At 50.8% G+C, this 260254-nt stretch overlaps 4 protein-coding genes and 1 long non-coding RNA gene across 30 annotated transcripts; 1 reads left to right on the forward strand and 4 right to left on the reverse strand.

Moving 5' to 3' along the window:
• Positions 1-4251: 4251 nt before the first annotated feature.
• On the reverse strand, positions 4252-124773 carry DYSF (dysferlin). 13 transcript variants are annotated; one of them, XM_068943878.1, is made up of 57 exons: positions 124243-124773; positions 119317-119372; positions 118482-118573; positions 115517-115622; positions 113722-113836; positions 113235-113422; positions 112322-112450; positions 111830-111892; positions 111624-111674; positions 111505-111535; positions 110902-111017; positions 110264-110390; positions 109375-109478; positions 108169-108237; positions 108021-108064; positions 107831-107913; positions 106161-106202; positions 104981-105096; positions 104570-104683; positions 103806-103983; positions 102712-102836; positions 101102-101208; positions 94500-94692; positions 93547-93702; positions 92484-92615; positions 92059-92225; positions 91593-91707; positions 91022-91127; positions 90317-90459; positions 89249-89422; positions 81335-81428; positions 80851-80928; positions 74177-74358; positions 73173-73313; positions 72095-72124; positions 71178-71204; positions 69962-70003; positions 67072-67173; positions 66153-66314; positions 65433-65598; positions 64776-64849; positions 54938-55000; positions 46006-46104; positions 44648-44776; positions 42568-42723; positions 40778-40869; positions 38520-38690; positions 37695-37837; positions 35391-35530; positions 33118-33206; positions 32374-32469; positions 28448-28589; positions 18750-18849; positions 15972-16150; positions 14349-14458; positions 13829-13976; positions 4252-7391 (listed from the first exon to the last, which is right to left on the reverse strand). In XM_068943878.1, exons 1-57 carry the CDS (start codon positions 124412-124414, stop codon positions 7353-7355), a joined length of 6408 nt encoding a protein of 2135 aa, XP_068799979.1. In that variant the 5' UTR covers positions 124415-124773; the 3' UTR covers positions 4252-7352. The 13 variants fall into 13 exon arrangements, with proteins under 13 accessions (XP_068799979.1, XP_068799984.1, XP_068799982.1 ...); XM_068943883.1 differs by lacking the exon at positions 124243-124773 and adding an exon at positions 121713-121834; XM_068943881.1 differs by lacking the exon at positions 106161-106202.
• A 2081-nt stretch (positions 124774-126854) lies between these two features.
• Positions 126855-129196, reverse strand: LOC138067261 (uncharacterized). The gene is made up of 3 exons (XR_011141153.1): positions 128819-129196; positions 128626-128700; positions 126855-128501 (listed from the first exon to the last, which is right to left on the reverse strand). It is a non-coding gene; the product is annotated as an uncharacterized lncRNA (long non-coding RNA).
• Positions 129197-130103: 907 nt separating this feature from the next.
• ZNF638 (zinc finger protein 638) lies at positions 130104-187740 on the reverse strand. Of its 9 annotated transcripts, none has more exons than XM_068943874.1 (26): positions 187555-187740; positions 177466-179086; positions 170600-170661; positions 170271-170309; positions 167229-167536; positions 164063-164412; positions 162952-163098; positions 162417-162548; positions 162045-162103; positions 161818-161861; positions 160627-160698; positions 159993-160169; positions 159822-159893; positions 158707-158759; positions 157003-157134; positions 156727-156855; positions 156168-156209; positions 153921-154061; positions 152180-152305; positions 144507-144556; positions 138801-140223; positions 138114-138179; positions 133336-134518; positions 132313-132402; positions 131385-131503; positions 130104-130417 (listed from the first exon to the last, which is right to left on the reverse strand). In XM_068943874.1, exons 2-26 carry the CDS (start codon positions 178882-178884, stop codon positions 130358-130360), a joined length of 6495 nt encoding a protein of 2164 aa, XP_068799975.1. In that variant the 5' UTR covers positions 178885-179086; positions 187555-187740; the 3' UTR covers positions 130104-130357. The 9 variants fall into 9 exon arrangements, with proteins under 9 accessions (XP_068799975.1, XP_068799974.1, XP_068799978.1 ...); XM_068943873.1 differs by having other exon boundaries at positions 132313-132405; XM_068943877.1 differs by having other exon boundaries at positions 164063-164271; positions 187555-187733.
• Positions 187741-199187: 11447 nt separating this feature from the next.
• Positions 199188-231870, forward strand: PAIP2B (poly(A) binding protein interacting protein 2B). 4 transcript variants are annotated; one of them, XM_068943894.1, is made up of 4 exons: positions 199188-199299; positions 221130-221284; positions 228118-228294; positions 229182-231870. In XM_068943894.1, exons 2-4 carry the CDS (start codon positions 221138-221140, stop codon positions 229236-229238), a joined length of 381 nt encoding a protein of 126 aa, XP_068799995.1. In that variant the 5' UTR covers positions 199188-199299; positions 221130-221137; the 3' UTR covers positions 229239-231870. The 4 variants fall into 4 exon arrangements, with proteins under 4 accessions (XP_068799995.1, XP_009680157.2, XP_009680158.1 ...); XM_009681862.2 differs by lacking the exon at positions 199188-199299 and adding an exon at positions 200300-200490; XM_009681863.2 differs by lacking the exon at positions 199188-199299 and adding an exon at positions 200998-201019.
• Positions 231871-234190: 2320 nt separating this feature from the next.
• NAGK (N-acetylglucosamine kinase) lies at positions 234191-241036 on the reverse strand. Of its 3 annotated transcripts, none has more exons than XM_068943897.1 (10): positions 240943-241036; positions 239576-239660; positions 239363-239461; positions 238997-239138; positions 236774-236884; positions 236578-236690; positions 236396-236483; positions 235749-235846; positions 235378-235456; positions 234191-235116 (listed from the first exon to the last, which is right to left on the reverse strand). In XM_068943897.1, exons 1-10 carry the CDS (start codon positions 241011-241013, stop codon positions 234929-234931), a joined length of 1074 nt encoding a protein of 357 aa, XP_068799998.1. In that variant the 5' UTR covers positions 241014-241036; the 3' UTR covers positions 234191-234928. The 3 variants fall into 3 exon arrangements, with proteins under 3 accessions (XP_068799998.1, XP_068799997.1, XP_068799996.1); XM_068943896.1 differs by having other exon boundaries at positions 236136-236483; positions 240943-241016; XM_068943895.1 differs by having other exon boundaries at positions 235378-235543; positions 236136-236483; positions 240943-241007.
• Between the last annotated feature and the right edge of the window lie 19218 nt (positions 241037-260254).

Raw genomic sequence — 260254 nt, forward strand, 5'->3', positions numbered from 1 at the left:
GATGGGTGGAAGCATATTACCAGGAGAACTCCACCAGAGCTGGCCTAGGAGGTATTTTACCTCACCTCCAAGATGTTGAAGAGGTAGACAGCAAAGCCACAGTGATGACCTTCCCTTCCCTCTAGAGTTACTGGGCAGCTCCAAGCACCAGGACAGATCCATCCCACCACTTTGAAACACTGTCTTTGGTTGCTGTGACTCATCCCCAACAGGTGCCAATTGTTCTGTTCCCTGTTGACTGTAGAGATAGATAATTAATTCAGGCTTTATTTTCCAGCCTGCAGCCATCTACATTGCAAGCAGATGGCTTTCCATTGTGTTTTCGTTGGCAAATGACAACCATAAATCTCTTGCTTGTTCGGATTTTCTCCTTCTATACCTACCAAATCCCCATTTGCTTCAGACAGAAGTACAACTTCGAGTCTGCTCCAAAGGCCAAAAAAAGGGGAGAAAGAGGCTGCTGCCTTCTCCATCGACTGCAGAGCAGCCCCATGAACTTGATCCAGTTTAAGTGCCCAGGCCTCATACTTTTCATAAACATGGGATAATGCTATTTCCAGAGAAAACCACCAAGAGGTCCAGTTGTCAGGAGGTAGCAGAATAGTTTTTTGTTTTTTTTTCACATATATTCTGAAAAGGACAATGAAGAGGGAGATGGAGGCCAGCTTAGAGAAAGCCGAGGCTTTCCTAATTTGTGAGGCTGCAGTTCTCCACTCCTCCTGGGATGGCACTCTTTGATGAGGTCTGGAAGCAAATTGAGAGCAAACCGCAAGTGAAAAAGGAGGAGAGGATGGAGAAGAAAGGGAGGAAAGAACGAAGCGGGTGGGAAAGCAAAGGGAAGGTATAGCCTGGCTGCACACAACTTAGAGGAACACTTCTGTTGTCAGAAAGCATCAAATGACTGACCCAGTGCTTTGAAGGTCTCTCTGCTACCACAGCTCAGTACAGGTCCCAACTCATCCTTCAGACCAGACTCACCTTCTCTCCACACTGTCCATCTTCAGGCCCTCCTCCCCTAATTGAGCCCCTGGTAACACCACCCTCATCAGTATTACCATTTGTACGTTAATATAGCATTAATAACTGTAAACATTTTTTGTCGGTACCAACTAATTATCACGTTGGCTGGTTCTTACCTAAAGTTTTCCAGCAGTGAGAGGTGCTCTTCCTCCTCCTCATCCCCATTAGGGACTCGTGCAGGATTCAAAGACATGGCTCGCAACCATCTCTCCCACTCCTTAAAGTTTAGGCCATGGCATAGTTAAGTCATCTGCAGTGTAAATGAGATGCCTTTTCACAGCTCTGTGCTAATCTCACAGCTTTGCCTTGGCCTAGCAAAGTGCCAGCTTCACTAGCAGAGCCAGAGAGCAGCTTGCTGCATGCAGAGGCTCTTCACTTCCTGGGACCAGCAGGAAGGGAAGCTGGGATGCCCATCAAAAAGCGCCAGGAATAACCTCCCTGGTAGACGGGATTTGACATGACCAGCCGTCTGTACCAGCTGTACAGTGTTCCTCCCAATGAGCAAAGAGCCCTGATTCTGCTCCAAGGTAGGAACGGAGCAGCACAACTACCAAAGAATAGAGCAGCCCAGGGCTTTCCCTTGAGCAGACCCAAAGACCAAAGCAGAGACCAAGCTGCACTTGAAGCCAAAAGAAAGTTTCACAGCACTGAGCCTGGTCTGCAGCATAGCGTGTTTAATGGATTGGTTATTTGAGGAGGCTGGGACGTGAATGGGAAAAGCAGATGGGATGAAAAAAACTGAGTTTCCTCCTGGAAGGTGACGCAGAGATCAAGCCACGCTAATTTCATGCCCCATTGCTTGGATGTCTCCATCCTCACTCGCTGCAGAGCAGAGCTCAGAAGACGTGAGGCAATGCAGCACAGGAAGAGGATCCACAGGTCACCTCCTGAGCGCCTGATGTTCAGCTCTGCTGGGAAGCAGACAGACCATCACAGCGCAATGGGGTCTGCAGCTGTCCCAGCAGCGACGGCTTGGTGTGATCCAGAAGACCATGGAGGAGGCTGATGGGAAGCTCAGGCTACCAGCCTGGGAGCTCCAGAGCCAAAGGCATCCTCAGCAGCTTTTTTACTCATCATAACCCCTCAGGGCTTGCCTCTACCAGGGAGGCTATTCCAGGACTGGTAGACAACCTCCTAAGTATGGACGGGGAGGGTATTTTAACAGGTTATACCTTTAGCTAAGGCTGAGGCTAACTGTGTCAGTAGGTGTCCAGGCTATCTCAACTTTCCCCTGCCAGGAATAATGCAGGTTTTGAATTTGAGGAGGCCACAATGATCTTCCCCACAGATGCTGGAAAACGATCACGTTAGGGCAATGGTCCTGGCCTCTGTGCACCAGAGGAGCTTTGGGAGTTGTGCACCCGCACCTGACCCATGGCAGGTACCACGGCCCAGCCAGCGTGGCCTGTTCCGGCGTGTGGGCAGCTAGTCCTCTCCTGCCCCTCATGCAGGCTAAGAGCATCCATGTACAGCTGGTCCCGACTCACCGGTGTGCAATGAGCTGCAAAGCCACACTGGCTTATTCAAGGGTCAGCTCCACGGTGCGTCAAAGTTAGCTCAGAAAACAAGGCAGAAACATGTCGCTGAGCTGCCAGGAGGATGCTCAGAGCCATGTCGCCACAAAATGCAACCTTCCCTCAGCTCCCCCTGTGCATCGGCGTGGGAAAATCCCGGTGGGACCTGCTCGGGTTCCCGTGGGCAGGGTCAGGCGCCAGCAGCAGGCGTGCTCAGCCGCTCGGGCATGGCATCGCCGCTGGGCCGGGGACACGGCGGCGGCGCAGCCTAGCCCAGCCTCCCAACAGAAGCTCGCACAGTGTGTTTCCGTTCTGTCAGCAGGTAATGAGTAAAACTGACTGCAGGCCCCATTAGCTCGGGTTAAACCAACAAACACAACGTGAGTGAGGGCAGGGTCTGCAAACGGCTTCACAGACCTGTATTTTTACAGCCAGCCATGGCAGCGCCTTGACCTCTTCCTCCCCCTTCCCGGTCCCCCTCGCTCTTGTCCCACCTCCCGCTCCTCAAACCTCTTCATTGCGAGCTGCTGCTCTGGGTGAAAACCTCTTCCTTCTGAGCAAGACCAGGCGATTAATACAGAATCATCGTTATTTAAGGCAAAAATCAGCTCGGCTCTTTTACTACGTTTTTCTGAACTTACCAGGTGAGGCCAGTGAGCCTACTGGAGGTTAAAGAAGTTCAGCCTGAATGCGGGGTGGCAGCTTTCCAGCTCCTAATCTTGCCGCCCCTCCGGCTGGCGGGGCCAAACCCAGGCGGGTGTGAAACACAAAGGTGTGTTGTCAAGGCCTCCCCTAAGGAGACCTCATGCACTCCATAACTCCAGCCTTAAATTATGCACAACATCAAGTTAAAGGCCAAGGAAATAATAGGAAAACAAGCATCACAAAAGTGTTTAAACAGAGGACCAGTCTGTAATTAACTTTTACGTGCGCGCACGCACACACGTGCATGTGCGCGTACACATAGGCAGGAGGGCTAGGCGGCACTATCGGCATGCGCATGGGAAACCATGGTTAGGTTCTCCTGCCCTTTCCCCTTCCCATGCCATAGCATCCACGTCTGCAGTCTGGCATGTCTCATGTACGGGTGCAAGACCCATCTCCTGCTCTCCCGCCTCCCACCATCCTACTGAGGACCACCATCTCCGAACTGGCCATCAGAGAGCTCTTGCTTGGTCACACCGAATGACAGCAGCACTGGCCAGACCAGTCCTCCCCACCCAGGCAAGGAACAGACCCAGACCCAACAGGATGTGCTGCTTTCCAAGCAAAGTCAAGAAATGGGAAGAAGACAGAGGGGAACAAACCATTTTCCAAGACAGATGCTTTTCTGGAGAGACAACACCCCCGTTTCAGGAGAAGCCGGGTATTTACAGTGCAGCAGCTCAGGTTTGTCCCAATATGTATCTGTCTGCTTTAGCCTCCTCACCAGAACTGCCCATCTGTGGCCCAGGGCAGCCAGAGAAGATGAACGCTTTCTGCCTTTCCAGTTCCCACAGGAGGCTAAAGTTTGTGCAACCCTTATCCCCCTTTTATCCTCTCTTCTCCACTCTTTCTGGTCTCTTCTCCTGCTTCCTTGCAACAACAGTAGAGAAAAGAGGAGCAGAGGGCACTTCATTTCCCCGTTCCGTTCCTTCCACCTGTGTCTTCCGCATTCACACAGCAGAAAGGCAAGGTGCCTCAACCATCAACACAATAAAACATACCAGGAAGCAGAAGGTTTTTCAGAGCATTTCATTTGTAACCACAGTGAAATCTGCAATATTGTATATAAGGCATAGACAGGTGATACATATATCTTCCAGCCATTTCAAACCCCTGAATGACGGGGAGCCACAGAGAAGACTTTACACAGTCCCCACCTCCCCACTGGCTTTGGTGGAGAGACATAACCCAGATACAGAGGGCCCACAGCGAGGCAAACAGATGGCGTTCAAGCGGCAATGCAAAAGGGGCTGAACTGATGTTTTCATGTGCTCAAGTCTGCTTTGACTCAACACAGGCCCGCAGAGTCTTGTGGTGTGAAACTTGGCCCTAGAGCCTGGACTGGGGAACACAAGAATTGCACACAGGGATGTAACACTTTCCTTTTCTCTATACATTTGAACGGCCTGGATCCTGCTTCCCCCTCCGCTGGCAAACCTATTCAGGTTTGCCAGGGGAGAGCTGCTGGTAAGTGCTGGGGAATAAAATGTGATTTCTTGCTTGGAAAGGCTCTGGAGAGGTGACAAATGAGCGTGCTGTTTTGGTAGGTTGCTTGGCACTGCTGGGACAGACAGTCTACTCATTGCAATAGGCTTGCTGATGAGCAGCCAGACATAAGCAGTGCTTAGTACTCAAGCATGGATCACCCACCTGTTTGGGGCTCTTGGCACCAACATTTTGTTTTTGAAATAGGTGAGGGTTACAGAGCAATAATGCCAAGATGAGAAATTTCACAGACACTGCAAATCGAGGCAAGGAGGTGAACTAACAGGCCTGATTCCCCTCTGCAAATTAGGAAAGTGAGGTGTCCAAGCAGCCAGCAAGACTCTCAGACTCCCCAGCTGAGCTGGTTCGTGCTGGAAGTGGTACAAGAACCAACCACACAGGCACCAGCATTTCATAGAATAACATGAAAGAAAAAAATAATAATTAAAAAGAGGTGCAAACCCAAGCACAAGTCAGGAGCAGCCAATTTCACCAAGTAGCTTTTGTCCTCAGCTCATCAGATCCTCAGGGGGAAGCATTACACAGGATTTGACCAAGAGCTGGTAGTCTGATAGTGGCTAACAACCAGGGGTGCGGATACAAATGATGTTAGGAGACTTCTAGGGAAAAATTGAACAAATGCAAAATATGAAATACTTAACTGTGCTGGTAAAATGAAACACCCTGGGGCATGCAAGCCCAGAGTCAACTTGACCTCCCAAGCACCAGCCACTTTTGGAAATAAGATGCTGGATGAGCTAAACCTCGGAAGTAAAGATGGGTTTTCACAGCTGCATGTCCTCCAGGTCAAATACACCATCTTCACACGCAGCAGAGAACTGACCCACGCAATCTGGGTGCTGTTACAGAACTGACTAACAAGGGATTTAATGCTCAAGGCATTACGTCCCTATCCAGCAAAGCACTTAAGCATGTTCTTCGCAGAAGACAAGGAAAAAGCACATGCTTAAGTGCTTTCCTGGAGCAGGACAGGAGCTTACATTAGCATGGCTTGTCCTGAGAAACACTGATCCCTCGGTATCACTTTTCATTGCTGCTTACTCTCACGCGTCATGTTGAGTAACAGCGGCTTCAGGGGACAAATGAAAGTGAGGAAGAAATGTCTCACCCTGCAGAAGGCAGCAGGGAAGCTTCCTTTTATTTCAATGGGACCGAGGGGCAAGTCAAGCCATGCCAGAGCAGCAGGATGGCGGTCACACAAGAGACAGCTCAGGGTCCCCGCTTGGGAGTGGCCTCCTTGCAGGGTGAGCGGATGCAGGAGAAAAATCTGTGACTATTGCTGTCTTGCTCAGCATCCTCTCATGACCAGGGAGCACAAAAAAACTGTCTTAGTCTACCTCGCTCCATCTAATTGCAGCAGCAGAGCGCCAGATGGACGGGACAAGGGACTAAATTCAATGTTCGGGTAGAAAACGGCAGAAATGTCCCAATACTGCCATCCCAGTTCTATCACAACTGCCGTTTGCTCCAGTGGGAGCCTGGGCTGAGCAAGACCTGCAGGATATATCTCCTAATATTTAACTCTTAAAATATAAAGTGAACAAACCTGTTCCCAAAGCTACAGGTTACCTGCCTCATCAGCGTCTTGCAGCAGCAAGTTGCACAACTTATTTTGCAGGCTAGTTTTGTACTGTTTGACTTAAGTATGTTTAGGAGCATAGGAAGTTAAAGACCAATATTGTTCACTTAATTATGGCTGCAGAGGTTGCAGGTAGCAGGAGGGGAGAAGAGCAAAGCGCATGTGCACGGTTTTGATCCTGGGGTTGCTCTCAGAGCCGGTCGCAGACTAACTCCATTGTCTTTGCCACCAAAATGCAGGTTTTGAAGAGAGGCATGTGGGATTGTAGAGGTAAAAGAGCAGCTTAGAGGGAAAACAAGCTCCAAAAAATCTGGGCCACACTATGTGGCCCTTCATGAGCACAGAATTCAATGGGAGTTTTTATTTTATCATCACCATCAATTCCTGCCTCAAGTCTTGTGTCTCAGAGCCTTGCGCTGGGTCCTGTATCTCACAGTTCCTGCTCCCTTTGGGAAGGCATCGTGACAGCCCCCAGTTTTGGGCTGTACAGCACATTCTGTCTTCAGCAGACTTTATATATAAACCATTGCATGGCAAAGGAAAACTGAGGCTTGTCAGAGCGCAAAGGAAAGTGCTCACAACCTGAGAGTTTTTGGCTTGCATCTACTGCTTAGACCAGCAGCCCATAATTCCTCTACTAAGGACTGCAACATCTTTATAGGCTTGCAGGCTATAATTAAGTCATATGAAAAGGTCCTTTTCTCCCCGGCCCTCTTCAGTTTTGCATTGATATTCAAGCTTTACAAATCATAAAAAAAAAACAAAAAAGGCAGACAGAGAGAGAAGTAAAATAAGAAATATTTCAACTTAGGTATTGTCTACATGCTGCTTCAGCGGTGAGTGCTGTAGGTGGTATTCTGCATATTGTGTCAAGGAACGTTACATCTTCATTTTGGCAGCAGCCTAGGGCCTGGGAGAGGGTGTTCCTTTTTCTTCTCCATCTGCTGATGTGATCCAGTGCAGAGCAGTAACTCATTTCCAAAACCCCAGGCAGGCACTGGACCTTTCCGGTGTCCACCAGCACAGCTTCAGCTGAAAGGTTTTACCAGTTTCATAGCAGCGTAGTTCTGGAGGGGAGGAAAAGGAACGGAAAGAAAAGTTAGAGCACACTGGTATGTGGACGTCAAGATGGTCTTTTGGGTATGGCACAAAACTGTGGACAGGACTATGGCCACGTGTTCGGGGCTGCCAGATGGACATCGCAACAAAGCCCCGGCCCTCGGAGACAAGAAGCAAGGAGAGCATCCCCGCTAGCAAGGACAGCAGATAGTCCAAGACGTGTGGGAAAACAGGGTTTGCTTGCTTCCAGCAGAAGCTAGCAGTCACATGCACCAGCAAGCGAGCACCAGCAGTCACACTCAGACTTTGATTTCTCTTTCCACCAGTTCCTAAGACAAATTTCCACCTCTTCTTACCCTTAAAGAATTTGCCACCTCCCCACGAGCACCTTCTCAGTGCCCCATGCCTACTTGCATTGAGGAGACCTTTTCAGTCTTTGGCTGGGTTGCTCCAACCTTCCCCTCTCCTCTGGCTCCCCGTGTCCCCCCGTGCCTGCTCTCGCTGCTCCTCTGCAAACCCCGAGGCTATATTCACTCACCAGGGACTGCTCTCACGTCCATACGGCTAAACTCTCTGCCTACCCACTGTCCCCCAAAGCTGGTGGCCTCATCTGCTCTGCCTGCTGGGTCAGATCCTTTGGAAACTGGCCCTGGTCCCTGAGCATCCCCCAAGCTGTGCTGTGGTATTGCCTGGAGAGCGCTGCTTTGCGTGGGCCAGAAACTGTGCCGGGGATTACGCCAAGCATTAGCCAGTCTGGACAGCAACAGGACGGTTCCTGCCCTGCTCCAACCCAACTGAGAGCCTGAGTATGAACCTAGTCTGCAGATCTGTGGACTTTTTCCAAAGGATCTGCCAAAGGCAATCAAGAAATGCAAACCTACTGCTGAAATCTTCTCCTGTCCCTGTCTGCACCCCTTAACACCTCACCCATCTGCTTCAGCGTCAGCATTTGATTGCTCCTAATAAGCAAACACGCCAGGCAAGTTCTTCCCAGGACTGTTTGCTGGGATCTGTACCATGCTCTGCTCATCCTGGCTGAATGGGGAAGTATCCTGCAAGGAAGGTGCTATCGAAGATGAGGTGTCGCAATATTTTAGCCTATTATAAATGTGATTCCCTGCTTGACAAGGGAGAAGATGGCAACACTGTGGAAAAGAATGAGCTGTGTAAATGCTGTTTATCAGGACCACCATGAAAATAATATATGAAGATGCATGTTTAGGTCATTTGAAAAGAGCTCTATTTAAAGTAGCTCTGATTCACACACCCGCACAATTGTACTAGCCAATTTGGAAGTTCCTTCCAAGCATATTGAATTTAATTGGTACAGGATGTTCTATCACTCTGTCGCTTTAAAAAAGCAACTTTGGAAACAAAGCATAATGCTAGTTACGAGCAAGTTCTTTGGAGAAGGGGGAAAAAAATAGAAGTAAAGTTTGACCAAAGGCATCTTGATAAATTACTACGTGTAGCAAATTATGAGGCAGTTTGCCAGTTGAGGATTTCTAATAATGCCATAAATCAAATAAGCAAAGCTAGGGCAGTTTACCAGAAGTCATTAGAAAAGCCTCCAGTGGAATATAACCTTCTAATTAATTATCCATCAATTTGTCTTTTGGTCTATCCTCCAAAATATTCCTATTTGTTATGATTTGAATGGTTGTATTCTAGAGGGTAGCAAGTTTTCTGTCCAGCTATGAATTTGTATTAACAAAGTGTTGAAAGCCAAGCAGGATTATCAATCAGCGCAGAAAGTAAGCTGTAATTAGAATTAATGGCAATGGAAGCAAAGCCGGGCTTGCAGAACACAAACAGAGCTTTAAAAGGTAGTAAACATTTTCATGGTACTGCAAAATAGAGCTAAATCCAGCTGGAAGTCATGTTAAATTTTTCTATGGTGGAAGCCATTAAAATCTTTACAATAATCACCGCTTCGGGGAGATATCTTAACCACAGTATTCACTATACTTTATAGATTCAGAAGCCCAGACAGGACTTTTATGATCTTTCCTTCTGACCTTCTGTCTAAGCACTGGCCTGAGACTCCTCTCAGCCATAGCAATATCAGATGAAAAGTCCAATGAAGTCAGCGAGTCTTTCCAAAAGGCCCCACAACATGCCAATAAATGAACACTGCTGGACAGGAATACGTGGTGGAACTAGAGCATATCTTTTAGAAAGACATTCAGTCTCAATATGTGGACACTTCAAGCAATGATGAATTTACCACAGCCTTTGGCACAATGTTGCAACGGCTAATTACCCTTCCTCTCAAAAATTAGCATCCTATTTCCACTGGAATAACTCCTCTAACTTCAACTTCCAGCTACTGGATCTTATTATACTTTCGTCTGTTGTTTAAAGAATCTTCTGATGTCAAGTTAAATATAAGGACCGTGTAAGGAAATCATATGGGAAATATCCAAGGAATGCCATTCCCAGAGTCCTAGTTTGTACAGACCATAATGATAACCACTCTGTAAAGAAAGTTAATGCAGGCTGTCAAGTAACCCGACACTAAGACTAGGTGGAAGAGCCACAGTAAAAATGAAGAACCTCAGAATATCAGATTTTCAACATTTTTCCCCATTTTTGTAAAACTAGACAACTTTTTATGGAAATCTGCAATACTATGCAGTTTTTCCAACCAAAACCAAAAGGCTTTCCTGTTGGAAATGACCTCTCAGCCACTAAAACAAGTTACTCTGTGAACAGCAGAGCTAATGACGACTGATTTCTCATGGGCTTCTGCCTGAATTTCCCCTCCTGCAATGCTTCCCCTATATGTCCTGATGAACATCCTCTTCCCCTGAAGTGCCACCGGCCTCTTCTCCACCAGCACATCTCCCCCTCGCTCCATCCAGGGACCGTGCTCCATGGCTGGTCGAGCGCTACGCGGACAGGCTGCCTCACCAGCACACGGGGATTACATGCAGACAAACAGTTTGGAAGGTAGCAGATGGCAGATGCACAGGCAATTGGGGCAATTATACAAGCTTTTCGCCCCAAGAGGAATGGGGCGAATGGGGTCACACAGACTGCGTCCTGTGAACGGGGAAGCACACAAGCTCACAACTTAAACAGTTTCCGATTCCTTCCGCTTCCAGCAGGTGCCGGTCACTGAAGTAGCTTTAAATGCCTTGGCTTTTTTGCAGGTTATTCTATTTCTCTGTGTAATGAGCAACATGCTTCCCTGGTCTGTAAAACTTCGCTTGCTGGCTATTCTGAACAAGACCAAGACATCAACTTGTTTATGTTGATGGAGAAGCACGAGCCCAGCCAGTGCTGGGAACTGCATCAGCCCATCCATCGCAGGGACAGGTGGGAGCCCACAGCTCTGGAGCAGGCTTGTACTCTTGAACTGTGCTGACCACAAAGCTGGGACTGTGTGGTTTGAAGCTTTCAGCACTATACAAGGAATAGGAATAAATCAAAAAAGCCCATTTTAATGCTGAGAGCCAATGATAATAGCCCAGGTTTGTTTTCAGGTGAGATTCCTGTTTCAGATGGAAGGGCAACATATACAAGGTTGGCTTAGCTCCCTGCCTGGTCTGTCTCCCAGGGGATTATGTGGACAGATATTTCTCACTAAAGGCATCTTAGCTCAGTGTCCTCAGGTAGAGCCCAAACTGAACAAGGTTTGGAGCCAGGGCTCAGACATCTCCGGCTTGAAAGCAGACAACTGGCAGCAGCTGGCACGTGGCATGTGACACTCCCAGGTGGAGATAAGTGTCATGACTGAGCTAAACTTCGTTGGACGCTCAGTCTGAAGAAAACAGGGGTGACCCACGGCAACATTACAAAAGAAGAGATAGGAATGCAGTGAAGCCAGCACACAGCAGGAGGTGACAGCACCACATCCACAGCCGTGCCTTGCACTGAGCACCTTGCATTGCAGGAAAGGTCTCACACTGGGCATCTCCACCCCAACGGTGGGAGATAGATGACTCTTGTCATCAGTGGGCAGAGGCTCTTCTGGGCACCTCCAGGGCATGCAGGACATATTTGCCTGGTGCACTGGGAACTGCATGCACCTCAGCAGGCTTGCCAGGTAGAGCTGGGCTCCTCTCCCACAGAGAGGCGGCTCAGTCCCCTTTCATAAGCACTTTGGGTGGGCTCATTTGGGCGCTGGCACTCACTGAAGCATTTCCTAAAACCATCTCCGTTCAACTGGTGGCTCAAAGTCTTCCAAACTCCCTACTCTCCACTTCCTGCTTTCAGTCCTTGCCTCCTAAGACTGCATGCCGACAGGGAATTCACACTGCACATAGACTTTTTCAGACCACATGCGGGTCCTGGGGCTCCTGCTCAGTCGAGGACTAGCTCCTGAAAAGTGATGAGCAAACGGGCCCAGGGGGTCCCAGTGGAGCTCACAATAAGCATAAAGCTTTCAATGAGATCTCATGCAAGGCCGTAGCAAAAAGAGTAATAGAAGCAGAAAATCGGTGACATCACCTTTGTGCGCCACTCTGCTGCTATGGACAGCCTTGTACTCCCATCCCCTCTGTCTGCGTAGGTTGATGGCTCATGTGCCCTCGTGGGCTTCTCTTGAGGTTTCCTTGCCACCACCCACAAGCCACTCCTTTGACTGGGATGAGAGGGGCTGGGTGGTCAGAAGACCCTCGAGCTCCTGCTCAGGACCTCGAAGCTGCACGCGTGGAGCAGCACCACCCTGTACACAGCACCTACCACAACAGGGCCCTTATTTTAAATGGGACCTGACGTTACTCCTGGCGCACAGATCGGAGCAGAACTGAGAGGGGATTGTTCTTCAGTGCGTTTAATCAGGCTTGTAACAGCAAGCCCTGCCAGAGGTCAGTGTGCCAGCAGCATCCTTCATGCACAAACCATCACCACTGCTGTTGCCAAATTTAGTGTTTGATGAAACGGGAGAGCAACTGAATCTCCAAATAGATACAGAACCAGCGACCTCAAAAATCTAGGGGAAGCCGGCCAAATGTATGAAAAACAGAAAAATTCCATGAAACATGGCCTTACTTTTTAGAAATATGACTAAAAGTTGACCTGACCAAATGAAATTAAATACTACAACATTTAGCTAGGAAACAGGGAAAAATCCCAAGTAATAATGAGTGTAAATCAATATTTATAGTTTGTGAATTTTTGCTTCTCTTAACATTGTTTTTGTAGGATACCGCTGGAACAAATGCAAAGCCACTTGCAGCTTCAGGGAAACGCTGAGTTCTTCTTGGTCAAAAAGGTTTAGTTTTTGCTACTCGACATAAAGGGGAGTATCCATGAATGGCTTGGAGTACAGGGCAGAGAGGACGTGATGGGGCAGAAATCTGCACTTGAACAATTATTTCCTCCTTCTTACTACTTAGCACCTAAGGAATTGCTTCTCCAGCAGGAAAAGTATTCCAGCCCTTCCCATGGATATGAGGATATGGAGACAGAGAGAGGCGTGATCTAACACTCTCCCATTTTTCTTGACGGGAACAATTGAGCATGCACGATTTCAAATCATCTGAAAGTGATTACAATGGTGAGGAGAAATTCCACACCTTGCTTTTTAGTTGCACATTGCAAACACACAAAGCCATCTGCAGAAGGCAGCCACATTCTCTCATACAATGTTATAAATTACCCCAATGAGCTCTTTTCTAAAAAAAATTTTCATATACAAGGAGCAGAATTTGCTAAGCGCTGGAAAGAGAGAGGCGAGTCATTTTTCTTATCAGTCTGGTAGGAGGGGAAACGGCATTCAAAAGCCAATATGACTTATTCCAGTGTCGTAGAAACAGAGGAGGATACAAAAACCTGTCCTATGCCAAACTGGAAGGCTGGGGCTCCGCTATTTATTTATTTTGTTTTGCCAGTGGAACTGAGGGCAAGGCAAGAAAAAGTCACTTTCTTGATTAACGAGGTGGAAAGCCTCCCCCTTGTTTGAGACATTATATTGGTATAAACTGCTCCAAGCCTTGATAATGAGAGACGGGGCTGCCCAAATGCCTGTAAACTAGCCTGCATCTTTAAACAATTACTGACCCATACAGTTTTTTGCCACTGCTCAGCCCTGTAAAATGACTTTTTTTCTAATTAGGCTGTGCTTTTCTCAGGGATTTTCCCACCGACCCTACACCTCTGACATCAGCTGCTCGAATCTCTCTTTGGGAACAATCAATTAACCTTGGCATTGTTAGAGAGCAAACAAAACATAGGCACAAAGAGGTGCGCGCCTTGCAGTGCTTCTGCAGCAGATGCACAAACTCTGCTTCTGGCCCCTAGCAGTCCACAGGGTTGTTCCCCCGGGACCAGCGTGGAACTCTGCAGCCACATGCCCTGGGACCATCTCTGTCAAGGCAGAGTAAGCATGTGCATGGACAAAACTGAGGCTGGGCAGCCACTGAGACTTGGCACTGCACCTGGGGAACACCTGGTGGGGCTTATTCATCCCCCCTCTCCTCTCCCACACCTATCATACCGGGAAGGCGTAGATGAAGATCCCAAGGAAGAGCAGCAAAATGAAGAGCACGAGGGCCAAGATAACCACCCACTTGTACCGCCGCCACAGGATGTACTTCAAGGTCTTGTACGGAGAGGTGAACCACAGGAAGGAGGTCTCTGGGCGTCTGAAGCCAAGACAAAGTGGAGGTCACTTCTGAGTTTCCTGGTAGGACTGAGCATCCCAAAGGAGGGCCACCACCATCCCGGAACCCTGACCAGGACACCCCGCTGTAATGAGCAGGCTGCGCACCCTGGAAATGCACATTCCCCTGGACAGAGGATGTCAACTGGTCTCTTCGGCTGTCCAGGCCAGACCCCCCCAGCCATTCTGGACTGTCTCAGCTTGTATAGTCTGAGCACAGCACTTGAGAAATGCAGCCTAAACCAGAGCAAGCCCATTGCAGACTGCAGTGTCTCAGGCTAGGACCCCAGTTTTTTAATTTGCTCCTTAAGAACTCTGTGCCCTGATGGTTATTTTTTATTTAAGATGCTCTTACTTGGGGTCCTCCAGCCTGGGGTTCATATTTGGCTCATCACGACCCATCCCCGCTGGCCGCTCTTCATGCTCCTGTTCTGCCACAATTTCCAAAGTCATTTCCAGTTTACCCTGTGTGGGTTAAAAAAAAGGGAGAGGGAGGAGAAGAAATGAAATGAATTTATGATGTAAAACACTGATTAGGGAAAGAAAGAATAGTTGAATGTAACCCAGCCACCACCTACAAGGACCACAAGGAGGCCGGTAAGGCCAGATTTCTGTACCTGCCCACTGCAATATTCCTAGGCAGTGAAGACTACCACTGCAGAACAGGAGTAGAGGTATCAGACAGGACATGGATGTGCTCTAGCCTGTTGAAACTGATCTTCCTCCCATCAAAACAACTGAAGCCATGTTGGGTTCCTTCATATTATCGTTAGCTAAGCTGGTGTCGTCCCTGCTCTACATGTAAAGAATTCAAAGGCCTAGGAGAGGAGATCATATGCCGAAAGGTATGACAAGAAAATGGAGAATAAGCCAACAATGGTGATGATTCCCAGCAAACCAAATATCCAAGTGTACAATTACACCAGCCTGCAGGACCAGGGCTACCTATATCCCATGACTGAGATTAGTATGCAGAGCAATTTTCTAGTCTCCAGAAACTTGCTTATGAGCTACAAGCTGGGACTTACAAACCCACATTATTATCTATGTAAAGCTGGCAGCAAGTCATACTTCTGAGGAAATCATCGCCTAGCCTCAGGCAACTTAGACTCTAAGGTCTCAGGGGCCAGGACTATAAGATACAATTTGTTCACTGGAGGTGTCTACTACAGGGGCATGATGTGTCTATGCGCAGGCGCGCAAAGTGTCTATGCCCAGGCACACCAAGTGCCCAGGTTCCCGCTATAGTCCCTGGATATCTATTTCAATTCCATCGATGATGTCCGGAGGGAGACTCATCTCCTTTTAAGTAAGGCGAGTGAGGCAGGTGAGACTCACCTAGGCAGGTGAGTTCAGGCTTCAGCACTTAAACATGGGCACCTCCTAGTGTTTCAGGCTCTGTGGCATGTCCTGCCATTCCCCTGAGTCCTGCCTCCTATCTGCTATATCTGGGCAGTCATCCCAGATACCTCAGGGCACCTCAAATGTCATCGACACCCAAGTTTAGGTAACTGAGCTGACGCCCTTTATTGGATGATTTCATTCACTAGATAGGCTCCATTACCTGTACTGAATGGTTGTCACTAATTCACATTGGAGCCCAGACACTTACCTTTAAATATATTAGTCTGACAACTGAATCCTTTCTATACTACTAGCCACAACACCATAGCGTTAAGAATATATGGGACAGAGAGTCAAATTATTTGGCAAAGTTTCAAAACACAGAAGCAATATCCAAAAGGACAAACAATTTGTCCTGAGGCATTTGCATCATGCTGTAAAAAATCCCAGATAACGTCCAGCTGGCACAGACTGGTCCAGCTTGTAAGATCCGAAGGCCAAAACTGAGTTTACTGCCCTGACCGTGGCTTTCTGCATGAGTTTGGCCCAACCACTTCCCTCTTCAACGCTTTTAGTGAGTTCCCCCCACAGGAAAATGCATAAAGAGGTTGCCAAAGAGCATGAAAGTCCTTACCGCCAGGATCTTCTTCTGATCCTGCTCAGCAACACAGGGCCACCAACCCTTGACAGTTTTCTGCTCAAAGAGCGATACAAAACGTCCTGAAGACAAGGTCTCATCTACTAGCTCTAAAGAGCACTTTTCAGCAGTCTTGGCAGGTTTGGGCATCCGGTTTAGATCCATCTGAATGGAGCCTGCAAGGAGGAATGTTATAAGGAAGACACCTTGGTGTAACAGCTCCTTAAAACAAGGACTATTTCCCTGAAAGCTCAGAAACACTCACCATGGCACCCTCGTGACCTCAGAGAGCTTGGGCATACCTACACAGGCAGGGGAAGAGCAAATCAAGTGTGGTCCTATTTTCCAGGCATAGCACCGGTTTTAGCCCCTGGATCTGCCTAGGACTTGAGCACTCAGCATCACCATTGCACTTAGGAAGACCTGAGCTCTGGTCCAAAAGGTATCCCACTGTCTCTTGCTATGGTAGCCATGAAGTCCTTCTAGGAGAGGTTGCTAGACCCTGTACACTATCTACTGGCTGGTTGGGCTGGTGAGTACTTCAGCTATTCTGGTTGTCCTGGTAGACCTACTCCAAGGCATTTCTAAAACTCATACCGAGGTGGGATGCTTAAAACGGGATGAGTTGTTACAACTGCAGAGTGAGGTCAGGCCAGGTCTGAAGAGGTGACCAGATTGAATGCTTAACCCACAGTGTGGGTGTACCCGTGGGAAGGTCCCAGACAGAAAGCACACTTATAGCTCATTCTGTGCATTGCTTTTGAATTCTATAGGCGAAAAATGTCCAGTAGACAGTCAGGAGCACATTTATATCTCTATTGTGTGTCTATATTGAGTTTCACCACTAACCAAGCTCTATTAGAAGTCTGATGAAAGCTATTCTCGTCATTTACCTACTTTACCTCTGTAGTTGTCTGTATGCAGCTATCACTTTGGATGGTTTGCACTGAGGTCAGAGAGGCAGGCTGGGATTTTCAATGAAGATTAAGACATTTAGGTGAAACTCAAACTGAATGCATCTACAGCACAGTCAGTATAAGAGCGTTGGGCAGGAGGCTCACAGATCTCCAGACGCGCTGTCTTATTGTCCTAGCCAACAAAGTAATTGCAGCAGTCTAAATATGAATGTTATCTCACAAAATTAATAGCTTCCTTCTCAGACAAAGAGTGGCCTTAAAATTAGTGTAATTTGCTAACCTTGAGGAAATGTGAGCTCAGTTCTCTACCATAGGCTTCCTGAGTGATGAAAGAATAGTAAACTGAATGAATATAGCATATTTGCAGTGGATGAGAAAGTTACCACCTGTCAGCTGAGCAGTTGCAATGGACATCAGTTTCAAGGTGAAACATGTAAGCTTAAAGCGCCTGCATTTAATTTACTCTGCTACACTATTTTACCTTACAACCGGAAAGCGCCAAGAGCACGCACTAGGTCTCTTACTAAAGCTCAGCTGAGGGACAGTAGCCACACGGATGTGGATGAATCACATTCACTAATATGCTTGTATCCTTAGGTTTTCTGTGCCACGGTTTCTTGCATCCAAGGACAATAACAGAAGAAATTAGGTTTGCTGCGAAACATTTTTGAGGTCCATTGATGAAAAGTCCTATATAAAAGCCAAGGACCATTTTTATTTGTTAGAATTTGCAAGGAATTTGTTGGCAGTTGTACAGAGGAGATTGAACGAGAGCTTGTGATGTGTGGGGGAATGCACCTTACAGTAGAAAGGAGACACAGCTTTTAGAGACTGTGAATAAGAACAAAAGATCTAGCCAAACAGGTTAAAGATTAAGGATTTAAAAGGATCTTAATCATGTACTTGCTCAGTGAAGTTTCTGATATTTGAAATTTCTTTAGTGGTAAAAAAAAAAAAAAAAAGGTAGAACAAGATCCATCAAAAAAAAATCCTGATGCTGCAAGCTCCAACTTCTGCAGAGATAATCTACTGCATTGCTCTGCTGTCTTTCATATTAGAGGCACTTTTTTTTCCTTCTTGGCCTAAACCTAGATTGGTGAGGTTGATTACCTAGGCCAGCATTGGAAGAGGCAAGCGCTAGACCCAGCTGTGTTTTATATATATGCATCCCAATTAAAACAAGACAGGACAATGCTTCTGTCTGGTGGTTTCAGCGGAAATATAAGGTTAGCCTTGATGCAGGTCCACGCAGACCAGGCAGAACCGTGACGTCTTACGGTCCCGTCTGGAAGGACACAGCAAGCGGGATGGAAATGAGCTGGTGAGGGCTGAAAGGGCAGACATGCTTCTTTGGGAGGAGAGCGGACTGAAGGGAGACATGAAAAGTGGTTACAAATAGAGGATATAAAATGGGTTATAAAAAGGATTGAGGCCAATAATTCTCCCTTATTATGGAGACAGCACTGGAAGCAACAACCTCCCACAAACAAGTAGAAATTTATAGGAAACTCTAGGGGAAAGGTCTGCTCGCTTAAGGATATTTAAGGGAGAGAGTTGAAGGACTGAGTGAATGGTATAATCCCTCTGCTTGGCCTTCCTGGGAGATGGTGGATCTGTTGGATACGATGATGCTCTTGACAGTTTATGTCAGCCCAGCAACAGTCTACTGCAGGCTGAGACTGGAAATCTGCCTAACATAAACTACTTATCACCAGTCCTGAACTATTCTGCCACTGAATGCTGATGACTGGTCTGAACTAGTCTTGTTAGATTTTCTTCATATCGTGAAAGGATTCAATAATTGCTTGCTTTGTGTCTGCATCAGCAGGAATGGAGCCAAAAACATCTCCCCACTTACCCAAATAGTCATCAAAAGAGAACTTATCATTGTCCCAGATCTGGAGGATAAGCTGTGGTAGAATCTTATTTTCAGTCTTGTCCAAGCTCCAGAAGTGCTCCTAAAATCACACCAGAAAAGAAACCAGGAAAAAAAGCTCATTAGCAGAAGCAGGCAGAGCCTGGCTACTCTAATTTCCGGGCAGTGGAAATCCTGTGGCGTACCCCCCTCCCCGGTGTGTACTGCTCCTGTGCTGCAGGGTGATGGCCACATGAGGACTGTGCTGGCTTTGGCCAGTCCTTGGACAAAGCTGCAAGGTGCTCCTGGAAGTCAAGTAGGTCAATCGCTTTGCGCCTTTTTACTTAGTGACAACGTGTGAGCAAACAGCCGCCGTGAGCTTGCAATTAAGATCTCTTTGGGAGTCACAGGATCATATTCACACGATTTAGCATGGTGCCTGACTCATGTACCCTCCACGGTAACGAGAGCAATGAGTGGTGCGTGCCAGCACTGCCAAACCTCACCTCACCAACCAGTGGCATGGTTACTCTGGTAGATAGGAGCCAGACAGATAAGAGCAAGCCAGATTGACTTTTGGTAGTCAAACCATCAGTCCCCAAAAAGACAATGGAGAGGAACCGTTAAATTAGGCTCCTCTAACAAGAAGTGTTTGAATCCTATTACTGTGACAATGAGTTTGCGGTCACAGCATTGTAATATATGGGCTACTTGCCCATCTCACAAAAGTTGCTATTCATGTGGTTGCAACTGGTAATATTTCCCAGCAGGGGTCTAATACCAGTACTAGGATGCCAGAAGATGCCTGAAGGTTAGGACCAAGATGTGTTAGGACAGAGAAGGAGAGAGATGGAGACACGCACAAAACAAGGGCTTGTTGTTTCTGGCTCCAGCCAACTCTTGCACAGAGGAGGCAGTCACGACCAGTGTCTCCTGACAGCACACATTTCGAGGGTGTCCTGTGGGCATTGCCTCCTACCGCACTGTTGCAACATAGCAGTATCATAAATGGAACAGATTTAATTAAAACCAGGAAACTTCAGCATTATTCATGACACATACGTAGCACCATAAATTCACTGCTGTGGCTACAAAACTCTGATTCATTATATCATGCAATATAAAAAAAAAAGGAAAAAAAAGAATGTGTCACACTCCATAAGAACATAAATATTCAAGCAGGGAGACTGTGGGTGGAGGGAGGCACTTAAATCCCATTGAAACTGGTTTCACTTTAAGAGATCACCCTAGAAGGTTATATTTCAATTTAGCTCCATTCCCCGCCTTGCTTTGGAAAAGGAGACCAGCATTTTTGCAATGGAGCATTTTATTTACGCGTTTTAAATATTTCTTAATCTAGGGAAAAAAAATAAAATCAATGGAAACTTCTATCTCTCATCCTCTCCTCACTGAAACATATTAAAGTGTATGTTTACCCAAGTGGGGGGAAGGGCTGTGTTTTCCCAGCTAATAACTCGTTTTAAATTAAAACTGCTAAAAAGGGAAAATGCTTATGGCGATTCTTCCCTTCCCACATATTGGTCAGATCTTGTGCTGCAAAGGAGCTATTAGTCACCCACAGAAAATCCCCCGGTGCCATGAACCTGTGCATGCACAAGGCAGCAATCAGATTAAAAAGACTTACGGAGAAGGCTTGGGGTTTAAAGCAAAGCACCTAAATCATGCAAGCTGTTTGCTTTGCACTGGGACAGACCTGCTCTGATTTGCAGGATGGGAGGATGTAGAATTATTGGCAGCATCAGCCAAAACTTAGAGTACATCTACCCTAGAGCAAGGCCAGGTCTCAGCACGGCTTGATACATCCATGTTGACTTTACTCTGGCCTGCCAAGGCACCAGCTGCTGCATAGCCCAGACAACGTGGGCTTCGCTGTGGGCAGGAGACATACATCTGGGATCTGAGAGATGGAGTAAGACCCATCTCATGTGATGTGCATCAGACCTGGACACCCCGATCAGTGGGCCAGTGGGACCGCTGGAGGGAACAGACCCTTACAGAGGGCAAATCCAGTGACCTACTGTACATGCTCAATCTGGCACAGAGCAAAACATGCCTTACAGATGCCTCCTACTCTGCAGTGATTACTAATTTGCCTGGCCAGAGATTGATTTCACCACCACAAATACCTGCATTAGTCAGACACGTCCATGCTTCAGGAGCACCACTGTGCTTGCTGGATCAAAGCCAGTTCAGATGTGCCCATGAGCACTGCGCTCGATCCCTCCGTTTCCATTCATGAGGCGAGACTACACCTTGCCGAGCGCACATTGGACCTTTTCTTTGGGTCGCCTCATGTACCCAAAGTCAAACTTGAGTAAAACTCAGCATCTGAGCAGCCCCTCTGACAGCAAGGGGCTAGCTGATGGTAGGTTTGATCTCTGAGAAACATAGTACTGTCTGGAAGACCCAACCCTATGAGTGCCCTGATGGGGAAACAGCATGAACCAGAAGAGGCAGGTTGTTGCAAGACCCGAATTACTTCCCTGACCTACTGCAGCAATCCCACTCTTCCTGGTGGGCTCCCTCCCTGTTGGCCAATGGGGACAAAGCTCTCCCCAGGACCACATAGTGCATAGTGCTCAGCTGGGAGCCAGCAGGAGCTGCGGGTTGCTCGCAGTCATCTCCCAAGCAATAAAACACAACAGCGTCTCCATTCCCCGGGACTGACCGTACGATTGCCGGCCTTGCACTTTCTTCGCAAAGCCTAGAGACTTGCCTGTGGTCAAAAGAAAAGAAACCCCTCTCCTGGACAAGCGAATGGTAACTACAGCCCACGGCCTCCCTCCCCAGCACCACTTTTACCCTCAAGAGCAATGCCCCGACTTGCCTGGGACTCCCTCCCTGACACAGGATGACTCAGGCAGGATCAGACCCTTTCTGGTTGGCGATGCACAACTCGTACAGCACAAGCACGGTCTGTATAGCTTTGGCCTTTCTTGTGGAAAAAGCCTGTAAATGTGGTTTTGGCTGGTGGCGGAGCTTTCCTCCTGCGAGCCCCGTGAAGCCGGGGACACTGCAGAGCAGCGCTGGAAAAGCAGGCTGCGAGCGTGGCTCAGCGCAGGGGCAGGGGAGGAATTCGATGCTGAGCTAAGTTTATGGGTCCATTTCAAGGCGGTGTGAAATTGGCCTCCATGATTAAATCTCGCTACGAAGGTGCACTATAAAAACAACCCATAGCAAGAAATTTATTTCCTAGCCTTTTGCAAGACACGGCGAGGAAGGGGGCTTGAATTATTGTTTGGGGTTTTGTTTTGCAGTGGTGGGGGAGGAAGGAGCGGGGAGGCCGGTGAATATTTTATGGTCTTGAATAATGCAGCAGGGGAGGCAGGAAAAGAAAAAAGCGCTCATATCACTGGGAAAGTGTTGACAGGGCTGCATTTCTTCTGGGTTGCTTATGTTTGCCAGAATACAAAGTAAAGAGCAACCCCTCGTTTTCTGGGAGGCCTCCCCGCGCTGGCTCCCAGGCCGAAGCTTTGCAGAAAGCCTGGCTCCTTTCGGGTGCGCGTTGCCTCCTGGGGTGTCCCAGCCACTCTGGCCATGCAGAAGGCCCTCCCCGCTCTCCCCGTTGCCTTTCCAGCCCCGTAGCAGCTGGGAAGAGCCTCTTCTCTTGCGGGAGTGGGAACGGGCCATTGAGCAGGGCCATCCTCTAAGGTGTTGGGAAACCGCTTCGCTGAACCTTATCCCATTAAGAGATGTCATCTGTTTGCAATAAGCAGACAGCTGAAATCGCTCATTATTACACTTTTATTGGACTAACTCAACTCTTTGATCTCCCTGCTGTTGCCAGCTCCCACAATTGTATCCCAGGTCTCAGGGCACTTGGCTTCCCCCCCCCCCTTTTTTTTCTGTTTGTTTCTAAAAGTCCCAGCTCCTGGAGTCAGGTGATAACGTGAGTCTCCCACTTTTTAAACATCTAACCTGTTATTTGCAAGGGAAGAAAGCTCCAAAACATATCTCTTGGGGATCAAAAGCCAGGACGCAAGCTGAAAGGAGCCTGTTGCATTCGAAGCCAGCCCCATAATCTCAGAGGGAGGCTGACTCATGACTTTCTTCAGCGCCGTCTCCCGCAGAGCTCTGTGCCCAAGCAGGACGGCAGCTCAGCTCAGTCCTGAGCGTGCAGTGTCTGCTTTGTGTTTGAGCTCAGTGTTGCCAATACCTGGAGGAAGACTCCAGGCGTCACCACACCATAAATGTTAAATAGTCATAATATTTGCCTTGGGGCATGTACTCTCGCTTCAGTCCCTGGAAGCGCTTGGTGCAATGCTATTTTCTCATTCTCCGCACACTGCCTTTCTGGTAGAGTTTATCAGGTTTTTCCAAGGCCATGTGGCTGTCCCGCTGCCTTTCACGATCTTTGAGCCCTGGGGTCCTGCTCTTGGCCACTTTGTGAGCAGCAGTGCTGCACCTTAAGCTACCAAAATAGTCATGCTTTGCACATCCCTTTCCATGCATCCACTGGAAAGCAAAATTCAGACCAGTAACTGCTGCCTATGCATCACATCATATGCAGTCACAGGCCGTGACTGCTCAGCCTCGTTATATTACAGAATGTCCTTATATCATTATATCTGCTTATTTCAGGCTCATTAAAATACATAATATATGACTGCTTCCTCTAACTGTGTCTCCTCTGGAAAAAAAAAATGCGTTTGGAACACGTTCAAAATGATGCATTTTGGCCAAACGTGGAAAGAAAATGAACTTCTTTTTCTTGGTTTTCTAATGTCACCCAAATAAACAGGGGGGGGTGCATAATAAAGAAAGAGAAACAGGAGAGGAAAAATTCCAAAATTAAAAAGTAATAAACTTTTTTTCCCCTAAACTTTTTCAGACTAAAAAGGAATGAAAATTTCAATCTGACAAGATATTGTCTGTTTTTAAGAAAAATCAGAATTCGATACTCAAAAATCTCAAACCAGAGCCAACCAGGGCATAAACTTTTCTTGGTACACCCTTGAGTTTTGGGCACTAATGTAGTGGAACAAAAGGATGACACAGCGATGCAGCTGCAGAAACTCCACACTCCTGGCTATTTTCTATAAAAGAAAAACAACAACAACAACAACAACAAAGCAGAAACTGCACGATTACCTCAAGGGTAAACTCTAGCCCTGCCTTACAACTACACTGAGTCAAAGCCACCCGCGTGCTCAGATGATGCGAAGCGTTATGTTCCGAACCATCGCTGCACAGTGTGAGCCTCTCCCATACAAAATCAATTACAACAGTGCAGTCCCAGCGAGCCCCTTCGCTGGCACCCGTTCCTCTTTCCCAGCTGGTGTGAATCTGCATGGCTCGGAGGAATGCAAGGGTTGATTTGCCCCAGGTGAGGCTCTGGCCCATCACAGGTCCAAGCTGTCAGTACCAGGAAGATATCAGGACACTATAATGAATCCATAGACAAAGTAACAAGAATTGATGAAACCAGATGGAGCTGGGAGAGCTTCAACACCAGGGAGGGAGAAATTTATTCTCAGCTCCACTCAGCAGTAATGCTCAGAGCAGTGGAGCGAGATAAGCCTATGAGTTACACAGCCTCCTTTTTGCCTGCTTTTCCCACAAATGCCTTTGCACTTTTCTCTTTATATGGGTTTAAGTCACCAAACCTCTCTCTTTCTCATCTCCTTCCTAAGGACCCCTCTCTGGTGTGATTTCTAGGATGCCACCAGCTGACCAGCTACATAAAAACCCTTCCAAAAGTCAGGTTTGCTGTTGTATTCAGCAGATTTGGAGGCTTCAGCATATACTGACTGTGCCTTGCAGAGACAGGGCCTCAATTATTCAGCTACATATGTGGAAGCATCACTGATGTCTCACAGCCATTACATTATTCCTCAGACTATCCTACATGACCACCTATTTCTAGGCATGCTAGCAGCATGCTCCCATCCCTGCCAATCTTTTTTGTTCTGTTATTCACATGCCCTATACTGGCTCTTAAATATGAGAGAGAGGTAAGTGTCTTCCAACCCATTTATAGGGCAACAAACTGGTGTTCCCTTCACTTCCTGCTCCACAGCTGTCCGAAGAAACAAATACTGTCTATTCAGTACTATCACCTTTGCCATTTTCCATGATGTGATCTAATATTGAGAAGTTTTCAAGCAAGCAAGTTTTCCCATGCCTGAAACACCTGTCTGCACATACTGCTGACTGCAGTAAATGCCGTTGGTTAAAGCAGCAGCTGAATTTGGAAGAAGAGGTTCTCCTGGACTTGGCCTCATGGAATATTACTGGTCTTTTCCCACTGTCTCAAGCAGCACAACTTATTCAACCATCTAAATAATTCAGGATTTCTCTCTTGACTTCTGCGGAGTCACCTCAACTGAAAGCCCTCCCCCTCCCCAGGCGTTTTGGTGCATCATCCCTGACATCTTTCTTCTCAGGAAGCTTTGGCCTTCTCTGGCTCATGCTGGCCTCCCAGTTCTGTAGCTAGAAGTGCCCTGAAGCCCAGCAGAAATGTCTGCAAGGCAACCTGGAGTGCCTGTACAGACCCTGCCAGAAAGCAGGGACCTAGGCATCCAGATGTCCCAGGCCATCTTATAGTCAGTAAAAATCAGCTACCTAGTGAGACATATAATCCAACCCACATTTGATATGATTAAGCCAGAAACGTAGGAATTTTATCTGTTGGCTCTCCAGAGAGCTCCAACTCAAAGTCAATTGGCATTTGCAAATCTGCTTGGATACTCTGACCTAATGTTTTACTTCTAGGTCCACACAAACACCAATATTTATTAACTTTACATGTTGTCGTGCTCTTGAAATCCTATTCTGAACATCTACTTATGCAGAAAACGTTTGCTCAGACTTTCAGTGCCTTTCTGCATTAGAGGACATCTAGAATTCAGATCTGGCTGTTATATCAACTACCGCTGTAATTGGCACTTGAAGCTGAATATTTCAAAATCAATTTCATGCATTTTCCACCTCCACGGCGCCTCTGTGACTCAGGAGCTGAATGTCACTCTGACTGGGTGCCCAGTGAAATGTGATCCACGTACGGTCTATCTTGGCATTGCTCTTGATAGCGTCTGGTGGTACCATGACCATCTGATAAAACTGTCTGCAGGAATCAAGACCTGCCAGACTTAGACCTGGGGATCTGGAGTTCAAAGTTGGTAGACATTGGCTCTTCTTCCTGCTAGCTGGCAGCAGAATATGGACTTCATCTGGGATCTGGGCCTCCTATTCCCCCCATTAAGTAAGTCAACATGCAATTTCATGCAAATCTTTCAGTGTTGCTCAATCTACCTTTCTACCTTTTCTTCCTCTGCTAAGTGATATGCAACGCTCGTTGGAGCACCATTAACCCTTTCACTAGAACAACTTCCTTATTTGCATCCTAACAAAATACCCTCTTGAGGGCTCAGCGAGCTGGAGGCTTGCTGGTTTGCATCATTGCAATGTCATGACCTGCGTTGCCCAAAGGTGCATGTGCTGATCCTGCATCGCTGTAATCAGCTAGTACCTAACCAAGGGAACCCATAATTAGGATCTCTAGAGGCTGCTGCTAGAGAAAGACTGCACAAAAAGAAGGGGAAACAAAAGAAGGAAATTCTGAATAAACACAAGAGAGAATGTATAAAGCAACACGAATTTGTGTTTTGAAAAGAGCTGTTCTGATGGTGGAATCCCTTTTTTGTAGGGATTTTTCTTGAAATTCAGGATGGGAGAAATTCCTGTTTTGACATGAGAAGCAAAATCTTTCCAAGTTTCCTTCCTGAGGGCTTTCCCATCAGGCTCAGTGGGAAGATGGAAGCCTTGAAACCCAAAGGGATCCCACACCTTTGAAGCTTTGGAGTTGAGGTCCCTAAAACTTCTAGTGTTGTAGCAAAGATCAAACTGTCCTGGCTATATCTGGGCATCCCAAGGCTAGAGGAGCAAAGAAAGGAGAGTAAAACGTAAGCTGCTTTCCTCCCAGCAGTACTCTCTCCACAGGCCAACACCAGCGAGGCTGGGTGCAGGTGGCTTTTAGCAGCTCAGAATTTGCCATCTGACCGTTTTGATTTAAATTCCACTTTCCATCGCCTGTGTTTAAAGTTCGGTGCATGGGCTTTTACAGCAGCAGTAATGAACCTAGAGTTCAAACAGCACATGGTGAGATCAAAAATTGCCAGAGCGGAATGTGTCCCACAAATACAAAGCATGGCTTTTCATTCATTATTTTTTCCTTTACAGAGAGGTTTTACAAGCTGTTTATTTTCTGATACAGTGTTGGCAGACATGTGGTCGGAGGAGAATCAATATCAGCACAGTGGGATGTATTTTCTTAAACGGTTTATAGGGGGGTCTTTGCTTTTTCAAAGGGGGATAATTGAATGTAGTACACACTGTACTTTTGATTTGTTTAACATGAAGCGTGAAATGGGTACAGCTATGATTCTGTCAATCAATTTAACTATCCAGCGATTCATTTTGAAGCTAGGCCCCCTTGCGCGGATCGTCTGGCTCAAGGGATTGGGAACTCATTCAGCATCTTTGCCACTAAAGTGCCTGTTCAAACCCAGGTCATGCTGGGATCTTACTGGTCCCCATAAAACAAACTGGGAAGGAGATCCCAGGAGAGCCTTGTGGAAGTTGACGGTCCCACGGCAACAAGCTGTCTTTGGGCACGCCATATTCAAATGCATGCAGAGACCAAGCTTTTGTGGACAAGGCAGGGAACGGGAACAAAGACTCAGGGTTGGGGTGGGTGAAGGAATTTGAGCTTTTGGGGTGCCGCAAAGCAAGACCTAGTCTTGAAAGCTGAGATTGTCCCTGTTCTCCATACAGACACACAAACCCAACAACAGTGCTGTTAATTTCCAGGTGCTTTGAGCGGGAAATTTAAAATCAAGTGAACAGATACCCTCCCCTAAAGTACTCCTTGAAAGCCAGTCCAATTTTCCTTAGCATCATTCTATGTATCCGTCCCACCTCCCTCCCTCCATTTCCTTCCCTCCATGCAACTCCCAGTCCACACTTGCGCATCACACTGCACTGACTTGAAGAAGGAATATCAGAAGTAATAGCTAACTGTAGATGTTGGAACGATGAGACCAAAACCACATCCACTTTTCAATCCCTCACCTTAGTAACCAGGTCTCTTACTAGTCCGAGGGCATCGCCATCCTGAATCCCTAACAAAAGCTTGTATTCCCATCTCCGCATCAACGGTACATCACAATCCCTGTTCCCCTACACATCCCTGCTGCTTAGCCCTTCAGATACTTGGAGGCTGTTCCCTCTTGTCACCCCTGTTCAGCCCTTCTGTCAAGTTAATCAATAGCTTGATGCCCATTATGCCACGCTGAAGACCAGAGGTGCGCACCTGACCTTCTCCATCAGTCTACACAGAGGAAATGTCGTCTCCATCTTTGGAGTAACCCTGTTGTTGACTAGGTATCTTGGAAGTCCCATGCAATCAGGAGAGTACTTTGCTGCTGCTGCACCAGTATTCTGCTGCCCACAGTCCAGAGGTGCCTTTCCTGGAGGGTAGGTCTCTCCTGACTCTTTCATTAAACCAATTTCCCCATCTGTCCACCACTTTCCATTTCAAATAGCTTAAAGGTAAGGTTGATCCCTGTATAGCTTCAGCTTGCTGCAATTCTGCAGATTTTGGAACAAGCAGCACATTTTTCACCCCAGAGTTACTACAGGAAGGTAGATGTTAGAAATGTCCATCCAGGGACACTCACCTTTTTTGTGACATAGCACACTTGCTCAGCAGGGAGATAGTCAAAGGGGAAGATGAATCTCCAGTTGAAGTTGCCCTCTCCTCCCATAGACCTGTAGTGCACATCTGTCTTCTGCTTGTTTTCCTCGTGGCCAATCAGCCATCTGGCAAATGCAAACATATTGCATGAAGAACTAGAAACAAACCAAGCATTTTGGAGTTCACCCCGTTTCACAGACGCCACAAGCAGGCGAGAAAGTGTCTCTCACCCTAATGCTAGACGCCTCGGGCTGCTATCTGTAAGGGTAACCTGCAGCCCACAGGAGACTAGAGGGAAAATATAACAGTCATATGGGGTTGAGAGGTGAACTACTGCTGGTGGTAGCAGTCTGAGAGTTGCTTGAGTCTCTTCACCTCCCTCACCTTTCCCCTAGGCTTTGTGGATATGTTAAAGACTCAACAAAGCTCTAAGCTCTGGCTCAAAGTTGTCACTTATCCGACCACAAGAACAGGTTAGCTTCTAGCCTGGCTTCGTGAGAGGTCCTTCCCCCTTCCAGCAAACTAACCTCACTAGCCCCTAAAACCAGACCTCCTGATGGAAGCAACCATGCTGAAGAACTGAAGGACTATTTTTGCCCTCTACTCTCTGTTGGTTTCTAAAAGTCTGTATAAGTCAAAAGTCCAAAATGGCCAAGAATTTCTTCCCCGTGAAACTCCTACAGCGAGCTGACCCTGCTGTGGCTAGAGTGATCTCCAGCTGTTCTCTGTCAGAGATTGACCTTCACAGCGCAGTTCCTCTCCTGGACTAAAAAAGCTTGCTGTGGTCAGTCCACACAACCAGTCCGGGGCAAACAGAAAGCTTTTCATAACAACTATTTTTTCCAGTTGTGAGTTTTGCAAGTGTTCGGTTTTCATTCTGCCCTCTCTCCCCGTCCAAGATTTGTCGGTCTTCAGCAATCGACAGCACAAAACAAAACAATAAAACATATCCATTTGTGTATTTGCAGCCCTTCTGGAGGAAAGCCAAAAGATTCTGGGGGAATTTCTAATTAAAACAATTATCTCGTTTGAATGTTTTCTACTTAAATTGAAAATATGGTTTTTTGCCCAGCTATACAAATGATTCCCTCTTCTCCAGTGCCTCAGAGGAGCACATGACCAGACCCAAATGTGTTGGGGGAGACAGGAAAGAGAGGTCTACTCAAGTTCATCCTGCAATACAGATCATATGCACATGTGCTGCACGGACAGCAAGGGCTCGGTGGCACTGGGAATTGTGTGATGAGGTTACGCTAACTCTTAAATTGTGGCCGGATTATTTGATTTGATCTTATTGGATGCAAATGGTAAGCCTGTGTGTTTATTCATGTCCTTAAAAGCTTGGCAAGGAACCTCGGAAGATGCAGTGTGAGCGCCCTCTCCTTGCAGGCAAACAAAAGGACAAATAAACAGTTTGATTTGGACTCTTTGTTGGCACCGTTTTTGATCTTGCAGAACTTGCTGCACTCTCTCCACTGCAGGAAAGAGATGCCAGAAATCAAAAGCATTCAAATCACAGTGTCCCAGAATTAAAAACATAATATAGCAATCGCTGTGGTGAATCAACCAAAGGCCCATCTTGCCCCACGTCCTGCCTCTGGCAGGGGCTAAACATCTAAAAAGGACTATAAGAAGGAGGCTGATGCACAGTGATGCCTTCCCAACATAACTCCCCAGCTTCTGACAAATTACAGGTCAGAGATTTCCTGTAGATAATGCTTTTTTCAAAAAATAGGCTTTGATGGAGTTTTAATCCATTAATTTGTCCAGTATTTTTTGAATCCATGCAGCTTAAACTATCTGCAATACCCAAAGGCAAAGTTAGCTTCTGAGATCAACATTTGTGCATATTTACAGAGGTGGCTGTATTCTCACACATGCACACCTCCCACCGAGCTCAGCATGTGTGTAGGGTCTCTGACGATCAAGACCATCCTTTCATTTAGGAACCCAAAAAGGCATGCAGGAGCCTGAGACGAGGTTTAAAGATGCCACATAACATAGTATAAATCATAGTAGCGCTGGATGGCTGGAAGGGGACTCCGGAAACCTCCAGTCCAGCCTCCTCAGAGGGTTTTTGCCTAGCCATGTCTTGGAAACTTCGCAGGACCTAGGAAAACCCACTGTCCTAGGAAGCTTGGTTTAGTGTTGGTCCACTCTCCTGGTGAAGTAAAACTTTTTATTAGGAATTTGTCTTTGAAAACAATACAAAAATATCCTTTATCTATGATACTGATAATATTACTCAGACAGATAGGGCTATTCACCCCTAAAATAGCTTCAATTCTTAATGAACATGATTTTCCTACACTACCGCTCTTTTATCTACCTCTATCACAAGGGAGGTAGGGGGAATATAGAGGAATATAGGACCCTTAGGAGGGGAAAATCTCTTCACACCTTCAGCCTTGCACAATCAGGACCTAAACTTAGCTGAGACATTTTCATGCTGTTGAAGACTATCAATAGGTAACAAATTAAATAAAAGGCAATCAAGTTCTGTCTTAGGTATGATAAAAAGGCATCTATTTTATTTACCTTCCTAACTGACTTGGCAATAATTTACATATTATGTAGAAGATAATGTCCAAGAGACTGAGATTCCAGCCCTAACACTGCCTAATGGGTAATTTCTCTGTAAAATGGAGAATGAACAGGCAATAGCCTCCTCAGATAAGTGCTTTGAGATCTTCTGAAGAGAAGCACCAGAGAAGAGCTTCTTATCTATCCACCCTATACTTAAGGCAGGCTCCAGGCCTTCCTCAGGAGGCAGCAGTGGGTGGAAGGAGCGGTCCGCACCAAAGCTGCACCACATCACAGTAATGAAGGCCACTTTCTCCACATGCCCTAGACCAAGTCCCTGTTCGCATAGCAGGTGCCCAAGCACTAGGAGGACGGTTATATCCTCTTCTTATGGGAGATGAGGCCACTTAGACCGTATCCAGAAAGGCTAATGATGTAGTCTTTTTTTTTTCTTTTTTTCTTTTTTTTGGAAAGATGAGGGAGCTGAGCAAGGTTTTTAACTCACTTACAGCAGATCTCTTTGGTCTTTGAGAATGATAAAAGCCAGGCAAGTAGTATCAGCAAGTGCTGGATGCTCTCACTTTCCCAGTAACACCCTACAAGTGCTACTATTTCAGAGCCCCAAAGTGCACAGAGCAGCTTAGCTGGAGCTGATAACAATGCACTTGATGCGAATACCAGGTAAGCAGCGTGCATTCTGGATTTACAGGAGGAAAATTGGGATTGTAAAAAAGGGATTTACAGTCTGTTTCAAAATCCTACCTCTTCCTGTCCATAAATCCAAAGAACGTACAAAATAAGTAAGTCCCTTGGCTGGGATTGCGCCATTTTACACGAGATAAAATATAAATGGAGTCAGGCAGAGAAGGGAATGTGCCAGAGTAGTTACTGCTGGTTGCCACATTTTTTTGTGTTTCAAGGAAAAAAAGGGAATTCCAAAAAAGTCAGCTATGCAAACAAGTTAACCTATGTATACAGAACAAGCACGTAACTACCCCAGGAGAGGAGCTGGTAAAGGGCCAGAAGGTGGAAATGCAGAAGACGTGTCCCTCTCTCAGATGGCCAGGTTGTTTTCCCACATCTTATCTCTCTTTATGTATACATATAAATATGTATATAAACATATATATGTTCCAATGTACGTATCTAACTGTTAGAGATACAAAGAAAGGAACTGCAAATATAAAGCAATTATAAGCCCTGCAGAGACGCGTTTGCCAAGAAGCTGGAACCGTAGCTGGAAAGGTGTGAATGGCCCTTCATCCCCAGGGGAGGTTCATGTCTATCACAAGCAATGTCAATGCAAGGGCTCCGTTAACTCCTTCACCGTTGCCCTTGCACCTCGGGACAGCGGTACCACATGGAGGTGGAAGCAAGGTAGCTTACCCTTTCACATAAATATCACTCATCTTCTCCCCAGTGATGCTGAGGTCATCGAGGATCACGTCCTTGGTGTTCCAGATGATGCAGCGCAAGAAGAACCTAAACCGCACCAGAGAAGAGCAACATGAGAGGCATGGCAAGGCTCTGATGAAGGATGGTGGCCCTGTGGACTTGTCCAGACCCTGGAGGTGCTTGAGACTCACTTTACACTGGGTGATTTCAAGAAATGTGAGGATTATCCAGGAAATTTTGGTCTAGAGTCCACCAGAATGGCCTGGTCATGCTATTCATTCAATAACGCAGAGAGGCAAACCATGGATAACAGTCTGCATTAAGAGCAAGCTGCCTTCTAACCTTAAATTCAGGACCCCCCACAGCTAAAGGGACACTTAACCTAGGTGCGGGACTTTGCAGTGCAAGACCCTGCGAGTCTCTCCTTTACCAGCCTGTGAAATTGTCCTGTGGCCTGTCTCAGGTTAGTGGATACACCCCACCCGGCACACAGGATTACATGACAAAGAAGCCATCGAGGCTGTAGGTCATTCCACTGGGATGCCTCTCTGGGCAGGCCCTGTTGGCTAATGAAGCTAAGATGTGAGTTATCCTTCCCACCCAGACATTTCTCAGCTGGGCAGGTGAATCCTTTCCCATCTGACATTTCTAATCTCTCTTTTCTCCCCTTACAAACAGAAGGTGCAGGGAGCCAACACTGCACCGAGTAAGGAAAAAAAGAAAAAAAAAAGTCACCTCTTGGCTTTGCGTGGCGTGATGTTGAAAGGGGGGCCAGGCTGACCCAAAGATTTTGGAAACAGGTCTACCCACATCTGCAGCTTTCCCTGTATGGAAAGAAAGACACAATGTCTGACAACCCTCCTAAATGGTTTGCCTTCACCTCCTTAGTCAGACTTAGTAGCGGAGACAGAAATCCCTGAAAACATCCAGTGTTCCAGGGTTCCTCAGTTGAAAACTAAGGGTTTCTTTAGTGGAAAAGTTTAATTAAGTGCTGGTGACTGCAACCTAAAGCCAGAATCCCTCGAACTGGAGATAAAGGGCCAGTGTTAACCATGGGGGTGATTAACCACTGGAGCAGAGTATGAAGAGCAGTGGAGTTTTTGCCATTAGCTGACACCAAGTCCAGACTGGCTATTTTCTGGAAGGTGCTTTAACCACATATAAAGGTTGGTGGGATTATTTTAAAGATAATTGGACGGATGTTAATGGTCTGCAAGATATAAGAGGTAAATCTGGATAAGCTGAAGGCGCATTCTGTCTTTAGTTTCTGCATCTGAGTAGTTCTACATGGGGCCAGAGTGAAGGCTAGTTCCATGGGAAGCTCTGGAGAAGCAGCCATGGAAGACCATGGAGCTTATCGCCCATGGTGTCCCACTGGCCTTCACCAGCTGGAGAGCTGGTTTATGGGTTTCTGGCAATGGCAGTGGAAGATAGGAAGAGGAGAGGGGAATCTAATTCCACTTTCACATAAACTTGCCAAGCAGAAAGCAGCAGAGATGCAGCTGAAATCTTAGTGTGTTGTTTTTCAGGTGGTCCCTTTAACTGTTAAACACTAATGGGTGCCAATAAAATATTTTATTGCGCAGTGTCAGGGGGATAAAGTAAAAAAAAAAAAACACACACACACACACACACACACCCTTTTACAATTAGCCCATCACAGAGGGGTTTGGGTTTGTTTGTTTTTTGGCAAGAAAATCTTCCGTTTCAGCAGAAAACTTTAAAAGCCCAACTGGGCTTTTAGCTCAGCACAAACAGCCTGATACAGCCAGCCTGTTGTGGCTTTGCAGCAGGTCAGAGCCATGCTTTTGGGAACTCCACTGAACGCAACATGTACTGAGTCAACCAACCCCTGCTACTCAGCATCATCCCCACGGACACCGAATGCTGCTCTTGACTAGGAGCAATGGAGCAGGACGGACCCTGGTTGCTCTTCCCATATGCAACCACATGACATGAGGGAAACTCTCTCTGTGAAGTCCCCATGGTCCATCTAACAAGGCCATGACAGATGTGCCCATAAGAGCAGCACAGACCCACTGCTCCACTGATAGCAGCCACCTTCTGCCTCTAATCATGATTTTTATTAGGTAAATTAATGGGAAAAAGTATTACAGTGGTTGCCAGAGCATTTACTTCTACTAGCAACTCTCCCCTCGCTCTGTGGTTAAAAACGAGGCACGGAATGCTAACTGCTGAAATGGCAGAGCAGTGGTTGCGCACATTTACGCCAGCTGCAGAGCCAGTCTCCTGAAACTGCCTTTGCAATGCAACTGGAACACATAAGATGGATGATAATTGCCCTTTTCTTTGGGAAGCCACATTTTTTCACCCAAATGCGTAAAATATAGATGTGTGTTAATCAAAGAAAAGGGGTTAGGCTAAACATAGATACCTGTTTGTTGCTTGGTTTTGGATGGAAGCGCATTTAGATTTCATCCAGCTTAACAACATCCAGTCTGCAACAGAACTAATACTTGATACCTCCAAGAACTGGTTCTTGCTGCAAAAATCATGCTGCTCTGCTGAACTGCACTGCTAGAGAAGTCTGCGGTATTATTTTCATTATAGCTAATAAGGAACTCTACACCAAAAAAAAGCTTTTCCACAAAACGGACATTTTTTGTGAGCAAATGTTGATGAAAATGAAAATCTATTACAGGGTATGGAGTTGACCTCCCCAGGCACCCAGAGCAAGTCAGCCACAGAGCTGATCTCCAGCCCATATCTGAGAGCAAATGCTCTGCTCCGTCCCGTAAGCTGACTCCGGTCCTTGGGAAAAAACCCTGTTTCCGGACAGTTATCCTCAGGATGGGTTCACAGCAAGTCAGCCAGCTATGGAAACCTCTCTGGGAGCTGGCAGATAATCTTTGAGAAATGACTGCTGCTGTGAAACACCACCTTTGAAAAGATGCTCCCAGGTCACAAAAAACATCTGACTTGGTTAACACTGGATCAACAGGGAGATGTTGCTCTTGGTCTTGTCCTGCACACATCTTCTCACTCACCTGCTCAATTTCAGGCTGGAGAGGACTGTAAAGAGGCCTCGTCTCCACATGCTCTGGCACCAGCCCTTGCTTCCTTAGCGCGTACAAGGCAAGACGTTCCTCCACCGGTCCCAGGTGGGGATTGGCAGGTTTGCCATCCTCTGCCAGAGACAGATCAAAGAGCACCGTTACTCCATGCCGCAGGCCTCAGCTGGGCAAGGCCACATCCTCATCACCCAAGAGCAGGGGGGTTGCACCTCAGGAACTCTGCAAGGGCTGCTCCTCTTGGTAGACCAAAGGCAGCAGCCCAGCCCAATGACCTCGCAGGCTGCCACTTCAGCCAGGAGCGAACAGAAGGAATACAGCCTCCATTTTCAGATCCGCTATCATCACCAACCCTCCAAGGCCCAGGGCAACATTCCCAGTGGGACGCAGGGGCAAAGCACCTCACCACAGGCCCAGGACCTGCGGGGAGTCTCATGCAAGTCCCCCATAGCCTAAACCGTTGCAAGACCCAGCACCGGACTTCTTCAGCCCTGTCCGTGCCTGACCTTACTGCCTTGGTAAAAGCATATTGTTCCACTATTGTTGAATGAAACCAATTAATAACAAATGATTTTGCCTTCTCTGTCCTGGCATTCAAGTTCCTGTTACAACCAGGTAAGGACAGCCAATTTTGCCTTGGCTAAGCCCTTCACTCCCTCCCTGCCCCATGACGGTGCTCTGGCTGGTAGAAGGACGTCACCCCAGAGATGCCTTTCAGCCACTTCGTTTCAAAGCCGTGCACCTTTGAGGACCTTTGAAATGAAATGTGCTCCATAAATATTATTACAGCTCTGCAACTTTCAGGTGATATATCCCAGCTCCTTTCTTGGCAATATCTTGAAGTGGTTAACTTCATACATATGGGCTATTTCCCAAGCAGTGGAAACCTGGCGTGCGTGCATGCGTGCGTGTGTGTGTGTGTGTGTGCGCGCGTGTGTGCATGCGCGCACAGGAAAAAGAAAAAGCCTCTCTCAGAAAACAACAAATGTGAGGGTTATGGAATAATGGTCCGGGTGCAGTGCTTGTAAAACCCATGCTCTCGTGTTTAATAGCTTCAGTTTATACCGCCAGGTTCAGATCTGACATTGCTCAGCGAACACAGCTGGTTTCCAGATCTCCTTGAGGTCAAGCATCAGACTTTGTTCTGTTTTTTGAACTGATTACCATTAAAGCAAAGGAAGGTGAAAGGCAGGGGCTAGGAGAGGGGGGAAGACCCCGCTCAGTTTAACACCTCTCCAGCCCTTGGTGAAAATCTGACTCATAATGAGAGGCTGGGAAGGAACAGTTATTTCCCCACATCTCCTCTTAAGGGGAGCATCACGAATTTGTGTGAGTCCCAAGAGCAGGGGAGGGGGAATTAGACCTCTGCTGTGTCTTGTGTCATGCCTCTTTGCACGCCTCTGCCCTCTCTGACGATTCTACAATCCTATAAAGGCCTTTATTTGTCAAACTGCTGCTCCTGGGCCCTACACAGTGGGATTTCACCTCCTTCCTTTGCCAAAACACCCCTTCCATGCTTTAAAGCAGAGTTTTCTCTAAGGGGCAAACCTCTGTCTCCAAGGATGCCAGTCAGACAGGGCACCAGCCAATGCCTGAGGAATTGCAGCTATTCATTTTTTTCTTGTGCAAACAAGAAAATGCATTCCCCAACACTCTAATTTTTTCTCCTTGCTGGCGTGGACTAATTTTACATTTCCGGCTACAGTGCATCTCACCTTCCAAGGCATAAATACGAGGGTGCTGCGCATTGGCTCTGTGTGTGTATGATATTGTCTCCCTCTAGTGACTCCATCCCTGAAATGCAGAGACGTGTGGCCAACGTACAAACAGCCGAGTTGTTCCACCAGCCGAAGCAGTAGTTGGAAGGACCAGGCTGGAGCGTGTCTAGGTGTGATGGACATTGCTGCCCCCAGCCTGTGTGTATTCTGCCCTGGCTTGCTGCAAACAGCAAAGGGAAATCACTAAAGGGAAGGGTCAGCTTGTGGTTAAAGCGCCTGGATTGCGGGTCTGTATTCAACCCTGGGGTTTGGTGCAGATCCAACTGCAACCTGCAACCTTTGGTGCAAAGCCAAGTCACATACCCACCTGCCTAGGCCGCTACATGAGGGGAACAGGAACGTGCCCACCTCCTGCTCCTGGCTTGCTGATCTACTCAGACAGAAAGGAGTTGAGGGAAGAGAATTCCCCCTCCGCCTCCACAAGCATGTTCATGACCTCCAGCCCCCACCTCTTGCTCTGGACAAAGAAAAGCTATTTGCAACCCCGAAGTGGCTCCATTACCCAGTTCTGAGAGGATGTACTCTTGCTCCCGAAAGACAAGCCGGTCAGACTTGTAGGTGGGAGCCTTGTAATTGTGTTGCAGGGAGAAGAGGTGAAGCAGCTGGGACGGCCGGAGTTGGTCTCGCCACTGGTTGGGTCCAGAACTGAAGCACAGCAGGAGAGAAAAGAGCAGCTCAACATGTGGCAAAACATCCCCCAGCCTCAAAAGAGGGGTTGCAGTGGCATTACACCAGGACGGGAAGTGGTTCCCGAACACAGGAGACCCGCCCAGATCGAATGCTGAGAGACAGCAAGCCAGTGAGGAGCACAGAAAGGTCTAAGGAAGATCTAGCCAGCTCCAAGTCTCTGCTTGCCCTAGCCCAGTGAGCAGGGTGGCACATCCTATGCCTAGCTCAACCCTCATTTGTAGGGCGCCCCTCATCAAACCCCACAGGACCATCACATCATTTTGGTTGCATTTAGGGTCTGCCCTCACCACGGTATGCCCAAAAGGACCCGGGGATGTATCAGGATCTCCTCAGGAGACTTCTGCTCTTTGAAGCATTTCAGGCTGCTGGAGCAGAGCCACTGCTCAGCAAGAGTGATCTAAAAGCCAGGGCTTCTCCAGTGTGAATTTGTCTCACAAGACAAATCATTGCTGTGAAATACAGCACCATACCAGATTTCCTGGGACAATCCTGAACCAGCAGGCTCACGGTCAGGGCCATACTGAGACATCAGCTTGGTCCCCAAGGCCAGACCTGCACTGCACAGCTCTGGGAGTTACAAGACCCACTGCCTGAGCCATCAGAGAGACCCACTGCCTGAGCCATCAGAGAGACCTACACGCAGTAGGTTTGGGGGAGGCCACAGCGCGCCCCGTATTTTGTCAGGAACCGGTTCTCCAGGTCTATGACAGTCTCTCCAATCTTCTCATCCTTCGACAGGAGATCATAGTCATAGAGTGTGATCTTCAAGTCCTTCTCCAGGGGCAGAGTGCAGCTCAGCTCAAACATCCTGTGCAACAGAAGCCAAGACAGTTCAAAAAGATGGAGGTTCACAGTGTCCCCCCAGGGACGGCCTGCGTGCTGCTGAGTGCCCCCAAGACGACAGAGCTCACACATCATCCCAGGCTTCCAGTACCACAGTGGACAACACAACCACTGCACTTTTTTGCTGTGTTGTAATGGCTAAGTTGGTGGACGTGCTTCTAAGCAAGCATACCCTGGGTTTTTTTTTTGCCTGGGGTTAGCTGATGATCTCATGAATCACTCTTGAGCAAACTTTGCCCCTGCCTTGGTTTCTCCATCTGCTAAATGGAAGTGATACTCGTCTCCAAAATATCTAATGAAGGAAACCAGCACATGAGAGTCAGGGATCAACCTTGCAGTGGGGAGAGAAAAGGGAAGAAATGACGGCTTTGGAAAACCATCTGCTGTTTGAGCCCAAAGCAGTGAAGGCTGTTTCCCAACCCATGCTGTACAACTCGGCACGGCCCTTTTAGGGAGAAAGGGGCCAGGTCAAAGTGATGTGAGTCCACAGAGCACTGCAGAACTTGTGGAGCTCTGCTAATGGTCTGCCAGTCATTCGACATGCACACATGAGAAGGTCCTACTCTCACTTATGCTGGCTTTCTCCTGAGTGTGTCAGACCTATCCTCTGCCCTCTCCCCTCTCCCACAGGGCTTCAAGTCAAGGTCGGATGAACCCAGAGTTTTTAAAAGAGGCTTTTTAAAAGAGCTTTTGTCTGTAGGCTCATGAACTGAGACCTACTCCCAAAGCCTCCTCATCCTCTTCCCCTTGTCCCTAGCACGTTTCTTCTGTGCTGCCTCCTCCTCATTACACGACAGTTCACACACTGAAATAACAGAAAGCAAGAGCAAACCTTCCTCTTCCTCCCGCTTCTCAAATGAAGGACAGTGAGAGAAAAGCACAAAGATCCTACCAAAATAAAGCACAACGATCCAGACAGAGCCAATGTCCAACGTTAGAGGCATCCTTTAGGCTCCGGGTGGAAGGTGGTACAATAGGGTGAGCAGAATGGCCCAGGTCTGACCTAGGAATCCCTCCACCTGCTGCTGAAATGCAGCCACCTCTGGGGTGAAATGTGATGCTCGTTTCCACAGCCAGCACCCCACGTTGCAGCAGCTTTTAAGGAGGGGAAGTGAGTGATTATGCCACCAATTAAGAGCACAGGAGGAACTGGGGTCAGCAGAATGTAATTAGCTAAAGCTGGAAGGCAGCCAGCAGCTCAGGGAAAAGCTCATGAAATGAGTGTTTTAATAGACGCCAGCAGCCAGGACCTTGGTTTTACATCTTGCTTTAAAGACTGGGTGGGAGGTGCAGCATGCTGTCTAGACAGCCTCTGGCTGGGACCCAGGTCTGGCAAAGGACGACCTGCCTCAGCAAGCAGACTCAAGGGGGATGGTCCCTTCCTGCACCCAGGCTGCCATGGGCAGTCCCCGCTTTTCCGGAAGCCCAAAGTCCTATCAGCACGTGGAAGCTAAGTGCCAAGTTTTGGTCTCCCTCCCTCCCTCCCTCAGGTGCATTTCAGCAGCCTGTCCCCTTGCTCTGATAAATACTCTTTTTTGAAAACAGCCTTGTCCCTTGTGTTTTATCCCAAGCCTGTGACCCAACCGTGAGAGAAACAATTCAACCAGTCAGCATCATGGTGACTGATAGCTCTGTTCCAGGGGGCTGTCTTTGAGCTGTCCCATGCCACAGACCGTGTCTATTCTAGACATTCAACTGAAGAGCCTAAACGAGGAGGTAAGCGGCCCCAGACTCTCTCTACCATCATTAGGATTGGTAGATGCCTCCACAGGGAGATCCTCAGATTTAAACAACCTTCTAGATGTTTTCTCACTCGCCATTGGCCATAGAGAAGACCCAGTCCATGCTCCATAGCTCAAAAGTCCCAGGGAGAAGATGAATGAAAGCTGTGCTGGGTAAGGCAGTGATGAAGCCAAGGCCAGACTCACTTCAGCAAAGTCAAATGCGAGCTGAGAGTGCACCAAGGCAACGGGAAGCTCTGGGCTGGCCTGGCCTTATTCCCTCAGTCTGACATAAAAGATCTCACGGACTCCAGACTGAACCAAAACTTACTTTCCGAAGACAGGCTCCAGCGTGCAGGGGATGTAATTGTCTTGGTCATTTATGGATTTCTTTCCCACTGAAATCTTCACATAGGGATCGCACTAAAGACGGACATAACAAAAAGAAATGCAAGAAAGAGTCATTGCAGGGCTGTGCTGACAGCGATATTGCTGGCAAACGGATAGCTCTGCTACCCTTTGCCCCAGCGAAGGGGATCTTACGCCACCTTTGACTAATGCTCCTTTTCAGGATGAATCGGACAGTCTGACTGTTATCTCTTTACTATAAATCTCTGTGACAACCAGTAAGGGCTACTTGCACTGCAATTCCCCTTTCAAGGGTGGCTGAAGGACTAGCTGGCAGTGTGGGACAAAAGTCCAAACCCTTCTGAAGTTCATGGGATAGAAAAATCAATACAGTAGCATGAAACAGGAGCCACTTATGGCTTGTTTGATGGACAGGGATTGATCTGAAGTCCTCAGGATGTTCTCAATCACTCCTTCTGAATCACCTATTTGGGGTTCGTTTTGAAAGTTTTAAGTTTTAAATCTACTCAAAAGTAGATTTAAAAATGCAGGGACCAAAATGTCAGAAGAAAATTATTTTGTTTAAAAACATGGCTCAAAACTCTTCATTTCCAAGATGCTGCATCAGCTTTAAAACTAAAATATAATGGAAGCTCACTTTAACATAAAGTCTCCCTGTGCATCTAAAAATGATATCAAATATTTTAATATATATTTTTAAGTCTTTAAACTTCTCTCTCATTGCTAAAACCATCCAGTGAAGCCAGTGTGAATTTGCAAAGTGCTTCCAATGACCCAAGTTGGTGTTTTTCCCAGGGAAAAAAAAATACCTACAGATAAAAAAAATTTCTGCACTTAGAGGGATGCATTGTCTTACCCAGATCACATTGATAAACCCTCTGGGGAAGATATTAGCTAGCTAAGCACCCAGACCGAGTTCCTCATCCACCTTTCCTTGACTTGAAGATTTTTTTCAGAAGTGAAGGATGGAAACGTGGCACCTCGGGGAGGTCAGTGTTGTGACCTGACAATACCCCCTAGTGCGGATCGGGCAAACAAGGAAGGCTTTTTGTCTCTCCTGACTGTGATAAGCTGCAGGAGACACCACAGCACAGCAGGAAGGTCAGACTAGGATTTGTTTTAGTTTTCAGGGTAAAAAGCATTTTTTCAGCTCCTTATTTTTGATCTTCGAGGGTCTCTGACAGGAAATTTCCAAGAAATTGGAAACATTCATTCCAAATCCATTTTCAAAATCTGGGTACATTAAAAAGCAGTTTCATTTTGTTCACATCAAAATATTTTCCCCTGTTTTTTTTTTTTTTAACTTTGTCCTTATTTTTCACTGGAACAAAAAGAGTTAAGAAGGATTTTTCCCTGAGTTTTTTTGCAAACTGAAACAAAATGAATATTTTCTTTTTGAACTGACACAATTTTTTTTTTGTTCTGAATTTTTCTTCCAGAGATTTGTAAAGCTTTGCAAAAAGTAGTCATGTGAACAACTTGATTTTGTTTCCCTTGGCACCAACATACAAAAAGAAAATCATTCAGCTATTTTAACTAGCCCTACTGCAAGATCCTGGGATTCTGAGACATTGCAACGCAGGGAGAAAGGAAGAGTAGATTTTTTTCCCTTTTTGGTATCACAGATGTTCCTAAATTTTAAGCCAAAGAGAAAAACATTTATCCATTGGAGTTGGTCTGCCCAAAGAGTCCACCTCTAACTCCTTGTTGGAGCCACCCCTCAGGTCTGCCCACCATTTCCCAGAAGGATACCTTTCCGTTGGCATCCTTGGGCTGCAGATCGAAGGCCCGGATGATGTAGACTCTGATGAGACACTCCTGGGGTCCCCTGGCCGGGAGCTGGTGAAATTGCCGTGGCGGGACTGGGACTCTGGGGTCATCTGGGAGAGGGTAAATCTTGAATGAGCCCTGTAAATGACACACATGTTCAGTTGTGCTGGTGTGCACACATGTGCAGACGGGTGAGAAGCTACTACTGCTCCAGGTGACCCAGTGCAATTCCACTCCTGCAAAATCAACATCGCGGCGGAGGCTGGGAGAACGCAGAACAATTTGGACCACGTGTGAGCTGGGGCGGGTGGGCTGCAGCACTTTGTGTGGTCATCAGAGGGGCCAAGGTGCAATGTCAACACCTGTACCACCAAATAACGCAGACTCAGCAACATTTCCTTGCTTCTACAGGGTGCAATTCACACCCATCTGCCTGAGCTCTCTTCCCTTATAATCAGGGACCCTCATCAAACCACCTCCAGGAACCAGTCCTTGCCCCACACCATCCCATAGACCATGCCCAGGCGTTGTCTGGGAGAGTGTAAGTTGGCTTGGCCCAAAACCATGCTGGCAGGCTAGCACCAACCAAACCATCTGGATGGCTGTGGGCTGGAGCCCAGAACCTTGCCCTCATTTACCTACTAGAATAGACCAGGTCCTACGGAGCACTGGACTGACGGGTGAGCCAGGAGCAGTCTGTATTGTTTACCCCGTCCCTCAACAGCAATGCAAACTCTGTCAGAAATCTGCTCAGAGCTGCTATAGCCCGTTTGTCCTTTGCGTCTTTTACTTCACTAGCGCTCAAGCTGTCATGCTGTTAAAAAGGTGTGAAGGAGCCTTGGTGCAAATGTGAAGTCCCTATAAGTTTTGGGCTGAGTTTTTAGCTGCAGGGATGGTTTTAAAGGTTGCTGAAACAGGCAGCTGCCTTTCTGAGTGAAGGGTGGGAGGAAGAGAAAGCAAATGCACAAATGTGCAAGTGTTTTATTAAACAGAGCTGACTTCTGCCTTTGCAAAAACAGTGAAATAGCAGGAATCAATCTCCGGGTATTACCTAGGGGAGGAGGGTATCAGGTCAAACGAGGAATGAAAAAAAAAAAACATTTAGGAAAAAAAAAAAAACTTCTTTCTTCCCAGATTAAAACAGGCTAAAGGCTGCCCTGAGCGGGTTAACAAGAGCAAAGGACTCATTGCTGCTCTGCGCTGGACAGACAGCGGGAGGTCTCTGAGCCTGTGCTGGGGGAGACTGGCAGCACTCATGCACACTTCCTACCACCACCCCAGAGCAAAAAGATGCTCCACAGGTTCAAGCCAGTCAACTGCAGGCAACGCCAACCCCAGATGGGTTTTTGCTCCAGGATTATGACGCAGCCTCTCTTGTGTTTGAAGTGTGCAACACACTCGCTGCTGGGGAATAAAGCAGGCAGACCTGCACCAGCAGCTTGTTTAGACTAGGTCCAGTAATGCACTTTTACGGCCCATTTCCTACTGAAGTCCTACCTGTAAATAATTCGTAGTCATAATCCCACTTAGGTCTACTCCACAAGACCTTCCATCCAGCAGCATGTGTTCCTGGCCGCATTTCATGCCCGTTCCCCATGCAGGTAGCAAGGGTGTCTGTCCCGGCATGAAGAGGCTGCATTCAGGTGTAAGGCAGCATGTGTCCTCTGCTAGCAACATGGCACCAGTCCACTATTTCACATAGACTAGAAATAATTTGGGGACGAATACCAGTTTCTGCTGTTTAGGTGTGTCTAGCGCTTAGCACAATAGGAGCTTAATCTGGGGTACAACTAAGCAATAAATATCAAAACCAGGGCTCAAACACCTGGGCCATGCAAGGACAAGGGGGACCCAGCACCTGGTGTGGAGGATCCCCATTGTGCCTGCTCTACCCCAGGAAGCAGCCCCTATGACAACCTGACTGGGAAAGAGGGTTTGAAAGCACGTTTGTGGGCTTAACATAAGGATGGTGGGCAAATGTGTCCTGACTGGGAGCCCATCAGCAATTAGCTGCTAAACTCAGCCTGGGTTGTGGGTAAAGGTGCTGGAGGTAGAAACATACCTTGAACTCCCCCACAACAGAGGGATCGTCATTTGAGTCCTGGGTTCGGCCGCGATATAGCTTGAAGGTGTGGCAGAAGTCAGAGAGGTGTTCAAAGTCCTCCACGTTTTCCAGCTCCGTCTCATAGACCTGGGAAGGGAGAGCCCAGGCTTGAAAGGGGAGGGCTAGCACCCTGGCAGTGCACCCCAGCAGAGCCCTACTGACACAAGCCTTGATCCAAACTCCCCAGGCCAGAGAAAACATCACCCTCAAGGACACAGTCCTGCAGCCTAGCATCCTTGCAGCCTAGCATCCTTGTTACCCCCCAGGACAAGAACAAAGAGCGGAAGACCTTTGACCACCCTATGATAACAGCATCTAACCTGGCAAGCCCAGACCTGTCCTGACAGTGAGAGAGGGCTGCAGACCCCGGCTGGTGTCCTGTCCCACGAGCCAAAGGCACTGTAGAAAACTAAGACATGGGGCTTGGATGTCCTGAGCAGGCAAAAATATGCTGAGGTCCCCACAGAGGGCTTTTCATTAACCAAAGAGACCTTCTGCCAGGACCATTTTCCTTGTGACCAGGCTAGGTTGTCCCCACTTCACTTCTACTTGGGCTCCTACGTTACTCTTGGCACATCCCCTAGAATGGCACTTAAATCTCCTCCTTCCCTTAGCAATCTCTGGCTTTCATAGGCATTTCCAAATATCTTCCAGGTTGCCAGTTCCCCACCTCCTCTGCCACTTCAGAAAAGGACAACCTCTTGAATGCTGAAGAGTGGAAAATTTTACTAGAAAGAATTTTCAACAGAAAATTGGATTTTCAAAATAGTTGTGTGCTTTTGGTTTTGTATCTTTAATAAAATTACCTCTCCTATGGGGAAAATGATCTAATTTTTTTCCTGGAAGACAAAAAGCCTAAACACTCAAAGTTTCAGTTCTCATTGAAGAATGCTGTCGTGCTTTGAGGGTATTAAAACTTGCCTGCACCATGCACCCTTCCCTGTTACAAGCCAGTACTCCAGGCATGGCACGCTCTGGCCAAAGGGACACAATTCTGTGTCACGGGGCATGTACTTCAGCAGGAGAGACTCGTTCAAGGAGGCCAGTGCCAGCAGAAGCCACCTGCAGCACCACTCCTTGGGATATCACAGCGCATACCCCAACAGAAATATCTGAGGTTTTAGCCAAGCCAAAACTCTCTAGTAACAGATATCTGGTTGTAAAAAACTATTTTTCCAACTTGCTTATCTACATCTTTATGCTCCTGTTCTGGAGGAATCCTGTTTAAGTCCCAGTTCCGCTCCCATCAAAGGTCATGGAAAAACATCAAGGAGAGTCAGGGTCCAAGAAGCCAGAAACCAGCCAACCTCACTTACCTTCAGTGTGTCAAAGCCCTTCTCTAAATAGCAGCCACATTTTTCCCTCTCTCCCATGGAAGCATAGAATTTGCTCCACCAGTCAATGAATTCTTCCTCCTGGAGGCAAAGGATAAAAAAATGAGACATCTCTACTAGTAAACCACAACGATCAATGACAGCAGCATCTCCCACAATTGCCCGAGGTGAAGTTTTGCCTTGTGCACAGAGCACAACGTGCTGGCCCCACCGCTCAGCCTAGTGCAGTGGGTCTCTGTCCTGCAGAGGTGATGAAGCTGTCGTGAACCCAACCTGCAGCTCCTTGCTCACTAGTTTAAAGGGGAAAGGTGTTTTGGGGATGATTCCAGCTCAAATCCACGTGCTTCAGCCACAGCGAGGCTGTCGCACACCAGCAAGGTGTTCTGGACCTAGACTCATCAGCAGGAAGGCCAGTTCTCCATAACAGAGTCAGGTAGAGCTCACAAGAAGCAATTGGCAGCATTTTTGTGTGTGTGGCAGATTTTGACCAGTTTGAGTGGTAGCCTGCTCAGAACCTTAATGCAAGACCAGAGAGAGGAAGAGATGAATTAACTCTCATGCTAACATGCTCCGGGCAGCTTGAAATTATGGGAGCACTCGATGGCTGCTCTTAAATACAAACCCTGCTTTGTGCTTTGCCTGGCAAGTTTCTGGGACAGGGGTTGCCTTCCTCTTTCATGTCCCTACACCATCCAACCTCCCCACCCAACCAGGCAAGACAAGTAAATGGACAAATGCTACTTCCACTAAAAAAACCCTGGTCCCCAGGTGCTGCACACCTCTCAGGAAGAACATAACTCTTTTCTCACTGAGAACGTAAGAAGAAACAGGCAAGTCTCGTACAGCCTCGGCCTCGCAACGGTGCAGTCCACGGCCACAATGCCGTTGCGGAGCGTTTGCCTCATCTGTTATGCAAGCTGGAGTTCAGCTCTGAGGATGCTATTCCAAGAAGAAAGCCGGCTGCCGGCTTCAGAAAATGTATATACTTTGTAAGTGCACAATTTCTGAAATTTATACAAGCAAAGATGAAGGGGCTTTGACTGTAATTCATGAAACATTCCTGAAAAATAATGATGTCTTATTTTAGAAGTCCACAAAATTCCATAACACTGACCTAATGGAGGAATCATAATAGAGGTTTATTGGACTTATATTTTAAGCCAACAGTGCAGGCTTTAAATTGCTGTCTTGAATAGACATTGTTTTTAATAGAAATATTACATAAATTAACTTTGAGGCCTCTGCTGCCTCTCTTTTTTTGAAAAAAAATTTTGTCTTTCATCGCTTCTCCTGTTTTATTATTTAAAAAGCTACATTCTAACCATCATGGCTTTATTATGACATTCCACAGGTACTGAGTTACAAAGAAAGCACTTAAACTAATCTGACGACTTACCCACGGTATCTTCTGCAGCCCCAAGACAAAGAATTTGGTTAGATATTTTTGCTGATTTCTACTGATGTTACAAAAAATTAAAAAAGGAAAGAAAAAAAATGAGGCAAGGGAAGCAGCTGGAATGTTAATAGCAAAGGATATTAATCCATTTGCCTGCAAATGGAAAAGCCAGTGAAAGCAATGGCTCTGCTACATGAGCAACTGGATTCAGGGATTTCATTTAGGAGTCAGGCGAGAGCCAAAAGCACTTCCAGTGTTTCATCTTGGAAGTGGTATAGCTCCTCAGCGCAGGGCGCCGGGTCCTGTGCCCTGGGGGCCGCCGGACTCGGCCTTTCAGACGTTTTCCCGTTCAGCATTGGGATAAAGTTCAGACCTCTCATGCTCCAGGGGCATGCGTGCTGAGGACCCTTCGCCCACAGTGGCCCAGGCAACGGGTCGGTCCCTGCCTCTTGCCTGCAGGTAACCAAACGTGACCATGTCACTAAAGCCTCCCCAGTGGCTCTGAGGACATCCTGGGAAGGGGAGCAGCAGGAAAGTCCTTTCCAGCCTTCTCTTTCCTAAGGACGTCCCTGAAGACAGGATTCTCCTACAGCCAAAGGGACAGATTTTTCTAAAAATAAACTCAGATTCAAGCAATGGCTTTAAAACTAGAATTTCACCAACATGCTGCATCTTCCCTCTTTAAAACGCTTCTGGGATTATGGCTTGGACACATATCTTACCCCCTCTGGGTGCTATGCAAGATTTAAGCTGTGGCTAATCTCTGTGAAGGCATTTCACTGAGGGGTACTTCCTGGGCTATCCACATTACTGAGCTGCTGAGGGTACCGAAACGCTGCACTCCCTTCGCCTCCAAATGCAGACCTGTGTCATACTAGTGCTTATCGGGATGTTTCTAATCTCATTTCTTTCCAATCAGGGTGCAAATGCATCAGAAATAACCTCGTTTTCTGTCAGGGAGGCTGATGCAGAGCCCTGGCTTTCCTGCGACTGGAAGCCAGGCCCACCAGATGCATTCCCAGATGGAAACATTGGGAGTTTGGAGTTGTTCGACACAACCCAGTTTTCACAAAATATGTTGAAAAGGTCATTGCAATCTGGGACGAAAGGAGCTATAAAACCTGAGAACCTGCCATATTGGCTCCTGGTCAAATTCAGTCATTATCCTCATCTCGCAGATGAGGAAACTGAGGCACAGACAGGTTAATGTCCAGAAAGCAAAGCCCAGAGCAGAGCCAGCACGAGACAGCTGAAGTCTTAATACTGATGCTTGCTCTCCTATGGATGACACACTCTTCCCTGTTTGAATATAGATAATTACAACACTAATAAATATTGCCTCCAAAGAACCTAAGCCACCACCTCTGTCTCAGATGTACCCAGCTGAACATCTGGGAGGCAGATTTCCTGCTGTAACACAGTTCTGCTGCCGGGATGAGCAGATCCCTGTAGAAACAGCCTAGACATTTTAAGCTGCTTGTTCCCACTCCCTTGTGGGATACGAACACCCCTGCATCGCAGCTGCAGTGGCGCTCACCCATCACCCACCACCAAAGCAAGGTGTAGGCTGTTGCCATGCAGGGAACGTACATGGGGGCACTGTGCCAACCTCTCTGCTGCAAATTCAGCCCAGGACCAGGCACGTGAGTGAGGAAGAGCAGTTGCAGACATGCTTGGGAGGAAGGAAAATCTGACTTTCCTTCAAGTTCTGCCCTAGACACCAGGACAGAGAGGTCAAAAACTGACTTGGAGCCTTGTACCTGCCAGACGTGGGAAGCAGGGGGAAGCCTTTTTTGCATTAACAAACTCCCTTGTCCTTGAATTCCAACATCTTCCCCAAGAGTGACCTGGTTGGTCAGCCTTGGGTCAACCTGGTTCTTCACCCTGCTTCTTCCAACCCGAGAAAAGAGTCCTTCTGCCACCTCGCAGATCATCCATGGAGACCTGCAGCAGCTCCAAGCAGCACTGTGCCCTGCAGAAAGCAACGCTGGAGGAAGAAGGAGAGAAACTGCATGCATCCACACGAGGAGCTTGCAGGATCCCTTGCCTTATCCTTCAGTTAACCCTCAAGGCATGTGCTGTCGGAGTTTCATAGAGAAATTATCAATTTCTTGATGTGTCACCTTTTTCTTTTCACTCTCTGTGAGTTTTGCTTAAATGTGGCCCAAACCATTTTCAAGGTCTTTTTTCTATCCTATCCTAATCCAAAAAATGGAAACGTTTGTGGCCAGGTGAGGCCAGGACCTGTTTTCCTCCAACAGAATCAGCCTGACCAGAGGCTCCATGTTTTTTTAAAAAAAAAAGCAAGACTGTCACATGCACGCAGCCACGGCACCTCCTTGTCACCACTCTTCCTCAGTGCTCCAGCTTTTATTTCGAGACACCTTTGCCAGCAGACCCGGCCTGCGGAGAGCCAGCTCACCATACAAATGGGTCTGGAACGGCTTCCAGCCAGTGACTGCGGTTGTGTCAGCGGCCGTCACCCGAGCACGTACAAAAAAAAGGAAAAAAAAGACCGCAGGAACGCTCCAGGGGCAGGAGCGAGACTGTGCTTGGTTGCAGAGGGGGTTATTGGCTATCGTTTTCAGCAGGAGATATCCAACACCACCAGCTCTTCCAACTAGCAGTAACAGGATAAGCCGTAAAATATGTGCTCTGATTTGGAACTAGCAAACACAGCAAATAACCAATTATTCCAAATAGTTTACAGATTTTGACTTATTTTTTGGCGTGCGTTAGCTTTGCTAAGTTGTCATTTGATGGGTTATTTGTATTTCTTACAATCGAGGCATCGTGAGCCAAAATAGTGGTAAGAACCGGTTAGAAAGCACCTTATGGTGCTTCGCATGGGAGAACGGGGGATTCTCACTGCTTTTTCACAGCTCCATGGTGCCCGAGGCTCCCCATAAGGATGACACCTCTCCCGCTCGGAGACAGTCATGGCTTTCTTGGCTCCAGCTACCGCTGCAGCCTTCAAAGACCCTTGGTGGCAAACAGGCATTTTGCACTGCAGTGAGTAGCACCTGAGGCGTGTGAAGAGCTGGCATTAAAAACGGGCCAAAACTGTAGCTATTTCCCCTGAATAGCTGAATTGCAAAGGCAATGCCTCCAGGAACAGGAGCCCCTGGGTAACCCAGCCTGCGACAGCCCAGGGTGCACAGTGGGGAGCCGGCTGGGGCTCATGGTCCCCCCAGCCCTTTGTACAGTAATAATATATTATTTATTATTATTATTATTATTATTATTATTATTACTGAGAGTGTGAATATTTGCAAAGAAATGTTTTGGGGGTCCGTTAGCACTGACAAGCACAGTAATATCGCTCAAATGGAAGCACCTGAACATTGCAAATGGGCAACTGAGGCCCAAGACAACTTAAAGGATTTGACCGAAGTCGTGCAAAAAGCCAGTGGCAGAAATTTGCTGAATGACTCTCAGGGTTTCACCCACCAAGATATTGCCTCCAAACAAGGCCACGTTTCAGGCTTGAAGAAAGATCTGAACCTCTGCTTTCATGAAAAATGCAATTTATCCTCCCCACATATACTGTGCTTATTCTTTGCTTGCACAATCAACTGTCCAGTAATTCACAGCTACACTTGTTGACATTTTGAAGCAGTTCTTCCAAAAAGAAATAGCATTTCTGCATTTGCCCCTTATCCTTAACAAGAATCACTAATACTCCTGTTTATTATTATTACTATTATCCTGGCGCACCAGCATCCCTGTAAGGACTCAGTTCGCACTGTGCTATGCTCTGCAGAAAAAGAGAAGAATGGGAAAATGCCCCAGTTTCCACTTAAAAACTGCTCTGAGAGCAGATCCCAAAACCAGGCCAAAGGCACAGAGTTTTAGAGGTATCTACGAAAGGGATCTCAGAGTGACCAGCTCAGGTTTATGTCTACATCTGCTTGAGCTTTGGTCACCATGCAACTGACTGAAGGTGGGCACTGACTTCTGCATAAGGTGCACTGTCCCTCAGCACAGTGGACAATGCCCGAGGGCTCCCCACTGTCCTACGGAGAGGTGACACCAGCCTGCAGCATCGCCAGGTTTGCGCCAGCAGGCACCCGGGAGGCTTCACAGCACAGCCAAGCAGGGAGATGCCACCTCAGTCCTTGGAGAGCGTTGAGGAGTCACCAGGCAGGTGGAGCTAACAGGGCCTAAGTGCAAGGAACGATCTCAGCAGCCTCTCAGGGGCTATTCTGGCCCTGTTTCTTGAGATGGTTTGAAAAAGGGATTTGAAGGACAATAATGAGGCAATTTCGTGAGTATTTACAGACTGCTCCTCCCAGGCACGAAGGGGCAGAATGGCTCATGAAAGGGCTGGTTCTGAAATTTTGAGAAGTCGTGGAGCTCCCTTTCACCCTTTGGAAATGAATTAACCACTTGAACTCCAGAGAGAGACAGATCTGGAGCACAGAGGCAGTTCTGTGAGACACCAGTCCTTTTGCTTATGCCCAAGATTTTCAGGAGCTACAAGAGAGGGATAAAGGGCAGGCTCTTAATTTTGTCTAGGTAGCCTTTGGCAACAGCTGCTTTCAGACGAGAGCAAAGAAAGACCAGGTCACAGGGGGTTTGGCATGAACTTGGAGGGGAGCTCCAGAGGCAGCAGGGTTAAGGTGCTGCGAGAGCACCACGTCAGCAGTGGGAAAAGCAAGAGGATCAAGGGTGGACTTCTTCATGAGGGGGAAAGCGAGAGCATATGCAATTATGAGGCCAGTGCAGGAAATGCACATGAAGGGAGAGGGCTATAAGGATGCTCAAGCAGCTACCAGAACTGCTTCGAACTTGCTCTGTAATAACAACTCCCCAAAAATCCCATGCATGAGGCTACTTCCAAGGAAACAAAATCGGAATTAAGCTACATTTTAAACAACTGCAAATATAAGCGCTTGGATTCATACAGGCTCCAGGCCGAGCCTCAACCATCAGCTCGGGCAGCTCTGAAATGGAGTGTCCATCCCACTGCTGCTTCTTTACCTATATATACAGGGAGCCCACAGGTGCAGGGATCACTGTCACAGAGAGTGGATACAAGGGCAATCGCCTCTCGCTGGTGGGTTTTGTGGTCCAGCTAGCAATGCTGTTGACATTTCCATGGCCGTTTTGGGGACTGGGATTTTTCAAAGGATTCCCAGCACACTGAGGCCTTGCTGCTGGGAGGCAGGCAGGCAAAACGCTTGAGATGAAAAAAACAAAAACCATGTGGACTGCACCAAGGAGATGGCTAGACTGATCTTAAAGCTTGTCTCTCCATGAAGGGCAAGTCCACGAATTTCCTCCTTCCACTCCTTTGAGCCACAAAAGCCCCAGTGAGGAGGCAGGACTCTACAGAGTTCAGAAGCTCCCACATGCACTCAACACCGGGATGAATTTTTGGCTGTAGAAGTTTTTTTCCTAATATTTAACCAGCTGCAGTCCCTATGCCTCATTCCACAGCAACAAAAGATCCTGCTTTCGTGCGAAGATCCCTAGCAATAAAGAACAAGGAGACAGGAAGGAGCACATACATGGGCCGGCTCGGTGATGCGGTTTCCAAAACAGAATGGTTTCCCCCAGGAGGCGTCAGCAGCTCTTTAGAACGTGAGGTTTATTATATTTAATCACATTCTTGTAGGGTCCTGGTGCAGGCCAGGAGAATGGGTTTATTACTGCCTAATATTCTGTAGCTTTTATTTTAAATTAATGGCTTGCAGCTTTTTTTTTTTCCTTTGCAAAATTTTATTTGAACTAAAACAAAAACATATCCACGTAAATTAAAAATGCTGATGAACAGAGGGGCTATTTATGGACCTTTTGTTTCCACACTCCGCAGCCCAGCTCAGCCACCCATCTGCGCGACAAAGGAAGCCACTTCAGTGAACAGTGTTTTGTGGGTGCAGAGGAGAAACAGAGCTACTAAACAGAAGCACCTTAGGCCAACAAAGCCTACATCTATGGAGAGCCAGGCTGGGAGCTAAGCATGCCTCCAGGCCCAGAAAGACGCCGCTCGGGGGCTTCTGCGTGCAAAAAGCTACCACTGCCATGAGAAGCTATGACCCTCTCTTGCTCCACTTGCTCCGCTTACTCAATTTTTAACTGACTCTTCAGTGAGTGAAAGCCCTTTCCAGCTTTCCTTCCATCCTACGCTGTCAGATGCAAAAGGGAGTCTCTTCTCTTTTGCGTAAGTATAAATAACACCTCCAAGCCGACCTTCTTCCCAAGGTCAGGGATTGACTCATGGCCATTTCACGCACGAGGGCCGAAACGCGAGGTGCAGCTCAGGGTTGAGCTGACGGGAAGGAGTCTCTGTGTTTATCCCAGTGATGAAGTGGGAAGCAACACAATTAATTCTGGCTTGAAACACACGGGAGGAGTGTGCACTGATTTTGGCAGGAACGCCTCGTGCCCTGTAACTCATGGGTCAGCACCAGAAGTCAGGCTTGCAACTCTGCTAGGGCTGAATTTGCAACCTGTGAAAGGATTGCTTCTCTGAGCAGAAGAGTGCACCTTTACTATCTTATAAAATCAGGGAATGTCCCAAACAGCTGATTTTCTTGTACAAAATGCAAGAAGGGAGCAAGAGGGGCTTTACAAGGAATGACTTGTCACTGCCTGGTGCTCTCTATGGGCCCTGCAGGACTCCCCCATCCCCAGAAACCCTACTTATAAGCTCAAGCCCTCCTCGGAGCAAGACCTTCCTCCATGTGGCCAGGCAGCACCTCCGAAGGGTGACTCAGACCAAATGTGGTGCCAGGGGCTTGTCAGGAGGTCCAGCCTCTGGACAAGCGGAGTATAGACATCTGTCACATCCCCAGTCATGCCACTACAGCCTCCCAGGACACATCATTGCCACAAAGCAATTAGGCTCCTGCTGGAGCGAGCTGGACACTTGTCTCCTGGCTTCTGACATTGAGGAGTGGTTCCTCAATCTCATCTAATAGCTGCAAGCCATCTCCTCCTTTCCAGCCTAGCCTCACTCGGGGCCAGCTCACAACCTGCTTGTGCTGACGCTACCCCTGCACCTAGCTGCTCCCTGGCACAGAGGCTTTGTATTTTAGTCCCGCAAACAGTGAGAAAGCGTGCTCTGTTTCTCTGACAGCTGAACAGCATAAACAAGGTCTAAGGTTATTAAGAATAACCACAAAGGCTCTGCTTCACAGTCATTCAGCACCATGCCTGGGATCCAGATCCATCTCCCTTCAACATCAACAGCTGAACACAATCTGTCGAGAAGCTAGAGGCTGTCAAGGAGGCATTGGACCTTGAGCATGTACATAAGTACACCTGGTCCACTAGGCTGAGAGAGAGCAAGCTCCCAGATCCCACCTCACTTTCTTTAACGTGAAGGAAAATGACTGCTGAACTACACAGGCACCTGCAGAAATGTGGAACTGCCATTTTGCAAGGACAGCAAAGGGATCTTTTATCAAAAGAAATACTTGAGTTTCTGCACATTTGTAAATATATATACATAACATTCATAAAAAAAAACAATTAATCAAGCAAGTAAGTTAGAAATGAAGCAATACATACATGAAGATCGGACCGAGAAGCTGGTATGTTAATTAGTGGTGAGCTGGTCATGCCCTCTGCAAGCTACAAATTAAAATGAATGGTTACCAATGGGGTTAGAGAGACAATGTTTAACACACATCTGCAAAAGCACATTTTAGGAAAAATAAAACTAATGGACCCAACCAGTGCAGCCTTCCCCCTCTCCTGACTTAGAAGGTCGAAGCCTCCCTGGAGGGGAGGGACTGGTTTTGACTGTTCTTTTAGTTTTTCTCAGCTATATTCAGGAAGATTAAAGCTTAAAAGAAAACTGATGTCTCTTCCCCGCCTCCCCTTTTCTTCATCTTTTTTTAAAGTGAATTTAGTCCTAGGTAGACAGTGAATCAATAGCTTGAAAGACACAGGGTTTAGGCGTGTGATCAAAAGCTAACCCTGTCACCCTCTCAGCCATGTCCCCACGGCCACAACCTTGACCTGCCTTTAGCTGGGAGGTGAAAAAAGTCCAGCTACACCCTCAGTCGGTGAGGCTCTGCCCATGGGCTTGAATAGTAATAGCCCACTCTACCCAGCACCACTGTAGCAGCGCGGGTCCACCTCAGCAGGCAGCGGCTACCATCTCCAGGACCTCAGCGCGCATTTGATCCCAACCCAGACTGCTCTCCCTGGCAGGATTTTAATCAATTTTGAATTCAGAGTGCTGGCTCAGCTGAAGACCCAGGGGGGCCTTATTTGCACCCAGCTTGCAGGGCATTGAATGCAATAATCATCCAACTGGACAACTGGTTGGCGCATGGGTTAGCACTGACCATGCTGTACGGTCTGTAACATCGTGCTCGAACAGCACGGCATTTTCCATCGGGGGTCACCCAGTCTCTATGGACTTTATCTGTGCTGAAACCGCCTCCAAGCCAAGCAGGGGAATTACTGGAGCCCTGCAGCTAGAAATTGTAGGAAAATCCTATGTCATGGAGGAGCCATCAGACGAGGCAAGGCACATCATTAGTATTTCCTAATGCAACATCTCATCCTGTGGACACCAAGGGCCTGAAAATGCAGCAAGCCAAGTTCGTTGCAGAAGCCAAGGAGGGATCTAACCCAGGGTGTTTTTAACATAAAGGGATTAGGAAATTCAGGATGAAGGTCTGTTACAAACAAAACACTGAGCATAAGTGCAGCTTGTCCTTGGCAAACCAGGAGCTGCCATCACCTTCCCTCCACCCTGGCCAGGGAGCTGCAATTCAGCTCATATCTCCTACAAGCAGGAAGGGCTGAACGGCATGTTTCCTTCAAGATGCAGAAGGGGGAGAAATGAGAAGTTCCCACAAGAAAATAGCTGGCTTTGAACATCAAGCGAGACCTGACAACCCGCCACCTCTGCCATGCTCACAGGCTCAAGTACATCTCCAGACTCAGCAGCGGACCAGAGCCCATCACAGCGCACGGCAAGCAGCAGCCCTGCTGCTGGACAGAAGAGCAGCTTGGATAGAGGACGGTCTTTTGCTGGCCGCTTTGACCAGCTGATGACACTAACATGACTCTAAATGGCCAACCCTGCTGCTTGTGTGACTTTGAGAGACTGAAAAGCTCCGTCAAATTCAGCCTTCAGAGCATCTGAGGCCATTCAAGACTCATCCTAGAGGCTCTACGCTGAGCAGCTGCCAAGGCAGTAAGAGGCGGCTTTGGAACTGGGTACTGCTTTCGACCTGTTCCCTAACAGTTTGGATGTTTATTGCATATCCTCCTTTTGCTGAGTGCTTCCTGGTCTGCTGCCCATCAGCTCTACCAGCAGAGCCAAGAGGCGCCTTCCCATCGACCTGGAAATGCAGCAGAGTTTGCGTCAAGCAGAAAACATCAAATTTACAATTGCTTCACGGGGGAAAGATTTCCCAGAGCTCAGTTACCATTAAGGCGCCAGTGTGACTTTCAGTGGCTTGTGGCTAGTATGTTAGATGGCTCATATGTGACTGTTTTATCAATGAGCAGGAGAAATATGTACCTGCTCCTCCCTTGGGACTGCAGATGGATCTAGCGATGGCCCTTCCTGCTTTATTTCCTCTGATTTTGAGGACTCACAAAAGACCACTGAGAGAACAAGAAGCGGTTCTCGGTGCCAGGCAGGTAGGACCATGCATCCACACCAAGCTCACCTAGAAAACATGACAGCCAGTCGTGCAGGCTTAGACCTTGTAAAATCTTCCTCTCCCAGAGGAGTTAACTAGAAAGGCATAGCCCAGGAGACCTGTAAGAGTGTCAGAGAGCTTTGCTACAGAAAAGTTTCTTTTATATGAGTTTTAGGTGCTTCTTTTCTTCTTATTCAGTAACCACGATGTTTCCAGTTCATGTGCACGCAGACTTGCTCTAAACAGTCCTCGGCCTGAACTTCCCGCCCAGCTTGGACGAGATGGACAACGCGCTCGGCAACCTCAGAGCAGAGGTTTCGCGTTTGTTTGTTTTCTTTATTTCAGATGAGGACAACAAAGCGCTCCTTTGTTCCAGTCATCCAGCAGGGAAGGGACCGACGCCAGGCTTGGCAAGGCAGGGAAAAGGCCTTGGAGTCACACAGCAAAACACACCCATGCACACATGCACGGGGAGGAACAGCCCCAGCTCCTGCTTCCAAGGTCACCGCTGGCCAAGCACACGGTGGAGTCAGCAGTCACAGGCATGGGGCAGGCCCTGGCCCGGGAACGAGCTTGTCACCCAGCGAGCAGTGATGGGGACGCCCTGCGCAGCTCAGGATCTGCTGCATCGCTCACTTCGCCTGCATAACCTGGCACCGGCAGGCAGCTCCCGGCCAGAGCAGAGCAGGGACAGAGGTACCTGAAGGCTGCAGGGGTGTCAGACCCCATGAGAGAGAGCCTGGGTCCTGCTGGCACATGGGTCACCCTTGCCCACATCCACTACCGGGTGGGGACACATGGGAGGAGCAACAGCCAGAGCCAAAATTTGGAGGTGAGGGAGGGAGATGGTGGGAATTCTGGTCTGGCTTTCCAGGAACCGGCTCCCTCCTCCTCCCCTCCTCAAACAAAGGGAAAAAACAGAAAGACAAACAAACAAACAGAAAAGAACTAATATGAGGTCGAATTGAATAACTCAATTCTTTGCAGGGTGTTTTGTTTTTGAAATGTTTGTTTCAGAAAGGAAACGTCAAAGTCTTTCACTTTGAAAACGCTAAAGCAGAACACTTTGGCTTTCCTGCTTCCTTTGCCCCTTCTCTTCATTTCATTTCCAGTTTAAACTGTTCCCCAGGTTTGATCTGAGTTCACAGATGCTTTCAATAGGCTTAAAACTGTCTCAGGGAATAAAACACTTATTGCAAAACTGCTGAAGGCCCCTCCTCTGTTCCTGCCAGGTCTGAGCCAGGGGAGCTAGTGCAAAACCAGTGCCAGGGGTCTCTTGCATTAGTTTTAACTTTCGTGGATTTGTGAGGGTAAGCAAGGAAAGGACAAACTTTGTAGGTTATCCAAAGAGGTTTCCAAAAGTAAAAAGGCTTATGGGGACATGCTGTATAGCTGTATGTACACATAAATATGTGCATGTACATGTGTGTATCTGTATAAACGTGCACGTGCTACCATTCGCACAGAACTTTTGTCCCCGAAAGCCAATTTGAGCACATTTCTTAACAAAATGATCAAGGCTAATAAGCCTGTGCAAGGTCTGTGAAAGCTGCGGCCACCCAGAGCGCTGACAAGCTCTGTGTTTCCGCAGCGGGGAGAGCGAAGCAGCACGGGAGACTCCAAAATCAGATTTGTCGATCCTGTGCCCCACGACTATTTTGGGGGAAGGAGGCAAGGGGGTGAGCCCCAGCAGTGCAGCGGGGGATATATGGCGCAGGGCTGGGCTTTGCAGGGGCGTAGCACCCGCACACATGCACTCGTCCGAACACACAGCATCACGGCTCGTCTAGGAAGGGGTGATATTTGTCAGCACGTGCCAGCGAGTACCAAATCAAGCACCAACCCACTCTGCAGCCTTTTCCAAAGCACATGTCTGTCCAGGGGAGCACACGTCAAGACAGAGAAGGTGTCTGGGATCAACAAGGTTAAATTCAGAAAGGGCTGGATAAAACCTGGCCTGTGGGCATCTCAGAGTAGCACTCTCACAAAGCCAACGCTGGCCACGTGCAGCCCACAGCACCGGCGACACGGAGAGCAAGCAGAGCTGCAGAAGAGGCAGCTGAACCTGGCCCCAGGACATGTCTCCTTGCTCCACAACAGTGGCACGTCCTCACCTCCACTGAGGAACAAGCATCCCCTCTCTACCTCCTTTCAACACCAGCACTGAGGATCCAGCTGCCAACAACCCTCTGCTCCCTGATGGGAACCCTGCTTCCTGAGTGTCATCTTCCAAAAATGCCCTTTCTGTCTCTGGGCGGGTAGGAAACCTCTCCTCCTCCCAGGTGAGGGCCTGACCATGCAGAGCCCTGCAAGGGTCACCTCTCGGTTGCAACGCTCTCATTAGGCCTGTCCGAGTTTGCCTAAAAGGGATGGCTGGCAGTATATAATTCGAAAGACAGACAGATAGACAGAACTGAAGAGCCCCAAGTGCATGAACCTGGGGAGAGGTGGGCTCAGATCATCCTGGATTGCAGCAAGCAGTGGGGGATCATCATCCTTTAGGAACCGCTGGTCGTTTCCTTAGGCTTTGTGAGCTCAGGAAGTCTCCCAAGGCCGAGCTCTCCTGAGAGGCCCAGACCTCCTCTCCTCCCCGGGAGGGAAATGGCTGTTTCCCTTTGATGACCTGGCCTTTCCCAGCAAGTCCGTGAGGACAGTGTGTCCAGCTTGGCAGGACGCCAGCTTCCTGTCCCCAGTGAGCCATGGGGAAGATTGAGGCTTGAAGGCGTTCAGGTATCTAAGTCCTACAGGCACCCAGCATCACCTGGCCTCTGCTACGCTGAGCGCTTTGCTCTGCGAGGACCTGAAATGATGCTCAGTGAAGCTTAAAGGTCCGGGCAGAGCAGCAGGGATCCACGTTACGCTGCAAGAGGGTCACGCAGACCACGCATGTCCCAACTCCTGCCATCAGAAGGGCTCGCAGTTTCTGCCAGAGTGCTCAGATATCGTGCTTATTTATAAAAAGAGAGCAGAAGACTCGTTCAGATAAGAGCACTGACAGCAACACATTGGAAAGGGTCAAAGCCAGCAGGGAGGCTGCTCCTTTCCTTCCTCCCATTGCAGCCGGCTTGCTGGGAACTGCCCTGTCTCGCTCCCGAGTGAAGGGAGGCATCGGAAAGAGGTCCCTTCGGCTCTCAGGACTCTCCTCCTCTCATTCCCAGCGTATTCCTGCTTCTTTCCCTGCTGGGAGCTGCCAGCGCAGGTGGGAGGAGATAGGGAAGCAGGGCTAGATCCTGCAGCGCCTTGACCACAGGGTGCAATCGTTTCCCCGCGCAGCACCACCATATCTGAGACGGGGATTATTTTTTGTTTGCAATTATACCAGCCATACAGAGGGCTGCCGCGATGGAGGAGCCAGGCACAACGGCAGCACCAAGGCAAGTCCACACCTTCAGCTTCTCCCGTGCAGGTGTAGATGGGACAATCCAATACAGAGAGCTCAAAAGAAAACACCCACAGACAGCAACGGGGATGGATTCACACTTCTAGGATCCTGCACAGCACTACTGCCCCACAAGCCTGCTGCTAATTGCCGAAACCCGGCAGCCAGTTCAAAGTCAATCAGTACCTCTACATCTCGGTCCTTCTAGTGCATGTGTTTCTGCACAGCACCTACAATTCCTAGCTTGCACACCCCTCGCCACCAATACGCATGTTCATAGTTAGCCTACTCAGAAGACAGAAAAAAGGAAGGATGTCCTTTGAAGGATGATTTTTCATTTTCTTTTCCAAACTAACTGCAATCAAAGATGTGAAAGCCAAAAGAAAATCGAAATTCTGCCATTTTTCGAACACAAATTTAAAAAGAGAGTAAGCCCTGGGTTTCCTCTTTCTTGCTTTGCCCTCACCTCCAGGTGAAAACCTAGAGAAAACAGGAAAGTGGTGAGCGGGGCTCAGGGGAAAGGACTGAAGGAAAACAAGCTGCTACAGAATTAACACGAAAACCATTCTTGGTTTTTCTTCACCAGAATACAAAATGAGGAAAGTGCCCAAAGGTGGTAATCAGCATAATAAGCTGCTGGAAAACCAGAGTGGAGGTACTCCTGTTAAGCAGAGCAAGAGGGTCAGCAGCATCACCCACGGCATGGTGGTGGCCAGGCACGTGCACGGGGCTCGGCACACGGCAGAGCTTTCAGTGGCCACATGGATAAATAAATTGTTTTGCAATGAAAAAGCAAACTTGGATCAAAAGTTTGGGCTCTGAAATGTTTCTCTACTGGGAAACAGAAAGAAAGTGTTGGAAAATGCTGAAGAGAGGCAACACTGAGAAGTTCCTCATAATCTTTACTGATGGCTAGAACTTCTCTGCTGGAAAGTTGCAGAAAGGGGCTCTTCCCAAGTTTATCACTGAAGGCAAATTCCCATTTTTTCTGTCCAGTAATGGAAATAAATTCTCGTCTGGTTTCACTCCCAGCGCTTGGGAAATGCCATTCAGCCCCTTCGACACCGCAATGAGAAATCACATTTCCCACTTCTTGTCTCCACCAAAGCCGTGGGAGAAACAGCCAGAGTGAACAGGACACTATCAAAGCCAGAGGCCCATCCTCCTTCCTGTGACTAGAAGGTGTGAAAAAAATCAGCAGGTGAAAACAATGTTGACAAATGAAGGTCAGATGGAAAGAAATGTTTTATAAAATCGGTTGCTTTTAACAAACAGTTTGGTGTTAGAAAATAGGACAGTGGGGAAATGCAGAAATTCTTAGTTCTGATGTTTAAAAAGTGCAGTATTTCATATCCAAAGTGCTGCAGGATTTTTTTCCCCAATATTATTAGGAGGACAGCTTTCAACTTTACTGTGCAGCATTTTTACCAAAAATTGACAAAAAAAAATAAGAAAAGGAGGAGATTGGAAATTATAGATTTCACACTGTGCCAAACAAAACATTTTGTTCTATCCAATATGACATTTGGATAGATTGTTTTTCCCTATTAAAAATTAAGAAATTATGTCTTCCAGTTTGCTGGAGTTGCAGACGCAAAACCAGTCCATCGGCTGCTGCGGGTCCAGAGGGGGCCCAAAAAGCCCTTTCCCAGGGGAGGTGGTCCCCAGCCCACTGGCAGCACCAGGCCGACCTCCAAGGGGCGAAGGGCTGTTGAAGCCTTCCCAGCACCGGTGTTGTGCTGGGTCACGCCACGTCCCTGCAGCACCGTCCTGCTGCCACCGGCCAGCACCAGAGCGTGCCACTCGCCCAGAGCGAATGCTGTCCTCAGCCAGGCCGAGAAATAGCCGGCTGAAATCCTAGTCATGCAAACAACAGAAGTTCCCAAATTAGATTATTTCTCAGGCTTCACTTTGGAAGGACATGCTTGAAGAAAATGGCTCCGATTCCCCGGCTCAAGCCGCGGGGCACCTGCCAACAACAACACGGCTCTGCCGGACCTTCTCCCGGCGCCCTCCGCTCCAAGTTACTAACCCACCCGTTGCAAGCACACGCATCTAGCTGCAGTTGCAATGGGTCAGGTTCCATCACTGCCTGGTGCCAGGTGAGCTGCAATCCCAGCAGAGAGCTCCTGCAAACCCGCTGCCTGGTGGGCTGCCCCAGGCCAGGCACCTTACCTCTGCCTGCTCCCCTGCCATGGGAATCGGGGAGGTGAACCGGGCCAACGTCTCCTTCTATGTCCCAGTTGCTTCCTGAGGATCCATCTCTCCCAGAGCTTTTGCGGCAGGAGGTCTCAAAGCCTTCACAGAGGTGCCGTTATCCTATCAATTGCACTTCATGCTGCAAAGGGACAGCCCATGCCCAGCATTGCACAGCTCATTGGAGCACCCTAGTCCTCCATACCTGTGTTATTCTCTGGCACCTCCAACTTTTCTCTCAAGTGCTTTCCACGCTAAACTAGAAGATGGGATTTTTCATTCGTAAAAGTGAGGGTTCCTGTTCCAAGATTCAATTTTTTTTCTTTTTCTTTTTTTTTTTGAAGACATGCTCCAGTTACTTTACTGATATAAGATGAAGTGTAATTGTAAATAGTTAAGACAAATCCACAAATGGCAAGCAAATGGAAAGCCGATTCGACTGTCAGTAGTATTTTTTGTTTTCAAACTCCACTGTCTGGTTCCCAATTGATACTGAAGCATCCTAACAAAAGCTGCCAGCTTTCCAAAGGAGCTGAGCATATAGATGTCTGAGCTGCTGGTGAGGAATGAGAAAAAGCCAGCTCACTTTGATTTAAGAGGACCATAGATGGCCTCATCTGCAAGTGCTAACCTGGATCTCATCAGTCCTTGGGATAGGTAAGAATAAGCAGGGCCAATCACAAATGGATTGCAACAGGCCTGAGTCCCACATGCACCGTTTTTACCAAAAACTGGGTAAAATCTTGATTTTTCTTAGCCCAGAGCCTGGGAGACTTGTACTGGGCAGAGGCTGCAGCATGTAATATACACTGCTCCTTAAGCAGTGCCTGTCCAGGAGCTAGGAAGATTCGCACAATACAAAGCACACAAATTAGCATGGGAGATGCAGCAAAGAGAGAGGCTCAGTGCAGACTCCGAATCTGAACCAGGACTAATCTCAAGGGGAAGGTCCAGTACTAGGATCCCAGTTGGAGCCCGCCTCAGGACACACTCGCCAATGTTTGGTGGCATAAAGCCATCAGTGAAGTCCTCACAACTAGAAACATGGAAATGCCACCAAGGAGATGAATAAAAAGTAGAAGCAGAGGAAGCCCAAACTACGCACCTTGCTTTCATGGGCGAGGAAAGGCAAGACAAGAGGTACACTTCGCAAGGCAGATCTGTTGCAGACAACTCAGGCTTTTCCAGCCCAAGGTACCCAGAAGACTCTGAAAAGGCTCCACCAAATGCCTCTGACAAAACTTTCTGCTGCTTCTTAACAGTGACAGATTTGCACGTTATACGCACGCACATGTCAGCACTGACAGGTCTCTGCCTCAAAGAGGATGTATCTGCTAGCAAAGAAACCACACGGGCTACAGAAATGGGAAACACCAATAGCCCCCATTCTGGCTGAGTCCCCTCAAACTCATAGCATGTAAAAGTTAAAAAAAAAAAAAAAAAAAAGTCATAGCAGCAACACATCCCTCTTTCCCCAGCTCTGCTAAAGCATGTCCAGTTCCCACAGCCATGGGACACTGGGCAACACTGTGCACCTGGGAAAGGAACTGGAGCCGCTGAAAGCAGCAAGTGACTCAGGAAGTGGCAAAGCATCGTGCAAACAAGGAGCAAAACTGGGGAAAATAGAACTGGCCTCGCAGTTTTGGTAGCGACTGAGATTCGGACAACGTTTGCCACCGCCTTCCAGCATGGCCTTGGGCAAACTGTCCCATCTGGTAGCATTGGTTCACCTTCCCTAGTGCTGGGGTGAGTCCCTTCAAGACTGTCCACACTTTGGGGCGGTGACTACCATTTCCAAGAGACACAGACAGCATCCCACACAGCAGAGCCCGCAGCGGGTGAGTGCAAACCTTTTTCAGCTACAAACCAAACCATATATTTAAGAGCAAGGAAGACGGGATGAAGGGAAGAGCCTGGCATGGAGGCAGGCTGCTGTCTCACACAGCAAAAATCAAATCTGACACCTTGCATTAAACGTAAGGAAGACAAATGAGTTTGTGGTTGTTTGTTGCAATGTGGTGGAGAACAGGGGAGTAAAAACAGAGGCGGAAGCTGCAAAAGGAACGTTAACACCAGATAAAACCTCCATCATAAAGACTTGTATCTCATCTATCAAGCAAAATAAGAAACCATTGCTTCCCACTATTGCGATTTTTCTCCATACCTGGGCAGGAATAAGAGGCTCTTTGTCATCAATGTCAATGAGAACGTCGTCCTTAGGCGTGAGGCTTACATCATCTGCAACAAGAGCAGCACAAACCTCACACAGACATCCAGCTACTGGAGACCACAAAGCCAAGCCACCTCAGCATCACGCTTCCAATCCTCCTGCGAGGGTCTGCACCAGAGGGGGACAGCTGGGCACCTCTGTCCCCCGGTGTCATATCAGGCACCTGATAGCCTCACACAGGGGCTCAGGCTCAAAGACACGCTCAGTCTGCGCAGGAGTGTGTCTACACGCAGTTAGTTGTGAATCTGGAGATGTTCTCCAGGCCCAGCTCCTCCTACCCACCCTGGCACGTCCCGTGGGTGAACGACACTTGCAGAGAACTGGAAGGAGCAATCTCAGCCACTCTCAGAGCCTCCGTGCTAGCCAAAGCTCATGTTCACGCAGGCCAGACAGCTCAGCCACAGGACAGCCCCGCTCACCAACAGACCCCAGAGCTGAACTCCTCTGTACCACTCGTCCCTTTTGCCTCAGGCTCCAGCTGGGCTGAGCCACCAGCACCCAGTGCAACACAGAGAGCACCCCATGGCTCCTTCCAGGTAGGAGCAGGGGCAAGGTGTGCATCAAGCAGTGGTGCTCACAGCAGCGGCGTACCTGGCTCTTCCTGGGGGCCACCCATCTCCTCCCCATAGGGGTCCCAGTAGAATTCCTCCAGCGAACGGATGGTGCACTGCCCCACCACGGGCCTTCGGCCAAATGGCCTGTTGTCGATGACCTTGATGATGATGGGGGGGCTGTACAGACTTTCCTTGGGTAGACGCTGCAGGCAGAGGGAAGGGAACATGTAACTGCACTGGGTATTGGGGGCGATGGCTCTGCACCTGCCCACAGTGAACTAAGGCTGAACAGCATAGAACTGCGTTCACCAGAGGATGCCTTTTCTACCTTCTGCCTAAGCCCCTACTGGAGCTCATTTAGGAGCCTGAAATTAGGAATGTGGATAAGCAGGGGGTTATCAGAAGTGCTGAACACCCAGCTGATGTTGGAGATGCTCCACCTGTCTCCCTTGTGCCCCTCATACCCATATCACAGCCCAAAAAAAGATGGGCTATTTCAGCCAGTGGATTGAGGAGGAAGATAACATTCTACATGGCCACTTCAGAGAGATCAGCTGTGCCCTAGACAATCAGAAAAGGAAACTTTTCTCTGTCCCCATTGCCTCTGAACTGGTTGCACCTTCCCCTGCTGCATCCCTACTGGGGAGAGTGGCTAGAGGAACAACCGCTGCATCTCACTCTGAGCGGGGCACTGGACTGATCCCCTCCAACCAGCTCTGCTATGACCCCACGTACAGGGCAGTCACAGTGTCCTCACCACTTCCATGAAGAGCACGGAGACGTCAAAGTTGGGATTTTTCTTGACATTCTTGATGACACAGGACTGCACGAGCTGGCCTCCGCACTCCACTAGCAGGCTGGGTGACGTGACACTGGCCAGCTGGTAGCTCTTGAGGTTCCTCAGCCCCCATGCCAGGATCTGCAGGGGGAGGGGAACAGGTAGCAAAGATTGAGCTAAAGGTCCACCTCTAGGTCTGCCTCCAGGCTCCTTGGGAGCAGAGGTAACCCTGAAGGTTGGCCCACCGTGAAGGAGAACTGTATCACCCGTGTGGGTCAGCTGCTGCTGGGAGAAGCCAGCTCTTACAGCAAACATTTCTCTGTATGCACCAATACCTCAGGTCCACAACTGCTTATCTATTAGTGGAGCATCTCTGTTTTGGGCAAGTATCATGCAGCTGCGAGGCAAACTGTTTGTCTGAAAAGCAGGTATGGTCCAGGGCCACGCTCTGCCCTAAGACCTGGCTGCTGTAATATCTGCCTTGGTGAGACTTGTTTTCCCAGCAAGACACCCTGGCTACACTGAGGGAAGCCCTGACGGGAAATAGGGGTCACTGACAGTTGTGTGGCAGGAAGAGAAGATAAAATGGAAACCTACTGGTCATTAAGGCAATTATATCCAGTAGGAGATGGAAGGAATTGTTGGCTTTCCAGGCAGAGCAATCCTAGAACAAAGCTTGCTCTGTTATAATGGTTTAAAGAGACATTTTGGGGCCGACATCTGTGTGTGCAGAACCAGCTTGCAGCACTGCGTTGGACTATTTATCCACAGAGTCTGACTTGGATCCCATTTCTGGACCTCAGCGCCTCCGTTGGGGGTACATAGTCCAGAACACACAGTTGGACTGGCTTTATTCTGCAAGCTGGCAAGCTGCCCCACGCCCATCCTCATCACTTACCTCGATGGCAGTGCGCTGCAGCGCTGGTTTGATTCCTTGGGGGACCATGTAAATGTTGGGCTCCCGCTGGGGTGGGGGATACGGCAGGTCCGAATCAGCAGACTGCGAGAGAGCAGATGTCCAAAAAACCACATCAGATCAGGCTGGGGTGGGACACCAAGGCCATCGCCCCCCAGAATCTGCTTCCCTCTGTGCAACTCATCTGCTCGCCAAAGAGCGCTTAGACAGCATTTCTTCCACGTAGGACCACTATGAAGTAGCTTTGGGGAAGGAATGAAGAGAGGGGACAAAGCAGCAGCAGTAGGTGAGTTAGAGTTAGTGAAACTCCTGGCACTGGATAGGGAACAGGATGCTGTAACCCACTCCTGAGGGACAGCAGACATGGTGATGAGGACAATGCTATGGACGCAGGGTTAGCGTCCCACCCGGCAGGAAGAAGGTGGACGCTGCTCATCAGCTGCATCCAAGAGCTCAGTTTCAGTCTCACCTGGCAGCGGCCAAGCTTCAGGATATGGGACAGCGCTCAGATAGAGCTGTCTGCACACAATGTAAATCAAAAGCAATTTCCTTCAGGGTGAGACTAAAGCTGCATGACAGGTGAAGGAGTTAAAATTTTGCTCTCACAGAGGAGAAAATTCTGCTTCTGCTCTCAAAGGAATGTCTCTGAGCCCTTCCAGCATTTGGGCTCCTCTTGACCTTGATTGTTGAGTTCAGAGTCACCGAAAAAGCACGAATGAGAGCAAAACCTCTAAAAATGCATCCCTCGACCAAGGGCAGTTGGAACCAATTTAGGAGACCAGCATTCTTTTCAGGCTCGAGTATTATTGCATTAAATTAAGTGGGTGTATATATTTCAAGTATAGGATTGGTTCAGGTTTATATGTATATGTATATAAATGCACTACAAAGGGATTTTTGCATGGTGGCATGTTAGATGTACTAGACGCTAAGCTTTAATTTTCATTGGCAATTGCTGCTGAATCAAGCTGCTTGTTAGCTGAAGACTTTGGCTAACTCTGGTCAGGGGCAGCTGTTTGGGTTCCTGTGCAGGGCAGCCAGTAAACTTGGGGCACACAGCCCCACTGAGGCTGCCCACACGCTCACACCACCACCATGACGCCCCCAGCCCTGGGACCAGGGGACACGCGCCTCAAGGGATAGCGCTGATGGGGAGAGGGAAGGTTATCTGGGAGATTAGCGCCTCATGAGGGACACAGGAGAGAGGTGTGGGGCATCTCCAGCATCATCTGGGTGCTCGGCACTTCCGATAACCCACCTGCTTGTTTAAATTCTTAATTTTGGTCTCTTAAATTAGACTTTGCACCATGAACATGAGCTGATCCTGCCTTGGGGTGGAGGGATAGATAGGATGGCAAGTTAAGGGCTACTCCCAGCTTTTTTTTGTCCGTGGTCCATAGCACTAGCACTTGGAGCACATCAAGGTGTATAAGCACGGGCTGAACCAAGAAAAGCCTCAGTCTATTCCCATTTAGTGAAATGCTTTAAGTTCCCACTGAGTTCCTAGCTTTAAACATGTTTGGGTCGTGTTTTTTTCAGCGAGTGTCAAGCCTACACTTGTACACGGTGCTGAGCACCGACGTACCCATCAAATTACATGCTCCCCTGCACATGAAACAAGAGAAATGCAGAGCTGGAGAAGTCAGACAGTGCATCTCCAACCCCCAAGGCTGGCTCAAGCATCTCACAATCCCTTTGAGACATCTGTGCAGTCTGTTTCCAAAAAGGCCCCTCTGGAAACTCTGTGGTCTCCCCAATGTCATCATCCATAGCATTAGGGTGGTTTTTTTCCCCTAACAAGGCACCTAAATCTTCACTGGTTCAAATGATGTGTTGCATTTCCTCACGGTCGTTGGACTAAAGATCAATTGAATCAATCCATTCCCTGGCAAATCTGTAGCGTAAAAAGGCAGGCAGCCTTAAAAGGAGAGATTTCGATTGCCCTCATCCCTCCTGTGTTCAAGAGTAGCTTTGAAAGCCAATCAGCACATGCCTGGCTCCTAATGCTGCAATGCCTTCAACTACCACTAGTCTGTTTTAAGTCCTTTTCCATCCCTGCTGTTCTCCTGGTTGCTTTGCAGTGGTTCTCCTGAATCCCAGCTGAATGAACAAGCATTAAATGTTTCAGCATACTAGGAGAGAAATGATCAGTGAGTCCTGGGGACAAGGCAGGTGAAGGGAGACATCCTGGAGGGTACAGCATGGTAGTGGGGAACAAGCAATTCCCAGACAGCTCTCAATTCAGACACTACTCTCAGCAGATTGGAAGGAGGAGACATCCATGAAAAGGCATGGGGGGGGCCTACTGGCAGGATGGGATAGTTTGAATGAGGATAGCTTGGTGGGAATCAGGGTGGAAGGGAACCCTGGAGATCATCTACTCCAACCCCAACTTCCATCAGGGATGGAAGAAAGATGAGCAAAAGTCAACGCAGACTTGGATGGTTGAGAGAGTGGCTGGAAGAGTCTCACACATGGCACAGCTGGGCCATGCCATTGCCTGAGAGGCTTCAATGCAAATGCTTAGAGGTGATCTAGCCCCAAAAGGCTACTCCTATTTACTCCAGACCACAATGTAGTAGAACGAAGTCTGATGCCAGCTCAGTCCTTATATGCATCACCAACTCCACGAACCTGATTCTCCACAGGGCTTGTTATTTACAGCTAAGAGCACGGGAGACTTCAGGCCAGCATACTCTTTACAGGCAACCTCAGTGGGTTGGTTTGGATGGGGTTCCTGCAGGGCAGGTGGGCCAGGCCAGACTGTGTCTCAAGAAGCTGGTCTCTTTGAGAATCTCTGTTGGGATTTTGCTTGATTCGAGGGCAAAGGTGGAGGAAAATAGGAAAGTCAAGTGTTTGAGCATAAAAGTACCCGTTGGAGGAGCCCCTCGGAGAACAAGGCAGGGGTGCAGAGCTGTGTGGAGTGCCCATCCCAGAAATGGCAGTAGCAATAAAGGGAGGAGAAAAAGCAGAGAGATGGTTACTGTCTCAGCCCATGTGGAGCACAAAGATGAGCCCTCCCTCACCCTTCCCAAAGACAATGAATGGAGGTCAGCAGAGGGCAGATTTTATGCTAAAGAAAGCAGCATTTCCACTGTTAGGAAAGGCTCTTTAGGTGGAAGAAACCCATTTTGCAAAAATGTGTTTATCCCATCCATCCTTTCATGGAAACGTGGCCAGGCTGTACGCATATCCCAGGTCTCTCATAGCTTCTCTCCTAGGCTTTGGGGATAACTGAGCCCTGTGGCCACCACAACATCCAAATGACCATGTGCCTCACTCAGCGTCCTGCTTCAGGCTCTCCAAGATACCAGCCTACCCTGACACAGGCCTGTTCAGCTGGTGATCAACTCTGCAGAACAGCACAGGGTCTGGGTAGCAAGTTCGACAGGCAGCCCAAGCCAGCAGCTTAGGATCCCGAGGAAGGTGTTTTGTTCAGGGTAACTGAAACACTCCAACACGTGTGTGTTTCTGAATGAAACACTGCTGAATTCCCATGAAAAGTTGCAAGGTTTGGGTTTTGCAACTGAAACACACTGAAACAACTCCCTGGACTGACAAGGGTTCAAAGAAGAAAGTCAAGCTCTGCATCTCAGCAGTATGAAGCCAAGTGCCCTTCAGGTGCCTTCTTGCAGAAGGCCAAACTAGGGGATCAGTCAAGCCCCGTAGTCAAAATCCCCACCACAAACCCCACAGCCCAGTGTCCTCTCCAGATGCAACCACCTTATGAATTCCACATTGCTTGCACCAGCCACCTTATCAGAGGAGGATTTTAGCTGGAGCAGAGGTCTAGCCAAGGCCAGTGCAGTGCTTCTGTTATTGCATGTTTTGTTTGCAGGGGTTAAACACTAACAGATCTCATGCACGCGTATTACACCTGGGTTAAATGTTACCCTATGCACCCTGATACCAGGAACATTTACTGGGTCAAGCATAGAGCCCAGGTACCCCATCCTTTTGGTGATCCTTAATGTCACAAAAATCCTGATGCTATTGATTTGACTCATCCAAAAAGAAGTGGCTACTCTGTGGGGGCACAATTGTAACTACATCCCCGATGAAGAGACAGTTAAATCTTATAGACTCACCTCATCCAGACTGGCAGACAGCTCGTTCTGGAGAAGAGAAGGAAAATACAGAATTAGACCGGCTTTCATCTAGAGCCCACCCTAGGGCTTACAATTGCAACAGACACAATAGAAAAACCTGGGGGGAAGGAGGGGTGTTAATCTAGCTCCCGACCACATCTCAAGTCTAGCCGAGGACATATGTGGATAAACATATGCCGTATCTTCTGTGTGCAAGCTTCGCTCACCCCTCACTGTCCTTCACGTACTCCAGACCAAACTTCTCCCACCTTGCACCTCTGCACTACTCCAGCAGCTCCCTGGAAGGGGCTGAGACCAGACCACGCAAGGCAGGAAAGCATCAGCACGCCTGGTTTGCTTCACGTCCGGAGGACTTCTCACAGTCTCCAAGGACACTTTTCAAGTTCCTGCCTCTCCCCTAGGAAGGGCCCAATTTGCCCGGTTTGAGAAGAAAGCAGTACTGTTAACTTTAGTATCAGTTAATGCCTTTGCTCAGCAGGGCTGCAGGGTAGGAAACATGCTGGGGCAGCTGGGAAGAGCAGCCCTTCCACACGGCCCTGCTGAAACTGTCTCAGGGCAGAAAGGTAACGCTGTATTTGAGACCCAGGGAATGATATCTATAACGGGTTTCATTTGCCCTGTCTTAGGGGTCAAAAATGAGATGCTTCAGTCACTGCAGCTCTCTTCACTGTCAGCTGAAGGAAATTAGCCTCTCTGCATGGGGACTGCCCTGTCCTAAGAGAGGACAGACAAACTGCATCCTGCAGGTGGAAGCAGAAGCAGGGCCACAGGTGGGATCCAGGCAGGAAGCTGTGCAGGAGCATTTGTCGGAGCTGGGACTCAGCAGCTCTGCAAGTCGGAGGGGACAGTACGAGGGGCCCGGGACATGAGCGCTGCAGACAGGAGGATGGCATTACCTCGAAGCCAGGGATGTGATGGACGGCCGGCTGTGGGGAACAAACACACACACTTTCAGTTTGCACTTCCCGTTAGCATCTGCGGGGGCAGGCCCCACTGGCCAGCGCGGCACCCCGAACTGTGCAACGGCCAGGCCTGCTGCTTTGCAGGGCTGCTCCTTCCCCGACCGCCACGCAGGAGCCTTGCGGACGTGCGAAAAGGCTCATCCCTCGCCCTCGCTGGGCAGCAGCTCCTAACCCCCTGCAGGAGCATCACGCGCTATGGGGAGCATCCTCGCGGGAGCAGAGCCGAGACCCACGGCCCCGGGGGGAGCTGTACACCCCTTCTTGCCCATTAGCACCTCAAGGCTGGGAGGGAGAAAAGGCAGGAGGAGAATTAGCCCTCGGCTCCATGTACAGAGGCAAATCTTGGCAGCAGCCAGCCCCTGCGGCCAGTGGAAAACCCAGAGGTGAAAAACACGTGCGTGCACAGAGACGGTGAGGGTGGGAAGCTAAGGAGAGCACACGGGGTACGAAGAGGAGCCTCTCCTGCCTGGGCTGGCTCCCAAGCACAGCCTTGCTCCCCTGTGGCTCATTGCATGAATAGCCAGCACTGAGTTCGGCTGTTTGCTACAGAAGTAACCGCCTGCTCGAGCTTTCATAAATCCCCTCCGGAAATTAATTCTGTGCTCTGAGCAAAGGGCAGTGATTTGGGGCTGAATGCGCTGGGCTCTTTGCACAGCACAAAGGTGCCAAGGCTCTGAGCTAAGCCCTGAACCCAGCCAGGCCAGCGGAGCTGCAAGCAGCACCTCCCCAACAAGCAGCCCCGCCGCCAAGGCTTTGCTTTGCACTGAGCCTAGTCCCTCTAGCACTGCAAGATGCCTCCCAGTGCCCGGCTGCTGCTGAACGCAGCAGCCACATCTCCTTAGAGCAGCCTTCCTCCGGCAGAATCAAGGGCAGGCAACTGGAGAGCTGCTCCAGCAAGCTGAGCCCAGCTGGGTGTAACGCAGCATCCAGCAAAGGTACGATCCTGCTGGGTCCTGAGAGACCTCAAGGGAAGAATCCAGCCCTGCAGCCCTAGGTGCAATGAGGAGCTCACCTTCTCTCTCTGAATCAGCTCGAAGGCAGCAAGCAGCTCACCAGCGTTTCTGTTCGCCTTGATGACTGGGTGCCAAGAGAGTCTCGGTGAGCGCACCAGGCTGGGCTTGCAAATGCAGCGCCCCATGAACTCGTCTGCGCCCTGAAAGGAGATTGCAAGTGCAGGGCGGTTTCTGACCGCCCCAGGGCAATTCACCCTGTTTGTGCCCATCTGTGTCACTCAGCCAAAGCCTCATCACTCAAAAATCCGGTCCAGTGTCTGAAACTATTATGTGATCAGCTCAAGGAAAAGACGATTTTGGTGCCTTTACCAGATTCAGATTTTCAAGTTTTTGCCTGTAACTACTAGCGCTTTTTCTTGTGCATTTTGCTTCAACAGAAGATGAAATTCCTATGGTTTCACACAGCTTCCCAGAACAGGAGCTCTGAGTAAAACATTAAGTATCAGCAGCTCTTAAGAGACCAGTTCACTGGGCTGAAACTGGCTTCTCAGCTGCATTTGCTGCTTTCTTCTGGCATCTTTTGGAGGAGGGAAGGTAGAAGGAGTTGGGAGCCAGACTCCTGGGCTGGGCAAGCTAACAGCTACGGGCTCCGTTACAGGAGCACAGCGGAGCGCTCTTACAAGCACTGAAATCCCTTCTGCTCTTGTAACAGGCGACAGTCAAGTTTTTCTAGGAAGGATCCAGGATTATCTCATCTCCCCCCTTCCAAATGACATCACTACAAGGCACTTTGGATGCCTTTGGGCAGCTATGCAAATAACACTGTCTGCTTCCCCTACTTCCATGACTGCTTTAAATCCTGCCATGACTTCTCCCCTCAAACAAATATAGTTAATTTGACCACTCTGCAAAATATGATGTAGACACAGCTTTGGTAACTAAAGCAAGGCCATCGAGGACATCAGTGACGGAGCTGTATGCTGAAGCTATATCTTCTGTGTTTTTCACCTCTGTGCCCAGCACACTCGCTCCCCGAGGGCCCGGCTCATGCTGACACACTTACGTAGGTGTCGTGGTCGTAGATTTCCACCACAATGTTGGGAGGGGAGTCAGATACGTTCTGGGGGTCCCCGAAGATCTCTATCTCATAGAAGATGAGTGTCTGGTCCCAGGTGGGGTTCAGGGTGTTCTTGATCACCACTGTCTTCTGGCTTTGGTGGAGAAAGGAGACGATGGCATAAGGATCTGCAAGACATGTTAGACAAAGTGTTAAGGATGAATTAGAACTACCAGTCTAAGGAAAAAGCAATTAACAGAGCCATACAAGGGCCAACAGGCTGGACAGCGAAGGCAGTGAACAGCCCAAGGGAGCTGTGGGTCTTTTAGAAACAGCAATGGCATTCCCATCATGTCCCAGGCAACTCCAACTGAAATAACCATCTCCTTTGGAGGCCAAGAATATTCCCAGTGGCCAAAGACCTGAGGAAGAACTGGGGCTGGCAGGGTCCTCAAGAGTTCATTTAAGCCTCCTGCACAGTCCAAGAGGGGAAAAGCTCTGCTACATCACCCTGACAGAAGAAAGAACCCAAGTGGAGAGCGGGTACTGGGTCATCTCTGCAATCCATTTCCCCATTACCTTGTCTTCGACTGTGACCATAAGCAAAATCCAGGGAAGACAATAAGGACAGGCTCTCTGATGCTTACCCTAAGACACTAGTTATTTTCAGCTCTGGTACTTCCTGAGCTAGATGTGATATCTATAAGCTTAGTAACCCTGTCCAAAGATTTGTCTTCCATAGACTTATCCTGTGTCCCTTGAACCCTCCCACCATGTCCCTTGGTGAGGATTCAACAATGCATGAAGAACCACCTCCTTATGTTTGCACTGGACCTGGCTCCTGCTATCTTCTTCTGAGGCGCCCCAGCTCTTGCATTAGAAGAAAGAGGAACGGTTCACCCAACCCACCTGCACCAGCACAGAACTCTGCAGATTTCTATCAAGCTGCCCCTAAATTATCTATTTTTCAAGCCGAAGAGTCTCAGCCTACCAGCCTATTCCTCGTACAGAACCGTTTCAGACCTTTGCTCGTTCCAGCTCTTTTTGGGGACAAGACAACCGCAACAGCCCACATCGCTTCAGCTTCAGCTATTTATCCATACAAAGGCCTTCCTTTTTATCCTATGGTTCCTTCCTTTCCTTAGGGACTTTTGATGAAGGATTTTTGTCAAAACCCTTTCAGAAAGCTAATGAGACCATATTAACCAGAGCAGCTCTATCTGTCTAGCCTGTGTATATCTCCCATTGGTGGAGGCTCCATGACCTGCGCCAGCCACAATTCCCAGCGCTTCAGTGCTGTAGTGTTAGAGATTTCCTCACTGGCCAGCTTGACCCGTCTTGCTCTGTGTTATCCTCATGACTCCTCACCCTGTCTACCAGGAGTGAGGTTGTGCAAACGGCTCATCTATTGGCTTAAGATGTGGTTTGTGCCTCAGGCCATTGGCTTGCAGCCTCGCTGACTGACCCGAGAGCAATGTGGAAGGTCAGCTTAACCGGCCATAACATTCCCTCCTGGCTTTCCAAAAGACGACTTTACCATGATGAGTGTTTCCGTGATGGTAACGCAGCTGTCTTCCAACACAGCGAAGAGCACAAACTGTGTCCACAATGCAAATAGCCTTCCTGAGGAGATGGACAAGGTACCAGCACTGCACAGCCACATGGGTGAGCAGGGACTTAAGGTCAAGTCCTGCTGTGAAGAGCAGAGCCTGGAGAAGGCGGCTGTGATGTTACTGCCTCCTTCCTAGGATCTTTGACTGCTCCAGAATGCTCAGGAGTTGAACATGCTGCCAGCAATTAGTCAGTATACTCATCTCTCAGCGGGAGCTTCAGCAGCCTCTAGGTCTCAGGGAGAGATTTTGCTTGCCAGCACTTTCGGTTATGCCACCTGGCCTCCAGCTGCCACACCAGATGGCTCAGGGTCTCCCATAGCCTGGTGTGTCATATCTGCCAGCTCTGTGCCAATGTCTTAGGTGCTCCAGGGTGCATCATTAGACCCTGCAATTAGGCACAGAGTTGGGCCTGAGGTATCTTACCTCTAACTTCGAGCAAACCCAGAGATTTCACACCACGAGGCAGAAGCAAACAGTGAGAGTGGCCGCCTTTAATAAGCACAGCAATTAACACAGGAAGCCTGAAATCAATTAACAGCAGAAATGTGAAATCTGATTCCTCTCTAACACCTTCCCTCCCAAACAGTGTCAAAGACCCAGCAGCCAGGATCCAGCCTGCTACGGCAGCACTCGAAGAAAGGACAGACGGACAGCAGAACTTGTGTCGAGGGCTGCTTGAGGGGCTCAAAGCATGCCATGCAATTATGTCGTAAGACCTTGTGAAGACTAAACACCTTCTATTACCTGGCAGCATCTACCGGTCCTTGCCAGGGATAAGCACACCACAGTTAAGGAATCTCATCTGCCTCGTCCCCAGCAAGCCCTGAGCTCTTATTACCTACAAATCCCAATTCCATGGGGGCAAGAGGTATCACGAGCCTCACTGGAAGGACACAGGCCACCTCCTCTGCCGAGCCAGGCCACTGCAAAATGCCAATGCATCGGGTCTTGGGGTCCACCAGCACCCACGGGGGTACCAGATGGGTCACCTTGAAGCCAGTCCCCAAAGAGGTGCTGAAGGCTCGGAGCGTGGACGGCTTTGTACTGCTGTTAAAATGAATCCTGCCTACCGTGGGCATGGAGTGGCATCCCTCCGTCACCTGAAACAGGGCCTGGCTGGGCAGGGAGGCACCCCGCAGCCTCCCTCCCCTCTTCCACAGGTCAGGGCAGCAAGGGGAGATTATTTTCTTTCTTGGCGTCCAGGCTGAAGCAGACGTGTTTAATGAGCCGGGGCTGTTTGCGAGGTGATCGGCTGCAGAGAGCACTATTCACGCTGGGAAGAACCTTTTCCACTTACGTGCTTTTTTCCAGTAAGAGGAAAGCAGAATGCGTTACAATAAACAAAAAAACCATGGATTTGGATTTGCTTTTTTGCTTTTTTTTATTTCTTCTTTTTAAAGGAGGCCTCTATAAAGCCCCTTTGTTTAGACCCTCGTGTGCACAGAAGGTTTATTTTTATAACTGTGTAAAGCCCCCTTAATGAACTCCTTTATGCTTTGTTAAGGCAGCGGAGATCACAATTCCACATTGTAACATGTTGTTGCTCATGTTGTCCTTGGCTGGGTTTTTCCGAAGGAAGGGACTCCCCTCCCTGCTCCGCCAATCGGGGCCATGAGATCACCCCTGTCCCCACCACTTCCAACAACAAACCCATTGTGGAGGCGGTGGTGAGCAGGGATCACGCTGGACGCTGACACCGGGGCGTTGCTTGGGTGCTCCAAGCCTCTCTGGGCCTGCTTGCCCACCCCTGGCGTCTTCTGCTTCAAAATGCCCGGAAATCCCATCCCAGGGCTGTCAATTCCATGTTTACCCACGCGGGTGATACCCGCCAAGGCCCCCTGCCTCAGACACGTGGGATGGCCTTGCAGGGATGCAGCAGTCCCTCCTATGTGTGGGCACGGCTGCAGAGTGAATGGGGCCACTGGGGGCTCTCCGGGCGCTCCAGGGATGCCGGGACCTGCTGGCATCCCAGACGCAGCCCTGTCTGCTAGTGATGGCACTGGCTGTTCCAGTGCAGAGCAGCAAATCAATGGTCACCGACTCCAGCGGCCGCTCATGCCACTGCTCCCTGCTACAAGCCAGCATCACCTGCAGCTTCCCGAAGGGCCTTTTTGCGTTGCCTCAATTCCTCCTGCAATTAAGGAGGAAGTAGCAACATCCCCACTTTCCTGCTTCTTCACCTGAAAATGACACTCCTGAGCATTAACCAGCACGGGCAGTAGAGGCAGCATCGGTCACAAGGACCAAAGAGCTGTGCCCAAGGAGAACAGCACAAAATTCTGCTCTGAGAGCTAGGAAAGGGCTGCGAAAAGCTGCTGGTGCGTGGAAGAAGGCCCACAGGTCTGCTCCAGCTGGGATGTCTGGGACATTCTGGCTGCCCAGGTGGGACAGGGCTCCACTGAGCTCCTGCTCCTCGAGGTGGCCACGTGGGAATGGAGAACCATACTTGTCACCTCCTTCCACCTCCCTCCTAAAATCAAACCACCTTCATTGCCAAGCAATCGCAAAATAGCCAAACAGACAATGTGAGGCGTCTTTTTCTAACCTGGTTTCCTAAGCAAGAATACGTGACCTTTCCTTGCTGAAACATCTCCCCCACTGTCACAAGCCAAATCCAGCCTGGGGGAGACACTTAGCACAGACAATATCGACTGCAACAGTTAAAGTGCAGCAATTTTTTAAATGACTGAAAACACATACCCATAAGGGAAAGCATTGGGCTGCTTCAGCTTGTTTCAGAGTTATCAGCTGTGCTGGAGACGTGTTTAGCAGCATGGAAAAGCTCCTCACTCAAATCACAAAACACCCTTTTTTTCACCTGGGACCAATTTTTTTCACGAAGGGGCATTTTTTACAATTCAGTTGCAAGGAAGTATGGTTCAGGTGTCAGCTCCATTAAGAAAAACACTCCCAACCTTTGATTCCCAGCCCCCTCGCAAAGTTTTCAGGGTGGATAACGGAGAAGCTGCCCTAATTTAATGTTTGGCGGTGAAAATAAATATGAACCATTTTACAGGTTTGCCACTGTCAGGTATTTTCTTTTCCAAGCCGTTTTTCAATCAATTCTTTCATTCACAATAAACAGAGCATGAGCAAGAGTCTCCCTGTTGGGAATGGCTCCTCGACTCAAGGCAAGCCCGGGACCATGAAGTCCCAGACCGTTTCGTGGTGAGGAAGAGGAGATGGAGGAGGGAAGAGAAGGGCAGGCTTGGGGGAGAAGGGCGTAAAGCAGGCAATGGAAAGAATGATGTTCTTTCTTCATCCCATTTCAGCACGCGCTGATTTTGTGCATTCCCCAGTGTTTTGTTAACGTAAAAGTTCCCGGGCCAGACTCAGAGAAGAAATTCCCTTTCAAAACTCCCTCGGCTCTGCTAAGCAAACAGAAAAGGGAACAAGAGAAAGGTTTGCCGGGAGGAGAGGAAAAGCTGAGGCGTCGAATCCCCTTACAGGTCTCATGTGATAAATAAACCAAACGGACCCAGCAGAGAGGTTATCGTTGCGACGCAGGCTGTGACAGCAGCCACTGGGAGCCCTCGTCCCAAATCGTGGCAATCTGCAAACCCTCAGCCGCCGGCTCGATGCAAACCCACCACGCACATGCTGAATCCCTCTAGCAGACTGTCACCCCAGCATCACTGAAGCAATACTATGTGGCGTGGCCAGGTCAACACGGCAGCCCACAGGCCCTCCTTCACCTCCTGGTCCCCACACCAGAGGCTCTCCATAGCCTTGGAGCTACACTGGGTCAATTACAGTTTATTCCACCTCCAGCAAAACCAAGGGCTCCTGCTAAATGGAGAGGTCTTGCTCTCCCACCTTTGGCAGCCCATGGCCGCACAGTCCCACTCCTTTCCTCAGGCCAGGAGCCGGAGCTAAGCTCATGGCTTAGCTCGGGCCCTACTGGGACACCTGCCCATGCAAGGGGTCTGCCACAGCCTGTGGAGACACTGGCATGCCAGGCAGTGTCCTACAGAGGTGACAAAGGAGCGATCTCGGAGAACCATCCTGCCATACCTAAACCCAAACCTTGCTTCGCGCTGCTGCCAGAAACCACCGGCTTGGCTTCATGCACCCCAAAGTGCTCAGGGGCTGGTGCAGCCCAGGATGTTGCTGGTAGTGGGGAGGATTTGGAAGGCATTTTGCCACCACAAGGGCTTGTCCAGAGAAGGAGATTAGGTTTCCTTAAGAGTTTTCCCTGCCAGAGATGAGCTCCTCAACCTTTCTACTCACTAGGGGACATCCCCTTCCCAGAAGCGGGCACAGGACCTAGGCAGCCTCCCACCTGATCCCTTCCTCAAACCACATGACAAATCCCCTCCAGAAACCTCAACAGCAAAACTCCCATCCTCCTGCTCTGGTCTTGTCATGTGAGGACAAGCAAGAATGCCACCAGGATTTGACCCAATTCGAGAAAGCTGGATGCTTTGCACATGTGCCCAAGCAAAAACTTCATGAGGACAGGGGGAGATGGTTCCTGTGTGTCCAGAGGCACTAGTTACACCCTTGCACCCATTTTCATTTTTCCAAGCACATTGCAGGCAGCAGACTAGGGATCTGCCCTGCTCTCCACCATTGCAGCATCAGCCCAGAGCCCTCCATCCACTACGCATTCACGCAGCTCACAGGCTGCACAGGGACAAACGAGAATGAGGCATTCTGCCACTGTAAATATTCCTGCCCTTCATTTTGTTTTTATTTGTCGTGCCCCTGAGCCGTCCGCTACCCAGCCTTGCCGCTGGCTTTCAACATCACCTCAGGTCTGGGAGAAGGAGCTATTAGTAAAGCAAACAGCCTCTGACTCACGACTGACCTGGTAACTTGTGGTTTCTGCCTGGTTTCTCACATAAGAGTTTCTTGAAACTCTGATTCTTTTGCTGATGAGAACCGAGTTACTGAACTAGTTTCTTTAGGAAAACTCACGCATCTCTTTCTGATACGCATGTAGAACATACCTCATTTCACTTCAATAAATACCCCAAAAGTCCAGAAGTTTGCCTTACAGACCCCTCCGCTCCCTGGCATTCACTACAGCACTAAGGAGCTGCAAGCACATGTCTAGGTGCTTACCTGAAAAGCTGTCCTTGTCCATGGCAATCAGATCCCGAGCTTGGTACATATAGCAGCGGAGGTGATATCTGTTCCCATCTGTATGTCAGAAACAGTTAAGCAGGATCTTGACTGATTAACCAGCGCAAGAGCGCCAAGCCTTGGGAAGAGTCCAGGGCACAGGTGTGGAATAGCTCCTTGCACATCAGTAGCTGGATTTTTATCCACTACCACCATGCTAGTGTCCAAGGGGAGATTGGTTTTATCCTCCCCATGCTGACAGCTCTTCTTGGCAAAGCCCAGTGCCCTGAGCGTATCGATAATTCCCAGCGGGACAAACCTTGCCATATTCTTGTCCACCCCCCTCTTCACAGCCACCTGCACTCAAGCTGAGTAAGAGGAAAAGGATGGCAAACGTTCAACCAAGGGGTCCCACAGTGGAGACCCCACGACCACAACATGAGGACATGCTACACAGAATTTTACCCTTCCCACAGAGACTTACAGTCAAAAATGCAGGAAATGGTGGGTCTGTTGACACCAAAACTCAGAGTAGAGACAGATTTGCCATCGTCGCTCTTGTCGTCTGTCACTCCCCCCTGCAAGAGAGAGCAACACTGCTTCAGTCAGGTCGGGGTCCCTCGGTTGGGCCGGAACCCCTCGTTTCTCTCCTAGGAGGAGCAGCCACAGCTGCAGCCAGTGGCTGGGGCCCTGAGCAGCTAGGTGAATAAGAGGATGGCACACACCAGGAAGACTCGGGGCTGAGCTTCGCACAGGGCGCCGAGTTGGAGCCTCTGGGTTTACTGGGAGCAAAGAGGTTCGACTAGAGGAGGAGGGCATCATCTTGTCCAACTCTGAGGACGCCTTTCCTGCAGATGTCCAAGAGGACTTTGGGCTTCCGACAGCCTCCTATCAGCCTGGGAATTTCAGGCTCTCCTGCCTCTACAATCGGAGAGAGGACCTAGATCCCAATCCCTGCCCTGCCAGGAGAATGGAAGCAGCCCAGGATTCGGGCTCCTGGGGATCCCACTGTGCCTCACTGGGACCCTTTGCCCCCCCAATCCCGGCCCTCTGAGCTGAGGGCTGATGGCTCAGGAAATGGAGGCCACAGGCCCAGCTCCCAGGATTGCTGCTGGTGCAGCTCGGCTGGCGCAGAAACCTCAAGGCACCCTGAGGATGGAAACGAGTGCAGCAAGCAGAGGCGGTTCGGGCAGCAGGAGACACGGCCCTGGCTTAGCCCTCCCTGCCGGCGCAGCCAACAGGTCCCTAGTTCCCTCCTGTCTCCCACCGTTTTGCCAGGAGGCTGTTCACCGGCACAGGAGAAAAGCCACGCCATGAAGCGCTTGGTTGCATCGCTCTGCTCTTGGGGCAGTAGTTAGCAGCTAAAGCAATTTCACTAAGTCTCCCTGTGAGTAAAATTAATGGAGTATAAACTTTGTTAACAGTGATACAGATGGTGTCAAATGCAGTGAAATACTCCATTCGCTGCTTGAAAGGAGTCTCGTCCGACCTTGGCCAACTCTCTTTCCTCTTCTTGTCTTTGCGTGTGAGAGCGGGCCTTTTATCACCTCCTAATTGCCATATTTGACTTGAAATGTTTAGCTGCAGGAAAAGGAGCATAAAGATAACTTCCTGGCTAGTGTAAATCTGATCTTTAAATATTTTCAATTATCAAATGCTAAGGAGAGACAGTAGGGGTATTTAAAAAAAAAAAAAAAGAAGGGAAGGGAAGGGAAAAAATTGGGTCTGGGATGGAATTTCCAGAGCCCTGAGCTGCTTGGTCCCAAAGAAGTGTCAAGAACTTAGGTGGTCTGAAGAGCCCTTTTTGCCTTTCCAAAACGCTCCACGGCAGGAATAGCAATTACCGTGACATTGTCTGCAGAGGAAGCCCTGGGGTTTGCGGTGCACTATATTTACGACAATTAGGTCATGCCGAGTTTTTTAAAGGCTACCTCCAAAGTTCCCGTTTCTTTCCTCCCTCTTCCCCTCCCCAAAGCCTTCCCCCTTCCCCAGGGCCCAAGCTCCCTTCTCCTCCAGAAGAAGGCAGAGCCCTGGCCCGCGTCTCAGGAATGCGCGGGGAGCTGAATAGCTCCTCAGTTATTTTTATGACCTTTCCACCAAACGGCCAGCCTTGCCTGGCACACAGCCCGCAGTCTGAAAATATCACTCGGCAAAGACCTCCCCGAGGTGCTCTGCACTGTCTCACGGCTGTGCCGGGACATGGAGCGGGCCACTGGTCCTTCCCATCACCCCTCAGCCATGTCCCACTTCCAGCCAGGAGAGGAGCAAGTAGAAGAGGCAGGGAGCAAAGAGGACAATGATGAATCCCTAAGCAAGGGACCGGAGATTCTCTAGGTGCCTCCAGCATGGGTGGGGGGGCTGTCCTGAAAGACTGTCCTCTTTGACCATGGGCTTAATCCAAATTTCCTGAAGCTGATGCCAATGCCTTCCACCAATTCATTGGCAACAAGGGGCTTGCAAGCAGAAACCCTTTAGCAGCTAAAGACTGCAAAGTCAGTCTTGAAGAGGACAAACGTGGAAAAGTATCTTACTTATGACTATAATTTGACTTTTTGGGCCCACACACAGGATAAACCGCCTCCCAAGATCCCTTCCCTTTATCCTCTTTGTCACGCAATGTGAGTCCACACAATGGTCACACAAACGTTGGTCATGCAATGGGAGGCCATTCACGGTGCCTGCTGTAACCAACGAGCCATGCACCTTGGACATGGGAGCATCATGGACAAGAAACATCCTTGGTATGGTGGCACTCCACCGCTTTCCTGCTGGCGGGACTCTTCTGCATCTGGGCTTACCCTTCTGAGAGCTTCACACAGGAACTTGCGTGCACAGTGCAACTGCTTGGCAGTTCAGGTACGAAAAAGGCCACAGCACAGGTACCCCAAACACTTAAGCCCAGCCGGGCTATAGGGATGGCAGGTTGCAATCTCTCAAGTCTCAGCCTCAGTGGGGCTGCCCTTATCAGTGCAGGAGCACGATGGCATCGCACCAGCCAGACGCATCAGTACTGGTGGCTCCTCCACCTTATTTAACTCGTTTCCCCTTTCTCCTCCGACCTGGGGAGCGGCTATGTTGGTTTAGTCACACCTGGTGCAGAGCCAAAGCTGAGCCACAAGCGTGGATTACCTTAGCTAGCAGAAACAAGGCAAGATTTTCCAGCCTAGTATGGAAAACCTAAAACCCTCCTCTGGCCAAAGATTTCCCTCAGCTGATTTCAGGGGGAGAATCAGAGGAAATCTGGCTCTGGTTGAGTTTGTAGTGGTGGGAGAGAGGTTGTTAACAGCTAGTGGGGAGAACTATTGGGATTTCCGTTAGAAACTAGAGATAGTCTTGAGCCACAGAGCTGATCTCTTGGGCTCCCGGACATCTTACAAAGGACAGAGCAGTATCTGGGAGCCATGCTGTGGATTTCGGTCTCTCTCTCTTAATAAACTCCAGCGATGAGTTAGCTGCTAAATGGCAGTTCTCAAAAAGGCTGGGAGGCATCGTCAAAGAAAAGGTAGCGCAGGAGTAGGCAGATATGACAGAGATGATGGCCAACTCACCAAGCACTAGGGAAAGAAAGGGTACTCAGCTTATGTGAGGTGGATGGGCAGATGGACAGATGAAACAGAGACAAAAAGAGAGGAGTACATAAGCTGGAAACAATACCTCAGTGCTGTAAAAAGTAATGTTATGCTGGCTCATGGTTTCAGGTGTGGATGGGAGCGCTAAAAGCCTTTTGCACCACTCAGTGCTTGCTCTCAAGCTCCCATTACTTGACTTTGACCTGCCACAGGAAGCAACGAGCTCCAGACACTTTGTGAGCACACCCATAGCTAGAGACCGTTAAAGCAAGGCTAAAGGATATTCTAGCCAATGCTCTGAAGAGGATAGCCCTGTATTAGGTGCTCTTGGCCACCTCACTGGTGAACTTTTATCACAGATCCACCTTGGCTACAGAATCATATAAAAAAGAGCAAAAAGCCTTCAAGAAATCATCTCATCTTTCCCATTTCCAAGGCTAATCAGCTTCTCGAGGAAAAACTTCTTTCCTGCGAGGGTGACAGAGCACTGGAACAGGTTACCCAGAGAGGCTGTGAAGTCTCCTTCCTTGGAGATATTCAAAAGTCATCTGGACACAACCCTGGGCAACGTGCTCTAGGCAACCCTGCTTGAGCAGGGGGGTTGGACTAGATGATCTCCAGAGGTCCCTTCCAACCTCAACCGTTCCGTGATTCAATGATTTTTCAGCTTGGTAGAGCCAGAGCAACACATGCCGAGACTCAGCTGCACCTCAGAGAAGACAGAGGCCCAGAAACCCCAAGGATCATGCACATGTTCTTACATCCAAGACACATTCCTTCTGGTCATGTTTGGTATTATCTTCCTGTTGGAAAACAACCCTTTCAAATAGCTGAGGGAATTAAGCACTAGGGGTGTTGGCTCATTCTGTCTGACTTTGCACTTTAATCCTCCCCCCTCTTTGGTTTCCTTGCACTGCCATATGGCTCCTTTGTTGGACGGGCTTCAGGCGAACCATGCCACAACCACAAAATCGCACAAATGCCTTTCGTGGGGAACACAGCAGATAACAGGAATAAGATGGAGCAGACACAAGGAGCTTTGGGAGGCTCCAGGAGCTCACGGCTTGCTAGTGACAGCCCTGGCCTGAGGCCTAATAAAATTAAAGCTAGGGGATGCTTCAGGCTCCCTTTCCTGAGATCTCTGTTCTGCTTTACTGTGCTTGGATCAGGCTGCAGCAGCTTGAACTCTGGGTGCTGTCCAGTCTGAGTCCCCTTCCTGGATCCTGCTTTACTGATACATCATCCTACAAAAGCTCCCTCCCGCTGCCTGAGCTTAAAAAAATCATGATGAAAACAGATGAAATAGAAAATCATGAAAATAGATACAGTGAAAAGTCATCCTGGTGGAGGTATTTGTCCAGGCTTGGCTAGAAAACAGGACATCCACTTCCTTTGGCAAGGCTGTACCATGGACAACAACTCCCTGTCTTCAGTGTCCACCCATGTTTTCCCTTCCTTGGTACCATTTTACCCCACCACACCTTTTTCTGCCCTGCTGTGCCCCACTGAACCCCTCCTCTTTGAGGCTCCCTTCCTTGCAAACATGTGCAGACCAGCTCCCTCCTCCTGGCAAAGAAACGCTCCAGCAGGAATTTTGTCTGCTTGACTTCGCTCCAAAACGTGGAGGGCCATACGACGCGCTGCCTGAGTTTGCCGACTTGCCTTAGAAGGCCAAAGACTATAACCAGGCTGCAACACAACTGTTTGGCAAAGACCTCATTCACCCCCATCTACAGGGTCGTGGTGGACAGAAGGTCAACCCTTCACATGCCCAGAGGTCTGGGATTTCTGGAGGGGAGGCACTGTGTAAATGTAGGTATGACTGTGGGATGGAGCATCCTGGAAAAACATATAAGTCATTCAAGCAAGAGACCCAGTGAGAGAGAAGAGCTGGAAAGGCATGGATCTGCAAAACCAGAGTATGGCAAGATCATTTATAAAGCAAGCTGCAGAAAACCAAGCAACCACAGAGAATGTGGCCAGTAACCCCAAAATATGAGGGCATCGAGGCAAGCCAGAATGACCTACTGCAGATGGGAATTCGGAGCGGCGAGCTCGAGGGTTTGGAGAGCTTGCTGTGCACTGCGCGGCCTGTCTCTGAGCCAGCCGCCGGGCTGGGTGGAAGTCACCTGCTGGGCTCCCCGCAGCCTGCTCCAAATAGCTCAGCTCCGAGAAGTGGGACTGTGCCCTCCCTCGGTCTAGGCACAAATATGCAAGAGGTTCAGCCAGAGAGAGGAGCGATGCTGGGAAGGAGGAGTCGTCTGCCCACGTGCGAACAGGAGCCTGGCAGGAACAACTTGCTTCGGCCACGTTGGAACCGGGGCTGCTGCATGGACTTTGCAATCACAGCGACTGGCCCCTCTAGGCCAACCTCCTCACCAAGGTCATCTGCCCCTGACCTGTTATTCCTACAGCGACAGCCTCCTTCCACTGCTCTCCTCAGCATGATTCACCCCTTAGTTACCACATCTATTGCTCTTTCCACCTTGCAATATCATGTCGCCCTGCCAAATTAGGCTTCAGTTTGCAGGAATGTCACGGTCCTACAGCTACAGGACCTGATGCTCTCCAATGACTGTTGCCACTGGTGACCTTGTCGGTAGAGGGCTTTTCTTGTGCTTTACTGAGATTTAAGAAGGAAAAATTTATGTTTCAGACGTTTGCTTGACATAAGGGAATTGGATGCCTGCACTGCGGTGAGGAACAACAGCATTACACGGGGGCAGTGCTTGCTAGGGGAGGGGAAAGGCAAGGCAAGACAAGAAATTTTTTGCTGGAATTCTTTTCAGTTATGAACTAAGCAAAAAATTTAAACCAAATTTATTACATGTCAGTGTAATGAAAGTTACTGGCTTAAGTTTGGCATAAAAACAAATGAGAGATTTGGGAGGCCAGTAAGAAGTGGACACTGATGCACTAATCAGCATGGTTAAGAAATGCTTGAAAAAGATATGTGCAGAGCAGGTAACATCAGGCCTAACAGGTTTTCAAGGGGCTGAGGGTTGGAGGGGGCAGTCCCCAGGCCGACGTTTCTGGGCGCTGGGCACAGGTAGGCGCAGGGGCAGCCTGAAGACCTGACGGGAGCAGTTCTTGGCTTCTGCAGCGCATGAGTTTATACCTGGGCATGAGCTTAAAGAAACCTGGAGCCGGTTGCAACCACATTGGTGTAAGCAGACTTAGGCCCTGCCTAGCAGTAACTGGCAGCAAGGACAGGCCAGGACAGCCCTGGGCTGCTCCTGCCCTCCACGACGGGCACGCGTCACGCACGCAGCTGCGAGCCCCAAGCACGCTGCCAGCTCCTTTCACCCTGGGACACCCTGCCCTGGCGCCAACGGCATGGAGCAAGCTGCTGCTTTCGTGCTCATCGACATCAAGGTGATTTTAACGGGTTTCATTCTCTTTGCTTTGCCCTTTTGCAACGCGGCATCACCCTCTCCCTCTTGCACACGTGGGTGTGCCGTTGCACCCGGGAGCAGGGGGTCCCCACGGCAGACACCTCCGTACGGTAGCCAAACTTGCAAACCCATTTCATGTACAGGCTCATGAACATGAAAATGAGTGCACAGCTGACACTGTTAGGGCCCTTTGTAAAACTTCCCAGCCTGAGCACAGCAAATTTGGCTGCCGGTTGGAAACTGGGCTGTGGCTGGGGCCTGGACCCCACTCGCTGCTGTCCCAGGTTGCACCTTTGACCACTTGGCTTCGGTCCCGCAGCGGGAGACCCCCAAACGGGGCCACCAGCATTTTGCACAGCAGGGACTGGACCATACAAACATTTTGCAAGCAGCTCTGATACCCCGAATGGAAACAGAGGCCCCACGCACCCTCAGCTTGTAAGCGCACATATTGCGGGCAAGAAAACACACGTGTGCAGGACAGCTCAGCCTCTGCCGGCAGCAATCTGAGCTAGTCCCAAATTAGCACCACCAGCCGTCCCATCTGCAACGAGTGACAAGCGACAACCGTTCAGTGGCCGCTCACGGACATCCTATACCTTAGCACTAGCCAGAACAAACACATAGCCTGGGAGGGAGAAACGTATAGGGGTTTCCAGTTAAATAATCAGCTATGGCTTCTCAATAGCCTGCGCAAAGGGTGGAGCCGAGACACGGAGGGACAAAGTGTCTGGCCGAAAATCATAACGTAAACGGGCCTCTGAGTCAGGGGGAGAGCCCAGGCGGCCTGACTTCTGCCTGCTTTTGTCTCCTCGGGGCGAGCAGTGGTTACGATTCCCCTTGGAAAAGGCTGGCGTGATCTCCGGGCCGACGCACGCGCGCAAAAACCCCGACGTGACCGAGGCGCACCGCAAAAGCACTGCTAAGCTCAAACGTCAGACGGAGGGAAGGACGGTGCAGAGCATGAAGAAGAAAAAGCCAAAGTGGGGCGGGGGGGGGGGGGGGGAAGGCCTATAATAGGGGCTTTGTGCTGCTGTGGTTGCTTCTCATTTAGTTATTGGAAAAGTCAAACGATTATGAAATCCAGCGTCATAAGAAAGCCAGAGCCTTAGTTAAACAAATAATGGAAGGTCTAGGCAGCAGATAACGTGGTTTTCTCCGCATTTGATCCCTGGGAAGGGAATTGGGTGGGAGGGTGAACCCAGGGAGGGCAGGAGTTCCCCAACCGGACCTCCCCGCTTTGAGCAGTTATTGCAGCAGGAAGAAAATACGGTCAACCGAGGAAATCAGTGACCGGCCTGCTCCTAGGAAGGGGCTGATCCGATCCGGGGCAGAGCCACCGGACCCAGTGACAAAGCAGGAAGGGGTGGTGGTTTTGGGGAGCGGATGATACCTCCTGCCCCAGGGGCAGGGGACACGAGTGCGGGAACCTACCAGCGCCCCCTCCAAGGCGAAGACAGCAGCCGCCCCCGTCCGCTCCAGCGGCTCCATCCGGCGCCTCCAGCGGCGGCGGCGGAAAGTGTCGGTCTTGCGGTACTTCATGTGGAAGCGCCAGCCAAAGAGCGAGGCGTATTCCCAGCCCTCACCTTCCAGCTCCTCCTGCTTGTGCTGCGGGCAGAGACACCGGAGCCGTGGGAAAGCGGCCGGAGGGGCAGCCAGCGCACCCGGCGCAGCCCTCCGCGCTACGGCCTCGGGTGCGAACCAGGCTGCAGCAGCCCCCCCGCGAGCAGAGCTCGGTGGGATGCTGGAGGGAGCTTGCAGCTTTCCAGCCTAGCTAGATCACGTCGGGATTTAGTCCCTCGTCTGAGCCCTAGGGTGATTCCCGCTTCACCAAGGGCCTTGCTGGGCTGGGGGGCTGCCCGCATGGAGGAGGTATGGGGTTGCATCCTGCCCATACCGTGGCAGTACCAGCGCTGCCCCTCTTCCCCTGCAGTGCCCTCCCCATGTGCCACCATCCCTGACCTCTCCCGGGACCAGCACAACTCTGCCACCACCATGGGAAATCCAGGGGTCTTCCTCTCCGCGAGCAGGAGGGCAGGAACTGGCAAAGGTGCTTTTCCCCACAGGCCTCCCCGGAGCTGCATGGCAGACGGGGACCTCCCCAGGTGGCTCATTTCCCTTTGGCAAAGGGCACTACGAGGCCAGGGCATTTCTGCTCTGCTGGTCCTCAACCACCCGCAGCCCCTTGGGGCCCTTCCTGTAGCCCCTGCATGGCAAGAGTCCCCCATGGTTTCCATCCAAAGTTGTCTAGAAAAAGAGGTAAAAAAGAAGGGAGAAATTTGCCACAGAGGGCGGGGGACACAGTGGCAGGGCTACAGTGGCATTTGCAGTCCAATTGCACCACCTAGAGGGAAGCAGGACAGGGGACAGACTAGGGACCTGCGCCAGCGACGAGTCCCAGGCTGGTGGGACTCAGCAACACAGCAGCGACACAGGTGTGAGAGCATCGGCCAGATGAGCTGCCCAGCCCAGCTCCCATCCATGTCCCCTGGCCCGTCTTACCTTCCTCATAGCCTCCATCTGCGTGAGGTCCCGGCGGCGGAGGCGCACCCAGCGCCGGCGCCGGTTGGTGTGGTACATCTTCTCAGCAGGCACCCAGGCCTTGGGCTTGCGGTCTGGGGGGATGGTGATGCCATATTCCCAGCCTAGGCAAGAAGGAAACACCTGGGTGAAGGTGGGAGAAGCAGCCGCCGCTCGGCAACTCCTCTTTATGTACGCTCCGGGTTGGAACGGTTTTAATAGCCAAGGTTGTTCTCCAGAACATGGATATAACGTGCTTCCCCAGCCTGTTGGTCCACAGAGATAACAACCTACTGTCGCTGCTGGCTAATGCACTCTGGGGATGCCCAGGTGATGGAGCCAAGATGCCAACCCTGGACCAGCGGTCAACTTGTGACCGTTTCAGACGCTCTCTGGCCTGATGCCTTCTCCTCAAAGGTCTTCCTGAAGAAGAGGCTTGCCTTTCCCCAACAGTGAAAATGATGTGCCCTCGCAACCACCCACCCCACAGACCCAACCAGAGCCAGAGTGGGTGAGAGTGTCCCCAGGGCCCAACCCAGTCCCCTGGAGCCAGCAGAGAGGCTCACGCAGCCGCAAAGGATTGCGCTATTGTTCGTGGTGCTGCATGGGACCATGCAAGAAAACACTGCAGCAGGCAGAGTAAAGGGGATGGAAACACCACAGATGCCCACAACCGCTTTCTGATACCTTTCTCATCCACAGCTCTGTTAAGGTCGGTGTCCCACTCAATGTCTTCCCATTTCCAGCCTGGAGGACACTCGATCTCGTCCTTATGCAGCACTTTCTCCCCGTTCTGTGGAACATAGTGTTTTTATCAAACAGTGCCCAGTGGGTCCCCACATTTTTCCTGAGCTCTACAGGGTCGTACTGCAGCGGTGGCCTTGCACTCGCGGGGTTGCACCTGCCTGTACTGGCTTCCCAGGGCCATTTGCAGACCAGTCCTTGAAGGTGAGCCCCAGTGAGCAGCTCAGCACAGCCCATCTCCTCACTAACCCCAGCACCTCGTGGGGCTTTAGGGAAGTGTCTCAAGTTGTAGGTGAACTCTGGGTGAGGGCGTGTTCAGGCAGCGCTCAAGGAGGCATCTGCCCTCCTGGAGGAGTGTGAACGAGGTCCTCATCCCTCCTGCCGCAGAGGACCTTCAAACTTGCAAAAGGACCTGCTGACTCGTTGACAACCCGCCCTTTTTCCCAGCAATGCTGTAATACGCCATGCTACGGGTGAGACCAACACCCTCCTCCTGGTGCTCCTCGGTCCTTACCACGTCTGTGTAGGCATCCGTCATGTGGATCCACTGGCCCCCAGGCAGCCGGACCTGGTTCTCAAACACCTCCTCCACGAAGCTCAGGTGGCCAGCATCCGCATCATGCAGCAACCTGCAGCCCCAGGAACAGGCAGTGGCCTCAGAGGGACCTCATCCTGCCCACATGCTCCCACTTTTCAAGCAGCCACTGCCATCCTGTCTGTGCTGTGTTCATGCAGCGCCCAGCACCCTGGGTTGTGGCCTAATGCAGGGGCACCAGAGCATCACACCTTGCATTAATGTCGTCGTGCATCAAGGACACTCGAAAGTGCCAGCACTGCACCTCCTCAGTGCACCGAACCTCCAGCCCCCTTTTTGGGGTTCCCTCACTAACAGGTCAGTATGTTTGCTCAGCCCTTTGGGACACCCGGGTAAACAGCGCAGCCCACCCACACTCAGGGCGTCACGGCAGGCCATCACTCACGTCTTCTCCGGGCAGATGAACCAGTCTCCAGCCCACGTCCAGCCCGCGGAGGGCCGGAAGCTGTCCTTGGGCAGTTTGATCTTGCCAGTGACATCAGAGTATTTGGGATAAGTCAGGCCAGTCGTGCCCCAGTTCCCGACCAGTGCCAGCTTGGTCTGATTCTCATACTGGGAGAGTAAAAGCAGAGACATTTTTGCTTTAGCAACAAGGTAAGCCAGGTACCAGGACAGAGACCCTCGGATATCAATGCAAGGAAATCAGTGCAAGGCACGTGAAAACTCCCTTCCCTCTTGGAGGGCTCCACCCTGAGGATACACCTCCCGCAAAGAGCGTAACCCCAGACCCTGCCCACGAGGGAGAGAAAAACCTCTTCAGGCTGCACAGCTGGGCAGGTCCCCGGGAGACACGCTAGGAGAGGAACTCACGGTTTCGGCGAAGACAGAGAGCTTCCCTTCGGCGTACTGGTTAAACTCCTTTTCATCCACAGACAGCCCAAACCAGAGCTGGACCCGGATCTGGGCTGGAATCTTGGGACCCGTCGCCTCCTCCTGCGGGTACTGCCGAAGACAGAGCCCCATGAAGGGAAAAAGCAGCCTGTTGAGGGCTGGTAAATGCAAAGAGCCCCCCTTCTCTGAAGCACGCTACATCCCGCTCGCTCCTTCGCCACCACGGAGGTGTGGGGAAACTGAGGCACACAGCGCAGGGGCCTGCCCGAACCCCGGGGAGGAAGACGGGACACCAAACCCTGTATGCAAGCCCCGGGCACGGCACTGGCACACACCCAGCGGTCAGACGACCTTCAAGGCTAAGACACCAAAACGAGCCAACATACTTGAACAAAAATAGAAAAAATGAACAGGGAGATGCCTTGCTGGTTTTTTTTTTCCTTCTCTCATTCACTGTCCTCCTCCAAGTGATGCTAGTTTTCCATCCAGAGTGAAATTGCAGAAAAAGTGTATTTTTTTTTTGTTCTTTTTTTGCTGCCAGCTGGGCTTGGTTTTGGGGTTTTATTCAGTTCATTTTAAGTCATTTTATTTTTTTAGAGCTTGTTCAGCACTGATTGTCTGCTCCCAAACTGGCACGCAGCAAAAGGCCAAAGAAATATCATTTGAGATGTGAGAAGTGCTGTAAGTGCCTGGCAAAGGCGGCCGCAGTTTAAATTTCCTGGGGTGGCAGAGGGTCAGGAATTTGGAGAAAACATAAAATAAACTAAAATCAAAATTAAAAAAAAAAAAAAAAAGCACTGTCTTGGCCAAATCATGTTCCTCTTTGCTGCCCTGGCAGTGGCAGAAAATAATCAAATATTCATAGGGTTCTAATTCAGGCCTTTCCGTGGAAGAGGAACGAAACTCCACCACTACCTCTTTACAGGTTTCCCTGTATAAAATAAAAGAGGATCCTCCTTTATCTTCTCGCCTTTTTTTTTTTTTAAATGTCTTAAAAATAACTCTCTATGCACACACTCGTCTCCACGAAAAACCACCGTACTTTCAGAAATATCGTCTGCAGTTTCCCACAGTTCTTGCCGCAGCAGTTGGCGACATTCCTGGAGAAGAGGACCTGGTGGGCTGGCACCCGGGCGTAGGCAACGCGCTTGTCTCCCTGCAGCATCCAGATCACTATGTCTGGCAGGCTGTTCTGGGGCTGGAAAACACGTTTGCAGACAGACGTTACCGCTTTCGGCCTGCCCCGACCCATACAGGGATTCAGTGGAGAGCCGCACTGAAAAACGAGTCGCGTGGTGGGATCTCATCGGCCCCCGGCGCAAGACAAGCAGCCCCAGGAACTGCTGGAGAGCTGCTCCAAACCAGCCACGGGGAAGACCTGTGGTTATTATTATTATAACTACTATACCATACCCAGGGGCATTTCAAAGCCTCAGTTATGAGATGTGGGTCGTGCCACGCCAAGTAACGAGGAAGAGACACCTGCAAACACCCCGAGAGGTGACTCCTAACTCGCAGCTCCAAGCTGCGGCTGGGGATTTAGCTGTCTGAGCAGAGCCGTTCAGCCAGGAACGAGGCTAAGCCCCAGCGGCAGGGTGCAGTGGCGCTGCAAAGCCTCGCGCCTTCCCGATTCCCTTCGGATAATCCTGGTGGCAACAGCAGCAGCAAGGACACAGGGACTCGGTCTCCTGCTGTTTTCACTCCCTTGTGTCTGCGGAGTTCGAAGTTGGCTCCAGGCACTTCACCATTAAAAAAGGAAAGCTTCCTGCAACATCTCCTTTGGAAAGCACCAGAAAACCAAAGGCTTGGGGCTTATAGCACAGTGCTATTGCTTATTAATCGCCCCTAAATCTCCCATCCCTCTCCCTTGGCTGGGAGATCTCCTCAGTCTCATCGGTTCAAAAGGAGATGCCATGAGATTTCCTGATGGGTCGGGAAGAAAAAGACTCCAGCGAGGTGAAACTCCCCCGTGTGCCAGCGCGGCCCCAGCATTACCTCCTCAGCCATGGCCTTCAGCCGGGAGAGCCAGTCCTCCGCCTGCTCCAGCGCCGCGGGGAGGCTCAAGTCATCGTGCTTCATCTTCAGAGCCGCCTTCACTATCTGCTCCAGGTTGGTGCTGCGAAAGCGGTGCAGGTGCTGGTCCAGGTGGGTGCAGGTTGGCTTCCCCACCACGCTGGGCAGTGTCTGGCTGCAGGGAATGGAGACACCCATATCAGCAGCCCATCGGGATGCTTGCCCTCTCTTGGGGTTTCGCCGTCTCTCTTTTTCTTTTATGTAAGCTCACAAAGAATTAACGAGCCATCAAAGATGCCTTTGGGGCGACAAGGAAGTGCCAAGAGCAAGGAGCTTCAAACCACACTCGCAGCCCTCGCATGCCCTGGCCAAGAGCACCAAGATGGAGCCACAGCTGAGCCCTGCACGTCTCATCACACACACTATGCTCACACACACACACACACACACACACACACACACACACACACACACACACACATTTTAATTTAAATTGATTCAAGTTGCTGGATAAACGTTACAGAAGTCCAAGAACATCTTTTCTGGACTAAGCCATTTAAGGGGTTCCATGCAAAACGCAGTGATTTACAATGCTGCCATTATAAATGTTGGAGCTCTATTTTAACAGAAACAAAAGTGCAGCTAAAATAAAGTAAGGTACGCAATTCCCCCTCTCCTCGGGGTGGTAACAAGCCTGTCGTCTCACTTCACGACGCCTTTTCCTCGCCTGCTGCCACTGTGTGAAACGAGAAGGATGAACGCACGCGGGGACGGACAATTTACTAACCTGTTACGCACTCCCTTGATTTAGTAAATGCCATGGGGAGGGTGGTGGCTTTCGTGAACTCCAGTAAAGCCAGAATTAAGGAAGTCTCTGTGCTCCTGTTGTTTTCCAGGTCCCATATCCCATGCAGCACCAAGGGAAGGCCGGTTTAAGCAGGCGGGCCTCCCCTAGGTCTGGTGTCCAACTGCCACCCCACGTGGACGTCCTACCTACCCCAGAGGTCTCAGATAGTGTTGGATGCCTCTGTGCAGGAGGCTGCATTGAACTCTTAATCACTGCAGTTTTCCCTCTTGGGTTTGCAATTGAGAAATGAGATGCTTCAGGGATCCCTCATCCGAGCTTAAATTGTATCTCCGAGATAGATGGGCTGGAGTTGTCCAGCACAGAGGACCTGCCATGGCAGTTTTAATTTGTGAGTCCTTAAAGCAAACTGTATTGATACAGAACAGGAACTTCATTAAAGATGGAAAAAGAAAAGGAGAGATGTGACATTCTGCACCGTAGCCCAAAATAAAGAACATCATGCTCCAAAGAGATATATTTTAACTATCCACCCTGACTCTGCAGCAGGAGCCCAAGGGGACCACTCATTACGTATCCCAACTTGGCGCGTACTTGCAGTAGCTGCTCCGCAGAGACAGCGGCAATTTTTCTTCTAATACAGCAGAGAAAAGAATTCTACAAAAAAAGTGTCTGTGCAGGTCGTCTGATGTTATTGACTTCATTTGCACTAACTTGCAAACAAAATTTCGATTTTTCTACATAAAATCATAGTTATATGGCTATTTTTAACAAGAGACTTTGGGAGGGATGCATGGTAGGAACGGGGAGGGTACGCTTCGTTCTCTTTCATCTCTTCCAAAGGAAACCGCTTTTGCTTCTTCTTCCAAATGTAGGTGGAGTGCTGTGAACGCTGCTAATTAAACCGATTGTGTAGTATCGTTCTGGGTGAGAAACTGAATTAAAATACTGCGTTTGGGTTGCAGATCCAAGCGCGCCAAAGTTAGACCGACTGTGCTACGTGAACTCAATTTTGTGTATCCACTTGCGTCATTTGTGTACCTATTACGGCAGAGCTTCGAATAATATGACCACTTGTTTTTTTTTTTCTCCCCCACAGTTTCTTCCTCACTGAGTGACCAAGAAGGACACTGCTCATCTACAAAGCGTACGACGGCTTTCAATCCAACACCACTTTGGGGCAGAAACTAGGACGTACTTCAATACCCTTGCAGGAACAGAAAAAAGGGAAAAAAAACACAGAACAAAAACAGCTAGATATATCCACTACAGTTGCATTTAACTTCAGAAAGACAAAGTAGAACACTACACAAAAAGGTGGAAGTTTGTTAAAAAGTTGCAAAAAGGAACAGCAAAAAGGGTTAAATCTTGCAGGCAGCGTGGAAATGCTTGAAAGACTCCTTATTAGAGAACATGTGTGCCATGTATCAAAGAGAGACTTTAAAAACCAGAATGATTAAACAAAGTTGTGTTCCAATATGAAAACAGAAAAGAACATAGACTCTACCCAATTAAATGCAAAAACACAACAAAGTAGACACAAAAAAAACAGTTGAGGAACCACCATTAAAAGCATTAAAGAAGCCTAATAAACATCCCTTTTCAAATGGACAAAAACACAGTAACTGCTTGAAAGTGCACTGATGACGGAGAGAGAAGCAGCATTTTTCACAGTAAAAAAGGTTGCCCCATTCTCTGTATGGCAGTTTGATGTGAAGCAGCTTTGGAAGAACCTCGCATCAGGGCCCGTCTCCACAGGGGATTTGTCTTGACAGCAAAGACGAGTAGAAGAGAACTTGGAAGAAATCAGAGTGAACAGCAGCAAATCATCAGTAATTCAGGTAGGGAATTGCTGGACTACTAGGAATGACCCTTAACTTCTTGATTAAACACGACATAACGGGGAGGAATCAGGGCTGCTGGTGTAGAGGGAAGCCACGTCTTGCACATCCGACACCATTGCCTGACGGAGTCGCTGCGGATGCGGACGATAACCAACATAGCCTGCCTGGAGGCAGCTTTCAGCAAGGTCCTTCTCCAAAGGCTCTGCTGCCATGGGCTAAGAGGAAGGTCCCCTCACGGAGAAATAGCTCGTCGTAAGAGAGGTGACGCAAGCCAGAAGCGCACAAGTCTCAGTGGACTGAGGCCACCAGTGCAATCTGAAGCCCCAAGGGACATGGGCCAGGGGCCATGATGTCAAACACACTCGAAGGCACGAAGGACAGCATAGCACAGCTCACCAACCACACAGAGCTACCCAGAGGATCTGGGGGAAAGGCTGACAGCAAAGAGTAGTTCAAAGACCTCACACTACAGCATGCCTGGCAGATGAAATTCAACTCAAAAAAACACCTGTGAGGAACGCTGTTGGGTTCAAATGCGGTGATGGGTTCTGCACTGGCTGTTACCATTCAGGGTATGAATTACTAGGAAAGAACCAAAGGGCTTCACTCCAAATACCACTGTGGCAGCGTATAAACGCATGGTGTATCTGCAGTGCAAACGCCATATGCAGTCCCAGTGCCTCCACCTCAGGGAGAGGTAACAGAATTTGACTGAAGAGCAAAAAGAATGATCAAAAACAAGAAACAGCTTCTAAACCAGGGCTTTCCTACCATCTCCTGTTTATTTTGACAGTGTCCCCCCTCCTGCAATGAAAGATGCACGGATTGAATTGACAGCCACCCCTTTTTCGTGTGGAAAAAGGATAGAGCATAGCACCCTCCTTGCACTACATGAAGCAAGGTCAGAAGCAGAAGAGCAAGATCTGTCCTTCAAGACCACGTTGCTGCACTGCCAGCACAAAGGAACAGCTCTTGCTGCCTGACTCGGGCTGTTTTCCAGTTTTGGGGCACTTGGCCATTTCATTATTCTTCTTTTCCTAACTCTGTCCATTTGTTTGCCATTTACAACCTCTTTTTTTCCAGAAAGCAAGAGTCTTCCATCTCTTCATGCAGACAAAGATCTGGAAAATAGAGCTGGGAAAGGAAATCCTGGGAGCACAGTGCTGCTCTGAGTAGAAACAGGAGGTGGGGACATCCCCTCCCGTTTGGATGCTGCCACCAGAGAGATTTGGATGAGGAGAAAGATGGCCCGTTCTCAGGGTAGGGAACCACTGGATCACCCTGAAGGAGAGGCAGGGGTTGTCCTATTGCTCGACTCTTCTAAACCCAGACCAAACTCTTTCCTGAAGATCTCTGCCTGGCCAGGCTTTGGTGCAGCAACGCCTCAAGGCTGCGGGACAGGGACGCTGTTGTGGCCTCCAGGCTTTCTGCCCTGCTCGCCTCCATGGGAAGGAGTCCACAGCACCTCCAAGCTCCTCAGAAACAGATGGAAACGCGGCTGTCGACAGAGAGGTTCAGCTGCAGGGGTTAACCAGCCCATCCAGGGGCAGAGAGTGCAGCAGGGCACGAAACCCCCTAGGAGGCTCCTGGAGCCCCAGCGGTGGGGATATTACCCTCATTAGCTGAGCAAATCCTGCCAGCCCTTGAGCCAGCCGTTCCTCCGTTGCAAGCCCAGTGCCAAGTCCTCGCGGGGAGGCAGGAGCAGTGTACCGCAGGAGCTCAGCACAGAGCAGGGAGAGGAGCCAGCGGGAACCACGGCCCTGGCACATCTCGCAGCAACATTTTTCCCCTCCCGACCCATTTAATTGAATTTGTTTTGGAGGGTGCAGCATCTCTGGAAAACCCAAAGCTGTGGCTTATCCCTCAGGTCACGTACCGCATACACAGAAGCGGTGGAATATTTACAGCCCTCAGAACGGCTCTGACCTTTCCAGAGGAGCCAGCGTGTGTGGGGGGCGAGACACATCGCCTTTATGAGGCTCAAAAGCAAATAAACAGGGAGGTTGTGAGGATGTGTGTGTTTTGCTAAGCATGCCCTCCAAGAGCACCTTTCCCGAGGGTCTGTGGAGCGTCTCCTGAGCGGCAGGGTCGGTTCATCCCAAGTCTTGCCTGAAAGGAGGAGGCAGCCAGCCCCAAACAGGAATTATGCAAGGGTCCAGATAGGCTGCGACCACGTGTGCGCGGAAGCCCAGCACCTTCATGACCTATCTTTGTGTCTTTCAAAGAGCGTGGGGAGGAGGAAGGAGGGTCTAAGTCTTATCAGCAGGCTCCGCAGCATCCCTTTAATCGTCAGGCAACTGATACTAATCCAGCTTGGCAGTGTATGTGTCCCATGGGCCAGCAGCTCTTGTGGAAGAGGTGGGTTTCAGTGGCCTGCTGAACACCTGGGACAGCCAAGAAGGCCAAGTACTCCCTCTCTCCTGAGACAAAGGACCAATGCCAAGATGGCACACAGGAGCTCAGTGGCCACTGGGTCGCCTCACTGCAGCAGTTGCTTGCCACCAACAAGGTGTCTCAGTGCAACACAGGGCTGTTTCGCAGCTCAGCTGCTCCCAAGGCGAGAAAGCTTCTAGAGAAGCAGCAGCAAGCCCCTGGCTGACACATTCTTTGAATTAGGCTACAAGACGTTATTAATTCCCTTTGGCAAAGACTTGTCAGGCCTTTTGCGACAGCTAGAAAACACATTACAGACCCTGCTATTGCCCTTGCCCTGAATCCTTGGCTTGGAGTTGTGGCAGGGAAGCTCTGTGGCCAGAGGCAGGAAGGGAAGGGAATTAAGATTCTCTCCACTCTGAGATATGGTCACACCTGAAGGAGAACCACAGTTTAAGGCCCCCAGTGAGGTAAACCCAAAATCACCTTCCACTGGAAGCTGAGTTGGCCCTCAAATAAAATGGGATGGTCACATTGCGGCAACACTCCTTCCTGGGGCTGGCTTCTTGACTCCCACCAAGCGTGGTCCCTCCCAAAGAACGGGCCACAGGCACCCTGCCATGCACCCTCTCAGTAACGTTCAAGAGCTTCAGAAGTGCTTCGAAAGGCAAAGATGTTCCAGAGCTTCTCACCGTGCTGGCTGCTGTTGCCCCTAGAGTGCAATGATGGGATGGCAAATCCCAGATTACAGGATTTGAAAAACCCAGCACAAGGAAAAAATCTATATTTGCATGGCAGTGATGGCAACATGTCCCATGATCCTTGCTCTGTAGAATCTGAATAAAGTGCAAGCCCCCTCTTCTTGCACCGGGCTTGATTTGCAAACGTGAATTTGACATCCTCATGTGCCTCTATGGAAACAGCAATGGCCAAGAAAGGCCTAGAGGTGTCTGGAGATGAGGAAAACCCTGGAGATATCACAGAAAATGGTGAGCTGGAGATCGGATGGGAGATAAAGCCACAATTTAAACCCATCTGATAGCCTAGTCTTCACATGCCCTGTGTATGGGGGAACGGAGGGACTCCTGCACCCATCCGGCCTGCCCTGGCCGCGCATCAGACAACACGCTTGCACACCTCTTGCCGACACACAAGCTTAACGCGCGCTGAGGAGCCACTGAGCTGTGATTCCCTTGTGCTGCCTTGCAGAGGGCAAACGCGAACACGAGGCAGCTCCGTCCCTGCAGCCGGGAAGGGCTTGCTCTTGCCCTGGCTCTCGCCCTGCCACACAATGAGGCTCTTTCAGGTGGGCCAAGCTGCAGCCCTTGCATGAAGAGTGGAAATTTATGACTTGCTTTAAATGTCACCTTTTCAACTCCGTGCCTTGGCTCAGCAACCTTTGAAGTAAACATTAGCAAATGACCAGCATTTTTCAGAACGAAAAAAAAAGAAAAAAAAGGAAAAAAAAAAAGAAGTCATCCCTTCCAACATAAATAAATGTTCTCGCAAGAAAAAAAACAAAACGCATAAAAAGGCTCACAGTCAAAACTGGCAGAAAATACCTGCAGTCGGCAATGATGTCATCCATCAACTGGGCAACCAGGGAATCCAAGTCACTCGGGGAGCAGTTGGCCTTGAGCGCAAGGTGGACCATCTCCAAGTTGGCTTCCTACGCAGCACGTGGGGAAGAGAGGTTACACACAGGGGACACTGCCCCAGAGCCACATGCCTCCCCACATCCTTGTGGCACAGACCCTCCTCCCTCATCCCTGGCAGACCAGGGCCCTGCACTGCTGCCCCGATCCTCCACTTTGGTTCTTACTGGAACCCTTTGGGAAAAAGATAGGGAAATACAGCAAAACTTCCCACCGATAGGTCACAAATCTAGGGAACAGCCTTCCCTCCTGCATCTGTTTTGGCAACCAGGTGGGTGGCACAGCAAAGCCTTGCGTTTGTGCCCCAACGGGGAATGCTTCCCCCTTCTCCTGTCCCATCAGCACAGCACGGGACCCAGTCCAGTATGGACTGGACGCCAAGGAGGAAAAGCAATAATCCAGGTGATGGGCAGCGCAGGCTGAGTGCAAGCCCACGCGTCGGCTTGCTGCACCGCCCGACCCACAACGCTGGGTGCCAAGAACCCCAAAATCTCCTAATTCACCCCATAACTCAGCACCGGTGGCTACACATAGCCCAGGCACGGGGCAACGCTCCCGCGAGGTGCACCCACGCTGGGTGGCCTGCATGCGCCGTGCTCAGGGCTCACGCTTGTGCGGTGCAGCGGCGTGGGGTGCTGCATGCCTGCAGGTCACAGGGCAATGAGGGGAGGCACCGCTGCAAGCCATGGCCGTGAGCAAGATCCTCTCTGAGCAAAATGAGGCAACGGGGCCGGCCACAGCCTGGACCGCTGCCGCCGGAGACGGGCAGGCTCCGGCAGTTCCCGGCAGCCCTTTCCCGTTAGTCCTTCACCGACTGTACAGTTGCCACGCTTATTTTTAGCCACGTTCCCTCCCGTGTCGCCTCAGCGCGTCTTTCCTGTTTGCCTTTGCAAAGGGCTATTTATTGAAGCCAGATGTCTGCGAACGCGAGGCCCTCCCTGACTCATTCCCTCCCGGCCGCTCGCCGAGGACAGAAACCCCACGAGATGACATCACCCTCCGCCTGTCAGAAATGCTGGCTGACTTAATTAGCGAGGGCATGCTAACACGAAGAAGTACATGCAGCGGTGAGACTTGGGGCAGGCCAGCGAGGGAGATGTCCTCTCCCCTGCCTGCTGTGCCCCAGCCGCTCTCTGTGCCTCAGTTTCCCTTTCTCAGCTCTAGTTGCTTTTCCCTAGCTGCTACCAGCCCCTCTGCGCAGGCAGCCCATGCCCCAGTGTGTTCTCCTAGCCCTTCTCCCTCCCCATCTCCCCCTCTCTGTGCCCCCCAAACCCCTTGTCCTTCCCCCTGCCAGAGATGCTCCTGACAGCCAGGCTGACTGTGATGCCGAGACCGCTCCAGCTCCCCTTCGGAGGAGAGACGGGGACTCCCGATCCCATGTGCTCATTAAGGGTGATGGGGAAGAGCTGGGCTCAGCATTACAGCACAAGCTGCTGCCCACAGCAGAGTCCCCAGTACCATCCACGGACCCAGTGAGCAACCCTCGAACCTGGCCCAGCTGCCACCGCAGGACTCACCAGCCGGTCAGCTGCATGCTGGAGCAGGTTTTGAGCATCGGTTCGGTAGCTGATGTCTTCCCAGTAGGACGATAGCACCACAACAGGCTTCACGTTGCCCCAGGGCAGGTAGTAGTACTGGCAGCCTAGAGGACACGACACGCTCACTTCTGAGCTCATGGGAACAGCGCAGCGGGGCATCTCGCTCCTCGGGGCCAGAGCAGAGAGGAAAGGGGGCAGTGCACCATTTGGCCTGGGGCAGAGCCCTCCGCATTGCTCTTCTGGAGCAGAAGGACGTGGATTACGTTCTCAAAACCCACATGCAACAGTGTAATGCTTATCAAGGTCAAAACGGACATGTATGACCCTCCGCATCTGCAGCTGCTCCGTACATCACAGTGAGGACAGAAACCAACAGGAGATGAATTTGTTGCCCTGGTTGCTCCCGGCGCCCCGTACAGGCCCTTCCAACATCAGATGCAGTCTGCACATCTTATCCCAGGGATGGAGCTCCTCAAGATCCCCTGAGAGACCGCTCCAAAGCACAGGCTTTGTTGTGAAACCAAAGGGGCACTGTCGGCTCCAAGGTGCCATGCAATGAGTGCCTTCAGCCAGCACAGAGGCTGGGAGAACAGCCCTGGCTTTCTCGCTCCTCCCTGATCACACTTGTACATGTTAGCTGCTCCTTTGAGGACCAGGGACCTCCGGCCTAACCCAGGAGATTAGCTGCCACCAGAACATTCCCCAGTTTGACCCACCACGTGGATGGACGCTTGTGTCAGTGCAAGGAAGGGTGCAGGGTGACAAGGGGAACAAGACAGCGGACATGGAGAAAAGCAAGGGTATTTCCACTGACGTACCACTACATTGAAGTGCTTACAAGGCAGCAGCCTGGCACATGGCGGAGCAGCGCCACGGCAGAGGAAAGCAGCAAACCACAAGCACACACATCCCAGCAACTGCCATTCAAATCCCACCTTGCACAGCATGAGCACCACTCATTCCCCAAGCCCTCCCAAATCCTCTACGGATGGGGACATCTCCAAGACATCTTGGTAACCCCGGGGCACCCTTGGATGTCACGCTTGCGTGGCTCCCCGCAACACCCTGCTCACCGTCGAACACGGCCCGGCTGTACTGCGTGGTCGAGGCCAAGGGTAGGCAGGTGGTGTCGAACTTGTTGCCGTAGTTGCCGATGCTGACCTCAAACTGGATGGCGTCGTCCACGTCCTGGAGCATGGTGGCCGAGTAGAAGGCAGCGAAGAGGCAGTACTTCCGCCGCCGCAGGTACTTCTGCAAGACGCACAGAGCCGTGCCGAGGGGGGGCACCACAGCAAGCGCGATCCCCCGCCATCCCGACGCGCCCCAGCCCAGCCCAGCCCAGCCCAGCCTCTGCGACGGAAACACTACTGCAGGGAAGAAGAGCGTAACCTATCCCTTGTGCTGGCTGTAGCCAAGGCAAGGAGTTGCAGCAAGGGAATTTCAGGTGAGGTATTTAAGAACCTGACAAAGGAGAAGGGTAGAACCTTCTCTACAGAAAATGCAGTGTAATCCTGCAAAAATGAATAAAAGGAGTGCATTTGTGATGATGTTAGATTTGGGACCAGGCTGCTTCTGAAGCAAATCACCTGCCTGTTCCCATCCACCACAGCTTGCTTTCTACCGCAGAGCAGCTCAGAGCGAGCAAGCAGGACGCATTGGGTGAAAGCGCAGCAGAAGATAGGGCCCAGGAGCACACCCGACTGCTCACGGGCTTGCACCCATCCATCCCCAAGGCAATTGCATTCCCCAGGTCCCAGTACCCTTCTCCAAACCCCACTGACCCCCAGCAAGCCCATTGGACAGCACAGCAAGAGGAGCCCTGACGCATTCCCATTACCTCCACCCGGAGGACGTCATCTGCAGCGATGTCCTCCACCTTCTGCTCAACATGGTCCGCCAGCTTGGTCTCCAGCTCCACGAGCAATCTGCCTCGATAAGCGACTCCCTCGCCCTTGGGGTAGGCCAGAGACTGCCGTTAGGACCACAGTGCCCTGCCCCTGCTTAAGCCCTTTGGCTGCGTTCCAGAGGAGCAAGATCAGGCAAACTATTTCTGCAAGCGCTTCGAAGACAGGGAGAGTTTGGATAGCACAGCCGTTTGCTCAGGTGTTTAGCCAGCAGGAATAACAAGTGGGAGAAAATGCAGTGCAGCCTCCTAAAAAGCCAGTTCAGGTTAATAGCAGCCTTCATTTTGCAAGGAAGAAAGCTTTTTTTTTTTTTTCAGGCTGCACTTGCAAGAAGTCAACTTCACCTTTCCTAAATTGAGTGTTTCGTAAGGGTCTGGGAAGCCAGTGAACTCCCTGGGGCTGCCGTAAAGGTTGATGTAGCAGGGACCGAATGTCGGCAGGAACCCGAGTCCATCGTCCACTGGAGATCACAGGGAAAAAGAGCATTTAGAGAGTTAGGACGGGCACCTCTCCACCCCGTCCCACAGAGACCGGGTGCAGCCGGGCTGCGCCGTGGGGCTCCTGCCCTCCCAGGGCCCAGTCGCACCGCTGGAGGCTGTCAAAACACTGCGGCATCCCACGCTCATCACTGCCGCTGATGAGCGGCGCTTCATTAATCTGCACTAATTCCCTCACTTGCAGGTGCTTGTCCAAACCCAGCTTAGGAAGAGGGGACAGAGCCAAGGGCAGAGCTTTTCATCCCCTTTGAACCCCAGGACCACTTACCTTTGGCTAGAGAAAGAAAAGGGAGCTATCCTGCAGTTACACGGCATGCACAAATCTGTGCATTCGCAGCCCCGCTTACACGGTGGGGCTGGCAAGGAGGGATCCCAGCCCGCTCCTTTGGGCACTGGGAGAAGGGGAACACCACGTGGCTGGCGTGAATCAACGTAGCTGGGTTTGCTGCAGTGACCCGTGCTGATTTACACCAGACAAGGAGCTGACCCTGGGCTCTCTTGTTCAGGGCACACAGTAAGGCAGTGCTTGGATGAGAACCACTGGTATTTATGAAACCTCCAGCAGAAGGAGCACCAAAGGGGCAGAAAGAGTTTGTAGGGTCCTGCTTTAGGTTCCTAAAACAGCAGGCACCCACGCACAGGTCCTTCTGCAACGCACAGCACCGGCCCCGAGTGCTGAGCACACACCACATCTCAGGGCAGCCAAAGCCATCGCTGCCCAAAAGGGACACTCCAACTCCGCCAGACTGATGGACAGTGGGGACCTTTCCCCCTCACAGCCTGCCCCAGCTGACCCCTTCCCAATCCATAGGCCCTCAGACAGGCAGAGCAGGAGAAGGAAGAGGAAGAGGAGGAGGATGTGGTCTCGCTGGAGCCGTCCCCTCCTCTCCCCAAGGCGCTTAGGTTCAGGCAAAGCAGAGCCTTCGCTGCGCGAGCTCTGTCCCAGTGCTCCAGCCCTAACGGCAGCTAAAACAGAGGAAAAAATTACCCGACGATGACCACAAAACAAGAGGCTAAGGGGACGTACAGTCTGCGGCTTTCAGAGGCTTCGCAAGAGCAGGAAACTCATCTGAGGCATAAAGAAATGGAGAGAAGGTTAGGAGGTTGGTTAGGTGAGGAAGGTGGTTATGGGAAAGGAGAGCAGATGCTGCCAGGGGCTCTTGCTCCCAACAGACGCTATGGAGAGAGACGGGGGAAGTTATTAGGTACTAGTACTAGCCTTGCCCTCCCTTGAGGCAGGAGGTTCACATAAATCATGGCCTTGGGAGTGGATTTGAGAGTCCATCCGCAAGCCTCCACGTGCCTCAAACGCCAGGAGGACCTGTGGGGCAAGCGGAGGAGTGGGGAGGGGTCTCCCCTCACTTCCCGTAGGCTGGCCGCAGAGAGCAAGCCGTTCTCCTGGTAAAGGTGGTGTGCAGACACCCAACACAGCAGAGCACGGTGTTGCATCCCAAATCCATGCTATGCATGCAGAACCGCGTGTTGCAGAGCAGCGGGCTGCGGGGCACCGGGCCGGCTGCTTTGCACCATGTCTGTGCCCCAGCAGAGGCCACGTGCTCTCTGCCCGTGCCACGGCGCAGTCTGGCCATGCTGCACTTCAGCCGGGCTCGTGACGGGGATCAGTCTTGCAGGGCATCCAAGAGCCTCGGAGATGCACAAACCCATGGGAGCAGAGAGAGAGGAGTCAAGGCAGGGTGCAAACGTTAGCAAAGGTCACTAGTGTTACTCATGCAGGTTAGGGCAGCCTCTGTTCCCGGCTCTGCCACAGCTCCTAGCAGGTCCAGCAGCTCAGTCCCCAGCTCCTTGTCCTCCTGCCCGGCAAAGACGACAACATCAGCATCACCCAAATGATCCCGCTGGAGCTCATAAATCGGTCCTCTCCGTTTTGGGAAGTCACCGGGGGCTTGAAATGCCTCTTTCAGCCCAAGCTTCTGCTGCTGGACTTAAAATCCTCTTCCCGCACCCTGTATGATGGCCCTTAACCGGCACCTAAGGATGAGCTGCCAGCGAGAGCAGTGGGATCCTGGTGCATTGGGACTAGAGCATCATGCTACGTCTGCCAGTGAGCCTGCCTGTTCAGAGTCACTAACTGCCCAAGGGACTGCCGCTATCCCCAGCCAGCAACAGGGAGAGGAAGCACAAAGTAAGAAATCCTCATCATCGCAGCTCTGCGGACCACCCCTACCCATGCCCTTAGGAGGACTTAAAGATCTTCAAATTCCTGTCGGGACAAAACCCCAGAGCTGCCCCCAAGGGGCACCAGAGATCCTCCCTGTGCCACCGCGAGGCTGTGCCCAGCTGCCTGAGAGCGAGCGCGACTCTGCTGCCGTGCGTGTGCTCCACGGTTACGTGACGTGGACCGGCCGCCATCCCACCTCGTGGGTGAGAGCTGGTCACGGGACAGGGGAGCTGCAGGGATCCAGGAGGTGGTGACAGGTCAGCACACACCACCAGCCCCAGAGGGACCTCAACATCAAGAGAGGAGACTGCGGGACAGAGCAGGTTGCATCCAGCCCACAGACTGCAGATTGGACTCTTCTGTAGCATCACCACCTTGCTTTTCTCTGCCAACCCCAGACACTTCACAGAATTATCCCAGTGGTTATTTCTTCAAAGCCAACACCAACCTCCAGCCAAGAGCATGCACGCTCTTCCACGGGCATGCACTGCAAACTGCCGTCCCACCACCTTGTTTACCTTCCAGCTCCCCACCGGGGGTCGAGATCTTGGACATGCACAGGTACGCCGTGCCGATGATATCGTTGTGCGTGAGACGGTCCCTGCAACACAGCGTGGGTTTCAACAGCAGCACGGCCCCCACGCGTCGCTGGGGATTCGCCCCAAGGGGCTCCTTGCACAGCGGAGGCTCTGCCAGCTCCCCACTCACCAGTCGGTGACGCGGATCCTCATCTTCTCGCACATGGAAGGGAACTAAGGGAAGAGGCAGAGGAGAGGAGCAATCAGAGGTGGTCGCCTGGCACGGGGTGGGCACCTGGGCCGGGGAGCCCCAGCAGGGCTTAGTCTGCCTCCCTCACCATCGCCGGCAGCGTGATGATCTGGTTCCACTGTGGGTTGGCGTTTTTCTCCAGGATCTTCGAGTAGAGCTGGAGGCAGGAGAAAAGACAGGAGAAGTTAGAGCCTGGACCGATCGGCCTGTCCCGGCTGTGGAGCACGCTGCCAAACCCTCTCCCGCATGCACGGCAAACGTATCTTTATTTTTATTTCCAGCTCACAGCACTTAGGAGGCTTCCCCCTACCCCCAGGAAAGCCACGTTTCAGAAACTGCCGTGGTCCTGGACGCGCCCTCCATGGGGAAATCCAAACTCCTCTCCGCGTCTCCCCTGAGGCTGGCATGGGCCCTCCAGCCCCGGCATCACACTCCTGACACCTCCCCGTGCTGCAGCCACAGCTGGGGGACGGGGATGAGGAGCACCTTGCAGTTCCTGCCACCTTTCCTGCAGCTGCTCAGGGTCTGGCTCACTTTACCCACAGATCAGAAAGGCTCAGGTCCCTCAAATAAAGCTGCTGTTCAATGGCTCTGGCTCAGTGGGGCTCTGCACAGCGTGGGTAAAACCCCCCAAAGAGGGTGCTACAGGGCCAGTCTGGGGGAATCGAGCTCACCCAGGAGTCCAGAACCACCTAGAGGTACAGCACAGCCCAGCCAGGAAATTGTTTCTGCAATGTACTACCCCTTCCCCCAAGGGCTAGAGCTCTATATTTCCATTTTTAATGCAACAGCACCACTAAGAGCCCAGCACGGAAATTACACCCGTGCATACACACACACACACACACACACACACGTATACATATATGTGTGCGTATACATATAAATATAAGGATGTTCACCTTCTTCCATTGCAAGGAAGGGCCAACACCTTCACTTGTCAAAGCTGAGGCCACCACTGCGGCCCAGATGATGCACAGGAATGGGATCCCGAGCCCAAATTCCCCCCCTGGGAGGGAGCAAGGATGCTGAGCGTGCAGTGCTCAAGGAAGAACACGAATGGCATGGCATGAGGCCACAGGGACTGCCAGGACACGGCTGTGCCAGGCATTACCAACGTCCACGGGGAGGTAAAAAGTCACTTGGCAGCTGGGCCAGCCACAAGGTTCATCCTGCCGCTAAATTGAGCTGGGGCCCCACTCGCCCGTGCATTTTAGCCATCCCAACCGTGATGCTCCTGAGCACAGCTGCTGCACCAAGGGAAGCAGGAAGATCTCCCAGTCCTGCTGCTCACCGTCTTGCCTGCAAAGCTGACTTCCACAAAGGGATCGACCAGGTTCTTCTTGTTGCTCTCAAAGCCAAAGATCTGCCGAACATTGTCCATGACAGCATCATCCACTGGAAAAGGAAAGAGTCTGTGACCACCTGCGGAGGCTGCTGAAACCTCAGCTACGCACGCTACACCTGGGCACTCGGCTTTATCCTGGGAGCCCGGAGGACTCTGGCTTTTCCAGTGGGCTGTCTTCACGAGCACAACCGATCGTGTTGAAGGAGAGCCATCCATACCCAGCACAGGGACTGGAAGTACCCCAAGCTTTGTGCATAGCATAGGGAAACAGCTGGGGGGGTGGCCAATTCCCTCAGCAGCTCTGCAGCAGGGAAAAGAAATCCCAGCTGCCCTCACCATATCCAAAAATCTGGTCCCATAACTGCCTGGTCTCACTAGCGAGCAGGTTTCAGCCTCCCAGGGGAGCTGAGACACTTCCAGGTAGCTGGATCCCACCTGCAATGCCTCCTGCAGGCCCAGGCTCATCCTGCGTCTCTGGATGAGGCTGAATTTCTGCTGTAAGAAATTATGTCCTCCAGGAAGCTCCTGAAAAAGCCTTGAGGAAGACCCCCGCAGCCAGGCTGAGCATGCGTGTCCCTATCGCCCCCAAAGGAGCAGCAGGTGGGGAGAGCTGCTGACCTCAGCGTGGGGTCAGCTTTACCCGGGGGGGTAAATCAGTTTACACCAGCAGACAGCTCGGCATGGTACAGCTGACCAATATCTGCAAGGTCTTTGGACCAAGGCTGAGGAGAACATTTCCTTATCCGAACCCTTATTCTTATCTTGTGCCTTGCAGCACCCCACGGTGCCGAGGGCTGGATCCTCCGTACTCCAACCCAGCAAAGGCAATGCTTACTCTGGGGTAGGTCTTCAGCTTTGAAGATCTTCAGGGAGAAGTGAGCCCCTCTCAAGGTGACCCCCGTGGGACGCAAGATATTCCCTTCAATATCTTCCTTGTCTTCAGAGATTTCCTTCTTCTCTATCTGTAGGACAACAGGAGCCATCAGGAAAGACAAGGGGACTAAGGCTTCTCCCAAAGCCCTGAAACGAGCAGCAGAGACCTGCAAGTAGTGTGACTCCTGGCACCTTGCCCCACCACGTACGACACTCCTGATTGAAATCAGAGGAAGGTCCAAAGCCACGGTTTCCCTGGGAGCAGCACCAGGGTCCCCAGCATGTTGTGTCACCTCGCACACATGGGGTTACACATGGAAAGCTCCATTTAAATAACTAAAGGTAGATTTGGGGGTTTTTTTACAGTGTATAACGATGAAGGCGCTGGCCAGCCTGCATGCCCGCAGCATCGGAGGAGCAAGCTCATGACATTTTTCCCCTTCCACACGGAGAGGATTTGACCCCCTTGCACAATGTGAGGCCACGCCAAAGGCCGGCGAGCAGGAGGCAGAGCCCGGAGAAGCGCAGGGATCAGGCCACGCTCGTACCACGCGTTCCAGGGAACCACCCTGCCTCCGTCGGGATCGGGCTGGTACTTACAGGAGCTTCGTCTCCGGGCCCCAGCACGAAGAGGCTGACTTTCAAGTAACCTTTGGCCCCCGCCGAAAAATCCTCCGGGTCAGAAAGCAACAGCCATTTTCTGAGAAAAGCATGTTCTAAGGGAAGGGAAAAAAGAAAATTGTGAGCTAGGCCCTAGACGCTCACAGAATTAGCGTAAGGGTTGTAATTTGTTTTTTTTTTTAATAATAAAAATGAATGTTAGAGGGAAGACAAAGGGGTGGTGATGGCAGATATAGGCACATATAGGGGTTCACATATGGAAATGCGCGGGGCAGACAGTTCATAGATGTTTGTGCTCACGCTCTCGCTGCATGTAGCTGTATAGGCACGTATAGATATATGCACACGTGTGAGCACACAGATGTGTGCACATATGTACACTAATGTGTGTGTACCAATGTTTGCATACATAAGTATACGAGTGCCTGGGGGTGGGAATCAATGCTTAGGGATAACTATGGTGTGTGCGCGTGTTCCTCTATGTTTGGCCCAAAAAAAAAGCTTTCTCAGAAAGTTCTTCCCCAGCTGCAGAAAGCAAACTTGTCCCAAATCTTTAATGCCTGTGGCAACCGCTGAACTCACTCGGTTCAGAATAAATCGTCTCGACATCCATCTGTAAAACGAAACGGAAAAGAAAAGCCAACGTTCACCTCGTGCTATGGATTAAAGCGACAAGGGGAGAGCAGATAGCAAATCCTTACCCGAAACTCCCCTATCACCGAGTCTGTCCGGAAAGACCGAGAATCAACAACCTGCGGCATGAAAAATAGGCAAAACACTAAATTCAGCTCTGGGAAAAAAGGAAAGAAGCTCCCGCCCTCTCTGCGTGCAGGACCCCAGCGCTGCCTGCACGCACAGGGCCGAGAAACGGCGAAAACCTCCGGCAACGAAGGCTGCTCAAACTTACTGTGATGAAGATAGGCACATCGAACAACTCGGCTGGTGACTCAAAGACATTGAAGAAGAAGGTCTGTACAAGAGAGAGGCGAGGCAAAGGTCTGAAAGCAGCCACAAAAGCAACCCCCTGCCCCTGCTTTAACCCACAGCACGTTCCTGCCTCCGTGCTGTTCCCAAACTTCCTGGCTCTGCTGGCCAGAGCCCTTTTCCAGTCCTGTTAAATGAGATCCCAACTAGTTGATAGCAAAACCCTCCTGGAGAGGATGTCCCAACAGGGGCTCCTGATGCACCATGATGAGCAAGGTCTTTGGACTGGCTTTCACCATCCCTGTCTGCAGAAGCATTTCTGGACCTTTCTGTGAGGCTCCGCATGCTCTCAGAGGAGCAATGAAAAAAATACAGGGACATTCAAAGTGGCATCGTACACGGTTTGGGGACAGGACTGGGGACAAGACGACTGAGCCTTTCCTGATGCCCAACAGGAGCAGAAGTCCTCGCTCACCTCATCAAAGAAGGGGCTGTTGCCTTTGCGTATCCTGGTCCTCTTCGTCTGCCCGGCAGCTGTGACCTTCACCACGGGTTTGATGTTGACGCCAGGGAGCTGCCTGCCCTCAATGACTCTCACCCGGATCTGGAGACGAGGAGAGGGAAAGAGCAGCGGGTCGGTCCCCAGGGAGGAAGGCGAGCGCCGCGAAGGACGCCTGGGAGCCAACCCGAGCTGCCGGAGGAGGGAGCCCACAGAGGGCCCGCAAAGGGGGAAGAGGATGCACCAAGAGCCCAGAGGGACCCTCACGAGGAAGGGGTCCCGCAGCGTCTCAGACTCCAAGAAGGAGCAGAGCAGATGGCCCTAAGCCCAGGCATGCTGCAGGGAGGACGAGGACAGAGCAATTACTCGCTGCCTCTCACACGGCAAGGACTGGAGCCATCAGGCAGCAGGTGTAACTTGGCAAAAAGGACCCCATACCTGGAGACCTGGTTAAAGAATGGCTCGCCAGGGCTTCCTGCCGTGTATCAGCAGGTTGCCTGCCCTCACCTTGCTTTTGCCATGCGCAGGTCACACACAGGTCCCCTTTTTTGCATTCCCTTCAATTTTACCAATAACAACGAGTAACGTGCATCCTTCTCGATTCTGCGTGTCCTACAGTAGCTCCAATAGCTTCGTCTGTCAATATGTAGGACCTGACAAGCTTCGTAAACCGACATGGCGAATCCCTAGGCGTTTCACGAAGCAATCCCGAGAGGACGGGGACGGGGCTGGGTCCACCAGCGATTGCACCAAGTCCACCAGCGATTGCACCAGGCTCTGCTGGAGGCTGGGACGTGGCGGGTCCATCCTCCAGAGCAGAAGCCAGGTGCCGGGAAGAGCTCCTGCATTTGGAGCACCTACGCCAGTGTCTCGCCATGGCAGAGCTCACCTGGAAGTCCTGCGGTTTGTTGGGCAGGGGCTTTTTGGGCGAGCTTTTCCTCCGCTTAATCCCATGGATGTGGTGCGCAGGTGGCTTGCGGGGCAGCGTGGGCTGCTCGGCCCCTGAGGGCCCCGAGGATGGCTCCGTCTCGTCCCCCGTCGCGGTCTGATCTTCGGTATCCTCCTCAGCAGCCGTTTCTGCAGGGGCAAGAGGCAGGTCAGGGTGGCAGGAAAGGGAGGAAGGCAGTGCATTACTCGAGACCGTTCACGATCTCCTGTTCAGCCCAGGAGGGTACCTCGAGCTGAACGGGAGCTCGGGGCTACAAGCCGTAACAGCCCTGCTACCCTGAGCTGCAGACACCCAAAATCTCAGGTGCTGCAGGTTGCAGGGAGAGCGCCGGACCCCAGACCTGCGCCCACCCTGCGTCACCCCGCCACGCGCTGACGGGGTACGGCTCCAACCTGCCCCGACTGCACGAGCAGAGGTTTCTGCTCACCGGTGACCGTGTCGGGCTCCGCCGCAGCCGGCGCTGGCTCAGGGGGGGCAGGAGGGGGGAACAGGGGGGCAGCTCCTGGAGGCGGGGTGTAGGACACTTGCAGGATGAGGAAAGCCTGGAAAAGAGGAATGAACCGTTACAACGGGCATGCAGAAGCGCCGCCCGATCAGAGGGACTGCTCCAAGCTCTCGGGATGCCAGCAGCAACTTGCTGCCCAAGCATCGCGGACGCAGCAGTAACTCAGCAAACGCAACGCAAAAAGGGCAGGAGCAGGAGCAGCAAGAGCAGGAGGACCGAAGCGGGAGGCGTTGCAGGGATCTGGCCGGCTGCACCTTTCTGCCCGCCGGGCGCTCTGCAGCCTGCCGTCGCCGCGCTTCATCCCCTGCTGCAGCCCACGCTGCAAAAAAGCTCCGGGGCTCCCCGACCCCGACCGGGAAAGGCTCCTTCTCCCGCAGCTCCTGCTGGGCCTCGTCTGCGGGGAGGGATGCGACGAGGTGGGGGAGCCGCGGGCGGCAATCCTGCCAGGGCCGAGCTGCCGGAGACGCAGCGCCGCTCGAGCCGCGGGGATGCCGGGGCCGGCGAGGATGCCGGAGCCGCGGGGACGCTGCGGGGCAGCCGGCCAGGACCGAGCGGTGCCGGTCCCGCTAGATGGCAGCTCCAGGCCGTGGCGGCTGCGGGCCGCCTCGGCGGGAAGGAAGCGGCAGGGACGGCAGCCAGCGAGGCGCGGAGCCGAGGAAGGGCCTCGGCGGCTCGCTGCCCGGGGAGGCCAGCGGACGCGGTACCCCTCCGCTGCCTCTCCGAAAGGTCTCGCGGGGCTCAGGCGGCGGCGGCGTTTTCCCCAGCCTGGGCAGCAGGAGGGGCGATGCGGCGAATTTGGCAAACGGGGAAACTGAGGCAGAGCAGGGCGGGCTGGGACAGGAGGAGGAGGACAGGACCTTGTCCAACCAAACCGGTGCCACGGGGGACCGTGCCCGTCTGCTAGCTAGGGGCAAGGGAAGCTGCACGGAGGCGCTCGGCGCAGCGGAGGCCAGATGGATGGGCGCCAGCACGCAAGCGAAAGAGGAACCATCAGGCCAATAAAAGCCCCTGGGGGAGCTGGCGTAGGAAAAAGGCGGCTTCCTGCCATAGAAACACCTACAGAGCCGTTTCCACGCATCCCCGGAGCGGGGGGAAACGTACAGCTCGCTGCTTGAACAGCGATGCGAGGCAGCAGCCCGAGGAGCAGCGACGGGGGCCGCATCCGGCGGCACCAGCCCCCGTCCTCCCGCAGGCAGAAACGAGCCTCCGCCGTCCCCCGCCGCAGGGACGGGCTCAGGGACGAGAGGTTCGGGGCAGGGGCGGCCGTCAAAAGCCCCCAGGGGCGTCCCGGGGATGCCGGGACGGTGCAGGCTGCAGACGCCAGCGTGACGGCTCCTCCGCCCCAAGGCTGAGGAAGACGAGGGCGGAAGGTGAGGCCGAGGGCAGGTCCAGCACGGCGTTTCCTCCTGCCGCCAAGACACTCGGCGGCAGCGCTGGGAAGGAGCGAGGAGAGACGCCGGCGGGGTCTGGCCCACCAGGAAATGCTGCTTGGGGCTCGTCCCGGCTGCGGCAGCCCCCGGGGCAGCTCGACCGAGCCCCCAGCCCCACTCGGGACCACGGAGCCGCGATGCACCAACACAGGGCAGCCAGCGGATCCTGCCCCGCAGGCTGATTCCTGAGGGTCCAGCTCTCATTCCCAAACGCACGAGCCAGAGGGGAGCTGGGGGGCCAGGCGGGCCGCTGGCCGTGTCCCAGCTCGTCCCCCGTCCGGACTCACCCCCGTGCTCTGCTTCTTGGCGTCCAGCAGCGGCACGTTGAAGGAGGCAGCCAAGCTGGGGGTGGACAGGACATCTCGCAGGGGCACGTGGGCTTCTCCCAAAAACCTGGGGGAAGAAGAGCAAACGGGGGCAGCAGCAAGGGAGGACACACGGGGAAGAGGCTGAGGACCCGCATCGGGTTCAAACTGGAGCAACGGCTATTGCAAAGGCACAGAGCCGGAGGGTTCAAGCAGCGGGAGGAGACGGTTTCCACCTCCTCTCTGGAGGCACGGTGCAGGTCAGCGAACAAAGGCTCGGAAACACAAAGCAATATCCTTGGCGATGCCCTGCCTGGGAGTCAACGACATCAAAGGGGCCAATAAGTGTTTAGTTGCATTGCAAAAAAATAAAAAAATAAAAAAATTAAAAAATAAAGCATCACAGATTTTTTTTTTTTATTATTGTAACAGCGGCGCAGAGCCCCGTGAAGCCTCGACGCTCGGACAGGTCAACCCACCTCCCCTCCGACCCCCAGCAGCAGTCCTCAACCCTCCTTCTGTGGCTCTTGCTTGGTTTTTTTCGGATTTGTGGGGGGTTGTTTTGGGGGATTAACCCTTCCTGTCCCACACCACCTCCCACCCCAGCTGGGGGGTTATTTTTAGAGGCTCCCCTCTGTAAATCGTGACGGGGCCATGAATTTGGGTAAAACCATAGGAGTGCGCAAGCAGGGGGGTGCAGGGAATCCCTGGACCGGGCTGCAGCGACTGCCCAGAAAACCCAGCGAGAAGCCGGGCAGCCCCCGGCCCAGCATTTACCCTTAAAACCTTCTGCTGCGGGGTTTTTTTTTTGGTTGGTTTTTTTTGGTTTTGGCTTCCTGCTTTTGTTTGCTCCCCTACCGCTGCAGGGAAGCTCTGGAAGCGCAAGCTTTGGGTTGGAGCAAGCTTTTCTGATGCATATTCTCTCCCCTTCCCCTCCTTCCCCGTTTTCCTTTGCAAACGGTCATGGAAACGGCCTCTTTCTGCAAAAAGCAGCTCTTTGCCTGCAGCTGCCTCAGCGCTTTGCAAGCGGGAAGACGCCCTGGACCGCCATAAACCAGGGATTAAAGCAAACGTGGCCTGATTCACCCTCCTCCTGCACAGGCTTGCGCAGCCCCAGGACCGTCTCCTGCCCGAAACGCACCCTGAGCGAGCGGCGCGGCTCGCTGGGACGACGGAGCGGGGCGCTTTCCCACCGAGACGCTTGCCGCGGGGACCGCGGCTCCGCAAGAGCCACGCACGGGCCAAACCTCAAGCCTGGCGCAGGTGTCAGCGGGGTTTTTTTCTTACGCCTGGCTGCAGTCAGCAGCTTTGCCAAGGCAGCGTCGCCGTTAATCGTGCTGCTTGCGCGCTCGCAGCCGAAGCGCGGGCAGGCAGGTTGCTCCTTTCTCCGGAGAGCAGGAAAGGCCAAAGAGCAACGTCACCTACGTGACGGGTCATCAAGCAGGAGAAGGCACCTTTCCTTGGAGATATCACGATATCTGCTAGTAACAGAAGGAAACTGCTCCTCCGCTCCGGCAAATTAAGTTTCCCTGGCGCGGGGAGCTGGAATTCCTCTCCCGTTTCTCCTTCCCTATTTATAGGAACGCGTGCAGTCGCCAAGCTGGATCAGACCCAATTTCCAGCTCGTTCGCTCTGCAGCCCAAGAGCGAAGCCCACATCAGCATCAGTCTGGGATGACTTATCCACCCCCCCCCCCCCAGGCCTTTCCTTCCCCCCCGGCTGCTGCCAACGAGCGGCTTCTGCTTTGCCCTCCCAGCACAGGAACTGCTCCTGAAACCGGGCCGTGCTCCGGGGCAGCTCGAGGAGCGCTGGGGAAAGGTCTCATACGTAGGAGGACAAAGGGGCTTCGTCTCAAGCCGAGCGAGCTCTTCAGGGCTCAGAGAAATTGCAGGGTCCTATTTTGGGGGGCTGGGGGGTGAGCCTTATGCCCAGAGGGGCATGTGGGCACCCAGCAAACTGCTGGCCCGCATCCGCACCGGGGTCCCGCTCCCCCTCGGGGCGGGCAGAAACCCAGCGACCATCTCAAAACACCTCCAGCCCCCAGCCCCGGCCAAGGCAGCAACTCCAAGGGCGCCGTGGCCGGCTCTGACCCTCCTTTTGCAACGCCTGCCCCTGCAAAAGCGCTCGGCCGCTGGGCGGACAGAGGCCCCAGCACCTCCCGAAACGTGCCGCTCGGCCCAGGCGAAGGGCACGGAGGAGCAGCCTCGAGGCAGGCGAGCGGCGCTTGGGTCCCAACGACGTGCCGGGCGCCGGACACGGCGCGTGCGGCGCGGATGCTTTCGCGAGAAAGGAAGCGGGCCCCCCGGGGTTGTTTATTTTGCAAGCGACGCTCTTCCCAGCTGCGCGGGCAAAACAGAGCCGGGAAAGGGGCTCGGCCGGCTGGCGAGCTCCGTCCCACGCCTCCGCCTCCCGGCGCGGCATCGCAGCGGCGCCCCAGGCCTTATCCCGAGGGCGGCGGAGGCACAAGGCTCCTTTATGCTCCCTGCCGGCAAAGGCCGCTTTGCTTCCCGGCCTTTGAGCGAAACGGCGCAGAAACGCGGCTCGTGCCTCCCACCAGCCTCCCCGCCGCGTGGGCGCAGCCGGCACCCGCCGGCCTCTTCCCTGATGCCGGGGAGAGCCGAAAACGCGCCTGGAGCAAAGCCGCAGCTCCGCGCTGCAGCACGGGATTCCCGGGGGAGCAAGGCAGGCTGCAGCCTTCAGCCCCCAGCATGCGCGTGCACGGACAGCGCGCGTGCACGGACAGCGCGCGTGCACGGACAGCATGCATGCCCACGGACAGCGCGCGTGCACGGACAGCGCCGCGGGCCCACGGACAGCGCTGCGGGCCCACGGACAGCGCCGCGGGCCCACGGACAGCGCCGCGGGCAGCAGCTCCCTGCTCTCTCCCGGAGCAGACATCCCCCCCCCCCCTCCACGCACGTAGCCTGGGGACACGGTGACGTCCTACCTGTTCCTGCCCACGGTCTCGTGGTCCTTCACCACCACGGTGAGCTCGGCGCTCTGGTCCAAGGGAGCTCCCTTGAGGTCCCACTCGAAGCCCTGGAGAGCGGGGAGAGAGGAGCTGAGACCAGAGGCGCCTCCGGCCGCGGCGGCTCGCGCTGGGACAGGCAAAATCCCGAATGGCAGCAGATGTCGACCCGCTTCGGCAGCGCCAGGTCGCTGCGGAGAAGCAGGAGCCCTCCGCCGCCGTGCCCACGCGCTGGCGGCTCGGAGCGGCGGCGCGGGGCATCGAGCCTGCCGCCATCCCGCCGCCGCACCCAGCGCTCCGCTTCCTTGCTCCAGACTTCCCTACGGGCTGGAAGAAAAAGCTGTGCTCTGGCCAAAGGCCCTTTTACGTGGGTTTTTTTTTTTTTTTTTTAAACAGATTAAAAGCGAACGAGAACACGATCTGGACCGCCGCGCAACGTTTCTGCACCGCAGCGTTAGCGCTTGTTTAGCGAAACCCGTTTTTTTAAAGCTCGGTCCACACGGGGTCGAGGTCAGGAGGAAGAGGGCGATGGGAAAAAGAGAAAAAAACCGTCTCCTCCTCCGGGACTGGGCCGATGAGTAAAACAGCCTTGGTTTCCCCGCAGCGTTTTCACGCGTTTTCTTTTAATCGGCGAGGGAGGAAGAAGCCGGGCGGCAGGGCAGGTCGAGTCCTCGCTGCCGGAGATGGGGACGGCAGCAAGGAGCCCTCTGCGCGGCGGCTCGAGCTGCACCCGGGGCTCGGCGGGCGCGCAGGGCGCCGCTCGGGGCAGGGGGGGGGGGACGACCCCCCCGGGGTGGGGGGGGACCTCGCTCACCTCGTTCCACACGGGGTTCACGTTGTTCTTGATGACCTTCGTCCTTCTCTTCACCCCTGCGAGGAGCAAAGCGCGCGGGTCAGGTAGGGCCCGGGGGGGCCTCGGCGCACGCCGCCGCTTGGTGGTGGGCGAACGGCCCCAAAACGCGCTGCCCCCCCCCCCCCACCACCACCGATGCAAGGAAAGCAAGGTGGTGGGGGGGCGCTGAGGGTGCCCAGCACCATCCGCAGCCCCCAGGGAGGCAGGATCAGGCCCTCCGCTCCGACACCACCCGGGGCAAGGATGCTGCAAGGCGGGCGTACGGCGGGGAAGCGCCGCGGCGGCTGCGGTGGGGGGGGACACGGCTGCCACCCCACGTCACGGCCCCCGCGCCCGGCCGGGCGGCCTCTGGGGTCCCCGCGTTTGAGCCTGGCCACGAGGCTTGCTGGGAAAACCGTTTGGCCGCGCTGTGCCTCAGTTTCCCCACGGGGAAACCAGAGCGGAAGACTCTGCCTGCCTTGCAAACGCCCCCCCGGGAGGGTTTTCTGGCTGGGAAAGGCTGCAAGGAGCCCGATGGTGGTGGTGGGGGGGGGATCCTCCATCCTCTTATACCCCAGGCGAGACCCTCAGGGCCTCGCGCAGGGAGCAGAGCCCCGCGGCGGCCGCGTGGAGCCGACACCAGCGGCCATCACCGTCCCCTCCCGGCTCACAGCCGCGGGCGGCACATATCCGGCCGCGCCGGCACCGCGGCTCGCTCCCGGCAGCCCCTCGAGGTGCCGGCCGCCGAGCCCGAGGGGAAAAGGAAAAGGAAGAGGCGGCCGAGAGGGCGAGAACAATAGCGGTGACTCAAATCCCGGAGGCCGCCGGGCCGCCCGGGGCCCGTCCCAGCGCGCTCGGCCGGGGCCGCGGGGCCGAGGCCGGGCTGACGCCGGCCAGCGCTCGGCCAAAACTCGCCTCTCCCCCCACTTTATTATTATTATTTTATTTTTTTAAAAAAAAAACTCATCAAATTCATCTTTTCCTATTTTGGATTGTAAAGAGGCTGTTAAATCCTCCGGTCCTGAAATAAGCGGCCAGCCCGGACCGACACGAGCAGAGCTCGGGCTCAGAGGGAGCAGAAAAAGCTTCGTGCGCTGGCGACAGGATTTGCAGGATGTTTCCTGGACGCGGGAACTCTGCCCCGGCTCTGCAGAGCATCGCTAAGGAGCGGAGACGTAACCGAGCCCTTAGCTCAACGCTCGTCTCCCGCTCGCATGCCACGGCCCCCCGACGCTTTCAGGCTCGCGAATTTGCCGGCAAGAGTGATTTTCCACGTTAAAAGGAGACAGAGCCCGGTTTTTGGGAGAGCGGCCACGCGTCCATCTCCCCGTTGGGAAACGGAAGCGAAAGGAGCCCCCGGGTCCAGCCGGGAGAAGGGTGCAGCCCGGACCCAGGCGGCAGCCGGGACCCCGCGGCGCTGGCGGCAGCGTGCACGAAGCGACGAACCCCCTGGCGGGTTTTGGTTTGGTTTTTTTGTTTGTTTTTTTTTTTTTTTAAATCACAGACATTTTCCAGCCCCTGGAAAATGATGTCAATAAAACCACATCCTCCAAGAAACGCTTTCTAAGGGCAAAAGCATCAATTCTTTCTTTCGCGTGCTCTGCCCTGCCAGGTCTGCACCCCCCCTCCCTCCCGCCCCGTCGCTGTCCGCTCCCCTGTGAGCCCGCAAACGGTGCCACCCTTGGGTGTCCCCCCAGGACAGAGGGCGTCCGCCCCCCTCTATTAGCAGCAGCGGGATAAGCCCCCGGATGAGGCTTTTCACAAATCTCACGCTAGCAGCCGACTCCGCGAGGGGCTAAGAGAAAACAACCGTCAGAGCAAAAAACACAAGTGCAGCCAAGGGCACCCATGGGTGCCCCTCGGGAGCACAGCACCCCGCAGCAGCACCTCCCCGCGGCGCTCGGCTGCTTTGGCACAAGCTGGGGCCAGACGGCCACCCTCCTCTGGCCGAACGGCCGTCCCCAAACCGGCCCCCGGGAGGGAGCCCAGCGCCGGCCGACGCGCGGGAACCTCGCGCCCGCCAGCGGGTTTTCCCACCCTTCTGCCAGCACCAAACTCGCAGCAGCACCCCGGCTCCCGGAGGAAGAGCAGGGCGCTGGGGCGCGACGCGGGGCCCCGAAGCCGCCGCCGCGGCCGAGGGCTCGCTCCCCAACGCAGCGCCAAGGACGCCCCGGTGTCACGGCACGGGGACGCGCTCGGACTAACGGAGGGGGTCCCGGAGCAAACTGGCTGGAGCCCGAGGCAGGGAGGGAGCGGAGCAAAGCGCAGGATGGAGGGGGGTGGTTGGGGGGGGGGAGACCCCTTGGCTGGAGGGGCTGCGCAGGGGAGGGAGCGCGGGGACGCGATAGCGCCCAGCCCGGCGGCAGCGGGGTCCTCACCTCGGAAAGTCAGGCTGGCCACGGGGTCGCTCTGCTTGTCGCCCTTCTCCAGGCCGGGGAGGCGGCCGGCGCGCTGCAGCAGGCAGCGCAGCATCGTGCTGCCGGCGGCTCCGCGCTCCGGCCCTGCCCGCCGCCGGGAGCGCCGCGCCGCGGCCGCCGGCCACGCTGCGGGGCCGACACGCCACGGCGGGGGCGGGCGGGAGGCAGCAGCAGGATGCTGCCAGCTCCCAGGGCCCTAAGGCGACCTGGGAGGCCAGAGCACCGGCACGCCGGGATGACGTGAAGCCCAGCGAGGCCCGAGCGCTGGGGCTCTGGGGATGCCCGAGCACCAGGACCCCAGGGGTGAAACGCTATGGAGGATACCCCAGGACCCGGGGATGAAACATAAGCAGGAACGCCAGAGCGCTGGGATCCTAGGAATACCCAAGCACCAGGATGCTGCGAGCCCCAGGGATACCCGAGCACTGGGCCACCAGGATGCTGCAAGCCCTGGGGAGGATGCGCTGCTGGGATGCTGGAGGCTCCCCCCCAACCCGAGGATGCTGCAAGCCCCAGGGATGCCAGAGCAGGGATGATACACTGCTAGGGATGCCAGAGCAGCAGGAACCCCAAAGATACCTGAGCATCAGGACCCTAGGGAAGGCAGGAGGCAAGGATGCCACAGCATCGTGACCCCAGGGACAATGCACCACCAGGCATGGTGGCACATCAGGACCACGGGAGATGCCGTGGCATCACGACAGCAGGGGATGCCACAGCATCAGGACCACGGGGATGCTGCAGCACGAGGAGCACCGAGGTGCCAGGATTACCGCAGCTCGGGAGACCACAGGGTCGACCACAGCCAGGGGTGCTGTGGCATCAGGACCCCAGGGATCCCACACTGCCAGGATGCCACCGGATCAAGCCCACTAGGGCTACGTCAGCGTGGGGGCCACGAGGGATGCCCTGCCGGGCAGGAGCCCCGAATGCCTCGCAATGTTGGGTCCTCTGCAGAGCTCAGCCCCGGAGGTCTCACGGCGAACCTGGCTGGGAAGTGGCTGCGGGGCGAGACAGAGCCAGCCTCTCTCTCCTCCCATAGCAGGAAGGCGTCCCCATGTCCCCCGAAAGCTCCAGGCCCAGCAGGTGAGGCATCCTTGCAGCAGCTTTGCATGATTGCAACCGTGAACAAAGCCCCCCTCAACACAGGACAGGGACCTCCTTGCCCTGAGGAAGGTCCCCGCACCTGCACAGCCAGACAACTGCGGGGGGCGTTGGCACAAGCACACGCGCACCAGCACACGCTCTCCCTCTGCCCATCCCATCCTGGCCAGCAGTTCAGAGCAAGATGCTTTTCCATCCAAAAGATGCCCAGGACATTGCAAACGAGACAAACCCGCTCAAGGACCTCTGGCAACCAACAAGGGTCAGCGCCAGAGAAACCAAAGTTTGGGGCTGCTCCCCGAGTGCATTTGGACGTGGAGGAAACCGCATCGGGGCTTTTCGCAGCGGGGGAGAAGTCACGTTACACACGCGCACCCCGCGCCGGGGCTCAGCCCCCCGCGCTGCCGGGGCGCTGGTTCCCCTCCTGGAAACTCCCTGCCGCTCAGGGAGAGGCGGCAGGAACTGTCTTGCAAGAAAGGCGCCTGCCTGCTCTCCCTCGCTGCTCTCCGGCCCAACCAACCTCCTTAAAAAAAAAAAAAAAAAAAAGCTTGGAGCACTTTAAAGGCAGTTTGCTCGCTGGGAAATAGAGCCAGGCGCTGCGGCACGGAGCGGGGCGGCGGCCGGGCCGAGCCGAGCGGAGCCGAGCCGGCCGCGGGGCCCGGCGCGGGGAGCAGAGCATCCCGGCGGGGCTGCCGAGGGCCCCCAGCGGTCCGCGGGTGGCCGCTTCCCGGCGCAGCCAGCCGGACGGGGGGGCTGCACGGCTGCGAGGTGGCCGGGGGGGGGGATTGGGTGTGCTGGTTCCCCCCCTCCTCCTCCTCCCGCCTTGCTGCCGGCGCACCCGCAGGGGTTAAGGAGTGCGGTAACATGAGCCCGAGGAGGCTCCAGCGCCAGGGACTGCGGCTGCTCTCCGGCTGTCAGGGTGCCATCCTGGGGGTGCTGAGCCCCCAGGGCCCACCCTCGGCCAAGGCACCCGACGAGGCTCAGCGCCCGGCCCGGGAGGGCAGGAGAGGGGCGAAGGGAGGTGGCCGCGTCCCCGGAGCAGCCCCCGGGTCCCCCCCCCCCCCCGCCGCCAGCCCTCCTGACTCAGCACTGGCAGGAAGCGACCTTTCCTGCCGGCTGGCCGAGCCCCAAGGCCCGGCCGTGCCCTGCGCCTCGCTGAGCCCCGACGCTTTCAGCGCACTGCGAGGTGCGGGGAGCAACCCCCGGGGCCGCCGAGCACCCCTGCCTCGGGGGAGCGGGGGGGGTCGGGGGGGGGAAGGTCCAGCCGAGGCAGACGGAGAGACAGGGCATCACCCAGCGGTCCCCAAGGGGTGGATGGACGGACGGCCGGACCAAGCGGCCGACCCCCGGGACGGACGGACGGACGGAGCCCCCGGCCGCCGCTCACCTTCAAACACCACGGAGCAATAGGCATCGCTGATGTCTGCGTCGGGCGTGTGGACGTTTTCCGCGTGGAGGACGAAGACGCGGAGCATTGCCTCGGCCGGGCGGCTGCGCCAGCCGCTGGCACCGGGCTTTACCTCGCCGCAGGCAGCGCCGTCTCCGCACGGCCGGGCCATACGGGCCCCTTTTATACCGACACCCAGGCAGCGAGGCAGCTCTTAAAGGGGAAGGGCCGCCGCGCCGCTGGATGCGGCCCCCGGCGCGGGCTGCAGCCGCTGCGCCTAGCATGGAGGGGCCGAGACCCCCGGGACGCTGCGAATTAGGAAACGGCTTCGCGGTCCGCTTGGCAACTCCTCGTCAGCCCCACCGAACTAGCAGCGCGCTCTGAAACGGCGGCAAGGCTGATGCGGAGCGGTCCCAGCGGGCGCTGAGGATGCCGAGCGCAGCACAAGGAGAGCGTGGCTGCAGGGCTCGGCTGGTCCCCGTCGTCACCAGCGAGGAACACGTCCTTGCAATCCCCCCCTGGCCCCGGCTAGCTCACCCCAGGTCAGCGATGCGGAGCTGGGAACGCGCTGGAGAGCATCCAGGCATCGCCCCAGCCTGTTGCTGCAACCACTGCGGTCAGGTCTTCGCAGAAGGCTTCCTTCCTCAGAGGGAAAAGCACGGTTGCTGGGGGCTAAGCAGTAGCAGGGAGGGAGGGGGCAATGGGTGCACAAGGAATAAACCACCCAGCGCCTTCCCGCTGGCGCACGAAAGCCCACTCCTGCGCTGGACCGCGCACAGGCGAGCCCCCCTCCCAGGACCAGCCTGGCCCAGCGCGGAGCATCGCTGCCGAGCGCGAGCCCCGCAGCACCGGCCAGGGACGAACCCCCCGCTCTGGTCCCGGCTGGGCCCCAGCTCGCTGCGCAGGCGTGGAGAAAGCCACCACCTTCCCCTGCCTCAGTTTCCCCAACTGCTGGATGGTAAAAACACCTCTAATTTCAGCGCGTACGTTATTAGCCGTCACAGCGTGTCAGCGGCACTGTCCCACCCTCCCGGGAGCCGGCACTGGTCCCAGTGGAGCGGTTGGACCCCGGTGCAACCCCGGAGCAGATCCTGCACCCCGGTGCCCACCCGCCACGGCAGCGGGGCCAGCCTGGCCCCGGCACCTGCTCCAAAGCCTGGTGGCAGGTGGTGACGCTCCGCACCCGCCACCCTGGCTATTTAAAGGGAGGTTATTTTTACCCTTGGGTTTCCCAGCAGTCGGCTCAGAGGTTCCTCCCAGCACGTCCTCCCACGTCTCCGAGCTGCCGCGGGAGGGAGACGGCGGTGGGAAGGAGCACCACGCTGCGGCCACATGGTTCCCCACCAACAGGCCAGTGGCTGCTGGGGACAAGACCCATCTCCCCGTCTGTCTGCTGCCCTCACATCACTGCAGCTCCTCACAGCCGGGTTGCCCCATTCCTGCAGCACAGGGAGAGCTAACACTGCCCTTTTAGTGCACTCTACCCAGTTTGGCTTTATCCAGACCAGTTTCCCCACTCCTTGCTTCTTGGGTAACGGAATTGACCATCCTGACTTTCTGGAGCTGTGGGTTTTGCCAGGGACTAACCCAACATACCGCAATTAAAACTGTCGTTACAGTAACCAAAGCAGAGGTGGGCTGCCAAACTGGAACCTCCCAGCAGCAGCGTAACCACATTTGGGTGAAATAAACAGTCACTGGCATCCTCACTACAATCAGCAAGATTAAAACCAAAAGGCAACTGAAAACTCATGTTTTGCAGGAGACAGCATGGGTCACTGGTTAGGGTGGCAAAGCTGGGACACCCGCGCTCCCTCCAGCTTCACTATTGCTCCTCCCTGGGGGCTCCGTCCCCTTCCCTCCCCTTGTGTCCGTGCTCTGTTTAGCACGAGTCCCCACGGAAGGGCCTCTCCAGCACTTGCTTATACTGCTGTTGGCTCACCGGGACCATCCGTCCACGCCACCGCCGCGTTGGCAACTCCCAAACGCTCGTATTGCTCCGGCCCAGCTGGGATCCACGCGCAGCAAAGGGGCTGCGCAGCTTGAGAGAAGGAAGAAAAAAATCCTGTAGAAGCACCAGTCCTATGTGTCTGCAGTGGGGACTTGCTTTGCACTTTCTGCTGCCGGGACACCGCACTAACATCCCTCCGGATGCTCCGTGAGGACATAGGGACACTCAGCACACAGCACTTGTCATTACTGTCAATTCTAGTCTAGTCACTTAAACCGAAGCACTCATTAGGTGCAGGACGAATGGGAAGTGCAGCCAACTGTAAATTTGTTGGGGCAATGTTCAGACAGCCGCTATCACACGAGAACCTGTAGGAGAATCCGTAAGATTATTTTCCCCTTCCCCCCTATATTTTTTCTGATTTTGTTTTTCCATACCAGGCTTGGGGGGGGGGGGGGGGAGAGAGGGAGGGGGGGACAGGACGTTATTTTCCTGAAAGTTTCTGGGTTAAGTGGCTCCCACGTATCTCCCTGGGGCCACTGCAGCACTTAGTGTTTTTAATGGAGATGTTCTGGTGTCTCAAAGGAAGGGGCTTCACGCACAAGCGTGGGCCTGGAAGGCGTGAATGGAAGCGAGGTGGACACGGACCAGAACCAGGGTTTACTCACTAAGCCCCTGTCCAAGGACCTTGGCATCCTCTGTGAGGCATGCTCAGCCTCACGCCAAGCTGGGAGATGGTGCCGGATCTCATCTTTCCAACCACCAGGAAGTCTCCAGAACTGACATATCTCTAGGCTGGTATCAAGTAGGCAAACACACAGCATGAGCAGAAACCAAGGCTTTAGCTAACCTTTGCCCCCAAAAGCAGCCATTCCTCCCTGCCTTGGTCATCGCTCACGGGGAGAGTTGCAGACCTGGAAGAAATACCTATCCCCAGCACAGCCAGTGCCACGGGGGCAGATCTCTGGCATGCAATGCTAAGGACAATGCCGAGCAAAGGAGGAAGGACAGGCACCCCTGCTCTAGCTGGAAATTGTCAGCTCAGTTATCCTGCTGACTCAAGATGCTGAGCACAACCAGCGCGAGGCAGAGCATCAGCATCAGGTGGTGCCGCAGCCGAGCTTGTGGACACGAGCCCACCTCGAAGCTGTCCGCTTGTCTTAGGGGGCACCAGCAGGGCTGGATCTCTGCTCGTCCAGACACCGAAGGACAGCAGGTATTTGCAGCCTGAGTCCCTGCTGCACGGATGATCTGCTGAACCAGTCTCCACTTTGCCTCTTTCTCCTGATGAAGTACAAGACTTCTGGGAACACCAGCAAAATGGGCCCAGGGAAAGCTTACACTTTCCTCATTTCCTTCTGCTAAGCAATACTTGGTAAAACACATCGCTTGCTGATAGCCAGATGTGCAACTGCCCCAAACTTTTGCTTTAAGCATACAGGGAAAAAATGAGGTGACCGAGTTGGACTCGGACTAAGACCCACCAAGGCGGGTGCTGAGGCTGCTCCCATCACTCCCAACCCCTCTGCAACCCACAGAAGTCAGCGGTTCCCACTCAATAGCTGCCCAGCTGCCTGTGAACCAGGCTGGGGAGCTGAGCGACAGACACACCGGGTGTCATGCACCTGTGCCACTCGGCTCAAGCCACCAGCACGCCACAGACAAGACTGGCATTCCCGAGGGCACGGGGTATTCGTTCATTCCCCAGTCTTTCCTACATTCGGGTGAAAGCAAAATTTGCCTGAAGCTTGCAAGGCAGAAGCAGGAATGAAAGAGATCCTTGTTTTGTCCTCGACACAGATAAGGCAGCAAAGAGAAATTATGGTAAGAATTTGCCTCCCGAGTCCACAGAGAGGAACTCGGAAAACTCAGAAATGCAAATACAAAGCTGCACTGTGAAGAAAACGGGACTCATTGGGGTAGAAAGCTGTCCTACACGCTGGTCCCAAAAACAAAAATGAAAAACCCCAAACCACACCACCAAAAAAAAGCACTGCAAAGCTCCTGAGCTCTGCAGAAGAGCATAGGATTTTGTTGGCACCTCCCTGCAGTTTCCAGACTCTCCTGACAGCCTGTTATGGGACGAGATGGGGCAGTTCAGCTGCACGGCTCGGCCGGCCAGACCCAGCCACCGGGAGAGGACGTGGTGCAGGAAGTTCTCTGTAGGCTCTTTCGCTTACTAAATTCCAGTTTGTATTTTAGACAGGAGTTTTTGGTTTTTTATTGTTTTATACATGAGCTGCTATTAGCTCCATAGAAACTGAATACTTCGCTGAACTGCTCCCCACTTCAGAATACAGTACAGTCTCTGCAACAGTAAATGGAGAGGGAAAAAGAGAGAGAGAGAGATGCATGTGTGCGCACACACATTATTACGCTGAATCCTACTCTCTGGCTTGCCAAGTCTTTCACTCACCTGCTAAATCACTCACCTGCATTTTTGAGACAGTTATCTTTTCACGCAGGGTCGGACTGGCCAGGACAGACTAGCATAGTGACCCACGAGCCTGCAAGTGGCAGCAAGTTTGCTCGCAGAAGCTTCCTTTACTTTGGCACCCAAGCAGAAACACCCAGCCAAATCATAAGGTCCTGTTCATGACTTCCAGGACTTTCAGAGTAACCTACCTGTCAGACAGTGCCACTGCTCTGTGAACTCCATGAACAGCCCAAAAGAGTCTTCATTTTGGAGTCTCCAGAGCAAGCTTTGTCCTTGCTGCATATACGTTGGCGCTGCGTATTTAAAGAAGCTTACTGACTCTCATTCAGTGTAGCAGTTGTGCTCCAGCATCGTAATGGACTTCAATATAGGAAACATAAGTACACCTGTCTGTTAATCCTTACTCTCAAAGGAGCTAGGTCCTGTGAGTCTGACGGATGTAGGTCATTCCCATAAAGCCCCATTTTGGCATCAGCTAGATGCAGGTGCTTCTTTTGCTAAAGCAAGAGCTCAGTTACCTTAGGAGTTTAGCTTGGCCCCTTACTGATCAGAGATCTGAAGATACAAGGATTTCTGTACCAACTGCTGTATAGGTATGACCTGCAACATCCCCACCACAGAGAACCACCAAGCCACTTTCACTTTCCTTGGACATGCAGAAACACTTGTTTAGGAACAGAATTCATCCAAAGTCAATTATCCAAAGTTTGAACGAGCAGCAGTTACAAAGATGGATTTTAAGAAGCAACCTTTTAAATAAATGTCAATATATAATATAATTTAATATATAATAGTATAATATATAATAATTATATAATTATATAATATAATTTGTTTTCAATATATAATTAGCTAGCTGAAAAATAAAAGCTCAAATGAAAGTTACCCATGATGCAGACTGCAAACCAGCATTATGAGCACACAAACCGGAGATGCAGACTTATCAGAACGCAATGTTCAAGAGCGGGTTACAAAGTTCAGAAATGCTGCTGAGCGTTTCACATGCTTTAACCTGGAGACCGGAACAAACTCTTTCACAGAGGGAAAAAGGAACAATCAAAAATAAACCAGCAAACTCATTCACCCAGGAGAAATAGTACTGGACTTCCCGCCACCTGACTGACAGCAATAACAACGAGCAAGTAAATGCAGTTCTGGTACATGCTTTGCTCCCCCTGTTGGCTTTGTTTTTATCCTCCTACTTGACCACGTACTCCAGAGGCCGCGAGGAACAGATAGTAACAGACAACTTAACAGGGCCTGACCACACTTTCACTGAAATCCTTACCACAAAGGTCACCGATTTCAGTTCGGTAAGAGGAACTGCTGGAACATATGTAGCATGCGAAACTTCATCTGCTGAGCTCTGTAAAGCACCACCAGAGATGGATCTCTGGAATAAATTCCGTAATAGCCTCTACTGTGACCTACAAAGTTAACAAAACATAATAAACCACACCAAACACAACCACCTGGTGTTAACTATACAGTAAGAACATTTATTTCGTGTCGACACTTGTAAAAGAAGGCTCTTCCAAGTCAGATGATTTGATATACAAATCGAAGCCACCATACGTTTCTCTTTTTAGTTTGTCTACACTGAGCTCAAATTTATACAACATGAGTGCTTGCTTCTGAAACAAAATTACAAATTAAATCATAACAAAATACACAAAATTGACTGGACCCTAAGTTTAAATTACTGAAAGAATTCTTCTTTCCTCTGATCACCTTGAGCTTCGCTCTTCCCCATCGTTGTCCTCTTCCTTTTGCTTGGCCATGAATTTCTGTAAAAATAAGTGTTTTAAGAAGTCTTATTGGGTAGCCAGGGAAAAGATTATTCTTCATGGCATGATATGACCATGTTTTGAATATACTGCAGATTTCATAAAAGTATCACTCAAAAGGCAGCCAACTCCTGACAACGATAATGTGAGTTCTATACCAAAAAGAAAAAACTCAACACTTTTGCTCACAAACTGACTCTCTTACACACACACCATCAAATGCCGATTACTGATCACGCTAAAGCTCCTGAGTGCAATTTTGACTAAGCCTAAGCCAAAGGATTAGGAAACAGGAGTTCATTTGCTGCTGGATACCTGTCTCTGGTCATCAGATAAAAATTATCAATTCAGCATTCACCACAGGCTGCACATTCATTACATCCAGCTTTCAAAAATCTACATCAATATCTTCATAGTTTTCTACTCTTTTACACATACACACACTCCCCAGCATCTCCTCACAGGAAGGAGATGCCTATTCCCCCCAGCTAGGTACCTACTATATCCCCGTCTCCCAGATGCACCAGCAATATGTACTGATGAGGGCTGGGGGGGCTTCTGACCATAAATCTAAGTTTTCTGGAAGCCTGATATTTTGGTTATTTGATATCTGTGACATATTTCAGTCAGTTTGCAGCTTCAGGAAGCCATGAAATTTGACCAAATTAGGCTTTTGGACACATCACTGGGTATTTTTTAAGTATCGTTTTTTAAATCATTTTTTAAAAAATGGAGGGAAGAACGACTGTTCCCGTGCCTTCCTAGGCAGGGAAGACTATGTAGATAATGAGCTCGACTAATTTAAGGAGTTAAAAAATGTGTTTCAATTTAAGGCTAACAGCCCTGAGCTACTAAGGTAAGCTCCATAAGCCAACAGGAAATTATTTGCAGTCAGTAAAGCAAACATTTTTGACGCTATATGCTTTCCTTCCTCCTCCCCATGTGTCTGGAGATGCCTCTGCATTACCTCCATATTTTGCTGATGAAGTGGAGTCTTGCAGTGATTTTTCACAGACATTTCATCTGCATAGAATAGAGAACAGATCTGACAGAAAAAGCCAGCCTTTGGAACAAGGAAATCTAAATCTGAAAGAGACAGTAAGCAACGTCCCATTAACAAAACACAACTCAAACACACAAAACACACACATACCAGATCCAATCAGCCAAATTCGTACATTTTTTTTTTTTATTCCTGGAGGAAAATTAGTTACATTTTTTTCAGTGTTCTGAAAATAGGCTTCTAGTCACCTGCCTTACTTCCAATAAACAGAGAAGGGGACGCGCTTTTCTTTAGACAGAACAAAAGACATTCTGGATCTGAAATCCACCGCAACTATCTTATTTAAAGCATTTTACATATAATTCCTTTGCCAAGTTTAATCTCTGTCCTACAGTGGGTCATATGAGCATTTTCTATCACAGAGAATCTTACACAAACATCCGGCAAGGATCCATATTTCCTAGCAACTTCTTTTACACATCAAGGATTATTAACAGTTTTATATAAAAGCATATTGGGTGTGGATCTTGGGATACACATTTTAAAAATGAAGCAAGTAGTTTCCAAATTCCTATACACTGAGACAAAGTTGGTAACACAACTTGTACTGGGATGAGAATAGTAAGTAGATATTATGCTACATTGTGTTAATTATAAAATAGACTATATTTTAATTAAATTTTAGGAAAAATGAACTTTTAACGCTGCTGCTATTAAGCCAGCAATAGGAACATATGTTAAATGTGGATGTGTAAGGGTCAAAATAAAAACATGGATTACACATCGTGGCTTTTAAATTAATGTCGTTGTACGAGGCATTTTTAAATGCAAAAGATGACTGTCTTTAACAAGAACAGCATGCAGTGTTTGGGGTGAGCTTTTCTGTTTTTACCTCTTGCAGTACTCTGTGTCTTTGATGCATCTGAAGAATCCATTTTCTTTCGCTTACACTCTGGTTCTTTACTTCCTGATCCCAGGTGATCTTCTGGGGGCCATAAAAGCACATTAAAACAAATATTTCTACTTGTTTAGAGGTATTCTGTTCACAAAACAAACGCCATCTGTACGACCCCGGCTGTTTTCTACAGTTTGGTTTGGTCTTTCCATATAGCAATTTTCAGAAACTTCTGACATCAAGCCACCAGACAAAACTTTTAATTACAACACAGCTGTTGGAGTGAGTCAGTCTGCACGTGTTCCTGACAACACGGCATTCACTACAGAAGTAACAGCACTGCTCTGAGCTGCTTTCCGCTGGAGTTCTCATCAATAGCTTCATCGCAACTTTGTGATTACGATCACAAAAATCTGAACTTCTTCATAAAACATGCTACCGAGCTTTCTTGAATTAATCCAGCTCCAGGTCCAAGAGCGCTATTTCAACTTAAACCTAACAGAAAACAAATCCTTGCTTTTAAAAACTGTTTCAGAAAACTGTTTATAATCTGTTTTCAATTTTGCTCTTGGAATCAGGTGTTAAGCCATCCACTAATAGGTTTTTACCTGCTTTACCTTCTCTTCCCAGTTTTCCTGCTCTGCTTCTCAAATTCAGGAAGGAGTAGTTCTTTCCTAGGTCTACCTCTTTTGCTCAAAAATTTTAATACATAGGCATAGCCTTCACCCAAGTTGTGGTCAAGTCTTTTTTGTGTTCAGGTTATAGAACCCCCCCTACTTTGATCTGTATTAGACCTGTCTTAACCCTTTCTTAAGTACATATTAATATTCTAGATCCAGCTTGGAGGCTGCTGCCTCTTTGCATCCAGGTGTGTCTCATTTGACACATTTGTTTTCAATAAAGCCCCCTCTGACTTTGACCATCATAAACACCAAAAGAACATTTTCAAAACAACGTGTTACTTAATTTTGCACTAAAAGAAAGGTGCACTCTAATATGGGTTAATAAAACAGACCCCACCTTCAGGCTGCTGTTCGCTGTCAGTCTCTGTTTCTTTTGTAGTATCTCTTTCATGAACTTTGACAAAAATTTCACACTTTTCAGCTTCCTCTTTATTTGCTACAGGGATCTCTCTGTCCTTTTCCTGTCCCTCTGCTGCAACCATCTTATTTTCTATTTCCCCTCTGGAAGCTACGAGAGGTTCCTTTCCTTTTGACTTTGAGATCGAAATAATTTCTTCTTCTGGACTCATGTCTCCTAGAATTTCCATTTCTTCTGGTCCTGCTACAGCAACAATATCTTCCTCTTCCGTTTCTGCAGTAGCAGCAGTATCTTCCTCTTCTGGTCCTGCAACAGCAACAATATCTTCATCTTCATCCTCATTCAGATTTTTCCCTATGAAAGGGTTTTCTTCTTCCTCATCCTCCTCTCCAACTTCATCTACTGTAACAAAGTTTAGTTCCTCTTTTAAACGATTGAAATCGGCCAGAAAGTCATCTTCATCTTCATTGACTTCATCTAAAGTCACGAGAGGGGTATCCTCATTGTCCTCCTGTATTTCATCTACTGTCACTAAAGCACTGGGATCATCAGGCACCTGAGAGGAAACAAAATCTCCAGAATCCTCCACAGTCACTTTATCATCTTCCTTTTGTTTCATTGCATCCTCAATGTGTAAATCCGTAGGCTCATTCAGAGGAAGCTCTTCCACTTCCCCTATTTCATCTACAGTTACTAAGGGTTCCGCTTTCAAATCTTGCTCCTCAAAAACTGACCTAGGGACATCTTTACGAAAACTAAGGTCCTCCTGTTCAGATATTTCATCTAAAGTAACAAGTGACTGTGGGTCCTTTACTGCTTCTCCTGTAAGTTCTTCCTCTTCAACTACTTCATCCACAACAACCAGGCCCTGTGGATCAGCTAGTGCATCTAAATTAGCAACTCCCATTAGTTGGGCAGTCACATCCTCCTCTTCCCCAATTTCATCCAAAGTGACAAAAGACAGTTCGCTTTCAGCAACGCGTGCTATGGAGCTTTTCCCTTTCCTTCTTTTAGAACTAGGCTCAGAAGAGTTATTTTTAGAACCATCTTTTCTCTTCCCCCTCGGTGGATTTCTACGGGTTTTAACAGGAGATTCAACTTCCTCTATTACTTCATCCACGGTAACAAACTCATCCAGGTTAAATGGAAAAAGCTCTTCTTCCTATGAAGCATAAAAATAGGAATTTAACAAAGCCCACCTAATGACCCAAGCACCCCCAACCTCAGGGTGCCTAATGAAAAATATCTACAAATCGAAGTTGACTGAAGGGAAAAAAATCCAAATAGACTTCAGGGTAGGAAAATAAAAATAAAAATTAAAAAAAACAGGCCTTCAGTCTCCTGTGCAACTTTTTCAGTATCAGCAGTTGTGTTAAGTAAGCAGATGGCATCCAGAAATCCAGAGCATTTTTCAAAAACACAGTTGGATGAACGGACAAAAACGCATGCTTTCATTAAAACATTGGGCCAACGATCTGCATACTCATGTATATTTTTACCTACACTTGCAGGAAGACTAGTGAAAATCTGAATACCTCAAGAGTATCCTTGGAAAACATTATCTTCTTGTCGTATCTCATACCTCTTCCCTAAGTATATGCTGTTGGCCACTGTTACAAAATAGGATACTACATTAGATGGTTTGATCCAGTAAAATCATCCTCACATAAGCTTCTACACATCAGCAGCTAAGCAATTTTCTGACCACAGTTAAGTCCTCTGTATTTATGAGCCCTCTATTTACTTTTCTTTCACAAGTTTGTGTTTTTTAATGGCTACAAATCTTTAGACTTATGATTTTATCCTCCTTCATCCTCACACCTCCCTAGGACACCCTTCCTCCCCAGCCTTTCTTTTCCAGGCTGAAGAATCCTTATCTGTTTAGTCACTCTTCACTCAGGAGCTATTCTGTTATTTTACGATGGTTTCCACGTGCATCGCTCTACACTTACCTACATTTAAGGTCCACTTGTCTTTATCATCCAAGTACTAAGCATCGTTAAATCTTTATGCAGTTCTTCATAGTTTTATTACCTTAAAAAGCTTACTGTGGTCTTACAAACCACCTCACTATTTATCCCTTTTCCAGATTAGTCATATATTTAACCACAAAGGCACAGAGAGTCCCCTCGTGATCTTTCTTCACTGCTCGTGTATTCCAAGCCTGTGTTTCCTATCAGAGAGCCAAGTATTTATTTTGGCTAGGACTTTCCCTATTATCCTAGAACAGCTTTGCCTCTTTAAAAGCCTTCAGTGAGAAACTTCATATGAAGTTTTCTGGGCATTTGCATGAATCAGGTCCACCTTGCCCACAGAGCTGCTGGCTTCTTCAAAAAGCTCTCAACAGTTTCCCTTTACAAAAGCCATGCTGGTACCAGCATACCCCATTCATCCACATGCCTGCTAGTTCCATTAGGTAAAAGTTTCTACTCACTTGTCCGGTATGAACATTAGATTTACCGGTTTCTAGTTCCCCTGCTTCCAGCAGACTTAAAAAAACTGGCCTGCTGGCCACCACCCAGTTCTCTGAAACCAAGGCAGAGCTAAGCAAGCAGCTGCACACCATTTAGTTCAGTTATTTTATTCTTAAAATTGATGCTCATGGGAAGTTGCGTCCTGGTGACTATTTATTGTTTTACCTTACCTATTTGTTTTCAATCTCTCAACTGACATTGCCATTTCAGAGAGATTCTCTGATGGCCCTACACTAGACCCTAGGGAAGGGCTCTCAGTACTGGAACGTCCCTAAGTTCCTCTATAATGAACATGTGGGGGGGGAAAAAAAAATCTTTTTTTTTTTTTCCTGCTAAGGTCTGCCTAGCCCTACAGATTCTTCGGCAGACTTGCTGCTCTTCCTGCGCCAGCTGTATTTTACAAAGTGGGGCTGGGGCGGGGAGGAGAAGGGGTGCTGAAGGAAAGCAGCTTTCTGAGGATTGTCTTACTGTATTTTTATGCTGAAGATGACAGAGTCTGACCGGTTCTATTTCTCCTCCTGTTGAGATCCTATCTTACTGAAGGATGTTGTGAATCTAAAACTCCTCCTACCCTACAGTTAGAACATGCCAGCTTCCATCGTGACCCACGGTATTTGTTCTAGTCCCACTGGAAAGAAGACAGCAGCAATTTAATGCCATATGCAGCTGAGAACGTCTAGAGGTGGATGGATGGATGTTGAGTTTAATTAATACAAATTATTTTTAGCTTATTTCCGTGAACAGTAGTCACATGATGGCAATAGATCATAACATTTTGTTCACTGTAAAATGCCTATGCTTTAAAAATAATCAGAACAGTGGGATAAGGTGGATAAGGTGTGTACTTGAGGTCTTAATATTAAGACACTAACATTAGACAGTAAAATGCATACAAAAATCCATTCCACACCCCCAAATTATGTATTCAGTCTGTTCAATAAATTATTCTGAAGTTTTTTTGAACAATTCCATCCCATCAGAGAGTCTCATGTGTCTAACACAAAGTTGAAAAAGGAAGAAAAACATCCTTGCTAATACAGAATTTTAAGGCCAAGGCAAGATGAATTTTTCCATCAGAGAATAAGACCGTGCACTTAAAAATACTAAACAATCCCCCAGCACAAAAGTGAATCTGAAACTCAAAGGCTACATGCCTCTTTCTTTTATTTTTTGTACGCTAGTAAATACTGCGAAGAATATACTCCTCAACGCACATTCTGATGGAGAAGTTGCAAGAGTATTTAAAGCAAGGTGAACACAACATATTATCCATGAAGAAAAAGTGAGAAAACATATGGTTACATTTTTAACTTCAATTAAACGCTACTGCATTCTTTCTCCCACAAAAGGCAGAACCCAGATCTTGGTGCTTATGAACTGTGCAACAGTGAAGAATAAAGCTGGAAGCAGCAACTTTCATTCCAAAACTTTTTTCAAATGGCGCAGAGTTCACTCTCAGGGATTAACATCAGCACAGCTGCAACATGAGATCTGAAGGCTTTGTGTTATCACTGTTACCATCAACTTCACAAACACACTATGCTGGTGATGGTAGAAATCTACAGATTTAGATTTATAGAAGAAAGCACGCTGCCAACTCTAGCTCAGGAAGCCCTTTTCCACATGGAGCCACTACTGATCTGGGGGATCTCTGCAGAAGTAGCATTACCAGATCAAACCAAACTCCTCAGCATGGACTTTTATCACCTCTATTTTGTTTTTCTTTTCTCCAACCCAAGCTACCACAGAGAGAAAGAGAGAGAGAGAGAGAGGGGTCACAAATGTAGGCCTTCTCTTTTCCTCTTCCTTTCAAAAAGCAGGCTCCTTAGTGCCTGAAACGACAGGCTCTTACTCAAACTAGTAGTGCACCAAAAGTGTACAGTAATCCTTGTTTTGCAGAACAACCCACTGGAAATAAACTTGTATGGAAGCGGCACGGTGGATGGAGAGGTTCCGACTACCTTGTTACACAACATCGTTTATAAAGAGCTAGAAGATTTTCCTTCCTTTTCTCACAAGCGCGATGACGACTAAAGATCTGTAGGCAACTGAGGATCCAGTAAATCAATTCTCTCCTTTCACAAATAGATGATATCCAAGACCCCAAAAAGTTTCCTTTTGACCCTTATGTTCCTGAAGGGAGGTTCTCTTCTTGCCAGTACTCTGTAACAACTAGTAATATTAAAATTCCTTGGGAAGAATGCTAAAGCTTCTTTACCCGTACAAATATACAATCTTTGAAGAAAATCTGTGTTTTAAGTTCAATTACAGTTAGATTCTTACCTCTTTCTGTTTTGCACTGCTGCTAGTGCTGCTTTTTGAAGTTCTAGTACTTCCACCAACAGAAGCCTGCAAAATTAGACAAAAGTTCACATGAAACTAGTTAAGCCAACTAACCTGTCCACAAGCAAAAAAAAGCAGCAATTTCTTCCCTTAATGAACTTGTCTAAATTGTCCAGATTGCTGCTTCTGATCACATGCTTGGCAAACACAGAACTAAGCCAATCGTCAGTGGTAAAGTCCAGGCATACAGTCTCTAGCAACAAGTCACAGGTAATACCTTACTTAATAACCTCTTCTCTTTTCAGTAACCAGTATCTGTGCAGGACTCGACAAAGCAAATATCGGCTCACAGAAGGACAGAAAGCTTATTATTTCCCATTCAGAACTAAACCAAGAACATAAGCTTATGACACGCAGTACAAACTCGCTTCAAAAATACCTTCCTGCAATTTTATCCAAGTAGCATTTTCAAACCAGTTACATACTTGAGTTGCACACAATGCATCTAAAAGCAACTGGTTGCCCGCTCTCTCACTATTCCAACTTGTCTGTTGGCCCACACCAGCTCAGTGATTTATGGAAAAGGGAAGGGGAATGTAACCTTATCGTCTCATACTCAACATCTGAGAGAAGCATCAAGTTAGCTACTGATCAGCCACACTGAACCGGCCTTCCTGCCCTCCTCACCTTGTTGCTGCTGTTGTCTTTCTTCATGCTGGATGATCTACTCTCTCTGTCTTGAGACTGTTTTGAACTAGCCCTAGATTCCACTCTTGACTCCTTGTCTTGCTGAGATGAATTCCTCCCATTGCCTCCCTTTTCATCAACAGCAGCACTTCTGTTCACTTTAGATTTGCCGCTGCTATCCGACAGACTTGATCTGCTGCCACCAGGTCTTGGATGACCCACTTCTTTTGATGCAATTTTCTTCTCCACAGCTGCTTGGCTTCGGGTCTCAGGTTTCAAGGAAGCTTTCTGCTCCTCTCCTTTGCTTTGGGAAGTCTCATTTCTCCGTATTGGAACCCTTGCTTTTGATATATCAGGGAGAGACACCACTGCCTTTAAAATTGTTTTACTAACAGAGGAAGATTCCTTGATAGATAAAGATGAGTTTAACAGAACTGCTTTGCAGGTTTCAGTTTTCGCTTGTTCTGCTCCTTTGTTTTGATGTGCTTTGATTAAATTTCCCTCGTTGCTTTCATTCACAATTTTTTCAGCGTTTTCAACACCTGCCCCAACCTTGGCCAGAGATTTTTCAAGCTTCTTCTCTGCCTCTGCCCCAGCCTTGGTCAAAAGCTTTTCAGGCTTATCCTCTGTAGCTGTTCCAACTTTGAGCACAGACTCTTCTGATTTCATGCCTATGTCGGCTCCAGCTACGTCCAGTTTCTTTCCCGTGGCTGTCCCAATTTTAAGTACAAGTTTCTTTTCTGTTATCCTCCCACTCTGAGTCCCAGGCATTTCAGTTTCAGTTCTCACAGCATCAGAAACAGGGGTTTTTTCAGGAGCATCCAACTTGTTGTTTTGTTGAGCGTCAACAGATGACATCATCTTCACGGAGGCTGCATCAGACTCAGGGGGCGCTGCTTCAGAGACAGCCCCTGTTGTTTCCCCTGCTGCCGGCTTCGCAGCAGAATCTGACTGCGCACCTTCCAGCTTGCCCACGTCAGCTAATTCCTCTGATGGGTCAACGGCAGGAACAGATAGTTCTTCAGCTTCCACTCTCATTTCCCTCTCTGGTGCAGATACAATTGCAGATTCAAATGAGACTGATTCAGAATTATCTTTAACTGCCTCTTCTTTCTGAACACTGGAGGGAGACAGTTGCATCTCTTCTGACTTTACTTCACATGTTTCAGGATCAGCTGCTTTGATAGATGAAACGGTAACTTCAACTCCGACTTCCATTTTCCCCACAGACGTTTCTGGCAGTCTTGCAGCACACTCCCTTACAAGATGGGACTCAGAGGGCTCTATCTGCAATGCTGACATCTCGACTTTGACATTAGAGATGGAAATGTGTTCTTTCTTTGCCACACTAGGCTCTACTGGAGGATTAGCAGCTGCTGTCTGCACCACTCCTGATCCCTCTGGATATTTTTTCAAGTCAGAGCTAAATGTATTTAAAAAAAACAGAAGAAATCAAACTATGTTGAGAATTCTATAGTTAGCAGTAACCTCCTGACGCCAATGGTGGGGGATTTCCTGATGCTTTAGTGCTTAGCATTTGGAAATCTAGCCTATCAGCGTTAAAATGGTTTAAAATATTGAGGCAAATAGTCGATTAGTTTTATGCTTTTGTTTAATCCACCTCAGTACTGCAAGACACGCATACCTCAAATTACATTACTCGTAGTTAGACCTCTCTCAAGGTAGTACTCACTATAACGTGCCCTGTGACCTCAGAGCTGACATGAGCTCTTCAAATTTAGATCCCCTGATGCACAGCAACCTGTGAAAGCACGTACACTGAGACGACAAAGCCTCCGTCTTCCCGTACAAAGGAATTTCCACAGTTTTGTTACGTTTGAAGACAGTAGACTCTGTAGTCACTAACCTAGAAAACTCATCCAGGAGTTAGGAGTCTGAAATTTGTTCATTTTTGGGGTTGGTTTGGGGGAAGCGGGGGGGGGAGGGGGGGGCGGCACTCCTTGTTTTTAAATCATATCGATCTCGCACAGTAGCGGGGAACCCAATAGACACACATAAGTTCCTTTTGGCCAGGTTGTTTTCACTGTTTCACTATTCTTCCTGTCAGCTCCCAAGATAATAAAGCCCAAGATGACAACGCAGAGGATAGTACTTTTCAGAGAACTTCAGTTACAGTCAAGTTCACTATTCTTCTCTGAAAGAAAGAATCCTCCATAGATGCTCTTGGGAAACTTCAAAATTATATAGAGAAGTCTACGCCCCTTTTCCCACAAAGCTCAAGAAAATGAGCATCCTAGTACCACATGCATGTCAAGATGGAAAGGTGCTGAAATACCAATTCTGACATTCTAGCCAAGTGCTGAAACAAACACAGAAGCAGCAGACAAATACAATTAATCAGTGGTTATGCACAATGGAGCAGACTGTAGTACGGTTTCTCAGAACCTAGGTATATGCATAAAGAGCACACATTTGTACAAATCCTCATGAAAATAAAAGAGATAAGAAAATATTGCCATTTCGGCAATACTCCTAGCGTGTTGTCATCAAGAGAAAGGAAGGCTAGATCAAATGGAACGCAGCGCTGGCGAAAATACCAACTCTTGAAGCAGCCAGACGTGAGAGTTAGTAAGACGAAGACGTAATACATGGAGTTAACAAAGATGAAAACAGGCAAACTCAGTTAAAATCTGCGCTCTGTAAGCACAACAAAAACACCAATAATCTTGAAGGTTTCCTCCAGACCCGATGGCACTTTCATCTGCTGTTACAAAATGCGAGAGGAGAAAGAAGAAGGGATATGAATTCTGCTTCAAAATCTACTACAATACCAACTTAAAATTGGCACGGTTGCAATATGTCATGACTATGCATCAGATTTGCAGCAAAATATGAGGGTCCATACTGCAGTCCTCCCTTGGCAAAGTGGCAGTCTCGCAGCATTTCAAGATTTGACAGCAAATGTATCCAGGAGCAACGGACTGTGTGTGCTCCAAACAACACCTCTCAGAATTCTGGGAATTCCTCTTAGAGCCTGAAGCTGTTCAATTCACAGTTACTGAAATCTTAAGAACCACCACCTCACTCGCTCATTCGAACGTCACTCTTTTGTCTAAAAGTCTTCTTAGACCTATAATCAACTTAAACTTGTTACATCCAGATTTTTTGAGGGTGTGTCTCATGATCATTTGAGCAGTCAGGGCTGATCTGCTTTTTATGCGACAGTATCAGTTTACTCAATCACAAGAAAGATATTTTGACACTGATTTTGACGTTTGATTTTTAAAAAAGACATTGTATTCTAAAAGCAAAAGCCGTTTCAATTTATTTCCTCTTCTATTTCAACATACCACAGACTGAGACATTCACGTTTCACATGTCTGAGTAGCAAAACAGTACCTGGATAACTCAGAGCACAAAGCCCAAAAAGGCATCTCTGAAAGCCTAGGTTTGCCAATGAGGCGTGGAAAGCTTAACTAAGTATAGGCTCTAATGCCTTGCTAAACTGTACCCAGCTTAGCCTCCGTTTATACACTTTTTGCAAGGAATGGAAATGTGACAGTGAACACTGGAACCACACTCTAATTGTATCTTCAATGGCTTACACTGAGAAGCAAAACATACACATGTATTATCATCTACACAATGTCAAATGAGATATTAGTCTCTGGATCCTCAGGACTGTAATGCCTCCTTTCGGGCCAAAACATCCCTTCGTGCCTTCCACAAAGCCTTGGTGGTCTCCCAAAAAAATGTAAAGTGCACACATCTGATAGATTCGAGCTGGACTACAAAGTAACGAAGGAGAACTCTGCAGGGGAGGCAGTAACGTGCAGAGATAAAGATAAGCAAATGAACACGATGAAGCATCAAGGTGCTTGAAATAACTGGTGCAAGGACCTAAAAGATCTGTTAGGCATTGGAAAAGAAATAGCACATAGATCTACAAGACAGATTTCCTGTACAGAAGTTAGCATAAAAGGGTGAAAACAACAAGTACCTGATGCTCAGTTTCCGCATACCATGTCATTGCGTTAGCTGCCATATTCAGTCATTACTACCTGAGTTAGCAAGGGACAAGACTTTGCATTTCAGCTCTGGAAATGCCAGTACAGAGAACAGAGGCTGTGTCGAAACAGAGACAACACTTATTTAATTCTGAGCTGACGTGTAAAAATTAGTAGGACAGCCTCCGATTCTTAACACGGCAAATAAAAGTTTCAGCTATTTTTGCTGGAAAAAAATCAATTGTACAAAAAAAACCAACCAAAAACGCAGCAGCATCCTTGAAAAGGACAGAGGTATTCACATAAACACTTCCTTCTCCTCAGTCACAAGGTTAAATGACCGCCTGCCTGGTTTGGACAACAATCAGGCTTCGAGAAGCATTTCAAAATTTGTTTAAAATCACCTCATCATCCGAGGCAATCGAGGGGGCAGTCCCTTGTGCTCCCCAAGTTCTGCTATTGCATTTCTCCCCAGGAAGTTGTTACATGGTCTTCCCATGTATAATTGTATTTAAGATATTTTCTGCTGCTTATAAAACGTAACTCAAAAAATTGGTCAGGTCACAAAGGCTTACAAGGAGGCAACAGCTGCCTCAAAGAAAAATCGGTATATGGTAACATTTCAGTTTTCTCCCACTTGTTCAGCAGCCACAGCAGTATGCTGAGCAGAAGCTGGGATCCACATGAGTGATTTGTTTTATTTGAACTATAATTGCTATCTAAAGCCCACCAATCCGGAATCAAAAAGGTTACCTGCATATTTAGGCACGTGGGACTCAGTAAATTTAGAAATTAAATGCTTCCAAAATTGACCAGGGCCTGAATAAAGCTTACAGCAAACTAGGAGCGTCTAACTTTATTTTCAAAACCAATTTCTTTCGAAAATACAGTAACAGTCCAAAACAGTATAATGGCATTACTTTAAACTGAAATTCAGGACCATTATTAGACGGGGGGGGGGGGGTGTTCTGAGGTGGGGGCGGGGGGAACTTCTCTGGAAATATGAATTTCAGTCACAGAAGATGCTTTAAACATAATCAAGACTCTAGAACCAACAAATAGTTACTCTACAACTAGTAATTTCGCTACAAGCAAAGTGCCTTTAAAGCAATTTTATAATGGACTATATCAAAATTGTCATTTCCCATTCCTAGGTTCTGATGTTAAGGTAAAGTCTAAACATTTGTTTAAATCAATTTAAGGACCTGCATCGCAGTATTAAGTGAATGCTAATAACTTAAACAAGGAAGTTTTTCTTAACTTTCAGCATTTGGGAACAGATACTATAGTGCCAGGTGCACTCACAGAGGAAAGTGCTGCAAGATGAAATAAATAATCACTTCCTGGTTCAATACAACAAAAAAAATTTCTTAGCAACACGTATATCGAAACATACCTTCCAGAACCAGTGGCAAAATCCTGGCCGCAATTATTAAAACAATACCTCAATGAACTCAACAGAAAACAGAATTTCACCTCATTTTTCCACGTTCTTTTAAGTCCCAGATTTCTAGGCAAGCAAACATCAATATACTAGATGTCCTTCACACAGAACGCACAAAAGATTGAAAGAACTATGTAACAGTCAGTACATCTCGCAGCAGGTTTTTTGGCATGCATATATTGCTTAATAATGCTGAGTCAGCAATCTGCTTAATCTTAGACAGACATTCCATGAACACTAGCGATATATATATATATATTTATATACACACACACACACATCTGAAAGACATACCTTCCTTTGCTTGGCTCCTCCTTTTTCACTTCTTTTTTCACAACTTCAGCCTGAAAGGTATAAATCAGCATTCAATATTTAGGGCATCTAGAAGCAACAGCAGAGAACTTGCCTCTCTGACCCTGTCTAATTAACACTACCAAGAGCCCAAATTTAGGCATACACAACTTGAAAGATCAACTGACAGCAAACTTCTCAGCTGCCCACCACAAAGCATGTATTTCAAAAGATGACAAATAAAAGCACACGGTAGCATAAGAGATTTTACTAGAAATTTACTACACAGAACACGTGGCATACCACCGTAGCTTAGATCGTCTCATCTTCGAGACTGCAACGTTTCTGAGCAGAATTAGTTTCTTGTCTGTGTTATATTTGGAGGACGGAGGGTTAAATAAACACACCTTCTCCCAGACAGCACCTTCTTTCATATATTGGCGAGAAGGCTAACAACTGCAGAGCTCAGAGTGAACTACAGTTATCTTGGCAGGCAAGTATCATAGAGAAAATAAGTGGTGCACCTTTTTTCAAGACAAATTGCAATCCAAGTCAAACAAGTATTACGCTTCTATAAAAAGCCCAAGGCTAGACTCTATTCCTCAAAACCTGCTAATGTAGCTTTCATTTCCTAGAGGATGACTAAGCCTTCTTATATTTAGTTATATAGAATAAATTTAATTTTCACACAATCACAGAATGGTTGAGGTTGGAAGGGACCTCTGGAGATCATGTACTCCAACCCCCCTGCTCAAGCAGGGACACCTAGAGCATGTTGCCTAGGGGCATGCGCAGGCAGCTTTTGAACATCTCCAAGGATGGAGACTCCACAGCCTCTCTGGGCAACCTGTGCCAGTGCTCTGTCACCCTCACAGTGAACAAAGGTTTTCTTCATGTTCAGACAAAACTTCCTGTGTTGCGGTTTCTGCCCGTTGCCTCTCGTCCTGTCGCTGGGCACCACGGAGAAGAGGCTGGCCCCATCCTCGACACCCTCCCTTCAGATACTTATACACATCGGTAAGATCCCCCCTCAGCCTTCTCTTCTCCAGACTGAACAGGCCCAGCTCCCTCAGCCTTTCCTCATAAGAGGGATGCTCCAGTCCCCTCATCATCTTTGCAGCATCATCCGCTGGACTCCCTCCAGGAGTGCCATGTCTCCCTTGTACTGGGGAGCCCGCAACTGGACCCAGCACTCCAGGTGAGGCCTCACCAGGGCTGAGGAGAGGGGCAGGATCACCTCCCTCCACCTGCTGGCAACACTCTGCCTAATGCACCGCAGCAGACCATTGGCCTTCTTGGCCACAAGGGCACGTTGCTGCCTCATGCTTAACTCGTTGTCCACCAGGTCCCAGGCCCTTCTCTGCAGAGCTGCTCTCCAGCGGGTCTGCTTCCAGCCTGTCCTGGGGCCTGGGGTTCTTCCTCCCTAGGGGCAGGACCCTGCCACTTGCCTTTGTTGAACTTCAGGAGGTTCCTCTCCGCCCACCTCTCCAGCCTGTCCAGGTCCCTCTGAATGGCAACACAGCCCTCTGGTGTGTCAGCCACTCCTCCCTGTTTTGTATCATCAGCAAACTTGCTGAGGAGACACTCTGTGCCTTCCTCCAGGTCACTGATGAATAAATTAAACAATACTGGACCCAGGACTGACCCCTGGGGAACACCACTAGCCACAGGCCTCCAACTAGACTCTGTGCCACTGATCTCAACCCTCTGAGCTCTGCCCTTCAGCCAGTTCTCAATCCACCTCACCGTCCACTCATCTAGCCCACACTTCCTGAGCTTGCCTACGAGGATGTGATGGGAGACAGCGTCCAAAGCCTTGTTGAAGTCCAGGCAGACAACATCCACTGCTCTGCCCTCATCTACCCAGCCAGTTGTCCCATTACAGAAGGCAATCAGGTTGGTCAAGCATGATTTCCCTTTGGTGAATCCATGCTGACTACTCCTGATCACCTTCTTGTCTTCCGCGTTCTTAGAGATGAAATCTAGGATGAGCTGTTCCATCACCTTTTGAGGTGATGAGGTGATGAGGTGAGGACTGAGGTAGGCTGAAAGGCCTGTAGTGCCCTGGGTCCTCCTTATCCTTTTTGAAGACTGGGGTGTCATTTGCTTTCTTCCAGTCCTCAGGCACCTCTCCTAATTGCCATGACCTTTCAAAGATGATCAAGAATGGCCTAGCAATGATGTCCGCCAGCTCTCTCAGCTGTCTTGGGTGCATCCCATCAGGACCCACGGACTTCTGGATGTCAAGTTTGTACAAATGATCTCTAACCCGATCCTCCTCAACCCAGGGAAAGTCTTCCTTTCTCCAGACTTTCTCCCTGGTCTCCTGGGTCAGGGATTCCTGAGGGCTGGCCTTGGCAGTGAAGACTGAAGCAAAGGCGGCATTCAGTAATTCTGCCTTCTCTGTGTCCTCTGTCACCAGGGTCCCCGCCCCATTCAGTAGCGGGCCCACGTTTTCCCTAGTCTTCCTTCCGCTACCGATGTATTTGAAGAAGTCCTTCTTGTTGTCCTTGACATCTCTTGCCAGATTTAATTCCAAATGGGCCTTGACCTTCCTCGTCGCGTTTCTGCTAACTCTGACAATGTCCCTACATTCATCCCAAGTGGCCTGTCCACCTCCTGCTTATGTTTGAGTTTTGCCAGGAGCTTCTTGTTCATCCACGCAGGTCTCCTGCCCTCTTTGATCAACTTCTTGCTCATAGGGATGCACTGCTCTCAAGTCTGGATAAAGCGATCCTTCAATATTAACAAGCTCTCTTCCTTCTAGGCCCTGTTCCCATGGGATTCTTCCAAGAAGGTCCAGCAGCACACCTCTCCTCGTTGGCTCCTCCATCACCTGTGTCAGAAAGTTATCTTCAGTGCTTTCCAGGAACCTCTGGATTGTTTGTGCCTCGCTGTGTTGTTCCTCCAGCAGATGTCAGGGCAATTGAAGTCCCCCATGAGAATCAGGGGCCTGTGATTGTGAGGCTACTTCCAGCTGTCTGTAAAAGGCCTCATCTACTTCCTCCTCCTGGTCAGGTGTCCTAGAGCAAATACCCACAACAGTGTCACCCTTGTTAGTCTGCCCTTTAATCCTTACCCATAAGCTCTTGACCTGCTCATCATCCACCCCAAGGCAGCTCCATACATTCCAGGTGTTCTCTCACATAAAGGGCAAGTTGCCCTCCTCATCTTCCTGGCCCGTCTTTCCTAAAAGGCATGTAGCCATTCACGACAGCAGTCCAATCATACAAGCTATCCCACCATGTCTTTGTAATTGCAATCAGATTAAAGCCCTGTGACTGCACACAGATCTCTAATTCTTCCTGTTTATTCCCCATGCTATGCGCATTAGCGTACAAGCACTTCAGAGAGGAATTCGAGCACGCTGATTTCCCAGGAGGACTGCAAGAGGATACCCCACAGTCATGTCTTGTAGGCATTCCTTGGCTGCATGCACTTGCTGGAGGTATCCCCACTTGAGCCCTGTTTTGCTCTCTGGGCGGTCTGTATAACTCTCGCCTTCCTCTGTCTTTCCTAGTTTAAAGCTCTCCTCACCACGTTGGCCAGTCTGTTGGCAAAGACGCACGTGCCCCATTTAGTAAGGTGGATCCCATCTCTCTCAGTCAGTTGTCAGTCTTCAAACAGGGTCCCATGGCCATAGAAACCAAAACCCCATTGCCAACACCAGCAGCGCAGACAGTTGTTTACCTGGACAATCCATCTACTCCTCCTCTCATCCTTCACCCTAACTGACAGGATCGAGCAGAAAATGACCTGGGCCCCCAGACCCTTGATCACCGTCCCCAGAGCTCTGAAATCTCGTTTGATAGTTTCCAAGTTGCCCTTGGTATCACTGGTGCCCACATGGAAGGGTAGCAGGGGGTAATAGTTGGATGTGTGGAAAAGCCTTGGCAGTCTTTCCATGACATCTGATTCAAGCCCCCGGCAGGCAACACACCTCTCTAGACAAGTGGTCAGGCTGGCAGATGGGTGCCTCTGTCCTCTGCAGCAGGGAGCCGCCCACAACAATCACTTGCCACTTCTTCTAGGTGACCCTGCACGGCACAGGCCCCATCGGCTCAGTTGCTTCACTTGAGGCCATGTCCGGCTCCTCAGCTTGGAAGCACGAAGCCTGCTCATCAACTGTAAGTCTTCAGGAGGAGCAAGAGCCTTTCTCCTCGTACGAGGAGTGACCAGTTTCCAGCCTTCACCTGCTGCAGACTTATGACTTACTGTTTCACATGGCACAAAGCCCACCTGCAATAAACTTAGTTTTAAAAGAAAGAGTATCTTCTGAAAGAGACAACCACCAACCACCCAAGCTCCATAGCTATAACAGTAGTACAGGTCCAAGCAATCACAAACACTTTGCAAACACTTTCAGTGTCGAAATCTGGCTCTGAAGGTATTCTATCATCTAATTTGAAGACTGTCTCTATTACACAGAGCTTTCAGATAAATTCAATACACGTAGAATTCACTTTACTGGAGCGGTTTAAGCAAATAATTCCAAAATCTTCAGTTTTCTCCTTCCTCAAAGGGCATTCTAGTAATATTAAGTGCTTAAAGCCATTTGAACGCATTACAATGGAGCAACGTTTGGACGCTTACAAGTGAGTTCGTTTTTCTTTCATACTACCTGCAGAAGGTAAGAAAGGCTTCTAAAGAAAACAGCTTACGGCAAACAGAGCTACAAGCTTAATGTTCCTATGGTATCCAGGCATGTAATTCAGAAGGGCAATACACACAGAGGGAACTGACTCAGAACGCAGCGAAGAACAACAGAAGGAGAAACTCAGTTCTCTCTCGCAGAGTGACCAGCTCAGAAATTTTCCTCTCCATCTCAGATACAGGTTAAAACAAACACGCAGGAGCATGTTTCCAAAATACAGATTTTTTTTAAAAAAGAACATTTGTGCAAAAAACTGACAGTTTTATTGACAAGGATCAGAATTACACTAGTTGCAGCCATACCGTATGAATCTATGCTACCAGCTCCGCGTCCTCCTTACTCGTGAAAGGAGAGTGATATGGGATAAACCCCATAGGTGTACCCTTGCTATCACAAAAGTATCGAATGATGGAATCCCATCAATTATTAGCCATGTCTGTAAGCACTGTTTTAATGATTGCATTTTAATGATTGCATAATCAGAATTCAGACATTATCAGTAAAATTACAAACACAAAACTTGAATGCAATTAAGCAAGCGCCTACGTTATTGCTGCTACTGCTCTACTGGCATCAGTTGCTACTATATGGCTGGTAAACTTTTCTAAGTTAGTTGGGCGCCCTGTATCACCCAAATTGTCCAGCTGGAAAAAAAAAACTCTCTTGAAAACAGTGCCAACAAAGAATGGCATTCAGCACTCTGAACTCTGTTCTGACAAAACAGTTACAGTAACAAAGGCATGTTATTCTGTTGCTACACATGTTATAGCCAAGAGCTATAAAAAAAAAAAAAAAACAGATTTGAATCACCCAATGCTCCCACAATGCATCCTTAAAGGACATTCCTTAGCATAAGTACTTTAATGAATGATATTTTGTTTATTTTTCAGTGCTAAGTGGGCCTATTACTTACATAGGCTGTACCTGAGAAAGAGCTCATAAGCCTGAAGATTTGGTTATTTTCTCCAGCTACACAAGCTAGTCTAGAAAAATAACACATCTAACTGCATACCTAGTCTCATCTAACATTTAGTATTGTATTTCATATTCTTTTATATAGCAAACTTCAGATAATTTTAAATGAAATACAAAATACAGTGGGTCAGAAGAGTGCAATTCATCCCACCCAGAGATTCAGCAGTAGGGGAAAGGAGAGAGAAAAACTTCTGGGACATCTAATCCAGTCTCGAATCATTCAGAATCGATGAAAGAACACACTACACACCTAATTTTAGTTAGCAGCATTTCGCCTGGAACGGGACCCTGTCTCTCCTTGAGACCCTGCACCAGAGGTCCAAAGGGACACATGCAGGCCAGCCCTACTCTACCACTTGCATATCCATAATATCACAGCTACCAACTCCTCTGGTAAAGGTGCACTGCTCACAAGAAAAGTTAAGCCAGTGCTCTGAATCAAATGCATTAAAAGCATTTATTTTCATTGTTGTTATACTGGATCTATGCTTTTAAAAACTTTAACTTTTAGAAACCTTAACATACTTCTACTGAACAAATGATGCCCTTGAGCCTTTTAGTCCACGGCTAAGAAGGACAGGATGCATAAGAGCTGGGAAGGCAAGCTGATCACAGAACCTATACAGACAACGTTTCAAAGAATCACTCTTATAGAAATGTAAGCAACTGATGGATTTTACAAAGACCAGAACCTACACTTGCACAGTAACTGCTGCTCAGCTTGGAAAGGGGCACTATAACTCCTTCAGAAAGACATCTGCATGCCCAAAATCACATCTGGCTGTCTATCATCTTATGGAATTGCATCTCTGATGGTCTAGGACATAACTACTGCAGGAAAGCCAGAAACAGGCATCTAAAAATCTCTATTGACACACAATGTCACATAAAAACGTGAACCCTGAACACCATATAGCTACCCACCAATCTTTGGAAATAGAGATGCTTTTCAAGAAAGCAGAAGAAATTGCCAATGCAATAGAGAAAAAGCTATAATACAAGTCAGTGATTAGCAGACAACTTATTCTTAAAAAAAAATTCAAAATTCATTGCGATGCCTGATGAGATTACTGACCCCTTTGTCAGCACAGTAAGTCAAAGTACACACCTGAATGATTTTTTTCCCCCCTGTTGAAATAACAGACTGATGCCCTTGTTTCCATTAGGCATCTGAAGCTAAGCTTCTCCTTGGTGTTAATTAAAAAAAAAAAGATGTCATTCCACTACAGGCACATCCTTTTGTCTCAACAGTATCTCAGAGTCTTCCCACTGAAAAGGAATAGGAACACACAGGGAAAGAAGGCTCCAAGGATGGAATTCACATAGATCATCACTTAAAAACACCTTTCTCTGTCTCACAAGCATGGAGTTTGATAAAAGATTTAAAAAAAAAAAAAACACACACACACACACCCCACAACACACAACCAACTGCACACATTCACACACTCTGTTCTGAATCTTGACAGAAACTGCTGAAAGTTCGTTCATGTACTGGCTACTCTGTCCCTATTGCCTCAGTTTTTTATTAGCTTAAAAGAGCAAATATAGCTAGAACTCAAGAGGGAGGGGAAAAAAAGTCAACCTATATCCTCCTGCAATAAACACAGCTTGGAAGAAGTGGCAAGAGATGAAGAGTCAATCACTGGATAGACACATGATAAAATTCTTTTGCTGAGAGAGGATAAGAGAAGGGAGCTGAAAAAATGAGAAAGCGCAGGGCAGGGTGTCATGCGGAACTAGTAAAATGAAAAATCCTCATGTTTGAGTGTAGAATCAACAGCACTTTATCTCCATGTTCTGAGAGCTGTCTGGATACATGTTCTCCGTTTGGAAGTCAGAAAGCTACTAGCAACCTGGCTGTTCACGTTCACATTCCTCAGTTAGAGCTCTTTAGCCATCCAGGCCAACACACACTAACAACTCTTCTCACTGGTGTTTCGCTGTTGCAGTTTGCTGTTCTTTCATTAAATCACTAACTACTCTTTATGGAAACACTGTTTTACTCTATAAAAATAATATACTTTTTAAAAAGAAGTAGTCTTACCTCAGCAGACTCTCTACTGGGTGACAGCGTACAGGTCAATGTATGTTCACCCATGCTATACGGATACTGTTTCAGGAAGCAGTACATCGATTTAGCTGACTTTGGACTATCTAGCTGTAGAATTGCCTAAAAGAGAGAAAGTACAAACTTCAAAAATCTATTACTCCTGTCTGATCTCCGTACTTTAGAACAAGTTTGCCAAATTAAGTTGGAATAGCATGCGATAGCTAGTATTTCTGAAGCATTTCAACATCTTCATTTTAAATTAGCTGTAAGTAGCATTTTCTGATAGAATCACGTATGTTCTGGATATGGAAACCAGTGAGTGGACTCTCCTCTTTCTGAGAGGCTGAAGGAAGAAATCTCTCCTGTTTGGAATTATCTTTAGAACTAAATAAAGAATTGCATTACAAAACAGCAGTGCCTTGAACTCCCCTCCCCACGTATGTCCAGCCTTCTGGATCCGTATACATTCGGCTTTGATTCTGCTGTAATTGATGAGTACCATCCCATGAGGGAGGACTAGGGAAAGCACATGCCCATAAAAAACAAAAAAAAAAACACACAAAGTTACAACTGACTATCAGGAGAACAGTAAATGAACTGCACATAAAAATTTATCTACTATACTAAAAAAAAATAAATCTCTCCCTTCTTTACCTCTTAGTTATCGCATACAACAGGACCAAAGAGTTTCAGCTGGAAAATCCTAAAGGTGATTGCTACTAAAGTTGTGTTTTAAAGACGTTATTTTTCTTTTTTCTTTTTTCCAAATCAGTCTTATATAAATACATCACTTGCCTCCACCTCCCCTTTTTTTAAACCTCATTGCCTTTTCAGGCTGTTCGCTTCAACTCTGGCTATTGAGATCCGATCAGAAAATACTTGATTGAACAGCTTGCTATGACAAAGTGCTGATTCCATGGAATTAAAGCATTTGCGGTTCAATGCAACAGAATTAGTCGAAAGTCTGGAAATTCGCCTGAGAGGTTTTTCTGACTACTGAGTTCTTTCTTCAGTCAGCTCTTTATTGCATTTGAAAATCTAATAAGTAGTTCCACAGACAGCAAGAAATACTATCTTCTTATTGCAAGCATCTTCACCTGTTTCACAGGTTAGAGGCTGGACACTTAAAATATCCCACAGTAATTGCAGTAGAAGTGCTTTATAATGATTAAAATAAAGATATATAAATAAACAGTGCATTTCTGTTCTACAAACTAGATTTACACTCAATGTTAAGTGCAAAAATTGCAACACTGAAAATTAAAATGTCAAAGTGTTTTGAAAGTCAAGTCATTTTGAAGTGTCCAACAAAAAAAGAAGTCACAGCAATTTTGACATTTTCACTTCTCATTTCAAAAAGGATTTTTCCCTCAACTTTCCCACAAAACAGGGATTTGTTTTTCCCCTCACTTCTTCCTCTGACATCAAAGAGGAACAATTTTTCCTGCCCTTTTGGGAAGCTTTACTTCCAGAGTGTGGCAAACTGTTTTGGTGTTATTCAGCAGAGCTAACAGCCTAAAATATTTTTTCCCCTTCCCCATTGCTCCCAACAAATAAGATAAAACTATTTTCTTGCTGAGGGTGGGTGGGGAACAAGGCCTACATTCAATTCAGAAACTTTGATCTCTCATTAGCAAAGCATTTTTGGTACTGGGAGATGAAAAATCAACTTTTTTTTTTTTTTTTTTTTTAAAAACATGGTGCTTCACACAATAGAAAGATGATCGTGATTTACCTTGTTCTTGTTCTTCAACACCACATAATGATCCACTCTCCCAAAGCGTAGTCCCACACAAACTACTTCAAGCTCTCTGTATCCATCATCTGGCAAGTTTCCAAGATGCACAAACTGATTATGTATAGTTTCAGTATTTACCTAAATAGAAGTAATCAAAAAAATTGCTGTCCGTTAACTCTATTACATATTTCATTAACAACTACTGGGCTAGGTTAGTAAAAATCCCATAGATAGTCTCTGTATCACTTAGATCTCACCCAAAGAGAAAGCAGATTCACATACATCAGATGTTCACATTTTCAGATTCACACAAGATTTTCCAGTTTCTCCCACACAATCCATCAAAAGAACCAGCTATACTTCCCAGTAAAGAATATAAAACTTAAAAGGAACAAATGCAGTGCTTTATTTTAAATTATCAGTTTTTAAAACTGACTAGTAAACTTTAAGAAACACTGCAAAAATATAGCTTTAAGTTTAAATAAAATCGGGTATTTTGAAAAGCAGGTGCAATCTAGTCAGACTATAAGTCAGGCAAGGCACAGAAACCTATTTGAGAGATTCCAGTCCTGGTTTTTAAGTTGGAGTTCTGTTTACACGATCAGTTTGCAATGACAGAAAGCTCCTTGGTCAAACATAATCCTTTTGTATGCGTCAATTTGTATATGGAGCTTCGTAAGAATCCTTGTGGAGATTAAGAATGATCCTTCCATCACATTAAAATTTGAATTTATTATGAATATAAGATGCCATGAAGATTTTATTAGCTGCCCAAACCTAAAAAAGCAACCGTGGCTGAACAGCTCCAGCCCAGTTACCCAGGCAGCGAGACTTCCCTTTCGACCTGAATCTCCCGGGGTGAAAATTCTCCTCCCAGAGGAGGAGCGGTACCTCGATACCAAGGTGGTACACCGGTAGGCTCCTTGCAAACAGAGCCTCCACTGTCATAAGAGGACGTTCAACTCAAACTGGTAGTTTTCCATACTAGTGAGGGTTCCTTTACCACCACGGGGAACATGCTAACAAGGAGACCAGTAAGTCTCTTCTTACCAGGAAGGTCTCTGGCACAGAATGTAAGAGTGAGCTAACATCAATAATGTAATGCCAGCAGAACTATACGCTGAACCCCAACACCAAATACTTTGTGTGAGGCAGTAAAGGGAAGGGCCCTGAGGCCCAGAGTCAAATGGTATCCGGCCTGTGAAATCAGACTTAAACTGGTTGGATTTTAGAAACAGAACTACGCCCACCCTCAACAAGGAAGAGGTTTCTTTCCTTCTTGACAGGCTTGGTATGTTTTTCTTCCATTATCCACCACTTTACCAGGAGTGGAAAAGAAACTTTTCACCACACCAGAAACATAAGAGGGATAAGGCAGCAGGAGCGTTAAGAACTCAGATGTTTGTTGCAGCCAAACAACAATCATAAGGATAAAGTAGATAGTCCCCAATCATTTGGGATTGAAAATTCAAGCCTTTCAGGGTTTCTTGGAAAATAATTTATCAGTGACAGGGCTCTTCGCAGTATGCTTTTTGGCCAAGTACAATTAGTGTCTGATATTACTGTTCTTAAACTCACTCTTGTGAAGTTCTCATGCTCCAGGGACACACATTCAGACCCAATGACTGAGTCTCTATTGAGAGTATCCTGAAGGTAAGCTACAAAATATTTTTAAACAGACGACAGAAAAGCTATTATTTCCTTCATCTCTACCTATCTACACCGCATAAAAATGCACTGTAAGTCAAATTCCAGCTTGCATTTAGAAAAGCGGTGAAGGAAGAGCAGAGATATTAATGCAGCTGCACTGGACTGAAGAAAGTGCAGAGGCAGAGACCAAAAAAAATCTGTCCAAAAACATGCTGAAAAAGCAGGTAGCATTATACAGGCAAACACTGAATCTTCGCCAAGCTACAGTGGTTCAAAGCTCACTGATAAAGAATAAAAAATTGAAACAGACCCATGACAGCAAAGGAGAGGCTCTCAAAGGACTCCTATTAAATGTTTAATCCCTTGCTCTTCATGCACCATGGAGCTATATTAAGCGAACACTTACTTCTCCTGTTGCTTGTTCGTTCTCGCATGAAAACATACGTAAACAACTAATTACAGAGCAAGTTTAGATAACAATTCTATCAGCCAATATTTCAGTTCCAGTAAGAGGGGTGGTAATTCCAACTTTAATTAACGTATTTTGATAGCACTGAAACGAAAGACTAGATTGCCATCCAAACTGCAACATACCTTAGGGTCAGAATCTTTGATGATAGCAGTAAATATTGCTTCCTAAAAAAGAAAAAAAAAAAAGGTTAATTTTGAACAGAACTGTAAAACAGCAGCAGCTAACTGGGAGTCACAGTCTCCACACGAGGAATGAAAACTTTTTAGTTTCTGCTTTATTAATAAAACCAGCAGCATCAGCACTTCTGACAATCTCTCACTTCTGTGCTATTCTGGTATCACCAGCCTCTCCCCCCCTGAAAGAATGTTTGTGATTGATGTCTGGAAAGGGAGAGAAACTACATGAGTCAGAAACCGTGACACATTCAGGGCATAAAGGATTGGTTCAGTAACAAACTATTCACAGCCTCAGAGAGCAGGATCCAAAAGATATTTAACAGCATCTGTATTCAGTAAGACACACTAGCAGAAAGGAAGAATAAAACAAACCTTGAAAAAAGCCAGCTTAAAGACAAAATCTTGCTCTGTATTTCAACGTCATTAAGTATCTTACATTTCCAGTACTTTTTTTTTTCTTTTCTTTTCTTTTTTCTTTTTTTTTTTTTTTTTAAAAAAAGCTTACCTCATCTTTTATAGTCTTATACTGAGGTACCATGTCAATACAGAGCTGATTTCCATCCAGTGACATTGGAAAGCAAGTATAGAATTTAACCATGGAATCTGCAGATTTTCTGTTTATTTCTAGATATGCCTTTAAAAATAAAGAAAAACAAAAGAAGCTATAAGAAATTTGAGTTTTAGCAAAACAATCTCAAAACAATGTGTGCTGCATTATATTATCACATCCACACTTGCTGCTTCTCTAGATAGAAACACTACCAAATACTAATTAAAGTACCTTTTTATGAGATGATAAAATTAACACATCTCTCAGTCCTCCAAATGGCTTCGCTAAGTTGGAGACTTCCTCAACAGAATACCCTTTTTCAGGTAAGTTTGAAATAAGAACCACACATATATCATCAATTTCCTGTAAACAAACGGAAGTAAATATTACAGGTCCTTCTTCAACTCTAAATCAAAACTGCTGTATTACTAAAGAGAGCATTTACTATTACCATGTAAAACCACCTTTAAACTGCATGAAGGCTGAAAAAACTTGCTTAAAAACACGTAATTATACATGCAATTACCCCAAAACTAAGGATTATCTAAATCTTTTAGGATACAGTAGCAGAAAGGCCTAAACAATTTTTGTTTTTACTCCGTTCTCTAATGATGTCATGCAATAACCTTAATTGCTGCTTAATTGAGGACATAGTTTTAGGTTAAACTAATTCTGCACACACCTTGGGTTCTCCCTTACTCTCTCAAAAATCCAAACCAAACCAAAACCTTGGTAATATGCCACTGTTTTAGATCTATGATATGCCCAAATGTCAAGTACTGCAGGTCTGTACTGTGCAAATATTGCACCTCAAGAGAATATAAACAGAACTAGGAGAAATCCAGAGTACAGCAATGCAGATGATCAGAGACCAAAGTAGATTTAGCTTAAGGAAAGACTGCACAGAGAAAAAAAGAAAAAAAAAAATTGCGAGAAGCATGATATGGTAGAGGTCTATCCACTCACAAACAGCAAGGAAAAATTAAAGAATCAACTAGAAAGCACTGAATAAGACTAACATGCAGTGGATTCAAATCAAAGGTAGCGCTTTTTAAGACAACACACCAACACCTTGGAAACTCATCACAGTGTGTCGTTCAAAAAAGCGTCTGATCCCTACACAAGGGTCACCAGTAACTATACAAACACGTTAGGGGACGACAGCTGTAGTTTCAACATTGAAGCTTCTCTCCAGTGACATCCTGCGCTAAAAGCGCACCATAATTTGGTGATGTAATATTCCTTCATGCATGACAAAATGATTACGTTCCTGATTTATTATGAGCTAGAACCTTCACTATGGAACAAAAAACACCAAGCACAAATTGATAAGTACTAACAGCATGTTCTAAACAGCAGGGACCGTTTAGCCTGGAGAAGACTGAGGGGGGAATCTTATCAGTGCATTTGAATATCTGAAGGGAGGGTGTCAAGAGGATGGGGCCAGCCTCTTCTCCGTGGTGCCCAGAGACAGGACGAGAGGCAACGGGCAGAAACCGCAACACAGGAAGTTTTGTCTGAACATGAAGAAAACCTTTGTTCACTGTGAGGGTGACAGAGCACTGGCACAGGTTGCCCAGAGAGGCTGTGGAGTCTCCATCCTTGGAGATGTTCAAAAGCCGCCTGCGCATGCCCCTAGGCAACATGCTCTAGGTGTCCCTGCTTGAGCAGGGTGGGGTTGGAGTACATGATCCATCTCCAGAGGTCCATGGTGTAACATACATTGGAGATATCGCTGTACTTAAGACCAAAAGAGTGAAAGTATCTTTTTTTTGAGTTTGTATACTTGCCTCTCTCATGTACCATGCATGTTCCAGAAAAAGAGTTTTCTTTGTTTTTAACTATATCGTCAGTAACCTCTCTCCATACACTTTTAACTAAATTTACACTGAATTTGTACTTACAACATCCAGATTCAAGCAACTTTAGACTGACCTTGCTAACCGATTCCACTGACTCTTCATTCTTTGTAGTCACTATAGTAGCTTCTTAAAAAAAAAAAAAAAGAAAAGAAGAAGAGGGAAGGTTAATTTAGCAGTTTCTTTAAATACTGCAGAACCTTTAGAACTTCTTACGTTGTTCCTACATTTTAATCACCATTGTCACTCTGAAAAACTAAATACTCCATTTAACTTACAGCAACAAATGACAGTGGTGAGACACATGGAATGTTACGTGCATGCATTCAGAATGGTTTTTAGTAGAGATAATAAAAATTAATTAAAATCACTCAATTTATACTTGAACACTTTGCTGACATGAAGGCTGTATCAGTTAAATGTTCACAACCATAGGACTTCCTAGTAGGCATATCAGGACTATGTAGGTGCTCAGCATGTGCACACTTGCTCTGTCTCTTTTCCCTGGGACAAGTTCATAGAGGTATCTCGGAGGCTTAGAAAAACATGGAGAGCAGCAAACAGGGAAACACCAAACAAACAAGACAGGCAAGCACAGTTAAAAGATTGTCACTTCTACTGTAAAATGCTTCTATCTACATAAAACTGTCCAGCAACTATGACCTAGTGGAGACAAAGCAAGAATAAACTACTATCATATGCATAGTATCCAAGAATTAAGATACACTTAAACTATATTTAAACTCGTTACAGGCAAGTGAAAGTATCAGTTACAAAATATAGGGGAAATAGTGTCTACTGAACCAGATCCAATCAGGCAATGTAAAGCAACAAGACTAAAAGAGTTAGTGGTGGAGCTGGAAACAGAATATACAGAAAAGCTCAATTCTTTGCTCTAATGAGTTGTAAATAGAACTCCCTGTGTTGCACTGAAAAGGTGTAGGTAAAAATACTAAGCCTGCTGAAAGAGGTCAGTCTTGGGGGTGGTTTTAGCCTCTCTACTCCCATTATCATGATGGGCAGTTCTTTTATGTTTCAGTCAGTGAACCTGCTTTAACCCTTTTCTTCTCTGATACCCTGTATCATCTTAATTTCTGAAGAGTTCCTAGTCTCCAAAGTATTTTCATTTAGTTCACAATAACAGAGAATCCTAGCACAGAAATGAAAAAAAATTGTCAGTTTGCAATTTACCTTGATCAGCTAAAGCTTCATTAAATTGATTCGAGTCCACCCCCACAACTTGAGGCATCTGTGCAAGTTCCTCTAAAAATAAATAAAGTCAAGAAGACATCACAGTATTAAACTTCACATAACTTGTAGGTAGGAAAGTAACTTAAAACAGCATGAGCCTATCAGATATACCTAGTACGGATGCAGGTTTATTCATTCCTTTGGCTTGAGTCTCCTCTGTCTTCACAGGCTCCATAGCTGCGTCACCTTCTGTAACCTTCTTTGATTCTGACAAGTTAGTTTCCCCAACTTCCATTCCAGGTTCTGTTGATATCTTTGGATCTTCAGGCTTCTTTTCTTTAGATTTCACTGATAAGTAACAGTATAAAAAAAGCACACTTCATTAAGAACTGCACTATAAAATTTTCTGTCAGATATTCAAAGGCATCCTCTCTTCCTCGTTACAGCTGAGCAAAGAATTTACATATTGGAAAAGGTCATTCCATTCTAGCTTTGCAAAACAGGTGCACTGTTCCATTTATGTGAAAAGGTCTACGTCTTGAAACTTTTCTTTCCTTGAGTCTTTGCTATTCTAGATCTGCAAATAGCACTGATTATCATTATACTAGCCATGTCACAAGGCGCAAAAAGGGTGCTTGCTTATCTAACAATCTATTACAACGGCAAACCCAATAAACAGGGTGAAAGGCTGGGACACACTACCTTAATTATTTGTTCTAGAAACAGTATGGAGGGGAGAGGTGATGGAAGATCAGTTGCATATGTTTTCCCAGGAAAGAGTAAGAGTCCTCCTCATTTGCCTTACCTGCAATATTTGAAGTCTTATTGATTTTACTATCTCCTGTCACCAAGGATTTCTTAGTTATTTCTTTTTTACCTAGGTGAAATATCCAAAAATAAGTCAGTCAGTAGAAATGCTTATTTCTTAGGTCTTACATTTGAGAAGTAAGTGTAACAAAAGAGTTCTAAAATATTTTCATATGTATTTTTATCTGCGGCAACTGAAATGGAGAGAGCTTTAAGTAGAGGACACTAGCTGCTTTAAACATGAATTGACAGGAAGAAAAAAAAAATCCCAAACTTAAAAGGTAAGTTAATTCCAACAAACTATTGAGAAAGCCATGAAGCAGAATATCTTTTGTGATTTTGTTTAACATCTTGCTCCTGCAAACAGGCTTGTGTGTTTTCCCTCCCTTTAAATGACTGTAAAAAACTCAATTTCCATATGCGAGACAACTGTAAGAAGCACAATTACATGAATTTTAACTCCATTTAACTCCATTTAGTTTCCATTAGCTGGAAACTAAATTCAAAAGTGACCACACTGAAGAATGAATCAAGACCGTGACATTTTTGAAAAGCACAAGAGAGGTTTCCCACAAAAATAACGTCTGGTCCCTAATTTTACTCAGAAAAATTGCTCATGAGAGCTAATAAAATAAGCAGGAAAAAACGATATGGCTGTTACTTCCATTGTCTCAACAAAACAAAACTCTTCTGAAGTTTAACTGACTTCTGATGCATTTGCTGTGGCTTGTCCTGTTTTCATTAAAGTACTATTAAAAAAAAAAAAGTTCTCTAACGACATGACAAACAAGTTTTTCTGCCAGACCAATTGCACACTATTGAAATAATTTCCTTCTGGATCATTAGAAGACCAGGCTATCAATTTAAAAACATTTCAAAGGTACAGGAATATAAGACACAGAGAAACACTAGAAATAACCGTGGAACAGAATATTAAATATGTTACACAAAGCTCAGAGTCAATTTAAAGAATGCTGCTTATTTAATGGAGTCACACCATACTTCTCTTTCATAGTTCGGGACAAACATTTAAAACTTGAAAACTTATTGAAGCATAAGCACAGGTCAAGTTTTTACAGCTGCTTTGAGCTGCTTCTAAGTGCTCAGAAAAAGCACTCATGTTAAACCAAAGATATGGGAAACGAAGGGGGAGGGCAATAATAGATGTATAACCAGGAAAAAGTCTCACCTGTAATGGATTTAGCAGTCTTAGTGTTGGTGCTTTGATCTTTTCTATTATGAGCAGGCAGAGGGAAAAAAAAAGAAAGAAAAATCAGGCTCAAAGAAAACTGATCAAAAGAGCTGAAATTTCTCAAAAACATTAAAATAAGAGAAAACAAACAGAGATATACATCCATTTTGTTTCCGATTGTTATTGGTAAAAGTGATATTAACGCATGTAAGGGCAACACTTACTTTGTACTTGGTGCAACTTTCTTAATAGTCTGAGCCATTTTTTTGATGTTCATTTTGGCCTGCAATTTACAGAAAGAACTTTCACTGCATCGTTATATATATTTTCGCTTCAGTGCGTACGGTACCATGACTTTATACGTTAACAGAAGCTGTATCTTTTACTATTTGCTAAACAGATACTATTCACAAATAACAGTCTTCAACAAGAAAAAAGGGAGAGCTGGAATTAGATATTTGCAAGTCACGAAGAAGAAATAAAAAAATACATTTAAACTTTTTTTTTTCCCCCCCTGGGGAATGTAAACAAGTTTATGGAACAAAGTACAGAGCTACAAAAAAACCCACCATTCTGTTCTCCATCACGCTGTTTACCTGGCCAGCAGGTGCTTTGGGCTTTTCTGCTACACTTATTTTCACACGTTTCCCATTTACCAGCACTGGCACAGTTTCGCCATATTTCACAGCTGCTATCACTGCTTCTTTGTAGTTCATTTCTAAGAAGGCCTAAAACAAATGGCATGTTCAATCATATGTTTATGTTATAGGTACAAAATACAATTAAGTTTCATTTTTCTTTCGAAAAATCTGTTCATGCCAGAATTGCATGTACTTCTCTCTCCAAGTTCATGTAAAGCTTGATGAAAAAGCCTGGACTTCACTTTTACAGAAAAAGCATCCTAGTTCCCTCTAACAATTAAGACTTGGGTAGCAAGCAAGACTTAGCTTTATAAAGCTAACACTCCCAGTTCTTTCAAGATTACATATGTGATCTGTAATGACAAACTGTTTAAGAAGTCTTACCCTGCGAGCAGTCGAAGATCCAGATATGAAGTCTTTCATTGTTTGACAACTTATTTTCTACTCTAGACACACGGAGGACACAAAAACATTCTACAGGAAAACTTACCTCATTCCTAGAGCGAAGTACAAGGAGATCACTAACTTTGCCAAATGGCTGAACAATTTTTTTAATGTCTTGATCTGAAAAGCCATCATCTGGTAAATCAGATATTTGAAGGACTGTCCCACAGCTCAGCAGTTCCTCTCTCAACAGCTAAAATTTAAAGACAAAACAAAAGAACAAACGCTTTCCAAGTCAAGTCCAGTAAAATCTGCAATGATAAAAATTACTCAAAGTCTGAAGCAGAGAGAGCGCTTAGTTAGCTGTGGTATTTTGAGTATTTTCGGTTTTACTTCAAAGGTAGATCCACAACTTTGTTCTTCCACCACTCTTCAACTTTCAGCTTATCGCAAGATACGGCATAGGATTACCAAACAACATTGGAAATGCAACCCTTTTGTTTTTAGAACGTATTACCAACTTATATAGTTTCAGTTGTCTAGGCTGTAAGGGTGTATATAAGGAGCTGCAAAACTCCACTACTTTCCTTTTAATACTATCTAATAGCCTTCAATAGCACTAGGCAATGCTCTCTTTGTTTATCATTTAGAGGCTAGAAACTACCACGGATGACTGTATCCATCACAACTATACAATAGTAACTAAAACACAACAACCATTTATAGAGAGTTGCTCTAAGAGATCCCAGCGGTTAATATGATGGACTAAGATGACATCGGCTTAAACATCTCCTTATGACAGGACTGGTAATTTCTGTGCTTCACCTTCCCTCTTTGACCAGGGAAAATTAACACTTTTGCCTCCTATCCTTCACTTCCATTTACGCAGTAAATTCTTCTGAAGAGAGGTCATCACTCACAGTATAAACAAACAAGTGCTCAGCAGAATAGGGACTCAAACTTAATGGGCTTTTTTTTTCTGCTGCTGCAAAGGAAATACCACTTTCCTACTTTCCACCTGACAAAAAGTCCTTACTGCATTACTTATCACACTTACTCGCAACCAGCAAATCTTTGCATTAACCCAGCAATCTATCGCACAGAATCCGCCAACAGCTACTCAGAAGGAACAGCCAATCTTTCTACAAGTGATCTCCCTTGAAATGAGATACTAACCAAATTCTTATAATCACAGTGAAAAATATTAAGAAACTTACCCTGTTATATGGAGTAGGACAAGGTCCACTGGTTCCTGTGGATAAATCTTCCTCATCCTCTTCCATGTCTTTGTTCTGGGGTGAATCATCTATTTCGGGAGACTTTGATTTAGAAGCACTTGACCCAGGCAGAGAAGACAAGTCTTTCTTTGAAGCCTTTGGAGAAACACTAGTTTTCAGTGGCTTCTTCATATTTCCAGGCACCTTCCCTAAGAGTCCATGAGAAGGTGGTGATTTTCCTGATCCTGAAGATCCTTGCCCAGCTGCTTGAAGTGACTTATGTTTATTGAACTCTGCTACAAAGCCGGGTCCCAAACTTTTCACTACCGCCTCCAAAGCTGCCTTTTTGTCTGTGAGTGGAAGGGGAAACAAACTGGTTTTTCCTAGGGAACTTACATATACCACTGTTCAGTTGGCTACAATTTCAGTTTTGTTATCGCTACCTATTCCTGACTCGGTCTTGAAACCTGCAAGTGAGAGAACCTTCAGCATGCTCTAGCAGAGGTTGCCTACAAAGAATAAACCTCTGTACTATTTTCACCCTATCATTCTGGAATTTGACATCTTCAGTAAGACTGACAATGTGACGCTGGCAGTAACACCTACAAAAATCCTAATGGTCAGAACAAAGAATGATGGCTTAATTTTGCATGTAAGGGAACATACTTTTATTAAACCTAATCTTAAGTATGCACGCAGATGTGCACGCGGAGACAGACACAAACTATCCACCTTAAACAAGGTGCTTCCAGTAACACTTTGTCACTTAGAATACTTTGTCTCCTTACCTCATCCATATAAACAAACGCTAAGCAAGTAGCCACCTATGTTCCCTGTTAAGTCTTTTCTTCTCAGAAATACACAACAATTACATCAGTCCCTCCCCAGATGTTTTTTCTAGCCATCCAGTTCTTCTCTTTACACTCCTCTCTGGTCTCTGGTTCACAAATTGCTTAAAATGTTGTTCCCAAACACCAAGACTATTCCAGCTAAGCTGTTATCAGCATTTCACGTCCCTTCTCTTTGTACATCCCACCACGACAGCTGCCTTTTTTGTAACATTAAGGCACACATGACTGGCATTCATCTCCTGATTTTCTGTTAACACTCCCTCTCTTCTGAAAAGCTGCCAACAAATTGTTCTTCATTTGATATTTATGCAGCTAATTGCTCATGGATTAGAAGGGAATACTTTGCATTTGTCTGCACTGAAATTCACCTAATTTTCTCAAACTTGTCAAGTTTTCTTTCAGTTCTTACTCCGACCCTCAACACACCTCAAGTCCCTCTCAGTTTCTTCCCTAAGTTTTGTAAGAACACTCTCTTCTGTTATTTAGGCTAATCATTAAAAGACAACATAACCGGACTTGGGAGTGAGTCACTGCACAACTCTAGCTGATACCTCCTTCTTAATTTACAACCTGCCGCTGAGAACTACTTTCCGAGTATTGCTATGCAGATAGGGAAATGACAATGAGATGAGCCTACTTCACTTCCGAGAATGTCATGCAAACCAGTGTTAAAACTTACTGAGGGTAAGATCCCTCATCAGAGGATGCTACCCTGTCATACAAGAACAGTCAGATTAGTATGACACTACTTTGTTTTGTTTTGACAAATCCATCCTGGCCACTAGAGTGACGCTTGCAAGCTAAAGCGTTCATCTATTTCATTTTCATGAAAGAGATGCGTTTCATTTTGTTTTAAGTAGAAAGACAAACTCAGTATATCGACCAATAATTGTTCGTTTTGTCTTTTGCTTTTGTAGGATGGGAATTACATAAGCCCCAATCTTGTCTTGTGATCTCATAGCTGTTCTCTCACTTCTCAAACAACATTAGGAACTCCAAGGTTACTTCAATCAGTTTATCCACACTTGTACGAAGTGCATCAGGCCCAGCTGACCTGAGAACCTGTACCCTATACAGGTGCCCCCTTCGCAGTTCAATCCTTATTTTAGACTATAATCTGAAACAGTTAATGCAGTTTTTATTGTTCTAGCCACTTGCTGCTCCCAATGGACTCTACAAGTAAAGACACAAAGAAAAAAAAAAAAAACACACACACACACCTTTCTAGATATTGATCTTCCTCTCAATACTGATGGAAGAAGTTCTTACTATCTTGATATCGCTTACGAAACTCCATGTCTTTTACGTCTTGCTCTTTGCCATTTTGTCCTGAAGACTGATGCTATTGTGGTAAATTATTCTTTAATGATATGATATAGCTTTCATCTCCTGTATGCTGTCTTTTTATGGAGATCAGTGGATCTCACAATTTATGATTTATGGTTTAGTTATTCTTTCTTCTTCTCAGTCTTCTACATTACGGTAGTTTGTATTTTACCCTTAAGAAGATCTCTTTGAAATTGCCTGCCGCTTCTCAACTTTTTACTTAGACTTCTCTCCAATGAAAGAGCTCAGTAGCTCTTAATTTTCTAAAGGTATATGATACAGATACAAATCAAATGGAAAATAACCAACTTTTATTAAAATTCCTCCTTTTTTTCTCATTGGGATTTAAAAAGAAATAAAAACTCCAAACACCCTAGTATTTCACCCAAGGGACTTGAGTTCAGAACAAATGACGCATAACTGAGTTCACACACAATTTACTAGAATTACAAAAATTTTTCCATTATGCTTTTCACACATTTTCAAACTGGACGCAGTAAGCTGAACGGAGAGGGTAAGCAAATGGTGCAACAAACAACTGTTGCAAAGAATGCCGCACTGAAAGTGTCACATATCACCCCTTTTTCTCATCTAAAATCACCTATGATCCCTTCATGGGCCTCCTGTAAATTCCACTTCAATTTAATGCAGTTTTAATAGAGTGCATCATTTTTTTCCTCATCTCTGCAGTTGCAAAATCGCTTTTTTTCCCCCCCATGCTGAAGGATGAAGAATCTCCAAAAGTTTTCAACTCTTAACTATCCTTACTAGCTTAAAAACTGAGCACAAATAGAAAATAGATGCTTGCTCAGCAGTTACTTGATACCATTTACCAATTACTGACACTAAGTGAGGAGGACTTCAAATCTCTTAGAATATCTGTTTTCTTCTAAGCATAAGTCTTACAAAGCAACAGCAAAAGGGAAAGCCATTTTAAAATACATTTTAGATTTACATGTAAATACATTTTAAATACCTCTCCCCTTTACCTGGGGATCGGGTGCTCCTCCTTGATGACCAATCATTACTGGAAGACCTCTGAGGTCGCGGACTTGTTCTCAGTGGATTTCTTGATCGCTGCGGTGACCTTGACCTGTGTCTAGGGCTAAGTCGTCGCACCTGCCTTGGGCTTCGACTTCTTGGCCTTGCTGGCCTGAAACGGCCAGGGCTCCTGGATCTCGATCGTGATCGACGAAGAACATAGCCAGAACCTGTGACCCTAGAACGTCTAGGACTGGGACTGGCAGAGTTGGAACGGCGCTTTGGGGTCTGGTTCTCTTTTCGGTCACCAGCATTTCTAATAGAATAAAGGCATGTAATGAGTTTAAACAAGGCAGCAAGCTTAACCTGAGTCTGTGGAAACAGAGTTTCTGCAAAAAAGGAACCGAAACCAACAAAGCATATGGAGGCTAATTTATTAACAAACATACTTTAACTACCAGTAACATGCTTGCTACAGAAACTTAAGACAGGTAAACAGAACTGAAAAAGAAACAAGTGGGAGACAAAAACCTGCACAGAACAAGAAAAAGCTGTAAAGAAGATAAGTCTCAAATTACAAGTTGCAGTGCTATAAAAATGCATAGGAAGAGGAAAAGGATGCATGAAATTGAGAAACGACCTAAGACATCTTCCTTGGTTCTTCCTAACTTAGCTTGAAAGTAAGAAACCTTGAGACAATATGTCTGTAAGATTGATTCAGGCTGAAGGAGAGATATGAAAGGAGTGACCTAAATATACGTGCACCACACATTCATGGCGCGTGTACCTACAGCTGTGAAACTGATGAAGAACATGGAAAGAAATAACGGGGAGGAGAGCCATGAGAGAAACAGTTACTGTTAGAGACACAGAAGTCGTCAAGCACAGTAAAACCCTGACAAAACTAATCATAGGAATAAAGGAGAGAACGGAAAAGGTCAAAGATGCATAGAGTACATGCTTATATATCTGTTTTTGATGAGCTAGTCAGGTGACAGGTCAGTACGTTATGTTCAAGCATTTGCCCAATTTCTCAGCCCATGCTGAATTCTGTGATGCCAGAGATGCATTGCACCAGTACTCAAAACCAGCTGGAGTAAACACAGCACCTCAGAGGTGCTAAAACCAGAAGCAGCGACTGATGCCAACGTGCCCTTCAGCATGACGCAGGAAGTAGAACTGCGCTAGCAATTTCTGTAGAAAAACTAACAGAAACACAAGCAAATAACCAACTTGGCGTACCCCCCCAGGCACAACTGGACTTACTGAAAAGACAGTATGCTAGATGACTGAAAAATGCAAGTCTTTTAACACAACACAAAAGAGTAGTTTACATTTCAATTGAAAAGCATTTAAGTTTGTTAAAGGTAACCTACCTAGAAACACAAGAGCATCAGCACTCAAAGAATCACCAAATCCACTTTTATTATTACTGCTCAAGACTTTGAACAGACAAAGCTGCTTTGAGGTGATATAAGTTAAGGAGACAGGACCAACAATCAGCAGACCGGAAAAGGGGATGAAAAGCAACTGAGGCAGCTGCTACCCAGCCTTTCGGGCAAGCACAGCTGCAGCTAGATGAGGACAGACAAACAACCCTTCAGTTCTTCTACATGATGCTCCAACCTGCCCCACGCAGCAATGCTTCCCAATGCTATTTAATTAGCAAGGTTCAACTATAATTAAAAATCCACATAAGTCTCATTATTCCTGTGTCCAACACTACATTAAAAACGTTTCATATCAACAAATCACAGCAATTTATAAAAAAGAAAACATTGTGAAAAGAGCTGTACAGCAGTAGTTAGCAGAGCGGACACAGTGCAAAGCAAGTTCATCGACCCTGCCCTGAGACTACAGCCAGCAACTCTAGACATCTGTGATTGCTGCTTACAGCAAGCTGTATCCTAACTCTCCCATCTGGAGACATGTTGTCATCACAGAAGGATTCAAGAAAGCACCACCCTAAAAAACAACTCTTGCCCCACCTGTAAGTGCAGAAGAGAAGTCACCCACAAAAAGCAGTATTAAACCACTTGTCCAGTTTACTAAATTCCTCTAGCTAAGAGCAGTTTTCTTTGTCTGGGTTCTTTATAACATCAGCAGCACTCAACATTCTGCAGCAATCTCATTCTGAGGTTTTAAAATATAATTTTCTCTTCATGAAAGTTTCAAGTTATTCTTTGTTTAACAACATGGAAGGATCTTGTGCACACTCTGCAAATTAACCTGACCTACATTTTGATCTTTTTAATACAACTTCACACATTGAACAGTCAGCTTTCCAGGAAACCAATCAATGGGAAGTCACAGGACAATTCAGCAAAAATGAAAATTCGACCATTCTTGTTTGTACGCTAGTGAAAACACGTATAAATACTGAATCAGTAAAATAATCCAATCTTGCTGAGATTCAAGTAGAATTAGTCCACATAGTGCATTTTCAAAAACAATTAATTGTAAACAGCATAATTGTTAAGGCTAGAAGAGACACGAGTTCATCACCTCCAGTGGTTTTCAACTTGTGATCACATAGCTTCCCAAGGGATCTATAAAACAGTCTACAGAGTCTGCGAAATACAGCTCAGACAAGCAACCCTAATGTCAAAAAGGTTTCAAGCTGCTAACAAAAACGCCACGGGGGAAAAAAAATAAGTCCATTAAAGTCGGAAACCACTCAGGTAGTCCGATCACTGATCTAAAACAGGTCACAGTCTCATCCAGTTACTACATCGCGTCCAACAACTCGCGGCTAACTGACGCAAGATTCTGAGAAAGGCTCAGGGCAAGACTGCCGACAACGTTACTCTTCTGGCTTTTCTACATATTTTATTCTCATTTGTGGGAAAGAACTGTATATGCCATGCCACCCTTATTATTTGAAGGGCTTAGCACAAAAACACACAGAGACCCCACACAATTTTACAATGGAAACATGATACCACTAATAAAGCTTATCAGCGAGCAAAACAGGAAAATTAATTGCACCGTTTGCTCCATGTTTTCAGTAACATCAAATTAAAAATAACCTGTAATCAAAAAGCAGTTACCTCTTTGAAGAGTGAGACTCAGGATTCCAGTCAGGGTATCTGTTAAATGTTAAAAATATGACTGTCAATGAAAAAGCTAAATTTGCCACCTGGGCACATTTTTGGTTTACATGCAGTAGCTTTTACAGATAAACGTTCCCATTCAGGACTCCAGAAGCATCAAGTGTCAGTTCATCTTTTACCCTAATGGTCTAAAGCAAGGTAAGAATAGCACTCGGATACAGATAATCCTAATTAAGGCAATCTGACAACAAATATGCTTCCACAGACTGTGTGCATGCACAAAAACACTTTTTACACTAAGTGAACTTTTTAAACAAATTCCTTACTGTTGACGTAACTGACGGCAGCTTTCAATGTGAGGAGGAGTGTTCTGATGCAGAATCCAGTCCTAATTGGAGAAAAGACATCCACAGAAGTTTGATTAGTGTGCAAAACAGTAGCATTTGACCAAAGTACGTAGTAAAGTATTTTCATATTTTATCTGCCGTTGCTAGTAAATTTTACCTAAGATGATCTGATGTCGGGTTCAGATTCGTAGTTCAAATTATTATTCTTTATGGTAAAAATGAAAATACTTAATGATTATGGCAAGCTGTTAACGAATACAAATGAATTTAAGAGGAAGTTATACAAAAGGCATCACATTAAACTAATCCACTACTTCCATCAACATACTACGTGGTGGTTGTCATGTACTTTTAAATGCAGAAAAGTAGATCCAACAGACAGCTATACTTTAAAAGAAAAAAAAAAGGCTATTAGCAATTTTCACAGATTGTCGGACTGTAAGAATATATACATAGCAAATTAAGCCGAATAAATCCAGTTTAAAAGAGAATCAGAAACAACATAGCGTCTCCAAGTCAAAAGTCATTGCTACAAAGGCATAAATCTTCATGCCTTAAACTTAAGAACAATCACTCCTAATGCTATGGTACAGCCAAAGGTCAGCAAAAAGAAGTGCGATGAAACCCTCACTTTTCGCTCCCCATAATGTTCTTCCCATACATAAATTTAACAAAACTTTAATGTAGGGAGCATCTGATGGGTTAAGTGTTAGCCGAAACCAGAAGTACTATGTAAGCCCTCAATCTTGAAAATTACTTATGCACAGCTTTAACTGTAAACACACAATTAGTCCCCACTATGGGTAAGGGGAATAATCAAGGTTTTTGAGACTGGAGCACCAGAAACTACACCTGAAGACTTTTTTTTTCCCCCCTTCTAGTAAACTGACCTGCTGGTGAAAGGGACTGCTATAGTCGGTATGCTATTGAAAAGAGATACTGCATGGCCTGAAAATGCAAGGTATCGAGCATCAATCAGTACTAAATATCCTTAAAAAAAACAATTTCCATCTGCTTTAGTATTTTAAAGCAGACATTAATGGCTGAAGATTGCAACTGACAGGCAAATTATAAAATAATTTGCTGTTGTGAAGTTACGTATGACCCTTTCTAAGCTTACGCTGGCTTATACTATAAAAGATTACAAAATGTGTAGTTGGCAGAATCAAACTCTTGTTTACCGACAAAAATGCTGAACGCATTGGTTCAAAGAAATGCTTGTGATGGCTTACTGAAAGCTTACAAGATGGAAAAACTGATTTAACTAGACCCGAGTTAGTTTTCTGCAGCACAGAAAACAGCTGTGAAACATTAGTGAAAACAGCTGTTCCTTGTGCTCACACTATCAGCATATCAACCTTAAAACATGAACCACAAGACAGCTACCAAAACTATTTTACTGTAAGCAGCAGAAAACATGTCGTTTAAATAAGTTAAAATACATTTTAAACACAAGACTTGCTACCATTTCCTGAAGATAACACTGACTTACGAATCTCAGGAAGACACCAAAAATTTTTAGTAATTGCGTTCAGTAAAATATTCCAAGTATTTACATACAGTCAGCAAACTGTCGGATGACCCTTTGCATTAGTCTCACTAGTTTTACCAGAGCAAATTAAGGATTTATTAAGAGCACACTGATAAAATAACTCGCAAGCTTTCAGACAATAAAGCTGTGGAACTGTACGCACAGTAAATACACAGCATGCAAGCAAGTAAAGAGCAAGCAATTCACCATTACCAGCTAATTTCTCTAATAACATGCCATTACTGAGTAATCACCTACCCCATTAAGAATGCAATTTATCTAGTTTTAAGGGAAAAAGAAAAACTATTGCTCAATGGATTAAACGGATTAGTTTGTGGAAATGAAAGGAAATAGGCTTCAAATATACCACTTCCATGGTCCAAAAATGAAGAAAGAATACACGGTTTCACAGAGGGCTTTCGGGGGCCATTTTGCTCCCAAGTGTCTTTTAGCTCGCAGCCCAACTCGCATTAACTAGATTGGCAGCCCACAAAGAGATATTCTCCTCCCTAACAAAAACAACATTCTTCTCTTCTTCAAGTCTTCGTTACGCCAATGCCCTCTTGTATTTCATATAATTACAGGAGTCTCAGTGTATGCATATTCCTTCTCTTTGATTCCTTCCTTGCCCTTCTCAAGTCTTCAGGAACATTCCCCTCCTTTTGGCAAGTCAGACCCCACCGCAGGGATCCTTCCACCAAGGAAAGGATCCTTTCCCAGCAAAAGCACTCAAAGAACGAACTTGTAGCCAGTTTCTTGTAGCAGTAGCACTGCTGCACGACAAACCAAGGCCATCGAAGGACTAGCGATTTTATCACTGTATTATCTAATCCTGCGTGACTGGCAAATCTCGTATTATTCCTGCCAGCCCAGCTGGATCGCTATTGAAAAAAGCTTTTGAAGCAGAAGCTGACAGAGAATAATGAAAACCTTCACAGCCTCCAAGCTCAGGTCTTCTGCCAGTAGTAAAGTAAGACTAATGCACAGGGATAGTATGTGCTCTCATCTGTACTAGTTTCACAGCAAGATATTACTTAGGAAAAACTAAGAGTAAAACAGATGAGAATCATGTTTTGTTTCGTTACTCCAGCGATGGAACCACAAGCGTAACTCTCTTTGTGGGGAACAATGAGTCCACATGACTTTACACTACTCAAAGGCCAAGAAGATCTAGCCCTCTTTTTAATTCATTTCAGTAAAACAACAAAAAGCATGAAACACAGTGTTCCAGTCATCAGTAAAAAGCTTCTAGTAAGCGTAATCCCTCACACTACTAGCATTAAACATCTATTTTATTCCAGAAGTGATGTGTTTGAAGACAGAGAAAGCATACTTAATTATCCAAATATATCCAGGATGTCAAGTTGAGTATAAAGCCAGCTTGCAGTCATAAAGTGTTTTAGTACGTTGATGTTTTTTGTACTAGAAAAGAATTTCTCATTTGAAAAAATATGAACATATTTGAAAGAAGATTAACAGAGTTGAGATTCCACTTAACTCAGGACAAGGTAACTGTTCCCTGAAAAAAGGCTGCAGAACACAAACACACAGATTTTGGATGAGAAAGGAGAACACCTTCCAGATCAGTATGTCATTTTAGTGTCAATAACTTTTCCAAATTAATTTTTAACAGTTTAAAAAATAAACACCTTCTTGACTATATTTTTTTTTGGTAACACGTTACTGGGTTACTATCCCTGGCAAAGCTACAAAAAGCAAGAGGCTTCCTGGCATGAGATAAAAATAAGCACAAATCTACTTGCACTATTCACATGTTTGATGCTGCTCCAATAACATCCAGCTTTCAAGCCCACGGTAGTCATCGTTTACCATATATCCACAAGATTTTAGAAAGCTATGCATTACGTTAGAAAGTCGACACTTGATTGAAGGACGACAGATAGCCAAGACTGAAGTTGCGGTGTTGATTCAGCAGGCAGCACTGCTCTCAGTTCAGCTCTGAACAAAACCTCAGCACAACATAAGAATGAATCGTGGTGCCAGGGGCATCTTCAAATAATCGAGGCTCCGACCACCTACTACTAAGGATCCCACAGGCAGTTTTGGTGGAAAGAGACACCAGCATCTTTCTAAAGTCCATTACATGAAACAGCTACAGTATTCTTCACATTCTGTCCTAGAGTAAAAGGCTTTTTATGCAGCTGCTAAACTGCCCCATAGCATTTCACAGGATGATTGTACCTATGCCTTACAAAAAAGTTGCAAAGCTTAAAAACACCCCATATTTTTCAAAGACAGACATACAACAGCTATGCCATGCGGATGCAAGGTACTAACTTCTGACTTATGAATAGCATATTATCAAAAAAAAAAAACTTCAAACAGCAGACCAAGGAGGTGCTGTAATCGGAAAAGAATCATGAATAGGAACTAGAAATCATGTACATGCTTAGCTGTATGACACTCAGGACAGAATATTAACTTTTCATATACCGCAAAAATCTCAAGGCCATCTTCAACTTTGATTTCATCCAACCTCATGAATTAAATAAAGTTAAATACTTAAAAAGAAAGACCTATAGGGAGAACCAATTGGATGCTTTTGGGAACAGCAGAAGCATTTTTCACTCCAAGTCAAAATTGAGTCCGTTTCCACTGCAGTTGTGGGAGAGGCAAGCTGAAAGAGTAAGGGGAAAATATCTCAGATGGTGCAAATACGAAGCTTTAGCCACTAATGGCCATTGAAGATCCAGAAGCAGACTATTCAGGAGTGGGAGTTGAGTCTTGTATCCAGCCATAATTCTGTGATTTTATTAAAATAACTTCAGTTAGCATATTTGAACTCTCTTAAAACAGGGTAGTGCAGCTTCTGCTTCAACCCTGGCAAGAAAATGGAATCCTAGGTGAGTTTGTAATTCGGTGCAAAACTGGATTAGAAGGACCTACAAAAAAGACAGCTAATCACCATGAATAATCTGAACTTGAAATCCATCACTTTAACACCACTGAAACTTATGTTTGTTGGATGTCCAATCTCTTCTGCAGTTGGATAAAGTGAAGATTTTCCTCATTCGACATCCTTCATCTAAACCATCATCTGTTTTTGTCCTGAGCTATCCTCCTCGCTCGTCTACTTTCTTTGCAATTGTGTCAAGTTTTTCCAATTTGCCACGTTACAAAGGCAGCTATTTATATCACAGCATGCTTAAAGTCCTTTTACAACTTAACACTGCACACCACAGTTTATCCTGCCCAATCATTTTGGCCTAAAAACAACTCTGAAGATCCGGTCCACCTACAGGTGTACTAGGGCAGACCAAAGGTCCATCCAGCTTACTTAGTATTTGTTCTCCAAAAGCATGCAACAGTGGATGGCTAGGAAAGAATATAACAAGGCAAAGACACTTCTGCAGAATACACTCCCAGTCTCCAATCATCTGCTAATCAGGGACTTCTTGAGCCATCAGAGGGGTCTTTGCATAACCTTTAAAGGATTTTCTTCTTTGAATTTGCCAAGTTATTTCCAAACTAAGATTCCAAAACATTGTGGCGAATAGCACCTAAGCTCTGGGCAAAAATAAATTATTTCCTATCCATCCTCCTCATGCCACTCATGATTTTACAGACTTCTGCTGTATCATTTCCCCATCATTTCTTTTCCAGTTTTTAGGTGCTGCTTCATATGCTTCCCTTTATAACACTCAGAAAAACTTGAAAGACAAAAAATTGAATGCCTAGAATATCTTTAACCTTCCAACTGAGACAAAGAGGACAACAACTTTTATTTATAAAGTCAAACTATAAAAGTGAAAGCTAGAGGAATTTTTCATTCTTTAGAACTCACAAATACACAAGAATAACACTTCCTGAAGAAATTTATTTGTTTTTTACTGTAAAGAATAGCAAATACACACTAATTCCTCTGGTTATTTTGTAACACTGTCATTTAAATATCGCTTGCCCATGAAGCCTCAAGAAAGCCTGAACTGTCTATTCAGTAAGAGGCATACACGAACAAAACAAAACAAAAAAGATTCAGATTAAAGTTAATATATGCCAGAGCTAGAAGCAGTCATGACAGGGAGAAAAGGTCATGTAGCTGCAATCTGATCAGATAGCCTGGAGCACACATGCTACACTGTAGTGATATTAGGACAAGGAGAAGCTATAGCCCTCGATCTCCCCACAAAAAACTCATAGCCGTTTCTTCAATAAGTATTTTTAGTAAAAACATTTACCTAATTTTTGAAAGCACCAGTAAGCAAGCTACTGAATCATTCACATTTAAATAGATTAATTAGACAAAATACTTTGGAAAAGTGTATTAACAAAAACCCACACTGGTCATCATATTCAATTTCAGACCTTTTTATTCTAAATCAAACTACCCTTTTAGTTTGCAAGTCTGCCTAAACAGCTGCCCTTTTTCCTGGCCTTCACTACTTCCAATATAAAAATATTTAACATATTTTTACTCAGAAACCTCTAATCCAGCTGTCATCATCTTAACTATTCACTCACTTTTTAAATATACAGCACCTAGAAATCTTACATAATTTTGCCAAAATGAGGGGGGAAAAAAAGACTCCTTCCAGATTCTCCACATTTGGCAGAGACTACTTTAAACACATGAAACTAATAAGGAATTATTATTTTTTTTTTTAAATTAAATCCTCCTGTATTTTTGGCATATCAAGCCTAGGTGTCTCAAGAAAAATCTACAGCTTTCAAAACACTTTTCTCTTTCCCAGTATTCACCAATTCCTTCCTTTCCTTTCTTCCAGAGCTGAAACTTATTTGCTTCATGGCTGAAAACTCACTCAGATGAATGAAAGCATTTTGTGTATCCCTCACAGATAGTCTTTAGTCTCTAGAATAGTCAATGTCACATAGACCACCTCTGGAAAATTAAATTTTTGCAGAAAAATAGGCTGCTCTGTTTAATGAAGACTTCACAGGAGTGGAGCTGAATATAGGAAAATCAACTCAGCATAAAATTTTTGCACCCTTTTTGGTCACCCAAACGATGTTAGTATTTTACCCCACTGAAAAAGGGTTTGTTTTGTCATTCTAAACCCAGTGCAGGAAATAGGAACCATTTTTTAATATGAAAGAATAATCGACGTGCATGGCAACTCTGAAATAAAATTATAAACACAACAGGCTGTGCAATAAAGTTATAAATTTTTACTAGCATTTTTTCTAGTATTTTAAAATTTTCAGGTAAGCACTTAAAACAGGAGCACAGTATCACAACTCATTTAATGCACAATAAAAAAAATTGTTCATAGAACACTGCAGAAGGTAAGATGCTGAGTACAAGTTTAGGTAATAATCTTTGAAAGCCACTCACCTTCATATGAGTGCATTCAATGTTACACAGAGAACACATATGTGGAAATATTCTTGGAGATGTAGCATAGTAGTCATTCATCATCGAGGGAGTGGGCAATCTTTTTATCTTCTGGGCATCAGGCTGTGGAAACACTGGAAGCCAAGATGCTTTCACAATGCCAAAAGGAGATTTAATTGGCCCTTCAGCCTGTGTCTGGAAGGGCTTCTGTCCTGCTACTGAGCCACTCTGTGCATTGGACTGGCTTGTCCCAGATTCATGCTGAATTCTTTCATGCTGGCTTACAGCTGCAAGAAGTTCAGCTGAAAAGGGTGGCTGGGTCAGAGGTGGCATTACATGTTGGGTCACAGACTGTTGGACAAGAGGTGGCATAACAGGTGGCATCATAGGCTGTGCCAAGGGTGGCATTATAGGCGGCATCATAGGTGGTATGACAGGCGGTACTGCAGGCTGGGATACAGATTTCACCACTGGGAGTCCGGTAGGTGTTGCACACAATCCGGACACCTTTCCTGTAGTCTCAGATGGAAAAAATGACCGACTATTTGATGACTCACTCTGGAAACCCATCTGTTTTATTAATTCCTCAACTGGAAACACTGGATTACATGTCACACTAGACTGTGGGACACCCATTGACATATTCTGATCTCGTTGGAAGTCCTCCCTGTTCTCTCCACTCGATACTTCAGGATTATATACACGTGCTTCAAGAGGATCTTCAGTTGGTACTTCAGGGTTATAAACGCGCACTTCAAGCGGATCTTCAGTGTAACCATATTTGCTTGCGTGACCGTAATCAATCACTTTACTCTTGACTGCTGGCCCACTTGTACCACCAATCGTTTCCTTTCCTCGGCTCCGAGAATGCAAGCCAGATAACGGACGGCCCATTTTACGAATCCTTATCTCTCTCAAGATTAGTGGCATGTTCTCAGGTGTTAACTGGTCATCTGGATAGCGACTAAGTTCCTCCAAATCTTCATTGGACAGCCCAAAGCTTGCTAAAATACTGGAAGCACTTTCTGTCGTGTAACGGCTCTGGACATTCGCATTCTGCTCTGTGATCCGTGCTGAAGCAGATGGCTTTTGCCCAGTTGTCCCACCAGCTGAGCAGGGGCTACTGTCCCAGCGACTTGGTCGGCCTTCTCCCTTTTGCTCTTGGTGTAGGTTTGCCTTCTCTTTTACCTGCCTCGGATCAGTTCTGTGCTGAGTTACCTGAACATTTGTCCTCTGTGATCCTGTCCACTGAAACGTTTCCTGTCCTGAAAATCTCTGTGACATTCCTTGAGGTGTTCCAGGTGCAGGTTTTCTCTGAAGACCTGCTGTACCCCCTCCCCTAAAGGATCCTTGAGGTTTTGTGCCAGATGGATTAGGTCCTCTCGGCCTCTGAGGTAAAGTTCCTCTAGGGCTAAACATCGCGATTTTCAGAAATGCCTGATTTAACAAAGCATAAGGAGGTGCAGAACTGTTTGTAGCAACTGAGGTCAATTGCTGAAGAGCCAACTGTGTCTTAATTTGTGCAAGCTGTAAAGGAGGAGGGCCCAACAGAAGTGGGCTCGCAATGCCAAGGTTCAAGGAATTCACAAGTGGTGCGAAACTTTCCAAGAATAACACAAAGCTGAAAGTTAAAAGACAAGTATTAGATTATTTTATCTTTTCACCAACTTTCCGCAGGGGATTCTATAGCCAGTGAGAAAAACACGTGCAGTCATAAAACCGTATTTCAATGACAGCTTTAAATGACAGATGTGAATTTGAAATTCTGTTCAACAAGACCATTTTCTTTTCCTGTATAAAATCCTATCCACTAGACCGTTTTAAAGCTCAACCAAATCAGTTCAGTGGCATAGATAACGTATCTAGTTTTTGTATCTTCCTACAGTATTTTCTAAAAAAAAAAAAGTTTTAGTTCTTAGTGACAACACTGTTTGGATTTCTTTGAATTTAGAGCTATTTTATGAGCAGTAGGCCAAAGTATTAAAAGCACCTCAAAATGTTTACGAAGTACGAATTATAAGTGAAATCATTATGTAAAAAATTCAAAACAGCTACAACTTGGATGTTAAGTCAGTGTAGAATCAATTTGAAGGCAGCAGATAAGTTTTCAGAATGGACACTCCCATGACTATTCTCACGGGTAAGCTACTATATTCTGAAAGTATTCAAAGGGTGTAACAAATGGATATTTGAATTTTCTGGCTAGAAAATCTCCATTTCCCAGCTGTTATAGACAAGATCTAATACTGAAACAACTTGAAATAGAAAGGTGTAAAATCATCTACAAACTGAAGCTTTCCACATTCGAGAATAAAACACGCACAATGGCAATGGAAACGACCCTCTTATTTCAGGTGAAACCACTCGGAACTCAGTCCTGTAAGGTGATAAAAGAACGTATAAATACAGGCAGAAAAAAGATAAAGCGATGCCCAGACTAACAAAACATGAAACGGTCCAGAGGTTTTGAAACTTGTTTTTGATGTAGACTGCCAAACTTTGAGCTCTTTCAAAGAAGGATACCTCATCTGCACAGTTCCGCCTGCATTTACAACACTCCAAAATTGCACATTTAGGAGAGTCAGAAGGACCCCAAGAAGTCCTTAATCCACCCCCTTACCAGTCTGCAGTCTCCTGAAACTGGATAATCTGCTGGTTCCATTCTTTCTTACAGCAATACATTAGGTTTCAATGAGCTTTACTAGTGGATTTTCACTAAGTATAATTAGAATACAGCTTGTAGACGTTCCTAGCTGTTTTTAAGCTTGCATACTGTATTTCAGGAGCATTGAGGTTCGAAGCTCGTTCAAGCTGACTCTAAAAAATTTTTTTTTTCAAGGCAATGAAGGTGCCTCTCTCATATTTGTAATTTAAGATGATTAAGTTTGAGAACCACAGTTCACAAGACAACAAATAAAACTAACGTGAAAGGTGTAAACCACATATCGGCAGGAGTTTCAGTTTTTAAGGATCAATTTCTGTATTTTGTCACTACCTATATGTCAAGCAGTTCTGTAAGTTCCAATGGTAATTATTTTAACTAAGTAAAAACTGAAGTCAGTTCAAGGAGAAAGAGTAGCTACAGAAACAGTACATCGCCTCTCCATTACAAAAAAAAAATAGGAAGTCATCATAAAGGGAAGATTCCCATGAGACAACAATCACAGAACTACTCTGGCCTCTCACCCAGGACCGCTTACCCCATATCCTTTCTTCCTGAAACAAATTACTCGTATGTAAATGGTAGACCAAGTTTAGACCACATCAGATCAAGTTTATTCTAGAACCTTTCAAAACAGATTATTATGCAAACATTCACAAAGTAATCTCTTGGCTTTCAAAGTTGTTCTTCCCTACAACTCTCAACACTGGAGGGCAAAAAACCTCTCATCACGTTATCTGGAAAGTAGTTGGGACAGCTTAAGAGAACGATATCAAAGCCATCCATAACAAAAACAAGACGACATTAGTGGAGAACATTTTAAAAATAAGCATGCAGTTGTGCAAACTGAACCTTAATTCAGTAGATTAGGAATTTCCCAAGAGATTTGTTCAAAGGCAAACCAGAGCCTGAATAGGAAGGATTCTCACCGCTAAATTAGTGATTTCCAGGCACTATAAATCATTGTTAATCAGTATGTCGTGGATAGTTGTGCTCCCACGCCAGTATCTTCAATCACAAACACAAGTTACATGGCTCCACAAACCTCTTTTCTGAGTTTGCAATTAGCATATTCATAGATGATGATCTGGGAAGCAATAAGTAGAAAAAGCCAACCAACATATTGCGTGGTTCATCTGATATCAGAAGTTCATGAGATGCCTTTTGTTTTATGACAACTTTTATGACAACAATCACTGAAAAAAACTTCTAATCTATACAATCATATTCAACAGGGAATAAAAATATTCTGAGTATACACTCACTCTACCCACAGTGCACTACTGGAATAACATATTCAGCAAAGTAGTTTAATTTTATTTTGCTTTTCAGTGAATATTCTACATCTAAGCTTGTGGATAACTTTTTCCCAGTTTGTGTTTTAGCAACAGTCCAAAATAAAGAAAATTAATTAAGAAAAAGATCTTCCATTTGGCCTATTAAAAACACAAAATTGACCTTGCTGAACCAGACCAGAGGTCCAATATCCTGTGCCCAACAGTACCCAATACTTGATAATACTTGATAATTATAATCAACATTCGATATTACAGACCCTATACTATAAATTAATGTAAATATAATTAATGTAATTTTTCCGAGTCCTGAAACTTTCTTCCGTTAACAATTTTGTCAGGGTTCTAATGTTGTTTTATCCGAGATGTTAACTAAACAAAACAGTGAAATGGATACTTTTCTCAGCAGCGACCCACAGAAGTTTGCAGCCTCTTCAGAATATGGTAAAATTGGGCCTTCTAACTTACCCTCCAAAAATGTTAAAAAATAACGACTTCCAAAGAGGATGTTCCTGAACATTAGGATCAGGAGATACACTTTCGTAGCAGCTATGGTTTCAGAAAACACAGACCAAAGAGTCTCTTCAGGTAAATAGAAGAGACATGTTACCCTAGCATTTAAAATAGGAAGAATTTATCTCTAAAAGACTTTTAGGTTCTCCATCACCCTGAATAACTGAAGAAATACAAAATACAGTTTCAAGATATCTGCGATCAAAAGGTTAGTTCATGAAAATATTTAAAACATAAGCAAAGTAACTTCCAAGCCCAAGTTTTTAAAAGTGTCCTTATTTGTGCTGTAGTCCTTAATCGCTCCAAAACCCATCCGCAACGAAACAACGCTCAGGACTTTACTAAGGCTTGAAATAAGGCCAACATATTTGAGATGATATTCCTAAGAAATTAGTTACCTCGTCAACTGGCCCTAACTACATCTCAAATCATAAGAAACAGAAGCCAAATGTTTAAATTTTATTCTTTACTGTGGAAGTTGTATGTTCCAATTATCCTCTTGCATCCAGCAAGCAACCGTATAGCAGTAACTGAGCAAGGAAAACCTGTAACAGCTAGATCTCACCACAGATCTTCCTGAAAAAAAATGCTAGACAATTAAAAGATTAGGCGATTCTAAGACTTCCAAGATTAAGCCACTTCAGAAAACAATGGTCTGGCCATTTAAGGCCAGATTTTCAACTTCCTCTTTGAAAGAGGCTTTGTTTGGAGTTTCTTTGCCAACTTCTAAACTGTTTTTCCTACCGCAGTGACATCCTGATTAGAATCTCTTTCAGCACTGACAAAGGACCTGCCTGATGCTTAATCGGAAGCAAATGAAGACTAGGTGAAATTCCTCAGAGACAAACGTGCTTACCTGGCTCCTGGAAAAGTTAGTCCTTGAAACTCAAAATTTCAGAGTAACATAGAAAAGCCAAATGATACCTTTCTTGCTTTCCATTCAACTCCATCAGTCCATCCTGCAAAGTACCCCAATGCAGATGGATAAATCAAAAGTTCTGGCTGCCTACTTACATGCTGGAGGACCTTAGCTACTGTATTTGCTCACAAGGTGAGCATGTGACAGTCTTGCACCTTCCCTGGTTTGAAACTATGGCTAGAAGGAGCTGTTACCCTCTCTCCCTCTGTAATCTTCCTCCCCTCCTAGAGGTTCAGTTGCCTGTGTTTCAAGGATCCAAGGCCCAGCTCTGGTAAGGCCCAGCTGCAAAACCTTGGCCATACTGGTGAGAAAACCTCTAAGCTGCAAGAAAGTTCTGATAAAGTCTATAGAGAGATAAAAAAGGAAAAATTACAGACAGAGATAGGATTGTTGAGACTGATACCATTTGTAGCTCAAGGATTCAACAGAATAAACACCAACACAGAACAATATAAAATCCTAAAGAAAACAAACAACAAGAAGCAGGGAGGTGGTTTTGATGTATTCAGTAGATGACAGCAACCTAATAATATTGAGGATCCCTTTCAGGGAATAGCGGAGACCAAGCTTTCTCCTCCTAATGCCCAGCTAGCTGGTCAGTAAATATTCCTCGCTGTCTTACGGGGGTAGTGAGCATACTACCAGTTAGTCTAAGACTTAACAAATTATTGCCAACCTCTGTACATATTAGCAATCAATAATTGTTTTACCTATTGAAGCTCTACATATCTTGCTTCCGCAGTCTCTCTGTGCAAGGCTAAAGCTCCCCAACCAAAGTGACCCAGAGAGGGATGTTAAAAAGCTGACAATTTAGTAAACACAAATCTGGAGTCAAGCCAATATAATTACGCAAAACAAACTCTCTGCTAAGGGTACAGGAAGCTGCAGTCCTAGTAACATGTATTCGCAGCACTGCTGATCAGGAGATTTGATGCAAACACGAGAAGAAACTCAGCAATCAGAAAAAGGGATATACAGCATTGACCAGCAACACTGCTGGGTTCAAGTTCGGGGGTGGGGGAGAAGAGTACATTTGTCATGAGGCTGCACTGTTTCAGCGGTCAGCTGTCTATCAGCAACTTTAAATCAATTGTGCAATACAAAAACCACTCGCAACAAAATAGGAGGCTTAAGTTAAAGGTTTGGCAATGCTACCTTATTAAGGATATAGAAGCTGCTTTCTCTAGTCACAGGAAAAGGCTTTATCTGAAGACGGAGTCTAGCAAAAGCAGAAAATTATGTTTTCGTTGATTATTTGTCTCTATAAACTGGACTAAATTTACCTGAGTATGTGCAAATCACAGAGCAGTCGTGTAAAGATTTGACTGCAATGTAACGACGTTTTGGGAAACCAAGCACACTGCGGAGGCAAACACTATTGCTAATCAAGTAGTCACCTACAGCCACCATTTTCACTTTACATGAGAAGGAGCACCAGCAGGCCAGAGAACCTCTGAATATAAACAGGAAGAATTCTGTTTCTGCAATGTAAATTTGGATCACACCTATTTCATGCAATTTGAACAGGAAACATGAGGCACACATTACCAGCAAGACACCAACAGAATCAAACTAAACTAAAGCAAGCCATTGCCACAACACCTTGGTCTCCTCAAAAATCCAGTAGCACATTAAGCACTAAACATACCAACTGTATCTAAATTAGAGCTCTCAGTCCCTGCTAGTCCGACAACATTGAAAGAATCGACATAAGTTACAGACACCAACTATGAGAAATTCAGATCTGATGTAAGTCAATCTTCTGCTCTAGAAATATCAAATTAGCTACATATGTTATGACAGCTTAAAAATCAAACTGAGTGGTTGGTTCCTTGCCTTGCTCCATGCTTACAAAAACTTATGAAATAAGCCACTTTTATTTAAAAAAATAAAAATAAAATTGTATTACATGCATCTTAAGCATCCTCTCAATACCCAATAACCCCTTCCCAAATAGCAAAACCCACTAACAGAACAAATTCAAGAAAAAGGCTGCAGAAATCTAAAGTCCTAACTTGCAATCAATTTCTGCCTCTATTTTTTTCCCCTGCATTACTAAAGAGAAAATAAATCTTACATATGGAGCAGATCACTGATAAAGGATAATTAACTGACAAGTTGAATCACTCACTGGCTATAAAAGTGGCTATTTCATACTCACTCTCCTTGCAGTCATTAACATTTGTTCATGCTGCCCAAGACTTAACTCAGTGACAGAAAATTACTTCATTAATTCCCGCCTTAGAACTTTACAACCACAATAGACAGGCTATTCAGAACGTTCCAATTCAAAGTGATTGTCCCTAAGTTCTGCCCCAACGTTATGTCTAGTCAAAATCAGAAGTGATCTATATATACAAGCATATATGAACTGATTACATAGACCTGGCACACAAAACTATTCAACTGTGTGAGCTCAACATTAATTTCACGTTAAGCATTAGTAAGACAGTCAGAAACCATTACATAACAATCTCAAACATGAAAGTGTTTTTTTAAAAAAATGTAACAAATGCTGAAATATCTTAAAAGTAAACAAATGTTGGTACATACTTAGAAACATATTTCACTGAAATATTCCAAAAAGATTCTACTCCAGTGTTAATGAAGTTCAGTGCACCAAGTTTATATACAGAGACACACACACACACACACACAAATCAAAGTCTTCTGACAAGCAATTCTGAAAACAAGACAAAAAAATAAGGCATTTTAGCACCTTCATGGAATATTAGCAGCAGAAATCTACTACCCTTTTTCAATTTTCACTTTCCACGTCAACTTAGAACGGCCCAAATCCTGCATACTGTCCCTCAGGTACAGACATTCATACACATGCAATGAATGACTCCTAAAGCATACTGAGCTCTGCACTCCTAGTGTGGAGATGGGCTAAATAGAGAGCCAAAACTAATACTTCTAGCTAGAACTTGTTTAAAAAAAAAAAAAAAAAAAAGGATGATTTAGCTTGATGGTGAAGACATAAGAAAACATTGTATTTACCTTGAAAGGTGAAATATTGCAAAAATGTTTCAATGTCCTTTCTGTTTCATATGTAGAAGAGCTCCAAGTTTGTAAGAACCAATAGTTCGGCAAAAACTAATCGAACTCGTAATGCTTTGGAGTTCTACTGAACTCAGCTCCAAATCAAATTGCAAGAGACTTTGGAAGCAGAAGTAGGGGGGAAAAAAAGAATCCAGTGGTATAGTCAAGAGCAGCAAGTTTTGTAACCACTTTGAACCCCACCCTTCCATGAACATTACTTAGTCCTATCAGTTGTCATCGAAGTTGGAGAAGAAGAGGGAACAGTCTAGTTCCCTGTGCTCTCCACCCTTCAGGCCAGCATGACTGTTCTTAGTTCTGGCAGATACATTTTTTTTTTTAAATTAGAAAAAAAATGCAATCAAACATACTTGCTGCCTTTGAGGACTGTCTTCTCAACAGGAAAAATAATTACCTCACTTTTATATTCACCCTCTTCAAGCTTTCGCAACATGTTTATAATTTAAAATTTTATACGCCTAATGAATGATAATATACCAGAGAGGAGGGCATAATCCACTGAACACACATTTAAACAGCTGTTCTGGGCTATAAACCAGGATGGATATAAGTCAATTTTTTTAATGCAATACATTTTAATCAATTAGCTTGTTTTTAAGTAATCCTATAAAAAATACATTTTAAAATTGTAGCAAGCTGTATTACAACATTGTATTAAAATAATTACAGTTGCACACCTATGCTGACATAGCATGTATCTAGCAGATCTCCAAATCGGGCACACTTTGAACTAAGTTATGCTAAAGTGCTCTTGCTTGGGTGAAAACAGCTTTTGTTCTTGCTTCGGTTATTTCGACCCATTCAGATCAATTGCTATCTTCTTCAAAGTCAAGAGACCAGTCACAGGAGAAGGAAACGGGAAAGCGAGGTTTCTACTCCCTATAAATAAAAGTGAGGGTGCAGGAAGACACACCTACGCTCAGAACTCCAGAAGGATATGATGATTATAACCAATTCCTTCAGTTAACTCGAGAGAGAATTACTTCATTCAACGACCAGTTTTTAAAGCCAAAACACGCATTCACCAACTGTGAGGTCACTTTGCCTTAATCTGTTTTAAAGTGCAAGATTTATGGCTCTAACTACAGGCTTGCGCTTTCGCCGAGAGACAGCTTGATACAGAGCAGAGGTAAAAAAACTCGCAAGAAGGCCAATAACGCGTCTCCCCAACTTCACACAGAGGCCCAGAAATCCAGGCAAGGCACACCGCGCTATCAGGCTCGTTAAGCCCACACGCACGCTGCTGGGCCGCTAAGAGCACACCTTCCGGGCACACAAACGTAACGCCAGCGTTTACCAGTGCCTGCTCGCTCAGCCTTCGTGCCACCGCTCCACCGTTAAGGTCACCGGGGCGCAGCACGCCTGTCCCCCCCCCCACCCCGCAGAGCGGCAACCGGCCGGTGCCCGCGGCGGCAGCCAGCACGGCCGCGGCGGCGCGGAAGCCCCGGTGAGCAACGGCGCCGAGGCTCCGCGCTGCCCTGAGCGGCGTTATCCCACCGCGGCGGCGGCGGCGGGGGGGAGAGCGGGGCGGCCGCCCCCGCGCGCCGCCATTTTGTGCGTTTCCCCCCCCCCCCTTCTCCTCAGCCCCCGCTGCGCCACACAGGGGCGGGGGGGGCGGCCCGGCGCCGAGCTCCTACCTCCGGCGGGGCGCGGCGGAGCCGCCCTGCTCCCGGCCACGCTTCCCTCCTCCGCCTCTTCTTCCTCTTCCTCCTGCTGCCGCTCCGTCGCCCCGCACCCAGCCGGCCGCCACCGCCGTCCCGGTCCGCGGCGCTGCAGCCCCGAGGAAGGATGCAATGGACGCCGCGCTACTGCGCCTGCGCGCGGCCGCCGCGGGGCGGGGGGGAGGAGGAGGAGGAGAGACGCACTGCGCAGCCGCGGAGCGGTGCTGGGAGGCATGCGCAGAGCGGGCGGGCTCGCAGGAGGGCCTCCGCGCATGCGTGAAAGCAAACGGAGTTCAGGGGCACCAGTGCGCAAGCGCCCCAAGCCCCGCGAGGCTGCGGAGGGTCAATACCCTCGGTGGGCACGGCGTAGGTATTGCGCATGCGTATCATCCTTCCTGCCTCGGGGGGGCGCCTGCGCATGCGCCTCCTGCGGAAGGGGCAACGGTCGCTGCCCCAGAGCATGCTGGGAGCCTCTCGCACTATATAAGCGCTGCTGTCGGTGGGTAGAGGGTCCATTACCCCACAGAAGTGGAGGTGGGAGGAGGTTGGGGTAGATGTAGCAGCACCTTCACGCTGCTTGAGCGTGGTTGCTGTTTTCTTTTGCACGTTGTTGGCCGGTTGTTGTTTGCTTTACCCGAAACCCTTTTCTGTTGCTCGCCGTTGCCCCCCTTGCCTTGCCTTTCCTCCTCCCTGAGGTACTCTGTCCTTCTGCTGGAGGCCCGATGTTCGCTGTGGGCCTGCCTTTGCCCCAGAGGCAGCGCTACAGGTGTCCTCTGTCAGAACAGGCCTGATGCAATGGTGGCTGTCCCTTAACCCCTCCAGCTGCTCACTGCTGACCTTCAGCTGTGGAAATGAGAGGAACAAGGGTCCTGGGCAGGGCCGTCCTTCTCTTCCCAGCCTCCTCCACCAATGCTGCAAATTTCTGGAGTTGAGGCCTCTCAAATGGTTCCTTTGTTTTGGGCCCCTGTTTCTCTGGTTTATGTTCAGCTGCATGGCCTCAGCTGGCAGCGTGGGTTGCCTGTGCTGTGTTGGCGTTCTTCTCCCAGGTGCACTGGACTTGACTGGGAGCTAGTGGCAGCCCCTGTTTTTCTGGTGGAAATGACCGTAGGGCGTGAGATTTATGAAGAACTGACTCAAAGTGACTCTGTGTTCACGCATGCTGCTGCCTGCAATGATCTTTGCTCTTGGGGCGGCCCCAGCGTTAGCAGCTGGTAGTTGGGAGCAAACTTGGACATCTAACAAGCTTACCTCCCACGGGTACAGTGAGTCAGTGTCCCCGAATGCAGTATTTCCCAGTTAACTGTGGCCCCTAGTGTTGGTGTGGGCCAGAAGAGGAGAATCCAAAAAGATCTCTGTAATCTCGTATTGCGTGGTCCTGGGAAGTTTCGGCACGGAGAACGCCTGTCCGCTTCGGGCTCCCTTCGCTCTTGCCCACAGAGCGCCTTCAGAGGTTCCTGGGGCTCTCTGAGGAGACAGAAGACGCCTTCAAGAGTGGCCACGTGATTTCCTGAAAATACCACAACAGATGCCAAACCTAACCACAGAGTAGGCCGGAAACGCTGCTGCTGCATCATGCTGCTGGCTGCGCCCAAAGCGCATACGGTCTAGAGTAGGAGGTCTCTGACCAACGTTTCCTGTAACCGCACCAGTTGCTTGCACCGTGGAGCATGTTTCAGTGCTGTCGAAAGAACCGTGTCTTGCTGCAAATGTGGCAGACAGCGGGCACCCACTCGGCTTCTTTTTTAGCAGTCTGGGAGTGGGCAGAGCAGCACCAGTGGACTGGCTCCCATGCAGATTTGTCCAGCTGTACTTTCTCCTGTAGTGCTTTGAAGGTGCTTGGGCGTTTGTTTTTCTTGTTGTGTTAAAGATAGCACAGGCACTTTGCATTCGTCCCCAAGAAATGATTCACTGGTGCTGGATTTTCTGATGAAGCTAGACTGACACAGAAATAGCTTGCTGGTCTTTTGCGCTGTCTCCAAACCTGTCTGTTTCAGTTCCTCTCCACTACAAGCTTGGGAAGTCTAATAACCTTTAAACATTAAGACTTCCAAATATTCTTGGCTTTTGAAATCTGCTTTGAGCCATCAGGTCCTGCAACCCATGACTTGCATAGAACCACAGGCATTCATTACTCCCACCGCAGCATAACAAGAAGACATAAGGAGATAAGATCATTTTGCAGAGTTGGAAGCTGTATTTCCTAAACTTCTGAATCAATATACTCCAAATTTACAGCTAGATTGTTTCGTAGGTGCTTTGCCTTTTTCAAGCCAGTCTGATGGTCTTCACTGACAAAGTGTTCTGGAAAAATTGGTTGTAAACCAAAAGACAGGCTCAGCTTTTAAAGAGAGACCGCTGGGGTGCATCAGAGAGTCAGCTGCAGTTCTGGGAGCATCCCAAAGGCAATCCCTGCCCAGCACTTACGGTGGAGACTTTAATATCTTGTTGGGAAAGAAATGCTGAAGTCAAACGCTTTATAAAAGAAAGATAAGGCGAGCACTCTGCCTGCTTGAAACTTGAACATTGTCCTGCTCCTGTTGTTAGTGTACTGGATGCTGCCGTGACAGCTATAAAACTTACAGTTGAAAATGAATTATTTGAGTCAACATGCTGTGAGGTCTTAGCCCAAAGAAGGCTGGAATCGGACAGTCGAATTCTTTTTGCCTTAATCGCATGAAGACTTCCATGGATGTCGCATGGAAGTTCCTCCGAGAGAGACCAAGAGATTTTTTTGCCCGCTTTTACTGACAAACAGGGCGAGAAGAGGTGCAGATTAAGCTGGAATAAGGATGCGCGATGAGAGGAAGGAGCATCAAAAGGAGTATATCTGAATGTGAGTGTGTTTGCTACCTGAGTGTTGGGAGAAATACACAGAGTTGCCATATCCTTGTTTAAATACACAATATCCTTGTTTAAAAGCTACTGCCTTGCTGTTGCAAGTTGTGACTAGCTCATACATGCTGTCTAGTTGCTAAATATCCAGTGGTAATTACAGCAGCCGTATCTTAAAAGGCATTGTTAGGGTGATAAAATTAAACAAATTAAGCACTGAGACCTTTGAGAATGTAAATATTTAGGCTGCTCGTGCAACCTGAATCTGTCTCGCATATCCTTGTGTGTCCTGATGCAATCTCCAATTGCATGATACCGCACTCCTCTCCTCGTAGCTCTGCTGTGCAGGCAGGGTGGCATACCTAAATGACCTGTCGCATGCAGGACTTTGTCTTCTTGTTGCAAAATTAGGGAGAGGCAAGGCAAAGGGATTGAAGCAAGTTTTACAGTTAAGGCAGCTGGGTTTCAGCCAGAGTTAGATCCTATCCTTGCTTCTGTCAAGAAGTTCATATGGGATGCTGGACAGGTCTCTTAATCCAGCTGGTTTTAGGTGCTTGCCAGTTCTGTGCCCTACTTTCTGTGCTCCTCACTGGATTCCAGGTGTGATTTAGGGTGCTTACAGCCACAGCTGAAGTCATGGCAGTTACCCTTTGCAAATCTGAAGATACATATCATCCTAAATAATCTGAAGTTTGGGTAGACTTTCATAGGCACGCCATGGATATTTTCCCAGGCCTCCTTCTTGGAAGGGATTTTAATCATTTTACCTGTAAAGCGAATTGATAGCCAGCACATAAAATTTCAGTCTAAATAGTTAAAACATGGACAAGGAATGTGCGTGTGAAAACATGACAGAGAATCTCACTCTTTCTAAGGGTGCTCAGTAATCTCAAACTGTCCTTAGCGCTGTAGCTCTTGGACGTGTTATTCTGGGTCAAACCTAACACAAGATCCCCAAAACAGGCGTTTCCATGACAGAAATGCAAAATCTACTGGAAGAACAGCTCTAGCAGTTAGTTGAGAGCTTAACCTAGCAGTTCAGGGGGCAGGAGAGATTTGCCCACAGTGGTAGAAACCTGAGCGTGCGTTCTCCACTACTGATCCTGAAGCCCACAATAAACCATGCTGTATTTCACAAAGCAAGGGGAGGGAGGGGAAGGAGGAAGGAGAAGATTTTTGGAGTGTAACCAGAAAGCGAAGAGAGACGCATTTTCACATCTGCAATCAACTCTAGGCAGATCAGATTATCACCAACGCCTCAGGCTGCCCTCAAAGGCTGTGAGACAATTGCTGCTAGGCAGTAAGAACACATGTGTAATGCAGGGTACTGGCTACACCTTACTGAAGAAATACTGATCGTCTTTCTAATCGGGAAGGAGCCGATGCAGCCAGCCTCTCCTTATACAAAGGACTTCCCTGCGTGAAACGCAGGTAGGCTTTTGGCTAGTTGATAAAATTATCTATCTACCAATTGCTCTTCCAGTCAAGGAAGAGCAAGGCTTCAAGGCTTCCCCCCCTCCCAAAGTTCATGTTTTTCAGTCTACTACAGGTCCTACTGGGCTATCTGGGCCGATGTATATCAATACTTCTTTAGGCTGTGAACTCCAGGGTTGGGATCTTGCTGTCTTTAAAGTCTGCAAAGAGCTGAGCATAATTTTTGCATGATGTGTCAGCAACTGGCAACTGTCCCTGCTCTGTGTGACGATGTGGGTTGTCTCAGCCCGGAGGCTGGTTTGGAACTGAATGCCATTAATCGGGTTTGCTTCTTTGGATGAGCAGTCCCTCGGCCCAGAACTCTTGGTACCTGGAACTACAGGTGAGGGAGTGGGCATAAAGACCTTCCCACTGTGCAGGAGAAGTACCAGATCTGCAAGAAGCCTGCAGGTTCCCTCTAAAGCCAATGGGCTTCTCTCAGGTGACTCTTTTGTGATGACACCTTGTAAGTAAGGTGTGTCACACTGTAAACTCAGGGGTGAGATCCAGGGCTTGGGCAGGAGGAGTGAGGACAGGAGAGCAGAGAGAACTACAGCTCAGGCACACGATCATGTTGTGACTTGATGAGTTCTAAGCCATCTTCTGAGCCACCACACTTCTCCCTGCATGTGCTCATGGTTGATCACAGTGACAAGGAGATGGGTGTTAATGGATGCTGCTCCCATCAGATCTATAAAGGCCTCAACTAATAGGGAAGGTCCATGTTCAGGATGCATGAGGAGGAGTTTAAAGAATGCTATCTCCTGGTACTAACTGGATGCGAGCACTCTCTTGCAGGTCCCTGAATTGCAAGCTTTCCATCTGGTTTGCTGGCTCTTCATCTTGCCATAGCTCAGGCCTGAAGTGCGCGTGCTGTGCGTTCAGAAGAGCTAAGTTTGGGGTCTCTGCTGCTGGGTCAGGCTGTAGCACAATTGCTTTCCTCACAGCTCCTCCGTTCCCGGTCAACCATGTGAGCGAGTCCCTGAGGCTGTGCTAATTGAAGTGCTCTTGGGCTTCACCCTCTGGAGCGCCCCAGACCTTGGAGTGAGGCAGCCTCTTCACATGCTCCATGTCAAGCGTGTGCAGACCCTGAGAGCATGCCCGATCTGTTCTCAGCTACGATGTCCATCCCCAGGGAGGAGAGGGGCAGGTGCACCAGACCACCTCCTCCTTCTGCCACGTGCATGGTGCGTTGTACAGACCTTTCCACTGCAGCTTCCTTGGGCTCTCTCCACTGAGCAGAAACACCCAAGACGCTATAAAAGCGTCCATGGTTTCTCCTGCTGCACCAAAACAATCTGCTTGTCCTCAAAGCACGTCCTGTTTGATTGCAAGCACCGAGTTGGCTGACGTTTTAGGAACAGCGGTAGGATCTGAATGGTGGCACTACAGCCAAGTCCCTCTGTAGGGAGGTGTTTATAGATGCTGGAGACTTCGGGCTGCGGGCGTCCCGCAGACCTCTGACACAGCCAGCAGTGTGATGCTGGCCAGCACGCCGTGGCAGCTCAGCCTAGCACAGGCTGTGCCAGTGGGACACCTCTTCCTCGGTAGCAGCTTGCCCCAGCCTCTTTGCTGGAGGTTACTTCTGGCCTCGTTTCACTTGCTGTGGGGCAGCACTTTACTGGTCTGATCTCCAGGGCAGAAACAGCTGAACTTTACAGAGAGACTAGGTTTCCTTCAAACTATACTGGTGCGTCCGTGTCCAAAGGAGCTGACAGATTTTCCCAGCAGATGGTGCCTCTGAGCTTGGAGAGCTGCTGGCTGGGCCTGGGATCCTGCACAGCAGAGCCTGGGCTTCCCTGCAACAGCTCTGCAACGAGCCCTTGGAGCGTCCCTGATCTGTCGGCAAGGCATCCGCCGGCTTAAAATTACTGCCTTCCCCCAGGACTAGTCCTTATACCCACTTTTGCCATGTCTGTACGCTGCTACTTATCTCCTGCAACAGATGCTCTGCTCAGTTCAGATAGCTTCAAAAATCTTGTGGTGAGAGCATATTTTTAGTGCTCGGTTTAAATAGCGATAAACTGGGGCAAAGCCTGGGCAGATGGGGTGGACTCAAGTTTGCGCTGATGCAAATAGATCTTGAATCCTTTCTGCAGTCTTAGGCAGCGCTGCCCCCCCAGATCTGAATATATTCGGGAATATCTCTGAGTCTGATACATCCCTAAAGAAAAGCCGCCCAGAGCGCTGCTGGCTCCGGAGGTAAGAGGGAATAACCCTCGCGGTGGACACTCCCAGATGAAACCACACGTGTAAATGACAACGATAGGAATAAATCTAGAGTAGTTGGCTTTGCAAGGAAATAAAAAGGGCTTTTGCGGAGCAGGAGCAGCGTTGCACAGCAGCACCGGGCACGGCGATCGCCCGGGATTCCCTCCGCTTATTTTCTAAAGGGCTCCGAAAGAGCCAGAACTCAATCTAGGAGAGAACGGGGAGAGGCAGCCGGACGGAGGAGCGAAACGCGCGTTTCTGCTCTTCTCGTGGCGAGCCGCCGAGCGAGGGCAGCAGGGCTCTGCCCGCCGGCCCCGTGTCGTGCCCGGGCTGCTGGAGACCGCGTAAAACACCCTGTTACTCAGGCTTCACTTCCTGCGAGGTTCAGGCAAGGAACTGACCTAGAAACAGTCGCTTTCTCTGCGTGCAGCATCCTTCGCTCGCGCGGCCTCCCACCACCGCAGAGGCTGGGGAAGAGCCGGGGGGGCCTGCAGCCGCCCCGCGGGCCCGTTCGGGGGCCGGCAGGGCAGCACTGCCGCGGGCGGCGGGAGCTGCGGCACTGGGAGCCGGGGCACTGGGAGGACCGGGAGCTGCAGCTCTGGGAGGCCTGGGAGCCGCGGCACTGGGAGGACCGGGAACCACGGCACTGGGAGCTGGGGCTCTGGGAGCTGCGGCACTGGGAGGACCGGGAACCACGGCACTGGGAGCTGGGGCACTGGGAGGACTGGGAGCCGGGGCTCTGGGAGGCCTGGGAGCCGGGGCACTGGGAGCTGCGGCACTGGGAGGCCTGGGAGCCGGGGCTCTGGAAGCTGTGGCACTGGGAGGACTGGGAGCCGGAGCACTGGGAGGCCCGGGAGCCGGGGCACTGGGAGATGCGGCACTGGGAGGCTTGGGAGCCGGGGCTCTGGGAGGCCTGGGAGCCAGGGCTCTGGGAGCTGTGGCACTGGGAGGACTGGGAGCCGGAGCACTGGGAGCTGTGGCACTGGGAGGACTGGGAGCCGGGGCTCTGGGAGCCGTGGCTCTGGGAGGACTGGGAGCCGCGGCTCTGGGAGCTGTGGCACTGGGAGGACTGGGAGCCGGAGCACTGGGAGGCCTGGGAGCCGGGGCTCTGGGAGCTGTGGCACTGGGAGGACTGGGAGCCGGGGCTCTGGGAGCCGCAGCTCTGGGAGCTGTGGCACTGGGAGGACTGGGAGCCGGGGCACTGGGAGGCCCGGGAGCCGGGGCACTGGGAGCTGTGGCACTGGGAGGACTGGGAGCTGGGGCTCTGGGAGGCCTGGGAGCCGGGGCTCTGGGAGCTGGAGCACTGGGAGGACTGGGAGCCAGGGCTCTGGGAGCCGTGGCTCTGGGAGGACTGGGAGCCGCGGCTCTGGGAGCTGTGGCACTGGGAGGACTGGGAGCCGGAGCACTGGGAGGCCTGGGAGCCGGGGCTCTGGGAGCTGTGGCACTGGGAGGACTGGGAGCCGGGGCTCTGGGAGCCGCGGCTCTGGGAGCTGTGGCACTGGGAGGCCTGGGAGCCGGGGCACTGGGAGGTCCGGGAGCCGGGGCACTGGGAGCTGTGGCACTGGGAGGCCTGGGAGCTGGGGCTCTGGGAGGCCTGGGAGCCGGGGCTCTGGGAGCTGGAGCACTGGGAGGCCTGGGAGCCGGGGCACTGGGAGCCAGGGCTCTGGGAGGACTGGGAGCCAGGGCTCTGGGAGGACTGGGAGCCGGGGCTCTGGGAGCTGGAGCACTGGGAGGACTGGGAGCCGGGGCTCTGGGAGGCCTGGGAGCCAGGGCACTGGGAGCTGGAGGCCTGGGAGCCGGGGCACTGGGAGGCCTGGGAAGACTGGGAGCCGGGGCACTGGGAGGCCTGGGACGTCGGCGCTGGAACTCGGCCGCGAAAGCCGGGGCGAGCGCTGCAGCTTGCCGTCGCCCAGCGGGGACGGGGCGGGTGTTGCTGAGCTCCGGGGCCGCATCCTGCTCCCGCCGCAGCCCGCTTTGCCCGGCCGCGGCCGGCAGAGCCGCCGGCTCAAGGTCCGGTTTCGCCCTGCGTCCAGGCGGTCGGGAAGCCCGGAGGCTGGAGCGCCGTCAGCGCCGCCCTTCCCAAATTAACCCCGAAAGGAGCCCCGGCGGCCGGAAGCCCGCGGGGACGGAGCCGGCCGAAAGCCCGAGCTTCGCGCCCGGGAGGGTCGGTGCAAATCGCCCCTCTGGGCAAGGGAAGAGCAGGGCTCCCGCAGAGCCCGGATCGGGTCCCCCCCCCCCGCTGCCACCGCTGCCACCGGCCCCGGGCTATTTTTAGGCAGCTGGTGGCTGTCCTCAGCCATACAAGGAGCAGTCAGGCGCCCCGGAGCGAACGTGTCACCCCGGGGGGCGACCGCGGGTGTCACCCCCCTCCCCTCCGGGGACACGTCCCACGGCCACCCCGGGGCGGCCGCTGGGGATGCACCCCACGGGGGTCACACCACCGAGGGACGCACCTCGTGGTCACCATGGGTCAGCCCCCCGCAGTCACCCGGGCACCGCGGCCACCTGAGACACGCACCCCATGGTCACCCGGGGACGGCCCCTTGGCCACCTGGGCACGCACCCCACGGCCACCCAGGGGTCGCTCCGTGGTCACTCGGGATCATCCCATGCCCACCGAGGGACATACGCCACGGCCACCGGAGATGCACCCCACGGCCACCTGGGGATCACCCCATGGCCACCAGCGATTGCCCCACGGCCACCCTGGAGGTGACCCCATACCCACCACGGGACACACCTCATGGCCACTGGAGATGCACCCCACAGCCACCTGGGGATCACCCCACGGCCACCAGGGATGCACCGCATGGTCACCCAGGGGTCACCCCACGGCCACCCAGGATCACCCCATGGTCACCCAGGGGTCACCCCACAGCCACCAGGGATGCACCGCATGGTCACCCAGGGGTCACCCCACGGCCACCAGGGATGCACCACATGGTCACCCAGGGGTCACCCCACAGCCATGTAGGAGCACCCCATAGCCACCCAGGGATCAGTCCACAGCCACCCACGGGTCACCCCACAGCCACCCAGGATGCATTGCATGGCCACCCTGGAGGTGACCCCATGCCCACCAAGGGACTCACGCCACGGCCACCGGAGATGCACCCCACGGCCACCTGGAGATCACCCCACACCCACCGGGGACGCATTGCACGGTCACCCCATGGCCACCCAGGGGTCACCCTACGGCCACTGGGACGCATTGCACGCCCACCTAGGGGTCACCCCATGGCCACCCGGGGCGCATAGCACGGCCACCCCGGAGGTGACCCCATGGCCACTAGAGATGCACCCCAAGGCCACCCGGGGCGCATAGCACGGCCACCCTAGAGGTGACCCCACGGCCACTCAGGGGTCACCCCACGGCCACCCGGGACGCATAGCACGGCCACCCCGGAGGTGACCCCACGGCCACCCAGGGGTCACCCCACGGCCACCCGGGACGCATAGCACGGCCACCCCGGAGGTGACCCCATGGCCACTCAGGGGTCACCCCACAGCCACCCGGGACGCATAGCACGGCCACCCTAGAGGTCACCCCACGGCCACCCAGGGGTCACCCCACGGCCACCCGGGACGCATAGCACGGCCACCCTAGAGGTCACCCCACGGCCACCCAGGGGTCACCCCACGGCCACCCGGGACGCCCCGCGGCCCCCCCCCGCCCCGGGGCCGCGGCACTCACCGGCGCAGAGGGTCGAGGGGCGGCGGCGGCGGCGGCAGCGGCGCGGGGGCCGTGGCCGGGGCGCGCTCGCGGCCGCGGCCGCGGGGCGGGGGGGCCCCGCCGCTGCCCCCCGCCATCTCGGGGCGCCGCGGGGCTGCGGGCCACCGACGGCCACCGGGCACCGTCACCGGGCACCGTCACCGGGCACCGCCGCCGCCCTGGCGCCCGCCCCGGGCTCGTCACCGCTGGGGGGGGGGGCAGGAGCCGCCGGCCCCCCCCCCTGCTCCGGGCAGCTGCGGGCCCGCCCCGGGGCGGTGGGGGTGCTAACGGGGGTCCCGTCGGGGGGGGGGTCTGGTCTGGGGGGGACACTGGGGGAGTCCCCGTCGGGGGGGGGGGAGCACCGCGGGGGGGGTCCCGTCTGCGGGGGACACTGGGGGGGGGTCCCGTCGGGGGAGGGGGTCACTGGAGGGGATCCCGTTGGGAGGGGTCACTAGGGGGTCCCGTCTGGGGGGGTGACAGTAGAGGGGGTCCCGTCGGGAGGGGGGGTCACTGGGGGGTCCCGTCGGGGGGCTGACACTAGAGAGGGGTCCCGTCGGGGGGGGTCACTGGGGAGAGTCCCGAGGTGCCCCCCCCCCCGGGGCAGCGCTGGGTGCTCCCCCCCCCGATGCCCCCCCTCCAGCCACGCGCCTGGCACGTGACACCCCCCCCCCCGGCACGAGCGCGTGGCCCGGCGCCCCCAGGGAATCCCCCCTTTCCCCCCTCCCCTTGTATTTACATGAACCCGCCAATCAGCAGGTCTGTAGCAGCACGCCCCCGTAGCGGGGCGGGCTGCCTGTGACGACTCTTCCCATTGGGAGAAACGCCCGCCAATCAGAATAAGGGCAAAGTGTGTGTGTGGGGGGGAAGTTTCTGTGGTTATTTACATAGCGCTGGGCCACGCCCACCCCGCCACAATCCCGCCCCCTGTCTTGCCCCACGTGGGAGACGCGTGAGCTCACCCAATTAAAAATAAAAACCTCAAGAGTAACCAATCAACAGTTTCTCATCGCCTCTCGTCCTTTTCATAGGCTAGAAGGTGAATCTAGCTCTCCAATCCGAGGGTTGCAGAGGTGGGAGTCAAGGTGGGTGGGGTTGGAAGCTGGAGTGGCAGCTCAATGGGGCAATAGCGAAAGGCGTAGGCGAACCCTCGCGCCCAATCAGATTGCGAGGTGAGCGCTGGGGGCGGGGCGTCTCGCCGACCAGGCCAATGGGGCCGAAGCGTCCGTTGGCCGTCTCTAACCTCCCAACCAAGAGGAGAGAGGCGGGGGGATAGGCGGGGCCTTTGTGGGGCGGGGCGCGCGGCCGGGCCAATAGGAAGAGCGGGCGAGGCGAGCGGGGCGCGGCTGACAGCGGCGGCGGCCAATGAGGCGGCGGCGGCGGCGCGAGCGGGCAGGTTTGGGGGTGGAGGGGGGGGAGGCGGGGGGAAGCCGGCGGTAAGCGACGGAGGGGCGCGCGCGCGCGGAGCAGGACCGGCGCGGACCGGCCCACGGCAGGTAGGTTGGAGGGGGAGGGGGGCGCGCGCAGCGCCCCCTCAGCGGCGGGTGGGGGAGGGGGCCCGCGCCCAACCGTCGCTCGCCGCTGTGGTGCGGGGTGACAACGGCGGCGGCGGCTTTGCCCCGACCGGCGCCTCGGCGGTGCGACGCTGAGCCGTGGGGGCGCTGAGGAACGGCGACCCCCCACCTTCCCTTCCCTTCCCCTCCCGCCTCCGCAGCTTGGCTTTGAATTAAAAACCGTGCTCGCCGCCGAGCCCGCCAGCCCCTTCCAAAAACGCGCCCCGTCCGGTGGAAAACCGCTCGGTTTCAGCCCCGAAGTTCCTAAAAGTTGAGGCGGCTGCTCTGAAGAGATGAACTGCTGAGATGAACTGAAGAGACGAACTGGCAGTGTCGCTGCGCCCCCCCCGCAACTGAGCTTCTGCTATGTACTCCAGCTGCCACTAATCAATGAGGGGGAAAAAAGCCTTTTTTTGTTTTTTTTTTTCCCCTACCCCTCTAATACTGCGGCACAGGACAACGTTCAGGTCTGCAGGATAAGGTCTAGGCAGCCTCTCCCAGTGCAGAGGAGCGAGTCTTGGGAGCACTCCCTCTGTGTGGCATCAATATATTAAAATATGTGTGTGTGTACATATATATATACATACATGTATACACACACACATATATATATGTACATATATATATATATATCTCCGTTGATGCGTTTTCCAGAGAGCTGCCCTCGCGGCATGGACCGGGCAGCATCGCATCCAGACGGAGCGGGCTCGTTTCCGCCGGCCGGGATCTCACGCTTGGTGGAAGAAACTCGCGCCGTGGGAGGGCGGTTGCGTGCCCTCCCCTGGCAGGAGAAGAGGGCGATTCCTCCTGCGCTGGGGAAGCACGGGCTCCTCTCCAAATTGAGAGGTGCCGCAGCCTCCTGGGGAAAGCTAATCGCCTTCAGAGGCAGCCATTTGCCTCCAGGGAAGGCTCTGGATTTTCTGCCCTGGCAGGCCTCCGCGCGGGGAGTCGGCGTGTTTATTGGGATGCTGTCAGTTGGTATTATCAGCTCCAGATATCGCCCACTTTTCCTGTCAGCTCGGAGGAATTCCTCGTCTGAGCGAACGCCTTGTTTGCAGCCCGACGCTCTGGCCTCTTTTCCTGAGCCGACGCGCCGCTACCGCCGCTTGTCTGGGAGCGTTTCTGCGAGCTGGGGTGTGCTGCCGAGGTGGGGGGGGGACGGGGATTGATACGGCTTGGGTCTAGGTTTTCATCAGGTTACCAGACAGCAGCCGCTGCGTTTTGCGTGTCGCCCTGCTGCTTGCAGAGGGCTTTAGAGCTTTCTTTCCAAGGACGCGTAGAGACCAAACAAAACTGGAAAGTCTGCCCTAGGAAGTGCAGGATTTCAGGGGGCCAGGCTTTTGGCAGAACTGTGTTGTGGATGATCGCATTAGTATTTAGGACAGTAGAGATGCAGGGTATTTAACCATGTGCTTTGGTTAGAAAGACTGTCGGGAGTGCATCTCAGCTGGTTTTGCTAAACAGGTGTTGAAGGCTCGGGGTCTGTGCAGGACTCCATCCCTTCTCGCAGCGCTGCTTGTCTTTTCACGTGGGCACTGTCCCGTTGCTTTGCACGTGTTTCTCCACTCTGATCTGCCCTTTGCTGCTGCTGGATGGTCAGACTTCCTCGGAAGCAAACCTTTTGAGGAAAAACAAAACAAAACCCCAAAGCTTCTCCCTCCAGGTAGGTTGGATCCCATCTCTACAAGGAGAGCGTGCCGTTCACGTTGCAGGATGCACTGACCTGTGCAGCGGGGGTAATGCTTTCAGCAGATTCACAGGGCGGCAGTCGAGATGGGGAAGGGGGGGGTGTCAGTTCGTGCTTACCTGAGCCTGTTTTGACCCGTGAGTCCCTGTGTTTATGCAGCAGCATGGTGAACATGGCCTGACTTCTACTCATCTACAGCACTTCCACAATACCGAGTGGGGATGCAGATACATTGATCTCACCGTGCAACCATTAATGCTGGGAGGAAGTTTGAACTCTGAGGTGCAATGTGTTATCTGCATTGATCACAGCGACTGAAAGCTGTTTTTTTCAACTTTACCTAAAAAATTAATCCAGCCTGTGCTACAGAGACTCTTGGGGCGTCATAGGGGTAGGTTTGTATTGAGAAAAGAGCACCTTCTCCAGCCTGAGAGGTTCTGCTTCCCCCAGCCTTGTTTACAGAGGATGGGATGAGGCACCTGCCGTTCTGCCCCTGTGCAGGCTCCGCGCTTCTTAGCTGGTTCTTGGCTCGCGCGCTTGGGATATTTCGTTACGTGCTGGCTCTTCAGGTTTCACCCTAACGTGCAGTGACAAGTCATATATTGTTACAAGAACATCACAGCCAGGTAGGAAAATTTCTTTCTCTGTCTGACGCTGTGTGTGACTACTTGATGGGATGGCGTGGTAAACGCTGTATTGCTTTGGAGTACATCTGATTCAGATCCTTGTTCCTGTGTTAGTCACGAACATAGAGGCTGTAGTAAAGACTGCGTGAAATCTTTAGCTGTGTTTATTCAATTCCTAGTAGCTTGAAACAAAAACGCGTGTTAAAATCTTAGGTTGAAAACGTCCACGTTTTCTTTCAGTGCAAAGAAGTCTCCAGTTTTTCCCTCTGAAGAACTTGCAGGTGGTAAACTAAGTGGATAGTCACTTTTCAATTTGAGTAATAAGGAGCCAGACACGCATGCCCATTATACGTAAAGTACACACACACACGTTTGGAGACTTCCACTCTGCTTACTTGAGACAGGCAGAAAGCTCTAGCCGCGTGCATGTGCAATGAGAGGTAAATAAGTAGTATATCCTGTCACAAATACTCCTTTAGCAGAAGCTGGATCTCGATGTCCTCATGCAAACTTGTAAGCTTTTGTTCTGAAAATGAATGACTGAGGAAGGGAAACAGCCTTGTTCCCCTCCCTTAAAGTGTGAATTTATTTTTTCCTATTTAAGGAACAGCCTTTGGCATAGGGTGTTGGAGAGACGTCTGTGCTCAGAGTGGCCTCTTTTCCTTCTATGAAGAATAAATCAGCGAGGCGGAGCTGGACTACAGAGAGAGGTTAGAGAGGGCCGTTACTGAAAAACATGAACGTGGAGTTGCACTTTGCTGCTTCCTCTCTGAGACTGAATTCCTGAATGCTTTGAGTCCAGCTGATGCTTTGTCCCAGTTATTTACTGGGCTCTAAAATGTCCCAAATTGAGCCAAACCCTCTACCCTCCCCCTAAAATAGCTCTACCCTCCAGAAGGGCCAGGACTCAAATGGCCCCTGATGTGGCCATCCTCTCTCTTGGTCTGTTTTTGAGTGTCACTTCTGTGAGTGTCAAGTAACATCTATGTGAAAAGAACTAACTGCAGGCAGAGCTTCCTGCTGCAGCACCTGCAGAGGAGGGCATTCCCTGCCGTGCACGGGCTGGTGCAGACTGCTTGCCGAGAGTGGTGCCTGCCCAGGAAAAACTCACCGGAGACGTACCTTCTTGTGCAAGAAATACGCGACACTGGTTTCCCTCTCTCCCTGTGCAAAGGGTATTTTGAAATATCAGGCTCTTCCTAGAGTCCCGAAGGTTAGTAAGATTCGCTCATTGTCTTGATCTTTCAAACAAAAATTGTTAAGGTGTATGGAAATCAGTAGCACTATCCCAGTTCTTCTGAGCAGCCTGTGGAAAGCATGTTCATGTTTCAGGCAAGGACATATAAAATGATAATGTCAAACTCTTTTTTTTTTTTTTTTTTTTTTTCTGGCCTGCTGCTGTGAACTGTAGTTTAAGGCTGACCACAGGACTCAGTAAAGTGATACCCTTGGCTGTTCGTCTCTGTAGCCCAACTAGGCTGGTGACAGCAGTGCTGTTTCTGGCAAGATTTTTTTTTTTTTTTTAAATAAGCTTGTGATGAGAGAGTTTGCTCAGGTTGTAAGTGGGTTTATCAGGGGCAGAAGCAGTAAGCTCATGGCTGCAGCACCCTAGGGACCAGCACTGCACCTGTGCAGGGACAGCATCCGTCTGTGGAGCTGTCATCACGCCAGCCCTTCTACCAGTGTTAATTTGATTCTAACTGGTGTTGTCAATGGATGAAATCTGGGCTGCTGAAATCCAACCTCCCCCACCCAGGCCAGTGAGTCTGTCCAATACACGCTTTTGTCTGGCGTTGACAGGGGACATTTCATCAAGTAAGCAGTTTCTGGAGCGCTTAGAAAGTAGTACTGGAGAGCAGGCAGCTGTTACAGCCTTACCATAACATGTGCTTTTGAGGAAGGGAGAAACAAGGATGAGCGTGGTCCAGGTGCTAGGATAGAAACTTGAGGCTCCTGAAATAGGGGTTTAATTACCACGTTTGTCTTAGACCTCTTGTGCGATGTTGGGCAAATCTAGCTTCGCTGTGCTTCGGTTACGCATCCGTACTTTGAAAATAGAAAAAAAAATTGTGTGGGAGATCATGCATTTAACTTCAGAATAGGAGCGAAGTCTGAGGTGGTGAATGCACAAGCACATCACCCTGATGCAAGCTGTGCGTGGATTTACTCTGCCTCCTCTACACGCGCTCCAAGGTCTCAGTGACCGCAGCGTGGTCTATGTCATCTCCCAACTGCGTTAAGCTACCTTGCCTTTGGCAGAGTTAAAGGCATGCATGCATGCAGTTTCTTTGGAGTCCACTATTTTGGAAACGTTTGTGCAAAAAGAGCTTGGATGCATCTTCGTGGGAAGTTTGCATACTGGTTTGTTTCATATTAGCTTGCTTAAATGACTATGTCATTTGGCTGTAGGCAGGCTGCAGGGTCCTCCCACAGCCGCACCTGAGAGTGGGATGACTGGTAGTAGTTGCATTAGTGTCATTGGATACTGTTACAGGAGGAGTGTCTTTTCCCAATTAAAGAAACCAGTAGGGTGGACTCCTCAGTGAAATGTCATACCTCTGTATGGAAGAACTGCTTTCATTTAAGGCCTCTGTCATAAATATAGGTAAAGCTCTGCTCCTGGAAATCTGAAGAACAGTGAACAAGCATTTAGTGTGCTTCTCTTGTTTCACCTGGTCTTCATTTCCAAGTATTTCTACTGCACAGATAAGAGCACCATGTTTTCTTTCTGTTCTCTCAGTTCTTCTTTTTGCCCCTCTTCTGATGGGCGGAGGAGTATCCATGTGTGCAGGGAACTCCATCTTCAGGCTTTGCCCGGTGGACATGCTCGTGTGGGAAATACACAATTGTTCCTTTTTAAAGAGCGTCTCTGGGCTCTGTCAAGGAGGCAGGTGACTTGTCTTCCTAGAGCTGCAGTGGCCACTGCTGTCTGGGTACTGACTTCTGAGGTGAAAGTTACTTCACGGTGGATGCTCTCTCTTGAAGTCTTTAAAATTTCTGTTACCAATTCCCTTAAAGAAACTACAGAAGTATTGTTTCTCGAGGGCGAAGGTGCAGTGCTGGTTAGCCATCTCTCTGCTACAGTATATTGCAGCATTAGTCCTGGTAAGCAGCCAGGACCATTTGTGAGCTGTCAAGTGCAGAGCGTATCTTCTTTGCTTGAGATTAAAACTAGATAAATGAGGAACAGTGTTTAGGATGAGTTTGAAATTAGGTTTCTAAGCATATCTGGACACAGCACAAGAGTGTTTTAGATGTTTATGATACAGATATCTGCTGCTTTTAAAATGACATAGGGATCTGACTGCACTTCGTTTTGCATCTGCGTAAACTGGGGATTGTTCTTGTACATACAGATTAAGAGTGCAGGATGAGATTAACCCCCAGACTGGAGATTGAAATAGGATGCGTTTCCTCAGCGACTGAGATATCTGAAAATGGAAGGCTCCGCATCTGTTGAGGGGTGTCAGCAGCATCCATCCAACAGCACAGCAAGTGCAGGAAGGGAATATTAATTATACCTCTCACAAATATTAGAAGTCCAGACCAACCTGGCACAGAAATATTAGAAGTCTAGACTAACCTGGAAGAGTTCTAAAATGTTCTAATTAAAGAAGGGAGACAGAAGTGAAGGAATGACATGTGACTCCTGACGGTCTGTAGCAGCTCACCAGCTCAGCGCTTCGGCATTGTTGGTAGGGAATAAAACCTGAAGTGCAAGTATAATAGGAAGCAGATGCCTGGGGAAAAATACTTGAAAGAGTTTGGGGTGGTGCTAGACTGTGGGCTGGGCCTGAGCTGCATTGCACTCTAATAGAAAAAACTAAACACCACAGTAGCTCTGGGTTCTCCAGTGAATCACAGCTCAAAGCAGAGAACTGATAACTCGTCTGGGTGTAAGCCCAGTGCGAGAATGCCTAAAGCAGGGCATCTGGCAAAGCACAAGGGTGCTGGAAAAATCTACACAGCTGGGAGATAAAAAAGTGTAACTGGGGAGTCTCAGATGCAAAGACCTTATCTGTAAAGAAAGATTAGAGCAATTTAATCTTTACAGCCTACTGTATTAGAAAGAGTGTGTATGCAGGTGGTGAGGAAGAGAAACTTTCAGAAAGGAGAGAGATTCTTTATAGTGGGGCTAAAATAGACCAACCTGAGATTTGTGGCCTACTCATAAGGAGTCTAAAAGGTACATGTACAAACTGCTGCTTGAATTTGCTGTCTGTACTCTTTTTGTGAAATTAGAGAGATCTGCTGCCTTAGAAAATGAGGCTAATAAACTACCCCTTTTCTGTCTTTACAGAGTGTCAGGGGTGGCTCACAATAATTTCCACCCCTCTTTTTCCTTCCTCACCCGAGTGCTGCATGAGTAGGGATCAGTCAATGTGCTGTCTGGATTTCTGTTAAGGTCAGGATTATACGACTAGAGGGGAAAATGTTAGGGCCTATTAGCAGCTGGTCTCCAAACATGCGTACCCTCAGTGATGCTGCTTTGAAAAAAATGCTCTTATGTGTATGCTTGGCCTTTTCTGAATTGGGCTGAGGGATAATTAGATAGCTTCTGATCTTCTCCATTCAGGTTAAAGACCTATCATGAGTCTGAGTGTGGAATAGATTCCTGGAGAAAGTCAGGGCTTTCATACTACTGGGGAATTTTAAACTGATTCTCATATGTTCCAGTATGGTGGGGTTTGGGTTTTTTTTTTTTTAGGTGCAAAATGTTCCTGCACTGGTTGAGGGGGGGAAAAATAATGGATTCCTTTTTATAAACACTTTACAAGCTGAAATGTGAGCATTGTTAAACCCAAAGTGAGTTATCCAGCTGGGATGATATCTGCTATCCAGCAGAAAATTGGGAATGCAGCAGTAACCTCTCCTCTTTCCCTCTTGTGCCAGCCCTTGCGAATTGAGGCTCACTCCGGAGTGAACACAGGGCAGGCATGAAGGAAAGGAGCTATAAAAGTGTATACAGAAACAAGGGCTGTTTTTTCTGAAGTCTGGGTTGTTACGGGTGGGTTTCTTTGGTAAATGATCAGCTAGTCTGCAAACACAATGATTCCCAAAGCTATTTATAGAGCTGCGAGCTGGGAACCCTAGCGCAGCCAGCCTCTTCTATCACATAACCCCTGACATTCTCTGCTGAAAGGGCCTAGACCAAAGTTTTGGCTCTCCCCAGCACTAGTTTGTGGAGGGTAAGGAGAACCATATGTCCTTTGCCTTGAGCCAAATGCACAGCTGTACTCAATTCTCCTGTCTAGTGCTGACTTGTTAACTCTTTGGGGCTGAAGGGGGAGGCACATGACTAATGCCATACTTAGTGTAAGAAACAGAAGCCTTCACAAGGGGCAGAAACAAACCAGGAGCGGGATTCCTGAGGGGGATTTGCCGTTCATGAGTTTCACAGTCTTGCTTTGACTAGCGCTGTTTGTTTTGCCATGTGTCATCCTACTGAATTAGGTAAGGAAATGGTTCGATAGGTTGCCTGGAAAGAGTGGATAACCATATGTGGAATTCTGTGGTGTCTGAGTGTGTTATCCAGATATTAATAACGCTCCATGTCTTAGGCTGCTCCGTCTTCGCAGCTTGAAGCATTCCTGTGTGTACCCGTTCCCACCAGGAAGGCTGCTTTCCAACCACAGTTTGATCTCAACATCAACTGACTTTTGTCTTACTCCCTTTCCACTTGAATGGTTTTGGAGGCAATCCGCTGACCAGCATGACGCTGCCGCACGGCTTACACAGCAGCACCTTTCCGCTGTTTCCTCTGCGTGCGGGTCACCCACTGGCAAATTTTTGCTTCTAGGATCAGCTTCCTTCTCGGTTACTCCAGCCACATCTCTCTGTTTTCGCCTTCTCTGCATCAGACTGTTAAGTGCTCGTTTGTGCCTACTGACCTCTCGCACATAATTCTCTATCTTAGCCTTGTCTCCCTGTGTGTCAGCTACCCCCTTTATGCTGTGCTTCAGTACTGCCTTGTATGTGGTATTCCTCCCCGCCTCCTACTGAGCAGGTCCAGGAAGCCTCTGTCCTCCCATCTCATATCTTAATACTGTGAAGTTGGCTTGAGGGGTGAGGATGACTTGCACTTGCTCTGCTTTATAATTCCAAAGTGAGAGAGCTGAAATTGTGTGTTTAGGTATTGTTTCTTCTCCCCCTTAAAGCCTGCTTCTCGTCTGTCATTTGTTTTGGACTGTATGCTTTGAGGCAAAGACAATGCTTCTCACGTAGCAGAACTTGACTGTTTGTGGCGTTTGCACCAGCGTAGTACATGTCGAATCAGCCTGGAGCTCCAAAGTACATTGACAGGTGACTTTGTAGTCCTGTCAGGTACAAAGACGTGTTCAGAGTGCAGCAGCTATGACTGAGCTGAAACGGTTGTCTTCTGTTGCCAAAGGGATGAACTGGGAGGTGGCGTGGGGAGGTTGGGGGCAAAGGGAGCAGGCCTGCTCCCTGGCAGCTCTGAGCCGTATTAACGGGGGGCACCGCTCTCGAGTAAGTACGCAGCGGCGTTTCCCTGGGGAATCGGAGGCAAGATCAGGCTCACAGCAGCCAAGCCGGAAATAAAAATCTGGATACGACTTGTTGAAAACTATCTCTTTTCTTTAATTTGACGTTCAGTTGGAGTGCAGAACTCCCCTCAAATTCTTTGCATACTTCAGTGCATAATGCTCAACTTAACGTGTTGGGGCAGAAGCTTTAGTGTCACGTGATGGGAGAAAGGGGACAGGTGGGAAATACCTGGCTGCTTCTCTGTTCCCAGAGCTGGCCCTGGCTCTGCAGCAGTGGGCCTGATTGCTTTCATGTGTTGCCATTGTGTCTCGGGCTAGAACTCCTAATGTCTTTAAAAGCAAATGAGAGGTTTTTTTTTTTGAAGGCATGTCATCTGTATTCATTTTCCTGAGTTTAGTTTAATATGGCTGTTACAGTTTCAAAGACACAAGTTTAAAACAAACAAACAAAAAGATGTGGTCTGAGTTAAAAAGAAGAGGGGGAGTGAAAATGGGAAGGAAAAAAAAGAAAGGAGCTCTGAAAAACAGCAGGAGATGTGATGCTTGGATCTCAGCTCACAGAACTTTACAAACAAAAGTGGCTGCTGAGCTGCTTTTTAATTTCCATAGCTGCCCGATTAAAATGGGAAATGTAAGACAGCTGTTAAAGCTCAGGTTGATTTCTTGAATTGTGCTTCCTGCTGCCCACCTTTGACTTGACTGCAGATCCCAAATGTTGAAATATTAATATGGCTGTGCATTGTCCGTGGAAGGGCTTGACCCCTTTTCTCATGTGTGCTGGCTGGGTAGGAACATTTGTGCACTGCTTGCTTTCTTCTGGTCTATCCAGCACACTTGCTACAGTCATGAGTGGATTCACTTGGGTTCAGGTTACGTTTTTATGGAGTTCCAGTACCTACTACTCTGAACGCCAAATAAAGCTCACAGCCCCACAGGGAACTCGGCAGCAGAGCTCAGATCTGAACGTCTGTGTTCAATGGCCAGCCTTGCGTCTGGACCACAGTGCTGTCTTTTTTGCTGCTTACAGGAAACAGTCCTTGAAGTTCATTACAGGCAAATCCTCAGATCTCCTCTGCCCTCTCATTCTGTCTGCAAATTGGACCGCTCTTTTTGCTCCCACTCTTTGTATCATTAAGCTCGCAAGAGTGCTGAATGGTGGAGTCCTGACCGTACTTAAATCTGTGGGTGCAAAACAGGTGGTTACAGATCCAAAACTGCATTGTTCCAGGGACTGTTGTGTCTGGCAGGAGGTGGTAGATGTCTCTGTCCGGTTCCTCTCTCTGAAGGCGCATACCTCTCCTGCCATCTGTAGCCTCTGGCTGAGGACTGATTGTGGCTAAGAATGTTTTATACAGGATAGGACTTGGACAGCGTTCCTGTCCCCGACGTGTCTGCTCCTGCTATTAGCAGGTGCATTTTGCTGATGATGCGTTTTATTTCTGGATGTGCTCGAGTCAGCCTGCGGTTCTGCTGACAGCCGGCAGTAGCACAGAAGCTAAAGGACACATCCATATGGAAACAAGGATGCTTCCTCAAAAGTAGTTCATCGCCTTTAGATGTTGGTGGAGTTGAGATGGTGGTTTTGCATTAGCATCTTACTGTGCAGCCTGCACTGACAGTGTGGTTTGATTGCCCTCCCATGTCTAGATTACTTAACTTGCATCAGCGACTATTTCAAAGCTAACGGAGCTGGTTTGCTGCTTAGGGATTTAGAGGTTGTGGTTCTTGTTGGAGGCCCCGAGTTGGGCTCCAGCCAGGGCTGCCTTACCAGTGGGGTGTGTTAGGCTTCACAACTTTGGAGCGCTAGTTTACGAGTGCGGTGCCAACGTACAGGCGATCCTCCTCGCTCTCGCACCAGAACGGTGGGGCTTCGGTCCCATCTGTGCCGTGTGTACAGCACGGAAGCTCTTCAGCATAACTCCCTGTTCAGTTGGGACTAAACTAGCTTTCGCTTACTGGACTTCAGCAATATCTGTGTGGGCATAGCACGTGTCTGGCCCAGTACTGTCTGGGGAAAGGCCTGCTTGATCTTTGGTTGCAGATTAGTCTCTCTGCAGGTGCTCAGTGGGTTGTTCCCTCACGTGCTGAACTTCGTATTGGAGTCCTGAAAACCCTGATCTGTCAGATGTTTCCAGTGCACCCTTCGGATAGGGAGGAAGGTGGGGTGAGAGGCAGAGGATTTTATACAACTCTAGGGCCCTATGTGGGACCCCAAAGAGTGGGACTCAGCCTGGGCCAATGAAAGAGGAGTGAGGCAAAACCGGCTTACCTGATGACCGAGGCTGCAGATGAGGTGGTGATCTGAAGGTCACTGGGTTACCAGATGAGCTCTTCCCCCTTCCACGCTCCCTCCAGGTAATCTCAACAAGAGATAAGGGATCAGGTTGTTCTCTCCTGTTTCTACAGGACGTGATGCAGTGAGGTCATGGAGCAGGAAGGACAGATGTATTTATATCTCAACAGAATCTGAAGGCCTCAAAAAGAAAAAGTGGTCCAAGGAAGCTGGAATGTGTGTTATCTTGCCATTGATTTTTCTCCTTACTAAGTAACCTGTTCTGAACAGATAATTGCACGTGAATGAAAGCAGCTGCTGAGATGCAAACATAGCAACCAGTTGGATTGGCCTAGCCACGCTGAAAAGCTGAAAACTACATGAAAAGAAATCTTGCAGCAAATCAGGATTACCTGGTAACTCCAACTGGGATTGGGTTCCACGACATCTTTAAATATTGTAAAGATTTGGGCCGTTTCTGGTAGACCTGTTGCTGCATTCCAGCAGTAGTGATGATAACTGTAGAAGTGCCTTGATACTGTTCTAGTCTGACAGGGTGAAAATACTTGTGCTGCGTGTATCACGTGGAAACACATCACTGCAGTTTAGAAGGTTGGTTACGTCAGGATTTCCAAAGGCTCTCTGGTTACTGGACTGAAGTTTGCATGCGTTCTGCTCATCGTTAGAAGATGAAATATTTAATGCATGGAGCCTGACAGATGCCTCTGCAGCATGATAAACAAACGCTCTAATCTGCTGTGTGTGGTTTATGAGCTCTGTGCTTTGAATCGCTCCAATAAGAGGATTGGAGGTACAGCCCCTTCGCTCAGATACCAAATGGGACCAGCTTTTCTATTTCCCTTTGTATGTTGTCCAGTACCTTTCCCGAAAGAAAACTAACATGCCAGGTCTCTCTTCCAGTTCCAGGCGAGTCCTGGGATGTTAAGAAACCCTGGAAACGTTTATAAAGACTAGCAGGACCTCCCAGGCTAACTCCCTGCCTTGCTGGCCACCACAGTGCATAGTTCCTTGGATATACCATGCTCTGTCCTAGAACGGTGCTTCTGCATGGCTGCGGTTCTCGGGAGGTAGTTTGTATGCTCTAGACGAGTTTCTTTGAGATCTCAGGCCCCGGGGTCAAGTTTACTTCTTTATTGACTTCATTTTCCAGCATGAGACAAAAGGGAAAACAAATCTAAGAAGTCTTCATCGTAAGAGGACTTCTTTTTTTTTTAAACGGAGATTCATGGCTCACAGCAGTACCTTTGCTGTACAGTCTTTTGGCAATACATGAAAATTGCCCGAACTCTGTGTATTCGGTAGAGTGTCAACAGATTCATGGTTACAGTGCTGCTCCAGTGACTCAGATAAATAACATGCGGACCAAAATATACATTGAGCCTGGCTTGGAAAGACTGGAAAATATAATCTTGGAAGGCGTTCTTCCAGGCTGAAAATGCAGTTTACATGCCTCTAAATCGCAGCCTGCTAGGACTGAAGGTGAATGCTCTGCTTTGTCCTCGCCGTGCCTGCAATGGGGGAGGGAAGGGCGAGCGGGGTCTGCTCGGGATGAAGAGCCAAGCTGGGGAGGGATGCGGACAGTGGCAAGGCAAACCTGCGGAGAGGTGGCCCCGCAGCTCCTAGCTCAGACTGCTGCGGTATAAGCACAGGGGCAAGTGCAAAACGCAGCAGAGGAAAATAAGTGCTTCTGGTCCGCTCCTGCGAGAGACCGTTGATATGTTCAGAACAAGAACAGATAAGGGAAAGCCATGACCTTGAGTCCTTCAGACCTAGCCGTGAAAAATGTGAGATAAACCCCTTCATTTCTCTCCTTCTTGTTTTGGCTGCTAAGGCAGTAAATCAAACAGGTCACTTCAATGCCGTTGCGCTGTGTTTGCCTACCCCTCCTCTCGGTCACGTTCTGCACGCTGTCCACAGACCGCTGCTCAGGTACGCGCTGGCCCTCGTGTAGTACCGGACTAGTAAATGATGGGAGATTGGGTGTTTGTCCTGAATGCCAAGGTGTGTTTTGTAATCCTGAGTGCACTGCTCAGTCTGTGAACGCCTCTTGTTTCCTGGTGTGTGGTAAGGGCAACGCTTGAAGCCTTTGTGCTCAAGGTGACTGAGATTTAAACCAGTGTTACTGAAAAGTATCGTTGTGTAGTAACGGCTTTCACCCAAAATGTTGCCAAGGGACCTGACTTCTCCTCCTTTTTTCTGAAAGGCTGAGGGTAGATCAGCCACGTAGCCGAGCAGCAGATTTGCAGGTGAACATCTTGAGTAGTCTGCAGTGAGTCACTTCCCTGGCAGACAGCTCCGCTGGATGCGCAGCAGTGACAAGTCTGACTGGCAGCTAAACCCTACAGAGGAGCCGCTGCCCGTTTTCCTTAACGTCTCCTGATCGAAAGTCTCGAGAAACCAGTAAACACTGTGCTTCCTAAGGCTGCGCTCCCTTCCGCTAGAAGCGAGTCTTACCTGCCGTGCTGCTGAGCAGAGGCCGTGGGCGCACGTGATCCCGAGCACATGAGCCGCAGCAGCGGGGGGGAGGATGAAAGGACTCCCGTTTCAGCGGCTCAGAGCTATGAAATACCGCAGTGCTGTGGGTGTCCGTGTTTAATGATGGTTTGGACGAAGCTGCCTGATGTGGCAGCTCTGAAATATCTGTATCCGAAAACAAGCTGCTGTATGCCAGGGTGCCACGTGTGTGGCTCTATTCTCACTTTCAACAGAGGTGAAACAGGAGAGCACCGGCACTTGTAGGTTCGGTAACAGCACCGCTAAACGTTCGTGGTGGTCACTCTGAAATCCCATTTTACTTGGGACCGTTTTGAAGCCACTGGCCAGCAACCCGTCAGGCAGTAGCAGAGGAAGCTTTACCCCACACCAGGAATCTGGAACGCTTCAGAGCCTGGAAGCTTAGAGACAGCTTAGTTTAAACAAAAGACCTGTGAAGACTTCGGTGTGAAAATGTGTGTAATAACCATCGTAGAAAAAACTTACGTGGTGAAACTGGAGGGCTCAACACATACTTAGAGGGGGGGAAAGCTGGGCTTTGGACACCTGCGTGTTTTGAATTATGGGTTTAAGACCAATCAGAATGGGTGTTAGGGGGAATTGAACTATTTGTTACAAAGTAAATAAGGGCATTGACCATAAAATTGAGGTGCAGACTCTTCCTGTGCTCCAATTTCAGTAAAAGGAGCGTTTATTTACGCTGCCCAGGCTCGAGCGGATCAGTGTCACGTTGTTCTGGAGGGGCTCTTGGCAGTTGGGTGGCAAGCCGTTTCAGCCAGCCGCCCACTTCGTTTCCCTGCTGCAGAGGGGGGCTGTGAGCAGTGCCAAGAGCTTGGCCGCTCTCCAGGCTGTCCTGTCTCTTGATGGCTCTTGATCTGCCTCTTTAGGAAGCTGTTGAAGCTGAAATTGGAAAGCTGAACAAGGATAGCTTTAGCACAGTCCTCTGACGCTTTCTGCCCAGCACCGACTGTCGGGATTGGGCACGCTGGATCCCTTTGACTCGTTTCTGATCCCTAGAACCAGAAGTGTAAATGCAAGAGGGCTGGGAGACTGGAGCCTCTATTCGGTATGGGTGGCAAAACTGCCCGGAGTAAACTGGATTGTAACATGCTGACGACGTTCCCAGTTACTGCACTGTTAAGATCTATTTATGCTGAGAGCTGTTGCCTTTGCTTCTTCCCTGTCCTCCTGAAAAACCTGTCCTACTGATGGTAACAGTGATGAAAGTCCTGCTGTGTTTCTACCGCAGCAGGGCAATTAAACCTAGAAGGGAAATTCAACATACGTTGTCTTTACATGTGGCTGCAGAGGGCTCTCTCGTTGTTCACCAAATGACAGTGTGCCGTTTTGGTACCTCTGATTTGAGGATGTAAATATGGTGATATGAAGTGAGGCCAAGATCCTTTTTAGTCTTGGCTTGTTCCTGATAGCATTTGTCATCGGAAGAGGATTCCCATATTCTGCAGGAAATTCAGGCTCAAGATATGATCAAGAGAGGTGTCATTTCAGCTATTTGATCCTTCTAGCCCTGGAGCCAGCAGAAGTGATACTCTCCGAGCAGTTGCCTTGAAACTGTAGTCTTTGGGAGCTCTCAGCGCTAAAGTTTCATGGTCACTGTGAAAATGCTGTGTAAAGACCAGGCTGAACCTGGGACTTGCTTCTGGAGGGAGGTCTGAAAGGAGAACGTGTGGGAGAATGAGGGTTTTTCTCCTCCCCTTCTGACTGCCGTAAATAACAGGTGGCATGTCCGCTTTGCCCGTATGTGGCCAGCAGGACCTCGGGAGTCTCTTTTGGAAAAAGTGACCTGTTGAATCCTGTGCAGAGACCTCCTTTCTCCTAAACGTCAGCTAGCTACTGACACGAAGCCGTTCTCCGCAGCCTTGCCGAGAGCGCTCCCTCCTCTCGTGGAGGCTCCTTTCAGCTCGCAGGTTACCCACGCCAGGAGCCACGTTTCCATCCATGCAGGGCAGAGGACGGAGTGTACCGAAGAGCGAGAGGGAACGCTGTCTTCCCCACCAGGCAGGTCACCTTGCTCAACGGCTGTCGCCTTGCTGTCAGCTCCGTCATCCCGTTCTGGGCAGGCCCAAGGACTGGCACGCAGTGACGGGGAGGAAAGGAGAGCAAGGGGAAAAGCCATGCGTGAAAGGGAGAGGCAGCCTGTGCGCTCTCCGGGGTGCAGTCCTATAGAGGCAGGAACCGGCTGTCTCTCTTACTGGCTTTTTTTCCGCTTTTCTCTGCGGATCCAATTTTTTGCTATGCCTTGGAGCTCTTTGGTGTCTCTCCACTGTTTACCTCATCGAGGGTGCAGTATTTTTCCACACTCGCGCTGTAGACGGTTCGTTCTTCCTGCCAACTTGAGTGCATGCTCAGCAGGGTCCCTCTCTTTCTCTCTAGTCCAGCGCTGGAGTGATTTATGGCACAGAAGGCAGGCCCTTCAGAGGAGCGGTGAGCTAACATTTTGTTCTGGAGTGTCTGGCAAACACTCGGGGGAAACCCTTTTTTGCTGTTCAGAAACAGCTGCAAAGCTCTGTTTAGAGCCCGCACCAAGGGAGCGCGGTCTCTTGTTGCAGCCAGACGATTACTAGGGAGGGTGCATGTGGGAGGCTTGTGGAGGGGGAGGAAACTATTTAGAAAAAACAACAACATGAAAAAAAGTCTTCCCCTCCTCTCTTGTATTACTTCTCCAATGCAACTGTTCTCTACAGTGATCGATACAGAGCCTCCTGGTCACCACCAGCACTGACCAATGCAGGTAGCTTGCCCTATTCTCATGCTCTCCTCTTGACAGCAGCTGCCTGATATGGAGCAGGCAGATAGAAGGACTTTTGCTTCGACCCAATACAGCTGTTCTTATGAGTGATCCTGCCTTACCTTTTTGTTTACTTAGAGGAATTGACTATGTATAAACAGTAAACACTGCAAGCTCCTCAAAAATTATGTGTGCAATTGAACTAGAGGCTCTGCCTATTCAAGCATCTCTGCTCACAGCAAGGAAAGGAGGGACTAGTAGACTTCCTAACAGGTGACGGAACTCCGTTGTTCTAAAACTTCAGCGTCTTTTTGCTTGCTTTGAAACTCTGGTCCTTTTTCTGTCTGCCTTGCAAACTGTCTTTTACCAGACTTGAGCTGTCCATAGTCAAGAAGTCTCATTTAACAAGGGAGAGACGTCGTGTTAGCTTTGGCGTCGTTTAAGTTTTCATATTCAATACAGAGTGTTTCTTGCTTCTCTGAAGGTGGTGAAGACTGCTTAGATGTGACCCTACAGTGCGTCTCCCTGAGGCTGCAGGTGGGCCCGAGGACCTTATGTGCGCAGGAGCAGCCATAGTAATAGCTGTGCTGCTCTTAGGACCCTAGAGTCTCGGTGCTCTAGGGCTGAGCACCTTTGCTATTGACAAGGATTGCTTTTCAAAGTGAGTAACATAAGACAGCTTTAGTATATTTACTTGTGCTTCAGATTCCTCCTGGAAATAAGAATAATCTGCTTCAGCCCTAAAAAGGCTACATTTCTTTAGTAATGTAGGATCACTGCTCTTACATGAGTTGGAGCTCTTGGCCAGGATGTAGATCTGATGTCAGCTGTGATCTACATTGAAACAGAAGGAATTTTTTTTTTTTTTTCAGTTTGGCTGTGAAAGCAAAGATGGGTTTAACAGAAGTGATCCAGTCCAGTATGGCGAAGATCTGTCTTAGCACAGTACTCATGTAATGATCAGTAGCAGATGCTTAGAGGGAAGTATAAAAATTGCCACGTCAGGAATGACCAGTATGGAAATCTGATTTAGAGACCTTCTGACCATGGAGTCACAGTCCGACTCTCATGTTTAACAGCCAGCCACTGACCTGTCCTTCAGGAATCGATCTCCTGTGCTTGATTCACCAATTTTCTGCAAGCCTTTTTGATACCTGAAGGTTGTTGTAAGGCCTGTATTGTCTCAGGCTTCCCCCACCCAGAACCTCCTCTAGACTAAACATACCTAGACCTGTCAGTTTTCCTAAGAAATCATGTTTTCCAGCTGTCTTCATTCTGGACATTCTCCAGTTTGTCCATGTGTTTCAGAGTTTTGTTGGAACTGGACACAGCTCAGGTCCAGATAGGGCCTTCTCCAGTGAAGAGCAGAACATAAAACCAGGATGTAATTATATGATGTTCAGACTTTTTAATAAAGTGTCACACTGATATCTTTAGTCCACATTTGCTTCCTTTAAAGGATTAAAGGGCAGGGTAACATGGGTGACACTGTTGTGGGGGTCTACTACAGGCCACCTGACCAGGAGGAAGTCATCGATGAGGTCTTCTTCCGACAGCTGGAAGTAGCCTCACGATCACAGGCCCTGGTTCTCATGGGAGACTTCAACCACCCTGACATCTGTTGGCAAGACAGCACAGCTAGGCACAAACAGTCAAAGAGGTTCCTGCAAAGCATTGATGATGATTTCTTGACCCAGGTGGTGGAGACGCCAAGGAGGAGAGGTGCAATGCTAGACCTTGTACTAACAAACAAAGAAGGTCTAGTTGGAGATGTGAAGGTTGGGGGCAGCCTTGGCTGCAGTGACCATGAGATGGTGGAGTTGAGGATCCTCCGAGGAGGGAGCAGGGCGATAAGCAGGATTGCAACGCTGGACTTGAGGAGAGCTGACTTTGGCCTCTTCAGGGACCTACTTAGGGGAATCTCCTGGGGTAGGGCCCTAGAAGGAAGAGGGGTCCAAGAAAGCTGGTTAATATTCAAGCATCACTTCCTCCAGGCTCAAGAGCAGTGCATCCCTCTGAGGAAGAAGTCGAGCAAAGCGGGCAGGAGACCTGCATGGATGAGCAAGGAACTCCTGGCCAAACTCCAGCAGAAGAAGGAAGTGTACAGAATGTGGAAAAGGGGACAGGCCACTTGGGAGGAATACAGGGACGTTGTCAGAGCGTGCAGGGATGCGACAAGGAAGGCTAAGGCCCAGTTGGAATGAAATCTGGCAAGGGATGTCAAGGACACCAAGAAGGCCTTCTTCAACTACATCAATAGCAAAAGGAAGACTAGGGAAAACGTGGGCCCGCTGCTGAAAGGGGCGGGTGCCCTGGTGACGAAGGATACAGAGAAGGCAGAGTTACTGAATGCTGCCTTTGTTTCAGTCTTCACTGCTAAGGCCAGTCCTGAGGAATTCCAGACCTTGGAGACAAGAGAGGAAGGCTGGAGAAAGGAAGACTCTCCCTTGGTGGAGGAGGATCGGGTTAGAGATCTTTTGTCCAAACTTGACATCCATAAATCCATGGGCCCCGATGGGATGCAGCCACGAGTGCTGAGGGAGCTGGCGGATATTATTGCTAGGCCACTCTCCATCATCTTGGAAAGGTCCTGGAGATCAGGAGAGGTGCCCGAGGACTGGAAGAAAGCCAGTGTCACGCCAGTCTTCCAAAAGGGCAAGAAGGAGGAGCCAGGAAACTACAGGCCTGTCAGCCTCACCTCCAGCCCTGGAAAGGGGATGGAACAGCTCCTCCTGAAGGTCCTCACTAAGCATCTGGAGGACAAGAAGGTAATCAGGAGTAGTCAGCATGGATTCACCAAAGGGAAATCATGCTTGACCAATCAGATAGCCTTCTCTGATGGGATGACTGGCTGGGTAGATGAGGGGAGAGCAGTGGATGTTGTCTCCCTGGACTTCAGCAAGGCTTTTGACACTGTCTCCCATCACATCCTCCTAGGTAAGCTCAGGAAGTGTGGGCTAGACGAGTGGACAGAGGGGTGGATGGAGAACTGGCTGGATGGCTGAGCTCCGAGGGTTGTGGTGAACGGCGCAGAGTCAAGTTGGAGGCCTGTGGCTAGTGGTGTCCCCCAGGGGTCAGTCCTGGGTCCAGTCTTGTTCAATATATTCATCAATGACCTGGAGGAAGGGACAGAGTGCACCCTCAGCAAGTTTGCTGATGATACTAAACTGGGGGGAGAGGCTAACACACCAGAAGACTGTGCTGCCATTCAGAGGGACCTGGACAGGCTGGAGAGCTGGGTGGAGAGGAACCTCATGAAGTTCAACCAAGGCAAGCGCAAGGTCCTGCACCTGGGGAGGAATAATTCCATGCAGCAGGACAGGCTGGGGGTTGACCTGCTGGAAAGCAGCTCTGCCGAGAAGGACCTGGGAGTGCTGGTGGACAACAAGTTAAACATGAGCCAGCAGTGTGGCCTTGTGGCCAAGAAGGCCAAGGGGATCCTGGGGTGCATTAGGCAGAGTGTTGCCAGCAGGTGGAGGGAGGTGATCCTGCCCCTCTACTCAGCCCTGGTGAGGCCTCACCTGGAGTACCGGGTCCAGTTGTGGGCTCCCCAGGACAAGAGAGACATGGCACTCCTGGAGAGAGTCCAGCGGAGGGCTACCAAGATGATTAGAGGGCTGGAGCACCTCTCCTAGGAAGAAAGACTGCAAGAGCTGGGCCTGTTCAGCCTGGAGAAGAGAAGATTGAGAGGGGATCTCATCAACGTGTACAAGTACCTGAAGGGGGAGTGTCAAGAGGATGAGGCCAGCCTCTTCTCCGTGGTGCCCAGCAACAGGACAAGAGGCAATGGGCAGAAACTGAACCACAGGAAGTTCCATCTGAAGCTGAGGAAAAACTTCTTCGCTGTGAGGGTGACAGAGCATTGGACCAGGTTGCCCAGAGAGGTGGTGGAGTCTCCTTCGCTGGAGATATTCAAAACCCGTCTGGACGTGATCCTGGGCAATCTGCTCTAGGTGACCCTGCTTGAGCAGGGAGGTTGGACGAGATGATCTCCAGAGGTCCCTTCCAACCTAAACGATTCTGTGATTCTGTGATTCCTGCTCCCCACGTGTCATAGTCTGTACTTCTCTGTTGAATATTTGTCTCATTAACCTCTCTTCATGTCTTTCCCGTCTTTCCCTCCATCTGCTTCTGTTGACCTTTCAAAAAATGAGTTGCTAGCTGGCATAGCTTATGAGAAACTCCATAAGGTTTGCGTTTCTTAAAACCACACTCCTGGAACTGTGAATATTTGCTTTTTTAAAAAAAAAAAAAAAAGCAGTCTTCATGCTTCAAATTAACAAACTTTTGTGAAATGCACTCTACAAATTAAATTACGGCATAGATAAAGGGACCCAAACTGATGCTCATACATTCTTCCAAAAAATTAATTATCTTGGGGTACAGAGCAATTTATTCTGCATTGCTGATGTGCTGACCATAACAATAGCCAGGTTTTGGTCTTTTGGTGTATTTCGTGGCAGATTTTAAATAACTAATAAAAGGCTTAAGCATTTGATCTGCTTCCTGGCTGGTTAGAGAAGAGGTCGGGTTGTCTGTGCGAAATTCGTGATTAAGTGTCTAAATTTGCAATCTTTGGGTTCCCGTTGCAATGTTAAAGTGGGGTTCGTCTGAGACTTATTCAAGTTATGTAGTTCGTGTACGTTACGAATGAGATTATGTGGGCAAATGAACGTTACAGAGAGAATATTAAACTCCGCTTTCCCAGCTCATGAGCAGTTTCCCAGCAGTTAGTACATCAAATGAGACAGATGAACTGGGGATGTGGAGACACGGTGCCTGTTCCAAGCCCTGTTAATGACTCCTGTGATCACTAGCTTCTTATGGGAATTGCTACTGCCCTTGCATCTGGGTGTAGTAAGCAATTTAAGGACGTATGGGAGTCCTCTGATAGCCTTGAGCCTGGAAAGGACCTCAAGATTATGTAGCCCAGCATCTGGCAGCTGTTGAGACTCGGCCCTTTTCACCGACTACCCTTTTGAGATGAAATCTGTGTGCATTCATGGCTGTGGGCCCCCTGTTGGGAAACGCTGCTCAGATTATCTCTTTGGTCTAGGTCAAGACCAAGTATGTTCAGACTATCCCTGACAGATCAAAACCCTAAAAAACAAGGGCCACCACTGTCAGAGGAGTAATACTACTTCTGGTGCTACACGCTTTCAAGGCGAGAAAGAACAGTGCTGTTGTTTGAGGGGGGACAAACAAACAAAAACAAGTGCCCTTGAAGCAATGGGGTTCTCATGTTGTAAGACTGATTTGTTATCCATTAACATGGTTAGGGGCAAGTGTGCCATCTGTAAGCTGCATTGCCAGCTTGGTGTGTTACTCCTTGCTGTAAATTTGAGAATGCCTGTTATGTGGTGGTACAGGGCTCTCCGGCTGTTTGTCTGCTCCCTGACCCTGTTGTTTTCCTTCCCAGAGTCAGTAATGATGAATGGTTCCGACGTTGCCAATACAACAACATCCAGCCCCAAAACCAAAGAGGACCAAGTAGTGAATGGCCACGATGAAAAGGAAAACAACCCTTTTGCAGAGTACATGTGGATGGAGAATGAAGAAGACTTCAACAGACAGGTAGGAGGAGAAGAGTGGTAGCCAGCCCCATGTTTCTGAGGCTAAAATTGAGGAGAGGATAAAGGAGAGGAGGTTTCCTTTGATGGTGTTTAAGCACCACAAAAGTGTTGTGAGTCACAGCTGGTGTTGGCCCTGCAAAGAGGGGGTGGCCCTCAGCTAGAGGGCAGTCATGCTGTTTCTGTTGGGCCTGCCTGTAAGGATGTGTGATGAGTAAAGTTAGGGAAAAAAAAATCTTGTGATGCCTTTGGCCCTGTTGAGCCTCTTTCAGAGGGCCAGTGATGGTACTGTTACTTCTTTTTGCACCTTGCAGTGATAACTGAGACATTCACTTTCTGCACGCTCAGCTCAAAGGAGAAAACAAGCACAAAAATCAGTGCCCAAAATTTCAGAGTGTTTGTAGCATTGCTATCTCAGTAATGAGTTCTTACAGTTAGTATCTGCCCTTTCAAGTAGAAGTCTTTCCGTTTAAGCGAAGTGGCCCCAAATGTTCTTTGAAGCAGCTTTATTATGGACCACTTGGTAGGAGGCTTGTCCACTAGATGCTGCATCTATTGATAATGTCAGCTAAACTCTCCAGAGTACCTGGTAAATCATGATACAATTTGAACAGCTCTAGCTTGTTGAATGAATACTGTGACGCTGTGTGCTGGAGCAAAGGTAACTCCAGCATAGCATCCTCTCCGTGCCTCTGCTTTGGGCTCGCGTAGGTTTTTGTTCAAATGCCAAGGCAGTGCAAGGTGGCAGGGGTGAGCTTGCTGGAGGCTTGCTGGTTCCTTGCAATCGTTCCTGGAGCTGGAGAGAAGTTAGTCAGCTTCAACGGGTGAGGAAGGAGCTTGCTGCTTCAGCTGGTTGAGCTGCGCTACAAGCAGGAAACCTGCACCCTCGCTCCTGGAGACAGCATGCAGAACGTTTCTCCCTCTCCTGAAACATTCCCACGAACGTGCGCCAAGCGCTGGACTTCCAGACACCAAGGTACTGGGAGATTGGTAGGGAAGGAACACTTTAGCTTAGGGTAGGTTGGACGCAAGGAGGCTGTGTTTCGTGACCCTACCACACCCTTGGTCAGCAAAGGAGAATTTCATCAGCTTTATTAGTGTTCTCAGCAGAAAATCTCCATATGGTAGTACTTAAGTCTGTTCCCACAGGAGGAAACTTCAGCTGCCAGCTCACAGTAACTCCTAGTGAGTATGCAGTAACTGAGTTTTGCCACACCAAATTATGTTAGCAATTGTTAGTGGGCTATGACTCAAGAGTTTTGTTTTTTTTTAATGACGTGATTAGGCAGCAGCCAGCCCCCACAAGCAGCTGTGCTGATGGAAATGTGCAAGATTAATTAGTTAATGTTTGTAAAATGCTGTCTTGATTAAAAGTGTGATGAGGCGAAGTGCTGTATTCAGAATGTGATTTGCTGGGCCTTCTCCCTCCTCCTCTCTGCTGGAAGGAAGATTCGGGGGGTGGAGGAGCAGTTAAGACAATGCAAAGGGAGCATGATTAGGCATAATGAGATGGAGAAGGGAAGAAAATGGAGCTGACAGTTGAGGGGTTTCCTGGCACAGAGCTTTAAGGAGCCTGGAGAATAAGATGAAGAGAGGAAACCAGATTGTGCAGTTGAGATACTCACCTGCCTTTTCCTGGTCTGCCAGCTTTTGCTTCTGAAGTTACAGCTCTTCGGAAATGCCATGGGAATGCAACTAGTTGTCCAGGCCCTGTTGTGTCATAGTTGTCTCTGATGTCCCAGTACAATACTGCTTGGGGAAAATAAGTAGCTTTTACAGAAGTTCAAGTTACTCTTTTAAGGGCTTTGAAGCCCACGTGGCAAGGGGTTCCCCTACTAGTGACGTACCAATCAAGCTAGAGAGCTTTCCTGCAGCAGGATTTTCATAACGTTTCATAGGCCAGTGCTCCTTCTGAAAGAAGCAGTCACGCTGCCTCTGTCCTTGGTTTGGCAAGACCGTTTATGTGGCTCTGCAGTGCCTAGTTTGAGAAGCTGCTCTGGGTCAAAGCTAACATGAGCTCGCATGAGAGGATGTGATGCAGGTGATGGGAGCAAGTGGTCAGGAGACAGCAGGCACAAGCCTTTCTGTGGTAGTGCTGGCTTTGCCACCTTTAAGTATGTGCCACAGTGACGTGGGGCAGCCTGGTACTGGATTGACTTAAATTCTGGAGCTGAAGCTTTTCTCAAATCTGCTTTCTTTTCACTTCTCAACAGCTTTCTGAAGTCATGCTTCTTCCTCACCTCCTTCACAAGGGTTTCCTTAGTTCAAGCACTGGGGAAGTGGAGCAGGCAGGTGTTTTCAAAAACCCATGGGCTTCTTGGCACAGTCCTCCATTATTTATGCTAGCAAAATTCCTTTTCCCGTGGAGCCAGCACATCGCAGAGGGCAAAAAAGGGAGTGGTGGGCTCTTGCCATAAAAAGAAACTGAGCTGACACCAGATGAGGCTGATGCTGCTGCAGAATCTCTAGAATAACCTGTAGTGGGAGGTGACAGCTGTATTAAATGTTACAGTAGGCTAAAGAAAAGCTCAGAGCAAATTGTAAACCCTTTATCTGCTAGTTCAGGTTGTCATGATGTAGTGATAAGGGGCCTGATGCTTTCTTAGTAGAGATATAGCAGCTAGATAAAGGTGCGAGTTTGTCTAGGATCTCTCCTTCCCTGCCCCCTGGTCCAGGACTAGCACTGTCGCTGCCTCCCCTGGCTTTGTGCATGAAGCATTGCCCCTAACGGCCAGTTGCACGTGCGGAAATGATTCTAGTGTGGAAGAACCGAGGTGCTATCTGAACCTGTTAGTATACAGCTGGCAGCTCTGCAACTCAGGGAAGGAATATTCATCTTTGCTTGAAATATTCTCTGATACGTAAAACTGACTCCAGCTAGCTCCGTCCCTTTTTAGCATGGTCACTGTCGTTGGCTGAGGCCTGGCCTGTGTAGGCTCCTGAGCAAGGTGAGCAAGCCAGCAGTCTTGGACAGGCAGAATATGTGCAGGAAGCATAGTAACACTGCACGATGGGGGTAGGAGAAACTAGTGGGCTGATCTAAGAATAAAATATTCAAGGGAGGGCTGTTCTGGATTGCAGCCACATCACTGATGATGGGAAAATTGGGCTTGGAAAAACTGTTGTTTCCCTGTGAGATACCGTGCAACCATGTGAAAGGACCTGGAGCAACTCCAGCCGGGAGGTGCGAGCATGGGGACCGCTTCGGTTCCCTGGCATTGGGAGCAGTGTCAGTGGCTCCAGGCACAAATCATGTGCATGGAAGGCCGTGCAGCAGCAAATGGAGCTGCTGAATGAAGTGTGACAAATATCTGAGATGCTTTTGCTTTGCTGAGCTTTTTGCAGATCATGGGAATATAGGAGCTGTAAGATCACATACATAAGGCTTTTTTTTTTTTTTTTGGTAATATCCTGTCTTTGTGAGCTAGTGTCAGAATGTGCTTCCAAGAACAGTCACTAGAAACCCAGCTGAGGATAATTATGGGATGATTTGCTAGTGGCAAAGGAGATTTTCCCCACCCAGAACTGATTTTGAAGGCTTATAGAGAAACCTTCTCCAGTAGTTCAGGTTGGAGATGACCTTCAAGATATCAGACTACTCTGGTTACCTAGTGAGAGAGCTTTTAAAAACCCTCACAGGAAACTTGCCCCAGTTCTATAAACTCACTCTTTAACTCTTCATTTAGCATTTCGGGCAAGATCAGTCTTTAAGCCTGTTTTTGCTCTGGGCTTAGGCTGAGTTTGGCATGGTCTGTGCCGTGCTTCCAACCTAGGTTTCTGGTTTGCATTTGCAAAGGTTTGTGTTAGCATTGCAAAGCCAAAGATCTTTCCTCCTGTGATGCGGCGAACGCTTCTCTTTCCTTTTGGCTTAGCACAAGTCCAAGGTCCTGCGTGAGGCAGAGGGGTGAGCTGCTTCGCTTCTCCACTGAGACTGATCCTCCTCTGCTCAGTCTAGGACTCCTTATGAAAGAGCTCGGCAAGCAAAGCTGTGTGGCTCTGCGGTAATTGGAAAGGAGGGTCTGGAGCCTAGCTAACGATGAGGTAATGAAGGAGCAATGCTTCGCCTTGGGATGCTGCTGCACTTGCTGGAAACAGCCTGCTAGGGGAGGGAAGCCAGGAACTGAAATCGGTTGGAAGTGAGAAGTGTCGGGACTTTTTCTCTGGGGCTGGCAGGGATGTCTGGCTCTGCTCCAGTCCGTGTGTTGGAGCACTGGGCACTGAAGGTAGGAAGCACTGCTTGACAAGCCCAGAGAAGCATCTGCCGTGCGGACCTTGAGCAGAAAGGTGAAGTTGCTTTGGAAGATTTTGGGGAAAAAAGGCAACTATACGGTATCGATGTGTCAGCTGCAGTTGGCTTGGAGTAGTGCGCATAGGCTGCACGGCAGAGGCCTGAGGTCAGGAGGGATTTGGATAAAAAGGGAGCATTTGGGGGCGTTTGGAAGGCTGGTCCACGAGCATAACAGGAAGGAGCAAACTGGTGCTGAGGGAGGGAAGAGGACATGGTACTGATTTTTGGAGGCAAGTGTCTGCTTGAGCCAAGATGGATATGGGATTTTGAATGATCCCAAAGCACTTCCAGGTGGAAAGCCATATAACAAAGGGAGAGCTCTAACTGATTTGACTGATTTTAGCCTAAAGCACAGACTCTCTGAACCAGGGAACAAACCACACAGGGGAAGTGCATTTTCTGATACAATTTGGTGGTTCTGGGTATAGCTGAAAACACAACGATGACAAGCTGTGAATAATCTGTGGCAACCCAGTCATGAAAGATTACAATGCGGTGAGTTTAACAGGGCTGCCTTCCCAGCCCGTTTCTTACGGGCAGCATCTCTGTGTGCATGTCCTGGCACGGTGCAGCAGTTCCTTTGGTAGCTTGTTGGTGGCAAGGAGTTTCCGTCCCCTATGTCAGGAGTTGAGGAGCTGTGTTAGGTGTTGTGGTGGATTATGGAGCTTATCTTTTTCCTCCAGGAAACCAGTTTCCTGATTTCTTCTCTTTAAACGGAAGGTTTTAAGCTTATTAAAGCATTTTGTGGTGCAAGGATTCACTCAGCCCTTTTGGACTAAATATCTATGCCCTTCTGGCAAGAAATTGGTATTGATGACCCACTGAGCTCTTCTAGGCCTGTATTTCTAAAGGCTGGATCAGCAGCTCAAAATCCTACCGTTTCCTGGCTGTTACCTGGTTTGTTCGTTTTCTAGTGACCAAGTGCCAGTTTAGCATAAGGCCGACAGCAGCAACGACTTGTCGGCTGACCCAGTTCACAGGCTCACTTATTTTGCTCAGACGTGTGAGTGGCTAGAGAAAATCAGACAGGAAGATGAGACTGGCAAGTTAAAATGACTATATGTGCTCGTGGGTAAATATAGGACCTAATCGGCCAGCCCCCTCAGCTATCTCCCCTGTTCAGTTTGTCAGAGTCCTTCCTGACCATCTCTGTCCCCCTTCCTTTGCCTCTGCTCTCATGCCTTAGTAGCTTGCTGCTCTGGGACTCAAAGGCAAGTCCTCTGGGTTTACTTGGACTCTCTTGCAGCGGAGATGGAGTAATTCTCTGCGCTCGACGGGGGTTGACTGCCACCCTGTGTCGGTATGCGTAGAAGCACCTAACATTGCTCTTGGGAGGTGGCTGAGCAAACTCATCACCCACACGGTGCTCCGGATGGAGCCTGTGCAGAAGCTGCTCTCCTTCCCTCTGTCCTCTGCAGTTCAGATGGCGGTGGGAGCTGCCTCTCTGTGCCGTCGCACAGTGACAATCAGGCTGGGAGCTGCCTCTGCTCTTGGTGTGTCCACTTTCATGCACAGCAGGGCGTGTTAATGTTTTGTTTATGTGGGCTTTCCTAATCTGGTGCAAACGAGCTACTTCAGAGAGGCTGTATGCTGTTCTTGCCTAAGGTGGTACCAACTGACAGCTCTGCTGCTTCTCCCGTGGTACCTGGCAGAAGCTTGCAAATACTTGCTCAGTAAACTTTCCGGTCTGATCAGTGGGGAATCTGGCCTGCACTGAGTTTCTGGTGCTCGGCTTCTTTGAGGAAGGGAATTGGTCAGCTCCGTAGGTCACCTGGGTGAATGCCACGGGACAGATGCTCAACCTAAATGAGCTTGCTGGAGAGTAAAACATGAATTCTAGAAGCCTCGTTCTTCTGCTTCCCATGTTGTTGAACTTCATTGCCAAACTATTTCACTGTAGCACTCGGTATCTTGCGGCACTGTAGTGTTTTTGAGCCGTGATGCTTACTGAACTGCAGACACACAGGAAGCAAGTAAAGAAAGTACCGCTAGCATAGTTATAACACCGCTCTGAGCCTCACCAACGTTGGACTCTGTACCAGAGGCTGCTCCATGCCACAACACAGGCTTGCCAGTCGGGATTTTATGAGTAATCCCACCCGTTCTGCAGCAAGCTCTGCTGCAATATGGCATCCTGTGGAGTCCTGCACGCATGCTGGCTTATTCAGATGTCGTGTAAATACTACCCCATTCACGTCTGGATTCACCTGACGCAGTACGCTTGCAGGTTACCACAGCTCCTCCTCCTTCCTAGCAGTCAACAGTGGCCAAGAAGCAATGTCTGGACAAGGCTTTGCTTTAGCTACTTGAAAGCAAAGGTACCAATTTTTGATGCTTTTGCCTCCTGGGATTAGTTACAGGCATCTCAGCCATGCTGGTTTGATTTTTTTTTTTTTCTTTTTTCCCCAGACCGTGATGTGTTCATCCAACTTTAAAATACAGCCTTGACTATATTGTGGTCATTCTGCTTTTATGTGGTAGGAGACAGCATATGGAAAACATGAAGATGCATAGTTTGTACCTTGTACTTGATAGTTCTGTTTGGGCAGGTGGAGGAAGAGCTGCAGGAGCAGGAGTTCCTTGACCGCTGTTTCCAGGAGATGCTGGATGAAGAAGACCAGGACTGGTTCATTCCATCACGCGACCTGCCCCAGGGCATTGGGCAACTGCAGCAACAGCTGAATGGGCTGTCCGTTGGCGATGGTCACAGTTCAGAGGACATTCTGGTAAGGACCTCGGAGAACTTGCTGGTGAAGAGCAGAGTACTTGTCCTTGGAAGTAGGGAAGGGGGCAGAATATCTCTTGGAATTTTAGGGTTTCCGTGCAAGAGCTGATTATAATTCATTAGTGACAATGCATAATGCATTTTGGAGTTGTCTGCAAGGATACTCTTTGTATTACTGTATCCTAAAGACAGAAATAAGTGTGCTAGCTCTGTAAAATTTACTCTCTAGAAGTCATGGGAACGGGACTGCTGCGTGCGCATGGGCAGGTTGGGCTTTGGCCAACCCAGAGCAAACTGGGACCTCTTTTGACTTTTGGGCAGAGTTGGGGTGTCCTGGAGGAACAGAAGTGTTAAGGAGATGTCTGTTTTCACCCTTGAAAACAGGAGTGTACTGCAGGGCCGGGGAGGGCTACGTGGACCAGCACGTTGGAGGCTGGTGGTCTAGTCCAGCACTGCTGACTGTGTTCAGGCAGAGTTGCTTTACCTCTCTCTGCCATGGGTGGTGATAAAATGTAGCTGTTTGCACCTTGCAGCCAGTCTGTCAACTGTTCTGCTGATTCAAGAACAAAGAGAAAGAGACAGGATTCTCACATGTTTATCCTCTAAAGCCCCTCTTAGAACTAGATAACTTTTGAGTTGTCACCTGTTAAACAGCATCTTGCGTCGTGAGGATGGACTGTGGAGAACCTGCAGGGATGCAAGGGCCAGGGTGGCTGCTTTGCATACCTGGAAATCTGTGACCGCCTCCATTGCAAACAGCTACCAGGATGGGGCAGATATCTTTAGTGGAGGGCACGTGCAGGTCTACGGTGTGAGTGGTGCTTGGCAGGCGGTGTGTGCGCAGGTATTTCTGACCGCTAATGGGCCCTACTCCCTCTTCTCTTGCAGAGCAAAAGCAACTTGAATCCAGATGCCAAGGAGTTTGTGCCTGGTGTGAAGTACTGACCTTCAAGACAGGCTTTGGAAAGACTGTGTCCCTGGCTCCATTGGTGGGGAAGGTGGCAAGGAGGAGCAGGGAGGGAAGGGAGGGGATCCGCCCACCAGCTGGACTCTGCGCCGTAGCAGAGTTGCTGCAACATGGCGAAATCTTGCTCTACGCTTCAAGTACCGTTTTTGAGGGTTTGGGTTTTTTTGTATTTTTTTTGTTTTTTACTCTCTTTTTATCGTCTATCACTTTTTGGCAGTTTTTGCTTTCTAGGACTTGTGGCCCTTAGGTCTGTCCTGGAGTCCAGCACTCCTTCTGCTTCAGAGGCCGATTTTGATGCGTGCTTCAAACCTGCTAGTGAAGAAGTCATGTTTTCTTGTTTAAGTAGATTTTGTAGGGATCCCCCTGCCTGCCTGCTCCCATCTCAGATGCAGTGAGCCAGGAAGGACAGGACCTGGGCAAGGAGCCACGCTAGCTTTTCGTAATTCCATTAAATGGAATTCCTTTAGATAAAGGAAAGGAGAAGTGTAACAAGACCATAAGCCCCAAGTTCCTCCAAGCAGAGTGCATCAGCTCTCTGATAAGTGCTGAACGCTAATTTATATGCTGCTTTGCTGATAGGTGGAAGAGTCCTGCCTGCTTTAATTGGTTGTGGGAGTTCTTGCACTGGGGGAGACCAGACCCGTTAGATGCTAGCCCCCACCATCCTTCCTAGGGGAGGTTTCTTCTACAAAATACATGTTGCCCTTAAAGAATTTTTTCCCTGACTCTTGGGCTTATCTGGCATTAAAGCCTATGGCTCTGAAGCATCTGTGACTTCATTTCTTACTGAAATAGTTTAAATAAATCCAAGAGAAACTGAATATAGCCTGTTCTCAGCCACGTTGCAAAGTGCATCAGTGGGGAGTTAGTTTTAAGCAGCTTCTCTGGAAAAGGAGAGGAATCTTCTGTCCCTTGGCAAGCTCTGAGGGTTCCTGCCTCAAATGGGCTCACATGTTATGAGACCCTTTTCCCATCCCTCACTGCCCTTTGGAAAGCAGGTTCCCTCCTTGGAAATGTCTTTCTCTTGGTTGAGAGAGGGCTGAGACTATTCTTTCTCCAGAGAGCTGCAGAGTGGAGGAGGAGAGGACAGTCATACTGACATCCTACCTGTTACCGCACCCTCTGCAGGAGCCTGCCTTCTTCCAGGGCGGTGCTCCCTGAATGCGGAGACTAAGGAGCCCCCTTCAACCGGGAGTTTCCTCTCTGGAACAGCTTGTGTGGGGTGGGGTAAGAGCAAATCCACTTTGATCTGTCCCTTATGGACTTGCTGGTGAGCAAGACGATTCTGAATCCCAGGAGTGTGCCCACAAACATAAATAGAGAAAGAGATTTTCGGGAGGTGACAGCCATCATTTTGTCCTGGTCTCCTAAATGCCATGTGTGAGGAACTCCACTGGTGCGTGTCTTTTAGGTCAAGCCTGCCACAGAAGCAGCTGCCCAGCACTTTGGTGTCACCTGGTGAACGGCATCCATGCCTCTTTTCCTGTGAGCCTGCTCTGGGATCTCTTTCTCCATCAGCAAGAGCTGGCAGTAGCCAGGCTTCAGCTCCCCACACCACAGCCCCCTGCACTCCTGATATTTTAAATCATGTTCTTAGTGGATTTCTTCTTTGGAGAACCAGGGCCAGAAAACTTTACCAAGAGGAACCATGTGGTTCTTGGTAAGGTCTATACCCTAACGTAAGCTTTTAATTTTTACTGCACTCTAGTAACGCTATGTGAGTTTTTGTTATTCTGCATAGATCTCACCTGCCAGGTGCACTTTTTTATAGTATTCCCTTTATTTAAATAGACTAGTTAATTGATGGGGATTACAGATCCCTTTGGGATTTGCAGAGATGGAAGCTAATGGCCGTTCAGTAGCTGCTTACTGACCTCTTGGTCTGTCTCTGCTAGCTCAGCATGGAAAAGCCTGCAGCTGCGGTTCTTTCGCTCTGGTTCCCACCTTGGTAAGCTCAGCAGAAGGGCCCAGGGTTACAAGGACCACAAACACTAACGATGCTCTGGAGGACAGATCTGAATTGATTTAACTCGGTTGCTCTCTGTATAGTCTAGTCTGTAATTCAACAGAACATCGGTCTCTGGCTGTCAATCTTAAAACCAGCACTAAACTCTTAGAAGCTTTCCACAGCAGCTGAAGCCAGAGTCAGAAGCCTGTTGAAGGTATCTATCTAAATATTGTTGCCTGGGGGTATTGGTTGATTTGTATTATATTCTTCTGGTTTTCAGTACAATCCGTGCCTTCAGCACCTGCTTAGTTGCCTCTAGCCTCTGGCTATCAGAGGCTTCCCTCTCTCTCTGGGGCCAGAGGACATATTGCACTAAGTATTTTGCAGCAGATAAACTGCAGTATAAAAGCAGAAGGTGTTCAAACTCCACAGCTCTGCTCCAGACTGTTGTGAGGCTAGCTAGAGTCGAGGCCATGCTACAGCGCTGCACGGGGCTGTGTGAGGAAGGGCAGTATACTCTGGTCAAACTTCTTTTGTATGGGTAGTTCCTTCTTTCCCCCCAGCTTCTCTGGTTTCTATTTGATCTCTTACAAAAAGAGCCCTCTGATGACATGCTGTAAATTTCAGACAATGCATTATTAAAAATAAACTTTTTTTTTTTTTGAGTTCAGCAGTGCAGAAATTTTTCCTTGAGGATGGGTAAGCTCTTCATTCAACATCTCCATCAAATGTCACAGTCCCAGCAGGAAGCTCTTCACCTTAGTCAGGAGTGCCAGCCAAGCAGCACACGCCTCTGTGGCTGGGGCCACATGGACCTCTGTGCTCAAGAGTCTGCCTCTAGTGATGAGCAAACACAATAACTACATCCACAGTAGTGGCAAGCATGCTTGCCACTTGAAAATTAGATCGCTCGGCTGGAGCTAGGTTGAGTGTGTGCCTAGGATTTGCTGTGCTTGAATCAAGTTCAGAGGCAGCTTGAAACTCTCGGAGGACTTTTCTTTAGCTCCTCACCACTGCCTCCCCCCCTAAAAGACACGTGGTGTGTTTCCATCCCCCTTTGATCTGCTGAGGCGCCTTCGCTCTGATCTGCGAGTGCTGGCCTCCAGCATCCTCTGCCGGAGGCCAGAGCTCTCCTTAGAGCTGCCAGCGTGGAGGCTGAAACGAATGGAGAAGGAAATAGCTCTAGTTTATGCTGGGTCAGGAACTTGGCACCAAAGGGGGAGTGGGGGGAAGCATCGTTTCTGAAAGCTGGGGGTGATGGCTCCCAGCATCAAAGCCCTGGGTGGAGCCTGCTGCCGTTCAGCACTTCTGACAGCCATGCTCTTCTGACCTGGGCAGCTCACGAGCAATGCAGGAGAGCTTGGTGAGGAGGCAGGAAAGGGGCAAAACTTAAAAGGAGAGAAAAGCAGCCAGAGCTGATAGGAGGAAGCTGCCTGGGAGGAGGTGGAGCAGGGAGTTACATTCCTATAGCGATCATTTAGAGGTTGAATTATTAAATCCGTAGCTGGATTTTGACCAGGAGACGGGCATGTTCAGCTGGACGTGCTCTCTGCTCCACAGCTGCTCCAGCAAAACACAGGATACTGCTGATCTGACTCCCAGGCCCGCAGGTCTGTCCTGCTGGTGAAGGAGGAGAGGAGGAGCTGCGGAGACACCTCCGCAGCGTGTGCTGGTGGAGCAGCGCGTTTGCTAGGCACCGAGCAGCCTGCCTCAACGTGGGTGAACCCCGAACACCAGCCCTGTTTAGCATCAGAACTACTCACCGGTCGAAAGACCCGTACTTTCCATCCACGTTGAACAGGCTCATTTCTCCCTGGGCCTGTTAAAATCCGTAGCAACGTGCTGTGGGATTCGGGTGACAAGTTGGCAACCTCCAGGCCGGCAGTTTTTGAGCTACGTGGCCGGCTTTCTTGTGGCTGCCGCGGTTGCTGGCCCGGGGGGCACGGAGGGCAGGACCGTCTCGGCGCCCTGGGGCTCAGGTGCGGGAAGAGAGCTGGAGCGTGCTGAAGTCCTGCGAGGGAAGATGGAGAAACGTCCCCCTTTCCGCGGTAAGCGGTGGCTCTGGGCTGCTGCGTCCCCGATGGAGGGTCGGACCTGCGGAGCGCGGCGGCAGCAGCGCTCGCCAGGGAGAGCCGAGCTGTGTCTGCAGCGACGCGGCAGAGCCGAGCCCCGCGGCCGCCTGAGTTACAGCCCAGCTTCCCCCTCGGCGTAAGCCATGGCGGGAGCTCGCCACGCTGGAGCTGAACATCTGCCAGCTGAGCTCTTCCTTATTATGCGCTTTCCAGCCTAGATTGAGGTTTTTTTGTTTTTTGTTTTTTTTTTTTTTGAGGGCAGCTAACCGGAAGCAGAGAAAAGGCTGATGAAAACCGAGTCAGATCCTCCCCTTGTGCTTGTTGCAGGCTACCAGGGACGAGGTTCACCCTGCGTCCAGCCACGGGTTCCTGCGCTTATGCTGGACAACCTGAGCTCAGAGCTGCCAGCGCTAAGGTGTCGCTTGTGGGCTTAACGTGCTGCAATCCCAGGACCTGCTGGCAGGACCAGCGCTGACTCTGTGCTCCAGGGCTCTAAACTCACGTCCTTCCTCCTCCTCGTTACAAGCAGCTCCTTGTTCCTCTTCTTCTTCTGCTCAGCCACCGAGACGGAGCCGGTGCTGTCCTGAGCAGGGAGGACATGGCAGGTCCGGGGCCCTCCCTGCCTGTGTCGGTGGGCTCTGGTTTCTTCTGCCCACGTACAGCTTTCTCCCTGTCCGCTCTCACTAGCTGCTTGCAAGCTGCCGCGATCAGGAATTGCATTTCCAGGGGAGGCAACGTTGCGTGCAGCACCCACAGCATCGTATCGCCCCGAGCCGCCAGGCGCTGCCCAGGAGAGACGGCTTTGAACGGCACAGCCTTTTATTGATGAATTATGAAACGTATGCCTACAAAAAATCTTGACACTTGTTACGGAAACAGTGTTTCCGAGGAGCAGAGCCTCACGCAGGTATAGCAGCAAAATTATTTATTTATTTATTTATTGGCAGTACAGCAAAGCAACAGCTCGAGCTGGGTACCTCCAAGGAGGGACACCGATCAAAGAAATTCTGGGGTAATTATACCCTTTACAGTCCTATTTCCCCGCCTGCCAGTGAAGGTCTCCTCCAACCTTCTTTACTGAGTCAGTGGTCTCTCTCCTTCTGATTGGTCTTGGCCTACATCCCAGGTCTTCCACAGTCCCTTATCTTCTCGAAGGTCAACTGCAACCCAGGTGCATCTCGTCTCCTGCATCCTGTCTTGTATCCCCTTTAGCTGGTTTTATTGGGTTTTGCTGTTACATCGTCGGCAACGTTTCCCGAGTTCATCAGCAGCTCGGCCTTGAGGCCTGCAGGCTTCATCTACTGCAGACACTAGTGCTAAGTAGACATATGCTAAGCTGCAGGCAAAGCACTTACGATCTCCTTCTCTAACACGTGCGGCATGCACGCCATCGTACCGCCCCGAGACGCCAGGCGCTGCCTGGGAGAGACGACTGTGACCCCTCCTCCCCTTCCAACGGCACAGCCTTTTATTGATGAATTATGAAACAGGAGGGTACAAAAACGCTTGACACCGCCTCGCGCCAAGAGGCTCGCCTTGTCGCGAGGAGATGCACGTCAGGAACCACAACACGCTATTAACAAGACTAAAAGACGCTGCGGCTGCTCTGAGCCCCGGCAGCGCGGGGCCGGGCTGCCCGCGGGCTGGGCTAGAAGGAGTGGATGTAGAAGATGTCCACGTTGCTGGCGTAGTCTAAGGGCAGAGCCTGGCCAATGTTTTTAGCACCTAAGCTGGCTCCCCCCAGAGCTGACGAGTGCTTCAGCTTCAAGAGGCTGAACCTGGAGAAGATGTGGTCGGGGCACTCCTTCCTGGCCTGCTGCAGCACCCGGATGAACCCTAGGAGAGGTGGGAAGGAGGTTATGGGGACAGCAGGACCCGCTAGCACCCCGGCTCCTGGGAGGACCTTCTTCCAGGAGACAGGGAGGTCAGGAGCACAGCTAGGGCGTTGGTGGCCATGAGGACTCAAAGGGAGTCTTCACCCCCTTCTTCCTCCAAAGAGCTCTGCATCATGAACCCTGCTGGGCTTCCCTGCTCGTGCTGCGGGGAAACAGAGGCACGAGCCGCCCAGCCCGTTGCGGCCCCCAGCCCGCCGCTCACCCTCCTTCATCATCTCCCAGCTGTTCCAGACGGAGCCCACGCAGACGATCGGCAGCCCCAGCTCTCCCAGGAACAGGCTCTGCGGACGGGGGCAAACGGCGCCGGCTGAGACCCGGGCTGAGCTGGCACCTCGCGGCGGCCAGCCTCAAAATCGGAGCCAAGGGACCTGGACTGGGGCAAAGGTGGCCCCAACCCTCCAAGCAACTTCCTTGGTTTTGTTGCATTCGCTCACATCCCGGTGGCGCATCGGTAACGGCCGTCTCCCAAATCCCGAGGTCCGGACAGACCCGCAAGGTCTCGCCGGGGCTCCTGAAGGCAGGAGCTGGGGCAGGACACGGCTTCCCCCGCCACCCGCCCGGCCCAGCTCTCACCTTGTCGATTTTGGGCAGCACGGCGACGACGTGGCGCGCCAGCACCTCTCCGGCCTTGTTGAAGACGTAGCGGCACAGCGGGTCGCCGGCCCGGGCCCCTGGGTGCAGAGAGGGGCAGTGGGAGGGGGGCCCGGCCGCAGACCCCCGTCTCCTACGAAAACGGGCTGCGGCGCGTGAAGTGCGGCGGTTCATCCGCGGCGCTGGCAGAGGGCGTTTGGGTCAAACGGCCTCCGACGGCACGGAGAGGGCAGAGCTGAGCCGGGGTGGGGGGACGGCGCGCCGAGCGGCTCAAAGGCACCGCCGAGCCGGAAACGGGGATTGCGGAGGAGAGCGGCCGCCACCCGCCGCGGACAGGATGTCCGGCAGGTAGGGCCGAGGTTGCCCTACCTGGTTCGGAGCATCCCGACTCCACGGGAGCTGCAGGGGCAGAAGCAAGACCCCCCGGCTGGCCCCAAAACGCCGCAGGAAGAGGATGTCTCCAGACGCCGATGCTCGCGTGAACTGGAGCACCACGCTGCAAGCTCCGGCGTGGAGACGCTCTCCCTCGGCAGCCTCCTCTCTGCCCCGCGCCTCCTGCCCGGGCTCCGGTGGGAGCAGCACCCCGTCCCCCTCGGCCAGCCCCGGGCTGGGGGACGGCGCTCTCCTACCCTCCGCCAGCTTCTGGCAAAACCCCGCGAACTTGGACTTCTCGAAGGTGCGGTAGAGGTGGGTCAGGAGGCCCATCCGGTCGGAGATCTGCACGGGTGGGAGAGAAAGCCACCGGTGAGCCCTGCCGCCCCGCTCGCGGCCAGCGGGCACCGCGCCGGCCGCGCGCCCGGCCCTGCCGCACCTGGAAGTAGTCGAACATGGCCTGCTTGATGAAGCCGACGTCATGGGGCGGCACCTCCAGGTTGTCCATGCAGTCGAAGACCATCTTCACGGCCTGGTGCGCGATCCAGTAGGCTGCGGAGGGAGCGCGGAGCCGGGCTGAGCGGCGGCGCGCCGGCGAGCCCGAACCCCCACCGCGCCGGGGCGCCCGGCCTCACCTGAGCCTTCGTCGCCCATCATGTGCCCCCAGCCGCCGCAGCTGATCTCCGAGCCGTCGGGGTTGATGAGTTTGCAGTTGGAGCCGGTGCCGGAGATGAGCACGACGCCGCCTGCGGGGATGGGAGCGGGGCCGGGGTCCGCGCGGCGACGGGCGCTGAGCCCCTGCGCTGCTACCGGAGCGCTCCTCTTCCTCCTCCCCCCGGAGCGCTCCTCTTCCTCCTCTCCCCGGAGCGCTCCTCATCCTCCTCTCCCCGGAGCGCTCCTCTTCCTCCTCCCCCCGGAGCGCTCCTCATCCTCCTCTCCCCGGAGCGCTCCTCATCCTCCTCTCCCCGGAGCGCTCCTCTTCCTCCTCCCCCCGGAGCGCTCCTCTTCCTCCTCCCTCCGGAGCGCTCCTCATCCTCCTCCCTCCGGAGCTCTCCTCTTCCTCCTCCCCCCGGAGCGCTCCTCATCCTCCTCTCCCCGGAGCGCTCCTCATCCTCCTCTCCCCGGAGCGCTCCTCTTCCTCCTCCCTCCGGAGCGCTCCTCTTCCTCCTCCCTCCGGAGCGCTCCTCATCCTCCTCTCCCCGGAGCGCTCCTCTTCCTCCTCCCTCCGGAGCGCTCCTCTTCCTCCTCCCTCCGGAGCGCTCCTCATCCTCCTCTCCCCGGAGCGCTCCTCTTCCTCCTCTCCCCGGAGCGCTCCTCTTCCTCCTCCCTCCGGAGCGCTCCTCTTCCTCCTCCCTCCGGAGCGCTCCTCTTCCTCCTCCCCCCGGAGCGCTCCTCATCCTCCTCTCCCCGGAGCGCTCCTCTTCCTCCTCCCTCCGGAGCTCTCCTCTTCCTCCTCCCCCCGGAGCGCTCCTCATCCTCCTCTCCCCGGAGCGCTCCTCATCCTCCTCTCCCCGGAGCGCTCCTCTTCCTCCTCCCTCCGGAGCGCTCCTCTTCCTCCTCCCTCCGGAGCGCTCCTCATCCTCCTCTCCCCGGAGCGCTCCTCTTCCTCCTCCCTCCGGAGCGCTCCTCTTCCTCCTCCCTCCGGAGCGCTCCTCATCCTCCTCTCCCCGGAGCGCTCCTCTTCCTCCTCCCCCCGGAGCGCTCCTCTTCCTCCTCCCTCCGGAGCGCTCCTCTTCCTCCTCCCTCCGGAGCACTCCTCTTCCTCCCCCCCCCGGAGCGCTCCTCTTCCTCCTCCCTCCGGAGCGCTCCTCATCCTCCTCTCCCCGGAGCGCTCCTCATCCTCCTCCCCCCGGAGCGCTCCTCTTCCTCCTCCCCCCGGAGCGCTCCTCTTCCTCCTCCCCCCGGAGCGCTCCTCATCCTCCTCCCTCCGGAGCGCTCCTCTTCCTCCTCCCTCCGGAGCGCTCCTCTTCCTCCTCCCCCCGGAGCGCTCCTCTTCCTCCTCTCCCCGGAGCGCTCCTCTTCCTCCTCTCCCCGGAGCGCTCCTCTTCCTCCTCCCTCCGGAGCGCTCCTCTTCCTCCTCCCCCCGGAGCGCTCCTCTTCCTCCTCCCCCCGGAGCGCTCCTCTTCCTCCTCCCTCCGGAGCGCTCCTCTTCCTCCTCCCTCCGGAGCGCTCCTCTTCCTCCTCCCTCCGGAGCACTCCTCTTCCTCCCCCCCCCGGAGCGCTCCTCTTCCTCCTCCCTCCGGAGCGCTCCTCATCCTCCTCTCCCCGGAGCGCTCCTCATCCTCCTCCCCCCGGAGCGCTCCTCTTCCTCCTCCCCCCGGAGCGCTCCTCTTCCTCCTCCCCCCGGAGCGCTCCTCATCCTCCTCCCTCCGGAGCGCTCCTCTTCCTCCTCCCTCCGGAGCGCTCCTCTTCCTCCTCCCCCCGGAGCGCTCCTCTTCCTCCTCTCCCCGGAGCGCTCCTCATCCTCCTCCCCCCGGAGCGCTCCTCTTCCTCCTCCCTCCGGAGCGCTCCTCTTCCTCCTCCCTCCGGAGCGCTCCTCTTCCTCCTCCCTCTGGAGCGCTCCTCTTCCTCCTCCCCCCGGAGCGCTCCTCTTCCTCCTCCCTCCGGAGCGCTCCTCTTCCTCCTCCCTCCGGAGCGCTCCTCTTCCTCCTCCCTCTGGAGCGCTCCTCATCCTCCTCCCCCCGGAGCGCTCCTCTTCCTCCTCCCTCCGGAGCGCTCCTCTTCCTCCGCGCCGGGAGCTGCACCGGCGTGGGGACGGCTCCCCTCGGGGCCGGTCCCAGCTCGCGGGACCCTGCGAGACCGCTGACGCCCCGCGTCTCGGAGCAGGGCTTCGAGCGGCCGGGCGGCGGCGGCCCTACCGTGGTCGGTGGCGGTGGCCATGGCCCCGATGGCGTCGGTGGTGATGTAGTAATTCTCGCTCAGGTGCGGGTAGCGCCGCTGCAGCTCCTCCAGGAGTTTGCCGATGGCGTCTTTCTGCTCGCCGCCGCTCAGCGACAGCCCCTGGCCCCGGCACGCGGCTCGGCTCAGCCGGCGGCGGCCCCCCGGCCCGGCGCGGGGGTCCCCGTCACCGGGCCGCGAGGGCCAGGGGAAGGGCGGCGATGGGCTAGGACGGGGGACCGTCCCGCAGGGCCGCTGTCCCCGCAGGGCCACGGAGCGGGGAGGCGGGGGAGCCGTGCCGGGGGGGGGGGCGGTTTTGGGGAGGGGGGGGGGGGGACAGCACCCACCAGCGAGCGGAGGGGAACGCGCGGGTCCGCCCCGGCCTTGTCCTTGGCCTCGCTGACCATCTGGTTGATCCTCTCCAAGCATTTTTCTGATCCGACGAGCTGAGAAACGAGAAGGGAAGCGCTGAGCACCACCACCCCCCCCCCCAAAAAAACGCCATGCCCGGATCCCCCCCTCCCCGGGCGGCCGCCCCGCGCGGCCCCCCGACGTCTCACCCAGTGGTTGGTGCACGGCCCCTCCATCTCGGCCAGGATCCGGCCATCCTCGGAGACGAGCACCACCTTGGAGTGCGTCCCCCCCCTGCGGGGCAAAAGGCTCCCAGTTAACTGCCAGAGGCGGTTCGGGGTGGGGGGGGCCGCAGACGCCCCCCCCCCCCGGGCTATCGGGGGCACTTTGGGGTTGGGGGGCTGCAGATGCCCCCCCGGCCTGGGCTATCGGGGGCACTTTGGGGTTGGGGGGCTGCAGACGCCCCCCCGGCCTGGGCTATCGGGGGCGGTTCGGGGTGGGGGGGCCGCAGACGCCCCCCCGGGCCGGGCTATCGGGGGCGGTTCGGGGTGGGGGGCCGCAGACGCCCCCCCGGCCGGGCTATCGGGGGCGGTTCGGGGTGGGGGGCCGCAGACGCCCCCCCGGCCGGGCTATCGGGGGCACTTTGGGGTTGGGGGGCCGCAGACGCCCCCCCGGCCGGGCTATCGGGGGCACTTTGGGGTTGGGGGGCCGCAGACGCCCCCCCGGGCCGGGCTATCAGGGGCGGTTCGGGGTGGGGGGGCCGCAGACGCCCCCCCGGCCGGGCTATCGGGGGCGGTTCGGGGTGGGGGGCCGCAGACGCCCCCCCGGCCGGGCTATCGGGGGCGGTTCGGGGTGGGGGGCCGCAGACGCCCCCCCGGCCGGGCTATCGGGGGCACTTTGGGGTTGGGGGGCCGCAGACGCCCCCCCGGCCGGGCTATCGGGGGCACTTTGGGGTTGGGGGGCCGCAGACGCCCCCCCGGGCCGGGCTATCAGGGGCGGTTCGGGGTGGGGGGGCCGCAGACGCCCCCCCGGCCGGGCTATCGGGGGCGGTTCGGGGTGGGGGGTCGCAGACGCCCCCCCGGCCGGGCTATCGGGGGCGGTTCGGGGTGGGGGGGCCGCAGACGCCCCCCCGGCCGGGCTATCGGGGGCGGTTCGGGGTGGGGGGGCCGCAGACGCCCCCCCGGCCGGGCTATCGGGGGCGGTTCGGGGTTGGGGGGCCGCAGACGCCCCCCCAGCCGGGCTATCGGGGGCGGTTCGGGCTGGGGGGGCCGCAGACGCCCCCCCCCGGGCTATCGGGGGCGGTTCGGGGTTGGGGGCCGCAGACGCCCCCCCCCCGGGCTATCGGGGGCACTTTGGGGTTGGGGGGCCGCAGACGCCCCCCCGGCCGGGCTATCGGGGGCGGTTCGGGGTGGGGGGGCCGCAGACCCCCCCCCCGGCCTGGGCTATCGGGGGCGGTTCGGGGTGGGGGGGCCGCAGACCCCCCCCCGGCCGGCCGCAGGGGCAGGTCCCGTCCCGCGGCAGCGCCCCGCCGCCCCCCCCCGCCGCCGCCCCCCGCCCGGACGCCGGGGCCCCTCACCCCTCCACGCCGCCGAAGAGCGCAGCCATGGCCGCGCCGAGCCCCGCCCGCGGGGAGGGACTTCCCGGCATCCAGGGGCCCAGGCGTCCGGGCCCGCCCCGCCCCCGCCGGCTGCCGGCGCCTCCCGTCCGCCCCGTCCCCGCCCGGGACCCCCCGGTGCCTCATGTCCGCCCGGGACCCCCCCGGGACCCCCCGTCCGCTCGGGAACCCCCTGGACCCCTCGGGACCCCCCGTCCGCCCCGTCCCCGCCCGGGACCCCCCGGTGCCTCATGTCCGCCCGGGACCCCCCCGGGACACCCCGTCCGCTCGGGACCCCCCCGGAACCCCTCGGGACCCCCCGTCCGCCCCGTCCCCGCCCGGGACCCCCCGGTGCCCCCCGTCTGCTCCGTCGGTGCCCGGCACCCCCCACTACCCCCCATCCACCCCGTCGGTGCCCGGGACCCCCCGGTGCCCCCCAGTGACCCCATCCCTACCCGGGACCCCTCGGTGCTCCCCGCCCGCCCCGTCGGTGCCCAGGGCCCCCTGTGCCTGGTGCCTCCCGTCCGTCCCGTCCCTGTCCGGGACCCCCCGGTGCCTCATGTCCGCCAGGGACCCCCCCGGGACCGCCCGTCCGCCCGGGACCCCCCCGGGACCCCCCGTCCGCTCGGGAACCCCCTGGACCCCCCGGTGCCCCCCGTCCGCCCCGTCCCCGCCCGGGACCCCCCGGTGCCCCCCAGTGACCCCATCCCTACCCGGGACCCCTCGGTGCTCCGCGCCCGCCCCGTCGGTGCCCAGGGCCCCCCTGTGCCTGGTGCCTCCCGTCCGTCCCGTCCCTGCCCGGGACCCCCCGGTGCCCAATGCCCCCCATCTGCCCCATCGGTGCCCAGGACCCCCCGGAGCCCCCCGCCCGCCCCATCGGTGCCCAGGACCCCCCAGAGCCCCCCGCCCGCCCCGTCAGTGCCCAGGACCCCCCTGTGCCTGGTGCCTCCCGTCCGTCCCGTCCCTGCCCGGGACCCCCCGGTGCCCAGTGCCCCCCCGTCCACCCTGTTGGCGCCCAGGACCCCCCGGTGCCCCCCATCCACCCTGTCCCTGCCTGGGACCCCCTGGTGCTCAGCACCCACCCGTCCACCCCGTCCCTGCCCGGGACCCCCCAGTGCCCCCCATCTGCCCCGTCCCTGCCCGGGACCCCCCTTGTGCCCGGTGTCTCCTCTCCTCCCCATCACCATCCTGGACCCCTGGTGCCCCCCATCCACCCTGTCACTGCCCAGGACCCCTCAGCACCCCCGTGCGCCCCATCTCTGCCCAGCCTGGGGGGGGGTCTAACCCCATCGCTCCCACTTTGGGGGCAAATCGGTGCTTTCTGCCCCCGGCGCGGCAGGAGCTCCAGGCGCTGAGCACCACCCTCGGGGTCCCCCCTGCCCGGTCCGGTCCGGTCCGGCCGCGTTGACGATCGGGAACGCAGAGGTCGCGGCACCAACGGGAGCCATGGACCGCTCCTCGGCCCCAACCGCCCCCCTGGGCCCTGCCAGCCCGTGACGGCCTGGCGAGGGTCCCCAGCGCGACAGCCCCAACCGCGGCCCCCCGGGCGGGCGAGAGGGGTCACGACGGCTCCCCACTCCTCCGGGCGGGAGCAGAGGGCAGATGGATGGAGGGGATGGATGGGTGGAGAGGGTGGAGGGGTGGGTGGGTGGAAAGGATGGGTGGAAAAGATAGAGGGGTGGTTGCACAGAGAGGACAGCGTGGTGGCTGGGTGGATGGATGGGTGGAGAGGATGGAGGGGCAGATGGATGGAGGGAGAGGACGGAGGGGTGGATGGATGGAGGGGGAAGAGGGCAGGGGAGATGGATGGGTGGTTGGAGGGGCACGTGGGTGGGTGCAGGGATGGACGGATGGAGAGGACGGAGGGATGGACGGATGGAGAGGACGGAGGGGTGGATGGAGGGAGGGGGAAGAGGGCAGGGGAGATGGATGGGTGGTTGGAGGGGCACGTGGATGGGTGCAGGGATGGACGGATGGAGAGGACAGAGGGGTGGATGGAGGGAGAGGACGGAGGGGTGGATGGATGGAGGGGGAAGAGGGCAGGGGAGATGGATGGGTGGTTGGAGGGGCACGTGGGTGGGTGCAGGGATGGACGGATGGAGAGGACGGAGGGGTGGATGGAGGGAGAGGACGGAGGGGTGGTCAGATGGCTGGCTGGCTGGAGAGGACACATGGGGTGGGTGGATGGACGGGTGGAGAAGATGGAGGGATGGAGAGGACAGAGGGATGGAGAGTGGGAGAGGGTGACGGGGTGGGTGGAGGGGACGGCGGAGCGGCTGCCCGGAGAGCACCGAGAGGTGGACGGATGAGCGGAGGAGTGGGCGGACGGGTAGGCAGAGCAGACCGGAAGGAGGCGGTGGGGGCAGACGGGCCGGGGCGAAGAGGGGCCCAGGGCTGCGGTCACGAGGGGGGGGGGAAGAGGCGGGAGGGGTCCCCACTTCGGGGGCCGGGATGGCCCTCGTGGCCCCGGCCGCAAGAGAGGCCCCGACCTGCAAACCGGGGCCGGGAGCTGCCGGAGCGGCGCGGCAGGGGAAGGGTTAAGTGCAGTCGGGGCGGAGGGGTGTGCGTGTGCGTGTGTGCGTGTGTGCATGCATGTGTGTGTGTGCGTGCATGTGTGTGCGTGTGCGTGTGCGTGTGTGCATGCATGTGTGCGTGTGTGTGTGTGTGTGTGCGTGCGTGCATGTGTGTGCGTGTGCGTGTGTGCATGCATGTGTGCGTGTGTGTGTGTGTGTGTGCGTGCGTGCATGTGTGTGCGTGTGCGTGTGTGCATGCATGTGTGCGTGTGTGTGTGTGTGTGTGCGTGCGTGCGTGTGCGTGTGCGTGCGTGTGCGTGTGTGCATGCATGTGTGCGTGTGCGTGTGTGTGTGCGTGTGTGCATGCGTGTGTGCACGTGTGCATGCATGTGTGCGTGTGCATGTGTGCATGCATGTGTGTGCATGCATGTGTGTGCATGCATGTGTGTGCGCGCGCGTGTCCATGCATGTGCGTGTGTGTGTGTACGTGTGCATGCATGTGTGCATGTGTGCATGTGCGTGTGTGCATGCCTGTGTGTGCGTGTGCGTGTGCAGGCGCGCGCCTTTGTCTGAAGTTGTGCAAAGTTTTTTTGCGCGGCGGCGGTGAGCGCGGGCGCCGGGGCCGGGGGGCTGCTGGGGGGGAGCGGCCGGAGCCCCCCCATCCCGGAGCGGCGGGAGGCGCCGCTCCAGCCGCACGCTGCCCAGGGCCCGGGGCGGGCGGCGGGGTGGGGGTCGGGGGGGCCGGCGCTGACGTCCCGCGCTGCAAACCCCACGGGATGCCGGTCCGGGCGCCGGCCCGGCGGCGCCGCGTCGCCTGCGTCCGGCCGGGAAGGGAGCGACGGGCCGAGGCGCCGCGCGACGAGCGGAGGCAGCAGCAGCCCCGGGAAAGCAGGTGACTCGGGCCCCGTGCGTCCGTCCGTCCATCCGTCCATCTGTCCATCCATCCATCTAGCCGTCCGTCTGCCCATCCATCCATCCATCCATCCGTACGTCCATCTGTCTGTCTGTCTGTCCGTCCATCTGTCTCTCTGTCCGTCCATCCGTCCATCCATCTGTCCGTGTGTCTGTCCATCCGTCTGTCCATCCACCCGTCCATCCATCCATCTCTCCATCCGTCCATCTGTCCGTCCATCCATCTGTCCATCTGTCCATCTATCCATTCGTCCATCCATCCATCCATCCATCCATCCATCTATCCGTCCATCTGTCCGTCCATCCATCCATCTGTCCATCCATCCATCTATCCATCTGTCTGTCCGTCTTTCCATCCGTCCATCCATCCATCCGTCTGTCCTTGTGTCTATCTGTCCATCTGTCCATCCATCCGTCCATCCGTCCATCTGTCCGTCTGTCCGTCCGTCCGTCCCCCCGGCCGTGCTCGAAACGCCGCGTCCGGCCCGCCGGCGGTCCTCCTCGCTCGGCCCCGGCCGCCGGGACGTCGCAGCCGCCCCCCGAATCCTCCGGGCTCCTCCGCGGCCGGGGCCCCCGGTGGGTCACTGCCCGGCTGCCGCCTTACGGCACCCGCGGCCCTCGGCCTCCTCCGCTTGGGCTGCAGGGCGAGAGGATGCTAATAATAATACTACTAATAATAATAATAATAGTAATAATAATAGCAATAACAATGGGAGTTGCTCCCTGCCGAGCACAGATGGAGCCGCGGCGCGTCCCGGCGCGGCGCACTCGCTCGCGCAGCTTTGGGACGACCTCCTTGGGCCGGCCGGGGTGAAGAGCGTGGCTCGGCGAGCCGGGGGGCCGCGCTCCCCCCCAGCGCCCGGCGGGCCGCCACGCTCCAGCTCCGGTTTTTGCTCCGGTTGGGTCAGAAGCGCCCAAAGCCGTCCCAGGCTGCGTCCTCGGAGCCGGGCGCTCGCACGGAGACCGGAGCACCCGTTCTGAGTCGGGAGGTTTTGCTTCGCAGCGGTTTCCCGGCTCCTTCCAGCTCCTCCGCGAAAGCGAATCCGCCCGATGCCGGCCGGACCCGGCGCCGCGGCCGCTTTCGCCAGCGCGGCGTTTTCCAGCTCCGCTTTCGGCGGCCGCGTCCTTCCCCGTGGGGCCTGGCCGGAGCCCGGCTCGGCGCTGCGGTCCCCGCGGCCGGGCCGCCACCGCGCCGGGCCGCCGTTCCGCTGCCCTGGAGAAAGCGCGTGCGCGGAGGTGTGCACACGCCTGTGTGTGCGCGTGTGTGCACCCATGCATGACCACGTGTGTATGTGCACAAATGTGTGCACACGTGTGTTTGTGTGTGTGCACTTCTGTGCATGCATGACTGTGCACGTGTGTGCGTGCGCTTGCGTGACCGTGCATGTAGGCGCACATACATGTGTGCCTTGTGTGTGTGCATGTGCTTGTGTGCATGCATGACCATGCACATATGTGCACATATGCGTGCACATGTGTGTGTGCATGTGTCCTTGTGTGCATGCATGACTGTGCACGTGCGTGTGTATGTGTCTGCACGCTTGTGTGCACACGTGCATGGCTGTATGTGTAGGCGCACATACGCGTGTGCATGTGCTTGTGCGCTTGTGTGCATGCATGACTGTGCGCATACGCGCACATGTGTGTGTATGTGCATGTGCACTTGTGTGCATGCGTGCATGACCAGGCATGTAGGCATACATACGTGTGCACACGTGTGTGTGCATGTGCGCTTGTGCACATGCATGCACAACCATGCACCTATGTGCACTGACATGTGCACACGTGCGTGTGCCTGTGCCCTTGTGTGCATGCGTGACTGTGCGCGTGCACGCACATGCGTGTGTACGTGCCAGCGTGCTTGTGTGCACGCGTGTGCCCACGCGTGTGTTGCCGGGGCCCCTTCCGGGCCGGCGTTCGGCGCGCGCCTGACCGCTTTCGCCCGAGCGTGTGCCAGCCTGCGAGGGGCCGGCTTGCAAGTGAGTTAATCGACTTTGCAGGAGCTGCTTGTTTTCCCCCCCCGGCTCACGGCGGGGGATTTCGAGCAGGGCTGGCGCCGGGGCCCAGGCGTCCTGCAGCGCGGCAGCGCCAGGCCGCCGTGCCCGCTCCTCCCGGCGCTCCCGAAAAGCTGCCCGGCTCCCTGCTGACGGCTGCACATCGCCCGGCCGGGGAGGCGGCGGAGGCCGTTGTGCCGGACGAGACACCGGAGGAGGCAGCGCGCCGGCGGCGCCCGCTCTGCAGCGGGGAGGTTTCGGGGCCGGCGCTGCCGCTCGTCCCCCTTGGTCCCCACGTGGCCGGGGTCTCGGCGAGGCGCTCAGAGGGGTTAGCGGGTCGGGCGGGCGCGCGGGGCTCGTTCGGGTGCCCCCGAGCCTCCCGGCACCTACGTCACCCCTGAGCGGCAGCGGGGCGAAAAGCGGCGGTGCGGGAGCCCCGGCTCGGCCCCTCTTCCCCGCCGCGTGAGCCGGCTGGCAAGCCCTCGCTGGCCCTGGGCGATGCCGGGTGCGGGGGGGTGCAGGGGTCTGCGGGGGGGTGCAGGGGGCTGCAGGGGGCTGAGGGGGGGTGCAGGGGTCTGAGGGGGGATGCAGGGGTCTGAGGGGGGATGCAGGGGGATGCAGGGGGCTGCGGGGGTCTGAGGGGGGATACAGGGGTCTGAGGGGGGATGCAGGGGGCTGCGGGGGTCTGAGGGGGGTGCAGGGTCTGAGGGGGGATGTAGGGGGATGCAGGGGTCTGAGGGGGGATGCAGGGGGCTGCGGGGATCTGAGGGGGTCTGAGGGGAGATGCAGGGGTCTGAGGGGGGATGCAGGGGGGATGCAGGGGGCTGAGGGGGGATGCAGGGGGCTGAGGGGGGATGCAGGGGGCTGCGGGGGTCTGAGGGGGGATGCAGGGGGATGCAGGGGGCTGAGGGGGGATGCAGGGGGATGCAGGAGGTCTGAGGGGGGATGCAGGGGGGATGCAGGGGTCTGAGGGGAGATGCAGGGGTCTGAGGGGGGATGCAGGGGGCTGCGGGGGTCTGAGGGGGGATGCAGGGGGGATGCAGGGGGCTGAGGGGGGATGCAGGGGGCTGCGGGGGTCTGAGGGGGGATGCAGGGGGGATGCAGGGGGCTGAGGGGGGATGCAGGGGGCTGCGGGGGTCTGAGGGGGGATGCAGGGGGATGCAGGGGTCTGAGGGGGGATGCAGGGGGCTGCGGGGGTCTGAGGGGGGATGCAGGGGGATGCAGGGGGCTGAGGGGGGATGCAGGGGGATGCAGGAGGTCTGAGGGGGGATGCAGGGGTCTGAGGGGGGATGCAGGGGGCTGCGGGGGTCTGAGGGGGGATGCAGGGGGGATGCAGGGGGCTGAGGGGGGATGCAGGGGTCTGAGGGGGGATGCAGGGGGCTGCAGGGGGCTGAGGGGGGATGCAGGGGGCTGCGGGGGTCTGAGGGGGGATGCAGGGGTCTGAGGGGGGATGCAGGGGGCTGCGGGGGTCTGAGGGGGGATGCAGGGGTCTGAGGGAGGATGCAGGGGGTGCAGGGGGGTGCTGAGCACCCCAAGGGGCCGGGCTCTGTGCCGCCAGCCTGGCCACCACGGCCCTTCGCTCCGAGCTGCAGGAACGGATGCCGCTAGCTCGGGGCGGTGGCACTGCCCGTCCCCGAGAGCGGAGCCAGCGCTGCGGCGGGGCGATGCGTTGCTCCGGTTCACGCTCCCGGAGCCAGATGGGCCGCGCCGGCACCCTGCGGGGCGCACGGGTGCTGCAGCGAGGCGGGTGCAGTGGGGTGTTGTGTGGGTGCAATGAGCTGTTATGTTACATGGGTGCAACAGGATGGCTTGTGGGTGCTGAGTGGGTGCCACGGGATGCTGTGTTGGTGCAATGGGTGTCATGTGGGTGCAATGGGTGCTGTGTGGGTGCAGGGAGTGGAATGGGATGCCCTGTGGGTGCAATGGGGCGCTGTGGGGAGTGCAATGGGATGTTGTGTGGGTGCAGTGGGTGCAATGGGATGCCATGTGGGTGCAACAGGCGCCATGTGGGTGCAGGGGGAAACCGGGGGGGTGACGGGGCCGCTGCGCATCGCAGTGCGTGGGGAAACTAGCTCAGCACCACGCGGGCCACCGAGAGCCAGCCAGGTGTGCACAGCTCTGCACAGTGGCCAAGGGCCCCGACCCTCTGCCGGGGGACGGGGCGCAGGGTGCTGCGTGCCCCGGGTGCCCGGACACACTGCTGGCGGGTGCCCGCTGCCCCCCCGGGGCTCCCTCCTGGGGGGGACCCTCGGGGGGTGCCAGCATGGGCTGGGACCGGGGCTGCTTGGCAGGGGGCTAGTGTGGGGCTGGGTGCAGCGCGGCCTCCTGCAGCACCCTGGGGGCGTGCTGGTCTCCTGCAGCACCCCATGGGGACGTGCTGTTTCCTGCACTGCCCCATGGGGACATGCTGGTCTCCTGCACCACCCCATGGGGACTTGCTGTCTCCTGCACCACCCCGTGGGGACATGCTGGTCTCCTGCACCACCCCGTGGGGACTTGCTGTCTCCTGCACCGCCCCGTGGGGACATGCTGGTCTCCTGCACCACCCTACAGGGACATGCTGTCTCCTGCACCACCCCGTGGGGACATGCTGGTCTCCTGCACCACCCCATGGGGACTTGCTGTCTCCTGCACCGCCCCGTGGGGACATGCTGGTCTCCTGCACCACCCTACAGGGACATGCTGTCTCCTGCACCACCCCGTGGGGACATGCTGGTCTCCTGCACCACCCCATGGGGACTTGCTGTCTCCTGCACCACCCCGTGGGGACATGCTGGTCTCCTGCACCACCCCATGGGGACTTGCTGTCTCCTGCACCGCCCCGTGGGGACATGCTGGTCTCCTGCACCACCCTACAGGGACATGCTGGTCTCCTGCACCACCCCGTGGGGACATGCTGGTCTCCTGCACCACCCCGTGGGGACATGCTGTCTCCTGAACCGCCCCATGGGGACATGCTGTCTCCTGCACCACCCCGTGGGGACATGCTGGTCTCCTGCACCACCCTACAGGGACATGCTGTCTCCTGCACCACCCCGTGGGGACATGCTGTCTCCTGCACCACCCCATGGGGACTTGCTGTCTCCTGCACCACCCTACAGGGACATGCTGTCTCCTGCACCACCCTACGGGGACATGCTGGTCTCCTGCACCACCCTACAGGGACGTGCTGTCTCCTGCACCACCCTACGGGGACATGCTGGTCTCCTGCACCACCCCATGGGGACATGCTGTCTCCTGCACCACCCTACAGGGACATGCTGGTCTCCTGCACCACCCTACGGGGACATGCTGGTCTCCTGCACCACCCTACAGGGACGTGCTGTCTCCTGCACCACCCTACGGGGACATGCTGGTCTCCTGCACCACCCCATGGGGACATGCTGTCTCCTGCACCACCCTACAGGGACATGCTGTCTCCTGCACCACCCTACGGGGACATGCTGGTCTCCTGCACCACCCTACAGGGACATGCTGTCTCCTGCACCACCCTACGGGGACATGCTGGTCTCCTGCACCACCCCATGGGGACATGCTGTCTCCTGCATCACCCTACAGGGACATGCTGTCTCCTGCACCACCCCGTGGGGACATGCTGCTCTCCCATACGACCCTGGGGACATGCTGACCAACCATATCATGCCGTAGGGATGTGCTGACCTCCTGCATCATCCCATGGGGACGTGCTGGCATCCTGCACCACCCCGTGGGGACATGCTGGCCTCCTGTGCCACCCCAGAGGAGATGCTGGTCTCCTGCATCACCTTGCAGGGCTGCGTTGGCTTCCCATAACGCCCTGGGGACCTGCCAGCATCCTGCAACAACCGGGAGACAGGCTGGCTCCTCTGCCACCCCACGGGGACGCACAGCAGCCCCCCGCGCTGCATCCCCCCGGCCCTGGGCGGCCTCGCCGAGAGCTGCCCGCCGCGCGGCCGTCTGGGGAGCGCCCAGCACGCCGCCGTCCCCCCCGGCCCCGCCGGGGGACCCCCTGCGCCGGGGGCGCAGCACTGCGGCAGGCTCACGTGGACCCGTCCCAGACTGCGTTGCATTCACAGTTCGGGAAGCACGTCAAGGCTAAGGGAAGCTGACAGGAAAACCTTTACTGCAACAAACGGGAATATAGTCTCAGGCAAGGCTGACCGGACCGTGAACCGCAGCCAAACACGGAGCAAATTATCGTCAACGAAAATAGCGGGCGGTTCAGATCGCTTATGTGTGAGGCACCAAATGCAAGCGGCCTGTCGGGCTGCATCAGCGCGGCGATGCATAAGGAACGGGCGCCGGGTCCCGCGCGGCGGCGGGCTCCTGCCCGACCCCGCTGCGCCGGGCTCCGTGGGGGTGCTGGGGGGGGTGAGCCCCCTCCGTGGGGGTGCTGGGGGGGGTGAGCGCCCTCCGTGGGGGTGCTGGGGATGGGGGGGGTGAGCCCCCTCCGTGGGGGTGCTGGGGGGGGTGAGCCCCCTCCGTGGGGGTGCTGGGGATGGGGGGGGCAAGCCCCCTCCGTGGGGGTGCTGGGGATGGGGGGGGTGAGCGCCCTCCGTGGGGGTGCTGGGGATGGGGGGGGCGAGCCCCCTCCGTGGGGGTGCTGGGGATGGGGGGGTGAGCCCCCTCCGTGGGGGTGCTGGGGATGGGGGGGGCGAGCCCCCTCCGTGGGGGTGCTGGGGGGGGTGAGCCCCCTCCGTGGGGGTGCTGGGGGGGGTGAGCGCCCTCCGTGGGGGTGCTGGGGATGGGGGGGGCGAGCCCCCTCCGTGGGGGTGCTGGGGAGGGGGGGGTGAGCCCCCTCCGTGGGGGTGCTGGGGATGGGGGGGTGAGCGCCCTCCGTGGGGGTGCTGGGGGGGGTGAGCGCCCTCCGTGGGGGTGCTGGGGATGGGGGGGGTGAGCGCCCTCCGTGGGGGTGCTGGGGATGGGGGGGTGAGCGCCCTCCGTGGGGGTGCTGGGGATGGGGGGGTGAGCCCCCTCCGTGGGGGTGCTGGGGATGGGGGGGGCGAGCCCCCTCCGTGGGGGTGCTGGGGATGGGGGGGGTGAGCGCCCTCCGTGGGGGTGCTGGGGATGGGGGGGTGAGCCCCCTCCGTGGGGGTGCTGGGGATGGGGGGGGTGAGCCCCCTCCGTGGGGGTGCTGGGGGGGGTGAGCCCCCTCCGTGGGGGTGCTGGGGATGGGGGGGTGAGCGCCCTCCGTGGGGGTGCTGGGGGGGGTGAGCCCCCTCCGTGGGGGTGCTGGGGATGGGGGGGGGTGAGCCCCGTCCGTGGGGGTGCTGGGGAGGGGGGCGAGCCCCCTCCGTGGGGGTGCTGGGGATGGGGGGGGTGAGCCCCCTCCGTGGGGGTGCTGGGGAGGGGGGGGGTGAGCCCCCTCCGTGGGGGTGCTGGGGATGGGGGGGTGAACCCCGTCCGTGGGGGTGCTGGGGATGGGGGGGTGAGCCCCCTCCGTGGGGGTGCTGGGGATGGGGGGGGTGAGCCCCCTCCGTGGGGGTGCTGGGGATGGGGGGGTGAGCCCCCTCCGTGGGGGTGCTGGGGATGGGGGGGGTGAGCGCCCTCCGTGGGGGTGCTGGGGATGGGGGGGGCGAGCCCCCTCCGTGGGGGTGCTGGGGATGGGGGGGGTGAGCGCCCTCCGTGGGGGTGCTGGGGAGCGGGGTGAGCCCCCTCTGTGGGGGTGCTGGGGAGGGGGGCGAGCCCCCTCCATGGGGGTGCTGGGGATGGGGGGGCGAGCCCCCTCCGTGGGGGTGCTGGGGAGGGGGGGGTGAACCCCGTCCGTGGGGGTGCTGGGGATGGGGGGGTGAACCCCGTTCGTGGGGGTGCTGGGGATGGGGGGGTGAGCCCCCTCCGTGGGGGTGCTGGGAGGGGGGGTGAGCCCCCTCCGTGGGGGTGCTGGGGATGGGGGGGCGAGCCCCCTCAGTGGGGGTGCTGGGGAGGGGGGGCGAGCCCCCTCCGTGGGGGTGCTGGGGTTGGGGGGGTGAACCCCCTCCGTGGGGGTGCTGGGGATGGGGGGGCAAGCCCCCTCCGTGGGGGTGCTGGGGATGGGGGGGGTGAACCCCCTCCGTGGGGGTGCTGGGGATGGGGGGGCAAGCCCCCTCCGTGGGGGTGCTGGGGAGGGGGGGCGAGCCCCCTCCGTGGGGGTGCTGGGGTTGGGGGGGTGAGCCCCCTCCGTGGGGGTGCTGGGGATGGGGGGGCGAGCCCCCTCCGTGGGGGTGCTGGGGAGGGGGGGCGAGCCCCCTCAGTGGGGGTGCTGGGGTTGGGGGGGTGAGCCCCCTCCGTGGGGGTGCTGGGGATGGGGGGTGAGCCCCCTCCGTGGGGGTGCTGGGAGGGGGGGTGAGCCCCCTCCGTGGGGGTGCTGGGGATGGGGGGGGTGAGCGCCCTCCGTGGGGGTGCTGGGATGGGGGGGTGAGCCCCCTCCGTGGGGGTGCTGGGGATGGGGGGGTGAGCCCCCTCCGTGGGGGTGCTCGGGGCTGCCAGGATGCGGCGGCCACCGGAGCCCCTGCACACCCCCCCCCAGCCCCCTTCTGCCGCGGAGCGGGGCGGGGGGGGAGCGCGGCCACGTCCCCCCGGACGGCGTCTCCTCCGCGGGGGATCGCAGCGCAGCTGGCGCCCCCGGCCTCCCCCCGGGGCGTCTGGCGGGAGGCAGCGAGAGGCAGCAAAAAGCTCTGTCAACTCCATAAAGAGCTTGGAAAGAGAAGGAAAAAGCGGCCGGGGCCCCTGCGCGCTGAACTCGCGCCTCAGCCGTGCTCGGGGGGCCGCAGCGCCGGGTCGAGCCGGAAAAAGGGAGGGGGGAAAAGGAAAAAAAAAAGAAAAAAAAGGAAAAAAAAAAAAAAAAAGGATCCAGCCGGGCAGAAGATGCCGGGCTGCGGATGGAAAGGGGAGATCCTCCATTGCCTGCTTGGTGGGGAAAATCGGGAAAGCTTTGGAGGAGAAAAGCTGGGGAAGAGGAGGAGGAGGAGGAGAGGGACGCGGCTCCGGAGAGCGCATCGCCGCGCGTTTCACCTCTCCGCGCAGCTCAGCCCGAGCAGACTTAAGGGCGACGTCAAGCCACGCTTTGGGAGGACGAGGGGCCTTGCAACCGGGCGGCCGCCTAGGAATCGTCCCCAGAGCCGGTGCGGGCAAGGAACCGGCGCAGGGGAAGCGGGGGGCCGGCACGGGGGTGTCCGGGCGCGAACCGGCGCGGGGTTCAGCGCACGGTGGCCGAGCAGCGCGGCAGCGGCGCCGGCGACGTGCCAGCATGTGTTAGCGCCGAGCACACGCACACACACATGCACACACGTGCACACACACATGCACACATGCACGCACACATGCACACACACACACACACACATGCACACACGTGCACACACACACGCACACACACACGCACACATGCACACACACACACATACACCCACACATGCACACACACACACGCACATGCACACACACACACACACATGCACACACACACACACACGCACATGCACACACACACACACACATGCACACACACACACATGCACACACATGCACACATGCACACACACACACACACACGCACACATGCACGTGCGCACACACACGCACACATGCACACACACGCACACATGCACACACACACACACGCACATGCACACACACACGCACGTGCGCACACACACACACACGCACACGCACACACATGCACACACACACGCACACGAACATGCACACACATGCACACACATGCACACGCACACACACGCACACACACACACACGCACACGAACATGCACACACATGCACACACACACACGTGCGCGCACACACACACACACACGCACACGCACATGCACACACACACACACACACGCACACACATGCACACACACGCACATGCACACACATGCACATGCACACACACACACACATGCACACACATGCACACATGCACGTGCACACACACACACACACACGCACACACACACGCACACATGCACACACACACACATGCACACATGCACATGTGCACACACACGCACACATGCACACACGCACACATGCACACACACACACGCACACATGCACACACATGCACATGCACACACGCACATGCACACGCACATGCACCAGGACCCCCTACCCTCAGAAGCCCCGGCAATCCTCCCCCCCCAGCCCCACACCTTGTCACCCTGACCCAGGTGACACCCTGGCATTGTCCCAACACCCCCCCCCGTCCCCATCGCTGTCCTGTCCCATTGCCCTGCCATCCCCATTGCCCCCTGCACTGTCGCCCCCCTGTCCCCATTGCCCCCCTGCCCCACTGCCCTGCTGTCCCCGTCACCCACTGTCCCATCACCCCGCTGTCCCCACGACCCTGCTCCCAGCCATACTGGTGTCCCCGAGGTGCCAGCCCCGGGCGAGACACCCTCGTCACAGCAGGCGACCGGGGACCCTCTTGGGCTCCTGCCCGATGCCGGCGGCAGAGCCAGCACAGGGACCCGGGCGCCCGGGCGCCCGCAGCCCACCGGTGCTGCCGCCGGAGAGCAGGGTGCCGGGGGCGGCTGGGCGCCCCGGGCCGTCCCCGCCGCCGCCGAGGGCACCCGCGGCCGGCGGGCAGAGAGCATCGCCGATGAGTCCTGCGGAGCGCAGACGGCGCCGGCCGCGGCCCCGGGGGAGAGGGGCCGGCACAGCCCGGCGCTGGCAGCTGTGCCCAGCGCCGCCGACCCGGCGAGCCGCCGCCGCGCTGCTGGGGGGCACCTGCGGCCCGACCGTAACACGCCGGGACGCACAACCTGGAGCCCCTGCAACCCTACAATAACACGCCGGGATGCACAACCCGGAGCCCCTGCAACCCTACAATAACACGCTGGGATGCACAACCCGGAGCCCCTGCAACCCTACAATAACACGCCGGGATGCACAACCTGGGGGCCCTGCAACCCTACAATAACACGCTGGGATGCACAGCCCGGGGGCCCTGCAACCCTACAATAACACGCCGGGATGCACAACCCGGAGCCCCTGCAACCCTACAATAACACACCAGGATGCACAACCTGGGGCTGCTGCAACCCTTCAATAACACGCTGGGATGCACAACCCGGGGGCCCTGCAGCCCTACAATAACACTCTGGGATGCACAGCCCGGGGACCCTGCAACCCTACAATAACACGCTGGGATGCACAGCCCGGGGGCCCTGCAACCCTACAATAACACACCGGGATGCACAACCCGGAGCCCCTGCAACCCTACAATAACACACCAGGATGCACAACCTGGGGCTGCTGCAACCCTACAATAACACGCTGGGATGCACAACCCAGAGCCCCTGCAACCCTACAATAACACGCTGGGATGCACAGCCTGGGGGCCCTGCAACCCTACAATAACACGCTGGGACGCACAGCCCACCAAGCAGCGGGGGCAGCGAGCAGCCCATCTGTTTTCAGCGCAGACATCCGGTTTTGCAGCGGGGTCGGGGAAGGCCAGCAGCGCCACAGACGTCCTTTCGCGTTATCCTCTCCGCCAGGGTCACCCAGAGTTTCCGCTGAGAACGTGTCACTCACCGCAGCGGTGGCCTTTTTCTTCCTGGCCTCTTTGGCTCCCCGCGTAAGCGGGGGCCGCGTGTGAAGCGCAGCAGGGCCGGCAGGTGAGCGTGGGTGCCAGCGGCCGGCCGGAGGCGAGAGCAGGAGGAAGGTCGCCACCGTGGGTCCCAGCAGCCTGGGCAAGGGCCGGCGGCGTGCGAGAGGGTGACGCCAGCGGGGACGAGCGCAAGCTGGCTGAGGCCAGGAGCAAGGCGGAAACGTGGCCTCGGGTGCGGGGAGGCACCGGCGGCTCCGGGCTGCCAACAGCAGCTCTGCACCCTCCCTGCCCGCGTGGGTGCCCGTGCGGGGCGCAGGGTGCATGGGTGTGCACGCGTGTCTGGCTGCATGTGCGTGCATGCGCAGGTGGGTGCACGGGTGCATGCACACGTGGGTGGATGCACAGGTGCACGGGTGCATGCATGCACACGTGGGTGGGTGCATGCATGTGCGGGCGGGTGCACAGGTGCATGCATGCATACGTGGGTGGGTGCATGCATGTGCGGGTGGGTGCACAGGTGCACGGGTGCGTGCATGCACATGTGGGTGGGTGCGTGCACGTGCGGGTGGGTGCACGGGTGCATGCATGCATGGGTGGGTGGGTGCACGGGTGCACGCACTTGTGGGTCGGTGCAGGGGTGCATGCACGCGTGGATGCTGGCCCATCAGCACGTCCCCACGTGGCCATGGCCATGCAAAGAGCAGCCGGGGACACCCACGCTGGGGTCACAGCCATGTCCCTACCGCAGCCACTCTCGGCCTCTTTGCACCCGAGCCACCGGGACGCCCCCCGAGCGCTCCCCGCCAGCCCTGGGTGCTGCCGCCAGCACCCTGCGAGGAGGACGGCCGAGGTCGGCACCCCACGGAGGCGGTGGGGACGATCGCCGCCGGCCTCTCCGGCCCCCGCGGGACGCCGGCAGGACGCCGGCAGCCCCCCGCCATCGCCCAGCACCCTGCGCTTCGGTGGTTGCAGCCGCCCGCACCCTCCCCGAGATGGGTGGCTGCCCGGCTGGCTGTCCCCCACGCGAGGGTCCCCCCACCCTGCTCCGGGCACCATGCCGGCCCGGCGCTGCCGGCGGCTGGAGCTGCGCCAGCCCGGCACCAGCGTTGGGGCAGCCAGGGCATAATGTCCCATCGCACGTCCCTGGGCACGCTGTCCTGACCCACGTCCCCCAGGGACACCATCCCATCCCACATCCCCACGGACACGGACCCGTCCCACGTCCCCAGGCACGCTGTCCTCTCCCACGTCCCTCTAGGGACACTGTCCCAGCCCATGTCTCCCCAGGAACATTGTCCCATCCCACGTCCCCCCAGGAACACTGTCCTGTCCTACATCCCCCCATGGACATTGTCCCATCCCACATTCCCCCAGGGACACCATCCCATCCCACACCCCTCTGGGGACACTATCCCGTCCCACGTCCCCAGGGACACAGACCCATGGGGCACCCGGGCTCGGGGCCCCCGTTGCCCTCCGCAGGGTCTCCCCCTGCCGGGGCCTCTCTGGCTCAGCAGCATCCGGGAGGTTCAGGGCAGGATCCGGCCAGGGCGAGGGCCAGCAGGGCGTCCCAGCGGGGCAGAAACGTGGGGTGCTGGGAGGTCCCAGCCCAAGGGCCCTATGGGGGGGTGGGAGGTGCCTATATGGGGGCGGGGGGTTCCTATAAGGATGCTGGGGTCCCAGCCCTGGGATCCCTGTATGGATGTGAGGCCTCAGCCCAGGTCCTTATATGGATGCAGAGAGTCTCCATGAGGGGGCAGAAGAGCCCCTACATTGGGGCAGGACCTCCCCAGCGCGAGGTCCCTCTATGGGTGCAGGGCACCCTGTAAGGGTACAGGGGGTCCGTGTTTGGGTGCAGAGAGTCTCTAGATGGATATAGAGGTTTTCTACAGAGGTGCAGGGGTCCGTATAGGGATGCCTGGGTCCCCATGTGGGAGCAGGGGTCCTATACAGATGAAGAGGAGCCCTACATGGGTGAAGCGGTCCCTATATGGGTGCCGGGATCCCACTCCAAGGTCCCCATTCTGGGTCTTCACATGGGTGTCAGGGTCCCTTTGCGGGGGGTGAAGTCCCAGCCTGGGGGGCTCCACGCGGGTTCCAGGTCTTTGTATGGATGCAGAGACTGCTATATGGAGGCAGTGGTTCCCTATATGGGTGGAGGGTCTCTATATGAGTCTGGGGCTGCAGCCGGAGATCCCCATCTGGATGCCAGTTGCAGTATGGATGCCTGGTGCCTGGGTCCCAGTTCAGGGGCCCCTATTTGGGTGCAGAGAGTCCCTATGTAGGTGCAGGGGGGTCCTATATGGGTAGGGGTCCCTCTATGGGTACAGGGTCCTATTCAGGTGCTGGGGTACATATATTGTTGCGGAGGGTCTGTATATGGGTTCAGGGGTCCTTATATGGCTTCTCGGATCCCTACAGAGGTGCAGAGGGTCCCTATATGGGTGCTGGATCCATAAATATAGATGCTGGGTTCTCTGTATGGGTGCAGGAGGTCCCTATATGGGTGCAATGAGGTCCATGTATGGGTGCAGAGTGCCTTTATGGCTGCTGGGCTCCATATGAGAGTTCAGGAGATCCCCATATGGGTTCAATGGGGTCCCAATATGAGTGCAGAGGGGGTCCCTATGTGGATTCTAGGGAGTCCCTATATGGGTACCAGGTCCCTTTGTTAGTGCTGAGTCCCTGTATAGGTGCAGGTCCTTACACTGGTGCCGAGTATCTATGCAGTGCCAGGTCCCTATGCAGGTGCTGGGTCCCTACCCAGCTGTTGGGTCCCTATATGGATGCTGGGTCCCTATGCTGGTGCCGGGTCCCTATACGGGTGCCAGGTCTCTATGTGGTGCCGGGTCCCTATACAGGTGCCAGGTGCCTATATGGGTGCCAGCTCCTTATACACGTGCCAGGTCCCTATACGGTGCCAGGTTGCTATACAGGTGTCAGGTCCCTATACAGGTGTCAGGTCCCTATACAGGTGCCAGGTCCCTATGCAGTGCTGGGTCCCTATATGGGTGATGGGTTGCTATACAGGTGCAGGGTCCCTATGTAGTGCCGGATCCCTATATAGGTGCTGTGTCTCTATACGGTGCTGGGTCCCCTATACAAGTACCGGATCCTTATGCAGTGCCAGGTCCCTATACAGGTGCCGGGTCCCTATGTGGTGCCAGGTCACTATGTGGTGCTGGGTCTCTATACGGTGCCAGGTCCCTATATGGTGCCAACGCCCTATACGGTGCCGGCTCCCTCTCTGATTCGGGGTCCCTATACAAGTGCCAGGTCCCTATACGGTGCCGGGTCCTTCTGTGATGCCGGGTCCCTGTACAAGTACCGGGTCGCTATATGGTGGCAGGTCCCTATACAGGTTCCAGATCCCTATATGGTGCTGGGTCCCTATATGGTGCCAAGTCCCCATATGGTGTCAGGTCTCTATACGGTGCCAGGTCCCTATACAGTGCCGGGTCCCTATATGGTGCCAGGTCCCTATACGGTGCCAGGTCTCTATACGGTGCCGGGTCCCTATATGGTGCCAGGTCCCTATACGGTGCCAGGTCTCTATACGGTGCCAGGTCCCTATACGGTGCCGGGTCCCTATATGGTGCCAGGTCTCTATACGGTGCCAGGTCCCTATACTGTGCCAGGTCCCTATACGGTGCCGGGTCCCTATATGGTGCCAAGTCCCCATATGGTGCCAGGTCTCTATACGGTGCCAGGTCCCTATACGGTGCCGGGTCCCTATATGGTGCCAGGTCCCTATATGGTGCCAGGTCGCTATGCAGCTGCCGGTCGCCTATGCGGTGCCAGGTCCCTATACGGTGCCGGGTCCCTATGCGGTGCCAAGTCCCTATACGGTGCCAAGTCCCCATATGATGTCAGGTCCCTATACGGTGCCGGGTCCCTATACGGTGCCGGGTCCCTATATGGTGCCAAGTCCCCATATGGTGCCAGGTCTCTATACGGTGCCAGGTCCCTGTATGGTGCCAAGTCCCCATATGGTGCCAGGTCCCTATACGGTGCCGGGTCCCTATACGGTGCCGGGTCCCTATGCGGTGCCAGGTCCCTATACGGTGCCGGGTCCCTATACGGTGCCGGGTCCCTATATGGTGCCAGGTCCCTATATGGTGCCAGGTCGCTATGCAGCTGCCGGTCGCCTATGCGGTGCCAGGTCCCTATACGGTGCCGGGTCCCTATGCGGTGCCAAGTCCCTATACGGTGCCAAGTCCCCATATGATGTCAGGTCCCTATACGGTGCCGGGTCCCTATACGGTGCCGGGTCCCTATATGGTGCCAAGTCCCCATATGGTGCCAGGTCTCTATACGGTGCCAGGTCCCTGTATGGTGCCAAGTCCCCATATGGTGCC

Source organism: Struthio camelus, chromosome 4 (genome assembly GCF_040807025.1).
Source record: "Struthio camelus isolate bStrCam1 chromosome 4, bStrCam1.hap1, whole genome shotgun sequence".
In the NCBI taxonomy this organism is placed as follows: domain Eukaryota; kingdom Metazoa; phylum Chordata; class Aves; order Struthioniformes; family Struthionidae; genus Struthio; species Struthio camelus.

What these genes read in the sequence shown, in the direction of transcription:
- DYSF (XM_068943878.1), bottom strand. Translation starts at nt 124,414, where the DNA reads ATGGCCCGGCCGTGCGGAGACGGCGCTGCCTGCGGCGAGGTAAAGCCC. An exon ending in GACATCATTGCCGACTGCAG is followed by an intron (nt 94,693 to 101,101) that starts GTATTTTCTGCC and finishes CATTCCCTGCAG; the next exon opens with CCAGACACTGCCCAGCGTGG. An exon ending in AGTGATATTTATGTGAAAGG is followed by an intron (nt 28,590 to 32,373) that starts GTAAGCTACCTT and finishes TGCATTTGCCAG; the next exon opens with ATGGCTGATTGGCCACGAGG.
- PAIP2B (XM_009681862.2), top strand. Translation starts at nt 200,322, where the DNA reads ATGCTGTCAGTTGGTATTATCAGCTCCAGATATCGCCCACTTTTCCTG. An exon ending in GAGCGTTTCTGCGAGCTGGG is followed by an intron (nt 200,491 to 221,129) that starts GTGTGCTGCCGA and finishes TTTCCTTCCCAG; the next exon opens with AGTCAGTAATGATGAATGGT. An exon ending in ACAGTTCAGAGGACATTCTG is followed by an intron (nt 228,295 to 229,181) that starts GTAAGGACCTCG and finishes CTTCTCTTGCAG; the next exon opens with AGCAAAAGCAACTTGAATCC.
- ZNF638 (XM_068943869.1), bottom strand. Translation starts at nt 178,884, where the DNA reads ATGTTTAGCCCTAGAGGAACTTTACCTCAGAGGCCGAGAGGACCTAAT. An exon ending in TGCCGTCAGTTACGTCAACA is followed by an intron (nt 170,310 to 170,599) that starts GTAAGGAATTTG and finishes AACATTTAACAG; the next exon opens with ATACCCTGACTGGAATCCTG. An exon ending in ATAAGACTATAAAAGATGAG is followed by an intron (nt 156,210 to 156,726) that starts GTAAGCTTTTTT and finishes TTTCTTTTTTAG; the next exon opens with GAAGCAATATTTACTGCTAT.
- NAGK (XM_068943895.1), bottom strand. Translation starts at nt 240,971, where the DNA reads ATGGCTGCGCTCTTCGGCGGCGTGGAGGG. An exon ending in CTCTTCGGCGGCGTGGAGGG is followed by an intron (nt 239,661 to 240,942) that starts GTGAGGGGCCCC and finishes TTTGCCCCGCAG; the next exon opens with GGGGGGGACGCACTCCAAGG. An exon ending in GCGTTCCCCTCCGCTCGCTG is followed by an intron (nt 239,139 to 239,362) that starts GTGGGTGCTGTC and finishes TGCCGGGGCCAG; the next exon opens with GGGCTGTCGCTGAGCGGCGG.